At 49.5% G+C, this 248,268-nt stretch overlaps 8 protein-coding genes and 1 pseudogene across 15 annotated transcripts; 2 read left to right on the top strand and 7 right to left on the bottom strand.

The window, feature by feature from the left end:
* Positions 1–2,836: 2,836 nt before the first annotated feature.
* Positions 2,837–4,399, bottom strand: LOC118694171 (C-C motif chemokine 4 homolog). Its single transcript, XM_036395150.2, has 3 exons — positions 4,304–4,399; positions 3,693–3,807; positions 2,837–3,244 (listed from the first exon to the last, which is right to left on the bottom strand). Exons 1-3 carry the CDS (start codon positions 4,371–4,373, stop codon positions 3,157–3,159), a joined length of 273 nt encoding a protein of 90 aa, XP_036251043.1. The 5' UTR covers positions 4,374–4,399; the 3' UTR covers positions 2,837–3,156.
* Positions 4,400–15,609: 11,210 nt separating this feature from the next.
* On the top strand, positions 15,610–16,827 carry LOC118694173 (C-C motif chemokine 4 homolog). The gene is made up of 3 exons (XM_036395152.1): positions 15,610–15,682; positions 16,193–16,304; positions 16,655–16,827. The coding sequence occupies exons 1-3, from the start codon at positions 15,610–15,612 to the stop codon at positions 16,740–16,742; spliced, it is 273 nt and encodes a 90-aa protein (XP_036251045.1). The 3' UTR covers positions 16,743–16,827.
* A 3,811-nt stretch (positions 16,828–20,638) lies between these two features.
* LOC118694172 (C-C motif chemokine 5-like) lies at positions 20,639–22,226 on the bottom strand. The gene is made up of 3 exons (XM_036395151.1): positions 22,057–22,226; positions 21,496–21,607; positions 20,639–21,010 (listed from the first exon to the last, which is right to left on the bottom strand). The coding sequence occupies exons 1-3, from the start codon at positions 22,127–22,129 to the stop codon at positions 20,923–20,925; spliced, it is 273 nt and encodes a 90-aa protein (XP_036251044.1). The 5' UTR covers positions 22,130–22,226; the 3' UTR covers positions 20,639–20,922.
* An 11,753-nt stretch (positions 22,227–33,979) lies between these two features.
* On the top strand, positions 33,980–46,559 carry LOC118694355 (myeloperoxidase-like). Its single transcript, XM_036395388.2, has 13 exons — positions 33,980–34,043; positions 34,720–34,813; positions 35,640–35,815; positions 36,423–36,546; positions 38,535–38,664; positions 39,529–39,729; positions 39,823–40,138; positions 41,510–41,670; positions 42,086–42,338; positions 43,609–43,779; positions 44,551–44,788; positions 45,253–45,470; positions 46,531–46,559. Exons 1-13 carry the CDS (start codon positions 33,980–33,982, stop codon positions 46,557–46,559), a joined length of 2,175 nt encoding a protein of 724 aa, XP_036251281.2.
* Positions 46,560–48,731: 2,172 nt separating this feature from the next.
* LOC118694149 (1-acyl-sn-glycerol-3-phosphate acyltransferase alpha-like) lies at positions 48,732–54,858 on the bottom strand (annotated as a pseudogene).
* Positions 54,643–79,628, bottom strand: LOC118694148 (eosinophil peroxidase-like). Its single transcript, XM_036395117.1, has 14 exons — positions 79,556–79,628; positions 78,246–78,339; positions 76,926–77,101; positions 74,933–75,053; positions 72,423–72,552; positions 71,179–71,385; positions 69,761–70,076; positions 67,619–67,779; positions 65,946–66,192; positions 65,364–65,534; positions 63,132–63,369; positions 61,335–61,549; positions 60,109–60,181; positions 54,643–54,718 (listed from the first exon to the last, which is right to left on the bottom strand). The coding sequence occupies exons 1-13, from the start codon at positions 79,626–79,628 to the stop codon at positions 60,153–60,155; spliced, it is 2,178 nt and encodes a 725-aa protein (XP_036251010.1). The 3' UTR covers positions 54,643–54,718; positions 60,109–60,152.
* Positions 79,629–85,339: 5,711 nt separating this feature from the next.
* On the bottom strand, positions 85,340–152,462 carry TSPOAP1 (TSPO associated protein 1). 8 transcript variants are annotated; one of them, XM_036395111.2, is made up of 31 exons: positions 151,842–152,458; positions 140,066–140,173; positions 138,330–138,458; positions 136,104–136,280; positions 132,656–132,910; positions 128,088–128,195; positions 127,176–127,259; positions 126,416–126,505; positions 125,588–125,710; positions 125,094–125,198; positions 124,305–124,355; positions 118,165–118,348; positions 117,645–117,865; positions 115,396–115,505; positions 113,671–113,780; positions 111,444–112,259; positions 110,791–110,942; positions 108,770–109,330; positions 106,352–106,651; positions 105,902–106,081; positions 101,811–102,938; positions 101,071–101,197; positions 100,774–100,925; positions 100,164–100,326; positions 97,880–97,951; positions 97,484–97,519; positions 96,492–96,595; positions 94,673–94,744; positions 93,074–93,202; positions 89,920–89,979; positions 86,512–86,626 (listed from the first exon to the last, which is right to left on the bottom strand). In XM_036395111.2, exons 1-30 carry the CDS (start codon positions 152,118–152,120, stop codon positions 89,953–89,955), a joined length of 6,153 nt encoding a protein of 2,050 aa, XP_036251004.1. In that variant the 5' UTR covers positions 152,121–152,458; the 3' UTR covers positions 86,512–86,626; positions 89,920–89,952. The 8 variants fall into 8 exon arrangements, with proteins under 8 accessions (XP_036251001.1, XP_036251000.1, XP_036251006.1 ...); XM_036395108.1 differs by lacking the exon at positions 89,920–89,979 and having other exon boundaries at positions 85,340–86,626; positions 97,484–97,516; positions 151,842–152,456; XM_036395107.1 differs by lacking the exon at positions 89,920–89,979 and having other exon boundaries at positions 85,340–86,626; positions 151,842–152,456.
* Positions 152,463–169,337: 16,875 nt separating this feature from the next.
* On the bottom strand, positions 169,338–171,907 carry SUPT4H1 (SPT4 homolog, DSIF elongation factor subunit). The gene is made up of 5 exons (XM_036395398.2): positions 171,772–171,907; positions 171,155–171,261; positions 170,989–171,044; positions 170,733–170,786; positions 169,338–169,728 (listed from the first exon to the last, which is right to left on the bottom strand). The coding sequence occupies exons 1-5, from the start codon at positions 171,847–171,849 to the stop codon at positions 169,661–169,663; spliced, it is 363 nt and encodes a 120-aa protein (XP_036251291.1). The 5' UTR covers positions 171,850–171,907; the 3' UTR covers positions 169,338–169,660.
* A 2,940-nt stretch (positions 171,908–174,847) lies between these two features.
* RNF43 (ring finger protein 43) lies at positions 174,848–230,757 on the bottom strand. Its single transcript, XM_036395202.1, has 9 exons — positions 230,521–230,757; positions 191,113–191,235; positions 186,685–186,759; positions 185,209–185,340; positions 184,600–184,701; positions 183,762–183,917; positions 183,168–183,270; positions 181,176–182,684; positions 174,848–175,127 (listed from the first exon to the last, which is right to left on the bottom strand). Exons 1-9 carry the CDS (start codon positions 230,755–230,757, stop codon positions 175,084–175,086), a joined length of 2,481 nt encoding a protein of 826 aa, XP_036251095.1. The 3' UTR covers positions 174,848–175,083.
* Between the last annotated feature and the right edge of the window lie 17,511 nt (positions 230,758–248,268).

Raw genomic sequence — 248,268 nt, forward strand, 5'->3', positions numbered from 1 at the left:
AATCCAGAGAAAATTCTGCAGAAAACCACCCTCCTCTTAGTCCCAACTCCACTTTTCTCTCCATCTGTTAAGCTTAATGATCTCTTCTAGTTCAGCATGTTCTGTGATTCTGGTGTCCACCTGCTTGAGCACCCCATGGGACTGTTTATGGGAGGAATGAGCACCACAATTAGCCCTGAGCCCCAGGCGTGAACTTCCTGGGCAGAAAAAACTAAAAAACTCTTTACCATGAGGATGGGGAGGCCCTGGCACAGGTTCCCCAGAGCAGCTGTTGCTGCCCCAGCCCTGGCAGTGTCCAAGGCCAGGTTGGATGGGGCTTGAAGCAACCTGGATAGTGGAAGGTAGTGGCAGCAGCTCTCTGGCTACAGAGAGCAGCACAACTTTCCCAGGCATTGTGCTGGGAAAGGCTGTGAGAAGATCAGAGAAAAGAATGAGATATAATTCTTATCTTCACTTGCTGTCCCTGTTGTTGTGAACATGTGGAATGTGTTACGGAGATTTGTTTACCAAAGGGTGGTTTCTTGATTGACCAGTGGTGATGGTGTTTGAAGGAGCAGTTGGGTCCACCTGTATTGTAACTGTCTATAAAAGCAATGGGTTTCTTAATAAGTATAGTTTAATAAAGTGATTGATCAGCCTTCTGTGAATCATGGAGTCAATGTAATTATTACCAGGCTGGGGGCCTGCAAGGACAGAAAGTGTCCCTGCCCATGGCAGGGGGTGGAACAGGATGAGCTTTGAGGTCCCTTCAAACTGAAGCTATTCCATGATTTTATGATTCCATGATTCTGTGACCTAAGGATTGCATGGTGTGAGGGTCTCCTTGCATGCTTCAGCTCTAGCAGCAAAATCAGCCTCAAACAGCTGCACAACCACAAATATATCCAGGACACATGGCAGGGTGACCCCTGGGTGAGGATCTAAGCTGATGGTGCCATGGGTAGTGCAGCCCCTGCCTGCTCTGAGCCATTCCTCATCCTCTGCAGAAGGTGCTCAGTTCTCACCTCTTTGCTGGGGGTGTGAAGTTGCAGCTCCTCGCGCTCTTCTGAGCTGTCACACACAGGCGGGTGCAAGATCAAGAAAGACATGAGTAATTCTGGGCTCCTGCAGGCTCCCAGAATAGCAGTGAGGAGCCAGCTGAGGTACCCTGGAGCGGAGGGGGAGGGCGGGGCTGTGGGAGGCTGGAATGCGCCCTGGGTGCCTTAGCACACTGCACAAGACAGACAGCCTGTCTGCCGCAGGCTCCAGCATTGCCCGGGCTGGATGGCATTCACTGGATGACCCTGTGCCCTTCCACAAGAAATCTGAGGCTGTGGGACTGCTCCCAGTGCCACAGAGGCAGGCAGGGTTTGTATCCAAGAGGGACTGTGAAGGCTCAAGTGATTTTGGGATAATCCCAACACACCTCTTCCCCCTCCTGTCTCCTGTTCCTGCTGTTCCCTGGAGTGAGGGCAGCTCTGGGCACTAGGCTTTGTGCCAATCTCAGTCCTCAGGGTGAATCTATCCAGAAGCACTCAGGGTGGCTGGTACTCAGTGGCCAAGATGAGTCTGCCTTCTGGAGCTGGCCCTGGGCTGTGCAGGGTCTGGTGAGTCCAGGCTTTCACCAAAGCCAACCCCTTCACATGCCGGTGGCATTGTCCATCTAAATCTCCCAGCCATGGGCTCCCTCCTCTCCCAGCAGTGTCTCAGGGAAGGGGGCTCTGGTCCCGCTCTCTACCTCACTTCCCTCCTCTCAGGGTGCTATTTTAAGCTGGATGCTGTGAGCACTGGGGTGGGATGACAGATGGGATGCACAGGGCCCCATGGGCTGAGGAGCCAGGGGCTGCAGCTCCCCGAGTGAGGAGTGATGTGTTCCTTCCTCCCTCAGACACACCCACATCCCCCTGATTCCTCCCAGCCCCACCTGATCCTCCTCTCTCTGCTCACCATCCACCCTTTCCTCAAGGTCACCCCTTCCCAGGGCTGCCTCCTGCCCTGCTGGCCTGTGTCCTGCTGGTGTTTATGTTTGAAATCCCAAATCCAGTATGGAAACTCAGTGTGGTAAGCTGAGCATTGTTCCGTGGAGTGCACCAGAGATCCAGGCAGGAGGAACCCAAATACTCTTTGCTGATCCAACAGATCCTGTCCAGAGCTGATCAGAGCAATCAGTGGTGTGGGAAATGCCATCAAGGACATGGGAAATACCTTCACTAAGGTGAGGTCCATTTCCTTCAGCTGCAGGGGGGGACCAGGGGAAATGTTTCCTTGCAGGGGCAGGTCCTGCCCTGGGCTGGGGTCTGGCATGGTCATCTCTGGACAGGCATCTCCAGAGATGAGCAAGTTTTGGAGTCAAATTATTACTAAGGGAATATCTGCCAAGCTTCATGTCTCAGCTAAATGAGAGCTTAATGAAATAATTCTAAAATTCTTGCAGTGAAACATATTTTTTCCACCCTCGGCTCTGGAAATAGCTGATCCATTTTATCTGTAGCTCTCAGAAAGCTTTCCCTAAAACAGCCAATGTGTTAAATTTCAGCCCCTAAAGGTAATATTTTGATTGACTATAATGGGGCCAGAAATGGAATTTAATGAGCTTCCAATTGTCATAATGAATGGAAATTAAATAACTTAGAAAAAGCTTAAGACAAGTTACCTGAATGTAATCCCTGTCTTTCTCACAACTCCTCCTTCACGGCTTTTCTTGTTATTATTTTGCAAAACAGGATGTTCAGACACAGAAAGCTTGTAGGAGTTTTGACAGTGTGGAAAAGGAAATAAAGAACCTGCTGTCACTATTATAATTTCAGCTATTGCCATCCCAAAGGATTGTAACAGAGGCAAACACAGAAGATTCTTACAAAAATATTTATTTATTGTCATCTGAATTTAATTTTATGTCAAAAATATAGTTACTTAAATACAGAAAATATAATCTGAGTCTACAGGTAAAAAAACCCAAAAACATATTAAATAAAAATATTTTTTATCTCAGAGTTATTGCACCTGATCCCTCCCCTAGAAAAAATGAAATAGCTCAACATTAAGTTGGGTTTTGGAATGTTTTCAGTTTCTCAGCTAGCTCTAAATGACATTGAAGCACTTCCAGTCGACCCCAGCTGATCACGCTTGTCCATCGCGGCAGCTGGGGACATGGAGTAGCTGGGTCTGTGCAGGAGCTCAGTCCAGCTCCAGCTCATTCACGTACTGCTGGACCCAGTCCTCCTTGGGGTTGGCACAGACTTCCCGGCCCTTCCTGGTGATGAACCTGTGGGGTGCAAGGAGGTCAGTTTTTGGTGGGAGAGCACTGAATGGAGAATCACAGAATCATAGAATTATGGAATGGTTTGCTTTGGAGGGCACCTTAAAGCTTATTCAGTTCCACTCCCTGCCATGGGCATGGACATCTTCCACTAGACCAGGTTATTTCAAGCCCCATCCAACCTGGCCTTGGGTACTTCCAGGGCCAGGACAAGAGCCCTGCCCAAGTCCTGCCTCTCCCAAAGATGAGCAGCTCCATGCCTTGCCCATCCTATCCAGCAGCCACCAGTTTTATCTGCAAAGGGGTAGAGCAGGAGCAGCATATGGCTTTTGTGCTCCAAGCATCACCTTGTTCTTCTTGTCTATCCCAGCCTTCCTTCCTTGTCTTTGGAAAAGGGCCTTTCCCTCCCTGGCTCCTCAGCCCAAAACCACCCTGCCCCGGAGGAGGGACTCACACGACAGCAGGCTGGGAGCACTGGCTGTTGGTTTCGTAGTAATCCTTCACAAAGCTGCGGGGCAGCTGCCGTGAGACATAGGAGAAGCAGCAGGAGATTGGTGGGTCGGAGCCAACTGTGAAGGGCAAAGACAGTCATGAGCAGTGCAAAGGGATGGGGGACAAGGCAGGGAGCTGGGATTACCCATCCCTGGGTCTAGGAGCAGGGATTATGTGGAGGAGGAAGAGAAAAGATGGGGTCTTTTTTCTTCTTCCTTCAGTTATTTCCCTGCTGGGTTTACCCTGAGCTAGCATTGACACAGCCCATGCCACCAGGCAACATCTCCCAGCCCAAATCTGGTCAGCCCTAGCCCTACTCAGGGTGCCCACATTTGATCCCTGTAGCAGGGATGGGAGGCATGGTTGTGCTTTTACCCTAAAAAAGGTAGCAAACCTTTAGCTTTTATGCTAATGGTCTTTGAGCTCTTCTTGTCCCACAGCCCTGGAGCACCTGCCAGAAGATGGTGGGACAGAGGGAGAGACCCAGAGTGGAATTGCTGTCAGAAGGGGCTGTCCCAGCAGCGACATCTCTCCTGTCCCCACTTCGGGAAGGTGAGGAGACCCTGGACTTACGTGGAGCAGCAGAGGTCTGGTAGCAGAAGGCAGCGATGAGGATGGTGAGGGCAACCACAAACACCTTCATGTTGCTGGAGAAGTGGTGGCTGGAGCTGGAGCAGGCAAGGGTAGCTTGGAAGCGTCTTTGCTGTCTGATGCTGAGACCATCAGCAGCCTCTCAATTTATTGAGCGAGAGGTCTGTGCAGAGCTTGCGTAGGCATGGTGGAATTTCCACCAGAGTCCACTTGTGCTGCAGTCTCGTGATGGAACAGGGCAGCCCCAGCTCCGGAAGAGTGAAGCTCCCTGCTCGATTCAGTGCCTCCCCAGTGACACAGGATATGAAACAGTCACTGTGGCTATTTCTGCTTCTCTCATGCCTGTCCCTTAGTAAGAAGTTCCTCTGTGGAGGTTCCTGCATTTGCTAAGTCCCCTGTTACCCAACCTTCCTGGCAGCTTGGAGGGGAGAGTGTATCCATGAGAGAACTATGCTGGAGGGGCCAGAAGCATTAGTGGGATGAGGCTGGTTAGGGAAAAAGAGACAAGTCTCCTTTACCAAGGATTCTCCCATATTTGCAAAGCCCTTGGTGCCCCAGGAGCAGGAGATGGGAGCTGTCACCAGTGTCCTGCATGTGTTCCCCATGGCTGGAGGTGCCTCAGGGCATGTCCTGCAGCTGTGACAGCACTGCAGGCACTGGCATAGGTAGTGGTGGGCATGAAAGAGGAATCTGAGAAGCTGAAACACTCAAGTTTACTCCTTAATTTAAAGGAAAGGAGTGCTGAGATGGGCTACTTGTTATCGCCTGGAACTGCCTGATGCACCCCAGGTCCTATTAGGAGACATTAAATTGCAATTTAATCAAACTGTTGCTTTTTTAAAATAAAGAATATACAGTTACATTTCAAGAGCTACTGGTAGACTGGGCATGAGGATGCAGAGAGTTGAAAGAAATGTGGATATTTGTGGATAACCCTGAAGATGAGGCAGAAGGAGTTCCAGGAGCAGGGTGAGGAAGGAAACAGTGATTCTGAAAATGAAGAGCAGATTAACTGTGTGGTGAGGGCATGGACAGAAACTAGGATGTTGGGAAGAAAAGGGTATCCTGTCTTAGCTGATGAGAGAAAATGACCACAGACCACAGTCCAAGTGCCGAGTCCTGCACTTTGGCCACAATAACCCCCTGCAACGTTCTAGGCTGGGACAGTGTGGCTGGACAGTGCCCAGGAGGAAAGGGACCTGGGCGTGCTGGTTGACAGTCGGCTGAACATGAGCCAGCAGTGTGCCCAGGTGGCCAAGAAGGCCAGTGGCATCCTGGCTAGTATCAGGAATAGTGTGGCCAGCAGGAGCAGGGAGGTCATTCTTCGCCTGTACTCAGCACTGGTGAGGCCACACCTTGAGTATTGCGTCCAGATCTGGGCCCCTCAGTTTAGGAGGGACGTTGAGATGCTTGAGCGTGTCCAAAGGAGAGCAACGAGGCTGCTGAGGGGCTTGGAACACAAGCCGTATGAAGAGCGACTGAGGGAGCTGGGGTTGTTCAGCCTGGAGAAAAGGAGACTCAGAGGTGACCTTATCACGCTCTTCAGCTTCCTGAAGGGTGACTGTGGTGAGCTGGGGGTCGGTCTCTTTCTCCGGGCAACAACAGACAGAACAAGAGGACACAGTCTCAAGCTGCGCCACGGGAGATACAGGCTAGAATTAAGAAGGAAGTTTTTCACAGAAAGAGTGGTCAAATACTGGAATCATCTACCCAGGGAGGTGGTGGAGTCACCATCCCTTGATGTGTTTAAGAAAAGACTGGATGTGGCACTTGGTGCCATGATCTAGTTGAGATGTTAGAACATGGGCTGGACTCAATGATCTTGAAGGTCTCTTCAAACCTAGAAATTCTGTGATTCTGTGATTCTGTGACTGGAGAAGAAGTACAATGTGTAGGAGAGAGTAACAGCTCTGTGAAGGCTGGGCAAGGGCTGAGACAGGGATGGGTCACTGGAAAGAAGACACCACCCTCCACACAGAGAGCCATGGAGGTCTGACAGACTTCCTGAGGAGGAGAGGGAAGGCTGGGCAGGGAGGTGATGAGTGCTTAGAAGGATTTCCTGTTCTCTACAGGAACGCAGACATTCCTGGGGAATGTCTCCATTTTGTTATTTGGAGTGGTGATGTCTTGATAGATACTTCCTAAATAACAGTGGAAGGTTTATAATGTAAATGGAGCAACCCAACCTCACCCTGGCATCTCTGCACTCCCCCCAGCAGCACTGGGTACTGACTCATCCTATTTCTATTAAAGGTTTCCAGTTACTGCCCCAGGAACCTTCTGTAAATAACCTGGTGTTTTCCCAATATCCTTCAGCTCTCCACTAGTCGTGCGGAGTTAGCTCCATGCTCCAGGTGGGCAGGGAGGGTTCCAGAGGACAAGGGACAGGAGATGCCCCAGACTTGTCCCCACCCTCAGGAAGGCTCCTGCTGGGAGCTGTGGTGGTGTCTCTCAGTAAGGCTGGGGAGGGCAGATCTAACCCATGAAGCAAATATGGCTCTTGCCAAGCTGAGCATCCCCTTCCATAGCTGATCTGGCCCATTTCCATCTTTCCCTTTGCAAAGAGGCACCTTGCAGGCTCACTCATCAGTCTCTATCCCATTGCCTCACTCTGTCTGTCATCTTGCTTGTCTCCAAACATCCTGGGAAGATGAGGAGAGAGCCTGCCTCCACAAGCAGGGCGCCCGGCCAGGCAGGAGGTGGGAACCTGGCATTCCGAGGGACTCCAGCTGGGCCAGGAGGGAGTGAGCATCAGCTCTCTCGGATCCTGTCTGGCTGCTCAGGGAACATAACTCGTACATGGATGGAGGAGCATGGTTTGCCTCTGAGCTGTCCCCTCTGACTGTGCCTTCAAGCATCTGTGGGTTGCACCTGGAGATCTGGAACCTCCAGCCAAGTGCTCCCGTCCTGCTCCTGAGATGCGCAGTGCCAAAATGTGGAGAATGTTCTGCTAAAAGACGAGTTTTGTGAAAACAGAAGAATTAGTTTGGGATCTGATTTGATTATTCAAATGTTTTCAATGAGAGATTTTTCCTTTCAGGCAGCTGGACACCTCTGTGCCTTAATCCCTTTGTCAGCAAGCACATCCCAAATTATTTTAGACACTCAGGGGCTATTTTGAAATTAATCAAAGCAAAAATTTCCTAAGTCAGTTTAGGATCAGTTTAGTTTAGGTAGTGTGTCTTATAGGGGACTGGTAAGGGCTGAAACTTTTCTACTGCTGAGAGCCAAAAATAACCCCAAAGCCAAGTTACTTGGTTTCTAGGAATCTAATTCTTCCTTAGAAATCTGATAAAAGATCCTGCTCTGCCAGCTCATGGCCAGCTGGATAGAGGTGGGAGGTTACAGTTATGCCAGTGATGCCCTGGGATGCAACATCCTCTTAAAAAATGTTTTCTTACCCATTTCCACATTCCAATGATGATGAAAAGAGAAAGTCATCTCTTCCAGCTCTTCCTTCTTTTAGGAAGGGAGGTTGAGTGTGTCTCAGATGAGGAACTATCTTCCCTGGGAGTTGCCTTGAGACATGAAGATGGCCATGGAAGAGTGGGAAAAATGGGCTGGAGCATCTCTGGGGGGATTAATTTAATTACACAGCAAAGTGGTGGTGTAAGAAGGAAGTTTTCCCATGAAGTGGTTTCAGAATTCCTGACCTAGCAGGCAGTGCTTGGAGTCAGTGAGATCTGCCATCTGAAGGAGTCTGGTTGATGTTGCCCTGTTTTACATAGAGGGATATGATTGAGGTTTTCTACAAGTCCCCCGAAAAATCCCAGGAGAAAGTGCTAAGTAAAGCAAATGCCCAAAATAAGTTCTGTCAGAAAAAGGGAAATTCTCTGTCTTGAATGAAAGGAGAACCTGGAAAAAAACTGGTGAGACTGGGTGATGTAAGTTGCTATTTATAGCCGGATTTAATGCTGAGGAATTGGGAATCACTCAGAAAAGGATGTCATTAAAGATATCCTGAGTTCAGAAATTGCCCCTAAGCCAAACCCCTGCAGCAGCTCCATCCTGCCCTGCTCCAGCTCCAGCACTGATGACATTCCACCAGTGTCCAGAAATGTCACCCCCACCATTCTTGACATTGCTGGAGAAATGTTGGAATTTTTTAAATGATGTCACATCCTGGAACTGACTCCAGTAAGAAGCTGTGCCTGTGGGAGTGACTGGGGACCATCTGTCTCCAGTGTGGTGGGTCCAGGGGAGAGCACGGCCACCTTGGCTGGTCACCTCTGGCTGGTTCACAGAAAACACTTTGTTTCCCCACAGTCATGTCAGGACAGGAAGTTGGTCATAGCTGATAAGAAATGTGTATCTTGCTGAAGGTCCCATTCTTACTCCAGCAAAGGCATTTTACAAAATAAAATATTCTAGGGAATACTCTTCTTTCTAATGGCTGATGCCTCTGATTTTTCCTGGCCTTTCTTTTGAAGCAGAGCAAACCAAAGAGGATGAGCTGTACAGTATTTCAAAGAAAATTAAGGTGAAATAAAAAAGCATCTTTGCTCCACACCCCTCTCCATTCTTGGCATGAAAAGAAAAGAAAGAAACAGGGAAAACATGAGGTTTTGCAATTTTTGAGCCTTAGGGAGGTGACTGTGGGGCTGTGTCCCTGGTTCACCCTGACTGCTGGCTCCAGGGGCTGGGACATACCCAACCCACCCCCTTCAGCATCCCTCAACCCCCAAATGTCTGGAAGAACCAGAAAAAGTGTCTCTGCTGGGGCTGCATCCTCTGTCCACCTCACTCAGATCATTGTTGAGTCCCCCAGAAAACAGCAGGGAGGACCAGGCTGAAAATTCAGAGCTCTGCTGGGATGGAAACTAGAAGACAGTAGAGTTAGAATAGATATGAGGGAGGAATTCTTTGTGAGGGTGGGCAGGCCCTGGCACAGGATGCCCAGAGCAGCTGTGGCTGCCCCTGGATCCCTGCCAGTGCCCAAGGCCAGGCTGGACATTTGGAGCAGCCTGGGACAGTGGAAGGTCCATGGCGGGGGGGGGGGGGGTGGAACAAGGTGCTCTTTAAGGTCTGTCATGGTTTGACACTGGGACAATGCCAGTGCCCCCATGAGTATACTCTCTCCCTGGTTTCTGCTGTGAGATGTGACCAGGAATAAGCAAAGCAGGCTCCCACTTAGGGAAAAAAAAATATTAACTAAACTACAAGGGAAGGGAAAAAAAAAAAAAAGAAACACACAAGGAAAATGAAAACTTCACAAATACATCTCCTCCTCCTCCCCACCAAATTCCCAATACAATACATCCCCCCAATCATCGACTCTCGGTCCAGCACCACCCTTCAGAATACTCAATCCTCAGTTCATCAAGAGGAGAAGGAGTCCTTCTTGTGCCAATGGTGACCTCTTCCTTTCATGTCCAGTGCTCTCACCACTGAACACGGACCAGAGCTGCTTCTAGGGTCGACTTTTAAGGATGCTTCGTCCCACTCCAAAAAGGCACAGTCTCAATTTTGGGACATCTGTCCCCCCCATATTTTTCACCCCCTGGGGCCGAGGGGTACCCACACCGAACCCTCTTGGTCCTGAGGCATTGCCTCCCCCTAGAATGCAGTCTCTGTGTCACAAGGAAACATGGCTCTGTCCATGGCTACACACAAAGAGTCCAGCATAAGCCACTCCATCATCTCTTCCCACTAAGATTCTTCTCTATTCTTCCAACATCTCTCACTTGCCCAGACCTCTCTCACACTTGCCCATTTCCTTCTTCATCTTCCACTCTATCTCTCTTCTAGGAAAGGTTAATGTTCTGTAAAGTTTTCATTGTCCAAAAAGGGGTTAAAAGCTCCTACAAGCGGCTGGCTGCACCACCCCCTCCTTCTCCTTCCCAGCCGTGCTGCCGGCACAGGCCCATGTTTATCCAGTTTCAGGGTTACAGTCCCAGGCACTGGCGCTCTCTCTCTCTCTCTCTCTCTCTCTCTGTCTCCCGGGGGCCACCCAATGGCTCCCGGTGTCTCTCTCTCTCTCTTCCACCCTTCCACCCCTGGGGTCAGGCCTACCTCTCCCGGCCACATGGCTTTTCCCCTCCCGAACTCTTTCTCGCTGGAAACCCAACGAAGGCTCCCGGGGAGAGCCCTGCTTTTAACCCCGCGTTCTCAGAGGCGGATCCAATGTCCCAATGGTCAAAATCTGAGCACCAATTGGCCTGACCACAGTATCCCAGAAAACATATTTCCTGTCAAACCACCACAAGGTCCCTTCCAACTAAAACCACTCTTTTATTCTATGATTCTATGAATACCAAACCCACTTTTAATGAACCCAGTGGGCCTTGCCTGCTCATTATATTCAAGGAAAAATAAAAATAAACAAGACACAAATAGTTTTCATTTTCATTGGTGCTCCTGCTGTGCAGCATTCTAGGCATTTTTGGGTGAGATGGGTGAAGGTGGCCCCAGGGATGTCTGGCTGATCCCCACAGGTTAGAACCACAACCTCCCCTTAGAGCAGGGATAACCTTCAAACTTGTGTCAGGGCTATTGCCACAGCTGGAGGACATCCCTAATCATAGAATCATGGGATCATTTAGGCTGCAAAAGCCCTCTGAGATCATTGAGTCCAACCATCCTCCAAGCATTACCAGAGCCACCATTAATGCAGGTCCCCAAGTGCCACATCCACACATCTGTTAAACCCCTCCAGGGATGGGGACTGATGGCCCTCTGGACTCCCTTGCCCAGTGCTGGCCCCTCTCTGCAGGGTCCTGGCAGGTCTGTATCACTGTGGGGAGGTCAGAGCCCCCCAGGAGGTGTGAGCCCCAGTCCCACAGCGAGGTGTGAGGTCTGCAGCTGCCAGTGAACAGCCATGCTCATGCACTGCTGTTTACTGGCCTCATGATTTATTCAAAGCTATCAAACCACTTCCCATGTGTGGGGCTGTTTGATGGTAGGGGTGCTCAGCAGTGTTTCTCTGAAGTGCAGGTCCTATCCTCTGTAATATGGAGGGTTTTTCCACCCCAGCTGGATTTGTGCCCTTCAAAGGGGATATTGTCTGGCTGGCCCAGCTAGCATGGGATGTGCCTGGCACCCGCATCCCCTGGGAGAGAGGGGAGGGCTCAGGGAGCTTTGGCACTGCTCACTGATTGTGCTGCAGCTCCACAGCCTGTCCTGCATCCCTTCATAGCCCTGCAGCCTCCCCCTGTGGGCCCCTGCATCCTTCTACAACACCCACGGCCTCTCCTGCATCCCTCCACCACCTCCATGGCCACAGCATCCCCATCCCTCCATTGCCCCAGGGTTCCTGCATCCCATGGGGACCACGCAGGGATGCGCAGCCACACCTTGGGGCTTGGTGGGGTCAGTTTGTGAGTGGGAGTAGAGGGACCTGGGCTCAGTCAGGGATCGCCTGAGGGACAGTCCTTTGACACCCAGAGCACCTCACCTCTGCCCCAGGTGAAGCCACCAGCATCTCCCAAATGGATCATCCCACTCCCCAGAGCTTGCATCCACTTGTGGACCTACGGAAAGAGGAGAAAAGGCTACAGGAAGTAACAGGGATGGAATAATAATTCTTCCTGTGCTCCAAGGTCCTTCAGTGCCAGGGCTGGGATAGTGCAGCCCCCACAGGTGAGCTGTGCCCCAGGGGGAGGCTGACAAAGTCCCCCACCAGCCTGGAGAGAGCCCTCACCATCACCCATGGGCAAAGTACCACCATTCCCCTGCCCTGGGTTCTTGACTTTGTGACCTGTGTCTCTAGACAAGGACAGGATTTCAGAGCAGCTTGAAGGAGTTTGAAAGCTTCTGGGCTAATCTTTGTCACTGTTTATACCCCAGGGTGAAGACTCAGGAGCCCCATAACAGCCTTTTCTACATGTTTTACCTTTGAATAATTTTAAGTTTCTATTTCTACCCTGCGTGCACCAAAACAAACCTCATACCCCAGGTCGAGTGAGGCAAAAGTGGTAAAGAATGGCTTTTTTCCAGGAATAATAAAGGAAGCTTGGGAGGGGTCAGCTAATAAACACTTAAACTGCATGAACTGCAATAGCAGAGAGCTCTGTGATTTGCCAGAGAAGCGAAAACCAGTGGACAGAAGCAGAAAACCGAAACCAGAAAACAGAAGCTGGGCCCAGAGGTCTGCAAGGGCGACTGGCTTGGGATGGCCGCGCAGAGCTCCAGGGGAGGCAGCCGGTGACTCAAAGCAGGAGCCCTGTGGGCGGGGTGACGGTGACGGGCAGGAGCTGCCCCCCTGGTCCGGGACCCTTCCCGGCATTCCGGGGGAAGCGGCATCCCAGCTGACAAAGCAGCTCTGTGGGCACCCACTGGTGACATAACCACCTCCTCCTCCTCACATTCAGTTGTGCTTTTTTTCCTCACCGACCGTCTCAGAGCTTCCAGGTGAAAGACAGAGCTGCAGGTCCCATCGCAGCCACCACACTTCCCCACATCCCCCTGTGCCCCATGCACATAATCAGCCTCATGGTTTGTGCCTTGCAGGCAGCAGCTGGTGAGCAGAAGGTGCGAAGTTCCCATGAGCAAAGCTGTCACCTGCTGGTGACAGGGTGATGTCAGCCACAGGGTGCCTTTCTGCAGCCACAGCCTTTGTCACTGCTCCATTCGGTGCTGGCGTTTGTCACACTCGAATGTGACTTGCAAGAACAGAGGAACATAAAACTCCCACTGTTGGTTTCTGAATGAATTATTTCCATGGCAAAAAGCCATAATTTGGGTTTTTTCCATCAGCAATTCAGCCACAAGCTGGAGCCACTTCTTGTTCTGTGCTAAGCTGATCAGACTTACCAAGGGAACAAAGAGCTGATCCTGCCAGACTTGCTTCTGGCAAAATCCACCACCTTCCCTGATATCCTTGTCAGGACTTTTGGAGACTTTGCTCCCTCTAAAAGCACATCCTTGGCCTCTCTGGTGAGGTCTCTGCCAAGAAGAGGATGTGCCACAACCGGCAGCACTAGGGATGTAATGCAGGACCAGACCATGAGGGAAAGGAGGGATGCAAAACAAACCCTCCCCATGGAATAAGCATGGGAAGGAGCAGACCAGTCTAAGGAACCTCCAAGCTTCTCCTTTCAGTCCCTGCCAGGGACAAGCCAGCTGGTGAAGGACAGTGCCTCTATTGCTCTCATGTGCAGCTCCAGGGTAGCCAAGCAGAGGGTTTAGAGTTCTGGGAGAGAAAATCCAGGCTCAGGAACACAACCAGAGGCCTGAGTAGCCTCTCTGCAGTGCAGGGGTCTTTAACTGCATGCCCAGAATGTGACAGGGGATCAGAAAGCCCAGGTCAGCCCTCTTCCTGCTCCCCAAGGAGCTGCCCTGAGTTGTTGGCCTGCTGAGACTTGGTCTCTCCCACGTCAGGCTGGTTGTCCCCCACTTTCATCTCACCTCTTTAGCCAGGAAATCCATCTTCTACCCAATGCATCTCTTGGACGCAGTGGCTGAGGCTGGCAAAATGTCTCAGGAGTGACAAACCCCTTCTGCTAGTGAACTCCCTGCTCCCAGGTGAAATCTTGCCCTTTGGGATGCCTGTGACTGCTAAGGGCAAAGTGATAAAGGGTGGATTAGTGAAACAGCAGTGAGAGAGGCTGAGAATGGGGTCAACACTGTACTTGGAGGGTTGTGATCTATTGCACAAAGTCCAGCTAGAGGCCAGTCAGCAGCAGGGAAAGCCAGGGATCAATACTGGGTAGTCCTTAATATGTTTATGTCCTGGCTGATGGGACAAAGGTAACCCTCAGCAAGATGGCAGGTGACACAAGGTTGCGAGGGTAGCTTGTCACTTGAGAGGGACATGCTGCCATCATAGAATCATGGAATGTATTGGGATCAAAGAGACCTTAAAACCCATGCAGGTCTGTCCCTTCTGCCATGGGCAGGGACACTTTCCACTATCCCAGGCTGCTCCAAGGCCTGTCCAACCTGGCCTTGGACACTTCCAGGGAGGGGGCAGCCACCGCTTCTCCCTGGAAGCAAGCTGCTCCAGGGTCTCACTACCCTCACAGAGAAGAATTTCTTGCTAATATTTAATCTCCCTTTTTTTTTTAGTTTAAAGCTGTTCCCTCTTGTCTTATCACTTTTGGCCTGTGTGAAATCCATGGAGACCTCATCAAGATGGAGAACCTCATGAAGCTCAAAGAAGTGCAAAGTCCTGACCCTGTGAAGGAACATCCCCAGGCATGAGTATATGGCAGTGCTGACCAGCTGGAAAGCAGTTTGGCACAGAAGGACCTGGGGCTCCTGGTGGGCACCAGGCTGGACATGAGCAGCAAATATTCCCTTGCCACCAAAATTCCATCAGGCTCCTGGGCTGCATGAGGAGGAACATTGACAGCAGGTTGAAGGAGGGGACACTTCCCCTCTACTAAGCATTGGTGAGTCTGTTCCTCAAGTGCTGGGTCCAGTTCTGGACTCCCCAGGATTAGAGATGTATGGACATACTGAGACAGTCCAGCAAAGGGCCATAGAGATGATGAAGAGATAGTAGCATTTCTCCAGGGAGGAGATGCTGTTACAGTTCAGGATGGAGAGGGCTCAGAGGATTCTTACCAATGTAGGTGGAGCAAAGTAGATGCAGCCTAATTCTCAGTGGTGGCCACTAACAGGACAAGAGGCAGCAAGAAATTCTAATTAAACACCAGATAAAACTTTATTGCACTCTGAAGCAGGCTGTCCAGAGAGGCTGTGGAGTCTCACAGCCCACCGGACATGGTTCTGGGCAGCATCTCCAGGGACTGGGCTGGATGAATTCCAGCCTCAGCTCAGCGCCAGCCCTACGGGTGTGGGGAGGCCAGGCTGAGTGCTTTGGGTGGCACAGAGCCCTCAGTGCAGCTACCCCTGAGCTCTGGGACAGCAGCTCAGCAGTCTCTGGCAAACATCCAGCACACAACGGCACGAGAGCACTTCTGTGCTGCCTGCTGGGGTTTTTTCCAGAGCTGCGTAATCCTAGGCAAACACTGTCTTTCCCTACACAGCCTCATAGGGAAACCACCCTCTGGAGTCCAGTGGGACCATTCTTCTTTTTGTGGCCAGGTCACTTGGCACATTTTAGTTTCCTTTTCATTTGAATAAAGCAAAAATGAATGCTGAGTCACTTGGCATTGTGAGGGACCATATTCCATTCTACCTCGCTTTTTTCTGTTCCCTCTGATTCCCTTCAGCTGTTTCACTTTCATGTTATCCTTTGTCATCATCTTGGAATTTCCATTTAGGCTGCTCCCAGCTGTCTCCAGGACTCCCTTTTAAAAGAGGGATGAATCCAGCTTTTGCACACTGAGCTGCATCTTTCAGAGCTTCTGCTCCTGCCCTGACAGCCCTCACCCGACGGAAAGATGAAGGTCCCTGCAGCTGGATTGGCTCTTCTCCTCATTTCAGCCTCCTTCTCCCAAACTTTCTCTGGACCAGGTGAGTCCTGCTTTTTCATTTATGAAGGGAGAACAGATATGAACCTTCCATATTATTTCTCCATTGAGCTCCCATGACAGATAAGTGGGAATTTTTCAGCATTTTTGCCATTCTTCACTCTGCCCAGAGATCAACTGCATGTAGGAACCCTGGAATCAGAAAATCATCCATCCATCCATCCATCCATCCATCCATCCATCCATCCATCCATCCATCCATCCATCCTCCATGCATCCATCCACCCACCCATCCATCCAACCTGGGCTCAAAGTACTTATTCCTGGTTAGAATTGAGAGATTTCCGCCTCTGCCCTGGGGCTGGAGGAGTTGTGGAAGTGAAGCTCTGAGCAATGGCAGAGTGACAATCTCACAGCACCTTGATACTGCTCAGGGCATTGGACCAGATGATCCCCAATGTCCATTTCAACCTTAATTATTCTCTAATTTCTCACTAGCTTCCCTGCCGGCACAGGTCCCAGAGCTTACATGGTCTTTCTTTGCCTCTTCTAGCTGGACTCGAGATCCCAATCTGCTGTTTCACATACAGCCAGCACAGGCTCCCATGGAAGCTCATCCAGCACCATTACAGCACCAGCAGCAGCTGCCCCCAGCCAGGCATCGTGTGAGTGCCAGCATGGGACAGGGCAGGGACAGCACTGGGGGGGTGGGTGAGTGACCAGCTCTGCACTGCAAGGGGGCTGTAGGAACAGAGCAGGGAGAGGGGAATACCAAGGAGAAAGGGCTCTCACAGGGATTGCTGGGGATGCTCGTGGGGGGATTCCTAGGGATGCTCCTGCAGGAGTGGAGGAAGCAGTGTGGGGGAAGGGATGGGAGTGGAGAGCATCACAGCCAGCTGCTGCCTTCAGCATCAGCACAGGGGAAAACTTCTTGCAGTGCTCAGAGCTGGGATCCAGGCTCTCCTGGGAAGCAGGTGTGAGCGGAGATCTAACAGGTCCCATCCCTGTTCCACAGGTTTGTTACAAAGGAAGGCCGCCAGGTCTGTGCCAATCCTGAAAACACCTGGGTCCAAAGCTACCTGAGAATTTTGGAGCATAACTGAGCGAAGCAGTGTGGCAAGAGTGGCTACTGTCATGGACAAGTCACGTTATCCTGAGCTCCAGCCATGGAGCAGAACCCTGGGACAAGAGGAGCCACAGGAGCACCTGCAGATGTTCCCAAGGGACTGCTGGAAGGGCACCTTGTGTTCGGGGCTGCTGCTCATCCTTGGCTCGCACAGACTGGGCTTCAGCCTCACCCTCTGCCCCAAACCCAGGCCCATGGGACTGCACCTTGGCTGTTGTATGATTTGAAGTTACTTAAGAAATCATCATATGGGGCAGTCAGTCCTTTTTTTTTCTGTGGATAATTATATTATTTATAGGGGGGTGACAGGGAGGGTATTTCTAGGAGGATGACCCAATGTTGGATGATGGGAAACCCTGGTTTATACATGTCAACTCTTGATTCTGGAGAATAAAGAATTTGGAGAAAACCTTTGCTTTTTCCCTTTTATGTGCCTCTGTGTGGTGTTCACCAGCACACACAGAACAAACCTATGAGGCATCTGAGCCTCCATAGGACACATGAAGATGGAAAATGGTTTGAGGCAAACCCATAAAGTTTCCATACTGCAGACTCAGGAACAGCCTCCAAAACCTCATTCCCCCACAGCACACACCCCCAGTCCCCACATCCTCTACAGAATTAGAAGTGTTTATACCCACATGGGGGACTTTTACATTCGTGAATCTGCTCTCTACATTCCCAGGCACGTCACACACATTTGCTGCTCCCAGCCCCACACACCCACATCAAACTGATACTTGGGTGTGCAGCATTGAGACCAGCAGTGCTGGAGAGGGACAGGGACCCCATCTTTCATTCTGACCACCCCAGTGGGGGTTGTTCCTCACTTTCCCACCTGTAGAACAAGGGGAAAGGTCCAGCTCTTGCTGTAGGGGTAAAACAACCAGTAGAAAAGCTGCTGCAGTTGTTCTCAGGATGCAGCTTTCCATGGGAACATGGATGGGAAGGAGCAGGTGTCCAAAGGCACAGTGCTGGGCACCCCTTGTCCATGGATATCATGCTTAGAGTTCCTTGACATCTGCACTCCGTGAAGAAATCACAAAAGGATTTGGGTTATAAAGGAACTTAAAGCTCATCTCATTCCACCCCTGCTGTGGGCAGGGACACCTTCTACTGGACTCTCGTGGTCCAAGCCCTGTCCTGGACACTTCCAGGGCTGGGGCAGCCACAGCTGCTCTGGGCACCCTGTGCCTGGGCCTCATCACCCTCACAGGAAAGAATTTCTTCCCAATGCCCATTCTAAACTGACCTCCTTCAGTGTAATACCACTCCTCTTTGACCTACAGCAACAGGCCCTGCTAAAACTTTTGTTCCCATCCTTCTTACAGACCCCCTTCAACTGCCCCCACAGCATAGTCCGGAGCTGGCCTAGCCTTGCCCACATCTTGTTCTTCCTAAAGCAAAAAAAAGCTTTCTCTTAGTGTTTATTTTTTTCCCCTGCAGTTATAGGTCAGATTTGGCAACTCTGAGGCTGGGAAAGCACCTCTCTATTGTCTTGTGATTTCTCTCTAGTCTTGTGTTTTCTGGCCAGGAAATCTGGCTGTAGTCAAGAGGGTCATGAACACGCAAGGGGCAACATCCCAGCCAAGGGCAGCCCAGCCCAGGACCATTCTGTTTCCCAGGAGATGGTGCTGGGGCCATACATGGAAAGGTGAAAATCTGCAGGGGGTGTATCCTGAGTGTGGCTACCTCACTGTGCTGTGAAACTGTGGAGCAGAGTGGTTGGTGGATGGACAGGAGCAGGTGAAGATCCTGGGAATGGGGTGCTGGATGTGTCCTCTACCCCTAAGGACATCCCAACCCCAAGTTTGGCACTGCAGAGCAACTACAGGAGCCCCAAATTGTCCCTGCTCTGGGACTCTGAGCTGAGAGGTGATGGAGGATGGATGTTTTGGAGAAAGGGAAGTTGAGGGGAGTACTGGAGTTTATCCCATGCCCAGGATGCAGGGACAGGCTGGAGAGGCTGGATAATCCAGTGCTGCAGCTGCCTCTCCTCAGGACAGTCCCTGGCTGTGTGCCCAGGCACTTGTGGGAATTTCCCTCTCAAGCCTTTCTGGTTTCAGTTTCCAGTTGCTAGACTAAGGGAACATTTCCTTCCCTGCCTGCAGTGGCAGAAGTCATCAGGAGATCAGAAGACCTTCATGGTCCCATGGGCAAAACACTGGATAGCCTGGTTTTCTCTGGCCTTTTTGAGAGCATGAACCCTGTGGCTGTTCCCTCTCTCCCAGCTTCACTTGAAGAAGCCCTGGGAGGAGAAAGGTGCCAGGGACACCCTCGGTCCCAGTGTCCACATTTTCTCCCGGCTGGTCACTGCTCCCAAACCCATAATGAACATCCTTGCATGGCCTCTCACTGCCACTCCTGGAGAACTGATAGTTTGATTTTGGCCTCACATCTCAGCCTCTTCAATTTCTGTCTTTTCAACTTGCACTGGCCACTTCATCCAAGAATCCTTTCTCCTAAACCCACCCATTTATACATCCCATCCTTGGTGCTACCCTGTGGAAAGTGGGGGCTGGATGGATCAGGCTAAGTACAAACATGGTCTGTGTATCTGCCCAAGTCCTGGTGGGAACTTGAAGGTCTCTCTGCTTGAGCCTTGTTTCTCTCCTTGTTTCTGCTTTTCTTTCCCAATCCTGCTCTGCTCCAGGTGAGTCCACCCACCCAGAACCATAGAATCACTAAGGCTGGAAAAGACCTCCAGGATGGTGGCTCCAGCCATTCCCCCAGCACTGCCAAGACCACCCCTAACCCATGTCCCTAAGTGCCACATGCACACATCGGTTAAATTCCTCCAGGGATGGAGACTCCGCCCCTGCCCAGGGCAGAGGTGATGATGAGCAAGGAGAGGTCAGGAGACAACCTGAGCATCTGCAGACCACTGTGGCACCAGTGGGGCTTGGGGCTGCTTTACAGACAGTTTATCTCACACTGGTTTTCTGTCCCTCATAACCAATTCTGAGGGACACAGCCCAAATTGTTCCCATCCCCTGCAAAGCTCCAGCAGGGAGCTGGGAGCAGCAGTCTCATTTTCTACCCACAAAGTTACCAGCCAGTTTTAAGTGTCAACCGCAGGCTGATAAAGTGCTTTTGTTGGTTTTACTTTGTGCTTTTTAGAACAAAATCTTGTTTCCTGCCCCAGGAAGCTGCAGAACAACAGTGAGTTAATGCTTGTCTTGCAATAAACATTAACAGAGCATCCCAAGAGTTAAACCTGGCTCAGGCTACATTCCAAAGGAGCCTGTGCCAGGGATGTAGTCCTGGCCATCCCCCTTTCCTCTCACCACAGGGACACCCCTGAATTCCCACCCTGAGATTTCCGGGCATTCCTTTGCCAAATCTGCAGTGGCACAGCCCCACTAGCTCCCAGCCTTGGCTATGATATGATGGGGGAAAGGGCTGGGAAGAAGTTCTGGCTCCACATAAGTACATGGACTGGGAAGTGCTGGGAGGTGCTGGGGCTGATGCTTCTGTGGTGCTGGGATCAGGGAGGCCAAGCAGAGGGAAGGCTTTTAGACCTAAGAAGGCTGGGGCACTTCCAGCTGAGAAGTTGGGTTTTTCCCTACATCTGCCCTAAAAATAGTTGTAGTGGGATCCCCATTTTCCAAACAGGAGGGGAACAACCAGAGATGACACAGAGAGAAAACAGCTTTATTCATTGGCACCAGCACAAAACAGCAGTTTGAGAATAAGGCTGAACACTGTGGTTCCACAGCAAGCATCCTGTAAGTAACCAGGGTACCACTTCCTTCTCTAGGGACAGATCTTACAGCATCTACTGCACCGTTACAAAATTCAGTAGGAAAATTCATCCTGGGCTCATAAAACAGCACTCAGAGCTAATTCCAACCCACAGATAGCTCTGGGATGAAATCCCCCTCCCATTCTAGCAGTGGAGACACAAGGTGGGGCTCAGTTTAGCCACATCACACAGCAGGGCACCCCAAGATGGGTCTGCAAGGCCAAGAGGTCTTCAGCATCACGTCTGCCCTAAGTGTAGCTGAATTATTGTGGATAAATGACACCTTTGCAAGGCAAAACAAACTTCCAGGGTCCCAAGGTGGCTCAGCAGGTCCTGGTGCTTGGCAGTAGCATTTCTAGGTCTGTGCCAAACTCTCATGGGTGGTCTGGCAGGACTTCTCAGCTTCCAGTGCTCACTGCAGCTCCAGGCTGTTCACATATTCCTTCACCCACCTGGAATCAGGGTTAGCACAGATCTCCCGCTTCTTCCTGGTCACAAACCTGGCAAGTCATGAGTTCAGGGGAAAAAGGGGCATCAGGGACTGTGGTCATGTCAGTCATCTCTCACAAACTCTCAAGCATCCTTGAGCTGCAGAATGTGCTAAAACCCAGGGGGACATCAGGGTCCCTTGGGAGACCCTGCCATGCTCAGATATTTGTCCTCTTGTCCTATGCAGAGGTGAGCCCAGGTGCAGTGTGGAATGTTGAGTGGATTGGGTTCATCAAGCTCTGGAAGGTCCTGCTGCCTCCTGACCTCCTTCCCATGCCTTATTCCCAGCATCAGGACAGTCCAAGGAGACTAAGGGACCACTTATTTCTCAGCTGAGGAGGGTGAGGGCTTACACACTGCACATGGAACCTGGGTGGCTGCTCCCTTCCCCCAGGTATGATGCCTCCCAGCATCCTGCTCCTGGACCTGTTAGATGCAAAGCCAGGAGCCCAGAGGCTGGCACAGCCTCCCCTCAGGGCCCTGTGCTGGTACTTACACAACTGCTGGCTGGGAGCACTTGCTGCTAGTGTAGAAATACTCCTGCACATGACTCTGAGGCAGCTTTCGTGAGATGTAGCTGAAGCAGCATAAAGCCATGTCAGACCCCACTGGAAGAAAACGGGAAATCCAGCCTGAGACCATACTCAATAAATTGTACATTCCTGGCTGAGAGTACAGGCAACCACCTCCTTAATCAGCTGAACTGTCCCTTCTCCTCCTGCTCTGAACAGAGAAACTTGATAAAAAAATATTGCTAGGATTGTTTGTTAAATGTTTTACAATAACATCCAGGGTAAAAATCCCTATTGTTACCCTGTGTCCACTCCTAAAGGCCAGCAAAAAAATGAGGGGAGAGGAAACCTGAAAACTTTTATACCAGTAAAATTCATCCCTAAAATGAAAGGATATTAGAAAGGAAGACCAGTTGAAATAAATCAGGAGAAGTTATTCAAACAGGTTTCCAACATTTGCAGCTGACTTTTGTGAGTTCTGCTCCAAATTACAGGCAGTCAGAGGAAAAGTCCACCCCAGGAGAGCAGAGGGATGCTGTACTCACATGGAGCAGGAAGGGCCTGAGAAAAGAGGTCAGCAACCAGGATGATGGAGAGGCAGAGTGTGGAGATGTTCATCCTGGACAGGGATAAGCAGAGGCAGGATCAGAGCAGGTTCCTCCTGTGCCTTTTGTGAGGTGCTGGCTTAGTCCTTGCTTTTTATAGGGACAGTGACCTGTCAGTCAGATTTGAAGGCAAACGTGGAATTTCCAAAACATAATAGAGCTGATGTCATGGCACCTTTGCCTCAGAAATACTGAAGAAAAAAAAAAAAAGAAACAGCTGGCTGAGGAAGTAGCAGAATAGCCTTTGTGTGAAGGGAGGTAAGTGTGAGCAAATCAGCCTCCAGTGACCAAGACAGGATATGAAACCACCCTTGAGCAGCAGGTTCACATTTGCATCATCCAAAACAACTCTGCTTATCAAAGTCACCTCAGTATCCCCACAAAAGCACCAGGAGGACCCAGTTCAGTCTCGTCTTCAAGGAACCAGGTCTGGGGGTTAGAGGTGCTCAGAATCTCAAATGGAAGATGCAGGCTCCACCAAGGGTTCCCTTCTCCAGTGGTGGGTCTGGGAAATGTCCAGGGTGGATACAGGGGGTCAGTGAGGGCAGCATGGGCAGCAGGAACACTCAGTCTAGAGACTGGCTGTAGATCTAGGCTAGCAGCCTTGGCACACCATCAAGCACAGAATTCTCGGTGCTGTGCTTCCGGTGTGGGTCTGTGCCCTCCAAACCCCTCCCAACAATCCCAGTAGGGGCTGGGCTTGACTGGGGATCCTGCCTTGATGGGCTAACTCTACAAAGAGCATCTTCTCCAAGTGCCAGTGGGTTTGGTTCAAGGTGGGATGCAGAGGGCAGAGCAGGAGCTTCCCCAGCCCAGGGAGCTGAGAGGGACCAAGAGACTCCAGTCCTTGGTGCCCACCTAGAGTCATGGAGATCATGGCGTGGACTGCACAGAGGCCCCTGGCACTGCCCTTGCCGTGGCATGATAGGTTCCCCAGGATGTTCCAGGGAGCATTTCCCCTTTTTCCATCTCTCTACTTTGTGACTGGCCCCCATTTTTCTAGCTCACAGCCTGTGGTTCCTCTGGGTGTTTCCCAGCCCAGCTGCTGCTCACAAGGTGCCACGAGCTCGTGTTTCCCAGATTTCATCACTGACCCTCATCCCCAGGACTGCAGAGAAGGGCTGCTGTGCTACCATTCTCCTTCTCCCCCACTGGCCTCATGGGTCTGTGGGGGCACTCAGAGCGTTCCTAGTGTACCATCCACCACAATGTCCCCATGGGTGGGGACCAGGGCTGTAGGAGGGTCTCCAGGGCTGTGCCAGGGACCCTGCTGGGGTGGGAAGGAGCCCATGGTTTTTCCCAGTCATCCTCCCAGGAGGCATCCAGGTGCTGTCCTGAGGACCCTGAGGACTCTTCATGAGCAGGAGCTGGAGCTGAACCAAGTGCCTGACATCATGGGGTTGTCATGGACACATAGTGGTGGCATTTTGGGGCAGCACAGCAATGTGCTGCAGGTATTCAGGCTTTGCAAAGGACACAACCTCAGCTGGAATTTGCCAAGGGACTCTTCCTGTCAGAGATGGGGAGATGGATTATTTATTGCTGCTGCCATATTGTATTCCAGAACTGGTCTGGCTAATTGATGTGAGCATTTCTTATGCCCCAGATCCATGTAAGGTGTAAAGTAAGGCAGTGGGACTCACCCTCATCTTCTCAGCACAAAAACAACAACGGCATTTTGTGCTGAGCCTCATCCCCACTGCCCCAAGGCTGATCCTGGGGCTGGGATTTCTCTTTCCAAGGAGCAGTGCCCATAGAAAAAGTCTATTTTTATGTCCCCCACCTGCCTTGCCACATGTCCCTACAAAGGGCTTTAAAAAGCAGCTGCTGTGCTGTGTCACCTCCCAGTCGCCTGTGGTAGGTGGCAGAAATGGAGACTGTCCTGCCTTGGGACATGCAAATGAACCTGTTTGGTGTTCCCAGATCTGCTGGCAGATGAAGGAACTGTTACTGCCTGTGACATGATATGTGACGGGGCCAGATCAAGATCTCAGAAACCACAGAAAGATTCTGATCTCCCAACCACAAGGCAGCCAGAGCTCACGCTCTGTAATGGCTGGTAAAGGCAACCGAAACCATGACATCTGATTATTGCTCTCACAGCGAGGTGTGACTTCTCAGCCCTGCACAGCCTCCCTCTTCCCTGTCCCAGACATGCCCAAGGACTGGCACAATCCTGTAGGATCATCACACAGCCCAGCCTTGCCCCTCGCTCGAGGGCTTTGCCCTGTGCAGGGTTTTTGAAGGTGCATTCTGCAGCCCTGGCCCTCAGAGTAGAGATGTCAGAGGTTTGGAAAGATGCCAAGTCATTTGTTGTAGCTCCACCCTTTCTCCAGGCCACATTCCCCAAAGCTGCCTTCCTTTGCCTTCTCCTTCTCCTTGAAGGGCAGCTCTCCAAGGAAAGGTGTTGGCAAAGGTGGCAGCTGGGATCCACCTGGCTCTGCAGAGGAACCTGGGAGGAGATCATGGCACCACAGGGACCGGGGGGTGGGGGATGCCCAGAGTCCCACTGGGACCTCTGACCAGGTTATGGAAGGGCTGCGGAGGGGCACCACGGTGGGGTCTGGCCTCAGATGGAGACGGGAGCTGCACTGACCATTTTTTAGAGCTGTATGGCACAAGGCAAAGCAGAGGGAGGTTTCTGCAATCTGTGTGCCTCGATCGCTGAAAACCAGGGAGGTTCTCTCTCAGTCCGTTTACTTCCCCTCCCAACCACATGCGAGCATCCAAGGAGCACTGGGCCCTCTGCTGTCCTCCACGGGAAGCGTTCCTGGAGCCCTTCCACTCACCTCCACCTCAGCCACGGGTCATCCCTCAGCTGAGGAGCCCTGGAGACGCCCCCATGCTCCCCTCTTGGGGTCTCCTCCCTGCACACAGCCCAGAAGCTCCATCCTCTGTGTCAGTGCTCCTTCCCCTTGAATCAGAGCCCTGCTGTGCTGGGAGCTGCAGGCACAGGTGACACTTGTACTGTTCCCTTGAGCCCTGGGCTCTTCTTTGTGCTTTTTGTCCTGGGCAGGGGTCTGCAGCTCTGCAATGCCCTTTCTTTGCTGGTAGCAAATCCCTAGGGAGTGGGGGGACCATTTCCAGCCCCTCTCCATCTCCCTGTTCATCAGGAAGCCACTTTTTGTTCCCCTTCTGTGGAACAAAGGAAGACAGAAATCTCTACTCCCCCCAAGGACCCTCTGTAAAAGAGAATCAGCTACTGGTTACCTGCTCTTCACAGCTCCAGATTAGGTTCCAAAAGCTGGCCCCAACTGGCTGTTTTCTCAAGACAAACAAGATGACCAGGTTACTGTAAAACTAGCAGGAATGGGGCTCCAGACACACTCCCTGCCCAGCACCAGGGCTCAGATCATTTTCCCTTGCCCAGGAAAGGCTCTGCTGACACTCAGCCTGTACCTGCACTGCTGTTCTCCCAGGTGACTCTGGGGAAGCTCGGGCTGTGCACTGGGGATCAGTATTGTTGTGTCCATGACACTGTGCTCAGGGTGCTGTGTGTCACATGAGCCTGGCAGTGCACAGCATCCCCAAGGGGGCAATGATCCAGTAGCAGCAGGAAAACCTCCCTGGTGAACCTCCAGAGGATGCTACACTTTTTCCTGAACCATTTGCTGTCACTGCCTTCCCCAAACCTGCCTTCAGTGGTGACAGAGTCATGGCACTACCATCTCCTCCTTCCCTGGCCTACAGAGGTGGGGTCCCCTTGCACAGAGGGGCTTCCCAATGCCACAGGCATCCCTGCCAATTCCCCCAGAAAGGCTGTGGGCATCCATCCTCTCTGGTCCTCTCCTTTAACTGCGGGGAGCAAGTGTCCCTGTTCCTTCAGGGCTTGGTTGATGCCAGCAGCAGGTCATTCTAGTGTTGGCCACTCATCTCTGGTGGTCACCACTCCTCCCTGGTGGTCACCACTCATCTCTGGTGGTCACCACTCCTCCCTGGTGGTCTAGTGGTCAGCTTTTGGCACTCTTACTGCTGCGGCCTGGGTTCAATTCCCAGCCATGGAAGGGGTTCCTGCAGCCACCACAGGTCCCAGTCTTTTCCTGGGTGGCTGTGCTGTCCTGGAACAGCTCCTGGAGTTCAATTCAGGGTTCAGAAGCTCCCAGTGTGTGGGGCTGGGTCAGGGTGGCACGAATTTTGGGGGGTGGCAGCAGCCTGCTGTCCTCCCAGTGCCATCAGGCAGCAGCTGCCAGTGGGGTAATACCCCTGTGGTGGGGTGTAGGGAGCAGGATGTGACAGGGATGTAGGGGGCTCACGAGCCAATGCCCCCATACCGACCCCAGGGAGGGGTTTTACACTGTCTGATGCAATACTGGGCACTGTGGTGTTTTGTGTCCCCTTCAAATGCCATGGCCATGGTTTGGCCCAATTTCTCCCAAATCTCCCAAATGCTTTGTTGTGCCAGTCAGGAGTCGTTGGAAGGGAGGGAATTGGCACGATAAAAAACATTACCCTGCCACTCCAGGATCTGCTTCTTATCAGCCTTTGCCCTTATCTCTTTAAAATATTGGAGGCATTAGTCTCTGGCTATCAGTGACACAATAAATCACAGGGCTCTAACAAAGTTCAGTCTGTCACTGCAGAGTGATGGCTGTAGGGAGCAGGGTGACACAGCTGCAGAGAGCTGGGCAAAGGGTTGCAGAAGGCAGGGGGACACATTTCTAGAAAGCAAGGTGACACCTCTGTAGGGAGCAGGATTACAGCAGGTAGAAAGCAGGGTGACACATCCACAGGAAACAGTATCACACAGCTGCTGGGAACAGGGTGACAAGGCTGTATGGGCAGGGCACATGCTATTGCAGGATTTCTTCCTGTGATAAGAAGAGCTGCAGGGCTGCTTCTCTGAATCCTCCTGACCACCTCCTAAAGGTAAAGAGTCCCTGGAGATCAGGGCCAGAGGCAGGATGGGAACACAGGGTCCCCTCGAGGGAGTGTGACTGCCCTGTGTGTGTGTCTGTCCCTCCCGGGGCCAGGGGGACAGGGACTGACACTAAAACTCTTTCTGTGAGCAGGACTTGAACCTGCATGGGGAAACCCCAGAGGATTTCAAGTCCATTTCAAGCCTTCACCACTCAGCCATCACAGCAGCTTGCCCAGGCTATGTCTGCAGAGCCCCTGGCTGTAACCCTGCCCAGGGGCACAGCAGGACCCGGTCCCATCCTGGACATGCATGCTGCTATCCCTGCTTCACATCCAGCTCAGGGACTGCTGATCATGCTGCCACCTGCCCTGCAGAGAGCACCCCAGCAGTGCTGGGAATGGGAGCTGGGCACTGGCCACAGCATCAGGGGAGATGACATGGGGGATGGACATGGTGGGAGGTCTGTGTCCTGTCTTATCTCCTTGTATCCAACAGGAAACTTGTCCCAGGACAACTGCTCCCAATCTCCTTTTCTAGCCTGGAAATATCCCAGCCTTCTCCATCCCCTCTTCCCACAATATCCCTTTTTTGCCTCTATGACAACATGTCCAGACATGGCTCTTGGAAGCAACCTGAGCCATGGACCTGGCAGGTTCTGTCCTGCAGCTGGGAGGAGATGTTCCAGGCTTGTGTGATTCTCACCAGGTTTCTGCCTGCATTTGGGCTTTTGGAACAGGGCATTTGGAGAAAGGAGGAAAAGGTGGCTATCAAGAGGAAATGCTTGCTGAGCAAGGTTTGGTAGTGACTTGGCCACTCCTTTGGAGCATAAATCCAATTTGGAGGGCAGTCCTAGAAGCACTATTCTTGGTTTGGGTGGGAACTGGCTTTGGGGACTCATCCTGAGACATCCAGAGCCCTCCCTGGGTTCCTGGAGTTATGTCCAAGAGCTGTACAAGAGCTTCCCTGTGTCACTGGCACTCCATGCCCCTCACATGGGGATTTATCAGCAGGGACTTGCACATTACCATATCCCAAAATGGGGTCTGGAGTGGTCCACCATGATATCAAAAGGATGGAAGGGTCCAGACCACAGTGGAAGGACCTGGAGATAACCAAAGTGTGAGCAGAGGGTCCTGGAGAGCAGTGGCACCCTATCAGAGGAGGTTGAAGAAGACTAGACCTGAAAAAAAGAGGTCTGAGGGGGTTAAGGAAGTTGACAGGTGTGGTCTGGAGAGCTCCAACAGAAGCATCTGGAGGAGACTGGAGGACACCATGTTGCCCAACTGTTTTTGCAACCTGGCTGGACTCACACTTTGCACTGGTCAGAATTGCCTCAATATTCCTCTGAATCTTTCATCTTATTGACTTTTTTCCTTATCTAATCTTGTGTCGTTGGCAGTGAACAGCTATTTTCATCTACAATTCTTGTCATATTTATGGACAAAACAATCTTGCCTTGTTAAAAGAACAGGATGTGTTTACAGAAAAGTCTGTGTTCAACAGAGAGCTGACAGCTCTTCTCTTGTAACAAATGGCACTTTGCAGTATTATGCAATAGAGAAAACCACAGGGTGTGTCATGAGGCAGAGCTTCTAAATCAAGCAAACGTTCAGACTCTTGTTTTCACCCTTTAATCTTCCAAGTTTCAGAAAGCAGTGACAGCCCTGCCAGAATATCAATTTTGCTGGACACTGCACACAGCTCTCACAATTCCTGAGGACGGGGAATGGCCTCAAGTTGTGCCAGGGCAGGTTTAGGTTTGATATTAAGAAAACTTCCTTCACTGAAAGGGTGGTCAGGCACTATAACTATAACAAGTTGCCCAGCGCAGTGGTGGAATCACCATCCCTGGAATTACTCAAAAAGCACGTGTATCTTGGGGACATGAGTTAGTGGTGGCCTTGCCAGTGCTGGAGGAATGGTTGGATTCAATTGTCTTAAAGGGCTTTTCCAATCTAAATGATTTTGTGATTCCTTGATTCACTGTTCCCTCCCATCACTTGATGCAATGTTAAAGACACTGCTGTCACCATAAACTAGTGTGTCACTGGTTGCAATATGTGGGCATAGGATGATCCAGAGGAGCCTTGGAATACCAGGGAACCCCTGCAAGCTCTGTCCATACAGACATTCCTTCACAGGGTTAAGCATTGAATCAAGCCACAAAATCTGTGATCCTTTTTTGCTTCTATTCACATATTCAGCCTCTTAAGAATTTAAGTATTTAAGCTGCAGTCCAGGAAAAATCATCCATGGCTGTGGATGACTCCCATATTTTCCAGCTGTGGGGCACAATGAAAACTGCAGTGGGACCTAAAGCTTCTTCCACTCTCTTGCTAAACCTCTGGAGTGTCTGAAGCCATGTGTTCTCCTAGTGGCTTTCCCGGGGCCTGACAACTGCTTCTCTGTGTCCCATATTTCCAGATAAGATAGGAACTGATTCCAGAGCAGGAAGATACATGGAAAATGGAGAAACCGTCCTCCTGCATTCTGTCTTTACTCCTGCCAGCCCCATCTCCAGAGGAGCCATCTCCCACCTTCCTGCCTGAGCATAGCATCCCAGTCTGGAAGAGAAGTGGAAGGAATGGAAGAAAGGTTTACTGAAGGATGGGGCAGGAAGAAGTTTGGCTCCTGAGGGGGAGCCGAAGGTTTTATTCGGGGAGTTTGGCCCACAGGAAGGGAAACAAAGCTTCAGCCCCTGGGGAAGGACTGTTGTTCTTATAGCCTTGGGTGCTGAGTCTTTAAAGGAGAACTTCCAGAAGAGGTGATAATGTCACCCCTGGGCATCACACAGCTGAAGACACCCCTGAACACCTCTGTGGTGCCACCTCTTGAACATCCCTGGCTGTTGCTGTCACTTGTCCATAAAAGGTTAAAGTTCTCTTTTGGAGTTGCAGCCTTTCTATTTTTAAAGCTGGACAATCTGGCTTTATTAAAAATCACTATGCTGCTGAGAAGTTGCCCTGCAATTTCTGTGCTGTAACCTATTACTTCTCACTTTTATCTGTTTTATCCTGCTCACTACATCCCTTTATAAGCTCTGCCCTTCATCTATCGGAGCAGAAGATGCACTGGATACAGTTATGTAAACTTGTGCCCTGGACAAGGACAGATTGGCTTGTACAGGCTATTGGCTCTCAGTTTGTAAATAAATCCACGGTTTGAAATATAGGAAAAATACACCATTGGTGGGTGAAGAGGAAATTTTGTACGTTTGAAGTTGTACCCAAATTAAGTCCTTAATCATTATTAAACTTGAGGCCTCATGGTTCACACCTAGGATTTAAATGTGTCTCTGTCACCTAAGGCCAGGTCAAATGGGGCTTGGAGCAATCTGGTCTAGTAGAAAGTGTACCTGCACATGGGATGGGGTGGAATGAGATGACCTTTAAGGTTCCTTCCATCTCAGACCAGTCTGGGATTCTGTGATTCTATGATTTCTATGAAAACAAAGCTGAAGGAGCTTGCAGGAATATCAGAGGTGTCAAATGAGGAAGGGGAGGATGTTTCCTTTTGCTGTTAGGAAGGGAGTTAGGAATGCAGCAATAAGCTTTCTTTTGTTTGTGTTGCTGGAGTTTAATGAACATTTGTTGCTACAGCTACTTTTTAGCAAACACCACCAATGGTTTACATAGCTCTGGGTTTATACTGGGGTATAAAGCCCTTTAGGGGTGAAGATCTGCAACCTGAACAGGACCAAGAAGTAATGCTAGCAATACCAAGAGCCTGAGAGAAAAGAAATCTGCATCTTCTCAAGATAGAGATCTGCTGCTTGGTCAAATAAGTAATGAGTAATTATTACCCTGGTTGCCTGATGTCTTGTAAACTGCTGAATGTACATTGGTCTTGGTGAGCAGGATGCTCTGGGTTTTCTGGAGGCTCCAAAGATTGCACTGGAACACCACAAATCCCAGCTGGAGCTGACACAGGAGTGCTCAGTGCTCACCTTGGGAACTGCACTTCGGCCCAGTAATGAACATGATGTGAGTGCAGCCTTTGCCTCCCAGGGCACTGGAGCCAGGGGAGCAGCATGGGGCTGCCTGCCTTCAAGGACGTGTGTCCTCCAGGGTAGACAGTGTTCCTGTCCAAGGGCAGTGGGGGTCACCAGCTTGCCAGTGAGATGTAAAGGAAGATTCCTTGTCTGACCTGACAATTCCTTGCGTTCAGCCTGGCAGTCTCACTGGCACCACCTGAGCTGGGACTGAGGTCCCTTCCCAGCAGTGGCACCAGTGACCCTACTAGACTCCCCCACCCCTCACCAGCTCAACCCCAGGTTCCCCACAGCAGAGTCACAAATGCCTGGATGCTCAAGATAATTTAATCTTGGTGTAACAACAGAATAACAGCTTAAGGTGGTGCCTCTGAGCAGGGATCCAAACAAAGGAAGCCCTGGGCTTTATACTCCCCCAGTCCAAGCACAGGAAAGTCTGGAGTCATAAGCTCCAGCCATGTCTCTGTGTCTCTCACCTGGCTGTGCACAGGTCCCTGTTCCCCTGCTGGGAAGGGGCCTCGGTCCCAGCTCTGGTGGTGCCACTGGGACTGCCAGGGTGGCTCCTTGGTAGTCAGAGAGGGAAGTTTCCTTAGGAGTCACTATGGAAAAGATACTTGTCACAAACACAAAAAAAGAAGCAAAGCCACCCAGCAGGTACCTGGACTTCTGCCTATGCACATTTTGCAAGGAAAGCTGGATAGATAAGGTGGAGCACCTAGTAGGGTGATCAGAGTCCCTCTGGTGCTGGGGGCCACCTGCTTTGGATTCAAACTTCTCTTTAGGGGAGAAGTATTGACTTTGCATTTTCAGTTTCTGAAAATCTGGCCGTCATATTACTTTTTTTTTCTTTTTTTCACCTGACAGATTTAAAACAATATATATATATTTTTTTTGGTAGCAGTTTCCTTTATCATATATGCTTTCCTTTTATTTATTTTGATTAATGAGAGCTGTGAAAATATTTGAACAGTAGGAAGGATTGGCTCCCTAATCCCGGGAGGTTTAAAAGGCTGATTGATGGCAAGAAAATTCAGCATTGTCTTTTGTTATCAGCGTCACCAATGTTTAAAGGATTAAATTATTTCTACAACCTTGGTCCACTGAAGTACAGTCCTTTTCTCTCCGCATATCATGGAATCATGGAATGGTTTCTGTTGGAAGGGACCCTAATGTTCTTCCCATTCTGCCCCCTGCCATGGAAGGAACAACTTCCACTATTCCAGGGTGCTCCAAGCACCATCCAGCCTGGCCTTGGGCTGGGATCCAGGGGCAGCCACAGCTGCTCTGGGCACCCTGTGCCAGGGCCTGCCCACCCTCCCAGGGAAGAATTTCCTCCTAACCCTCTGTCATAATTCACATTGAAATGAATTACATCACTTGGCCCAAGACTTTGTTCCTTTCTAAGTATTGGCCCAGCTATAACTTTGGGATTGTCCATATTTCTGTCCATGTGATTTTGCTGGAGACAGCTTGACCCTGCTCTGTGCTACTGCCTCATTCCTTGTCCACTTTGTGTCATCCCCAATAATCAGCAATTATTTTATAGGAATTTCCAAATCCCTGATGGGACACAACTTTGTTTTGCCTGGACACAAATAGTGGCAGGCCCACCATGCACACATGCTGTATGTGGACATCGGGATGCCCCACGAATGCATTGGCAAAATGATCCATTTCTGTCTTCCCAAGCCTTCACAAATTCAACCAACAAGGAAAAAGAAGCCAAATTCCACCATGGTCTTTAACCGTCATAAAGTTAAGCTGACCTCTTTTACGTGCAGGAAAGAAATATGTGTCTTCATTCCTTTTTAAACTGATTTTTCAAGAAGGAAGTCAGAAGGAATGGAGAAGTGTACACTTTCTAGATCATTCCAGGAAAGCAAACCAGCAGATATTTCCTCTTGGCTCAATCTGGTCCCATTTTTTTTGGCCACACCCATCTTAAACCCGGTGAATTTCTGCCCTGGTGCAGGTGTATAAAAAACTGACTTCTCTCCCAGCCCTGCCAGTGCTGCAGAGATGGCAGGTAAGATTGGTGCATTTTCATTCTATATCTGCATTTGATATCTCTGTTGTGGATATTGATGCGTTACACAGGTGAACCCAAGGAGATGGGAGGCAGAGCAGAGGTGTTGGGACCTGGTGGCGCTTCATTCCTCCTTCTCCCCTGATGTGTATTTAATTTATTGTGAGAAGTGAACAAAGACAGTCTGATTTATTTCTCGTGCAGAAAATTCCTGCAATACATGTTTGCAAGGAATAAGCAGCTTTCAATCCCCAGGAACATGGTCCAAGAATTTTCATGGGTTGTAAATGTAAGATAACTTCTCACACTGTGAGAAATCTATTAGTTCTTCCAAATTTTGTCTTTGTCCTGTTCGAAACAATTTGAAAGTTGACTAAATTACTTAAATCTTTTTACAACCTTTGGGCTAAAAATCTCCATTTGGGGAAGGTGCTGTGCCACAGCAGGAGATGTTGGTGGAACAGATCATACACATTTCTGCTTTAATGTGAAACAGGAATAGAGACAAATTTCAGAGAGCAGCAGGAGGACTGGCAGGGGTGGTTGAAAGTGATGATTGGTGTGGCAGCTTGTTTTGTTCAGCATGGAGGGGGCAGAGAGGGAAGGGTGGGGTCAGGCTCCTTTCCACCAGCTGCTTGTGGATGTTGCCAAAGATGGGACCCCAGGACACCACTGTCTTCCAACTTACCTTCCCAATATCCTCCACCACTGAGGCTGGACTGTACCTGACTGCCTATTCCTTGGCAGCTACTCAGCCCACTTTGCTGAGGGTGCCACCTCTCAGAGGTGTCCCTGTGTCCTGCCAACCTCTAGAGCCACAGCCCCAGCCCGAGTCCCACTGACAGGTCTGGACAGAGGGCAGCTCGATTTTATTCCTGGGTCCTGAAAGAGATATTGAAACCAAACATCTCAATCTGTTCTGACCGTTTAGTAAAGCCCTGCCCGTTGAGGATTTATGTTGCATTTCTCCCTAGGCACAAATCCAAGGATGACTCTCCTGGGATCCCTCATCGCTCTCTGTGCAGTTGGAGCAATGGGCTCCTCGGGCAATAGTAGGTTCCTGTTTGTCCTTTGGCTGCTGCTGTACTGGAAAGGGTGTGAATCAAAACTCAGCTGGAGTTCCCAATTAGACACAGCTCCAATAAAAAACTGAAATATCCTGTAGATTGACCCACTAAAAATGAAGTTGATACCTGAGAGATTTGCCTAAGGAAACTCCCTATTTAACCAACAGCCCATCTGAGCAAATCATCATTTTATGACAGGAAACTTGGGGCAGAGACTGTATCTTTGACTTCTTCTTGTGCACTTTCCCTGGGGAAAGTTCTGGAGCCCCAGGAGCAGCTGAGGGAGCTGAGAAAGCTCCTTTTCTCAGCCTGGAGAAAGGAGGCTCAGGGGGGACTTTGTGGCTCTGCACAGCTCCTGACAGGAGGGGACAGCCAGGAGGGTCGGGCTCTGCTCCCAGGGAACAGGGACAGGAGGAGAGGAAATGGCATCAAATTGTGCCAGAGATTTAGATTGGATATTGGGGAAAATTTCTTCATAGAAAGGATTGGGAAGCATTGAAACAGGCTTTCCACAGCAGTGATGGTGTCACCATCCCTGAAAATGTTCAAAAAACCTTGGTATGTGGCAGCTTGGGGACATGGTTTGGTTAAGAACAAAGCTTTTGGTGTATAATTGAGTATCCTACATTTCTGCTTTTTCTTCTTTTATTTTGTGGAGCAGAGGTCTCAGAGGTGCTGTCAGATTCGTCTCTCCTGAGCATCATTACTGAGGCCAGGCAGTTGGTAGACGCAGCGTATTTACAGGCCCGAAAAAGGTGAGTTCTTCCTGCATGACAGCCCCAATATTTTAAGGTAGTAAGATTAAATATATGTGTGTTTTTTCTGTTTTCCAATGCATATTTATTATGGAGAAACCTTAGCACCAGAGCTCTCTTTGTCATGGCTGGAGGGATCCTTTTGCCCAGTTTGCCTGGATTCTGGTCCCAGAACCACCAACCATGACCTCCAAGTATTGTTTCCTCACCTACACTTCCATGAGCACCTCTCACTGGTCCATAATGGTTCAGACATGCTGGACACATGTGAGTCCTCTCCTGGCAGCAGGAGTTCTGCCCCTCTTCAGAAGGACTGGAGTTGTGCAGATGGACACCCTGCCCCAGACAGATGTCAGTGGAAGTCAAACCCCAGGTATTGTCTGTGATTGTCCCAAAAGGCTGATCTGGCAGTGGGATGATTTTGGAAGGCGTCTCTCTCTACTCATCCTACAAAAGTAGCAGGACAGAACCTTGAGACCAGAAAGAGATGGAACAGGAGCGAGGTTGTCCCTCTGTTCACAGAATACACCTTGCAACATAATACATGTAAAATTTTATCCAGACACAGTTCATTGATCTGGATTTCCACATGATAGAACAAAGTTTATTGTGACAAGGAAGTATGACTGCAAACTTGAAGTAGGGGATTACAGTGCTTTGTTTGCCAAAACCATTTGAGCTGACATGCATGTGCAGACAGCTGGTCCTACTGGGCAGGGCCTGTGTGTGACCCTGCAGTGGTGTCACAGCTAATTACACACAGTCCAGCATGACAGAGGAGCTCTGATTTCAGAGAAGGTGCTTCATGGAACTCTTCTATGTTCAGCTTAAAGAGAAAACTGGAGGAAAAGATTGTTAACCCGATGGATTTCCTGAAGCACCTAAAGGACCCCATAGGAAGAACCAGATCTGCAGTCCGTGCTGCTGATTATTTGGAAACTACTTTGAAACTCCTCAAAGGGAAGCTGCATCTCTCTGAGGAACAGAGTTTCAATGTCACAGGTAATGTGATTTAGACTAAAATGTCTTACAAAGAGCAAAGAGCAGGAAATGTGCCACAGCAAGTAGCAGGGAGCAGCTCTGCCATGACCCAGATAACCAGTGATAAAACCCTTCCCCAACAGGAGAATAGATTTGAAGGTTTCTCAGAGACAGACCAGACTCCCGGGTCTTTTATTCATCATCTTGGAGAGTGCATCTCTCCTATCCTTGTAAAATCAGCCTAACAATACCTGGAACAAACCTGGGACAAAGCCCACTGGAGACTGTAATCACTGAAAACCCTCCATCTTCCACTTCTGCTTTGCACACCTAGGTTGTACCACTCTGCAAACTCATCATTTTGTTCCCAGTTGGGGTAAAACCTTCCTGGTGATGAGGCTGTCCACATTCCCCTGAAAAATTGCTTTATGACCACCCAGTTTCCCTAGTCCAGAGGGGAAGGCTGATCCACAAAAGGATTTAGGCACCAAATTAACAATTCCAATCCAGATGTTTTATATCCACAGCTCCAATTCAGTGGGCTCAAATGTTGCACTAGAACACTGAGAAGCTAAAACAACAAAAGAAGAGTAGGATCAGATGTTACTCTACAGAGTTTCTCTTGCAGACCTGCTAAGCAGGAGACAGAAGGAGATGATTTCCAAGGGCACTGGCTGTGACTATCAGACTCGTTCCATTAAATGCCCCGAGAGGGATTTTTACCGGACCATTACTGGGGAGTGCAACAACAGGTAGGATTTGTGTGTGGACCAGGTGAGTCTCTTTATTCTGACCCAGGGTAGATGATTGTGAAAGTGCCTTTCAAAGGGACAAAAAGAGTGAAATGCTCAGTTTAATGAGTCTATAACAGAGGATTCATTTCTACCTGCGCCTGTCAGGAAAAAGATGTAACTTCTTTAAGATCTCAGATTTGCGCCCACTGCCCTTTAGATGCTGCTTTGGATGAAGGAAAGGATCTTGGGGACAGGTAATAAGTTGAGAAAATTTTGAGGCTATGACTCAGCCTCTCATTTTGCTGGAGGCTACGGGAAATCATCCCTCCACTCTTCCATAGGGATAATACTAATTTCCCCAGCTGATTTAGATTATAATATTCAGCTGTTGATGTATCTCTGTGATGAGTAAGGGTAGGAATCAAATAAGACTTTAATTCTTGGTCCTTCCAACTTTGTGTATTGTACATCCTTTATTTGAGAAAATTAGTTCTTCAGGGTTTTTTTGCACATAGTTTCCCTTCAGGTTCAAAGCTGGGATCAAACATTTATTTCCTTTTGCGCTTTTTAATTTAATTTTTTTTAACCAGAAAACGACCAAATTTCTACTCTGACAATAACAGTCAAGGCTCCTGGTCCTGCTGTGTCAGTGCCAGACCCCAAATCTGAGTTGGACTTGCTTCCAATGTGCACCTGGCATGAAACAGATGCACCAGATGTGATGACATAGCAGAGCTCTGCAGCAGTGTGCAGGGAGCTGACACTCACTGGGGTTTTCCAGTCTGCTCCCCTGAACTCCAGGGCCTCCACCCCTACAAGGACAGCATTGTCTGTCTGCCCAGGAAGGGTATGGAGTCTCTTTCACTGGGGATATTCCAGAACTATCTGGACACAGTCCTATGCCATGTGGTCTGAGATGACCCTGCCTGAGCAGGGACATGGGACCAGGTGGCTCCAGTGTGGTCTGTTCCAGCCTGACCCATTGTGGGTTTTTGTGTCCATGCTGATTTGAGGCTCAGGGTAGGGTTGTCCTTGACCTTGTTGGGCTGTCAGAGAAATGGAGGGAGGCTTGAGGGATCCCTGTGGTAATATTTTCCCAAGGATCTTGCTCAGCTTGAGGTGCACACCATGAAAATAGTTTGCCTGCAAGGACAGTAATAACAGTCAGAACAAGACCCTGGTGGTTTTGAGTCCTTAATATTTGATGGAATTGCTTCAGCTCTGGCACAGTCATTGTCCTAGGACATGCTTTTATTTCACAGCACATTGCTGTGAGCACTGGCTACTCCTCTCCTTTTCCAGTGCAGAAACATAGAATCATTTAAGTTGGAAAAGGCATCCAGGACCATCAAGTCCAACCTTTGACTCATTCCCACCTTATCAACCAGACCAGAACCCTGGGTGCCACATCATATAGATATAGCCTGAGTTTTGTGCCCACAGGGCCACAGATCATTGGCTCAATCAGAATTCTTTTTCTTCTGAACACAAAATGCTGACTTTAGCAATTCAAACTTTTCAGAGCAGTGTAAGGCAACAACACAATGGCCACAGCTGCAGGCTGAGAGGGTCTGTGTAAAAACTTCCCCAAGGGGCAGCCTTGGCACAGATCCCCACAGAAGTGGAGAATCTTCATCCTTGGAAGCTTCCAGCCCTCAGCTGGACAAGACGTGGCCACCCTCACCATGCTGATAGCCCTGCTGTGAGTCTGATTTTGAGAGGGCAGTGAAGACAGAGGTGGTAGAGAGATTTAAATGCCAGATAAAATTAATGCAGGTTTAACTGACAGATGCAATAAATAGAGTGACATAAGGCACCTTTTTTAAAAAAGTTGATTTTCCTCCACAGTAATAACCTTGGTATAATTTGCATCTTGGTGTTTTGCCAGTCTCATCCCTGTTACCAGCGTGTTCAGACATGGAATAAAGGGCTGTGAAATGTTGGTCTGTACAAGGCGGCTGATGTTTGAAAAAATAACAGAAGTTGTTTTTCTGGTGATGCTGCAGAAATCACTCCCACCTGGGGTCCTCTAACCGTGCCTTCGCGCGCTGGCTCCCAGCTGTGTACGAAGATGGAGTGTCTGTTCCCAGAGGAGCAAGTGAAGGAAAACGCTACAATGGATTCCCACTCCCACTGGTGAGAGTTGTTATTCTAATCCAGCCATGAGTAAGGACACTGCCCTCAATGCACCCATCAGGAAGGAAGTAGTGGCAATATCTAAAGTGTAAATTGCTTGATCTTAGGCAGCTTTTCCACAACTGAGTTATTGCTCAGGTTAATATTTTTTGTTGGAGACAGACATGAGAAAAAGGTTATGGATGCTTTCCTAAGCAGTCTCCAAAGTGTACATCCCAAGGATTGCTGCAGCCAGTACTCAAGGACACCAGGAAGTTTGTACAAACCACAAGGCTTGGGAGTTCCTCGGCTATGTTCTTGACTTTCTGGTGTTCACAAACAAGTTTCAGCTGGAACAGGCTTTCCATGAAGCCAGGTTTGGCTGAAGGACTGTGTAGTCTACTTTTACACCTGATTGGATCGAGCTGAGGAATGACATAGAGCTGTGTAAGGCCATAACTCTTAGTAATTTATCTAAAATAATCTTGTGCATAATCTACAACTACCTGAAAGGACCAGTTGTGGGTTGGCCTCTTCTCCAAGGGAGCAAGTGACAGGACAAGAGGAAATAGCTTCAAATTTTACTAGAGGAGGTTTAGGATATTACGAAAAATGTGTCCAATGCCATAGTGGTTAAACATTGGAGCAGGATTTCCAGGGCAGTGGAGGAGTCAATCCCTGAAGGTGTTCAAAAACGGGTAGACGTGGCAATTCTCAATATGGTTTAGAGGGAATGAGGATAATCGGTCAAAGGTTGATAATCTCAGAGGTCTTTTCTGACCTTCATGATTCTGTGATTCCAAGATGTCTCAGTGGGAGTTCAAGTGAGAGGCAACCCCTCGACCATGGTAGAAACAGTCACATTTTCATTTTGGTTTCCTGCAGGTTCGAAAAGTATCCAATGAAATTGCTCATACGGCCAACGAGAATGTCACTGCAGACCGGCAGCTCTCGCTGGTCTTCATGCAATGGGGCCAGTGGGTCAACCATGACATAGACTTGGCCCCTGCCAGTGGGGAAGGAGCCAGCCTGGAGCTCCAGTGCCACACCAGCTGTGCCTTCAAGCCCCCCTGCTTCCCCATAAAGGTACCCTGACTCTCACCCGTGCCACACTCTCTTACAGCAGCAAAAATAAAACCACAGGGCTTTCTGAGGCATCACTTGGCTTGTTTGCTTTAGTTCCCCCCCGACGACCCGCGGGCGCTGAGCTCCGACACTTGCATGCCGTTTGTGCAGTCGGCCTCCGTGTGCAGCCCCGGCACCTTCCGGCGGGAGCAGCTCAACGCCGCCACGTCCTTCATCGACGCCAGCACCGTGTACGGCAGCGACGACGCCCTGGCCAGGAGCCTGAGAAACCTCAGCAGCCAGCTGGGCCTCATGGCTGTGAACCAGCTCTTCTGGGATGCGGGGCTGGAGCTGCTGCCCTTCGAGAACACGACGCACAGTGTTTGTGTGCTCACCAACAGGAGTGCCAACATCCCCTGCTTTAAAGCAGGTAAGGTGCAGCTGAGGGGGGTTCAGTGGGTCATAAAGTCAAAAAGGGACAAATATCTCTGTATGGGATTCTTGTAGGTCTCTTCCAACAGAGGATATTCTGTGATTCTGTGATATTTGAATGAGGCGCTTCAAGACGTGACTACATAAGGGAATCCTCCCCGCAGTTAGAAAAGAAAAATAATCAAGCAACAACTGATTAATAAACATAAACATTATTTTAACTTCCAAAAAAAGTTATAGCAATTTGTTCTTACTTTATAAAGCCTTTTCAAAAGCATGAGAAATTTTCAATAGAATAGCCACCAGTGTTTAAAACTTCTCTGAAGCTTTTTTTCATCTACCTAGAATTCACCATTCACTTGAATGCCAATTGTCAGGTTGTCAGCACTGACTGAGAAAGCTGAGGCTGTTCAGCCTGGAGAAGAGTGGGTTGTGTGGAGACCTCACAGCACCTTCCAGGATCTGGAGGGACTACAGGGAGCCTGGAGTGGGACTGCATTAGTAACTGTAGTGGGAGGACAAGGGGGTATGGCTTCACATTGAAAGAGAATAGATTAAATTAGATATACAGAAGAAATTCTTCCCTGTGAGGGTGGTGAAGCCTTGGCAAAGGTTGCCCAGAGCAGCTGTGGCTGCCCCATCCCTGGAAGCATCCAGGGTGAGGCTGAATGGGGCTTGGAGCAACCTGGGGTAGTGGAAGGTTGAAATGGGATGGGCTTTAAAGTCCCTTCCATTCTGTGATTCTATTATTCAGTTTTCAACCCAATCAAGATTAACAGTTAAACACTCTTAAGAAATCTAGTTAATTAATTAATTAACTAACCCACCCTACATCAGAAGAAAAGTCTAGACTAGTATGAAATTTAAAAAAAACTAAAGACAAACACAGAACTTATTCAAATTTGAAGTGATCCATCACCGGAATAACATTTAAAAAAAAAATTATAAATGTGAAGTTTGCAAAATCAATCATAAGGGTACAGAGTGTTCTTATTTCCTCATTCTCTGCCTGTGAGAAGGGCTCCTTGCTGAGTGAGGAGATGCTCAGTGCTTCTTCCATTATCTCACAGAGGGTCTTCAGTGAGTGCCCTCCAGTTTTCATAGAATCACAGAAGGGTTTGGCATGGAAGAGAACTTAAAGACCATCCTGTTCCACCTCCTGTCACCTCCTGTCATGGGCAGAGACACCTTCCACTAGACCAGGTTGCTCCAAGCCCCATCCAGCCTGACCTTGTGCACTTCCAGGGATGGGGCAGACACAGCATTATTGCCAGAAACATCACCACTTGTTACTTAACTGTCCTAACACAAAAACTTGCTTCTGAAATTGAAAGCAATGTACAAAATTCATAAACTATTTTCATTTTAGGTGACAAAAGGGTGACAGAAAACCTGGGACTGTCTGCAATGCACACTCTCTTTGTCCGAGAGCACAATCGCCTGGCTAGGGAGCTGAGGAAATTAAATCCCCACTGGGATGGGGAAAAGCTTTACCAGGAGAGTCGAAAGATTGTGATTGCCATAAACCAGGTACTGATTACTCTCAACTGTTCATCATCGACAAACTTAGAAATGGTTTTCCGTCAGGCAAAAGGAGGAAAATGTTTTGCCAAATCAGTGGAGTTATTTGTGGAAGTTGGAAATTGTGAATGAGGATAGTCCATCTGAGACAGCACGGATATCCAGAGCTTTTTTATGAGCCGTGCTACTAATTTCTCAATTATTTATTATATTAGTGTATAAATTAATTATTAGATAAAATAATTTCACATTTTAAAATAATTTCTATCCATTATGCCAAACTTATTCCCTTGCTACAGCTCTTTTTTCTGAAGATTTTAATGAATTCTGCAGCAGAGAGTCCACGTTCATTCTCTGCACTTGACTTCTGATGCCATTTCTGCTGCAGCTGCTGGTAACTTGCTGTGCTCTTGTGGTTTTTCAGATCATAACATACAGAGATTACCTCCCACTCCTGCTGGCTGAGGAGACCAGCAAGTGGATCCCTTTGTACAGTGGTTACAATGAAAAGGTGGATCCAAGGGCCTCAAATGTTTTCTCCCTGGCTTTCCGATTCGGCCACACGTCGGTGCAGCCTTTTGTGTCCCGTTTGAATGAGAGCTTTCAGCCTTTGTGTTCCTCCTCCCATGTCCCTCTGCATTTGACCTTCTGTGCTCCATGGAGGATTGTAATGGAAGGTAAGAACATGGAGCAGTGGTCCTGGTCTGGTCCTGGGGTGGAGATCAGCTGGTCGGGCACATAGAATTACAGAATCCCAGGATCATTTAGGTTGGAAAAGATTTACAAGACCATCAAGTCCAACCTGTGACCCCCACCTTGTCACCCAGCCCAGAGCACTGAGCAGCCTGTTCAGTCATTCCTTGGACACCTCCCTCCCAACTCAGCAAGACATGACAGTGGAGTGCTCGACATCCACTCAGACGGTGCAGCTGCTCCTGTGCTCCAGGAGGCAGGAGACTCCCTGTGCCAAATGTCAATCCACCAAAGTCTATGCCAATCAAAGCTCTTATATCCCCCTATAACCAGGAGACATGGACAGAGGGTGATGCATCCAGTTTAACTGGACTAAAGCAGCATCATTCCTTCCTAGAGGTGCCCATCCCTCTTCCTTGCTCTAACTGGAGTTATGGGGTCCTGCTATTACATAGCTGAGATCTCCAGATAAATCTTTCTGAGGAAGACAAGTATCTCTTCCAAAATGGGTTAACTAGTCATGAGAAATATAATTACAGTAGTGCAGCCAATTTTCCTGGTTTTGCTCATACTGTCTCCTTAATTGCTATGAAAAAGATGTGGACAGTCAGACATTAATTAATGCTATCACTACATTTAATGTTCTAATAAATGTCTGTCAATTAATAGTGAATTACAAGCAAAATTCATTGCAAAACCTAAAACCTTGGACAGACCCCCAAACACCAGGACATAATGGAGCCTGGCAGGCTGAGGAGCAGACTCAGAAAGGGACTGGTGGATGGCAAGTGGATTTAGAAGTGTGAAAGGAAAAGCTAAGGGATGGGGAGGGATAAGGAATTTAGTTACTATGCGAGGCTTTATTTACTGGCACCTGCAGACATGTACAGGTTCATGCAGGTACCACTGTGAGGGTGGGCAGGCCCTGGCACAGGTTGCCCAGAGCAGCTGTGGCTGCCCCAGCCTTGGAAGTGTCCAGGGCCAGACTGGACAGGGCTTGGAGTAACCAAGCTGGGACAGTGGAAGGTGTCCCTGCCCATGGCACGGGTGGAATGAGAGGGGCTTTAAGGTCCTTTCCAACCCAAACTACTCTGTGATTCTATGATTCTGTGATTCCATATACACATGGTGAAATGAAAATATGAAGATGAAAACCCCACCCAGCCCATAGTAGACTGTTTCAGCTGCATGAAAGGGATCATCAAAGCTGCACCTTGGCACAAAAAATCTTTCCTTGCTTTGAAATGGCTGCAGGAGGCATCGACCCCCTGATCCGAGGCATGGTTGTGGACCATGCAAAACTCATGAAACAGAACCAGCTGCTCATTGAGGAGCTCCAGAACCACCTCTTTGAACAGACAGAGGTGATGGGTCTGGATCTAGGAGCCATGAACATGCAACGGGGAAGAGACCACGGCCTTCCAGGTAAGGAGACACAAGTCCACACCTCCTGTGAATAAGACCTTTTTTCCTTCTTCTGCTTATTCCATGAATGAATTAAGCTTTTTCTATACTAATGGGAAGAACCAGTACCTTGATTTGAGGGTGAAGGATGGACAGACAGTCAAGCTCAGGAAATAAGAAGTTTCTGTATGATAAAAATCTTTTTGTGAGACATACGACAAGGACAAAAGGCTTAGAGATCAAAGATGATATTGGGGATAATATAAGAAAGTGGGTGAGAGACTGAAGGTAGAGACACAAGTGACCAAATTAGGCTTCCACATGGGCTTGGACACCTGCCCTGGGCTTTGTTCTTTGTCCATCAATCTTGGCTTGTCCCAGACAAGCCAGAGTTCTGAGTAGAAGTGACTTGCACCCACAGGTGGGACTGCCCCAGGTGCTAGAGAAGAACAGGTGCTCTTGGGTTAAACACAACCAAATTTCCTCTTTTCTAAGAATTTGATCCTAGAAATTTTGCCTCTCAAAGCTGCAGGGACTGATGCATTCACCCACAGCAGTAGAAAGATTTAACCGAAAGGATGAGGTGTAGTCACAAAGATGACCCAAACTGTTTGTTTAGTGTACATATGAGAAAATATTTGACAATATGACATTTGTTGGGACTGCCCAGACAATAGTGCCTTACAGATCCTTTAATACAATGAGAAGAAACAGGCAGTTCTCATGGGCCATGAAAGGTGCTGTGGAGATGTGGTGGTGGGTCCTGGTCATCTGCTGCTCCTGCTTTTGCAGGTTACAATGCCTGGAGGGGCTTCTGTGGGCTCTCCCAACCCCAAACTGTAGAAGAATTATCTGAGGTACTCGGCAATCCCAAACTGGCCAAGAAGTTCATGAATGTGTATGGGACACCGTACAATATTGACCTCTGGATTGGGGCAGTTGCAGAGCCCGTGGTTCCCCAGGGCAGAGTTGGGCCCCTCCTGTCCTGCATTATCGGCACCCAGTTCAGGAACCTGCGTGATGGGGACAGGTGAGAGATACATTCCCTGTGGCATTTTTTAGGGGGGAAATGCTGACATTTCCTGTGACACACTAATCCAACCCATTTACAGCACTCCAGTGAGTGCTCCCAGCCAGGCTCATCCCTTAATTTTAGCCCAGTTGCCAAAGGACTGCCTTTTGTCAGCCTGTTTCTCTAGATAACATGTGGCTATGGAGTACCAGTTCCAGATCATGGGGGATCTGCTGTGGCCTCTGCCTGAGGTGTCTTTTACTCTCAGGGCATAAATCCCTGCATTCCAGCAGTCTGCTGATGCTGTGTGGAAGAGGCAGGCTCTGTGTACTGGCAGAACCCAGATCTGGCCACACTGGAAACACCTCTTTCTAAAGGGGTGTTCCTAGGGAAGGTGGATTAAGGACCATTCAGACTCACCTTGGCCAGGTCCTCAGCAAGGAACCAGAGATTATAAACTGCTTCTGAAAATTTCATTGCAGATTCTGGTGGGAAAACCCGGGAGTTTTCACTCCACAACAGTTGCAAGCATTGAGAAAAATCTCAGTGTCAAGGGTGGTCTGTGACAATACTCATATCAAAAAGATACCCAGGGATGTGTTCAAGATCAACACTTATCCTGAGGATTTCACTGATTGCCAAGAGATTGACATGCTTGACCTCTCATCCTGGAAAGATGAGCCTGAGAGTGCCACAAAAGGTACCAGTAGTCTAAGATCTGTCAAAAATAATAAATGCACTATTAGGTCTTTTCCACACCTAAAATATTGAAAGAATTAAGGTTTCCACAGTGATTCTACCCCCAAAAGACAATGACTGTCCATTTAGCTACACTCAGACAGCACTGGAGGCAGAGGTGCTGTTAACTGGGTTTCCAGGCAATCCATCACTTTCATCATACCTTATTCCCTGCCTCTTCCTTTCAAGCAGATGGGAAATCCCTCAAAATACAGCCTGTTCTGAACCTTGGGAATGTGTCCTCTAAAGACCTTATTTCATAGTCTTTTCTGATGAAAAAGCAACTAGAATTAGCCAACCTGCTCCAAAGTCTTACTGTGCTGCTCCAAGCTCCTGCTCTCTCCTCATCTTCCCCAAAACTTTGAATCAGTTTAAGGAATATCTGGAGTAGTTTTGACACTGTATGGCCTCACACACACTTGACCACACATTCCTGGTCACATCTCACAGCAGAAACCAGGTTGAGGGTATTCTCATGAGGGCACTGGCATTGTGCCAGTGTCAAACCATGACACACACCAATACACCAATAGCTGAACAAACCTGATCAAAGGTTATGATGTGTGACAGTAAAACAATGTCTTTGTCAGAGATGTGGACACTCAGGGGTCCTACTAAAACACTTTTGACTACGGGTCTCCCAACTGAAATGATGTGGGAGAACAGAGGCTTGAAGAATGGAGTGGACTGGATTGGATTATTTTTCCTTCTGACAACCCATTTATAGATGATCACAATACCTGGGGATCACCTACACTGTCCTTCTCCAAGGCACAGACAACAAAGCATCTCCATGCAGTTCCTGTATTGAGTTTGAGTAACTATTTGAAGGAAACACTGTTGTTTAAGACAGATATTTGCACTTAAAGGCTAAATTTTGGTGGCTTCACCTCATTCTTTAGGACCTGAGTCCAGCTTACCTTCTCTCTATACAACAGAGTTTTTTTCATTTCTTTTCTTATCATATTTTTATGGTCACTAAAATGTGCTGAGCTGGCTCCCTGTGGCTCTTTTCTCATCAGGCTTGGGAGAAGTCAAAGTGTTTGTGTAACCCAGAGAGAGTTAAATTCCAGGGCTAAAAGCAGTTGTTAGAAGTTTAACCTTTTCAAATGTCAAGAAATTTTCCCCAAACCACTCATTCTAAGGCTGGAAGGACCACAATGTCTCAGAGGTGCAAGGATACAGGGATGAGAAAAAGGTGGACAAAAACAGTGTGTCCAGGAAAGACTTTGTGCCTCTCAGCAGCTTTTTCTTGCTTTATTTTTCTTGCTTTATTTTTCTCGCTTTTTATTTTCTTGCTTTATTTTTCTTGTAGTTTCTAATCCTATTCATCAGACCAGCATTGGAAACCCCTAATGGTGGCACTGAGCTGCTCCTGGGAAACTCCTCCCTGGACATCAGGCTCCGCTGGCTGCTGCTGACTGAACATCAGCACATGGTTTCCCAGAGGGAAGCTCAAGACTATGTATTCTGTTTTATTTCCTGTAATGCAATTTTAAAAAAAATATAATTTCTTTGAAAAAAACTTCCAGTAATGTAAGTCTTCAGATGAAAGGGTAATGATATTTTATTTTCTGTTGCCCTAAAGAATTGATCAGAGGATTTCTGACTCTCTAAAAGTGTAATTATGACAAGATTTTTTACTTCCCATCCTGAATGGGCGTCAAACCTGCAGGCTGGCATGCTTGCACTGCAAAATCAAACTCCTTATCCTTTTACCTGCTCAGAAATTAGCACATTCATGTAATCTTCACAAAAACTTTCCCAATCTCCTGGTTTTGCACAAGACAAGGAGCTGTTAGGGCTGCTTCTAATCAGCAGTGAGATTTCAGCCTTTGAAGTCACTGAAGCATGGAAGGTGCATCTTGAAGCTTTGAAACAAGTTTTATTAAAATCCTACAGTGAATCTGTGTGGTTTGGGTATTCTGGGCAGTAATAAAACACATCCTTGTGCACTCACCTACAGTTGGCATCAATGACAGGCTGGGGACAGAGGGGTTAGAAATCTTTCTATCAGAAAAGGGCCTGGGGGAGCTGGTTGACAGTGGCTGAACAAGATCCCAAGTGTATCCAGGTGGGCAAGAGTCCAATGGCACCTGGGCTGTGCCAGACACACTGTGACCAGCATGACCAGGGCAGTGCCTGTCCCCATCTGCTGGCTGAGACCTCACCTCAAATTCTGCGTTCAGTTTTGGGCCTCTCACTGCAAGAAAGACATTGAAAGGCTGGAGCCTGTCCAGAGAAGGTGATGGAGCTGGGAAGGGTCTGGAGCCCCAGGAGCAGCTGAGGGAGCTGGGCAGGGGCTCAGCCTGGAGCAAAGGAGGCTCAGGGGGCCCTTCTGGCTCTGCACAGCTCCTGCCAGGAGGGGACAGCCAGGGGGGGTCGGGCTGTGCTCCAGGGAACAGGGACAGGAGCAGAGGGAACGGCCTCAGGCTGGGCCAGGGGAGCCTCAGGGGGGACATCAGGAAGAATTTCTTCTTGGAAAGAGTGATCAGGTCCTTGAAGGGGCCCAGGGAGGTTTGGAGTGCCCATCCCTGGACGTGCCCATCCCTGGAGGTGCCCAAGGAAGGACTGGATGTGGCACTCACTGCTCTGGGCTGGTTGAGAAAGTGAGGATCAGTCACAGGTTTGACTCCATGATCCTAGAGGGCTTTTCCAACCTTAATGATTCTGTGAATATGTGTGTGATTCTGTGTAAGTCAGACCTGTGACCAAAACAGTCTTTGGCTATGGTTCATAGCAGCACAAAAAAGCAAATCACATCATGGCTGGTGGGCATCCTCTGACAGAGAAGACAGAAGGCTGGACTCAGAAATCAGGAGCTGCAGCTCCCAGTGTGTGTTTGAAAGATATAAAGGTTGTGCAAAAAATCATGAGGTTATCATAGAATCATCACAGAATTGCAGAATCAGTAAGGCTGGAAAAGCACTCCAAGATCATCGAGTCCATTAACCCAGCACAGCCAGGTCAACAGCTAAACCATGTCCCTAAGCACCAGATACAACATCTTTTGAACAGTTCCAGGGAACAGTTTTTTGAACAGTTCCATCTGGGTATAGCAAGGATATTAGGCAGCATACTCCTGCAATTTGCCTCTGGTTTCTGAGCCCCCAGACACTGTCCCTCTTGCACTTTGAAGATGTGCTCAGCCCTGAAAGTAAAATCTTCCACAGCTTAAAAGGAAGGCTAAATATGCCAAAGAAACCACCAAGCCCTGTAGACACATGTAAGGTCTTTAATTCCTCTCTCCCAAAGCTGCCTTGGTTTCTGTCTCTCATGGCAGAGGTACCTCTCAAATCCTCCCCATAGAAGAGGAAGAAAACAGCACCTTCTCCTGAGTGTATTCCAGGGATATGTGGGCAACACTCAAACCCCAGAACAGCCACTTCCCAGGCAGCATGGTCACAGGCTTGGGATCAACGCCTCCACCTTGTTGCATCTGAACAGGGAAAGGTGGTTATAAGCAGGCAGCAATGATCACAGGAAGGGCCCAGCTCTGCCTAGAGTCCAGCTGGTGGGACATTATCAGCAAAATGATTACACAGAAATGTCCAGCTGTCCATTGTGTGTCTGTCTCGCTGGGTGGCAGCGAGAGTGGTGTTCTCTCGGAGGAACAAAGAACATTCCTGTTGGAAGCTTATCTTCTTGGTGGATGTTTTACCTGTCTCTGGTTTGTCAGTGTTGCAATCCACAATTGTATCTGCTGCCAGACCTTCCTGTGGTTGTCATGGCCTCCCCTCCACTGTGGCACACACAGCTGGAGCTGGAAGATGGAATTGCTAATGGGAAGCTCCATTCGTCATTCCCGATATCCCCTGGTAGGCAGAGAGCATGGAGTCACGGACCTGCTCCGTCAGCTTGGGAACATCGTCTGGGCCCAGGCCCAGCGTCTCCACTTCTGGCAGGATCTGGATGATCATCTTTCCTGGAAGAACATGAGATGGGGAGAAAAAGCCCCATGAGTGGTATAGAAGAGCCAGAGGCAGTACAGCAGGAGGGTTGGTGCCAACCAAGGAAATGCTCTCATTCCCACACCAGTGGTGTGGGAGCCCAATCACATCCCAAATGTACACAGCAAAAACCCAACCCGAGCTTTTCTCATCCACTGAGAGCATACGAATCATAAATATGGAAAGAGATGAATCTCTCCTCCAACACAATGCAATATAGGATGGGTTTCATATAGGATAGGTTTTCACAGTGGCAAGGTCACAGGGTCTGTCTAGATCACAGGCAAAGAGAAGATGTTTAATACAACACTTCCAAACTGGCTGTGCTCTGTCTATGTATACCAAATTTAGCATGGTCCCTCCTTCCAGAAACACACTTTGGGATGAGAGAAATTGTGGCCAGGATTCCATGGTATGTTAGATTTCTCTGGGGAAGCACCTAAGCAATGGACTGGTGTAAACTGGAAGAACGTACTGGGGAGCTGCCATCATGCTCTTCTGTTCTGGCACCAAGAGTTCCCATTTTGGGCCAGTGGAGACAAGACAGTGCCTGCACAGACAGGAATCTGGAGATCTGAGGAGAGTCTGTGATGTGTTATAATGTTCTTGCATGGCTTAACACGTGTGCCTGGAAAGAGATCCAGCAGTCCTGTCAGCAGAACTGTGGGAAGGAGGCAAAACAAGCGTAGAGAAGAACTTCACAAAAGAAAATGTTTTGTCATTTTGGATGGGGCTTGGAGCAATCTGGTCTAGTGGAAGATGGTAAGGTGTGGAATGAAATGAGCTTCAAGTCCCTTCCAACCTAAACCCTTCTGTGATTCCATGATTCTTTATTACCTGCCTGCACATCTTACACCCAAAGCCAGGCTGGTATTTCACTTCACTTGCTCCTACTAAAAGATCAGAGTGATGACAAGGCTGTGCTGAAAATTCAGGTCTCTTGGGAACAGACTTCCAGCAAGCACCAGACATGTTCCATGAATGACAGTGTCCAGGCACAGACCCGGGCTTCCGAGAGTCCGAGAGACTCCTCAGCGCAGCCAGAGCACTGCGGACACAGGGAGCTGCTCGGTGTGCAGGAATCTTGACCACCATCTTCAGAATCAGCTCTGGCAAAATTTCCAGATGGGGAAAATGGAAAAGTACAAGGAAAGATAACTAGGGTTCTTTCTTCAGCAGTTCAGGTCCTGACTGTTTAACAGCCATTTGGAAAATGGCTCAGAGATCTGCTGAGCATGGAATTAGCTAACCATGAATTCCCAGGGCGACTGAAATTGTATAGAGGCAAATATACATGTGACTGCAGAAAGTCTTTCCTAAATAGCTCAGAGAATTCTTGGAATTTCCATCCTTGGAGTTAATACAACATTTTCTGGACTGGTCATAAAGCTAACTCATCTGTCTTTAGATCTGGCCTTGCTTAAAGCAAAATGTTCGGCTTCTTCCAAGATCTCTCCCCACGAGGTTATCCTCTGATTTTCCAGAGCACGGATGTGAAGGGAAAGGAACAGTCTGGCAGAATCCCTGGTCATGGTCCTATTGACCCTCAAGTGGGGGAACACTTCCAGATCCAAAAGACTTTTGTCTGTGAACAGGGAGAGGATAAACCCAGCAGGTGAAAGATGACCGGAAACGCAATTCCATATTTATCATTTGCACCACTCTCTCTTTCCAGGTGTCTGCCTGCAATGGAATGACTACACCCAGGCACAACAATGGGAGGAATGAGAATTTTAGATGCAGATCCTCTCTTCAAGGAACACCAGGGATGGCCTGGGAAAGAGTGGCAAGTGGCAGAAGTCCATTTTAAGGTGGGTGGTAGCTAAGGGAGAGAAGGAACATGATGGGTTACTTTTCTCTGTTGGTATTTGTACCATTTTTTTCCTGCATTTTCCTTCTGAAGTCCAAGACCTGTGTTATTTTTTCCCCTAAAATTTTATCAGTGGCCAGTTGAAATTTTTGTTACCATAAATGTTTCCTAGCTCTCCATGCACCTGCAGGTCCAAGGGCAGTCGGGGTGGGGGTCAGGGTCAGGACTCTGCTGCTTCTCCAAGTTCTCTTGGACAAGCAGTGAGAAATCCAAGGGGAGAGGAAAAAGTGATGTCTGAAATGTCCCATTTCTTCCCAAGAAGACAGAAACTGCTGTTTTCTGGGTGCCATCTCCATATTAAATGTGGTCCTCTGCCCACCTCGGTCATGTCTCCAAGGTCTGAGCTTACACCACCACTCCATTCTTTGCCCCAGGTCATCCTCACCTGGTGTAAATTTCTTCTCCTTCTGGTTGTAGAAGTTGTTGTAGGACGACAACACTACAGGAATGATGGGGACCTGGAGGGGAGGCAGTCTACAGTGAATATGCACATCTCCTTATCCTTTCTCCAAAATTCAACTAATGTTTTCAGGGCAATTCTGCACCTTGTTGATAATTATCAACATCAGTGTCACACTCAGACACTCAGAGGATTATTTGAATATTTAGATCATTTAACTGTATCACCCCATGTCCTTGCAACTGGATTTTGTATTTTCATCTCTGTATTTAGGCCAACAACAGTGGATTGTCAAATTTCTATCTACAGAGGCCAGCTCAGCAGAAACTTCCCTGTGGAGGTCCAGGGCTCTTGTCAAGGTCCCCCCACTTTTATCCCAAACTTTAACAAAGGTTTTTCACTTGTCTCTCTATTTCTGAAACAGTGCCACCTGCAAACCCCGAGGGCTCCTGGATATGTAGACAATCCATAGGGAAGCCTGGGACCAGTACCCTGGTTTGCTGGTGGACCACAGGAGGCAAATCACACTGCATGGGCAGAAGGAAGGGTGGGTCTCACCTGGGCTTTCACAGCCAGCTGAAAGGCCCCACGTTTGAAGGGCAACATGGAGCCACCATGGTTGCGAGTTCCTTCAGGGAAGATCAAGACACGCAACTGCAGGAAGGAGAAGACATTAGGGCAGAAGGACCTCCAGGTACAATTCTAAGCCACTGCAGAGGGATGGTGCCCTGGGGCTCATCTCTGTACCCCTGACCTTCAAGGGCACAGACACACTGATGCTCTCACTCTGTTCTGCTCAGTGCCCAGCCCAGAGACAAAGATCTCTTTCCACCCACATTGAGATTCCTGTTTTCCAGTGGCTCCTCATTGGACTCCTCCCCACTCACATTGTCCTTGTGCAGGGAGTGTGCCACGTCTGTCAGGGTACCAATGGACTCTTCCCTCCTCTTGCGGTCAATGAAGATGACCCCTGCAAGCCAGCAGGCCAGGCCGAATGTGCCCATGTACAGGATCTCCTTCTTTGCAATGGGCACACAGCGCCTTGGCAATATCTCCATCATCACTGCAAGGGGACAGCAAGGGCAGAACAAATCATCATCTGCACTCAGAGTCCCTCTAGATTCTGGGCAACAGCACTCTGCTCTAGGGGGTGCCATGCCTGAAGCTTCATAGAATCCCTGGGGAATTCTGGGGGGCTCCCAACCATCCACTCAGGACTGGCACTGAAGGAGAGCAGCTATGAGAAGGCTGTGGTCAGCTGAAAGCCTTGTCCCCATTCCCTTGGAGAGGGTGAAGCTGATGTAGCTTGAAAATGCCTCTGATACCCTGGAGACCAGCCCTGGCTTGGGGCTGGCTGGTGAAGGGCTCTGTAGCAGCCACTCTGTAACAGCCACTCCTGCCCTTCTGTCTGCCTGGAGCAGGAGGCTGGATCACCACGTACCCAGGATGTCAAGGGAGGTCTGGTGATTCAGCACCAGGACAAAAGGTTTCTTTGTCCTGAGGTTCTCCTTGCCCTTCACCACTATCTGAATGCCAAAGATGTATTTGAGTGGCATGGTCAATGTGCGCAAAAACCTGGAAAAGAGGAGTGGAAATTAGCCAAAGAGATGTTGAAATTTGGACCAAACTTCGCATCCAAACCAGCACACCTCACACTCTGCTTCTGCTGGTTTCCCACTGACATAGCTTTGACCATGACTTGGAGAACAATTAGTGCTCCTCTGCAGCTAATTATTTAATTATGGAAGACAAATACACCTTGCAGGTTTCCCTCAAGCCATACATGACCAATGACCCAGCAACTACAGCTCCAGAAGTTCCACAGATTAACCAAATATTAGATAATACCCAGATTCACAGCACTCTTTTGTTCTCTGCTTTCCTCCCCACCTTGCTGGTTTGGGAATACGGGCTGCAGTAAACCTGTGCCTAACCCTGCTGGCTGTGGAAAGAGAGGGATTTGCCTTTAGGTGACATTAGGCTGCAACACTGGGAGTCTTATTTGAAGAGATATTGCTAAAATAATATAAAAAAAAATCAGGCACCAAAGTTAAGAGGTGAACAAAATTTCTCAAAGCAAAAGGCTGATGCTCAGTTTGGAGATATGAATTCCCACTGAAGCATAAAATGGAATAGTAAGTCCTGCTTCTGCAGCACTTCAGGAGGGTTCAAGCACTGTGGTACTGTGTAGCAGAGTCATCTTTTTAGCCTCACTAAGCCCAGGTTCCTGATTGCCACCACTGATCACTCCTGAACAGATCATGCAGCCTCCAGGTGAGACCACATCTTGGAGAGTCTGAATAGAATCTGGAGAGATAGGATGGGTAGCTATGGGATGGGCTGGGGGACCGCCAGACCTGGGACACCAGGCTGTCACTGAGCTGATGGGAACCCCAGTGCCCATGCAGGGGCCAGCACTGCACTGTGGTGATGTCTCAGGTGTGCACTGGCCCAGAGTAGAGAATGGGAAGAGCCCCTGGAGTGGCTTTCTCAACACAAGTTAGTAATAGAGTGCTTAGCCATGGGGAAGAGGGAAATACAGTTCTAAAGACCAGATAAAAGAGCTCTAGTAAAAACAGCAATATGTATTCCATCCAGGTTGTCGGCATTACCTGCTTTGGCAAATCTATGTCCCCTTTTACATCCTTTCTTTCCCTAATTTGTTATTATTTTTATCAACCCCAAACCAGTATTAAAACCCACACCCCTTCTCTGAATTACAGAGTCTGTCATCTCCCCAGATGAATATAAAACTGATCCCTCCCCTCCACAGCACACCCCCAGGACCCTCCAAATCAAAGCACTGGATAGAGTGGACTCTATCAATGCTCAGGGCAGAAAGGAGTCACAGACAACTTACATCATGTTGTCCACGTTACGTCCACGAGGAATACTGAGGATGGCAACACCAATGCTTATGGTGAAGAGCCACAACTTATAGAAGGTCATCTTGCAGAAGAATCTGAATGCAGGTTTCACCTGGTAGAGGACTAGAAAGGCAATGAGCAGACAGGTAAAGGGGTAGTGAAGGAAGAAAAGCTCCATCCTTCCAGCTCAGAGCGTGTTGAGCAGAGCAGTGAATGAGTCACAAGCAGCTGGTGATGTAGAGCAGAGGTGAGACTCCCTCCATCAGCTGTGTGTGGGTGGTGCAAAGCTGGAATGAGGTTTGGGAGTGAGGCTTCAGCCAGGCTGTGCTCTTTGCTGGGAGCTGCACTCACCTTGGGAAGCTGGTTTAGCAACTGCACTGCAAGAGCTCCAGGAGGGCTGGATGGCAACAGGGCAAACACACCAGCAAAGCTGTCTGTGTGCAGGGGCTGCGGGGCTGGCAGTGCTTGGAGAGCCCCTTCAGGGGGCTCTGGGAAGAGAAACCCTGAGGAATTTTAAGAAAATCTTTAGCGGGGAAGAGCAGGATGTATTGGACAGCACAAACCCTGCCCAGAGAAGCTGTGGCCACCTCATCTCTGGAAATGTCAAAGACCAGGTTGGGGCATGAAGCAACCTGGGATAGTGGAAGGTGTCCCTGCCCATGGCAGGGGTGGAACTAGATGATATTTAAGTCCATTCCAGCCCAAACCGTTCCATGATTCCATGATTCCATGATTCTATGACCCCAGGCTGTCTCACTTTGCGCAAACATTGATCTTCACCAAGCAAGATGGCTGCAAGATGTCCAGGAAATCAGAAATCAGTATTTTCAGGGGAGAAAAACAGTAATCTGAGCAGTCAGACCCTGCTCTACACATCCAGGCACTGGAGGGACCAAGCTGAGCAGCTGGACATTCCACATGCACAGTGGGAAAAGTGGGGAAAGTGCCACAAGTCTAGAGAAAAAAAAAAAAAAAAAGCAAGAGCAGTGACTCCCAGTGTTTTCCTGACAAGAGGCAGATGCATGTTCAGACAGCATGGGACAGCTGGGACAGCTCCAACTGCATTTCATCTCCTAAAACAACTGCATGAAAAGGAACTTCGCAATAGCCAGAATGACTGGGCTGAAAAACAAATGTTTCATGATTTATCATTTGCACACCAGGCCTTGCTCTAGGAGCTGGCACTTCAAAGGAGCAATGATTCTCAATTCCAGCCAGGTCTGAGAGCTGCAGATTCTCAAAAGGGAATAGCCCAAGGACCCATAAAACCACAATGACCATCACCTAAAACCTAAAGAACAAAGTCAAATCCTTAACATCAGTAAAATGGGCAAAACTCAGTGATATTTCCTGAAGAAATTGAGGAAAGACCTAATAATATAGAAATACATTGCCTGTGCTCCCTGCTCCTCCAGCTTAGCCACGGACCCTTCTTCTCCTGATTTTCATTGGAAAACTGAAGAGAGGTGACTGCAGCCTCTCCTCTCAGCTCTCCCAAGGCTTCCCTGCAACCACAGCAGAGGCAGCCAAAGCAAAGAGCTTCTCCACAGCTTCTGAACTGTCCCTGCACCAGCACATGGACACTACAAGAGCCCCATGTGTGCACACTGGGACCCTCTGAACTGGTGCTTGCAGGGACCAGGTCCCTGGGGAAGACAGTGCTTAGAAAAAAAACATGGCTTCTTTCAGCTTCTCCAAGGTTTGATCCAGCAAACAGTTCCCTTTCTATGTCTGTCAACCTTTCCTGTATCTCATCTGCACAAAATTGTGGTCTTTTGCAACTGGGACGAGGTTGATTTGATGCGCAACTGGTTCATCCTGACCTACCAGAAAGAGGTTCCTAAAATGTAATGCCAGTGAAAGGAGTGGAATGGCTGTCTTGCACTAATGGCAGTAGTTTCCAAAACAGGGTGCTGTTGAGGCTCCTGCTGTAGAAGAAATCTTTGACACAACTCTGCACATAGAAACCCACCCAGAATGTCAGGAAGGAAGTCTGCAAGTTCACAACAGCTCACAGACCACTGGAAAGGTTTATTTTAACTCACTGTCAGCAATTTTCAATGACTTCACAGAAACACTGAGGTTGGAAAATACCTCCAAGATCACTGAACCCACCGTGTGCCTGATCCCCACCTTGTCCCCAGCCCACAGCACCGAGTGCCACATCCAGGCCTTCCCTGGGCACTTCCAGGAATGGGCACTCCAAACCTCCCTGGGCAGCCCCTGGCAGTGCCTGAGCACCCTTTCCATGGGGAAATTCCTCCTGATGTCCACCCTGAGGCTCCCCTGACCCAGCCTGAGGCCTCTCCTCCTGTCCCTGTTCCCTGGGAGCAGAGCCCAAATTCCCCCTGGCTTCCCCCTCCTGTCAGGAGCTGTGCAGAGTAAGGAGGTTTTTGATTCCAACAGCTGGTGTCTCTGATGAGTATGGAGAAAGCCAAGGACGTTCCCAATTCACCATGGACAGACAGGCAGCTCAGATCTAACACAACATTCAGGCTCCAAACCCACAGATAAGCAAAGTCTGCAGCTGTAATTTTCTCCTGTTGCAAGGATACCCAGCACCTGGATCCATCCTGCTCCCATTTCAGAAGAGTCAGCTCTTGCCTAACCTGCAAGGTGTTTTCAGAAACCGCAGCTCCAATGAAGATCCCAGTCTCCAGACCAAGTGTGTCCATGCCCAGGTGACTCCCTTCTGCCCCTGGGTCTTTGCACCTTTTCCAGGACCTGGCTTAATTTAAGTGAATCTGAGATAGGGAGATGAGGGACTTGCTCACAGCGTGAGCTTTTGTCACCAAGTTTTAATGACTCTCCCGCTCCCCAGATCTGCTCAGCCACACATTGGCTAGAAGAGAGAGAGGAGGCAGGGAAACTGATTCTTTATGGGAAAATGTGGTGGGAAAAGGCCAAGAAAATTGTCTTGTTCACCATATGAAGGCTCAGAAGAGGATGGACTGTAGTCAGCACAGGGATGTGTGAGAGAGAGGATTTGGTGAAGCTGAAGATCACAATGATTTCCAAATGCAAAGCAATGGTTCCAACACAAAATATGAGGACTGGATTTTGAAATGGGAGTGATTCCCACTGAAAATTGCTGGCATAAATATCTACTCTGAAACAGACTGGAACAAGCAGAGGGGCAGACACCAACCTCTTGTCTCTGGTAACCAAGGACAGGACCCAAGGGAACAGCTGGAGCTGTGCTGGGGGCTTTGGTTGGATATCAGGAAAGATTCTTCCCCCAGAGGGTGCTGGGGCACCGAACAGGCTCCTCAGGGAATGGACATGGCCCCAGGGCTGCCAGAGCTTCAGGGGTGTTTGGGCAATGCTCTCAGGCACAGGGTGGGATTGTTGGAGAGTCTGTGCAGGGCCAGAAGTTGGACTTTCCAACTCAGGATATTCCATGTTTCTAAGGTAAGTTATCAAAGGGCAGTGTTGGGTCTGGCCAACGACAGCAAAAGACACCAGCCTCCAAAGTGTGAACAGGTCAAAAGGGAATTCATCCCTTACTCCTCAGGGAATTCATCCCTTACTTCTCACTTAGAGGCATTAAGGTTGATATTAAAACCTTCAGAGGGATTCCAGGATAAAAATATTAGAGAAAGGTCATCAAGACTGAGGAAACTGCTTAGGATGCTCTGGCTGCAGCTCCACAATGAATCCATATAAACCCTCAGTTTTACAAGGCACAGATTCCTTTCAGAGACCAATTTATGAGCAAAGGCATGGCTGGAAGTGCTTGTAATGACAAGAGAAGAGGTTTTACAAGAAAAGGTGTTCTGGCTCATCAAGATTTCTCTGGTATCGAGACAGGTCTGACAGAAAATAATGTCTCTTAGGGAGACATAAACCACTCCCACTCTCATTCTTCAGACTGAGCAGATCCAGCTTTCTCAGCCTGTCTCTGCACCCCACTGACCACCTTGGTGGGCATCCACTGAGGAAAAATGTAGTTGGCATTGGGAGAAGGACCTGACAGGAGGAACTTGGGATGGACATCCAGCTGGGGGCGGCTGCTGGTGGGAAAGAAAGTGAATGAGGCCTCAACAGAACTGGGAGGGAGAGATGCCCTTCTGAAACCAGCAGCAGAGGTTGATCAAGGCAAACCATTCCACCCCAGCTCCTGCAGGAGGCAGCCCCCACCTCAGGAGCTCCACTGGCCAAGGCAGGCACATGCCAGGCACCCTGTGGATAGTCCCCATGTTGCTATACCAGCATTGCATATGTTTGATCAAGTTGATAACTAAGTCAAATTGTCCAGATTTCAACTTGGCTAGAAAGAAAAAATCCACTGTCTGTGCTCAGTGCACACAGAGGGGTTGCGGGTGCTTTTGAGCCAGTCACATCCTCCCCCAGAGGGGAACTGCTGAATTTGACAGGTAATGAATGATACTCTGTCCCAGATGGGCTGAGCAGACACACGGCTATGCCACAATTAGACAACCAGGAGTGGCAAACCAGAGCTGGAGAGACTGGGACACCCCAGTCAATACCTCCCACCTATCAGTGCTGACTTTCACACAGGAGTTGGGGTCAGAGGCTTCAGCAAGAAATACCTTCTTTCATTAACAACACACAGTTTCTGGAACTGCCCTTTCCCAATATTCCCACAGAAAACCTACCACCATTCTCCACACACGTATGGTTGCTGCACCTTTTATGAAATGCAAAGAACATTTTGGCCTCAGCCCAAAATTGCAATTTATTAAGCAATAACAGGAATATAGCAGACTACAGAGGAAGGAGAAAGTGGGTTTGATCCCTTTCAGGAAGAGGGGAAAAGCTGGATTGAAACCAGAATAGTTACTACTTTCTTGTATGTTCAGATTGTTTTTATCTTTGCCGGGCCACATCCCACCAGCTCTAGAGGTTAGTGCTGAGTCACTCTGGCTCATGCCAGGCCTCAGGAATAATTTGTCACAGGTTTCTGTCACATCAGAGGACTTTTTGGGCATTCTGGACTATGGAAAATAATAGTGAGAAAACTCTCACCCATGTGGCAAATTTCTTCCTTCTATATTGGAGCAAAACCTGACACAGGGGATTTTAGGACAGTGTGTTTGGGGTGCAGGACAGCTATTTCTTCTTCTGTCAGAGGCATTCTACCATTAGTACATTTTCTCTGAAAATTGATGAATTTATTTCTTTCAAACAAAAAAATTGAAGAACAAAAATCTACTGTTATTCCAATGCCTTGATCATTCTTTGGGGGTTGAAAATTTTAAAAGAAAGGTCCAAAATGTGTTTGATGGTAAATCTCGGTGAAGGATTGTGTGGTTCCATGGCCTAAGCCAGCAGCTGGCGTGACTTGGGATCAGCCTCTGGACAACTCATTTCACTTGGCTTTGTGATACTGAGTGATTTCACAGATCTGGGATATCTCTTCATTAAGTTCTTTTATTCCTGGGTTGCATCCCACTTCAGGCTTCATGCAAATCAAGCTGAGCAAATGACAGAACCATGCCCAAACACTGCACACAGTGAAAGCATAAACACAGTAAAAATTAATAATCCACCTTGGCAGCTTCCCAAGTCTGGACATCTGGGAAATCCTCAACATTCAGCATTTAAAGTCACCAGAATCTTTTTCTAGAGGAGATAAAAAGCATTGTGTTAATAGATAAGAACCTGACATACCTCCCTGATACCTTGTGGGATTTGTTTCCACAGGTTAGGCTGGAAAGGAGGGATCAAAACTTGGTATTATGAGAGTGTGGCAGGACTGGACTGTCAGGGGAAAGCAAGGATGTTTTGTTTGGAAAATACACTGGAACAGCTTGCACTTCTCCAGGGAGAGCCACTCTTTCCTACATCTACTTCCCAGGGATTTCAGGGAGCATTTTGGAAGGAGTTAGATCTTAAGAATTTTACAAATCTTAAAGGCAGGTGAGAGAAATAGTGTAAAAATAGGTGACAACTGTACAAGCAGAGATCAAAACCAGAAACCCTTCCATAGACTGGGAATTAATTTTCAAATGCTGAGTTGCTTTTGGCCTTACAAGGATGTGCTGACAAACAGCATCTTGACAGACAGACAGAGAGAGCACCCTTCCCAGTCTGGGCATTGTTTCCCATGGAATAAACCCTGGCATCAATAGTGAAGAACTAAATGGGAAGTCTATTAATCAGAAAAAAAAATCCCAGAATTCCAGAACGGTTCAGGCTGGGAGGGGGCCCAGAGGGTCCCTGGTGGCACCTCCCTGCTCAGGCAGGGCCATCCCAGAGCACAGGGCACAGCATTGTGTGCACAGGGCTCTGCAGGATCCCCGCTGAGGGAGACTCCAGCCCCTCCCTGGGCAGCCTGCTCAGGGCTGGGCACTGCCCAGGGCAGAAGTTGTGCCTCCTGGGCAGGGGCAGCTCTGGGCTCAGGCCCTGCCCGTGGCTCTGGTGCCACTGCTGGGCCTGGAGCCGAGCCCGGGCCCTGCTCTGCCCCTCCCTGCACACAGGGACACCCAGGGCTGAGGGCCCCTCTCAGCTGGGGCTCCTCTCCAGGCTGAGCAGCCCCAGCTCCCTCAGCCTTTCCTTGTTAGAAAAAAATCTCAGAATAGGGCACTTGGCTTGCTCTGCCAAAAAAATCTGCATTTTGTACGAGCCACTCTAAGTACACCTGGTGAACTGGAGCATCTAAAGCTGTACCTGGCACAGAGGTCCAGCCCTATGTTAGGGAGCTCAGTTTTAAACCCCGGGGTCTGGCTTTCACAGGTGTCTGCAGGCATGACCTGCTGCAGTTCACAGATCCTACCTTGCTCCTCGGTGCTCTTTGACTTCCAGGGTCTGAGGTCCAGCTTTGGGATCTGACTGCAGCTCACAAAGCCATGGGGGTATCTGTTAGCCTGGAAGATATTCCTTGATACTTTAGTGATGTGGGTATTGTCACATATTATTCGTGACAAGGAGATTTTGGCCAGTGAACAGCGCTGGCGAGGAGTGAAAACCCCAGGGTTCTGCCACCAAAACCTGAAGGAGAAAGAAGACACAACAGATTTTTGCCTTCTGCCTTCTTCACATTGATGACTCCCACAATATTAATTCCCATTAACACTAATTTCTTCTGCCAAGAACAAATTTGAATTTCTATTATTTAAATCAAGAGCCCTGACTTGACAATTGGATAATTGTCAATCTCACAATTGGAAGGTCGTGAGTTCGATGCTCACACAGGCACCATTTATCACCGGCTGGGGTCTGTGTACAAATCACAAAAGGGGCGGGGCTGCTGGGGATGGAGTCTCAAGTTGTTGTATTTTCCAGCATCAGTCTCATTACACGGTTATGACAATGGGAAGATGCCATCAGCTCACATCTCCAGCAGCAGACAAAGAACTTAAGGTTACAACTTACTTGCAAAGTTTTTTGACCAATCCCACAAAGCAAAAGCATATTGACAGTAGTTCTATCCAATCACTAGAAGCACACATACCTTTGGTTAAAACAATGCTCGCTTCTTTCAAATAAAAGACCTGCTTGTAAGCCTTAAGATACATTGCACAGAGCTCCATTATTAAGCTTAGAACTTCCTAGCATCTGGCTAGATATACTTTGCTGTAGTTTAATGAATTATTCTATCCAAGCGTTAATACACAGACCATTGTTCTGTTTGTCCTTACTTTTCTCCTTCTTATATAATTTTTCTGCTGACAAATCCTATGACTACTGCTTAGCTCCAATGACAGTTCTGCTGTCTCTGAGGCCCGACTTTTGCAGTTTTCCCAAAACCCTCTGATTTTAAAGATTCCCACAATTACCTTGCTTTTCTTTTGGCCATGGATAGGTAACAAAGCTGCAATTGAATTAATTGTCCTCAGATAAGGCACAGGAACCCTCTTTCAAATAGGAAAGTTTGCACAGGCTGTGGTCACAGCCAAATGAGTGCCATGTTGGAACAAGCCCTGTAATTATTCAATTTTTTAGAAAAGGGCTTGTTTCCTGCCATAAGAACAGGACTTCTAGATGTGCAACAGACTGTTTGACCCTAAGCTCCTCATCCTGGAGTTTGAGCTCGTACTAAGTCTTTCTCAGCAGAAGTGTTTCCCAGAAACATGGGCTGTGATCCCATTTTCAGGCAATATTGCTGGCAGGTACAGGGATCTTGCTTCAGAATTCCAGCTTAAAATGGGGAATGTAACTCACTGCTGTACTTGAAGCCCCTGAGCAACCTCAAGGAGGAGGAGGAGATCAAGTGTGTTGAAACCTCAGCACTGCTGAAGTGATTTTGGCTGACAAGAAAACCCCAACCCACCACATCCATCGCTGCAAAGATCAAACACTGCCACATGTCAGAGCTGAGGGTTCCAGTTCAGAACTGGGGGAGGGAAGAAGAAATAGTGAGATATCACTTTGCTGGGAAGAGATCTCAGCCTAGGATCTCAACCATCAGACAGGGAATAAGAACATGACTACAAAGAGAATGAAACTTTTGAAGGAGTATTAAAAAAAAAGCAACAAACAACTGGAGTAGTTTTCATATCTGCGTGAAGAAATCTGCATAAACTCCAGACTCCCTGTGCTCTGGGGTTGGGATACCCAGCTCTCCTCTTACCTGTCCCCATCACGAATGTTCCTGAACTGGGTGCCAATGAGACAGGCCATGAGAGGCCCCACTCGGCCTCCTTTCACAAAGGGCTCTGCAAGGGCCCCAATCCAGATGTCAATATTCTTTGGTGTCCCATAGAGCTTCAGGAATTTCCTTGCCAGGTTCCGATTCCTCAACACGTGCCCAAGTGACTTCACTCCAGAGGGCTGTGAGAGCCCACAGAATTTTCTCCAGGAGTTGTAACCTGCAAGTAGTTGAATGTCAGAGCAGATAGCACAGTGATGCACTACTCCCCCCCCCCCCACCCCCCAGAAAGATTTTTCCCTCTCCTTCCCAAAGCTGGGACACCAGTAAGGCACGAAAATGTTTAAAACATTTTTCTATATTTCTGTTAATGCTACTGCCTTCCCACTCCTCCAGAGCCAGCTCCCCCTGCCTGTTTTTGGAGAGCCACGTATTTGCAGGTGGGAGCTGTACCACCACCATCCACCTCCACTCAGCAGGGATGCAACTGACGCTGACTTCACTGAAAGAGAACCTGGACAAGATGTTGATGGCCCCTCTCTCTGTACAACAGGAGAATGACCAAGTCCTTCTCCACAGCTGGTCCCTGTCCAGCCATGGGGACAAGCCACCCACTCCACACAGCCCAAGTTACTTCAGCCACCAGACTTTGCCAGCTGGACTAATTTTTCTGGTCTGTAAACAGCCAAAAATCCACTGAGCCACAACTGGTGCATAATTCTGCATCTGGGTGGAGGATATGAGATGATGCTGCAACAAACACCTCTGCTGTAAGCAGGATGTCATCGAATCATGGAACAATTTGGATTGGAAGGGATAATAAAGTTCATCTCATTCCACCCACTGCCATGAGCAGGGACACCTTCCACTATCCCAGGGTGCTCCAAGCCCTGTTCAGCCTGGCCTTGAGCACTTGCAGGAATGGAGCAGCCACAGCTTCTCTGGGCAATCTGTGCCAGGGCCTCACCAACCTGACAGGAAATTTTTTTCCTGATATCCATTCCAAACCTACTGTCTTATGTCTAAAAACAGGGAGCATTGGGAGCAAAAGACACAGCATATGGTGCCTAGATGACACTACTATCAAACAACTCCATAACACTGAGAATTTGCTTAATCAGAAAATTAATTAGGGAGGGGTTTTGACCTTGTTATGCCATCACCACCTTCGTGGATGTCTAATATAAAGGAGTACAGCACTCATAGGTGGGTTGAGACCTAAAGCTAAGCCCAAATTCACTAGAAATACATGTCACTCCCACCATGTCAGGTCTGGAAACCCAGGATTTGTGATTCTGATCAGGTCTGCATGATGGTGTTCCTCAATAAAGCATGGAAAAATCACAACCTTATGTTGTGGCCAAGGCAGAGCAATCCTGTGAGCTGATGATACCTCTGGATGTACTGCAAAGCCTCTGACTGGGCTTAAAACCCACGGATCCAGCTCAGTTTTCATCCCAGTTTCAAACAGGAGCCCTATCATATCTCTCAGGATGTTGCTTACACAGCAGCTCTGGGCTCTTACCTCAGCATAATGACACTGTTGTGCAAGGACCCACTCAGGAGCCAGCTCTGAAGTGCTATCAACAATCTATTTCTCAAGACCATCTTGCAATGCCATTACACTGGTTTTGCACCTTGAAGAGCTCTGAGAGTGGTTCTGACATGCTTGGTTGTTTTTTTCTCTGGGACACAGATTTAGTAAAGAAATCATGATGAGATTTTCTTTACATATTGGAAACTGCTCTTCCAGTCATGCGTGGCTGGGCTGAACCCTACAGGTGGTTGCAGAGAAGTCATAGGGGACTTACAGCCCTAATTCCACTCCTGCAAATTTGTTGCTGAACTATTTTACCATTTTTTTTCACTTGGACAATAGAAACAAGTCAATCACTGAACACCAAGCTCTGGTCTGTGCAATGCCCTGTGTTCTGCCTCCATGTCTCTCATGCAGCTTCAGCCAGGCTTTGCTTTCAGTGCTCAACCTCCACCCAGTTACCTGTGGTGATTCAGAAACAAGGAAAAAGTTTTGGAAAGAACATCAGAGAATCACTGAATATCCTGCATTGGGAGAGATACATAAGGATCACTGAATCCAACTCCTGAGTAATTTCAGCCAAGCATGGGCTGGAGAAGCTTCTCAATGTTTAATCACAAAAACGCCTGATTTCCACTTGTTTTTCTTTGTAAGCTCTGCTCCCACAGCTGACTTACCTGGAAGGCCATGATCTCGGCTGCGCTGCATGTTGAGTGCAGCTAAATCAAACCCAATCCTCTCAACCTGCTCAAAGAGCCGGTCCCGGAGCTCGCCCACCACCATCTGCTGCTGCGTCATCAGCTTGGCCTGGTTGGCCATGAGGCTCCGGAGATAGGGATCAATCCCACCTGTAGAGGTGGCACAGGGAAAATGGGATCAATTCCACCCGAAGCAGAGACATGGGAGCAATGCAGGGAGGACAACATGTGGCTAAGAGGCCCCAGACAGGTGAGCACAGCTCATATTTAATTATAAGCTACTACATGAGAATCAATTTCCCTGCACTTAAAGGATTAAGAAGAAAATACTTTGAATAATGTTCTTCGAGGCCACAGCAATGAAGCAATCAGACCACTTTGGAACATGATGGGCTGCCCTCATCTACAGGGGACAGCTCTGTTGGGACAACTCCAGCTGGTAGTAAAGGCCATTTAATACATTGAACACAAAACACTTTTAAATTTGGGCGAAGCAGGAGTTCATCCAGAGAAGACAAAAAGGACAAATGAAATAAACCCACACTGCAGAAAAGGATTTACCTTCTTGAATGATTCTCCAGACAGCAAAGAAGGAGGTTCTGAGCTGAATTTCAGGAGTTATGGGTCTGTAATATTCATCTAAGCGGCCAACAGTTGGTGGGACTGAGGCATGAGCAAAGCGAAAAGCCAAGGTGAAGACATTGGATATCCGAGGATCCACAGACTCATTGTAGCCCCGGTAGCGAGGAATGAGCCTGTGGAACCTGCATCCCAACAGGAGAGGCAGGTAGTCCCTGTAAGTTATGATCTAGGGGGAAACAAGGAAAGGGTGAACTGTTAATGTTTTGGCCATCAGCTTCTGTGGAAGAAAAGATAATTTTCATGTTCTCTCTGCCACAACACTCTGGCAGGTCAGAGCAACATAATAATAGGTTGGACTCAACGATCTCAGAAGTCTTTTCTAATCTAATTGGTTCTGTGATTTTGTGAAGATAAAAGCCTGCCAAATCCTCCCCAATATTGGCTCCTTGTAACCACACCACTCCCATCAGGCAGGCAGAACTGCACCCTTCATGCTTCAGATAGCAAAGATAACATCGGCAGATAACGGGGGGTAGCACCACCCACGGGCAGCTCCCTGAGTCCTCCCACAGCAGAGATTTCCAGTCCTGCCCTCTTGTCTCTCTGGGATATTGAGGAGGCAGCACAATATAATTTAAAAAAGAAAAATCAAATTCTGTGTCAGTAGGAGAAAATTGATTAATTGTCTGAATACCGCATGAAGACGAAACCATTGATGTAAACACAATGATGGAGATGATGCTTTTTGGACAATCCTTTGAATGTTTGCCTTGCCCAACATGTTTTTTCAACAATACAATAATATTTAAATGGACAGCATAAAAACATAAACATTTTGATGTTCCTGCTTTTTATTTTTGTTAAACCAGCTCAGAAGACAGGCTTCAAAGGAGGTGCAGAGCCTTTGGAAACCTCATGTCCCTTTCTCTCATAGGATCCAGGCTTTCCTGCCAGCTGTAAAACCTCATCTAGCTTTGAGGCCATTCCTGCTCAAAACTGGAGGCTGGACAAGAGACTTTGGGAGGGCTCTCCCAAGCACAGAGGTGCTTGTGTGACCCCAGGATCCCATTCAGGGTCAAGGCTGGGGTAGTGTGTCAAGCTAGTTATGATTGTGTGGGGTGGTCAAAGGGTGCAGCCCTGTCCCAAGGAGACACCATGATTGGCTCCGCCAGCACATGGGGCCTCTTCATAGAATCCCAGAATGGTCTGGGTTGGAAAGGACCTTTAAGATCATTCCCTGCCATAGGCAGGGAATCATTGAGAGGAAGGGATTCACAACCTGAGGAATTTTATTCCAAATTTCCAGGACCATTTTTATCAGGTACAAAACACCAGTTAGAAAAGCTTTTCCTCTGACTTTTCTGTCTGTTCCTCATACAAAAATGTGCCATTAAAAACCTCATCAAGCACTTTGTAAATTTAACAGTAGAGGTATACAAAACATTCAGGAGGGCCCCTCTGTGATTGTCATTTAAGGTATCTCTGAGTGATTTTGCTTTGGTCAAAAGGGGCTGGAGGAAAGAATTTGGTCCTCTCACCAAATTCTTTCCCCAAATCCTGCACCCTTTGGCCACCCTGCACTAGCAAAATCTAACATATGAACCCTGTGAGACTGCAGACAGAGCCAGGACAGGTGGGATGATGGCTAGTACCTGGATCATGGCTCCCAGGATCTTTCGTGCCTCCTGGTAGAGCCTCTCATCATTCCAGTGGGGATTGAGGCTCTTCAGCTTTCCAGCCAGGCGGTTGTGCTCTCGCATGAAGAGCGTGTGCATGCAGGCCAGCTCCAGCATCTCACTGGCACGGGTGTCACCTGGGAGAGGCACACATGACACTGGAATGGGAAAGTCACATTGGGAAGCACACACAGAGGAATTTTTAGATGTCTCAATATTTGTGTTGTGAAGAAAGTGGGTAAGAAACACAGAGGAGTAGAGGGAAACCGAAGATTGGACAGCACCAGGCAAAAGCTGAATTTCTGCTGAGGCAACAAAAGCCAGGTCCTGTCCTGGCTGTGCTGAGAATAACAGAGAGGTCGGGAAAGTTTCAGTGAAGGGCTGGGAGCATTAACTTAAAAAGTTAAATACAAGTAGGTGTTCTCCAGGCTCCCATATCAGAGATGTTTGGTCTCACAGCTCGAGAGAGAAATGCAAATGGGCAAAGGGAAGTCAAGATGGCCAAGGAAGCTCTGAAACTCAGCAGGTCTCCTTCAAACCAGCTGAAACTGCGGCCAAAGCAAGGTGACAGTCACAAACAGGCTCTCTGGGGAATAAAAGGAAAAGCAAAATGAGTCAACTTGGAGGAATAAAAAACAAACAGCATCACAATAAAATATCAAATCCTTCTTCAAACATCTGGGGCAGGAAACGCAAGAGCAAGCAGGTGATGAGAGCATAGGCAAGCACTCAGAGAAAAGTAAATATGTCGTATTTAGTCCCCTTGTCCCACAGCAAATGGAGGCATTTGCTCCTGCACTTGGCACAGAGCCCTTTTCATCCACTCTCAAAGGCTGCCTGTGAGGGACTGCGGAAGGAGGAACAAATGCAGCACTGTGAGGTTTCCCTGAGCAGAATGCATCCAGCCAGAGCTTCCAACAGAGCTCTGGGAGGAAACATTGAGCCCTGGGAGGCAACTGCACATGGGCTCTCCCAGTTCTCAGGGACCGGAAAAGTCACAAATAAGACACTGAATTTTCAAAGGCGCTTCCGATGCAGCCTGAACTGATAAACTTTCCCATAAAAGAACTGATGGATCTGTTCCAGCCATGGAACAGGAACTGTTCCTTGCTGAGAGTCTGCAGGGGCCAGAAGCCCCTCCTGGGAAGTATCTGATGCTCCTGCCCACTCTGCTTCTCACTGAGCACCTGCCTTTGGCCGCAGGTCCTGCATGGTCCTCACCAAGGAGAGACCTGTACAGAACTGGGGGAGCAGGTGAACACATGGAACAACATGTGGGACAGGTGGAATGCTGTGGGAGCCTGGAGGGAGAGAGAAACACCATGAGCTTTAAAGGAGAGAGCTGATGGATTCCAAGGACCACGGGGATGTTCAGAGGAACTTTGGCCAGATATGAAAGGGGCCAAGGGAATGGAAAGCAGCTCCCCAGCTGATGAGATCTGTTGTGCCCTGAAACTTTCTCCAGCACTGCCACAAGCATCCTGGTGTGGCCAGAGCCAGCAAGAGTCAGTTGAGAAGTCCTGCTCTCCAAAAAAAATAGGCCATGGAGACACTAATTCATGAGGTATATCAGAAGCATCCCTCTCTGGGGTCCCACAGACTTGTGGAAAGTACTCCCAGTACTCCCTCAGCCTTCACAGTGGTGGGAACACACCTTAAAAGGCCATCTTGGTCTGGTATTGGCCTCATCCTCATTCCAGCTGGGATCCGAGCTCCTCTCAAAGTGCAGCAGGGACATGCAAATGTTTCCTGCTGTGGCCCAGCACAGTAGTTGCACATCTGTTCCCATCCTGCTGGGATGGAGACAGCCATGGAAGGACAAGTACAGACCAGCCATTGCCTCCAGGCCAGGCTGCCATTGCTGTGCCTGCTTGGGCACTCTGGGCCCTACACCAGAGCTGCTGAGCATGGATGAGACACCTTCACTCCAGGTTTATCCTCACAAACAAGACTTGGAGAGGGTGAAGACCCTCCTACCTAGCACAGCCTGTCTCAGTCTTTCATGATTTGCTCCATTCCATTTTCTATTTAAATGAGAAAAAATAACTAAAGAAGTGAGCTGGAGATGGTGGAATTGCCTCGCAGATTCCAGGTTTGGGGTGCAAGCACCCAACTCACCTGCAAGAAAACAAGGGATTCGAGCTGCCCCGCTGGCCTTGAGGCAGGGCTCCTTCCTCATGGGACCGAAAGGCATGTACGCCCTGCCCCTGTCGGTGAAGTTGTGGTTCACAGCCAGGAGGCCCCTCTGGCTGCCGCGGTCCCGCAGCCGCTCGGCCACGGCGGCCTCGCTGCCGTACACGACGCTGCCGTCCAGGAAGGAGGTGAGCGCGTTGATCTGCTCCCTCACCGCCCGGCCCCGCGGGCAGGCCGCAGCCGAGCGGAAGAAAGGGAGGCAATCCCTCCTGTTGGTGATTCGGGGATCGTTGGGTGGGATCTGCAGATGGAGAAAAGGAAAATTCATGAGTCCTATGGATTCCTAAAGTCTTTCCCCTGAAGATAAATATATTTGACTGCATCTTTAACGCTCAGTTTTCTTATCTCCATATCTACACCACAGAGAATTGTCATCCAGTATTTGTGACCCTTCCTTCCAGCACTCTCAAATGTATGTCAGGGAAACACTCAGTGATGTTTCATCCCATCACAGTTTTCCTTGAGAGGAATTAGGAGGACATGTAGAAGCCAGAGCTGTAGCAGAACTTCAGAGGTGGGAGAGCAGGGCTGCAGGAGGGACATCGACATGATTTGGTGAAAAAGAAGCTCAGGGGGGCCCTTGTGGGTCTGCACAGCTCCTGACAAGAGGGGACAGCCAGGGTGGTCGGGCTCTGCCCCCAGGGAACAGGGACAGGAGGAGAGGGAACAGTCTCAGGCTGGGCCAGAGTGGACATCAGGAGGAATTTCCCCATGGAAAGGGTGGTCAGGCACTGTCAGGGCCTGCCCAGGGAGGTTTGGAGTGCCCATCCCTGGAGGAGTCCAAGGAAGTCCTGGACGTGGCACTCGGTGCTGTGGGCTGGGGACAAGGTGGGGGTGAGGCACAGCTTGGACTGGATGATCCTGGAGGGCTTTTCCAACCCCAATGCTTCTGTGATTCTGTGATCTGCTGGAGCAGGACCAGGATGTGACTTCTGATAATGCCACAGGAACTGCTGGGAGATCTCAGCACTCCCTTGTCCCATGCAAAGAACACTGAAGTCCCGTGGATTTTCTGGGGTATTGACACTCCCCAGTGTCTGTCTGTGACATTTCCTGTTTTCCTGGCATCACCTGAGCTACCTTTGCACAACAGCTCCAAAGAAAAACCACATTGCTGAGGGAGATGGCCAAATGCCTGGAAACCTGGCAAAGTCTGTGCCTGTGCCTGAGCCCAGGGACTGCCCCTGGAACACAGCACTGCTACCACACAGAGTGCTCTGACCTCCTTGGCCTGTTCTGGGAGGATATTCCTCCACGGCCAAGGAGCGTGAGAGCCACCAACATCTGATTGGAAAGCAGATGCCCTCTCCCTTCCTCCCCTGGAAGAAGGAGGCTGCCTGTACCTGGATGGGAAAGCAGGGAGGCTCCTTGGCACAGCTGGTGTCACAGTCTGTCCCACCACTGAAGGGGACTCTGGCTGGGGTTTCTGGGCTGAAATCCAGGTCGTGGTCAATAAACTGGCCCCACTGCATGAACATAAGGGATCTCTGCTGGTCCATCCGCAGCAGCTCCGGGGGGAACCGGACAATCTCGTTGGACACTTGTCGGACCTGCAAGGGTGGAGGCAGAACACATTGGTGGGAAATGACATGTGTGAATGGGTGCACCCAGCTGCAGGGTCATCAGCAGAAATTCCCAGGACACTTCTTGTGCTTTGCAGACAAAAAACCCCAAATCTGTCTGTGCAGGAATGTGTCACCATCACCAAGTGCCCTTCGCTGAGCACAATGCTGCTCTGACTCTAGGCAGGATTCTGAACCTCCAGGCCAAGACTGTCCCTTGATGGACTTGGGGAAATGGCTAAGCAAGCCAGGGAAAGGGAGACAAAACAAATTTTAAAATATCTTTTTTTTTTTTTTAATAGAAGTGTAGAAAAAATAGCCCCAGGGAATTTCTGAAAATTATCTTGAAGTCCTCCTCCCTTCTCATCCCTTACTCAGCAATCACAGTTCTCCCACCTCCATGTATTACTACAGAAAAAGTGGACACAGTGCTGTGGAGGAAGGTTAGGAAGTACAAGAAATCCATGAACACAACCCCAGCTCCTCCTCATCAGAGCTGTTGCACCAAGCTCAAGTGACCAAAAGCCACCTTACAGTGTCCCTGATCACATCCAGGTGCCATGAGACCCACAACCCCTGCACTTCACCCATCCAGGGACCCCCACATAGCATTTCTGGTCATACATTTTTTGTTCTGGGGATTCCCTGGCTCACTTTATCTTCTGGCATAATTGCTTTTCAGAAACATCAGCCACAGACCAAATAAAAAAAGGTAAGTAAAATAATTTGGCTTAAATGCACTCAATTTAAAAGAACATATTGTGTAATTCTGTATTCTTCCTGTGATTCTGCAGCAATCTGATTAATTTTCCTTTGCTTTTCCTGAAGACATGGGACTTAGAAAGCATTCCTAATAGATTCCCCTGGATATTCTCAGACCATCACCCTGCAGCTGGTGAATCTAAGCCCCTTTAACCTGATCCACAATTCCAGGTAGTGGATGAGCACTTTGGTGCCTGCACTCTGTCCTAGAACTGACAATCCCTAGGCCTGACACTGTGTTCTGAGACTGTTACAAACTTTACCAGTGGAAGGGGGAATCCAGAGAAACGCTTTCCTTCCGTCCACCCGCGGGGCACGGACACGCCATCCTCATATTCTGCTGGCAGCCACCTGGCCAGGGCTCTGTTGGAAGCTCCTAGGGATGGGTTCCTCCTGTCAGAGGCAATGGAAAAACAGCAAACAGTTGGAGCCAAGAGCTTGTGGATATGGAGAAACATGGACCTTGGAATGAGAGCATGCCATGGTTGGGGAACTGCTGCAGCTCTGTAGGTTTGGTGCTATCAGTAAACCTCAGGATTAACAACAACAACAACAACAACAATCATAGAATTGTTTAGGTTGGAAAAGACCTTTAATAATCTGCCCCAACTCTCAGTTTCTCCCAGGCAAGAACTCAGGTGCCCCTGATATCATCCAGCCTGAAAAAAGGCCCTTGGACTGTGGCTGGAAAACAAAGCTGGAAGCTGAACACCATGGAAAAGGGGAGGAGCCTTTGAATGGAATTACCTATGGTCTTGAACATAAATTGGGAGATTTGGACTGTGAGGTTATTGTGCTGGGTGATTTTTTGAAGGTCATTAATGAAGAGTCCCTGCCCACTGCAGGGGGTTGGACTAGATGACTTTTAAACATTTTCAAAATCACTTCTAACACAAACAATTCTGTGACTCTATGATTGTAGTTTGATTAGATGTCCTAGAGTGGCTTTATGATGCTCGTATCCCCATAAATCTGTTTAGCCCAGAAATAAGTTTTGCACTTTAAGATTGGTTCTGAGAGCAAAGTGGTGGGGAGAGAAGAAGCAGCAGTTTGTTTTCAGACACTGCACTCACTCCTCCACATTTCTGCTCCTGGACTGTGTGGTCTGCAGCACAGAGAGACAGCAGGACAGAGCACTCCTTTGCTTTTTAGTCAGTTTTTAGCTAGGTGAGGCAGAGAAGTTCTCTGGTCTGTAATTTTTCTTTTTCTTTAGAACTATTTAAACCTGCTCTGGACTGAACACCCAGAAGAGCGCTGGCAGCTCGCACCTGTGGCCCACTAGGCCAGGCCTGGCCCGCAACATTTCCAGCACTGGAGGGACTGATAAGAGCCTGAGTGAGCTGAACTGCACCCCAGGAAGGGGACTTTCTCAGTTTGTCATCTCTTTTGGAGCAGCAAGGGGTTTTATTGTTTAATATTTGGTTTAGGTTTTCTTTGGGGTTTTGGGTTTTTTTTTGTTTTTGCTTTTTTTTTGGGGGGGGTGTTTTTTGTTTTGTTTTTGTTTTGTTTTGGTTTTGTTTTGGGGGGTTTTTTGGGTTTTTTGTTTTTTGTGGTTTTTTTTTTTTTTTTATTTTATTTTTTGTGCTGGTGAATGCTTTGCCTGTTAAATTAAGGTTTTTTCCACTTTTCTCCAAGGAACTATTTTCCCGAACTGGCTGGGAGAGGGGCAGCTTGAATCTGCTTTCTAGAGGAACCCCTTTGGAGGTTCTCTCCCAAATTTGCTCTGAACCAGGACAAATACACCATTAAATCCTTAATCAGAGTACTAATGTACTTTCTTTGGAGTGCATGGCCAAAGTGTGTTCTGTGGTGGCCTCTCACCCACAGGGGGTGTAGCACTGCCCCAGGCAGTGGAGAAACAAAGCACAGCTGAGCCCACCTTCCCCTCAGGTCTGGATCAGGTGCAATGGACCCGTCCTTATCCCAGAGCCCACATCCCCCCCCTGAAGTGGAAGGAGGCAGGAAGGTCTCTCCTTTGTTCTTATACAATCCCCTGAAGGCTAAAGCACCCTGGAGCAGGAAGAGCCGGCTGAGATCCTTCCTCTGCCTCAGCTGCTCCCAGGAGCTTCCCAGCTCTGTTGGGAATGTTTCTGAACTGTCCCTATAAAACACCCCATGCTCAGCAATTTTCCATGTCTCCCACATTCCCCATTCCAGCCATGGGAGGTGCAGGAGGTTCTCTCCCAGCCTAATTGCCCAGATTTCCTCCCACACAGTGTGGGGCAAAGAGATGGCTAGATCATGCCCAGTACGGATTTAGGTCAGGAAACCCTTGGAGACCCTGCCAAGGGGCAGGGTCAGACAAAGAGTCTGTCCCCAACATGGAGCTCCTCCTGTTTTGGCAAAGAGCTGGTTCAGGTACAACACCAGGAACCTTCTGAACAGGACTGGAATTAACAGCTCCACACATTACTAGGAAATACTAGAGTGTGAAATTCTAAAACAAGGTGCCTGTGCGAATCTTCCCTGGAGAAGTGGGTCTAGTTCTACTTATGGAGGATGCTCGACATCCATCTATAGAAAAATTTAAGTTAACCACCAGCCCAGATCACTGAGTGCCACATGCAGTCCTTCCTTGGACACCTCCAGGAATGGGGACTCCACCAGCCCCCTGGGCAATTCCAATACCTGACCACCTTTTCCAGGAAGAAATTCCTCTTGATGTCCAACCCGAGCCTCCCCTGGTGCAACTTGAGTCCATTTCTTCTCCTCCTGTCCCATCCATCCCTCCATCCCTCCATCCATCCACCCTCCTGCTGACACAGCCCCTCACCTGTTGTTGCACTCTCCACTAATGGTTCTGTAGCCAGAAGATGGACAATTTATTTTCTTATCCTGCTGGTCACATCCAGTGGCCTTGAAAATCACCTCCACCTGAGCTGGAGTCAGCAAGTCTGGCAAGGAATAAGGGAGAAAAAAACCATGCAGGAGCACACTGGCACTGCAAACGTTTTCCTGTACCTAGTACCTGTACCTAGCACCATCTGCACTACCGCAGTGTGCTGTCATTTAACTCTTCCTGCTCGAAGACATGCCAAGGATGTTCTTTGAGCAGCAGATAATTTTACTGGTTTGGAAAGCATCAAACCCAGCAAAGCTATGGTCAGATCTTATTTATAATCACATGTTAGGCTCATACAGCAGCAGAATGGTTTTCTAGTATTGGCACTCCTCTCCTCTCCTCCCTTTTTATCCACCATAAAATGCAGTCACAGCTATCTAGGGGCTGTTACAAGCTTTTCCCCTTGGAAGCAGCTCTCAATGTGTGTCGCCCCTGCTTGGAGCTGCCTGGAAAAGAACCATCCTGTGGCTGGGCTCACCGAGGGCATTGTGTTTTGCTGTGCACATTTCCCTTTGCAGGGAAGTTAAGTGGCAGAGTTTAACAAGAAAAGTCTTACAGAATCACAGAATCATGGAATGGTTTGGGTTGGAGAGACCTTAAAGACCATCTTGCTCCAACTCTCTTCCCTTGGGAAGGATAGGGACACCTTCCCAAGTTGCTCCAGCCTGGCCTTGGACACTTCCACAGCTTCTCTGGACAACCTCAGCACACTCTCAGCCAGCAATTTCTTCCTAGCATAATCCAAATCTCTCCTCTTTTAGTTTAAAACCATTCCCTCTTTTCCTGTCACTATCTACCCATGTAAAAAGTCCCTCCCTCTTTTTTATAAGCCCTTTTTTAGGAAGGGGCTCTAATGTCTCCCCAGAGCTTTCTCTTCTCCAGGCTGACCCCCAGCTCTCCCAGGGAAGATGCTCCTTCTTGGCTTTTGCTGCTCACGCCACGCCCCAGCCCTCTGAGGTTTCCTGGTCACTGCTGCCACCAACAGTCTGGGTCACAGCATGGTTTAAAAAGCCACTGGGCAGGTGGGCGAGAGGTGGCAGCCAGGTGGCCGTCGCAGGGCTCTGTAGTGGTACTGGAGCATCAGTCCTGGATGGAGAGGCTGGAGTTTTGCACAGCCAGTTCTGCCATCACCTTCCAACTCATCCTGTCCCAGAGCAAAGCCAAAGCACTCCATGATGTGCCTTATCCTGCCAGTGCTTTACTGTAATGTTGGTAAAGTGTTTGAGGCCAGGCTAGATGAGGCTTGGAACAGCTGGAACAGTGGAAGGTGTCCCTGCCCATGGCAGGGGTGGCACTGGAGGGGCTTTAAGGTCCCTTCCCACCCAAACCATTCCATGATCCCCATATGTATATGGCAGGAGTCCTCCCTGTGTGTCCCTGAGCTGCTCCTTTCAGTGGCCCTGATTTGCCTCCTCTCAGCAGCCTGGCCTTGCCTGACTCCATCTCACAGAGGATGTTGCTCCTCCAGACACATGCTGAAACGTCCTCTCACATCTCCCCATTCTCTATTTGGACAGTGTTGTGTCTGTGATGTGACTTCAGTGCTGTCTGAGGTCTGGCTGAAGAACTGCCCTCCTTGGGGTCAAGCTGCTGGGAGTCATCTCTGGGTTTGCTCATTCCCTGCTGAAGCAGCAGAATATCTACCAAAGCCTTCCAAGCTTTGACCAATTGGAACTTGAACCTCCACACAGCAGAAGGAACCAGGTAGGTGCACAAAACACTTTCACTAACTGAAAAACCTACAAATAATATTTAAGATGAAAAAAGAGCACAGAAAAATAACTCAGCTTTGCTTCACCGCAGCCACATGGGAAAGATTTGTCACAGCCCACCACAACCCCCTTTCCTTCACTCCTCCCAAGCCCCAGTGACCAAGCCCTGTGTCCTCCTCCTCTGCCTTGCTCCCAGCAAAGGGGGATCCTACCTGTGACGTTGAAGTCCCCCCTCACAGCCCATTGCAGCCTCTCTTTGAGCAGGCTCAGGGTGGTCTGCAGATAATCCGCTGCCCGGACAGCCTCTCGTGTCCCCCCCACTGGCTGCTTGAAATATCTCAGGAGCTCTGCTGGGGTCAAGGCATTGTTCTGCAGGTTCTTCTTTATGCTGCAAGGGACAGGAAACCAAAATCTGAAATAGATCAGGGGCAGGGATGCTGCAGTTGCACACCTGAGCATCAGGCACAGCATGTCCTAAGTCTGAACTGCTGGAGAGAGTCACTGCGAGAGGCCAGGGCTGCTCCTAGCACTCTCCACAGAGCAGCAGAGAGACTTGCAGGAAGGGAGCTCCTGAAACTGCCCAGCTATACCTGCCAGAAGGCAAATAACATCCATGAGGCACCAAACTTCGCTCAGCTGTTATCCAGATCATCAATATCTCTCACTGTCTGGAGGCCTCAGATGTCTCCAGGCCACCTGTCCTAAAGCTGCTGGAGCCTCCTCTCAGCTGGAGGAGTCCCTAAGCCCGGGAGGGGATTCAGAGCGTGGCTGCTGGCAGAGAACAGGTATGGGCTGGTAGGAAGCTGGACACTCCCAAAGCATGGCTGGGAGCCCCACAAAATGTCCTCACTGCAGCATCCAGCTGTTTGCTGCATCCCTTGGAAGGAATCACTGGAAATACGCAGGAGCCTGATATGGTCTCAACTCAGGGCTCCTGCTCAGAGCCCTGAGGGGTGCAACAGAGCCCAGAAATACCATCAGGTGCAGCTGTGAAGGTAGGAGGCCCTGGCACAGGGTGCCAAGAGGAGCTGGAAGTGTCCAAGGCCAGGCTGGATGGGGCTTGGAACACCCTGAGATAGTGGAAGGTGTCCCTGCCCATGGCAGGGGCTGGAAAGAGATGAGCTTTAAGATCTCTTCCAACCCAAAACATCCAGGATTCTGTAATTCTTTGAAAACTGAGACAGAAGAGGTCACAGCTCCCAGTGACCCGACAGACTGGTGTAAAATCAGGGTGAGCAGCCAAAAGCTGGATGAGAGCCTGCTGTGCTCCCGGAGCTCCCCACCCCACTGTCCCTGTGCTGTGGGGAAGAGGAGAGGCGGGGTAAGCTGCAGGAGAGGACAGGGACAGGGGACAGGGCACAGGGGACAGGATAGGGACAGGGGACAGGAGACAGGAGACAGGGATAGGGACAGGGGACAGGAGACAGGGAGGGACAGGAGACAGGGACAGGGGACAGGAGACAGGGATAGGCACAGGGGGCAGGGACAGGGGACAGGGACAGGGGACGCGCCACCCCCAGCCCGGCTCTCACCGCTCCCGTGTGCGCTTGTAGGCAGCATCCACCAGTTGCCGGGCCTCGGCCACGCTGCTCAGCAGGGCCGTGTCCGACAGCTCCAGCGGCACATCTGAGCAGGGAAAGGGAGGAGCAGAGGTGAGGGTGCCGGCAGGGAGCATCCCTGTGCCTCCTCCACCTGGGAATGAGACACAGCAGTGCTGGAGGCAAGTGCTGCTCACTCTCCAGAGATCTGCGTGTAAATATATTCCTCAGGGAAGTTTGAGAGTCTCTTCTGGGTATGAAGAGAATCCCTCCACCAGTGGAGGCTTCAAACAGCCGCAAATAGTGAGGTGCAGGGCACCATCTGTGCTGCCCTTTCACAGCAGAGTATTTGAACAGGCTGCCCAGAGCAGCTGTGGCTCTCCCATCCCTGGCAGTGTCCAAGGCCAGGCTGGATGGGGCTTGGAGCAACCTGGAATAGTGAAAAGTGTCCCTGCCCATGGGGGGGAGGGGAGGGATGGGATGAACTCTGAGCTCCCTTCCAACCCAAACCATTCTGGGATTCTCTGATTCTATAAGCAGCCTGATTTCCCCACGTCTTTCCCAGTCCTTCCTGCAACCTCCTGCCATTTTCACTACTCCCCTTCCTGCCCTGGGGGAGCTCCCAAAATGAATTTCATCTCCCACATCTGCTGGCTATGGGTCAGAACCCCTGAGGGCTTCTCTGAGTGACAGCACTTTCCTACAGTTTCTGGGAAAGAGGAAAAAACTTCAGAAAATAGCAACAACAACAAAGGGATAAATATCTCCCAAATCTCTCCAGTTTCTTTTAAATACCTTCCCAGATCAGCCCAGAGCTCAACTCTTGGACAATCCTGATGAGAAAAATTATTGCCTGGACCACCATTTGAGGCAAATGAAAAGCCAGGCATGTGCTTTTCATAAGGATTTGACCTTGTAAATTAACAGATGGATGGAGGTCTCCATATATTTTGGAGCAGTGATTCAGGGCTGGAAGAGGGAGAGTAACTGCCCCATCCCTACACTCCACAGGCCCTGGCAGCTCTCTCAGGTGCTGGCACAGGGAGGGAGACCCTGGTTCCATGACCCTGGCATGGACAAGTGCTGGGAACTGATCTCCTTTACCTGATTTTAAGGAATCAGGCAGAATGTGAAATGGTAAAAACCTGAAAGAGCCAAGATTGGTGCCACAGGAGGTACAAACTGTGCCCCTTCTGGCACCTTTTCAGGGCTATGCTGCTGAGTGACAGTCTATTCCAGACATAACTTGATCTTTCCCCCTCAGAAAATCCCCTGATCTGCAAACCCTGAGGGAAGGACAATACCGTAGGAAGAGGATACAGATGCCTGGAACAGGCTGAGGATCAGCAGCAGCCCCAGGAAGGTATCTGCCTTCATCCCTGCAAAGAAAGGTAAGTGAAGACGACCAAGAACATATGGATGCATCAGGAAGGTCCGTGCCAACGTGTAGGATGGTAAGGGAGCTCATGGAGCATCCCCTGCCCAATGCAATGCTTCCAGGAGGGAGTGCACTGCCTCAGAGCTCCTGTCAGTGCCATGTGGAAAAGGAGCAGCCTCCTGTCGCAGGGACTGCCAGCACTGGTGGGAACTGGGAATGTGCTGGTTGGGACTTCGGGGGCACCACAAAGGGACCAGAACCTGCTGCCAGCACAGCACCCAGAGAGTGCAAGGGAGAGCTGCTGGGTAAGAGGAAAGAGCCAGGATAGCACGGCAGGTCCTCTACACCTCTGTTTCTCTGCCTTTAGATTCCAAGAGTCCTCCTTGCAAGTAGTCATGCCACATACAATATCACATAAAAACATATAAGGACTGTATTCTCTTTATTCCTGATTAGCCTGGGATTGATGATATTCATATTAAAAGTTACACCAAAAATTTGAAGGAAATAATACTTCAATATTTAGAATGTTGCTACAAAAATCACTATGAGTGAACTGTTTGTGTTCCTCAATAGAGCCAGAGTGAAGCCAACCATGAGCTGGGTATCACTCTATCCCCATAATTATAAAATACGGCATTTATATTTGTGTTTTAATGGGAATTTATTCAGTTATTACCTAGCTGTTCCTTTAACATGGGCTGCAAAAGGAGTGGGAAGTATTTAATAGCCATTTAATAGATGTTTGGGATGTTTTTCCCAAAGCTGACCCACTCACCTCCCAAAGCTGCTCCAAGCAATCAGCTCCCAGAATGAGCCCAGAGCTGTGGGCTGAGCACCCACCGTGAAGCTGCGTCAAAGGTACCCAGACGGCCCGGCTCAAAGGCAGCCCGGAATGCCCGGCTCAAAGGCAGCCCAGACGGCCCGGCTCAATGCCGGCCCGGAATGCCCGGCTCAAAGGCAGCCCAGACGGCCCGGCTCAATGCCGGCCCGGAATGCCCGGCTCAAAGGCAGCCCAGACGGCCCGGCTCAATGCCGGCCCGGAATGCCCGGCTCAATGCCGGCCCGGAATGCCCGGCTCAATGCCGGCCCGGAATGCCCGGCTCAAAGGCAGCCCGGAATGCCCGGCTCAATGCCGGCCCGGAATGCCCGGCTCAGCCCCGTCGCTGTGGAGCAGCCCCGGGCAGCAGCAGCCCCGCGCTCCGGGCGCTTCCTTGCTGCGCTCCCGCCGCGCCCGGAGCCAGCCGAGGGTGGAAGCAGCGGGAACCGCAGCGCTCAGCCCCAAACTCAGCCCCAGCTCTCCAGTCCCACCCCCGGCAGAGAAACAAACTCTCCACAAGAGCAAAGCGCCGGTGCCCGGGCCAGGCTCTCACCTGCGATCCGCCGCCTCTGCCCGGCCCGCGGCCCCTCCGCGCCCGCTTTTATCGGCCCGGCCTTATCAGCAGCAGCTGCCCCGGGCACTCCCCTGGAGTGGGGGCCAGGCCAGTCCAGCGCTCACCTCACCTCCCACCCTCTGCCCGCCGGGAGGCTCCTTTGCTCGCAGCTGGATACACAGCCTGATGCTTCACCGGAGCTTTCCCGGGACTTTTGAAGGTGATGTGACCACTTCAAGGTGGTTTGGGAGTCTTGAGCCCTTCTGGGGGTGCCTTCCAGGGACAAGGTTCCTTCCCCCGTGGTGCTCTTCATTCTCTGCCGCTTTTAAAGGTCAAAGCAAGGCTTTCACATCTACCCCCAGAGACACCTGCAGTGCCCAGTACTCCCCATCCCACCTCCTGACATGCTCTGCCCCACATCCCCCGGGGGTCCACAAGAGCTGCTCCTTCTTCCTGCACAGGAGAAGGCACTGGGATGATGGTTTGAACAGGCATCACCCTCCAGCTGCTGGTCTGGAGCATCTGGTCTGCCCAAAGTGCTGCTGCACCAGGAGCTCACCTGGCAAAGCATCTCCCCTGCCACGGGCCAAAGCCCCTCTCCCTGTCCCAGAGCAAAAGCATCTGATGGACAAATGCTGACAGGGCATACTGCTGAATCAGTGAGGGATGTGTTTGAACATGGAAGTGCACAGGGAGGCAGAGGAACTGCTCCTCGGCTCCCCCTCACTGCACATTGCAGTTGTGTTTGCCCTCATGGATCAGAACTCTTTGGATCAGCAGCACAGACTGGGAGCAACCAAGTTCCTGCCAGGGTTCCCCACGGGCTGGTTGGATAAAGGTCTTCACCTCAACTGTCCTGCATGGACACCCCAGGACCCACAGTGGCTGCAGTATGGTACAGGTCGTGCAGTGCCTCTGGCAGTGACTCTGCAGGTGTGTCCATCCCCAAAGCTGGGATCCACCATCCCCAAAGCTGCCTCCTTGTAAGTGGAGCCATGAACTGATGATGGTCCTGGTCCTTTAATACTTAAAAGAAAATCAGCAAAACAAATTACAAATCTTGCAGTGGTCCTGTTTGCAGACTGGTTTTGACAACCTGGAGGGAATCCACCTGAGCCCAGGAGAAAGCTGGGTTTAGTCAGGAAGGAAGAAGGCTCTGGAAGCCTTACACTTGACTTTGGCTGTCTCATGGAAGGGCTGCAGAGCAGACAGAGCTGTTCAGAGTGCCCAGGGATGGGACAAGAGGCAATGGCAAGTGATACTGCCAAGAAAATTCCCAACAGATGTACAAAGACACCCAGGATAGTGGTGAAGTGCTAGGACAGGACCCAGAGCAGAGGTGGGGCCTGCATCCCTGGGGATAATGCTTCCTTAAATGAGACCCCGAGCCTTCAGGGTGACCCTAACCCAAGAGACTCAAGAGGTCTCCAGCCCACCCCTTTCAGAGTGTGACACAGAAGCAGAACATCTGCCTGAGGTCCCAACTTCAGCACCAGCTCCAGCACCAGAACCAGCTCCAGTACCAGAAACAGATCCAGCAGCAGCTCCAGAACCAGCAGTTTGCCCAACAGACCACAGCACAGCTCTTGTGCAAAGGGGCAGAGCTGGTGGATTTGCAAAGCTCTGAGTCCCTCCCCTGCTGCATCAGCACCAGATAGAGGAGGAGGATGAGAATGTTTCAAAGGCTATGGACAGTTAGTGCATGAAAGTACTGGGAAATGTGTTTCACAATGAGGAACTTAATTCAGAGAATCACAGGAGAGTTGGGCTTGGGATGGACCTTCCAGACCATCTTGTTCTACTCCCTGCCTTTGGTAGGGAAAGGCTGGACCATCTCAGGCTGGTCCAAGCCCTGCCCAACCTGGCCTTAGACACTGCTGGGGCTCGGGCAGCCACAGCTTCTCTGGGTATCCTGTGCCAGGGAAGCCATTTCTTCCTCAAAGGGAACAATTCCTCCCCAATATCCCATCCATCCCTGCCCTCTGGCAGTGGGAAGCCATTCCCCCTTGTCCTGTCACTCCACACCCCTATCTAAAGTCCCTCTCCAACTCTCCTGGAGCCCCTTCAGGCCCTGCAAGGGGCTCTGAGCTCTCCCTGGAGCCTTCTCCTCTCCAGGTGAGCACCCCCAGCTCTCCCAGCCTGACTCCAGAGCAGGGGGGCTCCAGGCCAGGAGCAGCTCCATGGTCTTCTATGTACTCGTTCCAGCAGCTCCAGGTCCTTTTGCAGTTTGCCACAGGGCTGGGGCAGCTCTGCAGGCGGGGTCTCACCTGAGCAAGGCAGAGGGGCAGAATTTCCCCTTCCCCTTCTGCCCAGAGTGGGACATCAGCCCAGGGCATGGGGGGTTTCTGACACACGTGGCTGGGGCACATCCATGGCAGGCGTTTGGAACCAGATAACCTTAATGTCCTTCCCAGCCCTGGCCATTCTATGATTCTGTATTGAGCTTCTCATCCACCAGTACATCCAAGTCCTTCTCAAGGCAGCTTTCCTTCCATCCATCCATCCATCCATCCATCCATCCATCCATCCATCCATCCATCCATCCATCCATCCATCCATCCATCCATCCATCCATCCATCCATCCATCCATCCATCCCTCCTTCCTTCCTTCCTTCCTTCCTCTTCTCAGCCTGTACCTGGACTTGAGATTGCCCCAACTCCATGTAGGACCTTTTACTTGGCCTAGTTAAGTGTCATGAGATTTGCACAGCTCCACCTCTCCAGGCAGTCCAGATTGTTTTCATGGATGCCCAGTCCCTGCCCTCCAGTGTGTGAGGAGGGCACCTCCCACCAACACAGCTTGGTGTCACCAGGACACTGCCCAGGGTGCCTATGAGTGTCTTTGTCACTGGGAAAGATGTTAAACACACAAACTCCTACATCAACCTCTGAGAGACACCACACCAAACTGCTCTCAAAAAAAAAAAAAAAATTGTTCTCCAACTGCTTCAGAAACCATGGAAGTGGGGGGTTGCAGGATGCTTTGTCTCTTGAATGTTTACTTTCCTTGGAGACTGTGACCCTGCTCCCAGATCAGGGTGAATGGGAAAGGCCACGGCCCTGGCTGAGCCTTCCAGTGAGCACCAACACAAGCACTAAACCCCTGCACTCAGAGACTACATGCTGCTTATCTGGAGAATGGAAACAGAAATATATTGATGCCACCAGCAGTTCCCCCAAGCAGAGAGGTGCCATCCACACCTGGGCTATGGCACAGCGATGAGAAGCAGAGGATGCAAAGAAGAACATCTGGATTATATCTTTATTTTGCCCCTTTTTTTGTTTCTTGTAGTTTTTCATGTTTATCTATAACAGCTTAAAGCTCTTAATCTTAAAATCTTTTTCATGGAGACTTCTCTGAGCTTTGCTGTACAACCTGTCTGGTGTTGGGGAACCAGCTGAACTAGGGAGACTGCTGAATGATGGGTCTGGGTCTATCCCAGCAAAATTTACAGGAGGTAGAGACACAACACACACCTTGTGGTCCCAGAGACTCAGCTGGGTGGGGAGGATGGAAGCACCAGGAGCAAGGGAGCCAAGCAGGCATTGGCTTCACAGGGCCTCTGGCTCTGGGCACACCCCAGAATGTTCCAGCAGCTGCTTTTCAGCCTGCAAGTTTTGCTCTTCAATTCATCCCCTGAGGAACTGATAAAAGCAATGACAGTTTCTTTCAAAAGACCTTCAACAACTCACTTAAGAAACTCTAGTTGGTAAATTCAGTTAGAACAGCAACGACTTCCTCCATGGGAGGACAGGCTGCAGATAAAGCTCTGGGTTGCTGACGAGTTTCATCACTGAGGCTGCTCCAGAAGCCATGGAAACTCCAGCAGAGCTGCAGCACTTCATCCTTTCAAAGCCTCTGCTCTGTCCTTGCCCTGACTCCCCCTCACCACAGGACACTGTGCCTTACTGTGGTATCAAGATCCTCATGGAATATTTCTCTCTAGGGAGCAGCAGCTTCCCAAACAAGTCCTTCCTGTCAGGGGAATCCTGCAGAATTCCCCCAAAATCTCAGAGTGACTTCTGGCACCTTGGCTGGATTCCCAGAGGCTCCAGGTGCAGGACCACACCCCTGACCAAACGCTCACACGCCAGCGGAGCTGGGAGTGCAGGGATCCAGCCCAGGCACTCTGGGCAGCCTCACACCCACAGCCCTCTCTGGTGTCCTGCATCCCCAGGGCTGCCACCTCAGCCCCTGCCCTCACCTCACACCTGGAGCATCCACAGCCACATCTGTCCTTCTGAGAAGGGGATATAGAAGGTGCAGAACACCCTCAAAGTGCATATGGTTGGTATAATTTCCTCACCCACCCCCCCAAAGAAGCATCACTGAATCTTTGGCTTTTTTAAGGAAAATGTATTTTGTGAAAATAGAATTTATTATCATAAAATTTGATATTAAATAAAAACATACCATACCACCACCACTCATGGCCACTGTGCTGGCACCACTCACGGAGCTCATGGAACTGCCCTGCCCAGAACAAGGACCCACTGGAACATGCAGAGAAAGAAACATGGGGAGGGACAGAAACCATGGCATACAAAACCCTCCGTGCTTGGACAGGGCAGCATCTCAACTGCAGGAACACATCATCTCCTACAAAAACAGTGCAAGCTGCCCAGCCCCAGTGCTGCTCTCCCAACACTGGCTCAGGAGCAGCTCACAGACACAGCTGAACGGAACCGTGGAGAGGCAGACGGACAAATAAATAAATAAATAAATAGGTAGATAAATAAATCAATTGATAAATAAATTGATAAATAAATCATAAGGCGGAGTCCCCAGCCAGTGCATGGTCAAGGTGAACCAGGCAAGAGCAGCTGATAGCAGCCCACCCCCACGCTGAAGAACTGACCCCCGCCAGGGCATCGCTCCTTCCTCCCCGGGGATCCTCGTGCTGGAAGCTGACTGAGGCAGTGTGGGATGCTCCGAGGCACAGCTGCTTATTTACAGGGTTACAGTACAAATAAGAACTCACTCATCAGCCCAGAGACAGCGAAGGGAAGTCACAGGAACAGAAAAGTGCAAATTTTCTTTGCAGGAAGTGAAGGAGACGACACGACCTCCTTTGGAGCAGAGAAATACCAAGGTATGGAGTACAAGGGATCTCTCCTAAGGGGCTGGGGCTTTGCTGGGAAAAGCCAGTTAGCTAACTTACAGCCAGAATATAATCATTAAATTAAAATATTTACAGGGAACAGAACATGCTGGATCCCAGAGCTGAGCCCTCACACCTCACACTTTTTCCCCAGGGGCTCTCAGCTCCCATGCCTTCCAACACATTCTCTATTCAACACATACTTCTTCCCTATGAAAATAATCAGCTTATTGCAGAGGGCTTCTCCTGAACTCTCAGTCTCTGGGGCTGTGTTGGCAGCCTGGATGGAATAAACAAACCCCCTGTTAGTTTTTTTTATTGGACCCAAGTCTTTTGAAGAGGTTTTTCCCTTTGAAGAAGAAGCCTCTCTTCTTTTTCCTCTGCCCAGGTGCATCACTGCAGGCGAGGAGGGCCAGCGATGCCTGCTCTGGACTCTGCTCGCCTGGGACAAGGCAGGAAGGTGCTGGCAGAGGAGGAGACGGAGAGGAGTCGCTCTGATCAACAGACCCACCTGGATTTAGCTAGGTGGGAAAGAGACAAAAGACAAAAGCACAAGTTAGAGCTGCTGAAGAAGATCACACCAACATAAACCTCAGCCAGAGAACCTGGCCTTCTCCCCTCTATGCAGTTCCACTTAGGAAATTTCCAGTGGATTTAAATTTTGTACTTACAACCCAGATCCTTCCTTAGCTAAGAATTCCTGAAATTCCTGAACTTTGGGCTAAGAACAGGACAGCACAAAAGACCCACTAAGTACATGGTGAAAGATGCTGCTCTACAGCTAAGTAAGTGAAGCAGCTCCTGAGAGCATGGATGGGGACAGGTACTGATGAGTCCATGAGTCCTCAGCCATGGAGCCTGCTGGGGTCCCAGCATGCTCTGGGACAGAAGCCAGGACATTAACAAAATCAAATTTCATAAGAACAAGTGCTGTACAAGATCTCCACAGGGTCAAGGAGACTGGCTAAGCCCTCAGGCTTCTCAATAGTAGCCATGGTAGTAAGAGGAATTGGGGGTCCTGCAAGGCTGCTCAGCATCCAGCAGATCCAGAGGCAGGAGGGGCAGAAAGCCAAGTCTGGTGCTCTGCAGTGGCACCAATGGAGAAGGACATGGAGATGTCTTGGATCAAGTGGCACACAGTAATGTTCCCGAGTGTTTGAGATGGTTAATTGGGACCCACCAGTCTCAAATAGTGCTGTTTCCTTTCGAAATCAGAATGTGCCCTAGTCCTGGGCTCAGTTTCCTCTTCACAAAGCACCGAGAGATCAGTTCCTATCAGCAGCCTTCCTTCCACAATCTCCTCTCGCTAGGCTTAGCTGTCCAGACAGTGACAATTACCAATCTGGCAGGTCAACCTTTCCCAACAGGCTGTGAAGCTCCCCAGGGAAGAGGCTCTGAGTTTCTGAGGCCTAGGAGAGCCTTAGCCTCACTGCCTTCTCTTCCACACAGCTTTCACAAACCAGCAGCTTCCGAGCTCCAGCTGTACATCCTGTCTTGGCATCCCCCAAAACACAAGATGAGAGTGGCTGGACCTGTGCCAGGAAAGAGTCCTTTGACATTGGAACATTACACCCTCAGCATCCCTCTACCTGGGCCTCACTGAGTCCCTCACAGGTCTGCAGGAGCCAAAGCCCCAGAGGGAATGTGAGATGGTGACAGTGCCAGCAGGACTCTCTGCCTGAGTGGAAGCACTCCTCAAGATCAGACTCCAGCTGGTAACTGTGTGCAGATCTCAGCAGCAGCCCCTGGGCAGGACTGGATGTGCCTGGTCCTGGTCCTGCTCTGTGTCCAGGGCAAGCAGCTGAGTAAGGCAGAAGCAGAGCCCAGAGCATTGCTGCCCCACTCCAGCACAGCCATGCTCATGCCCTGTGGGGACTTTAAATAAAAGTTTCCCAGGGTGGAAAGTCAAAGCAACTCTGCTCTGCCACCCTAGTGCTGGTTCAGCACCCACCTCCTTTGGGACCAGGAGCAGCCAGTGGCTGCAACCTCTCCTCCCCTCACAGGTGGAAGCTGTGCTGGTCAGGCTGCTGCAGGCATGAAGCACCTCTGGCCCAGGACGAGCACAAATCTCTGCTCTGGATGAGACTCAGCACCTACAACACCCATGGAGTCAGTCCTGAGTGGGCAGGAGCACAGGGAGCTCCATCTTGGAGTGAATTTGTGACCCCTCCCAACTCCACAAAACTGAGAGTCAACTTCTGCCTCACAGCAATCACTGAGTTGTGCCAGTGCCATCACTCTCCCTTACCTGAATTACAGGACAGAGCTGGAACTCCTCTCTGCCTCTCCCCATGATAGTAACCAATCCCACAGTTGACTTTTCCCAAGCTCACATTCTGTTCACCTGAAAATGTTGCTTTCCAAGGCACTCCTGCAACACTCCAGGTGTGCAGCACTGTGCCCTAAGGCCAGCTGCTGTCCAGGACATGCTGCAGAATGTCACACATGCTGATGGATGGCCCAGGCTGGCCTTTGGGAAAGCTGCATTCTGCCTGAAAGGTCCACTCCAACCAATGCTGCAGCAACAGCTGCAACCTCTGTCTGTCCTGGCAGCTCCACTGTGCAAAGAACAGCACTTGGTGCTGATAAGCCCAGTGTTAGTCAGGTCTGAGGAGTCCTGGAGTAAACCCAAATAAATCCAGATGAACCATATGCAGCCAGAAATGCAAGATTTGCGGAGGCAAAGAAAAAAGAAAGCCAGGGGAGGGCTAAATTGGAGCTCACTCTCTTAGCTGGGAGCAAAAGAAAGAATCCCCAAGTTCTACTCCAGAAACTATGATTTGTGCAACAAAGAATCCTTGGATAAAATGTCCAAAAGTACTGGGCTAGCATCAGAAGGGGCTCATCAACACTCAGGGAGTGATGTAGGAGGGATGTAAAGGCCCCTGTGCAGCCAGGGCAGTGGAGGTTCTGTCCATGCACCACTGGAAAACACTTTTTTGGTAAAGACGGAACAGTTTCAGGACAGAGCTGAAGTGGCCCCACAAACAATTTCTCCTCTTCTCAGAGGTCTCTATGTGGCATGAAAGCAACAGAACCAGCTCACAGATTCATGTGGTAAGAGAAAAATCATATGAAAATTGGGGGTTCTTCTCTAAGAGAGACAAAGGAAAAACTGCTCTGTCGAAATCTCATACAAGTTATTAGAGTGATAAACACAAGAGTGATGTCAGTTTTCAGGGATGGTTTTAGTACTCTCTCAGGTGTTACTGATTAACACAATTTCTGAAAAACAAACATTTGAAACTAAGGAAAACAAAGACTGCTCCTGCTGGTCCCCAAAACCAGGGGTCTCACCCACCCAGCCCCAGAACAATTATCCACACAAGGTTGGTTTTAGGGCCTCAATGTTACTATTTTCTTAAATGGATGGTGGGCAGGGATTTTTCAGGACTATTCTCAGGAAGGAGTAAAATCCAGAGGGAAAAAACCCCAGGCTGAACATGAAGTGAGCTCAGACTGAGGATGACCTTGCAAAGGCCAAATGACGCTTTGGCTGTTGATGAGAACAGAAGGGCCAAGCTGAATTACAAAGCAGGTCCTTCCCAAACCTGAATATCCAGCACAGTCCCATCCTGGTCCCAAAACCACCAGATAATTGTTCCAGCCAACTGCACTTCATGTGCTGAATGGTTTGTCTTTACCACAGAACCCAGGTGGCAGTGAAAGGTCTGACATCAGACCTGAAGGTGGATTTGCCACCACAGCCCCAAACCAGCCAGTCAGACTACAAACAAGAATAGAAGCCAACTCCAGGTGCAGGAGCCTTTGAGGTGCTGAGCTGGGTGGAAGGTTGAAGGTCTCACACACTTACATGGTTGCTCTCTCTATGTATCATTCATATCTATCACTGGACTCTTCTCTTCCTCATTCTCTGAAGAAAAGAACCATCCCGGGTGCGTAACACAGGCAGAAATAAATACATGAAATCAGTTAGAATCAAACACTTTCTGAAGGTGCTTTACAATCAGTCTTTGACAGAAACCACATGTTAGTAATGGAAAAATATTCCATCAACAGGAACAGTGTTAAAGCAGCTGCTCTGAGCTGGTAAGCATGAGTGTTTTGGGCCCTGGCTGTGACCAGAACTTCTTGGATCCTCCCCTTTATGCTGTTTTTGTTTGTTTATTCTAATCCCCAAATGTTGTCAGTTTGTAAGCTCAATTGCTTCACCTTTTCAGTTGCCAGCATTTTAAGATTTACTCAGAAATAATTAAAAATGATCCACCTTCCCCAGTTCAATTTGGAAATAAATTGTCCTTATTCACAGGCCTTTGGTAGGGCAGCAAGGAGAAGGGAAGTGTGAAGAACAGGTAAGGTAAGAACATCACATCCAAGAAATTACAAGTGATTTAAAAATCACTCATGGAGAAGCTTCTGTTGCAACTGGAACGAGCTGTAACCAAGTCCAAAGCTCTGCCATGGTACACACACATCCCCCCTGAGGTGCCAGGGCTCAAGCTGGGACTGGGAATTTGCAGGGAGCCTGCTCTGCTAACAGCAAGTTGAACAAGCCAGTTTTCCTTAACTCCATGGGGTGAAAGTGCTACAGGAATTTGGAAAGCCTCAGGCATGACTGTATCACTGGGAGAGTTTATTCCAGCTCAGGGATGGATGTGGAGTATGTCTGTTTTGCAGGAGGTATTTCTTTCTTCTGCCTTTCCCCTGAGGTTTTCTGCCCACAGGTTGGGACGCTGTGACTGCTGTAACAGCCAAAACCACTGTGGAGTCAGGTTCTGTTTCTTCAGGAATCATTAAACACACTTAAATGCAGTTAATTAATTCCACTTTGTCTCTGAGCAGGGTAAATATACCACTTTTAACAGGGGGCAAACGTGCCCTTCCTGTTTGGAAGCTTTTTAGACAGGTCTGGATTGCAAAGCACAAATGGAAGGAGTGCTGGGGGTGCTGAGCCAGAATCCCCTGGGACAGGTGTCCAGGAGAAGCAGGGAGGCAGCAGGACAGGAGCCAGGCTGGCACAATGCAGAATTAGCTACAGTCATGCCTAGAGAGCTCAAGCTGATTCCCACTAAAATAAAATTTGTTTAATCATCATTATCTGAATTTTCCAGTCCTCCAAATACAGAGAACAGCAGTTCATGGATCAGGATAGTAGCAAAACTACCAAACCAAACAGGTTCCTGCTCTGTGCACCCAAAAGTCAGAGCCAGTGTAAGAGGAGGCTCCCTTGGATCTCAGGCACAGAGGAATAGAGACAAATGGAAAGGTTTGAAGGGTGGGCAAACCTGAAATGTGTCTATTTTATATGGGTTGTCTTTAACACAGCTGAAAGGTGCTTGTGTTTAAAAATGTCATGAAACATAGCAAAAGAGCTTCCAATCTTCAGCATGCAAGGGTATGTGGGCCAAAGTGCCTGTGCAGGGCATCAGTCACCCACTGAACTCAGCAGCAGAGAACAGAGAGGAAAGTGGGTTTGGCTTTGCAAACACTTCACACATGCCAGTGGCAGACAAAGTTACCTGAACTCTCCCTGGTCCCTGGAGGATGTGGGCTGGGGCTAGAATAACAACCCCTGGAATCTGAAACAGGCCCTGTGGCTGCTAGTTGATGCCAGAGGGAAGATCTGCACTAAATTACACTTAGAATTCCATCTTTATTTTACTGCTTGAGGTCTCCTTTGGCACCCTCTATTTCAACAGATGAGTCATTTGGTAAGAGTAAATAATTTTGAGAGGGAAACTGAAGAAAGAGCCCCACTCTGCATCCTTGTTAACGCCCAGGGAGGTTAGACCTGGGTGACATCTGGGCTCTTAAACCCTGGCAGTAACAGCTGATTAACCTGTGATTCCCCAGCAGGGGAGCACAAGGACCCCAGAGAGCTGCTGAGGTCAGCAGATGATCCAGCAAACTGCCCACAAACCTCATTATCTGAGCCAGGCTGCTCTGCCTGAGAAGACATCAAGGCTGGAGTGCAAATCCTGTACCCACAAAGCCTGGAATGCCAGGAAGCAAGGGATAGGGCTGAGGTGAAGGAAGACCAGGCAGCATTTGAAGATAGAGATATAGATACAGAGAACAGGAAGAGCTGAGCATGAAAAAAAGGCCAAGAAATGCTGCAGAGAGCAGAAAGCTGGGATGGCACCAGTGGGGAGTTCAACAAAGCAGGATTCAGGGATTCAGGGCCACCTACTTCCCTAAGGATGGCTCAAAGCCAACCTGCTCTGACTCATGTGGGTCTGACACCACATGACAGGGCCAACAACTTCCCAAGAAGGACTGACGGTTGAGCCCATGTGAGGTGGGACCAAGCTGGGTCCCTCCTGCCTCCCTCTCCACAGTGAGACAGCACTGGGGATCCAGGAATGACAAAAGAGCTGCTGCACTTTTAGCCTCAGCCCCTGGCATGACCCCAGTCTCCCACTAAAGCCTTTATTCCAAGAGTCTCAGCAATACAATGCAAGGGGTTAATTTAACCTTTGAATTCCTTGACTCTGGGGAATGCTTTTGAAACCATAGGATCCATCCCCTAGATCTGCTTGGGAAACTCCTCAGTGTGTTCTGAATTTATCCAGAAGCATCTCAGCCTGGATTAAGATATATCTAACTAGGGGTGGATGGAAAAACATTGGTGTTTGGGTGTTGCTAATTCCAGAACTCCTTGGCATGGATATAGTAATATTTAAGGAATTTAATGTGCCTGGGGAGCTGTTTGAACCTTTCCTTCCAGTCGGATTTTCCCACTGACCTTTCAGTGGATCTAAACAATTTGCTGGTAGGATTTGAATACTCCTTGCCTATCTGACCACACTAAGGCCCCAGCAGGTGCTGTTTTGTGCCACTTTCTGCACTACAAGTAAGTCTTTGGGAAGAGCTCCTGGCACTCCCTTGGGATGAACAGGCTCCATGCAGTAAGTTCAGTGATCCCATGGGTGCTGCATGCCATGCAATGCACAGGCTCCAGCCACAGCCCAGCCTGGACAGCAGTGCCATGCAGTCACACATCTCACCTGGCTCTCAGCACTCAGTGGAGAAGCTTCTTTCTCTTTGGAATGGAATTCCTTGTCTGTGCCGCCATCCAAAGGAACAGCTTCCAGGAAGTTGGATGGGACAAGGCCTCTCTGTTGGTTCAGCTCTCCCTGCAAGATCAACAATAAATTCTCACATCAGCTTTCCTGGAGACATAAATAACAACTTGAGGTGCAGTGCCCTGCAGAGAAGGTTGGGCTGTAGGCTGAGACAAGTCCAGAACACACCCACATAGGGAGGATCCTCAGAAAATTCCAGAACTCACATCCTTGCTTAGTTGTGGAACAATTCAGAGCACAGGAACACAGAAGAGAGAAAAGGAAGGAGAGATGACAGCAAATTGTGACAAAGGTGATTTCTACAAACTCAAAATCTCCGCTACCATACTGCAATGTGACTGTGCCACGGGTGTCCTAGAGGCCTTTGATTTGCCCTGGTATTTACTGATGTCTTTAAAGAATGAGGCAATACTACAATGTACTGTAGGCATTGCATCCATGACCACAGAGGCCCAGTATTGTATTGTACTCCTACAAATATTTATCCAGTTCAACAGGAGGTGGTTGGGTAAGACAAAACCCACCGCAGCATTGCTGCTTGTCCAACACTATAAAAGGATCAAACAAAACATTCTCAGTGATGCCCTCAGACTTAACCTGGAGCTCAACCTTAAGTCAGATGCGTGAAGGCACAGTGTTTCCCATGCAGGAAAAGGTGGATGATCCAAGGGCTAAGGCTCAAGTTTGGCACACAGCTGGAGGGCACAGCCCCAGGAATGTGTCTGCTTACTTGGATCACCATTCCAGCCTCTGGCCCAAGTGTCCAAGTGCCTGGTGAAATGTTAGCTCAGAGCAGGTGCTGGTTCAGCTGGTGTGTGCATAGAAAAATGCAGGCAAGGCTTTGGGAAACCTGCAGGCAATTGATACCAAAAAATAAACTCAGAACCACTGGGATGTTTAAAGACCATAGCAATGCTCTCAGGGCTGGAGCCCCTCTGCTCTGGAGCCAGCCTGGGATACCCCGGGACTCCCCTGGAGGAGAAAAGGTTCCAAGGGAGACCTCAGAGCCCCTTCCAGGGCCTAAAGGAGCTCCAGGAGAGCTGGAGACAGACTGGGGACAAGGGACAGAGAGACAGGACAAGGGACAATGGCTTCCCACTGCCAGAGGGCAGGAATAGATGGGATATTGGGAAGGAATTCCTGGCTATGAGTGTGCTGAGGCCTTGGAACAGGATGCCCAGAGAAGCTGTGGCTACCTCTGGATCCATGGAAGCATCGAAGGCCAGGCTGGACGGGGCTTGGAGCAACCTGGGACAGTGGAAGGTGTCCCTGCCCACGGCAGGGGGTGGAACAGGATGAGCTTTAAGGTCCCTTCCCCAAACCATTCCAAGACTCTGTAATACCGCATTTATAGCAGGAGAAATGAGCTCCAGAAACAGGCTGCCCAGCACTAAGTAGAGAGGGGTTTATGTTTTTCTCAAAAGCAGGATATGTTGTGCCCTGATTTCTGCTTCCCTGCCACTCCGCGAACTCCAACAATTTCCAGTGTAACCACAGGACCTTCCCAAGCCCTGCACTTACATAGTAGAATCCATCATCATCCATGGACCCAAAGACAGTGATAATGTCCCCAGCACTGAAGGTCAGTTCAGCCTGCAAAGAGCCAGAGAACAGAGGTGACAGGAAAAGCAGTGCCTGGAATTACTCACCAGGAACACGGGCTCCCCTTGGCTTCTTGCCCAATCTTACTCCAGGGGAGGGAGCCCACTGTGTTTGGTCTTGCAGGACCAGGATGCAGGAGGGAAACTGAAGTGGATAACTCTGGAATTCATTGCTAGGGAAGCATTTCATAAATTAAGACAAGAGCAAAGCCCATTTTAAAACCAATTTTAATAAGGTTTCAAAATAGTACCTACCACCTGCTCTGGAAAGGTGCACTGAGGACAAGCTCAGCAAGCACCAGAAATACTGTCCATTTCTTTAAGTATAATTACAAATCCTCCTCCCTTGGATGAGCCTGTTTTGTATGCAGCACTTAGGGACTAGTCACTAGCAGGAATGCATACAAACAGGGTGGTTTAGCCTGGACACGGAACAGGAGCACAGCACACAGTGACCCTTCACTGTCACACCCTCTGCTCTGTCAGACACCCCAGCATATGCTCCATGGGGCATAAGGCTAAAGAAAAAGATGTCACCAGTCTCTTTTAATGGAAAAAGCTGCCCAGTGGAGGCTCCAAACAGGCTGAGTCCCACTTAAGACGCTCTGACACTTCACAGGTGTCAGCTGGAAGGGATCTACTTCCAAGATATTTACAATAATATATCCCTAGTCCTCAATTTAATCTCTTGAGGCTGCAGGTCGCTCCTGTGGAGCATCTCCCACAGAACTCTACCAGCTTGTTTCAGTAATTTAAGCTCTTGTCCAAAAGAGTTCTAAAAGAGCAAATCACTGCAAAAAGCACAGTCACCTCCTCAGTGACAAGGGTTCAAAAGTGTTCGGTGGCTGGATACATGCTCACATTGTGTCTCTCCCAAGATATTCCACCATCCTAAAACACTCTGTCCTCAGCTGTGTCTCTCTGGGCAGGAGACACAGCTTGGGAGGCAAGCATTCCCTAAGCTGTGCTCTCTGTTGGCCAGACACTCCTTGTGGATGAAGGGAAAGGATAGGAATCCAAACCCTGTGTTTATGTTTGCTCTGAGAGCAAACACAGCTTGGAGGAACAGAGAACAGATCATGTGCTCATCTCTTTTTGCAGAAAGGATTCTGCATTGCCACCTTTCTACCTGGAACTGATTTATCCACAAAACTACTGTTTGGATTGTATCCTTCCCTGTTTAGATTATACCCCTTCCCATCCCTGGAAGTGTCCAAGACCAGGCCAGAAGGAGCAACCTGGTCTAGTGGAAGGTGTCCCTGCTCATGGTAGGGGGTGGGATGAGATGGGCTTTAAGATCTCCTCCAACCCATCCCTTTCCATGATTCTGTCATTCTATATGTAGGAATTGCTTGAAAAGAAGAACTTTGCAAACTAGTATATTAAACTGGAGGTAAATCTTTTTGCTTGAACAAAGACCTACACAGATAGTTAACACTAAAGTCACGTTCAAATTAAGTGTCAAAAGTGCTTTCAAACACTTAAGCAGGTTTTTCCTTTTCCCAGAGTGTTTCCTGGATCAGTTGCTACCAGTAGAAGCTGCTTCCTCCTGCCCCAGATCTGCTCAGTCCTGTCTGATCACTAAAGGATGCAATGAATACTCACACAGTTTCACTGAGACTCTGGTTGGACCAAAGTGCTGAATGTCTTGAGAGAGAAGGAAAAAAGAGAAAGGAAAGGAAGGAAAAAAAGAGAAAGGAAAGAAACCTCTGAAAAGGGGGGGAGCAGCTGGTGTTTACCTCCACATCTGTGTTAGGAGAGCTCTCCTTTGGGTTGTAGTCAAAGGCAGCCACCATCCTGTGAGGAGTCAGCAGCTCTGCTTCAATGTCTTTATGTTTCTGCCCTGCAGGAGAAAAATAAAATATTCTTAGATGGAAATACTAGGACAAAATCCCAAATCACAGCAACTCCTTCACCATTCTTATAGTGGTCTGTGCAAAAAGAATACAGGGGGGGAACTGAGTGGAGAGAGACTTTAGAGCCATTTGGTAAAACAGTTTTCTGATCTTCTTCATTGCCTCATAAGCACAAAAGTGGGGACATCCATCCATCCTCTCATCCTGGTGCTCTGTTTATATGTACAGGAATGTATTATTTTATGTTTTCTATTTACTCACACACACACACAGAGAACAGCTGTCCCTTTACAGTGTCTTGAAAGGACATTTCTCCTCCCACTACACAATGTTCTGCTATTAAGCTACAAAATTTATCCTCCAAGAGCCAGGAACCAGCACACAGGGAAGTCCAGGCCTTGCCATCCCAAATCTCCTGCCTGCTCAAACCCATTACCTACAGACCTGCCCTGCGCCTACAAAAGCCAAGTCTGGTGCTACAGAAAACACACGTTCATGGATTTAAACTCTCTTTTGGGTCAGCACCAGATGGGCTGGCAAAGGGTTTGCACACTGGGCCTCTCTGGATATAAAGAGATGATGCCCCTCAGAAGAGGGAGCACCCTCTCAGTGTCTCTTGGATCATAGGGACCACAGCATGTGATGAGTGAGAGACTGCCCTGCTCCCCCCAGAGTAAAACAACTGGTGCACTCCCCCTGGAAGCACCCCTTGCTCACCCAAACCGTTCTGCACCCACCACTAAACAAAAAGAACTAAACCTTTTTGTTACAGTGCTTAGAAGCAGCACCACAGGGTGTCACACTGGCCCTTGACCACAAAACACATCTGTAATTCTATCATGCATTACCTACTCCCCCGTAAAAGCGCTTCTCACCTGGCTGAGACTTGCATTCCTGTTTGTCCAGCCCTGCTGAGGGAAGAAAATGCCTCATCAGTAAGAGCTCATCTCCAACAGTGACCACATGACACAACTGATAAACAGTAAAAAAGAGCACCAAGACAGCAAACAACAGAAGCAAACTGTTCATGCAACTCAAAGTCTACACCAGTAACCAGGACTCAGGAACGTAACAAGAAGCACAGGTCAAGCTCCAAACTATGAAAGACATCACTGTTGTTAAAAACTTAACACCAGCACAGGGATGGGCTCTCTTTCCACTTCCTAGCAGTCATATAAACATCTGAGGGTCCTGAAAGCAAGTAGTAAAAATTCAATGCAGTCTGTAATCCTATAGCAAAAACCAAAGAGGAAGCAGTGGGTGACACAGACCTTTCTTGGAGCGTCTGGGCTTTGGAGGAGGGACAGTTTGGCGGCGTGGAGGTGGAGAAAATGTGCCATTTCCTTAATAAAAACACCAAAAAAGCAAATAAATAGACAAGAGAAACAGACAGTGAATGGAAAGTGAGAAGCATCTTGAATAGTGAACAGGGGACAGAGATGACATGCCTCCCCTGGGAGGCTGACAACAGGATTTCTGTGGGCAAAGCCCTCTGGGCCTCATATGTGGACTCAGAGGAGCTGTGATCCACATCCCAAATACACAGAGAAATCCACACTGTACTTACACCTTTTAGGCAGTCCACAGCTCAGAGCAGACACACTTTGCTGCTCCTCAGCTTTCAGAAGCAGCACCATAAGGACAAAATAAAGCCTTGTACCATTAATACCCAGCTAAAGCTTCTGCACTGAGCAGGGTCAGGACTGGATGAAATCCCAAATGAACCTAAGGAGTGCCCAGACCAACCCCTCCAAGGCACTTCCTTAGTTACAAGGCTGTGACAGCCTTGTTATGGCAGCAGGAAAACAGCAGAGGTACAGCCAGCCCAACTGCCAAGGAATCAAAGAACCACTACAGTTAGAAAAAGACCATCAGGTCCAACCTGCACCCGCTACCCCCTCCTGTCAGGGAGTTGTGCAGAGCCAGAAGACCCCCTCTGAGCCTCCTTTTCTCCCGCCTGATCCTCCTTCCCAGCTCCCTCAGCTGCTCCTGGGGCTCTCTGTTCCCTTTCCTGGACATGCTCCAGCCCCTCAGCGTCCTTACCAAGAGGGGCCCAGAACTGCCCCTAGGATTTGAGGTGTGTCCCCACCAGTGCCAAACCTACAGTCCCTCCCTCCACACACAACTTATTGACTACCACCACCACCTTCCTCAAAACTTTCAAACCTGTCATGTTTAATGAAGTCTCAGAGCTATTAAAATCCTTTACTCTTCCAAGACTATGCAGTGAGACAGGGCAGAGTATCCCTCGTGTATCCACTGAGAGACACAGGCCACCACAGGCATCCAGCCATCTCTGGCATGCACGCAAGAGAAAGAGTATGGATGTGAAAAACACCTTACTCAAATCTCCGCTCCTCAGACACGGGAGAGACCGAATATGTTTGTCCTTTAAAAACATATTCAAGAAATCACACAGTGAAAACATCAGGCTCCTTCAGTCCCTGTGCTGCTCAGGATCAACTTTCCAGGGACTAACATTTAGGAGCTGAGCACTGTCAGTCCCTCAGAATCATAGAATGGTTTGGGTGAGAAAGGACCTTAAGGGTCTGTTAGTCTCCCTCCACAGAAATAGGAACAAGTTGGATTTCTCCTTTTTGTTTTTTCCTCGAGTTTTCTTATTTTTAAGTTGATTTGGGCTTTTTTCCCAGCTCAGGCAATGTCAGGGCTTACCTTTGCCATGACCAACACTTGTGCTATTTTTCATTGCTGAACTTGCAGGGAAACAGGGACCAGCCAAACCAGGAATATCCTGGTGTTTTAACAAGTGGAGCAGATCCCACAATTGGCACTGGCAATAGAGGGTGCACAGAGGAGTGCACGATGAGGGGTGGCAGGCATGAGGGAGAGGCACAGGAACACTGGGATTCACAGCAGGGGCAGCTCACAGCCACCAAGCCTGACTCAGTCTGAGCTGCGCTGGCTGCACATCCCAGGGCTGCTCCCTCTCCTCTCTGAGTACATGAGAGGGAAGGAACAGGAAAGCCTCTGCAGTGCACAAGGCACTGACCACATACTTCAGGGAGTAAGTAAGGAGGAACCCAACCACCAGATCTGCTCTGTGTACACTCCTGCCTGCCTACCTTGCTGTCTCACGCCTTTCCTCCCCCTTTCACATCTCCATTCCCAAGTCACAGATTCTCTCACCCAAGAGCAGGGTCATCCCAAGAGTTCCATTCACAGGCTTTCAAAACAAAGGAGGGAACAGAGTGAAAACTCTTGTTCACATACTTCAGCTGCTCTTCAAATGCTTCCGTTTCCCTGTCCCTAGCAAGGTTCAGCCTCACTTTGTGCTGAATTCACACACCTCAAGCCCAGGAGCAGCTGCAAATGCTGGCAGTGGAGCCAGGGATGAACTGAGAGCTCGGAACACCCACATCCAGCCAGATGCTCTTGCTAAAGAGCAGCCACTAAATTAGGCTGCAGATCCAGGGACAGCCCTCCAAATGGGTTTGGTGGCTGCACTGGCCACACACAATAGCAGGACTGAGCTTCCAACATTCCAGCAAAGAGCCACAGGAGCATGGCACACACAGACACACACATACACAGTACCTGGGCTCTCCGTGTCCGCAGGCAGGAACCCCTGCTTTAGGAGCTGCTGCTTGAGCTCACTACTCTCCACAGGGACTTCTGACACCATGTTGCATGGAATGTATCCCTCCCTTCCAGCACATTCCCCCCTGTAAAAACCATCAGCATCCTTGTCTCCACAAACCTGCAAAGGGAAATAGACTGTTTATGCTGCAGGGACTGAGCTGCGCAGAGAAAGAATCATGGAATATCCTGAGTTGGAAGGGACCCACAAGGATCATCCATCCAGTCCAGCCCCTGTCCCTGCACAGACACCCCAACAATCCCACCCTGTGCATCCCTGGGAGCAGTGTCCAAATGCTCCTGGAGCTCCAGCAGCCTTGGGGCCCTGCCCATTCCCTAGGGGGCCTGGGCAGTGCCCAGCACCCTCTGGGGGAAGAACCTTTCCCTGATATCCAACCTAACCCTCCCTGACATTGGCTCCAGCCATTCCATAAGGTCACCAGAGAGAAAATATGAGCATCTCCCCCTCTTACTTCCCTCATGAGGAAACTGCAGACCTCCCAAGGTTTATGCTTCCCTGGAACACCAGACAGATCCATAGAGTAGGAGATGTTCACTAAATTCTTACTTTCAGGATCTGCCCCTCCTTAAATGGGAGCTCCTCTTCTGCTGCATCAGGGTTAGGGGACATGGAGACAGGATCGTAGTCAAAGAGAGCCACAAAGATCCGAATGCCATCATCTTTGCCAGATGTCTCAGGAGCAGTGCTCCTTGGAAGGCCTGTGCACAGGGGGAACACAGCAGAGAGAACGTCAGCCCTGCCCCAGGAGTGCATGGGCCAGGCATTGCCTGCCAGCCTCTCCCCAGCCATTTCCAGGAGCTTCCATCTCTCCTGCTGCCCACCTCTCTCCCCGTTCCTGCTCACCTGGACTAGAGAGCAAAGGTTTCTGCATTTGGCTTCTTCTCTCACTCCTGCTCCGTCTCCTGCTAGGAGCCTGCCAGGCGGCTGTGCCGGGCGGCTCCGGGCCCCTGGAATCTTTATGACTGGATGCCTGCAATTGGAACCAGCAGAGAATTAGTAGCAGCCTCTGCCTTCCAACTCCCTGAACAGCGCTCAGCCCAAACGCACTCCACAAAGAGCAGTGCATCCAAATGCAACATTCCTCTTCAGGGACACTCTAGAGCTGGAAAGACCAAGGGAGTTGGAAAACAGAACTGAGGACAGGCAGGCATTCTGCGAGGCACCAGTGACGATCCCCTTGGTGAGGGTGAAGATGCAGGAAAGGGCATTTCAAAGGGAGGCAATGACATTACAGTCAGCATCTACACAAAGCTTTCACCAATCAGCTTATTGCACCAGGGATTTTCACTTGGGTCCCCCAGCCTCCTGCCGTGGGGAGGAAGAGAAGACCCAGTGTGAAAAGGAATACTGCATCGGTGACACTTGGTCAGGGAGCAGGAAAAGCAGAAGCAGCTACTACAAGAAAAGCCATGGAGAAGCACAGAACTACAGAATCTCTCAGATATTCTTCCAGGCAATCCTAGAGGAGGGTCCTTTCTCTGGACAACACTGAACAAAGCAAGATACAGGCAGGCCAGGGAAGCAGAGGGAAGCCAGCACCACTGCAAGCTGCTTCAAAGCCAGAATAGGAAAAGTCTCCCAACCCTTTTGTGCAAGGAGGTGCTACGTATCCCCTTCGAAGAATGTTCGAGCCTCCTTCTCCAGCCAGGTGACTTACAGTCCAGCTCCCAGCCCTGCTCCTCAGAACTGCTCTCACACCTTGGGGCTTCCTTCTCCCGGCAGAAGAATCGTAGGTGCCGGCTCGGAGACCCGGCCCACTCCATACCCTGCTCTTCCATCATCTCCAGCCTGGTCAGGTCCCTTCTGCCACCCAGGTGGGCAACCTCAGACTGACTGGAGCAATCACTCCAGTCCCCCTGGCAGCTCTGGGACCTCTCTGGCCACAGCCTGCTCTCCAGAGAGGATGCACAGGTTGAATCCTGATCATCTTCAGAGTCATACTCGATGTCTATTTCCAGGCTCCTGGGGCTGGGGCAGTGCGTTGCTATCACGGCTGGTTCTGCCCCCCCTGATCCCACTGCTCTTGGGGCTTTTTTCCGTAAGGTGCCTTGTCTGGCCCGGCTGTACAAATCCAACCCCTCCTTTCCACCAGCACTGCTGACAACATTCAGCTCCTCCCTGAGACTGGGAGCTCTGTATAACCCGCTCCCCATCTGGCTGCAGTTGCCCAGCAGACGACTGCAGTGCTCTGTTAGATCACTCTGTCTCTTCCTACTTATCTCAGGCCGACTTCGGATCTTCTCCCGATAATTATTTCCCTTCTTCTTGTTCCAAGAGGGACTTGTCCCACTCCCAGACTTTGGATCATTCTCTTGATAGCCCCAGTTCCAGTGTGCCTTCTTTTGACTGCAAGACAGCTGGCCAAAGGCAGGATTTGCATGGTCAGCCTCCGCTCTGCTCTCCTGAGCACTGTGCTCCCCCTGAGGAGTCTGAGCAGAGACCTTCATGGAGGTGTTACTCCCATCTTCCTTTAGAAATGGCTCCTTGCTGTTGGGTGGTTTCTCTGTTCTTCCTGAATGGTAGGTTTGTGTTTCCAAGGAGTCTTGAGGGTCTGTCTTTTCTTCTGTAACACCCTTCTCATCCTCATCTTCATCCTCATCCTCAGTCACTTCAGGGATGCTAAACAACTTCTTGCTGTGGTTCTTCTGAAGCGGAAGCTCCAGGATCCTCTCCAGAATCTCCTCATCGCTGTCAGTATCACAAAGATCCATCTGTACCCAGACCCCGAGAAAAGCCACAGCCAGGACAAGCAAAGGAAAAAAGAGAGGAAATAAACATTAAAACAAGAGGCAAAGTGACCCTGATTCCCTCCCAGCAGAGCAGGATGGAGCTGTGGCTGCAGCAAAGCAAGGGGAGGGGGCAGAGGGAGTGATGGATCTTCTGGCAAAAGCAATCAGATGAACCAGCAATGCGACAGGAAGCGAGGAAGGCAAATGCATGGAAGAGCTCCCTCCCAGCCTCTCCTGTACACACACAGCTCTACCTGCAGCACCTCTCATCCTACGACAGCAATAATTCCTCTCGGCTTGGCATCTTTGGGAGGGATGGGGGCAGGAGAGGCACCATCCCTCCACAGCAGAGCTGAGTGGGCTCTTCTGTCCACAGGGCTCACCCACAGAGCCATGGGTCCCCCTTATCTATGTTGTCTTCCTGGAGCACAGGGAATGGCCCTGTGCTGTAGGACACGCCTTGGAGATGTTGCTGCCTGGGCCCTTCTCATCTCCTAGCAAAGTGCAGCTCTACTGCAGGTCCCTGTCTGCAAATCCAGAGCAGAGTTCCCACAAAAACAAAGGAGAACCCTTTACCTCAAAGGGCCACACAGATATGAGTTCCACTTGCAGATGAGTGAGAGCCTACCAGGTTACAGAAAATTTTGGGGACAACACTGCGAATTTTAAAATTTTTTGTGGACCAACTGTAGAATTTATGGGTTTATTTCTTATCACATTAACAGTAACATAAAAGGTAAAATCCCCAGGTGCATTATGCCATTTTGGTATGAAGATACCTCTGGAGGTCTCTTGTTCACCTTCCCTGGCAAGTTATATTATTAATGTGTTCCGAAGGCATTTACAAATAGATTACAAAGCATGTGTAGCTACTTTAAACTACAGCCATATGGAGGTCTGTTCAGAGATAATTAAAAACTCAACCAGAGTGAGCGAGAAACAAAGACAGTTGCAATTTGTCTACTGATAGTTCCAATCTCTATAGCTTTTTCCAAGCAAAACTTGGTCTTGAATTATATTTAGAATTGGCTGAAGGGGCCTTGAGGTCTCCAGTTCAGTGTCCTAATTACAGCAGGACTGTTGCCAACAATAAATCCATGTCTTTGCTTAGATGAGGTTTGAAAACACCAAAGAATGGAGATCCTGAACCCTCTGGGGACCGATCCCAAGGCTGCGCTGTCTTCCTGGGTAAGAGGTTTGAACGCATCTCCAACATGAACATCCCAAACAGCAGCTCATGATTTCTGCCTCTTTTAATGTATCATCTCCCAGAAACAAGACTACTTTGGCTCTCATCCTTTTAACCATTACGCAAATAGGCGGGTACAAAATCTCCCACTCAACTCCTCTAGACCAAAAACCCCTCAAATTTTCTCAAACTCTCCTTACAGAACAGTGCTTAAGGCTCCTGCCTTGTTAGCACCAATTAGGAATGTGGAGAATTCATAAATACACAAAAAAAAAAGTTCAGTAAGAGTTCTTTTAGCTGTTTGCAAAGTTGTGGCTTCTGCTTTTGAGTTGTAATATAATAAATGGTTTCAGTGATTAAACAACTTGTTTGAGGATAAACATTTTTAAAGCACCAACCCTCTGTATTTTCATCCTCTGGATCCTGGAAGAGTTGGCTGAGCAGTCTTGAGGTAACAGAAAATGTAGTTAAATATGCAGAAACCTCGAAAACAGCCCTATTACAGTCCAATCCCCTTCAATCCATAAGGCAGTAATGGGAGGTCTGTGCCCCAAAGCTTCCTGCCCCTCACATCCTCTCCCAATTCAGCATCTTGTTACCCTCACTCTGTTACTGCCAGCACAGAAAACAATCACTTTATCCAGTCAATAAAACACCCAGGGCAAAAAAAAAGAAAAAAGAAAGACAATAGCTTTCTTGCTTGCTCTTCTTTCTCTTTCCAGGAAACTTGTTTTTCTTCCATTTTTTCCCAGCCCAATCCCAACAACTGGAAGCCCTTCCAAAACCTTCAGAGGCAGCCCCAGCCCCTCCAGCCACCCGGCTCTCCTGGGGCTCCTGATGTGCTTCACTGCAGGTTCAATCCCTCACCTGGGAAGCAGAAGACCCTTCAGAAGGAGAAAAGGAAATTGAATCCAGAGTCACTACATTGTCTGCTACCATTTAGTGCTCACCAGCCTCATCCCTACAGACCAGCAGCCACAGCAATTACAGATACTCTCTGGTCACATGAAAAATCAAAGAGAAGGTGCTTTCTTGCCATCCGGGCATATTATATTTCCTGCAATGCTTTTTAATTTTCCAGGCTCTCACCCTCAGTGCTTTCCCTCGTGGATATTCATGCCAACTGCTGTAATCTGTATGGTTATACACGAGTTCCAGGCCATGCAGTTGGAATCACATTCCCACAGGTGCATTCAGACCAGATTTAACTCTTTGAGCATGAATTAAGCTGGACACTTACAGCTCAGCTCAGGCAGGATTTCATCCCTTGCAGCATTTGAACTAAAAAGCCACAATTCTCCTCCTACATACCATCCCTGGCAACAGAAAGCATCAAGACCTAAGCCAAATAATCACAGAATCAGGGAATATCCTGAGCTGGAAGGGATGCACAAGGATTGAGGCCAACTCCTGGCCCTGCATATGACACCCCAAAAATCACACCCTGTGCCTGAGAGCATTGAGTGCTCCCTGTTTACTGTCTGTGTTTAAGAATTCAAATCACACCCCATTGATTTTAAACACCACATCGCACTGTGGGTTTTTCCAACTAATTAAACCCTGGCTCCATTTATTACAAACAAACACCCTTCCCTCTCCCAAAGAACCTGTGTTTTACTACCTTGAGCCAACACTGGGAGTAAAAGCAGAGCAGCAGGACCTTGGGAAAGGCTCAGCCCAGCCCCTCCTCCTGTGAGTTGATGGCATGGGATGGCTGCACCGGCGCTCCCCACAAGCAGCACTCAGAACAGGTTACCTTTTCCCCATTCTCCTGGGAACATGGCTCTCTCTGGTCCCATTTCTTCTCTTCCAGAGCTTCTGAAGACAGCTCATCTTCTTCCTCCTCTTCCAAAATATCTGAAAGGTCAGAACTCCGGTTGTGCTCAGTGAAAAGGGTCAACTGTCGGCGGCTCATTTCTGACAGTTTTTCTTCTTGCTGTTGAAAAGCAAAACACATTTTCTCAGTTCTCCCAGACTCTATTTCAGCAACAAAGGAGCATTTTTCCTTTCTCTGAGCACACACACAGCTCAGGTGTGGTAGGAAAGAAAGGAGGCAGCACCCAAGGGAGTGACTGGCACATATGGACACACACAACCATCAGCCTCACTTCAAAGCCTGCAGAACAGCACTGTCTAAGGCTGGAAAACTCAGGAGGCCAAGTACAGTTCACATCCCTCCATGGACACAAGCCAAGGTTAAACAAACCTCTCTTTTCACTCTGGACATTTCTTTCATCACCTCCTTGCCAGGAGACAACCTCAGAAAGTCCTGGCAGCTGCTCCCACTCGTGTTCCCATCTTGGAAGGTGCCCTGCATTTCCCCTGCCTGGCTGGGGGAAGACGCAGGCTCTGGGCTCAGATGCTTCTCTGCCTCTCTCTCCATGTCAGCACTGGGACCTTTGGGTGCCTCCTGCACAGAGCACACGTGGCAGGTTTCTGTTTGGAGCTTCACCCCACTCTCCATCAGGCTTCCCTGCTCCGGTGCTTTGGTTCTTGGTTGCTCCATCTGGGAAACAAACCAACAGTGAAATCAAGGGGAGGTGTCTCAGACTACTTATGCACCAAAATTGAGTCTTATCACTCCAAACTCTTTGACCCTCTGACATGTTCTTTGCTCTAGGCATACGAGTATTTTGGCAGGCAACTTGCAGCTGGGAATCTTGGCCAGCCCTGGAACAAAGCTCTCCTTGTCCTCAGGTCCCAGGTGACACACAGTGCCCCCAGTGCTGCAGCTTGGCAAGGCCCACAAGGGCATGGAGAGTAACAAGTTTCAGGGCTGTAAGAAGAGCCCAAGCTATACAACAAGGTTATTTCCCACTGTCATCTGCCAGAGGAATGGCCTAGACATCAGCACATTGGGTTGAACTGGAGATGAGGACACTACTCCAGGATTTCCTGGGGTGTGAAGAAAAGGAGAATTAATGAAGAACAATAAACACAGAGAGTGCAACAAGCTCCTGATTAGAACACCTAGTGAGAATCAAAGAAAATCTTCATCTGTATTCCAACCAGTCCAAGAAAACCTCTGGGAGATAGAGGAATGGAACTCCAGAAACAAGAGGGGTAAGGCAGGTGGGCCTTATCAACCACCTCTTTCTCTTACTCTAACCAAGGGAACCTCCCTGCATTTTGCAATGGAGCAGAACCTTGTCCTTATGTACCAGGCACTTTGAAAACACTGAAGGATCAGACCCCAGGGACATTGAAACACTGCAGTGTCAAGCTTCTCAATGTCCCCTGGACAAAAGCCAGGCAGGTCCTGATCTCATGTCCAATCTCACAGCTCAGATTTCCAGCCCTGATTCCCTTTGCTGACAGCCAAGTGAAGAGACACCTCAAGTGAGAAAGATGATTTGCATCCTGGGAGCACTCATTTCACTCCTCTCCACAAAGGAAGCAAAGCAACCACCACAAGTGCAGCCATCTACACCAGACACCTGAATGTCCAGAGGCAACAATGCTGGGAACAGGTGAAGTGCAGTAAGAGTCTCACAAAAAAACAAGGAAATCTGGGCTGGTACTGAATCCACTGGCTGAGACATCATTCTCACAGAAATCTCCTGGCACAGCACAAACATCTGAATCTGGGACAAATCCACCATGACACTCCTCATCCCTGGAAGTGTTCAAGGCCAGGCTGGATGAGGCTTGGAACAGCCTGGCCTAGTGGAAGGTCTCCCTGTCAGGCACCAGATGATCTTTAATGCGCCTTGAAACCCCAACCACTCCATGATTCTATGAAATGTGGGTAAATGAATCCAGCAGTTGACCCAAGGTACTGTGAGCTGCAAATGACCAGGCACTGACCTCTGAAATTTTGGACTCAACATCTCAGTTCTTCTGGGTATTGAGCTGGCCTTTGGGCTTGGGCCCACCATGCTGGTCTTGCTTCAGCAATTTTCAGAAGTCTCAGCCTAACTCTGACCCTTCACAAGGTCACACAGCCATGATTAATAAAGTTGTGCTAAATCTAAGTTTGAAGCACTCCTATGAGTTCTGGTGTCAAAAGTCAGAATGGGAAATAGATCCTTTTCCCTGATGTAATACATCCCACAACAGGAGGGCCCACTTCCCCATCGTCACAGAACAATCATTCACCATCATTATACAGCTCTCAGACATCCTCACCACTGTCCTAAAAGAACTCTGAAAGCACTCACCCACCCTACTGGGAGTACCACTGGGAATTTCACTCACCCACTGGGAACCCTAAATAGCCAGTGTCAGAACAGTTTGCCAGTTCTGCTGCCTTGCTCTGCCATCCACTAAGGTGCTCTACCACTGTCTTGTACAAACCCACCAGATTGGAGAAGGTCCCTTCAAGTCAGAGAGCACAGCAATGCCAGACTAACATGAGAACATTCTTTTAACCTTTTAACTCTGCAAATTCTTCCTTTTCTCAGTCTGTTCCTCATATGCTAGCAAACAGAATCAAGAGGTGAGCTGCATCTTCCAGGTACACAACAGCAGCCAAAATCCTGACAGTTTGCCACCACTGGACGATGGTGTAGAGGCGATGCTGTGTCACAGAAAGGTGCTCAGTGGCATTTTGTCCAACTCCCCAAAAAGGATCCATTGCCCTTCCCTGCACACCTGCCACTGGGCAGGAGATGTAAGCACTTACCTGCACCTCTGTCCCTGCACCCAGCTGTTGCATTCCCTGTTTCTGGGAAGGCCCAGGCTCCATGCCAGGCCCTGGGAGCACTGTGCCAGCATGTTGGGGAGGCACTCTCAGGCATTTCTTGTCTCCTTCAGTGTCCAACTCCTGTGGGAAAGTGCCTGGAGCCTGCACCAAGGAAGCACTAGGGGAGGGGAGGTGTGGTGGGGAAGAGGCTTTTTCTGTCAGAGGCTGCGCTGAGCCAACAGGGCTGGAGGAGGGATCAGTCAATTTGGCATCTGAGCTCTCAGCAGGAATTTTCTGTTGGAGCATGTGCTGTGGGCTGCGGGTAGGCAGCAAGGCCCTGGGGGCCCACCGGGGCAGTCTGGAGGGGACAGTGGTGCACACAGGGGAAGTGCAGTGGGAGGATTGCAGCAGGACTGAAGAAATCTGGGCTGGAACTGAATCCACGGACTCCCCGAACTGAGACATCGTCCTCACAGAAACCTCACGGCACACCTGGAACACCTGAAGCTGGGACAAGTCCACCAGGACACTCCCAGCGGTTGGAGAAGTAACTTCTATCACCTGTAAGCAAAAGAACAGGAAGGAATTATTTATTGTGCACAGCTCAGCCCTTCAATTCCCAACCCAAAGTTGATAGAACCCAAAGTTCTGGAGAGCAGCTGTGCACAATTCCCACCCTTCTGCACACTATCTGGGAAGAATGAATGTTAAAGAGAAATTCGAGAAACTGAACAGTCTACAAAATATGAATATATCCTCCCCTACTCCAGATTTTAACCCTCCTTGTTTCCTAAGCCTTAAGGAGCTTTTCCCTTTTTTAGGCCACTCTTTCAACTACCTTCCCAGACTCTTCCTTTTTTTCACCTTTGAAGAGGAAAAAGCATTTCCACGACAAAAGAGCAATTATCCAACACAGCATCATTCTGTTTTGCACTGTGCTCCTCAAACAACATCATGTGTGCATAAGACCACACGACATTTTCAATACAGAATGTCCTTGGATGTTCTGTATCAGTAACAGTACTGAACAAACAGAACCCTGGGGTGTTTGTATGTTAAAATGATGGAATGGTTTGGGTTGGAAGGAACCTTAAAAACCATCTCATTCCAGCCCCCGCCAAGGGCAGGGACACCTTCCACTTGGAGCACCCCAGGTTGCTCCAAGCCCCGTCTAACCTGGCCTTGGACACCACCAGGGCTGGGGCAGCCAAAGCTTCTCTGGACAATATGTGCCTGGGTGTCATTACCGTCACAGGGAACAATTTCTTCCCAGTATGCCACCTAACCCTGACTTCTGGCTGTGGGAAGCCATTCCCTGTGTCCTGTCCCTCCATCCCTTGTCCCCAGTCCCTCTCCAGCTCTTCTGAAGCCCTTTTAGGCCCTGGAACAAGCTCTGAGATCCCCCTGGAGCCTTCTCTTCTCTAGGTGAACACCTTCAGCTCTCTCAGCCTGGCTCCAGAGCAGAGGGGCTCCAACCCTTGAAGCATCTCCATGGCCTTGTCTGACTCACTCCAGCAGCTCCACATCCCTCTGATGTTGGGGGCCCCAGAGCTGGAGGCAGCTCTGCAGGTGGGGTCTCACCTAAGCATGGCAGAGGGGCAGATTCCCCCCCAACTCTTCTGCCCACGCTGTGGGGATGCCAACTTTATGCTGGAGCACTACACCTCAGTCCTCACATTCGCAAGAAAGCCCCAGTGGTGGCTGTGTACTTGTCCTTGTGCTCTGTCCACAGCCTGGGGACTGTTTGCCAAAGGATTAGGCCAGTAGCTGGGCTGAGCAGAGGAGGCTGTTTTGCTGGTGGAGGGTCCTGCTCCAGGAGCACCTCCAAAACCCGGACAGATGTCTTTTGCAGTGTGCATCACACAGCCCAAGCAATGTCCCTTCTCTGATGTCACTCCTTTCTGGGCCAAGGACTGTCACTGCCTCTTCAAGACACCTTCCTGGATCAAGCTTTCCATGTCTTATGGTCTGATACTTCATGCTCCCCCTGCAACAGCCCCAGCCCCCTGCACAGCCAGTACCTTCTGTCCATCTGCGTACACGGCATATCCAGTGACCCGCACCCCATTGGAAGATCCTTCAGCATCAATGGTGACAGGTAACCAGCTGATAACCAGGATACCTGGAGAGGGACCAGCTTCCACCTGGACATCCAAAGGAGCATCAGGAGTGCCTGTGAGAGACCAAAAACAATTTCCTCTCTTATCTGGCTACAACATAAAGCTCAACCCTGGGTAGAACCAAAGAGCAAAACTCCCAACCAGACTTGCCCCTGCAGAACTGAACTACAACAGCCAGGCCAGTATTGGGAAATGTCAGACAGAACCAGAGAAAATAAGGTGCTCTTGTTCCGTGAAAGCTTTAATGCACAGAAAACAGAACTTTGCAAAAGTAGCTGAGGCCAAGATGCAGCAATCCTTGGAGCAAAGTCATGGTAAACCATCTCTTCCCTGCCCAACCAGCTGCTCCAACCAGGACAGAGGATGTCTTCCCAGAGCAAATGAAAGCAAAAGGGCTAATCAGATTTTAAAATAAAGTAAGAGAAACATTAAGACAAAACAGTGCAGCATCTCAGGCTTTGGGGACCTAATCAACCTTGCTTCCCTCTGTCCTATGGCTTCCCAGCAAAGGGCCAGCTAAGCACAGCCTCTCCATGTGCAGAGGCCTGCAGTACCTGCTAAAGGGGTAGTGAAGTGTATCACAGCTGAGTCCTGCTCCTGCCCCTTGGGCACCTCTTCCCAAGGACTTTTCATGGGCCGGGCCTCCAGCTTGGCCACATACTGGGTGCTGGGCTGCAGGTTGCGGAAGGTGTACCAGTACACACCCGGCTTGGTCACATCACACTCCTGCCCATTGAGATACACCCCATGGCTGTAGTTGCTGTTGCAGGGAAGCCACGTGACCTCTGCTGACGTGGCTGTGACGCTTCTGACTTTCAGCATCGTCGGTGCCATGCCAAAATCCTGCCCCACAAAGAAAGTGCAGCGCAGTTTATCCGAACTGCCGTGCTCCGTCACCGTCTGTACAGACACGCGGTAAGCCCTGCTGTGTAAATCCAGCTTTTCTATCACTGCTTTGGTCTGAAGGCCACTCTTCACGTTCTGACGTAGCTCTTCATCCACATAGATGTTGTAGCTTTGTATGTCTGGGCAGCCAGCTGGCAAAAGAGGTGGTTCCCAGCCTACAACTACGCTTCTAGCAAGCTGCTTGATAAGAGTCAGTTTTCTTGGGTAAGGCACTGCTGTGTGACTAATGGGCTCCTCCTGGTCTCCTTCTGCTCTGCTGGCCAATGGACTGATGCTACTCTCTTCAATGGAAAACTCACTCTTATCTCCACTGCTGGTGCTTGTACTGACCAAACTTTTCTCCTGGTAGGAGCTATGGGTGAGATCATTCAGCTCCGGAGGCAGAAACATCATGAGGTCATCATCTGAAACTCGCTCAACAAAATTGGAGGGGACCAGCCCTCGCCGGCCATCCATCAGCTCCCCTAAACAAAAAACAGGACACCTGTTACCACTGCTCCTGCCATTGAGCCTTCCAACTCAGCTGCCAGGACTATGGGACAACATCTTTGCCACGGTACAACAGCTCTGCAGTCAAGAGTGGAAAAAATCTCAGGGAGGTTATTCCTGGCAATGCTTCCTGATTTCCTAGGGCTTCCCTTGTTAGGTCCCAAAGGACACAGTGAGGAAACTCACTGCTTCACACATTCCAAAGCCAACTAAGTAAAAAGTTGGGTTGTGTAACTAGCTAAAGGCTTTCTCCTTCTTCATTATCCCATTCTTCCTCATCACAGCTCTTTCACTAACTTTTTTAGCCTTCCCAAACTACGCAGCTGGATGATTTTACGTCTTCTCCCAGCCATACAGCTTTGGGGTTTGCAGTATTTCCTCCAGAAAGTCCATCTTCCCAGCTCTGTATTTAGCTCTGGCCTTCCTTTTAGCTCCCTTCTTTCTTAAGTTAACTCCTCTACTAAAGGTGTCCCAAAAAGACTTGTGGGGACAACAGATAAACAGCACTTGGTCTGTGCAGACCCATCGAACCATAGATGAGCAGCACACAGGGACTGCACTGCCTTCTCCCTTCCAAACTCTACCTACAGCAAATCAAGTGAAAGCAGGGAAAGCAGAAAAGGTTAGTAAAGAATAATCTTTTTAAACAATAAACAAACAAACAAATGATAAGCTTGGGAATACAAAGAAAGAAAAATGAGGCAGAGCAGTCACAGAGCAAGCAGTGCAACACACATGCGTTTGTCTCAGCTCTTGCAAAGCATCTCAGGAAATCAGGAATTTATCACCCCTTAAGCAAGTGGCTCCACAAAACAACCTCAGCACAAATTTACAGCCCACAAATCTTGGTTTCAATTCCATCCACCTTTTAGTCAACCAGGATCATGTTTGCAAAGGGACCAGAACAGCAACACTGTGTAACACCAGCAAAGGTCACAATTGTAGTTTGGGTTGATTAATTTATCCCCTCTTTGTCAAAAGAGCACGAGGCAATGGAGTCCATTACCTGCTGCAGTCCCTGGCTCACTACAGGCACCGGAAAGAGGGAAACAGCCCATCTGCAAAAGAGGCTGAACATGTTCCTCTCCATGGTGAGGGAGGAACCATATGGGAGCTGAAACCATTGGGGATGAAACCTGGAACTTGCTGAAAGTAGTGGCAAAATTTCCACTGAAATCAATAGACAAAGATTTCATAGATTAGATTTAATTTATTCATAACATAAATAAAGCAGTTTCCAACAGGATCTGCTCATCCAACAAACTAACTTTGGGCAGAAACCCTTTACCTTGAGGTCTCAAGATTTGCTAAATTTCTCTCTCATTTTCTGGAGAGAAACCAACGCTCCATAGCAGTTCAGTCACATTTCATTTTACTAAAACACACCTTCAAAGAAGCCATCTTCATCCATGTCTCCATAGATGTAAATATATTCTCCAGCAGTCAGTGGAAGTTCTGCCTCTGGATTTTCATTAGGTCCATCAAAAGGATTGTAGCTGAAATATTTACAATTGGAAGACTTAATTTGCATAGGAACCTTCCCAGCAACACATTACAGCTGTGATGCTGATAAGGTTTCAATTCATTGGGAATGACTCCACTTTGGCAAGCAGCAAAATCCACAGACAAAGGTTTATATGTAAACTGTAGTTTACATATAAAAATATTTAATAACAGATAATTTCTGAGGAGCAGAACAGATGACTTGTTACATCCAAAGGAACAGGGATATAAGGATGCTGAAGGGACTGGAGCATCTCTCTGAGGACAGGCTGAGGGAGCTGGGCCTATTCAGCCTGGAGACAAGTCAACAGAAAGGGGATTTTTCCAATGCACAGGTATATTTAGGGTGGGTGTCAAGAGGAGGGGGCCAGATGCTTTCCACTGGTGCCCAGCAACAGGACAAGGGGTAGTGGGTACAAACAAACAGGAAATTTCACCAGAACCTGAGGAAAAACTTGAGGTTGAGCAAACACTGGAAGAGGCTGCACAGAGAGGCTGTGGTGTCTCCTCCTGCTCTAACCCCACATTTTAAACAGCACTCCAAAAACTTCACCAGCAAGAAAATTAGACATACATTGGTGATATGGCTTGGACTCTAGGCAGTTCTAACCTCCCTACCCAGGGATCCTCAGACTAATCAGAGGGTCTCATTTCACAGGAAAATGCCTCATGAAAAACCTTTATCTTTTTCTTATCTCTTTATCTACAAACATCTACTGCCAATTCCTGTTCTTTACCCCTTAAAAGGGATTTCATCATGCCAAAGCAATGTTTATCTCTCTGTGAGCTAACTGAGACCTTACGGGCCCAAAACTCACATGAAGACACAGACCACATCTGATGTGCTCCTCACAAGCACAGAATCATCCCCGTTCTCTTCCTCCCAATGGAAAAGCTGAAGGATAGGTAACACACTGAACTGTAGCAACTTGGGCTTGACCATGATGGCTCAGTGAATGGCAACAGTTATCAAAACATCTGGCTTTTTTTTTTTTCTCTTTAAAAATTACAGCCAGAAGCATTTCTGCCAAAAATTTCAGGAATTCTAAGCTGAAATTTTCTTAATTGTTGGAATAAGATTTCTTGGAGAAGAATTCTTGCACTATTCTGAAAAAAACAGACAATTCAATGAATATGTCAGTTGAACTAATTTTAAACAGAGACCAATATTTAAAGTTTCACACAGTGCTGTTCACTGAACAGCTACTGAGCTTAATGTGCTTTTGTTGAGCTAAGCCTGGATTGTGCAGGAAGTTACAGGTCTCAAATCATTCAACCATGGAATGGTTTGAGCTGGAAGGCACCCAAAAGCTCATCTCATTCCACTCCCTGCCATGGGCAGGGACAGCTTCCACTGTCCCAGGCTGCTCCAAGCCCTGTCCAACCTGGCCTGGAAAGAGCTCTAAGGTCTCCCCAGAGCCTTCTCTTCTTCAGACTAGACACTCTCAGCTCTTCCAGTGTGAAAATCCCATGGAGAATTAAGATAAAAGGTCTAACCTATGATGATTATCCACTCCTAACAGTGGTGAGTCCTAGAGAAGATTGTGAAGTAGGGAACTGCAGATAACTGTGTAACTTCACAGAGCACAAGCAATGAGCACTCAGTACCTGTATCGAGCTAAGAACACCTGGAGCTTTGCAGGGCCTTGGCTGCCTGGCTCTGGCATGAGGGAGATGCTGTCAACATCCAGTTCTTCCATTTCACTCGCAGTGTCCACCTAAAAATGTTAAAGATAAGGAGTAAAAGAATACTCAGAGTGCTTGTACATAGTGAACACATCCTCTAAACTCATGGCTGGTGTCAGTCTGGCTCCTGGGCTAAGGACCATCTCTAAGAATGACTTTTTAGGTGAGGAAGTAGTAGTAAGAGGCAACAGCCCCAAGTTGGAGCTTCAGAACTTCCAGTCAGACATCAGCAAAAACTCCTTGCCCAGGTGGGTGATACAGCCTTGGGAACAGTTCCCAGAGCTGGGGGATCTCCATTCTTGAAGAACCTGTAGCCTGAGCTCAGCAGAGCCATGGCCACACTGATCTAAAGCTGGTGACAGTCCCATGGGAGCATGAGATTTGACTAGAGGCTCTGGAAACCTCTTCCACCCCACACATCCATAATTCAGTATATTGGTTTCTTGCTACCTCTAAATGGTAGCTGTGCCTGTATGCAACAGAAATGTCAACCTGAACAAAGGAGCTCTGTTGGATGTTGGGGTCTTTAACTGCTTCTGTCCTCTCCAACACCTGTAAATTTTCTGTAGGATGCCTATGTACTTTAGACAGAGCTTTGATTGAAAATTTTGGTTTTAACTGACTCTGCTAACAGCACATGCTGAATGAAAGTCAGAGGAGGAAGCCCCCATTCCTGTTACAACCTCTCCCTTTCTAGCCAGCAGCTCCTTCTGCACTTCCTAAGCTGAAGGCTGCACCTTCAGGGCATTTGGTGCTACTGGCAAAGCACCTTTGAGAAATTTCTCTCAGTTGTTTTGTTTCTGGCGAAATGTTGGGATTTTACATCCAGTGGCAATGGGTTAAGTAATGCAACCCTTCTTCTTGAGGCAGTGCACTCCCTGGGGTTTGTCTGAACTTGTGCCAATGAACCAATTCAAGCTGCCTTTTTAAAGCAGACCTCAAGGCAAACATACTTTTGATGAAGACCCATTGCAGGCACTAGAACACAAAGTATTTTTTTTAACACATGAAGAGCCAATCTCAGGAGGAGTTCAGAGCATCTTTTCAAGGTACTGTACTCCTTGTAATGCAATCTTACCCCATGTCTTTGGAGAACAAACATCTATAACACCCAAACGAAGGGGCTTAGCCTGGAATGATCCCACAGTTATGTGCTGTGGAAGCCAAACACTCCAGGCCACTGGCTCTTTTCCAAGGGTCCCACACTGATCTCTGCAGGCATCTATCTCTCCAGGGAGGCAGGGTGGCTTCTAAGCTTTTTCTTGAATTAAAAAGTAGGCTTTTTTCCTGCTATAGAATTGCTAACAGTTCCATACCTGTTCCTCCCCAGGTGTGACCTTCACTTTGTCTCTGAACATGGCACTTCCTTGACCTCTTACACAGTGGGAGGCTCTGCCTGGCACTGAAGCAGCCCTTTGTTGTGGCTGTCCTGACCTGGGCACCTCAGCACTTCAGTAGCTTTAGTACTCAGGAAAAAAAGAGCAATAGGTGCCCCTCAGGCCACCACACCTGGCCCTGCTCACCGCACTTCTCTGCCCTAAAGTCTGTCCCCTCCAGTGATGCACAGGAGAGAGCATCAACCGCTGCTCAAGGGAACCCCACACCACCACAAAAGGGTTCCTGGGGAGAAGAAGCAACAACCATTGAGGAGATCTTGGTGACACAAACATGCAAAGCCTGTTAGCTCCATCCCTCTTAGTACAAACTTGGCACCTTCTCATGGTTTCTTTCACCAATATCTTAGTAACTAAAAACACCACACAAGAAGTTTGAGCTCCTCATTCACAGCTCAAGGCGAAAAATAGTCTGGACACAGTTTCTCCCCATGCTAAAAATTCTAGTTTGTAGCCTTTATATGTCTTAGTGGCAGCTGAGATGCCACAAGGAAGCTTAGCAAGAGCTACCTCACACATCCCATCCCATTCCTCCAAGCTCCCAGGCACTGTCTATACAGCTGTTTCCTTCATGGAACGCAGCAATATATTCAAATGAGCATTACAGACATGACATCTGAAGTAATTTCAGTATTTTCCTATGGTTTTCCTCTTGTTTATTCCATTTTCTTCAGGCAGCCAGAAGGGAATGAATGCAACTTTATTGGTGCTCTCAGCAATGCATGTATTCCCTTCTGGCTGGAAAGCACTGGCAGCAGAGGGGACTCCCATACTGACCTCTGGAGTTGGGCAGGATTTTGGGCTGTTCTGCATGGATTCAGATTTAGAAGAGCTGGACTGAGACTCCCCTTTCTTGGATTGTTTCTGAGCACTGGTGGGAGCAGCTGGGGAGCCCACAGTGGTGTTTGGCCCTCGCTGCGACAGCTCCAGCTCGTCACTCCCTTCATTGTGAACCTTCTTTGTGCTCTGATAGGGGAGCAACCCAGGAACAGCTGACTCTGCAACAAAATCACTTCTCCATTAGTTACAGCCACAGGCAGGATACAGGATCAGCAATGAGCATCCCAGGGAGCAGCCCAAGTCTCTACAAACGTGCCTCGTTCAACAGACTGGACACCTCAGCTCTCCCTGGCCACAGGCATGCCAACTTCTCTTTACAAAATGAACCAAAAGTATTTACAATAGGGACAGAGATGCCAAAATTACGCTAAATATTTGCATTAACTCCTTTAGCCGTTTCATTTACATAAATATCAAGCCATTTGTCAAAGGCCTCTCAGGCACATCCAGCAATTACCCTTCTCCCAGCGGGGCTGCGGGGTGGAGCTGCACAGAGCAAGGGGCAGCTCTGAAGTCACCAGAGTGGAGGTGAGAAGGTCGATTTTTCCTGTTTGAAGTCGGAATTGTTGGAGTTCCTGTGACAGGAGGCTGAATTGCTCTGTTTGACTGCGACACTGGTCTTCCAGATCCTTCACCCGGGCCTGCCAGGAGAGAACAAGGTTAGGAACAAACCCCTGAAAAAACACTGAGGTTCCAAACAGGATTTGCCTTTGCTGGATATTTTCCCAGATTCCAAGGATGCTTTTAAATGCCCTGCCTAGGAACAGTCATTGGAAACTGGCAGCCTCACACCTCTACTTATTTTAGAAAAGCTGAGGCTCATCATCTCTGAGGATGCTGACTACAAACTCCATTAGGACTTATCTCTAAAATTCTGCATTTGAACTTCAGTATCCTCTCTCAGCCCTGCACAAGACCAGATGAGATAGGTCAGAGATAAATAATCCTTAAAAAGATTCAAAAGGCTTTGCATGGTTTTTGGAGCATTAAAATCATGTCTCCAAAAGGAATTGCTCTCCCAATTTTGTCCATCACTCCAGAGGCCCCAGCAAGCTCCCAAAACCTTAATCTGACCTCCCCACCATTCCAGGCAGGACTGCCAACTGTCCCTCTGGACCTTGGCACTAGGAAGGGCAGAGAGCACATGGGCCCATGTTGCAGAACTCTCCCTTGACGTGGAGAGCACTTTTCCCCCTGGTCCTACAGAGCTGATTTACTCCAGGGAATGCATGCTGAGGGCAAGAAAGCTACAACTCAGCAAGATGAGGTGCCAAGGAGCCTTGGAAACACTCTGGAGAGGGAGGGACACATTCCTGCTACAGAACCATTTGTATTTTCCCATATTCTCTTTTTACCATCCCTAGAACTTCCCCTTACAAAACATTGCTGATTCCTGGCTGTCTACATATCCCCACATTCCCCCAGGTTGTAGGCAGATTAACTCCCAGGTGATTCCAACTGCTCCTTTCCCTTCTCTCGCTGTTTCTTGTAGGTAAGATGCACCAAAAGAGATGACTGCACTGCACTCTTCAAAATTTTCCATTCTACCAAATGTATTTGAAGTGTTTTTTCTCCTTTCAACTCAAAAAATAAAAGATGCCTTGAAATATTATGTGAGTCAGAAAGCCCAAGATTTTAAGCAGCTCTAAAAATAACATTTCTGACCTGGATAAAGCTCTCTCTGTGGTCTCAGAGTAACATAAAACCTTTATAGCCGCTCCCTAAGGATTTAGGAGGGTCATGCATTTTTATTTGACTGTGACATATCTGTTTTAGGCATTTCAGTTTATTACTTGTTCCCTCCACAAGTTTAAAGGTGCTCTCATGCTCTAAGGAAAGCCTGGTGAAGTCTCTCAAGTTTGGCAAGAGCCATCTCTGAACTGAATTCAGATGCCAGGACCAACTTCCAGAAGTGTCTGTGTTATCCACTCGCTCACAGTCAACTCCTTGTTTACTAAGTCATGGTGCACAGGATTCCTCTGCCAATATGAGTGTTTGAATTTACTTACAGTTTGGATTTTTCTCATAAAGACTTCTCCCCTACAACATTACATCTCAACAGAGAAAAGAAACCCTCAACAGTAAGAACAGTTGCACTGGATCAAAGGAGGGCTTCTTCAAGTCCAACATCCATCCCTTATCCCACCTTGGGACAGAGCCTACAACAACAGACGGGTTCAGAATGACAGCAGGACCAGAGGGGGATTTCCTGTCTTCTCTGCCAGCAGATGCATCTGGATATTGTGTTTAATAGCATCATAATAGTACCTTGTCCTGTAAATTCATAAACCACAGTTTAAATCCATTTATACTGGTGGCCATGTCAATAACCTGGATAAATCACAGTTTAATTCTAAGACACCGAATTAGTCAAGTGTCTTTTCAATCTGTTATTCCAAACAACATACAAACATGCCTTAAGTACTACTGCCACATAATACACAAGGTGTACTTCTAGCAACTACTTTGTAGGGGACTGCAGACAGCTGGGAAGCAGCAGGTTTCCAGGGCAGCGCTGGGAGACAGGAAGATAAGGAAGATGAGGCCCAAGGACATGGCCAGGAGGTTCAGGGAACCAGCAGGAATCAAGCTCCAGACACAGAGAAGACTTCTGTGTCTGTGCCCAACCCAAAATGGGGAGAAAGAGGAGTCTCCCACAACAGGGACTGGACTTCCAGAAGACGCTGCAAGAGAAGGAGCAGAGCTTGGTGGGGTCAGTTTAACCACCAACTCAGGAACTGATTCCCCACACCCAACCACCACCACTTCAGCCCCATCCTCTAAGACCCTTTACTTAATGGCTGGAATGTTCCACTTCTCCAGCTCATGCTCTCCTTTCAGATGTGCCTTGCTCCCCTTCTCCATATCTTCTTCTATGTACTTTTCAGATCAGAGAATTCCCATTTTGCTAGAAGGGAATTCTGCAGTTGTGCATTCCAAGGTCTTGCTAAAAGCAGGGCTGATGCCAAAGGAATTAAAGGAACATCCACAACTCCACATCAGTGTGGGTGCAACTTCTACAGGATGTGAGCATAACCCAATAAAGTCCTTTCCTGAGAATTCCTACCACTTTGCTGCTTTTTTGACCAACTTGTGGCTGGCATTTTTTTTTTTAAATCCCCCTACCTCTAACCCTGCACCTCCTGTGCCAGCAGAGAATTATGAGCCCACCACCAGGCATGTTTCATCTCTGCTCTCTCTCCTCCATGTGCCTTTGCACAGCCAATGTCACCTGCATTTTATCTCCCCATTCCTCCTGAGATTTCTGCCAGATTGGAAGGTTTTAAAGAAGTTTTCTATCAGCTACAAACCCTAGCACTTCTATACCAGCCTTCTTTCGAAACCACCTGTGAACAGGCCAGCTAGCACAGCTCCCAAGCTGGAACTTCATTAGTACCACCTCTTCTTCTGGGAAAACTATTATCCACAATCTCTGCTTCCCATCTTCCACTCAGTTACAAAGCCAGCAGGACCCATCTTCTCCATGACACTTATTTGCAATGCTGTTCGCCACTGCTTTTGGAGTTTGAAGGAAACACTTCACTCTTGGACTGCAAAGACACTTAAATGTGGAGAAGGAGCACAGTTGGGCAATTCTAAAATCTGGAAGTGCCAAAAAAGTAAGCTCCTAATTCTAATTGGTCAAGAAAGCAGGGCACTTAAAGGGAAACACAGCTGCCCCATCAAACTCATAGCGGGAGCTCCTTTAAGTACACTTATTTCTTGGCAATAATACTCTTGCAATCTTTTTCAGAGTATAGTTAAAACAAGAATACCAAGCAACTGTCAAAGTCAGAACAGATGGAAAAACGTCCTGTTTGACAGCATTAGAGCAGTACCTGCATGCAATCCAAAGTACTCTGGGAGCAAGAAGAAAAGCAAAAAGAGATATCAAACCACATCAGCAGTTACACTACAACACTCTGCCAAAGATAATCCAACACTCAGTCTGAATGAAATTGTTTTCTCACCAAATTACAGTGTCTGCCTTGTTCCATACTGAGATTCCCACCTCATTCCCAGAAGCATCTACTTGCCAAACAAAAGCTAAATCCTACACACTAAATGCATGAATAAGATAACCAGGTACTTTTTGAGGGCCTCCAAATCCCAGTGTGCTTTGAGATAAATGACAATATACTTAGAGTGGCTGCTAAATTTCAAGCCCCCTTTCCCCAGCACATTGCACCCACTCAAAAATGAATGGAATGGACATTTTGTGCTCAGATCTTCCCCCAGGTCTGAGATCATGGAGTTCTGGGAATCAAAGCACAGCTCCGAGCCTGGCTGTGACAGGCTCTTAAGCAGTTGATTGCCTGCTCAGTCCTCCATCCTGCTCCTAGGTCAGGGAAAGCAAGCAAAGTTGAGCTCTGGTCCCCTCATTTCGCAACAAAACTGGATTCCTGGAAGGAGGCTGTCTCCTTTTGTATCTATGCAGTGCCAGAGGCAGTTGAAATCTTGTCTCATGTACTTTGGAACCACTGAACTCCCTCATTCCCATGACCTTAACCCTCAAGCTTTTCTTCCTAAGCTGAGAGGGTGCTTCTCTCCATGGCATTTCTGCACACACCCCATTGCATACTCTCCTCACCCCTGTCACTGCTTTATCTCAGAACTACAGAACACCTAAGGCCGAAGGAGATCACCTGGAGCACTGGGATCACCTGATACAAGCCCTCAGCTCAGAGCAGGGTTGGCTGCCGAGAGCTCTGTCCAGTTCTGAACATCTCCAGGGAGAGAGACTCCACTTATGACAATCATGGGACAGAACTCTTCAAACAGGAAAATGGACTACACTCATTCTTCATTTATATCACATCAAAAAGCAATTCAAGCACATGTGAAAATGACAATACATAGCAAAGACATCTCAAACCCCCTAATTATGCCATACACTGATGTTCTGGAATGACTATGATTATGGTTAAGTAATTTAAAAGACTGTTGTTCTGCATTAAACTGGCTTTTAATGACAGTTCCTCTTTCTTTGTTCTACTTTATAAAATTCAGGGTCAGGTTGAATCAGGCTCTGAGAAAGCTGGTCTAGTTGAAAGTGTCCCTGCCTATAGCAGGAGGTAGACCTGGATGAACTTCAAGGTCCCTTCCAACCCAAACCATTTGATGATTCTGTGATCTCTGTACTAGTAACATGAAAGCAAGAATATTTAACTGGTAAGGCCCTTGCAGAAGAACATTACCTTCAAACACAGAACAAGAGGACTGTCTCTTTCTTCCTTTGCACAGGAAGATGTCTGGTTTAAACCTAAGTAGCTTCTCCAACCCTTCATTGAGTTAGTTTAGAAAACGTTTGGCAAACATCATAGAATCATCAAATCCCAGAATGGCTTGGACTGGAAGGGACCTTAAAGCTCATCTTGTTCCATGGGCAGGGACACTTTTCACTATACCAGGTTGCTCCAATGGCCTTGAAAAAAAACCACAGCAACCCTCCCTCTCCCTAAAAGCTGCTCAGAACCCAGCTAAACACCAGGTCATGCAGAGCAGCACCTGTATCAGCTGATCCTATCTTTGCAGCCAAATGCAGAGGTCCCCAAAGGGGGGTGGCAAGGGCACAAGATATAATGTCATATCCCCCAATACTCACCCAACCTGTAACATTTCAATCCTGTTCAGCAGGAGCCCAGCACTCTTGGGCTATACTGGCCAGGCCCCATCCAAAGCTGGTGCTATTTGCAGTCATGGAGCAATCTCCATCAAGGACAATTCCCACCTGCATCAACAGTCCTGCGCTCCCAAAAGCCACAGAGCTGCACAGCAATGGGCACAGGGAGTTCATTCTGACAGCCCTGACTGTTTGTCATCACTGGAGACAGGAGCATGAACCCAAGGGATCCTACTGTCTGGGGGTACAGCAAGACAACCTGCTCATCTCAGATGTTTCAGTGCTCAGAAAACCTCTGAGAGAGCAGAAGATGCTCCCCTTGCCACTACACTCAACCCAACTCTCTAACAGTCACTAAATTGTCACATCAAGTTCCAGGGTTTGGCACTGTGCCTTTGCAGCTCCAGAAATACAATGTTTTCTCCAAAGTCACCCTGACAGACACTGAGCTCATGCCCATCAAGCCCAAAGTAGTGCTCAGCACATCTGCCAGGCTGCACCAGTACACCGTCAGCCACCAGCCAAAGCACATTCCCAGTGTGCAAGTCAGAGAAAATAGAACAAGGCTTCACCACTCTTTATGCTCAGGTTTTCCTGCTTTTACCTAATAAACGTTTCTTATTTTTTCTTAATAAAACAAATAGAGCACACATACACAAGAGAAATTTTAAATCTCACAAACACAAGTATTCTCTTTTCACATGATGCTGGAAAATGGAACAGGCAGATCTGAGTTTGATTACTAAATGTATCCCTAAAAGAGTTTTTGAGCACAATCTGAATGAAGTAACCAATCTAATGACTGAGCAGGCTAGGATATAATTCCCTGAACTTTAACCCAAGTATTACTTTCACTGCAGCAACATGTTGCATCCAATCAAAGAACCACAGCATTTTGCAGAACAAAACCCAGGGCATCCAAACTGATATTATAAATAATCAGCCACTAATCCCTCCTGTTTCTTTTGTCTTACCTCTAGAAGCTGTACTGCTCCCTCATGTTCCCTTCTTGCCTCTGCCTGTGCCTAAGGAAAAATAAGGAAGGGAGTAAATCAGAGAGCAGCCAACTTGAGTTAACTTCTACTGTCATCCTATCTTGGTAGTCCATTGTAGACTGGAGCACAGGTCTGGTGCCCCAGGAGCAGCTGAGGGAGCTGGGAAAGGGACTCAGCCTGGAGAAAAGGAGGCTCAGGGCAGACCTTCTGGCTCTGCAAAACTCCCTGACAGGAGGGGACAGCTGGGGGGGGGCAGCTGGGCTCTGCTCCCAGACAGCAAGGGACAGGACAAGGGGAAATGGCATCAAGTTATGCCAGGGCAGGGTCAGGTCGAATACTGAGAAAATTTCTTCACAGTCCCTGGCACAGACCACCCAGCACACTGGTGAAGTCACCATCCCTGGAGCAGTTTTAACAGCTGTGTAGATGTGGCTCTGGGGAACATGAGTCAGGAGTTGCCTTTCAGTGCGGGGGAACAGATGGACTCAATCTTGGAGGGCTTTTCCAAACTTAATGATTCTATGATTTTATGATTTAAATCACTGTACAGTCTGGAAACATCTCTGGGCTCTGGACATACAGCAGTGAGAAGTCAGAACTGACATTCACAAGCAAAGCCCTTCACTTTGCTCAGGTACCAGAGTTCACCTGGACTCAGACACTCTTACCCTGTAAACTCACATCTACCTCCCCTATGCACACCTGCAAAGGAAATAAGGTGCAGGAGTCCATTCAGAGAGGAAAATGTCCCCATCACACACCACACACCTGCTGCAACCGCCGGACCTCCTCCTGCTTCTCCTGCAGGACTAGCAGTGCTTCCTTGTGCTCCACTTCCAGCTGCTGCCTCCGCTCTGCCACATTTCTCATGTGCTGCAGGAGAAGACACACACACCTGAGGGGTGACACTACTGAAACCCTGCCCTGTGTTCTATCAATGGCCACAAAGCCAAACCAGGGCCTGTATTTCATGTCATCATTGCACAAAGAAAGAAATTCCCATCACAAGGCAGAGCGTTGTCAGAGAAAACCCTCAAATCAGTGATGTCCACCTTATCTCCCACCCAAATCCCTGAAGCTGCCTTTCCAAAGCACCTCTGTCCACTTTGGAAAGCCACGTTCCAGGATCCTGCAGAAGCAGAATTCCCAGTGAAAGCAGAGAGACAAAAGAAAGGTTAGAAAAGGCAAACAGACAACCTGTGCCATTCAAAGGAAGCAGTAGGTATTTGGACAGTCCTTCCAGCCATGTGAATGCTACTGACCTTCAGCACCTGCTCTAGATTCTCCAGCTTGGTTTGGAGTCCTTGATTCGTCTGAATTACTGAATCCCGTTCCTTAGTCACTAAAACAACCTGCAGCTTCAGGTCAGCATTCTCAGATTCAACCTGAAGAGAACGGATTTTCAGTGAGCACAAGCAGCCATAGGTGTTCCTTGTAAAAACAATAGAGACCAGTTTATTTCTGTGCTTTCTGCTGACAATGATACCAAACTCAGGAACCTCCTCTGCCTCAGGTTTTCACTTAAATATATGAGCATTTGTATCAGGCCTCAATGTGTAACAATTTATTTGCACACTGCTTCTCTCCCTAGATTCATTTCCTCTCCCCTTTTGCAAGGAGGAAGAGACTGGGATAGGAACAGGCTACATAATGAAGAGATAAAAAAACAAGCACAAGGTCTATAAGCATTTTTAATCCCACATTGTAAGATTAGACACAGAGAACAGGACAGAAAACTCAGTAGTCTGCTGAAATCATCTTTGCCTCTTTCACTTACCACAAGGAATTTTTGGTTCCAGGGTGTACTAAGGCTTGACAACTACCAGCAATGCAAGCAAAGACAAACAATTCCACTTCCAGCTGTTATTAAATATGTAGGAATCCTTATTCATGGTGGCGAATTGACACATGGGACTGACAAATGACTTTCTAACTCTTGTTCATTACATTAGTCCAGAGAAGAAACTGAGAACAGAAGCCCAGATCAGCACACAACCATTACTGAGCTGGAAACTTAAGAACAGCATGTTCTTCTCAGCAGAGTTTTGCAGAAGCCAATGCTGCCAACCTGACAAAGATATTGCTTTTACCTGTCCTGCCCACCCAGCCTTCTCATTCAGCTGCAAGTTCTCTTCAGCCAGTCGTGCATTTTCACTCTGCACCTCCTGCAGCTGGATCTCCTGTCCAGAAAGAGCAGGAATTACAACAAGGCCCTCTGACTAATTCCCCCAGATTATCCTGCAGAGCAGCTCCATTGCTCCTGTTTCCTGATGGTGCAGGATGCTGGTGGGATGCTGCTCGAGGTCTGGGAAGCAACAGTGAGCAGCACTGCACAAACAGAACCCAGGGCTGGATGATGGGGTTGGATCTGCATGACCTTTAAGGTCTCTTCCAACTCAAACCAGTCTTTGATCTCTTGAGCAAAGCAAAGCAGAAACAGAAGGGAGAAATCCAGATGCTCTACTATGAGCTGCAAAACCTCCCTGGAATTAAACAGGATTTCAGCCAACAAAAAGCACAAGAAAAAGACAGTGGGATGGTGTTGTTACCATTTCAATACCCATCTGGAGTGCCTGTGAAAATGGTTTAGTATTTCCCCAAATTAGCAAAGGCCATGGAATTTCATCCAGTGGTTTGTGTAGCCGTATTCAGCTCACAGTTAGCTGAAAGACTAAATAAACAATCCCAGTCTTAAGGGCTGGAGCCCCCGAATTTGTGACACTGTTCAAATGAACAGAAACACTGGTGATTCCTTATTAAGACGAACTGAGGAGAATCCAAGAGAGGCACACAACAACTTCGCTCCTCTTCTCTCATTATGCTCATAAAGTAGGCAACAAGAACACTTACTAGTTCTTTGCATCTTTTATGCTTTTTCCTCACTTCATGCTCAAGGTTTTCACATTTTTTGCGCTTTTTCTTGAGTTCAACTTCCTGCACAAAACAAGCAGAAGTAGATCAGGAAGCCCACACTCTTAAAATGCATATGAAATTCAAGCCCAGCCTCTCAGACCCAGTGCTGCATTAGTTGTTTTTATTTTCTTATGAGAATCTCTTTGTGACAAAGTTAAACAATGTAGAAACCAAGGGAGATTTTTCTGAAAGTAAGGAAAAAAAAAAAATTCACTATTCGTCTCTTCCCTGAGCCTTCCATCTGGAAATAATTCTGCTCTGCTCCCACATGCATGGACTGTTCCTATTTATACAGAACAGTAGAGAGGACAAGGTGTGGGGGACATAACAAATTTTATACAGATTTTCTGTATAAAATTTTCATCTTTAAACACCAGCTGTGCTATTCTAGCTCCTATTCTAATTCTAGAGACACCCAACAGAGCACAGATATCCTCTTGATCTGCAGCTACTCACTACCCTTCAGATGGACAGGAGCTGCTAAACCTCCCTGTGCACTGTCTTAATTGCTGGAATAATTCACAAGGGGCACATTCCTCATGCACATCTGTCCCCAGTTCAAATAGGTCTAAACCAAACACAGCACAGAACCTACTGGCATGTTTCCCTCTCATCGGAGTGTGACATATTCCCCTGCCAGCCCAGCACCTGGACCTGGCACCCAGCAACACTCTGCATGCAGATGACCTGTGTTTTTCTACCAGTTCCCCAAGCTCCCAACTTTTGCAGGGCAGCTGCACCTAAAAGGACTTCAGTCCCCAAAATCTCTACTTGGACTGCACATATGAAACCCCTAACAAAAATAAAAAAGTTCACAACTCCTTCCCCCAAACCAGGTTCACAACTCACCAGCTGCTGTATCTGTTTGCTGCTCTCCTGGTTTGTTACTGCATTTTTGGGAGGAAAATTTTCATGTCCTTCAGATGCAGGTCCCAGTGGTTGCACACCTGGTTCTACCTGAAAGCAGAAGAGATGCCAGAGAGCTCAGGGACATCCTGAGACTATAGAGCACGCTAAGGGAACAGGGACTTTCCTGGCAGTACCACCCAGGAGAACAGCACTCCACAGGGAACTCCTGATCTCTGAGCTGCACCACTTGAGATGGAGAAAGCTGGACAGCCCACCAGGGATCTCTGTACTGGCAATCTCCTGGAGCCCAGTGCCAACCAGCCCAGCTTGACTGAAGCATCTCCGAGGAACAGTGGGCTCCTGGAAGCTCTCGGATCCAAGCTCCCATTTGTGCCTCACCTAATGACCCAATGAGAGGCAGCAGCAACACCTTTCATGGCCCTCCCCAAAGCGACACAGAGGGGAGAAGGGAGAACACAGCCCACAAAGGGCAGAAATAAGTGAAGATGTCAGAATCTAAGGGCAGGGAAGAGCAGACAAACACTACTAACAAAGCAGCATCCCACCTCTGCTGGTAGCTGGGAAGGGCTAAAATGGCAGCAGTGCCATGGCTTTTGTGCACCACCACACCAGATGAAAGGAGACACTTTCTATACATATTTGTACACAAGCTTCTAACAAAATGCCTTTTCATTTGGGTCACAGACAAACACATATTAATCCTCTGAATTTTTCCTCTTGGCTGATATTTGACTTGACATTGTCTGCCCAGAACAAGCCCTGACTGCAGGGCAAGGACTGAGACACACAGATGATAAAGGGTCTTGATAAGGTTTTAAACATTAACTGTGAAGTTATTTTTGATAAACAGATTTTAGGGACAGATCTTTAAGATCATCAAAGCAAACCTGTACTGAGAGGAAGCAGCAGGACTTTATGAATCCATCTCAGCCTTAGCTTTAGCTGACCTCTCCTCAGACATGGGATTCCTCATTTCACTCTGAACACCTTCAGTGCTGAGGGATCCATGGGATGAGGTCTGAGCTCCCTGTACAGCCAGCCATTAGGGCAGTGTCTAAGCACTGTATCTAGGATGTGATTTTTAGCCTGGTTTTGGCTTGAGAAACATAGGTTTTATCTACATCTATATTCATGGCTCTTATGCTGAAAACCTGAGAGCTCCAAGAGCTCATCACACTCAAGCCCATGCTACCAAGGATTCCTCATTTTCTGCTAAAAAAAAAAAATCTGAAATCACCTTCCATGTGAACTTTGTTCCCTATCATCCATGAAATAAGGTTCACTGCAGAGTCCAACAGTCTGTGCATCAACCAGCACATGGAAATCTTAGGATCCTCCACCCAACCCACGGCACCTCAAGGGCCCCAGTGCTTGGAAGCTTTCAGGTCTGCTGTGAAACCCATATTTAACTGTGGAATAGCCCTGTGGAAATATTTCTGAGACTTTTTTTGCTTTTCTATCACCTTTCTCATACTAAGTACCAAACTGGTATTTCAGAGAATCCCAGAATCACTGAGTTTGGAAAAGACCTCCAAGCCTACCCAGTCCAAGCTGTGCCCAATCCCCACCTTGTCCCTAGTCCAGAGCTCTGAGTGCCACATCCAGCCCTTCCTTGGACTTCTCTGAGGACGGGGCACTCCAAACCTCCCCAGGCAGGCCTGCCAAGGCCTGAGCACCCCTTCCAGGAAGAAATTCCTGCTGATGTCCACCCTGAGGCTCCCCAGACCCAGCCTGAGGCCGTTCCCTCTCCTCCTGTCCCTGTTCCCTGGGAGCAGAGCCCGACCCCCCCGGCTGTCCCCTCCTGGCAGGAGCTGTGCAGAGCCACAAGGGCCCCCCTGAGCCTCCTTTGCTCCAGGCTGAGCCCCTGCCCAGCTCCCTCAGCCGCTCCTGGGGCTCCAGCCTGCGGTGCTCCATATTACAGGGTTCAGCCACGGGACTAGCAATAGCATCCTCCCTTCACCAGTGCTGTCAGATTTAGCCTTGCTGACTTATTTGTCAGCCAGAAAATCTTCTGGCAGTGAGGACAGACTCCCCCAAGTCAGAGAAACAAAACACATGCATGAGAAAAGCCATCTTGTCTGACAAAACCTGCAGGATCAGGTGGAAATCAAGGTATGGAAGGGTCATTCAAGGAAGGTAAGTGCAGGGCAGGAGGGGAAAAAAATATCTGTGCATCCCTCTTCATCACAGCCAAATCTGGGGGGGAAATGTGGGCTGAAATCTCGAACTATGAAGAACAAGGCTGAGAACCTCTCTGAAACTGAACTGTCTATAAGAACTATGGAAGCTAAGAAAATAAAGAGTAACAAACCACCAAGATTATGTAGCATTCACCCCAGGGTTTAAAACCCCCTTTGGCATGAACTGAATCCCTCAGTTCAGCAGGAACTGAATCAGTCCATGCAGCAAGTCACTTCTCCAACATTGCCTCAACACAAAATACCTGGAAGATGGCAAATGCCATGCTTCAAGAGTATTCCAGAGTCTTAAGCATATTCCAGTAGACATCTGTACAAAGACAGACCAGTACATTTGACACCATTTCTGGGCAAACTGATAGAAACTGCAAAAAACAGAAATACTTTAAAAAATCCAAACAAACTTATATTGCAGCAGGGGGAAACATATTCACGGATGTATAAAGAGGTTTTTTTTTAAGATGTCAGCAAGTAAGTGGGTGAGGGAGACCCAGTAGGAACCTGCTTGGGCGCTCAGAAGACATTCAGCTGCAGTCCTTTAGCAGGCGTCTGCAGACACTGAGCCAGCACACGGCAAGGGGAGGGTTTTCTCTTGGCTAAATATTCAGTAAAAATAAGAGGGCGGAATAAGAGAGAGAAAGAACTGTGCTCTGCAAGCACTGATGCAGCAGAGACAGTGATGAGGGCCTCATGACACTGAGTGATTACAGAGACTAATGATGGTTTAATAAAGAGTGCTTAGACAAAAAGGTAAAGAGATCTTCTGGGAAAGGGAAAGAAAACTTCATTATGCTGTCATATAAATCAATGCCACAGTCCGGGATGCTGCTGCACACTGCTTCCCCAACACAAAACTGACAGAGAAAACACACAAAGGAGGGAGACAAAGATGATGAACACTGAATAATGGAAGAGGCTGGAAAGAAACAAACAAACAAAAAACAAACAAACAAACCAAAAAACATCCAAACAAAAAACCAACCAAAATAACCCAACACAACAACGGCTGAAGGAGAGGGATTTATAAACCCAGAAGTGACTTGGAGAAGACTGACAACGAATTAATATTCAATGCATCTGCTGTAAGAGCCGGGGGGCAATAAACGAGAGCAGCTGGCGGGAAGGTGGGAGGAAGATGCGCAGCCCAATCTCCCACGGGGGGATGTGGGATTGTATCACACTGAAAACACGGGAGGAAACCGACAAAGCCCCTGGGAGCCACATCCTCCGGAGCCCGGGCTCGGACACCCCTGACCCGCCGCTCCGGGGACTGCGGGGCACAGCGGCACCCGCGGCCCGGCCCCGCGGAGGGCCCGGCCCGACCGGCAGCGCTCGGCGAAGCCGCTCCCCGGCGGGGCCTCGGAGCCGCCCGGCGCAGCCCGGCCTTACCTGGCGGCGGCGCAGCCCCGTCCGAGGCCCCGCGGCACCCCCGGCCCAGCGCAGCCCCGCTGGGGCCCGGCCCGGCCTTACCTGGCGGCTGCGCGGCCGCGGCGGGGGCGGCGCCCTGAGGCGGCCCCGGATCTGCCGGGCTGAACCACTGCGGGCGGAGGGGCCGGCGGGGCCCGGCGGCTCCGAGCGCGGCGAGGCCCTGTGCTATGTGACACCCTCTGGAGCTGCCTCCCGCTGGGGGCCCCGATGCTGGACCGAGTCCAGAGGAGGCCCCGGAGCTGCTCCAAGGGCTGGAGGCCCTCTGCTCTGGAGCCAGGCTGGGAAAGCTGGGGGTGCTCACCTGGAGAAGGCTCCAGGGAGACAAGGGATGGAGGGACAGGACACGACACAGGGAATGGCTCCCACTGCCAGAGGGCAGGGATGGATGGGATATTGGGAAGGAATTCCTGCCTGGGAGGGTTGGGAGGCCCTGGCACAGGTTGCCCAGTGAAGCTGTGGCTGCCCCATCCCAGAAGGCGCCCAAGGCCAGGTTGTACAGGGCTTTGAGCAACCTGGGATAGTGGAAGGTGTCCCTGCCCATGGCAGGGGGTGGAATGAGATGCACTTTTAAGATCGTTCCAATCCAAACCATTCTATGATTCTTTAAAGAAGAAATGTTACCTGCTTTCCTAGACTGAAAAACACAGCATGGGAGCCCTGTGCTAGGGAAAACGAGGAGGACTGAGCTCCTGGCACGGCTCAGCGTCCCTGTGCTGGTGTGGGCTGCCAGCAGCACCACATCCCTCCTCACCCTGAGACCTGGTGCTGGAATGTGTCCCTTTGGAAACCAGCACTGCACCTATTTGCAGTGGATGTGAACCACAGCCCTCACCTTCTCCAAGTGAAGTTCCCTAAGAACAGCAATTAACTGAGTAATATAATAATAGCTAAACTTCCCGATCGCTGACCCACTTGTCTCACCTCCCTGTGAGCTCTCCCTCCCAGCACTGAGTCTCCCAAGGCCTCCTTTGGTTGAGGTGCATCTTTGAGGCAGGAATTGGTTGGTCCTGGACATGTGGCAGCACTGGGCATGGCACTGCCTGAGCTCATTTTGGAGGAACGCAGACACTCCTTGAAATTCTTGAGCGCGATCTGCCTCTGGAGCCGCAGCACCTCTCGCTGGGATTCCCGCAGCAGGCGGTCGAACTCAATGATGTTCAGGCAGCGAGGGTCATCCTGTGGGAAACCAACCATGGCACCATGGCACTGACAAGCTCCAAAAGGTGGGACATCTCACATTTAACACGCAAACTCCAAAAGAGGAGAGACTGGGGAAACCCAGCCTCAACCCACCCAGGTAGTGTGGCACACGCACATGGCTGATTCCTGGGTCTCCAAAGCCTCAAAACTTGCTTTACATCCTTTATGCAAAAACATTCTTCCTTGTGAAGCTGAAACCCGACCTGTAATGCTCCTGCAGCTCTCCCAGCATGATGTGCAGGGCTTTTCCAATCATGGGCCATTTCATCACATGCCAGCAGGGAGCGTGGCAGGATAATGTCATTTCACAGCCCCGCCTAACCAGAGCTCTTGCTGCTTTCTTTACTCCTTGGTGTGGGTGCTGGCAAGCACTTGGCTTTGAGAGGTTGCAGGAATGAAGAACATCTGGGATTTGGTCAGTTCTTTCTCAGGATAATATTTGGTTTCCTAACATTCTTGATTTCTCTCCTCTCAAGATAGTATGTGTGATGGATACCTATCTATAGCACAAGGGGTCACTCGCATCCACACGCGACCCAAACACAGCAGCTTTTGAAAGGAACCAGCACAATCTGACTCATATAACTGGGAGAATATGTCACCAGCTTGTTTGATTCTTCAAAGGTTTCCTGATTTCAGGAAGCTGAAGAAACATGTACCTGCATGTCCATACATACAAAATCAGGTTATGAAAAACCTGTCTTTAAAAATCTGCTGCTGAGGAGACATTGTTCATTCCCCTGGAAAGATCCTAAGCTAGAGAGTTCAAGACATAGCTGGTATCCAGAACAAATTTAGTCTGCTTCCCTGTTTGATTCTTCTTTGCCCTAAAAATAGTGTGTGCTTTATAAATTCAATTTGTGGAGAGAACCATGGTTACTCTCACACTGCAATGGGGAAACTGAGGCAGCATTAATGGGAACTGATTATAGATTCAAGAAGTGAGCAGCTGGGCCCCCTCTCTGCCAGCTCCATGTTCAGGCTATCAGGGTAGTAGTTCTTTAAACAAAATTGGCTGGGGCTATGTATAAAATCTCCCCTCCCCCACCACAAAAAGGCAGCTATTCCCAACAGACGGCCTCTGAAGCCTGGGGGAATAAGGGAGTAGAAAAAAGCTGAGTCTTCCCCTCAGTTTCTATTATACCGATCCCCTGCAGCTGTTCCCCCCAGTCCTCCACTTCCAAGAGCCCATGCTGCAAGAAATTGCAGCCTGGATTCAGCAGGAGCTGGGGTTTGGTTGGAAGCAGATCACTAGAGTACGATCTCAGGAAATTATTTTATTCCATCCTAAGAGCCCTGGCTTTGCAAAACAAGGCAAATGCATTTGCAGCCCAGGGTGCAGGTTGTGAGTTCTGCTACTGCCAGGGAACTGAGTGTATCCGTTTCATAGCTACTGAAAAATTTCTACTGATTTAAATACCCAAGATTAAAATTGATTTAGTTACAAACTCTTGAGTGTGCACATCATATCTCTGCATAAAACACCCTTCATTGGCATAATGCATTTTGCATGCTGCAGACAGATTAGGGGAATTTGGAATTTTAAGTGGCTGGAAATTAAAATTTAATGAGCGGTTTGCTTGGAAGAGAAATGGGAAAAACAAGATCAGACAGAATGATCTATATTGCTCTCTTTTCTCTGGATTCCCTGCTCAGGCATCAATGTCCTGGTTGCTGGTGCCACAGACAGGGTCAGCAGGGACAGGGTGTTCACCCAGGTCAGCCTAGGAAGGCAGTGACTGAATTTGTCAGCCCTGGGAATTGCACCCATGTGCTTTGCCTTGGCCAGAAATGAATCTTGCTCACCCACTTCTGTCACATTCCTTTGCAATCTGTCACACCTGTCCCTAGCAGGTTCAGGTTGCCCAGCACACTCTGCTAGGAAAATCAGAGTGCTTTGGAAAGGGTCTGTTCCCTTTTCTGTGGGGGCCTGAGGTGAGAAATCAAAGGAATAGGAAGGAAACTTCTTGCTGACACTGTAGAGCACAGAAAGACCTGGATAGGTTTGTCCTTTGGCTTAATGCCAGGAAAGATCAATAGGGCAGCTCTGTACAAACACCAAATACACCCCATTGTTCTAATCCTGACTAGATCAACATTAGGGAAAGACTGAGAATCCACCTTCAAATCTGTAGCTAAACTGAACATATGGGGAGGTCAGGGACAAAAATAAAGCTATTTTCAGTGAGGAAGTATTTGTCACCTAAATACCACTTAAGTAGGACAGGTAGAAGTGCAAGTGTTCAGCTCAGCTGGGGGCAGGGAGATAGGATGTCACTTGACCACATTTGCATTAGCAAAACAGGGGGAAACCAGCATAGGCCCAAATGTTACTGAGATCCTTTGGAGATTTGAACTGACCTAAACTGCAAGCATCCATTTTGGCATTCAAAGATGCAACTTAGATGCCCAGAACAGGTTGCTTTAGTCACCTTGAGTGGGAACCACCTCACCCAGCTACAGCTGTCTGCAGAGGTTCCTTTCAGAACTGTCACAGAGAAGAGCTCTGACCAGTCCTAGATCTAGGGATGAGCTGAATTACCACTTTAACCCACCATTTATGTTGGTATGGCCTGTGCTGGTACTGAGGGGAATGCAGATCACCAGCACAGGAGCAGACACCAGCACTGCAGATGGTTTCATGAACACCCAGCCCTGCCTGGTGATTTGCAGCTGTCATAATAAAGATGTCAGGAGGCACTGAGTTATCCCCAGTCCCATGGTGGCTGTGACACCTCAGAAGCTGCAGCTCGAAGCTTGGGATCTAGACTGGTTTTTGGGAATGTGCTTCTCAAAGAAACACTTTGAAAGGAGGCCCTGCTTCTACAGCTTGCTTGCAGCTCAGCCCTTTGAAAAGTCACCCTGTGTCTGTGGCTTCTCGGGGGTTTCCAGGGAAGGAGTTTTAGTCACTGCTGGAAATGGCAGCTCAGATCCATGAACTGATGGAGAGACAAGCAGGGTGTCGCCCCACGCACTCTTCTGGAGAGATATGGACAGTCTCTGCCACACACTCCCCCAAGTGTCCCCACTCAGCTTACCCATCAAATCTCCTCCCCTGTTTTCAGCTTCCACTTGAGACTAATTCCCCACCACCATTTCCCAGAGCTTGGTTTCCAACACCGCTGTTGCACTTGTCCCCAGTGGAGTGATGTCCCACAAAGTGTCTCACCTTCCCTGCCAGGAGTTTAGCCTGCAGTTCCCGGCATTCCTGCTGCAGAGCTTCAATCTGCTTGTCTTTTGCCAGGAGAGCACTGGCTTGCTCTGTCAGGTCCTTGGCACGCTGGCGGGCAAATGCTTTTTTGCACAGTTCCAGGCTGGAGCCCTTCAGAGGCATCGGAGCAGTTACCTACACCAGAGAGCAGTGAGGTGTGTTCGTGTGTGATAACCACCACCTCATCACCCCTTGGTGTTCAACAACCACCACCCCATCACCCTTTGGTGCTCCTTAACCACCACCCCATCACCCAGCACAGGGAGCACTATCAAAAAATGCAGCCTGGCCCCATAGGACAGACAGACAGAGGAGCAGGACAGACCTATGGAAAAGTAGAAAAGGAAAGGCTGGATGGAAAAGTGGCTCAAAGAATAGGTGGGAAGGACAAGGTACTCAATAGGTACAGCCAGCATGGGGACTGCAGGTAGGGCAGAAGTGGGTAGGGGAAGGAGAGAAAACCAGGATGAGGTAAAAAAGACAAGAGAAGACAGCAGAGAGGAGGGGAGAATGGTAGGAAAGATGAGCATAGGATCAAATATAGCATGGGATCAAGGGTAGAGGTGGCCAAACCAAGAAGAGAAACAGCGATTCCATGGGTTTCTAGTAGGAAAGAGCTTCTGCATGGGTGGGCAGAAGATCGAGGGAGAGGCAGAGGCTAAGGAGAGCCCAGCCAGGGCCAGTGCAGCCAGGGAGGACTGGGAGAAAAGCAGGACTGGAGGAAAAGTAGTACAGGTTCACATGTTCCCTGGGAGGGAGGAAAGCATAAGATGGGGATGGCAGTGTGTTTAGGGAGAGTGGGGCAGGCAGGGACAGGCAGATGGCTGAGTATAGGCTCTGCCCAGGCAGGAGCTGAGGCTGCCCAGCACAGAGTCCCTGGGATGTCCCCATCCCTGGAGTTGGCTTTCCCACTGGGTACTAGCACCACAGACTTGGATGAAGGGGCAGCTCAAGCCCTATGTTCATCCCAGCCCTATGGGCAGTGAGGATACATCCAGTTCCTGGGTTTATCCAACCCTGCCTCTCTCTGCCCAGCTATCTTCATCTGCACAAAGCCTGACAGTCTGGGAAGGGGGTCCTCTGCTGCCAGATCAAGCACACAGAATTCTCTGTGCAAAGTTTTCTTCCCCAGGTCTTCCTAAGCATCTCATGCAGAAGCTGTGTGACCATGGATCCACAGGACCTGGGTACCAAGCACAGGAGGGACCTGGTGCCAAATTACCCCAGGTCCGCAGGGCCCCTTCTCTGGTCGTACCTCCAGCCCACTCTCCAAAAGGTGCAGCCACCCCAGCACTTGCTGCTGTCAGGACATGTGGGCCAGCACAGGAGCCCAGCAGTCAGTTCTCCAGGACTTGCACAGGCCCTAAACTGTCCCCACCCCAAAGTTTCACTGGGGAAACAAATAAAACAGTATTTGTATAGGTGCAGGAGGATCTGCATAGTATGTCAAATGGTTTCTCTCAACATAGTATCTGACAACTCCATCTGTTGCCCTGCAAGTATCAAAACCCTGTGACAGACGAGCGACACAGTGCCTGCGGACAGAGAGGGCAGCAGTGCCAGGAAATCCCCCTACCTTTTCTCCAGCACAGCTTTCACTTCCTCCTTTCTACCCTAAATGGCTTGAATTCCCCATCACAATTCCTGCTTTCCTTCAGGAAGGTGTGGCCAAGATCCCATACCCTACAGCCACCTCCCACTGCTGCTGCACCATGTCACACACTCCAGAGTTCACAACAAGCTGCTGTTGGGTTGGAAAAGGCAGAAGCCCTGTGGCTTGTGCAGCATTTCCAGCGAGGTGTGGATGGGACAGAGCTGCCTCTCACCCCTTCCTGTTTTGCTTCACCGCACTCCTTTTCTTATTCAAATCCTTCCTGTTTCTTTTTGATGAAGTCAGATGAAATATTTTCATGACTTGCCCAAAGAAAGCTGAGTTAATTACTTTAAACTATGACCTTACAGTAAGAAACCAAGCAGGAAGAAATTCCTCAAACCAGCCCCCAAGAGGGGTAGAGAAGCTGGCGATAGCTGGGGTTGGTGATTCTTGCTCTGCTATGACGTGCAAAGCATGTTTGCTGTAGGTTTAAGAAAAAGGGAATGGAAAGGCCTTTCTAGCTCAATGGAAGCAGAAAACCAAAGGTCCTGGTGGTGAGGTGCTCTCCCAGCCCAGGTCCCGGCACCCACCACTTTGAGGTTTGCCTCCTGGAGCTTCCGGGCCCTCTCCTCCAGGCGCTTGGCGATCACTGCCAGCTCCGCGTTCTTCCTCTTCAGGTGCTTCACCTTATCCTCTGTCTGGGGGAAGCAGCTCCTGCGCTGGAGAGCAGAAGGAGAAGTTGGAGGCGTAGCCTTTGCTCAGGAGCCAACATCTCGGCCTCTACCTGACCTATGGAGAGCACAGAGGCCTTTTCCTGGCCAGAGCTTGGCCTGTTCTCCTGGAACTATCCCAACCATTGAACACCAATCTCTGTTGCCTCTCCAGTCCCTGAAAACTGTGTTTTCCTGGTATTTTTGTTAATGTAACCTCTCAGTCTCCATAAGATGCCCTTCACCCCACCCCAGACCATCCCACATGGTCCCTCTCCATCCACATCTCTGTTGCAGGCTCTGCTAGGACTCAACACGTCTCCAGCATCAGGGTATCCTGGCCACCCACCTTTTGAGCTTTCTCTTCCAGAGTCTTCCCAGCTTATTTCCCCAGGATTATAGGACTCAACACATTCCTGAGGATTTGTACTGCACCGCCACAGCAAGCTTATCTGGGTCCTTTCTGTCTTGACACCAAAGCATGAGCAGGAGAAGGTAACAAAGGGCTTTATGATATTTGCAAAGCAAATTTCCCTTTTCTTCCTATTGATTCTGTTCACTCTTAATCCCCTTTTATTTGTTATCTGTCTGTTCCAATAAGCTACCTCTTGCCAATGGCTCCTTCTCCCAAGGTCAAACACACATGTGTTATGCTGTCTTTTCACATCAGCAGAAACATCAGGTTGACTGATCCCCACGATTATTTCCCTCCCTGCCCTTGTGAGAGTGCACCATGGGTGCCTGGGCTGGAAGGCTGAGGCTGATTTTTGAGAGTCAAAATTTGACACACAGGCTTGTGCTTCACTAAAATCCAGATGATTGATAAGCGGTAACTCCTCAGGGTGCAGGTCATGCTGAATTTATGCTTTTAGTGTAAGAAAATTATCTAAAATAAGCATTTTGAATGGGGTGATATGAATCTGAAATGCTGAGCAATCAAATTTACCCAGCATGGCTGGGCTGCACCCCCACACTGCAGGACTGGGTAAGTGGTGATGCTCTCCAGGAAGGATGCAGGAGAGGAATATCCCCTCTTTCCTGAGAGTCTTGGCTAGCCCACCTGGGGAGTCAGGGATGAGGGAGGGGGCAGAAGACAGATGGCCCAGGCTGTGGCAGCCTGGTTTGGCTTTGGGGTGCAGCTGGGGAGGACCTTGGTGCTCGGCTCTCATGGGAGCAGGGGGCAGTGCTGCACTGTCACCCACAGACAAGGCTGAGCGAATCAGTGTTTCTGCTTTTCCAGTTAAAGAGGAAACAAGAGTGACTTCCCCTCCTCTGCCCAGCCCTGCTCAGCACTGCAGGGAAAGGTCCAGCTCCAGCTAACAGCTGCAGCATGAAGGCACCCAGGGGACTCATAGCACCAGACCTTCTTTGTCCTCTGGCCCTGTCCAGATTATCCTGTGAGCTCAAGAAGCATTTGGACAATAGTCCTGCACATGGTGTGACTCTTGGGGATGGCTCTGTGCAGGGCCAGGAGCTGGACTCAGTGATTCTTGTGGGTGCCTTCCCATTCAGCATGTTGTGTGATTCTGTGATCTCTTAGAGTTGGCAGCAGACCTCTCTGTGTCCAGCAGGACTTCCTCCCCACAGAGCATCCCATGACAGCATCTCCTGCTCACCAGCAAGCTGTTCTCCTCGGCCAGGCTGGAGCAGCGGTGCCGCAGATCCTCCAGTGCACTCAGGAGCTTTGTGTTCTGGCTCACAAGGAAGCTGTAGTCAGCCCCACTCTGCAAAACAGTATGGAGAGGCAAGGCAGGGCTTCACCTGCCTGGGGCACATCCTGCAGGGCCACAGGGCTTCACCTGCCTGAGGCAGGTCCTGCAGGACCACAGGGATTCACCAGGGGCAGTGGCAGAGGGTCCACAGCTTCACAGCCCCAGCCCTGTGGTGAGCCTGGCCTGGCTGTGCCAGTGGCTGGCAGGGTCAGGGTGCTGGTGGCAAAGGGTGGGATGTGGGGGCTGATTTTAAGAGGAGGCAAGGAGCTGCATGTCCACTGGGGGACAACTGGCCTTTGAGGCCACCCTGAGGGTGACAGCTGCCATCTCCATAGCTTTAAGAATTCTTTCAACTTCCACCCAGGAAAAAAGCCCAGACCCTTCTGTTGTCCTGAGCTATGGCACCATCCAAACTGGCTCAGGTGAAACACAAGCAGAGCCAGCAAGACCCAGGCAGGCAGAATACAACCCTCGGCACCTCAGGAATGTGTGCTTCTCCCCACGGCTAAAGGATGCAGTGGCCTCCAGTACCACATGGCTTTGGAGGCAACCAGACTTCCTCGGCCTCTTCTCCACACCAGCACTCATGTTTGGCCCAGGAGCCAGACCCCAGATCATCCTCTCTGTGTCAGCCTTGGCTCCGAAAGAAGGTGACATGCAAGATTCTTTGCAAACACTTTCATTTTGCCACCTCAAAAGCAGCAGCAGCAGCAGCTCTGCCAGGACCTGTATATAGAATTTTGTGGCTGCTGCTTCCTGCCCAGAGCAGCTCGCCACAGGCTCTCTACCGGAGCCAGCTCGCAGCAAAGATTTCTGGGCCTTAGCAAAGCTCAGAGCCAAGCTGCTGCTTCACAGCTGCCACATGGCAGTGCCTTAGGAAGGTCCAGCAGGTTTTCCCAGCAGCCAGGCAAGTCTTCTGAGACCCACTCCAAGAGCCCAACAAGTCTCCGCTGAATGGCCACAACCTTCTCAGTGTGCATGGCTCTGCCCTGCAGTTTTCCAGCCAAAGCTACTGGGGAAACATCTCTCACTCCCAAAGGAATGCTGCCCAAGCTTTCTGAGTAGCAAGAGCTCAGACAGGAGTTCAGCTCTAGGAGGTCTGAGACTGGCTAAAACTCATTACACTTTGGAACAACTCTACAACTCTGGTTTCTCCATTGTGTCCATTGTAGAGATAGGGCAGGAGACCAGTGCCACAAAGTCCTTCCCACCTAATTCCCTAGTGTGGTGCCGTGTTCATGGCTCTCCCAACTGCTCACACCTGTATGGAAATGCCTTGACAAAGCAGGCAGGGAAAACACAGCTGAAAGAGGTTGAAAACAACAACTACAATTACAACTACAAAAAAAAAAAAAAAAAAAAAAAAAAAAAAAAAAAAGAAAGAAAAAATCAGAAGACAACACCCAGCCCTTCCCATCAGCCTCACGTGGTGTCCCCAGTCCCATCAACCACTTGAGACACCAGGATATGACATGCCACAAGCTGACAGACTTTTGACAGAGTGGTTTGTAGATGCCCACCCTCCCCACAGATATCCCAGGTTTGTGAAAACTGGAGTGAAATGCCCCATAGAAGGAGACTGTACTGCTACCCACAGGTTGCAAAGAAGAATACATCTTCCTCTATCTGTTCCTGGAGACACCACACTGCAGCACTTGGGTGCCCTCTCCTGCTCTTCAACAACTTTGGGCCACTTCCAGGGATGGTTAGGCCCAGGAACAAAGGAAATCCCTGAACCCAGCATCACAGGGATGCCAGGAAGTTCCCCTGGGAGCCATGTGCAACAGCACTGTGCCCAGTACCAGCTCCTGCAACATCAGTCCTATCCCTGTAGCTTTACAGGTACAGTGAGGTGTCCCAGAGACCATTTCCTCCATCACCAGCTCCATGAACAACAAAGCACTTCCTCGGCCTGGGAATCCACATGGGGGGCACTGCAGGTAGCAAAGAGGAGACAAAATAGGGCAGGTTCATGGAGAGAGGGGTCCTACCAGGATCTCCTGTCCTGTGCATGGCAGTGCCTTAGGCTGGTCCCCTGCTGCCACCCCCAGAGCCAAGCAGGGAGCCCTGCAATGAAGTCAAAGTGCATTAATTCCATCTCTTTGCCACAGCCGAGAGGCCTCAAAATTCTTGTCTGTGGTTGCCCTGAGACAGGGCAAGCACCATGAGCCAGCAGCCTCTGTGCTGGGATGGGAGCAGGAGAGCTTTTGAGGAGGAGCTGATGTGCTCCTGCCTCCCCCACCAGCCAGCCAGGACTTCTGACATGGGGTTTCAGTAGGGGACAATCAGCACCTCCAGCACAGCATGAGGATATTTTGGGGAAATTTGACTACATTCAAATTTCTGCATTCGAAACACCATTTCTGCAGCCATAAACCATTTTATTAGGGCAAGATGCAAAGGCTCATAACCCTTCACCCCCACCATGCCAGGCTGTCCCCAGCTCAGTCCAGGTTTCGTGTCACAACTCCAGAGCCCATGACAAGGCTGGCATGTGCCTTCCCATTCTGTGGATGTGGCAGCCTCCCCAGGCAAAGTGCCATGGAGCAGGGGAGTGTGGCTGTGTGCTCCAGGCTGGGGCCAGGCACGGGGCCAAGTGTCCCCTGTGCCAGCACGTCCCTCTGCGGCTGCAGCTCCTTGGGGCTTTGCCCAGAGAGGCACAAGGGACAGCGGCAGCAAGAAGACGTCGAGGGAGGAGATCCTTGCTGTGCCAGGACGTCTGTCCTGCGCGGGGACCTCACTGCCACAAAAGCTTTGCCAAACCTTCCTGTTGGCTCTGAGCCAGTGCTGGCTGTGTCAGCTGAGCCCTCCTCCAAGACCACGGAGAGCCTGGAACCGAAGGGCTGTCTAGACGTCATCCCACGCTCATTAAACATTCATTTCCTATAATGAAATGGCTTTTAATTTATCAACCGCTCTGCAGTTCCTTAAGGATCCCGCGCTGCACGGTGCAGCCTCGCTGCTGCCTGCACTCAGGGCTCCCATGGTACTTTTCATGGGGAGCTGGAAGAAATCATTAGGTAGGAGAGACACAGAGGCTCCCCCCAAAGTGACTCATCCAGATGAAGACATACAGAAGTATCAGCAGGAGCTGGAATCCAAATGCATTCCTTGGTCAAGGAGGTTTTCTGTGAGCCAAGGCAGAGCTGACACCATGGGGCAGCAGACAGGGTCTCTGGGCAGCCACATTCCCCAGATCAGAAGCATCCTTGGCCACTAAAAAATTAACCTAAAAATTAACACAAGTGACATGGTCTTTTGCCACAGGGAAAGTTTCTAAAATGAGAGGAAGGCAGGAGCAGAGCAGCAGGGATGCTGAGGGAGGAGAGCAGCAGGCATGTGGCTTTGAAACCTGCGTTTCATCTGTCATCTCTTTTGGCAGGTAGAACACAAAGTTTCTCCAAGATGCATTGAAAACAGCAAAGAAAGAAAAGCCTCAGCATGGCAGCTGCCAGAAAACTGCTGCTTTTTCACCTGAAAGCTTCTAATGGACCGGAGAGCTGCAGCGGCTTTTGCAGGGAGAGGTGCCCAGCCAGGCTGTTAAATGGGTCATGCAGGCAAAATCCCTCTGGAGCACCTAGCATTCAGCACAGCCCTTAAAGTCCTGCAGAAAACTTGCAGGAGGCCATTGGGGGACAGTAAATCAGCCAGGCACTGCCTGCAGCCATGCTCTGCAATGCGGCTGGGGCTGTGCCGGCACCGCAGCACGGCCTGGCACCCACCGGCCCAGAGCTCCCCCAGCCAGCCCCGGGGAACAGCCAAAGTCTAAACCCAGCCTTGCTTTGAAATCCCTGCTGAAAGCCAGACAGGGAGGAAGAATTTACCAGGTAGTCCCATGAACAGGAGGTCTCAGGTAGCCTTAGGAAACAGGCAGGCACACAGCTGATTTGAAAACATACCTAATTTGAGGGTGTAGAAACCACACACAATTTAAAGGTGTATAAACCACTGACAATTTCAAGATGTCCTGATTTCTCCATCTGCAGCTGATCCAGGGTCCAGTTCCTAGGTTTGCTTTGCAGGAGCCATCTCTGAATACAACCCCCCTCTGCAGACACCCTGCAGAGTGACCCAGGTGAAACTATTCCAGCTCTCCTGCTATCTTGGATATATTAAATCAACCACCTCTCCTTCATTTGAAATCATTGTCCCTGAGCCTCCACCATGCCAAAGCCCTTTAGCTGTTCATTCCACCTGACTTTAGTAATTAGTTCCCTTAACTTTCAATCCTCTTCACTTGGAAATGAAGCCTGTCATTGCCAATCCATTTTCTTCTCTTCCAGACAGTTTCAAGGGAATCAGCCACCTCACAGGACAAAATTATTTTCCATAGGCTGCTCTTTTGTAGTGCCCTCACTGCATGTCAAAAGCAAGACAAAAATAGCCTCACCTCCTGTTGGGTCAGCGAGCAGAGTCAGCCCCAGTGCTGCAGCACAGCGAGCAGCCAGCACATCCCCACCCAGGGAACAGGGACAGTGCTGGCAAAGGTATGGGAGATGTAAGAGACGTGCCTGGGATGAAGCTTGATTATCCTGCCACTCCTCTGACAGGCAGTGTGTCCCACTGTGCTTGTCTTGCTTCCTTCCTGCATTTTGCACCATTCCTGGTTTCAGACACAAACATCTCTGTTGTGCCTTTGCCTATAGGGCACTTCCCCACAGCCCTGTGTGCTGCCAACTCCCCTTTCCATCAGTCAGCATTTTCGCCTGCTGCCCATCCCTCTTCCAGACTACTACTTGCCCTTATTTATGTGATTTCCTCATTTATCTGATTTTTATCACCCCATGTAACAAATTCATGGAAGAAAAAATCCATCCAAGGCTATTAACTTCAAAAATCCTGCCTCCAGCATGAGGAGTGCTGGAGCCACGAATTGGAAGATATTGAGGGAATATTCAGGGGAGCAGTCACTATACATTTGCTGTTTCTCTGCATTTCCCCAGGCATCCTCTCCTGCACACCCTCTGACCACTGCCAGCTCTTCATATGCTCCTGACTGGGTGTTTAAAATGAGATGCAGCTGAAATTGGAGTCTTGCAAAACCAGGTTTTCTCTATCTTAAAACCCTCTGTGGAAGCACCATTATGAATCCCAGGAACACAAACTGAGCTATTCCAGGAGAATAATCAGCTCAATAGGCCTGATGGACCTGGCTCACTGTCCTTTGATGACCTCAGCTTCTCCAGCCTCCCAACCAGGGAGAAATTAATGTTCCTGCAAAACTGAGACAGGGAAGAATGTGAATGGAAAGTAAACTCAAGGCAGAGGATCAGCTCTCCAAAATCCAAGGCTGCAGCTGGGTCCAGAGTGCAATGCGACACAATTCCTCACATTTGACAGCAAATCCAAAAGGCATGAGGATTTGCAAGGAGACAAGAGAAAATGACACTGAAATACCTCATGGCTGCTGGGAAGGTGGTTCTGAAATGCTCCTGAGGTGCTGCACATGTGATTCTTCATCCTTCACCATCAGACAGAAAATAGGGCAGGGAATTGTGAGGAATGAGGGTTTGGAGAAGCCATGGGCAACACTGGCAAGGGACAGGTGCTGCTCAGGGTGCAGGTTCTCATCTGGCTGGAGACTGCTGGTGTCATCAGTTCTTTTGTTTGGCCAGTTTGCTCCTGGCCCTGCTCTCCAGTGGTCTATGGAGACGTGTCCCTGCTTCCAGATGGCCATGACCCACCTGAAGCAGAGGCATGACAAGGTGTGTGTGGCCCTGGACGGGCTTTCCTCAGCTGTGACCCAGCTCTCTCTGTGTTAAGCACAGAGTGTTTTGCAATCCCAGGTTGTGTGCAGCCACAAACTGCAGCTGATCTATCAGATAACCTGCAGCAGCAACAGGTTGTGCAACACTCCTCAAGTACAGCAACATCACCCTCCTACTCTTGGGCCACTGTGTGACCCCTGGCCATCCCTGTGTCCCCTGCAGGGTCTTTGCCCCCTACACACCTTGTAAGAAAGATATCTGCATTTTGTATGGTGAAAAAGAGGTACAAAGCCTGTTCTCCCAACTACCCTTTAAACACTGGTGTACAAGTGTCTCCCTTGTCTCTTACCAGCTTCCAGAAAGATTTGGCCAAGCTCCACTCTTGGTAAAGCAGGACTGTGCTTATCCCCACTGCACTCAGGGGACGTTGCTGTTTCACTGCCCGCCTGGGGAACACGTGGAGGACAGGCTGTGCACCATAAAACCTGGTCAGGCTATAACATTCTGAAGCCAAGACAGCCAAGCTTTCTTTTTCCCCCACTGCAGAATTTTCTGGGTGCTGCTAAACAAATCATTGAATCTGCAGAGAAGTAGCTCATGCAACACTATTTCCACTATATTAAAAAAAACACAAAATGTAGAAGATGTGGGGAGGAATGTGTGAAAAACTTCAGTGCAAACACAGAAAGACTTCGCAACCTCCGTGGCTGTGTACTCATGCACATTGCAAATTATCTGAGCTAAAACACGGGTACTGGCTTACTATAAGACATTTCTGGAGCTTTTTGTTGCTTAGCTCTAAGCAGAGGTCAGTCTGCAGCTCCCAGCACTGCAGGCTCAGGCCCAGACCACCCTGAGGTCTTTGCAGAGCATCTGGACTCTTTCCGGATGCCATAGGTCAGATAATTCTATTTTGTGAACATGCAAAATACCCCAAAACCCCTGGTGAAGAATGATAAAGTTTTGTTCTTTCCAGGTTTGGTATTTGATGGCTGGAGTAGGGATGATTGTTCTCTGATATCTCATCTTCCCTGTAACAGAAACTCTAATCCAGGGAAACACTCCCAAGAAAGGCATGAGACTTCTGCCTTCACCCTGGGAAGCCACTGAGCTGCAGCTCAGTAAATCCCCTGCCCATACAGAAGAGCCACAGCCCTCTAAGAGGATCATGGCTTGCAAAGTCATCATCACAGAGCCTCAGCAGCAACATCCTCATCACAGGTGTGCTTTGATTAAGTGGAAATACTTGATTCCTCAACATATGCAGCTCTGAAGAGGCATATTTGCTCTTCCACCTCACAGAGTACATCAGGGAGCTGAGGGGCAGATTTTGTATGTACAAGTCAGTTTTTGCCCAGAATCTGCACTGCAGTTTCTCACCCACTTCTTCCTGTTTTCCAAATCACTGGCAGCTTCCCAGGGGCCAAGAACACATTTTATTTTGGGTCACATTGGCTAAAAACCTGCTCTAGTTGCCCAGGCTATGGCATGATTAGATAGGAAGGAATTGCTCCCTGTGAGGGTGGGCAGGCCCTGGCACAGAGTGCCCAGAGCAGCCGTGGCTGCCCCTGGATCCCTGGCAGTGCCCAAGGCCTGGATGAAGGGGGCTAGGAGCACCCTGGGACAGTGGGGGGGACTGGATAAGCTTTAAGGGTCAACCCAACCACTTTGGGATTTTGTGATTCGAGGTTGGGATCAGTGTTCTTGCTCACCTTGGTCCTGGTCTGGCAATGGCCAACAGCAAGACAGTGGGACAGCCCTGTCCCAAATCCAGTTTATCTCCACCAGCCCAGAGGAGCCAAGGACACAGCAAGGAGCCACTGCTTGGTGTCACTCACCCTCCATGTCCCACACAAGTGACCTGGCCAAACCATTTGGACATGTCTTTGCACAGAAGGCATGAGCTTAATTTAAAAAAGAGCTAAAATGAGCATTGCCTTCCTCTCCCTAGTCTCGCTTTGCCTTGTTTTCCATTCATTCCTACAAATAGAGAGGCACTGGCTCTTCCTGGCAGGCAGCTGCCTGAGATGGCCATGCATCCATAGTGCTGCAGCAAACAGCACTAAGGCATTTGCATGAGGCTGTGCACTGCTAAGCCAAGGAAAATAATTTACTCAGATTTTGAGCATGATGGAATACAACCTTTTAATTGGGATTGCAAGAGATGGCAAGAACTGACTCCATTGCCCAAGTTCTCCCTGTCCTACTGCCATCTTTCATCCTGCTAACCTACCCTTCCCAATCAAGGGTGCAGCTCTACACACCCTCAGACACTAAATGAACAGCTTTCCAGCTTTTCCAATGGAAAATCTGAAGCTCTTGAAAGACCACAAATTCCTGCAAAAGGCACTGAGCTTATCATTAAATGCAGCTTGGCCTGAGCACTTGATGTGGAAGATATTTACCAGCATTTTACAATTCTTCCTGTGTCTCTGCTTTGTTTTATTAAGCCCCACTGGGACCAACATGTTCTGGGGTTTTTTTGGGTTTTTTTTTTTGGTTTTTTTTGCAGCTGTTTAAATTCCTACTCATTGGAGGGCTCCTTGAGTTAAGCATTTTCAGTTGGGCTTACAGATTTATTGAATATTCTCAGCTCCACATGACCTCAAGGGAAGCTGAGGCTAGGATTTTAAGAAATTCAAATCCAAAGCAACCTCTTGTGATTGAGAAGAAGTCACAAGAACCAGCTCAGAGCACCCTAACTGTGCCCCTTGCCTGTGTGGTTCTGGGATGGGAACAGGGAATGGTCAGCTGCTGAGCTCATCCCTTCCATGAGTGATCTGGGGAGCTTGGGGAGATGAGTAATCCTGGAAGGGAAGGATGTAGGGAATATGCAGAAAGTTAACAACTTTGATCCTCTTCCCTTGTCCAGTGTAGGGCACCAGGAGGGAGCCTTCCCTTCAGCAACCCACTCCCAAACCACTCTGATTTTGCCAGGGCCAAAGCAGATCCTGCTGGAGCAGCATCCCCTGGGAGATGCAGGCAACTGGGCTCTTGTGGGAAGTGCTCTAAAATCCATCTGACAGCATTCTGGGAACTTTCCAATTTCCAGACAGACTGTATCTGTGCCACTTTAACCCCATTCTTCCTACACAGACAACATTTTTCTCCTCTGATATTCATTATTTGGATTGGGATCCCACCCCTGCAGTGCCTGAAGATTCTCAGCAGCAAAGTAATTTCTTATGTTTCATGTCCACACAGAAATTTTGGGAAGCAGGACCAGAGCAATTCCAAAGGCCCAGGAGGAAGGATACACTTGTGACAACCCCCCAGACAGCATTATCCAGTGGGGCCGTGGTGGGATACACTGCTCTGCCGAGGAGCCTGCAGTGCCTTGCAGGATGTAGGGACATGTGACAAATGGATGGAGAGATGTGAGCACAAACCTCAAGAAGGAAAATTCCCACCAGGCTGTGAAGAATATTTCTCTGGTGGGATCCCAGCCCCTGGAGATATTTAACACTTGCCTGGTCAGGGCATGATCAGCCTCTTCTATCTCTGGAGCCTTCTAGGGGCAGAGGCTAGATGGGAGGCTCCAGGTGTGTCCCCTCATCCCACCTCCCAAACTCCAGAGTTCCTCTGCCATCTCCCAGATGGGAGAAAGGCAACAGCTCTCCATGCTCTGCACTCAGCAGAGACGCAGGCAAGGACGCCAAGATTAACTTGACCTACAGACAGTCTTAATGCCTCTCCACAGCCTGTCCCCCAGGGAATGGCTGAGCAGTGGTGCCAGAAGCTGGGACACACGGCAAGAGCTTCATCATAAAATCAACATCTTTAATCAACTCTGGCAGCGATGAGCCCTCAGGAGGCTCTTCCCCACACCAGGAGAGGACTCCCTGGAGGCAGCTGTCCTGTTCACATAATGCAGCTCTGACATCCCAAGGACAAACGTCCTAAAGGAAGCTCGGCTCTGGCAGTGAAACACACAGGGTGTGTCCCAGCCTGGCCAGGAGCAACCAAGCTTTGTAAGGGAACTGTGCAAGCCTGAGTTGGCCCCAGCTTGAACAGAGCACCTTGTCCTGCGGTTGGAGGGTTGTTGCTCCACAGCCCAGCAGCACCAGCACTGGGGACAGCAGTACTGAGCTCCCTCCTGGGGCTGAACTGGAAGCCTTTCACATCCCTAAAGCCACTTGACTCCAGGAGAAACTGCTGGATTTTTTTTCCTAGGAAAACACAAGGTAACCTTTCTGGATATCAACATCAATATTAAAGATGGTACTGCCATGGTACCACCAGCACCACCCCAATGACATCACAGTGCCACTGTGGCACTGCCTTGATGCAGCAGAGTAACACCGGTCCCACAGCACCATCAGTCTGGCACCAGAGCACATCACAGCACCACCAGCACCACCACTCCCACCACAGTACATGGTTATCTGATGGTACTACTATGGTGCTGCCAGAATGCTATGGGAAGGCTCCCACCCAGCCGGGAGCCTGCAGGATGGCAAGAAGACACTCAATGCAGCCCAAGGACCAAGGCAAACTGGATGGCAGGTGCTCAGCAGTCACCTCCATAGAGACCAATAGGGGGGACCCACTGCAGGGATCAGCAAGAACCGGTGCACTGCTCCCACCCCACAGGTGCAGTTCAGCTGCAGGAGCACCCACAAACACCCCTCTGAACCAGCCACCTACCCTCCTTACAATCCCAGCCTTCCCACCCAGGCTCCCACCAGGACAGAGCACCCACTCCCTCCCTTGCCAGCCAGCTCTCCCAAAGGAGAGTGTTCCAGGACACACTGGGCAGGGCTTGTGCCAAGCTGGTCTAGTGGAAGGTGGGCTGGAACGAGATAGCCTGTAGGGTCCCTTCCAACCCAAACCATTCCAGGATACTCCGAAGACAGTAAGTCTGGCACAACTGACTGGACGACTGGGATACAAAAGAGGGGTGGGAGCAGAAATCCATCCCATTCTGCTGCCCCATATTTTGACTGTGGTGCTTTTGGCACAGCCAGGGCTGGGGTCAGAGTCCGACCAAGGTTCAATGTGGTTTTTCCCTATTATCACAATAAACAGCCTTTCAGAACAGACCCTTAACAAACTGGGCTGCAGTGAAATCGTTTTCTCTCTCGGAGGGTTTCCAGGGGCGCCGTTTCTCCCGCAGGCTGCTCCAGGCTGCTCTCCAGCTGGGCTCAGCAGCACGGCACAGCCTTGCTCAAAACACCCCTGCTAAACCCTGACCAGCACTGGTCAGCTCTTCTCCCCTGCGCTCAATAAGAAAAAGTCAAGAGCCATTTTCTCCCCTATTTTAAAAGCACCACAGAGCTTCCCCAGATTCCAGGAGACCTCAAGAAGATGGCTGATGTTCCCCATGGGAAAGGGTGGTATGCTGTCCTAAACAGGGTGAGCTGATGAACTTCTGTGACCTAGATCAAGGCGGTGAGATCCTGAGGAAGCCTTTTGGGCTGTTTTTAGGGAGATGCTGCAGGGGCCGTGCATTGCACTGCCCCGAGGTGCCTGGGTGCTGCCTGCAGGGGCTGGTTCCTCCTGCAGGGGAGATGCCCCAAGCCCTCCAGGGCTCCCCACAGAGGAGAGGGGATGCTCTGGAAGAGGGCAGCACTGAATCACGTCCCTGACACTACCTGCAGAGCCATTGATGCTGCCGGAACGGGGACATGCTGCAAGGATGGCTCAGCCTTGGCTGGTGCAGGGCTGTGCCTGTTCCAGGTGGGCTCTGCCCAGCACTGGCTCTGTCAAGGCTCCGGCAAGACCCCGCACCAGCTCCAGCGGCTTCCAGGGCAGACGCAGCTGAAAATCCCTGCTGAAGGGCATCAAAGGCTCCTTTCTCTCGCGAGGGTGTGTGGCAGCGGCTGTGGCAGGTGCCGGCCCCACGGGGATGGTTTTGTGGATGGCTCAGCCGCAGCCCCGCGCTCCCAATTCCCCGTTCCCGTCTCGTACCGAGGTGACATCCTCCCGCGTCTCCCCCAGAATGAGCAAACACAGCCCGACCCCCGCCTTACCTTGGGGGGTCTGTCTGTCCGGTCCATCGCTCGCAGCGGCCTGACGAGCTCCGGTGCGGAGTGAACCCGCTGGGCGTCCGGCGGAGGGACGCGGGGGATTCCCGAGGACTCTTCCTGGGGCTGGGGTGCTCCGTCCTGCTCCGACCCCGGGGACAGCTGGCAGCCGTCCGTGTCACCCCCCGCGCCTTCACGCGTGTCCAGGTCCGGGCGGGCGGAGGCGGCGGGGACAGCGCTGTGCCCCGGGGCCGCGCTGGGCACGCCGCGCTCCGGCTGTTGCATGGCTGGGGCAGGGCTGGGCTCACTCCGCACCGGCCGGGGCTGCCCGGGACGTCGGGAGACGGCAAGGGAAAGCCGAAGGCATCAGAGCGGCGGCGGGAGCAGACCGGGCCGCGCTCCTCCGCGGCGGGACCGGGGTCGGGGGCGGCCGCAGCAGCAACATCCCCGCACCGGGGCTGGCTCCGTCCCGCACCGGGAATGGCTCCGTCCCCGCCCGGATCCGCGGCTCTCCGTGCGGAGGCTGCTCCCGCCGCCCTCAGGCCCCCGCCGCCCCCGGCCCCATGACGTAGCGGAGGGGCCGGGGGAGCTGCCAGCCCCTCGCCGCGGCCCCGGGCAGCCCCCGGCGCAGCCGCTGCCGAGTCATCAATACGGAGCCGGGCCGGGCACCCCGGGGGGGCCGCGCCGCGCCCCGGGCCACCAATGGCGGCGGCTCCGCCCGTTTCCACGGCAACGCTGCGGGAGCGGGGTCTGGTGCCTATTGATGAGGCGGCGGCGGCGGAGGCAGCCGAGCTGAGCCGCATCCCCTGCACCGCATCCCCCCCGCACCGGGGCCGGGGAGCCGCCGGGATGGGGGTTTGGGGACAGCAACGGCCCGAGCCCCTGCTCGGCTCTGCCTCAGGACTGCTCAGCTCTGGCCCTGGAAACCCGACTCTGGCGCCAGAGACGCTCAGCTCTGACCCGGGAATGCTCAGCTCTGCCCCAGGATGCCCTGTTCTGCCCCAGGGATGCCCATCTCTACCTCGAGAATGCTCAGCTCTGCCCCAGGATGCCTGATTTCTTGCAACGATGCCCACCCGGCTGATGCCCGACTTTGCCCTGGGGATGCCCTCAGCTCTGCCCAGGATGCCTGGTTGTTTCCCAGGCTTGGCTTGCACACCTTTCTACAGTGTGAGCTAAACCTCGGTACCTCCTGGACACACTGTGCTGGAAACAACCCTCTTCTGAAAAGGGCTGGGCCCTGCCTGCAGCACGCCCAGGACAAGTGGCAGAGCAGTGCTGCGGGCAGGCAGGGGGAGGATGGTTGATGTGATCCTTGGTGACAAGAGTTCGCAGCATAACGCCACAGCCAAGCGGGCACCGCCATCCCTGAGCACACGGAGCAGGCAGGCGTGTGCTCTGTCTCTCCCTGCCTCCTCCCTGCCGTGCTGTGTCTTTGATGAAGATCACATCATACATCAGGCTGCACAGTGCTAGTGATGCTCAGGGGAAAACCACTGGGCCACCCTGGGGGACATTTGTTTGGCCCTGCTCCCCAGCTCCACTCAATGCTTGACCTACTGCAGAGCAAGGTTTGCTGATCCCAAAACCCAAGAGGGATTGATGATCCCTAAACCCCTGAGCATCTGGGAGAGGTCCTGTCTCCCCATGTCCTTGTGTGTGGTAATATCTCTCAGTCCACTGCTGGTGCCTCCCTGCTGCAGCGTGGGGGTGGCGTTTGGCATCTCACACGTGCTGCTCCCTTTGTGGCGGTGGAGCCACCAGGAGAACCTGCCTGGGGCCACCTTCTCCAGAAGAGGTACTGTGAGGGGTCTTCAGTGCCCCTGTCAGACACCACTTTGTAGGCGCCTCCTTTGAGCAGCTTCTCCAGCCCATCCAGATGAGCACGTGTCACCTCTTGAACTCAATGCCATCAGCTGTGTGTCACATCTGCCTGATCCCAGGCAGCACAGGCAAGGCACCATCGAGACAGTAAATTCACTGCAGACTGCCACAGGTGTAAGACCCACTTGGATGGGTCCTGTGTGTAGGGAGTTATCACTGGGTCTGGCAGGGTCTCTCTCATGTCAGGGTGTGGCTACAAGGCACCTCTCACAGCGTGCAGGACTCTGCCATCCTACCTGAATCCTGTATCTCCGAGCCCATTAGTAAGGGGTGTCTGTATATGGTAGAGGGAAGCCCCAAGCTTGTAACAAGGAGAAAATGCAGGCAACAGACCAAAGGAAAGATTCCAGAAAACTGATTCCACCTTCCAGTGTCTTCTGGTAATCATGTACCCTGAAACCACCAGCTTATGTGGCTCCTTCTGCTGCAGGAACAGGTCAGGGTAGATCTCACCAGCTCCCACCGCTCAGATCCCCTCAGTTCCTGCCCATAGCTGTTCCCCTGGCAAGGTACCAGGCAGGCTCTGCAGGTGCTGAACCAGTGTGTAAGAACACCCAGGCACTGCTCAGCTCCCCAGTGAGACAGAACGAGCAGGTTTCATTAGGCGAAGGCAGCAGCAGTGGGAGGAGAAATGCACCCTGATAAGATCTCATGTGGCTGTCAGCCTTCTCAGAACCCCCACTTGCTTTGTGCTTCCACTGCCCTGTGCTGCTCAGGCTCTGCTTGGCTCATCTGGAACATGCTGCTGCCACTGATCCACTGACCCTAAGCACCTTTCCCCTTGTCCCACACATCTATGCCAGACCCACCTGGCCCCACGGCACTGCTGGGGCCGGCTGCCCTGGAGAAAGAGGGACCAGGGATCCCCCAGGCACAAGTCTGGATCCACCCACAGCCTTCAGTGAAAGGCCCAGTTAGGTGAGGTGAAGGACGAGGAGTCCTAACCCAAACTAACCCTAACCCCACACCATTCCTGGGGAAAGGATATCTCCTGTGGCCCTGAGCTTGGGAAGCTGGAGATGATCTTTCACATCTTGGCCAGCCTACAGCTGGATAAGTCCCTAAAGTCTTATTAAGCCTACTTTAAAAAGTTAGAGGAAAAATTTATCTGGGCTATTGAAAACTCAGTGGGTTATGAGGTCCCTGAGCTCTGAGTCATGAAGTTCTCATGAGGCCTACAGGGATGGGGTGCTCCAGGTCCCCTTGGTCCTCCAAGTTACCCAGGGATCTGCTGTGGGGCTGTGCTCCCTGCAGAGGAGACCCAGAAAGATCCTTGAAACTCTCCAGGACAGGGGAAACCACAGGCTCAGGGAAAGGAGGTGATAATATAGAGAAAATTATGAGCAACAGTGACACTGGAGAGCTCAAGATCAACAGCTCAAATGTGGGGGGATGACAAAGGATCCCAGGAGAGCCCTCCAGCAGTTCCCACGGCTCTCCAAAGGTCTCCAGGGAGCCGGGTCTGTGCCTGGTCGTGCAGGGACAGGGATCCAGTGCATGGTGCTCCCTGTGCTCTCCATCAGAGAGCAGCAAGGATAGGGCTGCTCCACAGTGAGCAGCAAATGGGAACCCAGGTGTGATCCAGAACACACAGCATCCTCAAACCCCAGGGGGCCATCCCAGAGCTTCTGAGCAGGACAGTGGTAATGGGGTCCCTGGGCAGCCCCAGACAAGATCAGATGAACCAGGACTGGGACCCCAGCCAGGATCAGGAGGAGACAAAGCTGGAGCTAGAGATGAAGCTCCAGCAAAGGTGCAGAGTCAGAGACAAACTGGTTGGTCTGGGCTCCAGCCAGCACATGTGGCTGGAGACAAGATTCTTACAGTGATGATCCAGGGCCTGCTGAGGAGATCAGACCCAACAGAGCTTTATTACAAAAGCCCAGCCAAGGCCTGAAGAACCACGGCTGAGCCTCACTGATGCTCCTGGCCTAGCACCTGCCAGTCCTACAGGCAGTTAAGTCCAGTTAGTGCCTGATGAGTCCTCCCCTAGTTTTGGGCATTCCAGCAGGGACTGGAGTGGGCAGTGTGAGCTCTGCTGTGGTTTTGGCTGGGAAAGGAGCACAAGAATGAGCATGAGGGGCCAAGGCAGCCCTGAGGGAGGTCCCCAGGGTGTGGGGACAGTGACGTGTGTCAGCACTCAGGGGCACCTCCAGGCTGAGGTGATTGGCAGGTGCCAACCCATTCCCACCCTCCTTCTAGCAGTTCCCTGGGAATGGCTCCAGCACATGATCCCTCCTGTCTCTGTTCATGAGCCATGCTGGTGGCTGCAGGGACATGCAGTGACACAAGTGGGCACCTGCTCTGCCAGCAGAGCCCTCCAGCTCCCAATCCCACTTCCTGAGCCTGAGGTCTGATGCGTCCCGGAGCAGCTCCAAGCAGGAGATGCACATGGCCACATTGCCCCTGATCCTGCCATCCCCAGCAGCACATGGACACTGGCAGGGAATGGCTCCACACTCTGGAGCAGCAAGCGGCACTGGAATGGAACCCCTGTTAAAAATAACTGAGAATAGGAATGTGCTGGGCTGGCCATGCCAGGGGTCACAGTGAGCCCCAGCCCCGGTAGCTGCAGCGTGGTGTGGTGTGGTGTGGCAATACCAGTTCAGGCACTGGGGCTGTGCAGGAGTGCCTGGCAAGAGCCTGGCTGGGCTCTGTCAGTCCCTACAGCCCTTCCAGAGCCATCCTGAGAGTTCTGGGATGGACACTTGCACCCCTCACTGCCCCCAGAGGGGTCTCAGCCCCAAACCCTGCCCTGCTCGGGGCATTTCTGGGTCAGCGAGGTCCTGTGGGGACTGGGAGTTCACCCCAACAGGGACAGGACCCATTTCCTTGCAGTAACCTGCTAAAATGCCTTCAGGATGGAGGGAGGGCTTGAAAAAATGGAGGGTTTTATTTTAAAAAAACAGGGAAAAAGTAGCAGTTTCTGTTTTGCTGCTTTTGCTGCTCTCAGCAAGAACCACCTTTCCAATTGTCTCTCCTAGCAGTGACCACTGAGTAGTACCTATAACCACAACAGACATTGGGCATGAAGATTGGATATTTATCCTTCCTAATAGTTGAATGCACATTATTAGGAGGTAAATTTTCAAAGCTTTTGCATGTTAAAAATGTGAATTTGCTTTTCCCTCCCAGTGCTCACAAACCGAAAGCTGTTCAGGGCAGTCTGCAGTGGCTGCTTGGGGGTTTTTTTAGCCCTTTTTCGTTTTTACTGTTTAAAAACTTGTCTCCTTGTGACCATGACGACAGTTTTGATTTGATTTTTTTTCCTTCCACATCCCCTTTGAACAGCCACAAAGCCAGGGAACATGGGAAAGCTGGGACAGCAAGAAGTAAAACACCCCAGTCATTTCTGGACAGCTCAGTGAAAGAAAAATACCACAAACTCAGTAAACCCCCCCACATGATCCCGAGACCAGCATAAGAAGTTTTACAAAATGTAAAAACTTTCCACTGGCATTTGGGTTAAAAAAAAAAAAGTATTTTTAATATTTTTTCCTACTATTTTTAGATGCTCTCTTCCACAGGCAGGACATGGGGAGTCAAAGACAAAGGGACAATGCTTGAAGGGATATTGGGAGCTGACATTTGGGAACAAGGACCAAACCTCCTCTGTGGAAGGTGGGTTGGTTTTAGACCCCCAGGAAACAGGGCAGGGACATGTGGATGGAGGGAGACTGGGATTGTAGGAGGATTTTTTGGCTTCACATGGCCTTGTGACCATGGCCGGGGCTGCCATGGGACACAGCAGCTTTGCTGGTGACCCTCAAGGGACTGAAGGAGACAGTCCTGTGCCGATGGGCTGAGATTTGCCAGTCACCACCCCCAGCCATGGTGTCTCCCAGGCTCCCCAAAGCTCCAAATCCGGAATGACCCCACCACATGTGGCCCTGGGCACAGCAAAGAGCTTCTCCCCAGTTCTCAGGAAGTGCATAAAAAAAATCCACAAGTCAATACCAAAAGAGTTTTATTTAGCAGTCCCTCACCCTGCTGAACCCAGCAATCACCAGGAACCCCACTTTGCCTCCCACGCTCCATGTGGCTGCCACTGCCCAGCTCTTCCCAGGGCTTCAGCACGTGGAAAATGAAGATGGGGGGGGAAAAAATGTGCATAGGAGGCTTTGCTGCCTACCTGGCCTCTCAGTGCGAGGCTCATGCCAATCGGATGGGTCCTTTCAGTGGCAATCACGGGACACTGCGTTGGCCTCTCCCGCCCACATGGCCATCCCAGGTGCCAGGGAGACAAGTGGGGACAAGCAGAGCAGCCCCAGGAGGGTGGTGGAGCTCTGGGTGGGTGCTGTGAGCCAGGCAGGGCCCGTCGGTGCTCTTGGCCCGCGGCGGCCCCCGATGGGCTCGTGGGTCTGGCGCTGCTCCGTGCTCTCTTCTCCGTAGCCCACAGTACACTCATCCATAAAGTAGGAAACACTACACCCTGCAGTGCTGTTTAGTAGTGCTTTCTACTTTATGGGTGACTGCACTGTCTCTCAGTCGCTGTCGGCGGCCGCTCTCCTCCGGCGTGGAGCTCCTTCCCCCACACGGGGCCACTGCCACACCCCACGTGGCCCCGCCATGGGGCACCTCCGGCCTTGGTGTGGCCACAGACATGAAGGGCAGGTCTGCTCCGGCCCCGGGACAGAGAGCCTACGGCAGTGTCACCTTCTGGGAGCCATGCCAAGCATGGGGGACATCCTTATCCTGGGGGGAGATCCGCCTTGGCCTCCCTTGTCCCCCTAAAACTCCCAGCCTGAACATAGGGAACATCCTCACCTTTTACACATAGGTGAGACCCTAGTCATACCCCATAGTCCCACCTCGAGCCCTGTCCTGGGCACAGGGGACACCCTAACTTTTTCCCCAAGGCAGGGAGCCCACTTAATATCTCATCCTCGTCATAGGGGACAGTTTTGACTCATTCTCAAAGGGAGGACCCCACATCAGACCCCATCTTGGTCACAGAGAACCCAATGCCCTGTCCCTGCTTTTAATGCCTGGTCCACATTGCAAACCCCATCATCCCCTATCAAACCTCATCTTAGGCACAGAGGGTGCATTTGCTTTGACCCCATGGGGACACCTCCAGCTCCCATCGCATTCCCAGAGCACCCCCTTGCCTTGTCCCATAGGGGAGATTCCACCTTGAGCTCTATTGCTGCCCTTCAGACCCCACCCCAGCCTCAGAGGACCCCCCCATGTGGGGACCCCAAGGGTGAGATCCCACCTCAAACTCCATCTTGTCCCTCAAATCCCATCTGCATCACAGAGGGCCCACCATGCCATGTCCCCATGAGGGGACCCCACCTAAATGGCATCCTGGCCACAGAGGGCTCCTTTACCTTGTCCCCGTGGTGGTGAGCCCATGGCAAATGCCATCTGCGTGACAGGGCCCCCCTGCAGTGCCTTGTCCCTATGGCAGAGATCCATGGCAATGGGTCCCTCTTGAAATGTCCTCATGGGGACCCTCCTTTCTCTCCCATCCTTTACTGAAGTCCCCTTTGCCCCATCTCTGCCTGGAGGTCACAGGAGCTCACTGTCCTGGTGCTCTGCTTGGGCCTCCCCTCGCCCCATCTGCCAGACACATGGAGATCCTTCAGACGCCCCCACTGCCCTCTGAGGTCACCCGCAGGTCCCCCCGATTGAGACCACCCAGCCCCAAAGAGCCTCACCTGCCACACCAGCCTCCACGTCCACCCGGTCCCGTCCCGGCTGCCACCAAAAACCCCCTGGGTGCCACTTCTGCTTTGGGCACTTCCCGCCTCTGCCCGCCTCTGCCCACTCTTCCCTCTGCCCAGCACGCCACCTCCTCTCCTGCCACCCACTGTGCCCCCTTACCTGTCATCGGCCCCCGGCACCCCCTGCCCCGCTGGCGGTGGCACCAGGGCCGCGGCTGCCGGCGCCCCCGGGCACTCCGTGCCGCCCCCCGGGCGCCGGCTCCGTTACCGGCTCGGTGCGGGCGGCTCTCGCCGGGTGCCGATGGCCCGCGCCGGGCGTGGGTGACCCACGCGGGTGCCAGTGGCCCACACCGGGCATGGAGGTGAGCGCCAGGTGCTGGTGGCCCAAGGCAGGTGCTGGTGGCCCGTGCTTGGTGCCGCTGCCAGTGTCGCGGGGTGCTGCATGGGGCGCTGGCTGGGGAGCAATGGGCCCCTGTGGGGCGCGGGGCTGCTTTTAACCCCATCCTGCCCACGTGGCCCCACACAGGAAGAGCCGCGGCTGCGGAGCAGATAACGGTGCCGGTCCCACCCAGCGCCGCCCCGCAGCCCAACCGCAGCCGGCCCAGCACCGGGCCAGGAAGCACCAGCCGGTTACGCTCTCGTGGGCTTTGCTGCTGACAGCGACAAACATGTTTGTACAAAAAAAAAAAAAAAAAAAAGAAAAAAAAAAAGAAGAAAGAAAGAGGAAAAAAAAAGAGGTGTTTGTTGCACAGGGTGACAGTAACTGAATCCACCTCCCACGGCTGCTCGGCTGCACTGTGGCCCCTCACCCCATCCTAGTGGTGGGACCTGCATGGGGGCAGTTCCTGCCCATGGAGGGTCCAGCAGGCCGTGGCAGGGGCTGCAAGACTCAGGGGCTGCCCGGTCATTGGGGTGAAGCGGTGGGGACATAGATGCCAGCAAGTCACAGTCCCTAAACCTTGCTTTAGGAAACGCATGGCGCAAGCGGCTTCCTGGAGCCTCTCACCCCCTCAGGGCTCGGCAGCATCAAACTTCCCCTGGCCCCGGGCAGCTGCAGCGACCAACAGGGATGTGAGGCCCCGGGAAGAAAACCGAAAGCTGGGTTTGGAGGTTGGCACATCCAGGTCCCAATGGCTCTGGTGACGGCACTGGGATGGTGCTGGGACACAGAGCAGGTGGGTTTTGCACAACTAGCACCACCCTATCCCAGCGCCAGGGTAAGCCCAACACTAAACTAGATCAAAACCTACAAATTAAATCCCCAAAAGTGACCATAAATGGGGCCATGTCTGTCCCTGCACTAGTTTTCATGTGCCTCTGCCAGAGGCTTCTTTTTAGGCCAATGCAATTCACTCTCAGCATTGATAATCTGGACAGAAATGTATTTAAAAACTGTGCTGGTGAGGTTTGCAAGAGGCAGGGAAAGAGCAAAGCCAAGAAGAACCAAGCAGCAGCACAGGCAGAAGTGATTTGACTTGAGCTGCATGTCTGCTGATGGCAGCAGGTAAAGGAGGCTTTAGGAGAGAGGGAATTGGTTGGGAAGCCCTTTCCAAACCAAGGCTGGTGGGAGTTTCAGTGGAAAAAAAACAATCAGAACCTTGTGCCTTGGGCCACCAACAGCTGCCCTGTCTCCCACCCTTCCCTGGCCCTGTGCCCATCTCCATCCCTTATGGTCATGGGGCTGGGGATACTGTGTTCCCTGTGCTGGAGAGAAATGCAGCAAGGAATGTAAGTGCTGTTGGTGATGTCTCCCAGGGCCCTTTTGGCAGCTCTGAGCCCAGGAGCATCGTGCTGCCTCGCCAGGGGCCTGTGGTAGGCAGACATTCATCCATGGCAGAGGCCATCACGTGCAGGCTGGGTCCATGGGGCAGCCTCCTGATGCCAGATGACTTCAGATGCCTCCCAGTCCGGCCCTCATGGGGACCTGAAGCATGTAAATATAATTTTTGGTGTGAACCACAGAATATCCTCATTTGGAAGGGATCCAAAAAGATCATCCAGCCCTGCACAGGACACCAAAACAATCCCACCCTGTGCTTGAGAGCAGATTGTTGCCAACACAGAGACCATCCTGGAGACATCCCTCAGTGCCATGGGACACTCCCCAGCAGTGGTGGGTGCCATCACAAGGGGTGAAAACTGCACAGGGTACAGGCAACCACACTCTTAGAGCAGAGAAAGGAACCTTTTGGGGGGCAACCAGAGAGAGATTTGGCCTCTGATGCTGCTGAGAGACTTTCCCCCTGTGACCCAGGGTCAAGGCTGTGCTTCTGGCTGATGACAAACTGGTCCCTGGTAAATACTGCAGGCTGGGAGGAGGGGACAGGGTGAGAAGTTGGGCCCAGTGAAGAAACCCGAGTTTGAGGCTGACCATGGGGCAAAGTAAGATGAAGATATTTCTGAACAGAGGCAGCTGAAGGAGACTGCACTCAAGGACAAAATGTCAGGGGAGAGTGAAGCACGTGGCCAGAGCTGGGGATGTGCAGGATGACAGCAGGAAGGAAGCTGTGCCTTCCCAAAATGGGGTCCCTAGCAAGCAGAGCCCTGCTCAGCACCTGCCTGTGCTGCTGAGGGGCCATAGAGAGGGGCCACAGGCACTTTCCCAGCAGAGAAGTGGGGGGAGGCAACACTTCCTCTTTCCCCAGCCCAGCACAGATGGGGGATATGACATTTTGGGTCCTGAGCTGGTTTCCTTCTGCCTGCTTGGGTCTCAGAAAGGAAGAAATCAGCAGATCTGGTTCCTTGGGCTCTGACGAGGTCTCTGAAAGTCTCCAGCTGATGATGAACTTACCACATTCCCCAGCCATTGGTTAATTTTACTGGCTGGCAGACAAGGCTGTGGGAATTCCTACTCCAGCCCTTGGCTCTGCATCATTTGGTCCTGGTTGACTCATGTCTGTCTGAAGGAGCTCCAGGAGCTTTTTGGGGTTGGGGGAGGCTGAAACAGCTGCATTTCCTTCCCTGGGAACCTCATGACAAGATCTGGTCCCCAGCTTTCCCAAGGCCCCTCTCCACACTGCCCACCTGCTCACTGTCTCCCAGGAGCTTGCTGATGGACCCCGGGGTGCAGCTCCCTGAGACAAACCATGACCCCCTGAGGTACCACTCCCCCACTCTGCCTTCCCCTGCCCTCGTCTATGGCACCCAGATGCAGGTCAGACATTGCCATGTACCCCAAAATTTTCTGTGCATGGAGCACCACGGGTACATAGTTGCCACCCCGCAGCACCGAGCTCCCGCAGGGCTGTTCCTTTTCCAGTAACTCTCCCAGTATCGGGGAGCGCAGAGGAGCAGGAGCCCGAGGCTGGGGCAGCGGCGCCGCCGGGCCCAGCGCTGGGCAGGGGGAAGGGCCCTTGTCGGGCTGTGCAGCCCTGGGCGCTGCGAAAGCGCTGATATTTCTTATCAGCCTTGCAGCAACTTCCCCTCCTCGCCTGCGGTTGCGGCGCTTGCTGCCGGCAGGGGAAGTGCTGCCTTCAGCCCAGGGCTGGGAGACGAGCTGAGCTCCTGCAGGCGCCTCAGCCCGGCCTGTGAACCCTGCTCTGTGGCGGGGACAGGCAGCTGCCCCACCATGCTCATGTGATTCCCATCCATCCAGCACCCCATGGCTCCATCCATCCAGCACCCCATGACTGCATCCATTCATCCAGCACCCCATGGCTGCATCCATCCAGCACCCCATGGCTCCATCCATCCATCCATCCATCCATCCATCCATCCATCCATCCATCCATCCATCCATCCATCCATCCATCCATCCATCACCCCATGGCTCCATCCATCCATCCATCCATCCATCCATCCATCCATCCATCCATCCATCCATCCATCCATCCATCCATCCATCCATCCAGCACCCCATGGCTCCATCCATCCAGCACCCCGTGGCTTCCATCCAACTGGCATCTTGAGAAGGAAGAGGAGAAGGAGAAACAGGATGGTCTCACCCAAACCCTCCCTGAGCCACCTCCACTGCCCTGGGGCCAGCAGAGAGTGGCCAGGTGAGCCACTGGACGCACAGCCAAGCTGTAGCATCTCCTGGCCAGGCCCCAAAGGAGCCGCAGTGTCTCATCAGGCCACTGTTCACACTGAAGCCTAATGACACCACATCCCTCTGAGAACACAGGACAGAGGCACGGGGGGAGGGGAACGACTCTCTCTGCTTGACAGCGCAAAGAGTGACCTCCTAAAACCCCTGGGACAGAGGCTCTGAGCCCTCTCTCTCCAGGAGAACAGATGCTAGGGACATCTGCAGCACCAAAAAAACAGGAGTTCCAAGAACTGCCCCCGAGAGCTTTTTGGATGGGAAGAGCATTGTCTGCCACCATCATGGCAAACCTTCAAGGAAGAACTGCAGCACCTGTGGCACGGCTGAGAGGCCACCCCGGCACCCAAGAGAGGGGCTGTGGTACCGGCGTGGGCTGAGCCCCATTTCCCCACCGGGCCCGGGATGAGGCCCTGAGCGGGATGTCCGGGGAGCTCCCGAAGTGCTCCCAGCCTCGCCGGTGTCCCGAGGCCGCGCAGGAGCGGGGCCGTTAAACGTGACTCAACCAGAAACTGCCGGGCCGGGGAGGCGGCGGGCGGGAGGCAAATGAGAGCGCGAAGGGAAACCTCAAAAAGGCGAAGTGACGCGGCGGGAGGGGGACACGGCGCTGGGTTTGCCCAAATATGGAGAAAATCGCGGCCCGGCTGCGCCAATGGCGGCGCGGGGCGGTTGGGCCGGGGCCGGGCCGGGGCCGCTCCGTCACTTTCCGGGGCACCTGCTGCCCCCGGGCACGCGGGGGGGGGCAGGGACCCCGTGGTCCGGGGGCGCTGCAGGGGCCCCGGCAGCATCCGCTGCTGCAGATGGGCAACTCCTGTTTCCCCTCTTCCTGGCATAGGGGATGCTGTGGGACAGAGCTCAGCAGGGATACCGGGAAGGAGGGATGAGAACCACGAGGCTGGGCTGTGGATTTCCCAGGGCAGGATGGGCTCAGGAGGTGCAGGGCTGAGCTCTGTGCTGACAAACTCTGCTGTCCCTTGACCTTGACCCTCCAAGACAAGGGGCAGGAATAGCTGAGATCTCTGAGGGTGAGACATGGAGGAGGGGGGACCTGCAGTCAGGGCTGCCAGGAAGCATCTCCCCGAAGATGGCATTGATGGCACCTTTCCAGCACCTTCAGGCCAGCTATGCAGTTCCAAAGCCCCCACCTGGCCAAGGGGATGGATCCTGCAGCCACCGCAATGTGTTGCCCTGTACCACACACCTGGACTGTTTGGGCACCAGAGATGCAATGTCCTTTCCCAAACCAAGTCCCACGGCTCTGTTTGAGCACTCAGTGGTTCTTCTGCAACTGCCTGTGCAGAAAGACCATTCCCTTGGAGGGAAAAAGCCCCTTCCAGCCCAGCAGCAGCACCAGCCTGGGTGACATGCAGCTCGCCAGGAGGAGGGAAGGATAAGTGCCACCTGGGATGCAGCAGGAGGTCTGGGAGAGCTGGGGATGGAGAGATGCCATCCTTGGACTTCAGCTGTGGTCTCACTTTGCCATGTGGCCTGAGGAAATGGGTCCTCAACACCCCCAGCCACCTCCACTAGCAAGCTGAGACTCCACTCTGCCCCTCCCAGCCCTCTGCATCTCCATTCCCATGATGGAGTAGGCCAGGGAGGTGAAAGATTTCAGGCTAGAGGAGGGTTGGGACCCCCCACCAGACTCCAGAACCCCAACTCTGTGGGCAGACCTGTGGGTTTGGAGGTGTATCCACCATGAAGCAGTTTAGGTCTCTTTGCTGACAGCCCTGAGCTCACAAGGGGTGGATGTTCCACTTCCAGGTGCCCTTTGCAGGCCTCTGTCAGGAACCCACCAGTCTCTCCTCTTCACAAGGCAGAGCCTCCTCCTTCCTCCACAGTTCCTGAGGGGAAAGCACCCAGAGGACCCATCATGCATCGGAGCTCCCTGTTTCCTCACAGATCCCCTCAGCAGGGAGCACATCTCAGTTCCTTGCCCACCTGCCTCCATCTCAGTGCACCAGGGTCCCTTGGGACAGGCACGTGGCAGCTGGGCCCTGTTCCTGCCATGCTTTGAGAGCTCTTGTACCTTGCCCCCTCCCCACCTCTCCCCCTAAAAAAACTGCCCCCCTCCTGCTGCTGCTCGGATCTGGCCCTGGGCACCTCCTCTCCCCACATCAGACACAGGGGCCTTGGTGGCTTCTGCCCATGTGCCCTGACATGGAGGTGATAGGCAGGATGGGCCACCCATTCCTGGCATGCCCAGGCTTTGCCATCCTCACTACAGCAGCATTTCACTCCAGGTACCAGGACAACTCAGGTCATCTTCCCTATCACCTCCACCTGCCAAGGTCTCCTCAGCCAGTTTCCAAGGAAAACAGTCTTCAACTGGGTCTGTCTGGGGCTTTTCCCTTACCCCTACCACCTGTCCCCAGGGGTTTCCATATCCCTGAGGTATCCAGTTCCCCTAGGCACACAGGGTGGCCAGAAGGGAAAGTCCAAGTCCACACTGGGAGCCAGTGAAGAAGGTGAAAGTGCATTTAGAGCGAAGCAGGACCGATTCTCAGAGAGCAGGAGCGCCTGTCCTATCAGGAAAGGCGAGAGCATTGGAATTGCTCAGCATGGAAAAAGAAGCTTCAGGGTCACCTAATTATGGCTTTCCAGTACCTGAAGAGAAATTACAGGAAAGATGAAGAGAGACAATTTACAAAGGCCTGGGTTAGATGGGATATTGGGAAGGAATTGTTCCCTGTGAGGGTGGGCAGGCCCTGGCACAGGGTGCCCAGAGCAGCTGTAGCTGCCCCTGGATCCCTGGCAGTGCCCAAGGCCAGGCTGGACAGGGCTTGGAGAAGCCTGGGACAGTGGGAGGTGTCCATGCCGATGGCAAGGTAGGGAACGAGACGGTCTTTAAAGTTCCTTCCAGCCCAAACCATTCCATGATGCTGTTGCCAGCCCCGGCAACACCTCAGTGTACCAGGCACAGCGCAGCCCCGGGGGCAGAAGGGGGGGATCGCCCTGCCTCGGCCCCCTGGGCAGGGTCCAACGTACTCTCGTACACGTCCCCCCTCACCCGAAGCCCGGGTGGCCCCAGAGAGAGGCCGAGGCCGCCTTGCCCCGGTGTGGGCAGGTCGCTGTCCCCGGGCAGCGCCAGAGGGGCCCCCGCAGGTGGGGACGGCATTTCCCGGCAGCTGCCTCTGCACAGGCACCGAGGGCTCTGCGGTTTGGAAAGTCGCTTTTCTCGTCCGCAGGGAGAGCCGGGGTATCGGTTCTCAAAACCCGCACGAAAATCCACTGGCTCGTGTTTCCTGCCCTGGCCCTGCCGCCCAGCGCTGCCAGGCTGCTCGGGGTGCCAAACCTGCAGCATTTTCGGGCCTGGCTGAAACATTCGAGCGTCATTTGGTGCAGGGGGAGGAGCCTTCCTGACTCAGCTCCCAGCCCGCTGACGCTTCTCTCTCCCGATTCCCACTCCGGCTGCTGCCGCACATTTTTCCTCCAGTTTCTTCAACGTGAGAGCTCCCTGCCCTACTTTTTGCAGCCAATAAAGTTCCGCATCGTTTGCTTTTTTGCTCGTACATACCCCAGACAGCTCCGGGGCTGGACTCTCACTGAAGGGCTCTCTTGGGAGCCTTGCGGGAGCAGAGGATCTCCGGGGCTGCGCGGTGTGAGCTGCGGGCCCGGCGTGGGAGCTCGCAGGGAATGGGCTCGGGGGCCAGCCTGGTGAGAGGCACCGCGTTCTAGGAAGCGCTACAGGCACAGGAGGTGCAGCTTTCAAGGACCACCACCTTCATTTTCCTCACTGAGGTGGCTCCTTTGGATCTGCACTGCAGCTCTGGCCAGTCTTACCTCTATATATCCTGGAGCACTTGGACTTCTAGCAAAGGGTGAGGTCTCTGCAAGGTTTCCAAACCCCCTCAGTTTCCCCGAGAGGCACAGTGACAGTGCACACTGCTACCTTGGGACAATTTCCTTAAGCAAAGTTCCCAGCCCTGAGCAGTGACTGCAACTTCCCAGGAAGGGAGATGAGAACCACAGAGCCTCAGCCCCACAGCAACCCCAGCCAAACAAGCCCATCCTGCTCAGGGTCCTGTGCAGAGCCCTCTCGTCACCTCCTTTGCCTCATGGGCCAGGGGACAAGGGTCTTGGGTCCTGATGTGGCTCCAGCATGGCCATTCCCTGCAGCCAGGGGAAGGCAGTTGGACTGAAAAGTGCTGTGAAACAGCAGAAAATGGAGCTTGTGCCTCAGTCGGTCTCCAGCAGTTCCCCAGCCCCAGCAGAAGGCCGTACTGCCACCCCGTGGCACTCCCAGCGTGAGGCTCCCCGGGCTGGGCATGGCAGGGGGGTTGATCTGTCATCCAGCATCCTCCCAGCCTGGCTGGAGTCAAACTCTTGCTCCCCAAACCCGTTTCCAGCCAGCTGGAGAAAGAGCCACCCACCTCATCTTCCTTGCCCCTTCCATCCTGAACGTGTCAGGCTGTCCAGACAGCCCAGACAGCCCATGGCTGCAGCTTTCCCAGACCATTCCACTGGGGATGAATGCATCTGGGGGAATCCCAGGTTACCCTGTGCCACTCATGGCACAGCTGGGTCAAAACTGCCCTCCAGAGCCCAGAGGTGCATGCCCAGAATGCCTAAAGCCGAGCATCCTGCAGAGGCAGGCCCTGGGCTGCTGGGACAGTCACACCTCTTGTCCCACTGGCCTGCTGGGAAATCCCAAGGTCCATCTTCTGCCCAGAGTGCAACCCAGCAAGCCTGAAGGATGATTCACCAGTCAACTCAAGGGCTTTGATTTCACCAGATGTGCAAAAGTCATGGTCAACTCCCCTTTTGACTGCAGAACCAAACCTGCTGCTCCCTGTACCCAAGAGGAAAGTCCAACCCCCAGACCAGGGGCTGATGTGCTCTCACCTCTTTCCACAAAAGGTGATCTGCACCTGGAGACGTTTGCTGGAGCTCAGAGCCCAGCAAGGACTTGACTTGACCCTGGTCTGCACTGAGCAAATACTCATTACTTCAGCACCACATCTGCAAGGGCCCATGCAAAGGGTGGCTTAAGGTACCTTCCACTCCAGCTTCCCTGTGCTCCAGGCTTCTCTCACCACATTTCTGCTCCAGATCTCTACAGGAGGCCATGCTCTGTCTGATCTGGGGCACCTAGGACTCATTTCTCATGGCCAACTCTACAAACTAGAGCAGTGCAAGGGGGGCATCACCTCTGCACGCCTGGCAGTGTGACTCTCAGCCAGTCCTGCATTCCCTGTGCTGCAGCTGCTCTCATCCGAGACCAAGTGCAATTTTCAGGCTCTACTGGTTTTCCATTACTTGTCTCCAGAAAACAAAACTTGAGCTTTCCAGCTCCAGGATTATCTCATGGGGAAAAAAAAAAAAATCTTATTTCACAGGGCTACTGATTGAGGACTCGGCCCTTCTCGATCAACGGGTGCTGCAGAAGTGAAACAAAGTAATTCAAGAAGGCCAAATCCCTCAGGAGTTCAAGTGTTACAGACACTAAGCTGACACTTGTAACAGTCAGATCTGCAGAATAGGCTGGGTGGGTGTTTCCACCCTTGCTTGTCCACCCCGCCTGTGTGCATGGCCTGGTGCTGCCTCACAACCACACCAGCAATGGGCTCATCCTGCTCTGCCTGCCCTGGAGCCCAGCAACAGCCAGTGGATGGTCCTGGAAGCTCCATCCTGCTACCTGTCCCTTGTACAGGACCTGCAGGCCCAGGGCTCCATGACCTCCATGTAACCAACTCCACAGGAAGCCCTGGCCATCACCATCTCTGCTCCATCCAGCTGGCAGCTGCAGGTTTCCCACATGGAAGGACACCCCATGGAGCCAGGGCAGGATCTCGCTCTTAAGGCAGGAATGTGGCCCATGGCACAAGCAGTGACAATCACAGGCTCTGCAGTGTGGCACAGGCAGGGGGGTGAAACCAGTGACAGAGTGACAGCTGGAACCAGCCCTGACCAGGCAGTGGGTTTTATTAACTATTTACACAGCTATTTCCCAAATCCCCTCTTTCCCACGCCAACTGTAAAAAAAGCTTGGGCATCATGATGAAACACCTCTTCCCAGCTCTACTCACACCCTCCCCCCTGTCAAGGCTCAGATAAATGTCTGTGGTCTGTGGTGTGGAGGAGTCCGGAGGTACTAAGCGAGGGGAGCTGAGCCAGCACACCCCAAGTCCAGCCCCACTTCCCTACAGGATAAAAGCTCAGAGGTTTTGGAGCAGTCCCCACTGCTTCTTCCATGCAGCACTGGGATCTCCAGGCAGCACAAGGGCCCTTCAGGTTTTTATGGCTGTGTCCCGAGACTTGTAGGCCACACCACGGCTCTTCAGCTCTCGGACGATCCCTGCAGCAAGGAGACAAACACATTTTAGTCTTCTCCTGGAATGAGGAGCCCTGGGAACATCTGGTGGTTCTGTCATGTAGAACTGGACAATAACCCTCATTTCACAGAATGATGGAATATCCTGAGTTGGAAGAGGGATAAGGATCATGGGAGTCCAGTCCCTGGCCCTGCACAGACACCCCAACAATCCCACTCTGTTCATTCCTGGTAGCAGTGTGCAAATGCTTCTGGAGCTCTGCCAGCCTTAGGGCTGGGACCATCCCCTGGGGAGCCTATGCAGTGCCCCACCATCCTCTGGGGAAAGAACCTTTCCCTGATATCCCATTTAAACCCTAACCCTGGGTATTTCAGATGCGCCTGGGCTGTGGCAGAAGGCCTCAGCTTCCGGCCTCATGATGTTTCCAGCTCCTTCCCAATGCAGCCCTCAGTTAGAAATAAGAAACCTGGGGCTCCAGACACAGGCATAGCTTTCACCCCAGGGGTTTGGGATTCACCCCTGGGTTAGGAGTCTACTCTGGGACTACATATTGGGCAGGAACTCAGCTGGATGGATGATGCCCTTTCTGCATTCCAGAGATGAAGCAAATCCTCTGCACCCTCTACTCCATTTGTAAAAACACAAATCCACCATGGCATAAGCACTTAGTGCAGGAGGAGGGGTCTGCTCATTGGGATTGCCACAACAGCACCCCATTCTGAAAAACACTTTTTTATAAACAAAATTCCATGTTATCCTGGAGCTGAATGGTTTGAGACATGCCCACTTTCCAGAATCACTAATTAATCCCAATTGATGCCTCTGATAGCCAGGCTTTAGTCAGCAGCTCACAATATAAACTTCTGGCAGGTACAGTGCTGAACCCTAAAACTCCCTCTCTAGTCCAGCACCTCCTCGCAGTCACCTTTGCTGATCCTATCACACCTTTGCTGATCCGATCACCCACATGGCATGCTCCCTAATGCAGTGTTCAGAGCCCCAAACCCTGACTCCACCACACAGGTACCTTGGGGCAGGCGGCCAGTCACAGACACTGCATAGACACCTGGCTTGAAGGTACCTGCAGGAAATAAAACCCCAAGTTACCCCACATGGAGCAGCCATGGGAATCCTCAACCTGTGCAGATGTCTGCTTACAGGGAGGGCAGAACTCCTTCTAGCAGTTCCAAGTTCCCAAACCCAAGTTCCACTCCAAGCAGCAGTTCCCGCTGCCCCTGAGAAGGGTTTGTAGAGAAGGGATCTCCAGCTCCCAAATTACTCACTGATCCGCTGCCACTTGGAGACCCAGCTGTCCTCAGGGCTCATCATGGTGATGATCCTGCAGGAGGCATAGCAGTAAGGGGATGTCTCCTGGCTGGGTGACCCCACAGTGCCACTTGGGTGTCCCCAGGCCCCCGGGGGACCGCGGCCGGGCCCAGCCCCACTCACCCATCAAAGGAGGAGCTGGTGCAGTCATAGACCATCTCGCGGTTGCCCTTCATCTGCAGATACGTCTCACAGTTGTCACAGCCATCATACTCGAACTGGTCGATGGTCTAAGGGAACACGGGTGTCGGAGAGCGGGACCAGCCAGGAGCCGGGTAGCCACGGGGCCGGGGAAAGGGAGGGAAGCCCGGGAAGGAGGGTTCAGGGCCACGGCCGGGGCGGACGGGAATCGCCCAGGGGCTGCAGAGAGGTCCGGGGGGGTAAGGGCCGGGGCAGGAGAGGGGAGGCCGGGCCGGGGTCGGAGGGACAGACCCGGCGGGGGAAGCACCAGGAAGGTCCAGGCCGAGGAGGGGGGCCTGGGCCGGGACAAGGAGGGCCAAAACAGGCAGGGAAAGGGCCGGGAAGGGCAGAAAGGCTCGGGCCGGGGCCGAGAGGAAACAGCCGGCGCAGGGAAAGGCCGGGGCCGGAGCCGACGTGGTGGAGCTGGGACAGGGAGTGCCGGAGCCGGGGAAAAGGGCCCGGTAGGGGCTGCAAGGCTTAAGCCGGGCAGAGGAAGGTCCGGAGCCGGCGAGGAGCAATCCCTGTGCCGGTCCCTGTCCCTGTCCCCTTCCCGGTCCCACCTTGACGAGGGAGCAGAGCAGGCAGGCCCGCAGGTGCCGCAGGTCCTTGGGGACGGTCTCCAGCGAGATCGCAGCCATGGCTGCCCGGTCCCATTCTGCGGCTGCGCAGCGGCCCCGGCCCCGGCCCGGAACGGGAACAGGACGGAACGGGAACGGCTCCGAGCTCGCCCCAGCCCTGGCTCCGCCCCGGGCTCGAGTGCGGGCGGCGGGCGGGGTTTCTGTCACGGCCGGGCCGGGCCCGAGCACAGCCCCACGCACAAAGAACAAACGCAGGCAGCAGACCAGTACATGGATAAATATATTAGTAAATAAATATATTTCTGAGCACATCATCATATTCACACATCTTTGTGTTTATCGGACATAAATACACAGTTCTGCATATATATAAAATGTATTCTTTTTTATTTTCCCCGTGTGTGGTCTTTTTTTTTTTTTCTGGGTCATAATTTATTCCCAAACCCCGAGAGCCAAGATAGACTCAGCAAAAAAAAAAAAAAAAAAAACCCAACAAAAAAACAAAACAAAAAACAAAAACAAAAACAAAAAACACCCAAACAAACGAAACAAAAAGCAACAACAAAATGAAGCGATATTCACATTTCCGAAGGATCTGAGGGATTTGTGCAGGAGGGGAGATATCCAGCCAGCCCGACCATATGCCCAGTTCAGGGGGTGGGACCTCTTGGGAAGGGGGTCCCAGCAGAAGGACTGGGCCTTCAGTTTTCATAGAGGGAGTTTGGGATGCTCTGGCTTCCATCAGTTTTTGGCTGTGACTTGGGATGCAAAGAAGGAAAATAAACTCTGCATCACTGTAGGAATGCTGGAGAAACTCCACGGTGGAGCCCACAGCCCTCAAAAGCATCACCCAGAAGCAAGAGGTAAAGAACTGTGAGGAACCATTCCCTATTTTCTCAGATACTGCTTCTTCCCTTCCAGGCAGCCAAGGACAGTCATATATCTACTGAAGAGGATCTTTCAAACCCAAGTTCCCAGACAGTTCCTCCCTCTCCTCCCCCTGAGCCCCCACGGAGGCAGACCTGCACTCCGGCATTTCCTACGTGAACAGGAGCAGCAGCATAAGGTCGGGCAAGGGAGACACCTGGAAGCAGGCGCTGCCCTGGCAGCCTGGTAATACTGCAGTAGGGAGTGGAGAGGGTGCAGCTTTCCCAAAGAAGCTTGTGGCTCACAAATTCAGGAATCTCCTCTTCTGTTAGGGACAAGGAGGGAAAGAGAGGACTTTAGAGCTACACTTGTTCTTTTGAGCAGAGAAATTAATCCCTGGAGGTTCTCTGCCTTCCTGACTCCTAAAAAAAGCAGTGGGACCACCCTGACTTCATGACCTTCCCCCTCTGTTAAGCCTCTCAGCCCTCCAGAATGGTCAAGGATACAGGGACCTGGTTCAGACAAGCCACAGACCAGGAGCACAAGAAGCCAAATGGGGTGAATCCAAACCCACTCCTGGATTTTTCCTCTAGTTAAAGAGTGACTTCCCTGCACAGGAGAATTCTGAGCTTGTGTCTTCTGCTTGCCCTATAGGACAAACAAGAGCCTGGAAAGGTCTGAATGTAATTCTGCTGGGTTCTTTGATGAAGGAAATTCAGCTCTTCTCTAAATGAAAGATCCCACAGGGGCCTGGTCACATGGAGACAAGGAATGAGCACTACAAGGGAATAATGTTGAGTTTAAAACAGTGCTATTGGCTGATCACTTGACTGTCAGGGACTGATTAGCAGCTGGGACCAAGATGCCTTTTTTGAGGATTAAGGGCAGCAAACCCTGTAAAAACCTTTCCCACCAACAAAGGGAGGCAGAGGATTATCCTGAACTGGGACTGCATCACCAGAACACTCTCTTGCGAAGCTGCTGCTTCAAAGGAAGACACGGGAAGCTTTACTGAGCAGATGGGAAAGTCTGTCCCTACATCAAGTTTCAAATTGTTAAGAGTTATCTTTAGCTCCAGTATTGTACCCTCACCAATGCTTCCTTGTGCTTGGAAGCACCTGGTGCCACAGACACGTGCACTTCACATGGGAATCTGGCTGATTCTTTGGCCTGACGGATCATTTAGTGCAATGAACCTGACAGGAATTCTCTGCTGTTTGAAAGCTACATGGGTTCTGTATGTTTTGAATTTGGCAGGTTTAATTTTGCTTGAATGTCTGCAAATTATGAGATGTAGGAAATAAGAACTAGTGATATTCAGAAAAACCCAAAATATTCATAAATGTGGGGGAGGGGGAACGTAATAAACTAGAGACTGATGACTTCTCAAGCTTTATCCCTGCATCATCAAAATGTTGGAAAAGACAGAAAAATCCTTTTGAAGGATTTCAGGAGTCTCAGAATATGAAGTTAAGGCTGGGTGATGGATAGGGCTCTGCTCTGCATTCATTATGGAGGCTTTTGCTGGGAATTTTTGCTGTGTCTTGGGGCAATGAGAGGAAGGAGAGAAGCAGGAACCACATGAACTCCAGGATTTTGTATGACTCCTGTGATGGGGACATCTAAGATATGTTTGAAATATGCTCTTAACAGGCCATGAGAGCTATTTGAGGGTAGGTGGAGGAGTTAGGGGGTGAGTGAGAGACTTTGTTCACATTGCCAGATGAGAGGGTGGATTCTTTGCAATGGAAAGAGTCTGACCCAGCTCCTTCCCAGAACTGTTGACATCCCTGTGTCTTCCCCTCTCCTGCTGCTGGCAAACAGTCAGTGGCCGAGATGATGTCAGCTGAGGGACATTGAGGTGACCAAAAGTGATGAGAGCTCTTGGTTTCCACTGAAGTCAGAAGCAGCACCTTGCAGGGCAGCCCTGTGAGCGGTGAGATGGAGAATAGCTTGTTCCTGTGTCTGAAATAAGCATGGAAAAGTTAATTGAAGAAATCTGGCTTTTGACCTAAGTGAGGAAATGAAGTCAGGAGCTACCAGGCCACAGAAAGTAATTTCTGCAGCTTTTGGTCTTGAAGGCTTGTTTATTTTTGCAGTGTGTAGCAAAACCTTCTGTGGCATGAACACGCCAAAATAGCAGCTTGCACTCACTCGGTGAGCTCTCCCTGGGAGCCCTGCCCAGCTCGGAGCGGTGCCACGGGATGACGAGGGGCTGCCTGTGCCTCCAGAGGAGACAGCCCAGAGAGCAGCGCTCTGTCTGTGTCACCATCGGGCCGTGGGGACGTGTCAGGAGACCATGAGTGGCCCGTTGCTCTTGCCAGTCTGTGTCTCAGCAGGGCAGGGCTGGGCAGAGCCACATGTGAGCAGCTCCATCAACATCTGTGTCCACTCCAACTCCCAGCGAGCAAACAGGCCAGTGTTTTATTAAACTGAGTGTTCATGGACATCCTGGACCTCCTCTTCAGATTCTGCATTCAAAGAAAAGGAGAAAGAAGAGTGTCAGCTACACCTGGCTGAACATTCCCAGGCTCTGCAGTGGCTGGGGCCTTGACCCTGCAATCCAGAGAGCAGATGCTGCAGGAAAAACCACTAAGTGGAAGCTACTAAAAAAGCCACTAAGCCACTGAAACAGGCTCCCCAGGGAATGGTCCCAGCCCTGAGGCTGCCAGAGCAGGAGTGTTTGAACAATGCTCCCAGGGATGCACGGGCTGGGATTGTTGTAGTGTCCTGGGCAGGGCCAGGGACTGGACTGGATAATCCTTGTGGATCCCTTCCAATTCAGAATATTGCATGATTCTAGGAAGTTTCTCTCAGTTTTTCAGAGGGAATTTTCTGGCCACCTCCCAGCCAGTTTATTCCTCTAAGGTGAAGTATAATAAAATCTTAAGACATCAAGCTGCTCCTTATATATTTCAGAGGAGGCAGGCTAAGGGCATCCTAGGATTCACATCACAACAAGGTGTTTGCTTTTGAGGCTTTTTTATGTTTGCCCTTTGTGAAAATCTGTACTGCTGATTCAAAAATTATTAGGAACAGAAAATAACACCAATTCATATCTCACAGAGCCAGGGGGCAACAGAAACTCCAGGCAGTAAGAGCAGAGAGCACTGATGCAAGACAGGAATGACACACGTTCCACAGTGTGCGAGAGGTTGCACAAATTGCTTCTGAGCCCAGCTCAGGCCCAGGCTCTTGCCAGCCCCTTCTGCCTGGAGAATTGATAGGCAGGTGCTGAGCAGTTTACTTGGAAACATCCAACAAAAGGGCTGCCTAAAAAGGTGCACCCAAGTCACTGCTCCAGACAGCCCCTTTCTCTCTAAGTCACTGCCTGTTGTCACACACACCAAAGTCCCTTCCCAGATGTCTCTCAAGCCTGCCCAGAACTCTTAGACAAGGTCAGCATAGCCCAGCAAAGGCATACAGGCATTATTTTTCCTATCTCCCTTTTCCTGAATGTTTCTGAGATCAAAGGAAAGAAATGCCCTCTTAGAGATTCATCGAGGGCAATTCAAAACAGCTTTTCAGAACAGTCACAACAAATTCTTGTTGGTTATATATCACCTATATATCTGCTCCAGCTGTAGGAGCAGAGCCTTGAAATTAAATATGTGGGAAGAAAACAAACAAATGAGATTCTGCTTGGAAAAGTGTAGCTAATCAATGTGGGAAAATGAATGCACATGATGTTATACATGTACACACACATGCAAGCATGGCCACAGTACCTGAAGACAGAGTTTAAGCATCTCTTACATTTGTGCCTTGAGTCACAAGTATGTGGAGTAAGCCATTTCCAACTGCTTTCCTTGTCACCAGCTTATGTGCAACCCAAGAAGAGACTGTCCAGCTTCAAGCCCTCTGCCTTCACATGCCTTCAGTCTCAAATAGCATTACTAAAAGATTTTCTGAAAGCTGTGTCTGCATAAGTGTCCCTTGCTTCGGCTAAGAAAAGATCATGAACTGGGACAGGTCAGAGAACCTTGGCTGGTGGACTGGCCATGGCAGGGCAACGACCTGGAGCACACCATCATGACACCACAGAAATCATGTTCTTTGGGTGTTAGGTTTTAAGGGTGGTCTTTTTTTGCTCTCTAATCCCTTTCCCCCTCCCTAGTAAGGTTAAAAGATGTGGCAGGAAAAGGGACTCAGGATGAGCAGGAAGGAGGAGACGGGGAGGATATTGAGAGCACTGCAGGAGGTGAGCTTTCACAGGGAGAGAAATCAGGAGATTTCATCAGCCTGTGCTGGAGTAATGTGGCTGTTCTGGGACGCTTCCTGGGTGTGCCAGGGCAGTTCAGGAAGCCATCCAGCTGGAATTCACTGCCAGCTGTCTGTCTTCCCTTAAGAGGATCCATCAGCATTGCTCCAGGATTGATTCTCCAGGGACAAGACTCGCAGGTGTGGTCTCTCCAGGCAACAGAAGAGTAAGGGATCCACCTTTATGCAAAGCCCACCAAGAAGGGCTGATGGAGGTGATCAAGGAAGAGGCATAAACTCCAAGATCATGCAAGGCTCTTTAGGGTCATCCACAGCGTTATTCCCTGGGATGCCAGTGCATGGCAATCTCCAGGGGCTGTGGACCAAGATTCAGCCTCATCTAGCAGCTGGGTGAGGTTAGCATACACCTGGAGGGTGCTGCATCCCACAGGAGCACCAGCAGCTTCTGGAAGCCCTGGTTTAGGAACTTCCTGAGCCAGAGGGTGGATTTGCATCTCTGCATTTGCTACCTCTTGATCTGGGCTCTCAAAACCATTTTACTTCGGGCATCTACATCCCGGGGGCAACCAGCACCAGGTTTCACTACACACCTTGTGTTGCCTTTTGGGTGTTTTAAAGCTTCTGGTTTCCATTTGATGCCATCAATTTCTTTGTTCTACGTACTCTCTTGTCTGCCTTCTCCTCTGCTCTCCTTATTTCATATCCTCTCTTCCCTATCCTCTGCTGATCACCTTTTTTCCCACATGAAAGTCTCACTATTCTTTCTATTTTCCCAGAAAAAAAAACATCGCTGGGATTGTACCAGATACGTTTCTGCCTGCTTCCAAGGGGGCAGAAATTATTTCCCTTTCTTTTTCCACCTTTTTGGTGATCAGGAGCTGTGAGATCACCACAGGCTTACACAGCTGCATAAAGGCACTTTCTGCTTGTTCCACATAGTTCCCAGCCAGCTAATGATAATGATAATAATAACAACAATAATGATAACAATAATGTTGTGATTTTTACTTAAAAGTGGCTCTGCTCATGTGCGGCATTTTGTGCTACTTACAGAGGATTTCATCCACCACCCTCTCACTCAACAGCTCAGCAGCAGGAGATCCTCCTGTAACACTCTGTATCCAGTTTTAATGCTTGACATCCTGATGGATTTTATATGTGATACACTTGGCTATCTCCTCTCCTTGTCCAGGATATTTATGAGCTTGCTGGAAGGATCATACAGTTGCAGAACTCCACTTCTCTCCTCTCGGAGTAATTCCCCTCCATTAAGTCTGATCTGCACTCTTGTCTCTTTTTTCAGTGAGTTATTTACCTGTGGGAGCACCTTCCCTTTTATCCTTTCAGAGCTTCCTTCCCCTAAAAGATATGTCAGGCATTATCTCTCCCTACAAAAACTGGATTGCCTCCTCCCCTGGTTTTCACATTCAGCCATGTGCCTACAAGTCAGACCCTGTATTTGAATTTTTAACAAATTTCTTGGCTGGAAAGTCAGGCTCATCATTCTGTGGCTTCAGCTATTTCCAGCTGATATTGCCCTCAGCTCTTCCTCCTCGGTCTGGGCATGGATAAGAGATTGCAGTCCACATTCAGGATTTATCAGCTGTGTGCTTGATCCCTGCAGGATGCCCAGTGGGTAATCTGTACCCCTGGCAATTTGTTACTCTCCACTGTATTTCAGAAGTGCTCAGACTGGTGATTTGATTCATGAGGGATTCTGCCCCCCCTGCCCTGAATGGAGCTGTGCCAGGTGAGAACCTCCCTGAGCACTCCCCTGGTGATCACTAATGCAATAAAGGCAGTTTGCTCTAGTGCTCTGCACTTACAGCCCCTGAACATCCCTCAGACTTCTGTCACGCCCTAGATCTGAAGAACCCTAGGCAGCCTTCTCCCTTCCAATGCAGCAGAAAACGTTTGCATTAATAGTCTGCTTCACACAAGCTGTTCACAGCAATATTCCCTGGCCTGTCTCTCCATGGCTCTGTACTTCACTTGGCATCCAGCTCTGTTCTGATTTCCTTCTCCAGACACACCTTTACTTTGAAACAGTTTCCAAGTGCCCTCTCTGCCCTGCTGCTTGACCAGCCCTTTTCTGGGGCTGTGCATGATCCCTGTGCCCAAAAGCATCTTTTGACTGCTTATTTTAGCAATATTCTCATCAGACTCTCCTGTCTATGTAGGCTCCTCTTTGCAGCCTATGCTGACACAGTGTTATAAACCCTAATGCCACCCTCCTCCTACTCAGGGGCAGCTGGGGATTTTTGTGTCACTCGTCACTGGACTTGACACTCTTAGTGCAGTGTCTCTCCCATGCCACCAGAAGAGACACACGCTTCCCTCTCTGTAATTTCATCTAGGAATTACAGGGTCCCACTGTTTGTTTTTCTTTTAAACTGGGTTTCTGAGAAGTTTATGTCAAAACTTTAATTTAAAGCTGAGTTTCTAATTCATCCACTTATATTTTTAGCCTTATGCCATTTATCTGGAGGCAGAGATGCATTTTTCCTCGGTCTCCTTGTTTGTGTCCTGCTTGCATGGGACTGTCTACTGAGATTGTTCTTTGCTGTTTTTTACTTCTCTATTGATTTACACTATTCTCAAGATAAAGAACCAATGTGATTATAATTCAGAGGTTGTGTTATGTCAACCAATGTTTTCAGCTTGGTGGCTTTTCTGCATAAGCCCTGCACAAGCTCTGTGCTCTGTCCTCTGCTCTTAATAAAGTTAAATCCTGAATCTGTGTAGTCTCTCAATCTTGCAAGGGAATTCTGACTCTCTGGGTGATCCTGAAAGCATCCATAGAAGCTACTGCAGTAAACAGACATACTTTCAGATACATTGGTCCTTCTACCTGCTGGAATGGGGAGTGAAGAGGGAATGAAGGCTTGGTGTGCTTGGCAAAGCAGCTGACACTGGCTCTGGGTGGGGGTCAGAGGGTCATCAGGAGGTGATGGCACAGACTGGGGCCACTGGGACCATTTCCAATGGCAGAGAACATCCCAGCACGGACCTTGCAATGCCCAATGTTATGTGCACAGACTCCTGCTCTTGAAGCCTCCCCGGTTCATTGGGAGCTCGAAGCAAGCCCTGAGCAACCGGCCCTGAGCCAGGAGGGCTCTCTCCATGTGGGGTACCCTGGGAGGGCATCGGCACTCAGAGCTCCCTGCAACCAGAGACATCTCTGCCCTGATGACTCCTTATCTCTCCAAACACCAGCATCCCTCCAGGCCTTGGGAGAACCTCCCTATCACCTATCTGCAGTGTCAGGCACTTCTGCACCTGGGAAAAATATCTGTTCCTGGGAGTCTGGGAGGCCAGAAAGCTGCAGGGAGCCAGGACCATGCCCATCCAGCCTCCCCTGCCTCACTGCCTCCGCAGAACCAGGAGCCTGGGCGTGGGGTGGGGCTGGATAGACAAGCACTGGGAGGAAGTTATTATCTCTGTGGCACAATGGGCACAGTGAGTCACAAGTTTAAGGCCAGTGTTAGAACAGAAATTAGACAGCCAGATCTGTGTTTGGTACCTAAATCAAAAGGATTTGCCCGAGGACCTGCAATGAGTCAGTGGCAGGGCGAGGAAGGGAGCCAGGCTCTGCTCCCAGCCAGCACCTGTCCCTGCTGACTTGCAGGTTGCTGCCTTCAGAGGACCTGAGAGAGCAAGACCTGGGAGCTAAACTCAGGTTCTTTCAAAGACACTCGTCTCAAAGGCATTTTCCCTCTCTTTGTGAGAGAGCGCAGCAGTTAGGCAGAAGGCCAAACTTTAATTACATCTGATTTCCAAAAGACACTAAAAAGCAACTCCCACGCAACAGAGGCAGGTGAGAAATGAGGGATGTGCAAATCGAGCAACTCAATTAGTCTGTTCTACTACCCCGGGCCACACACACTTCCTTTCTCACTGATTCCAGTTAGCTGGGCTTGGCTAAAACAACTGGAGCCCAAAAAGCCTTAATGATAATGACTCTGCCAGTAAGACACCCAAGACTGGTGTAAGGACACTGAAAAATGTGGTCCCACCCCTTCCTTTGGGAGATATTCCAGCTGCTAGTGATATTTAATTAAAATTAGCCACCTTATTTCTCAGTTGTAGTATTTCAGGGTTTGGTGCACTCTTTAACACACTTGCTCATCATTCAGGCCACCACCCTCACAGGTGAGCTCTGGAAGGCTCCAGCAGTCAGTGCTCCTGTAGGAAAACCCATCAGGAAGGTACCAGGTGTCCTGGCAGCTGGATTTCCTTCAGCAAACCTCCTCCTCATTCACCTGCTTGCTGCCAGTAGAGGCGAAGACCAGACTTACCCTGACCACCCTGCTGAGATGGGCAGTGAAGGCGGACACTCAGACTGTGCCTGGGGGTGCACGTCCCTGAGAAATCCGCAGGAACTGAGCGGTTTCTCTCCTGTCCTGACAACCCCTCCTCCTGCTTCCTCAGCTCGGAGCTGGACTGTGGCACTAAACATTTCCAGAGCGGCTGGGAGCTGCTGGGCAGGGGAGCGCTTGGGATCAGGGGCTGGGCTTCAGGAGAGCAGCGGTAGCCAGCGGGATGGCCAGGAGGAAGGTGAGTGTCGCAGGCTCCGGGCTCGGCTGAGTCCTTGGCCAGGAGAGCAGGGTCGAGCTCCAGGGGACACTTTCTTTTCCTTCGGTGATGCCTGCTCTGTAAGCTGTGTCTGGGGGACAGCGGGACAGCTCCCAATTGTCTGTTGGCATCTACACTGAAGTCCAGCCTGTTTGAAGAAGTGGAGGGGGTGTGAGGGGGCTCCTGGCCTTCCTGGGGACAGGCTGGCTGGCCTGCTGGAGCTGCCTCCTGCAGCACGGCACTGCTTTCCAAAGGCTGCTGAGAGTGATGGCTTTTCTCAGTTCTCTTTTGTGTCCGAGCACTGTGGAAGGCAACCTTGGCCCCGGAATACCGGGATTTGCGTGGCCCGGGCCCCTGCCCGGCTCGCCCAGGGGGACATTCCGCGTCCTGCCTGTAGTGGTGGTGCTGGTGGTGGTGGTAGTGGATGTGGCTGAGTACCCGGGGCTTGGCCAGAGCAGCCCCCTGGGGCACCATCAGGTCCAAGGACCGAGGCCGCCTCTCCCTGGGCAGCCGCAGCTGCTCCTGACCATGGTCCGTGGTGGGGCCCTCGGAGCTGCAGTACACGAAGGGATCATAGTCGCTGCTGAGGGAGCTGCGGAACGTGGAGCAGCTGCCATGGATGCCCTGCAGGCTGACGTCTGTGCAGTTCAACATGGAGTCACTGGAGGAGCCATGGCAGGGCCCCGAGCTGGAGTCGCTGCCGGGCCCGTCAGCCAGGTACCCGCTATGCTCCGTGAGATAGCTCTCCCCAGAGCCACTGCTGTTGTGCTGGAGCCCGTGGCCAAGCCCTCGGCGCAGGGTGGGCACACGGTGCTGCTTCTGTGCCATGACTGCCTTGGGTGCCACACAGGGGGGCTGAGGCTGAAGGGGACATGTCCTGTGTGGTGCCAGCACCTGCCTGCATGCAGAGGGGTTGGGGTGCTGCTGCCCCAGCAAGCCTGGGGTGAGCGGGGCCATGTGGCCACAGGCCAGTAGGGAGGTGGCTGGTCTGTAGGGCATGTAGTGGATGGTGCCAAAATCCAGCTGGGAGAGCTCTGGAGAGTGGAAGAAGGGGTTGCCATGGGCTGACTCTGGGGGAAAGCTCCTGAGGTTCCTCTGAGGATATGCTTGTGGGAGGTGGTAAAGGGCATGTCCTGGATGCTGGCGGAAAAGGTGGAGTCGCCGCCCCGGCTCCATGTCCTGAGGGACCAGCCTGGAGCTGGCAGCCATGGCCTGGTCCCCCGAGTCTCTGGCTGTGGAGAAAGAACGAAGTATGCGGCACAAATCCCACAGCCCAGAAGGGAGTATCCAGCACATGTCCCACAGCCCAGCTGCAGCAACCCCAGCACTGATGCTCCACTGCCCTCCCACCATGCATGACCCCACGTCCCACCCATACTCTGCAACTCCTCACTGACACCACCAAACCACCCTGATGGTCCTGCACACTCTCCTTGCTGCCCCTGCAACCCCCAGATCCCACCTTCCCTTCCCCACAGATCTCAGGATTGGAATCCCTCTTCTTGGTGCAGGTCCCAGCTCAAGCCCAGCATCTTGCTGTACCCTGGTGGGCTGACAGGCAAGGGACTCCTCTCCATGCACACAGTCCCCTGTCCACTCTGTGCACAGGGACATGAGGACCTGCTGATCCATCTCCCAAGAGTAACTGGAGCTCCTGGGCACAATCCTGCACCCAACCCTGTCCTCAGCCAGGAAATGCCGTGTCTGAGCCCTACCAAGAATATTGAACATGCAAAGTGGACACGTGTGGTGTTGCTGCAGCCAAGGGTCAACACACTCCCGATGGAACTCGTGGGAGCACGAGATGATCCGCAGTTCCTAGAAAGAAGTGGAGAGGAGGAGGATGAGCAAGGCGAACCATGTTCCAAGACCTGGATGGGTCCTTCTTGATGGAAGTGAGCCTTGAAGGATGGACAGACATCTAACAGTGAGGGATCTGCAGCCCAACTGTGCATGGAGGAGGCTGTGGAGCACCTCCAGTCCTGCTCTGTGAACATCCAGAGTGGTGCAAGCCCTTGGGAATAAGAAGATTTCAGGCTGGGTGCTATGGAGCAGCAAACCCAATTTTATCCTATTTCAACATAGGCATTTTACCCCACACCACAGCTGGAGACCTGCCCGGAGACATGACTTCAGCAGAGGCTTTATAGCCCAGGGGCAGGCACACCTCCATGGACGCAATCCCTTTCCAGCACTCAGGAGCTCAGAAGGAAGCATCTCACAGGCTCCTGCCATTCTCAGCTCCCACTGTTGACCCCCCCACCAGGGAAGCCAGAGCCATGAGTACAGCAGTCCTGCCCAAACCCTACCTGCCCCTCGCTGAACTCCTCGAGGCAGATGGCACAGACCGGGGCGGAGCTGCAGCTGCTGGCCGAGTCCCAGCGCGGGGCCGGCCGTGCCCGGGGCTGATAGCGGCGTGTGGCCAGCTGCCCGATGGCATGCAGGGTCTGCTGCTGCACCGAGTCCTGCAGAGACACACGGGGCTTGAGGAGAGGCTCAGCCTTACTCTGCCCTCCCATATTCAAAATGGGATTATCAGAAATTTGGGGATGATCTGCAGAGGTGACTTTCTGTGTAAGCTGACTCAGCCAAAGCAGGCTTTGTCACCAGCAGGAGACATCTGGCCCTAGATATTCAAATAACTCAGCAGTGCTGAATTTCTGACCCCCAAATTATTGTCTCTCTATGGGACAAATGGGATAGTCTCAAATATGGAAATACATCTGACTCTGAGAAGATGATTATTTCATTTGTTAATTTCTATTAAGAATACTAAATCATACAATCATAGAATCAAGGAATGGCTTTGATTAGAAGAGACCTTAAAGCTCATCTTATTCCACTCTCCTGCCATGGGCAGGGACATCTTCCACTATCCCAGGTTGCTCCAAGCCCCATCCAACCTGGCCCTGGACACTTCCAGGGATCCAGGGGCAGCCACACCTTCTCTGGGCACCCCGTGCAACAGCCCCCCCATCCTCATAGGGAAGAATTTCTTCCCACATCTAATCTAAATCTCTCCTCTTAGTTTAAAATTGTTCTCCCTGTCCTATCACTATCTGCCCATTTCCCCTCCCAAAAGGTGTCTGTTCCTGCTTTCCCTTTCTCCCTGTTTGCTCAGACACATCTGCTCCATGAGATCCCTACCTGAGTCCTGTTCAGCCGGCACTTTGTGCGGACAACAAAAATCAAAATGATGACGACCACAGTGCTGACCACTGTGAGAAGAATCCACACATCGTAGTCTGGCTGTTGGATAAAACAGGACAGAAATTACTCTTGTGTGGAAATTACTCTTGGTGGGAGTTAGAGGCTAGGGGAATCTCCATCTTTTCTGGAGCATCAGTCTTGGGAAATATCATCCTTGGCCAAGCTCATCCTCTTTGTTCTTTACAGGTAAAATTAAAAACAGTTCAGTCTTTTCTGCACATCCATACAAGAATAGAATATCTCAGTCTTGCAGCATCTCAGCTCCCTTGAGACCATAGTCTAAGGCAGCACAAAATGAGAAAATCAAGGCTTGGTTTTACTTGAAGAGACAGAGAATCCCCTTGCCTCACTTGTGACATTAAAGCAAAAGAAACTAAGTAAGCTGAAAATGCTTTTGAGCCTTTACTTGCAGCAGGTCTGAATGCTAAAGACTCCTGCAACAGGCCGTGATCTCCATCCCTGAGGAAGAAAGCTCAGTCTCTCTGGGAAAGCTTAGCAGGTTGGGAGGGAGGATACAGGACGCAGTGGGAATCATGTGTCTCTCACCCAAGCTGGTGGCTCCTTGACCTCTATCTTCACGTGGGCCTCTCTGTTCTTGTTCACAACGCCCATGAGGAGCTCAGCATCATGGCCCCTGATTAGGACCACAGGCTGGCTCAGGCCTCTGGGCTTCCTCAGCTGCAAAGAAACAAACACAGTAAGGGCTGATCCAGCACAGCCTGAAACAAGGATGATCCCGGCCTCCCAGGCAAGTCCATTCCTCATGATGTTTCTTGCAACACTTCAGAGACTGACTGCTCCCCCAAGTTTACACTATCCCTCTATGATTAATCAGATGCAAGTTTCTCTTTTATCAATTTTCCAGCATGGATTTCTTTATTTTCCCTGCTGGTGACTCCTCATGCACAGCCAGCCATTTCTTGGTGTCTCTTGAGCTCCTTTCAAGCCCCTGTGCAAAAGCTCTTGGTCCCTCTTCTTCTCTGTGAAAGGGCCAACAGCACTGCCAAGTGCTGCCTTCACCAGAGAAATGCTTCCTCTGCTCTGGACCCATCCAGTTCCCCTCCTCCCTAAGGACATTCTGCTTGTTCTGCTTGTCACACTGGCAGTTTTCCACTGTGGTCCAGGCAGCCTGGCACAGGCTGGCTCAACAAGTGTCTGAGCCTGCTCTCCTCCAGACTGACCTGGATCAGGGTGGCCATCAGACCCAGTAACCCCTTCCCTTCCCCTGGGGGAATCCAAAGGTCGGTGGACAGGGATGGAGATGTGAACAGAGGTGCAGATGGTAAGAAGACCATGAAGGCAAGGCCGAAGCTCTGAGTTGTTGATAGGATTTGATGCTCTTGGCTTTTGTGTACCAAATGGGAAAGCTGGAAAAGTGGGAGCCAAGGCTCGGGGTAGGGATCGGAGACTGGGATCTGAGCAACATTGGCATCACCTCATGGACCTGCTTTTGCTGCTATGTTTCTCTGGCACCAGAAATTAAGATGTAAGTGCATGAAAGAGCCACAAGGGACGGATCCAGCAAGGAGTCAGCCCAGAGCTTGGATGAGGTCAGGCACCAGCTCCCCTGTCTGTTCCCTACCTAAAGCTGGATATCCCTGGATTATCTGGATGCGGAATTGATTCCCTTCCAGAGATGACAACAGTGCTGGGGAAAGGGACCTTTGGAGGTGTCCTAACCAAGGTTAAACCTGCACCAACAGAAAAGCAGGTTGACTTGGAAACTTGAGAAATCACCTTTCCTGAGGTACATTGGGCTGTCTGGACTATGTGAGATGAGGAAATTTATGACTTCCCAAGAGGAAACATCCAGCTCCTCGCAGAAAAGTTTGATTGTCCAGACAATGTCTTTTAAGAGTGTGGATGTGCCATGGAAAGTGTCTGTGTAGGGTAAGAGCCAACACCCAACACCAGCAGCATCCTGGAACCTCCCACTGGTGCCTAGGGGGTCCTGCCCTGAGCACGTTTCAGGATGAGACAGGAGCACTGTGTTTTAGCTGAGGGTATCACTGGGGTCTGTACCTGATCAGCAGCACTTTCATCATCGGTGATGTCAAAAAGGATCGCACGGGCTCCACGCTCTCCTGCCAGCTTTGCCTGTCCAAAACAACAGAAGCTTCAGTGGACATTTTGTACTGTACCCTGTGTCCACACCTGCCATTGGATCCATGTCTGCCTCCTGGGCTCTTCCCAGGAGAAAGAAGCACCTGTTTGGACTGAGGAAACCGTTCCTGCCTCAGTTCCTGACTTGTGTTGGGCTGCAGTGCCTACACTTGCCAGAGCTCTGCAGCTCACAGGTGGTTTCTTCCTAAAGTTGTGGAGGTGAACTACTTGGTGGAGTTGCAGCAAAAGCAAAACACAAACCTAACAATTCCCCAGCTGTCCGCGTGCCAGCTGCTCCCTTATTTCAAAGCTGGATTTGCTGGGGAGGGATGTGCAGCCCTGTTAGCCCTGCTGACCTCCATGGACAGCAGAAACTCCCACAGGTCCCCTGTCACCTGGCAGCACCAGGGCTGTCAAGAGGGCCTGACTCCCACTCACGCTGCTCTCCCTGGTTCCCCCTGCTCATTAGGGAGAAGCTCAGGTGGAGCCGGGTCTGCTCTAGGATTAGCAGTTCGGTGGCTTTCCCAGAGGGAAGGGACAGCTCAGAGACCCACCCAGCCGAGCACACATGCCACCCTGATGAGGTAAGCAGCCAGGAGCTCGAGGGTCACCCACCTCCTCCCGGGCAGCCCCTGGAGCCCTCCCGGCAGGCAGAGGCAGCCCCGGGAGATGGAAGGTGAGCTGGGCTGGGCTGGGCCGGGCTGGGCCGGTAGCTCAGGCGGAGCCCTTTGATCCCAAGCAAACAGGAGCAGCATTGCCAAAGCCGGCGGGGGCCGTGGGGCACTGCCCGCCCCAGCCGCGCTCTCAGGCGCCGGGAGCCGGCCGGGCCAAGGGATGCGGCATTCCCGGAACGGCCGGGGGGCACCAGCTCCATCCCTGCTCCCGGGTCACCTCGGCGAGGAGCACTGGGGGCCTGGGTCTGGGTACACGTGTGGGAATGGAGCTGCACATGGTCAGCAACAGGCAGAGGTGGAGGCTCTGAGCTGCTAACAGGATTTAACACTCATAGGGCAGCTGGAAAAGTGGGATCAAGGCTCAAGACAGGGATCAGAGACTGGGTCCTGACTAGGATCGATGGAACCCCAGTATTTGCCAGCACTTTCAGGGGAAGAGGACTTTCAGGGAGTGAATTCCATCCAATAGTCAGTCTTTGATGAACAACAAACAGCTCTACATTGATTTTATCCTGCTAAAGACACTGACTATGGGGCAATGAACAACTGAGACTGGACAAGTGACTTTTCCCAACATCTTTCTGACTCCTGTTGCAAAGGATACAAATGGTGACCAGGGACAGGGCCCAGGGAACAGCTGGAGCTGTGCCACGGAGGTTTAGAGTGGAGATCAGGAAAGGTTCTTCCCCCAGAGGGTGCTGGCACTGCCCAGGCTGCCCAGGGAATGGGCAGGGCCCCGAGGCTGCCAGAGCTCCAGGAGCTCCAGGGATGCCCAGGGTGGGATTGCTGGGGTGTCTGTGCAGGACCAGGGGCTGGACTGGATGATCCTTGGGGTTCCTTTCCAACTCAAGATACTCTGTAATTCTGTTCAAGCCTTTCACAATTTGCTTGATACAGTAGTTTTCTCAGTGTTAGCTGTGTTTGCACTGTATCTCTTCAGCCATGTGGCACAGCTGAGCTCCCTCTGGTGCAAATAGGTATTTACAGGATGATTTTGGAGGTCTCAGCAGTCTGACAACCAGGCTTGCAATCACAGGTTCACTCGGAAATAAAAAAAAGCCCCCCCAAAAATTTACAAATTATGATCAGAAAGAACAATAAATCACTTTGAATTGATTCCAGAGGTCCTTCCCATGCCTTCCTCTTCTCTAATGCTTTCCCTGTTTGTTTTAGCTTTGGAAGCTGAAGCAGTGACAGAATTTAGGAAGCAGGGAAATGCCTCAGGTCACTGGTGGAGTTCTCCTCGTGTTGGGCTGGCCAGGGTTGTCCGTGTGCAGGGCTTGGCTGGGTGACAGCTGAAGCAGAGGTTGTGATAGCACTCTGCACATGGCTATTTTTATCATCATTGATACAGCCCTGCAATTCCACATGCAAAGCTCTGCCCCAAGACACACTTGCCAGGAAAACAAGGTTCCAGCTCCACTCAGCACCAGCCAAGTCCCACAGCTACACCCCTACTCCAGAGGAGGAGTGTGGTCCTGGGATTTTGAGGAAGAGACCTTCGCATCCCTTCCCATGGCAGCAGCTCAGGATGCAATGATCTTTTAAGGTCCCTTCCAGTCCCAACCAGTTTGTGATTCTCTGATCCGTACAATGTTAGAGGAAGGGAGCTTGGCAGAGGCTTCAGGAGTTTGGAGAAGCAGACAGGGAGGAACTGCAGGGGATGGAGGATCCATGATACAAGGCAGGGCCCAGGGATGTTGCCAGCTTAAGGAGCATCTGCTCTATTTCATGACTAAACTACTCCTGTTCATGGGAGAAGAACTGTGAGCCTCCCTTGGTGAGATTTTAGAGCAGGAACACCTGCAGGACTGCAACAGCTGGATATCAAAATCCAGTGCTGGATCTGGCTCTGGTAACAGAGTAGTAGTAATGACTGATGGCCAGTGAACTCAGTGTACCAGGGGAGCTGAGGGTTTGTTTGCTTTGGGGGGTTTAGGAGTCCTGGAGAAGGGATCCAGGTGGAAGAGCAGAGTGCAGCAATGCACCATGTCTTGTCCCACCCCGTGCCAACCTTCCTCAGCTGATCCTTGGACTCAATAACACACTGGTACTTTCAGTGCTGTGATCAGAGTCTCAAAGATGAAGGACAAAACTAGCAAAACAGAATCCCAGAATGGTCTGGGCTACAAGGGACCTTAAAGCTCATCTCATTCCACCCTGTTACAGCCAGGAACATCTTCCACTAGACCAGATTGCTCCAAGTTTCATCCAACATGGCCTAAGTTTTGAAACCTTTTAACGTTCTGAAATGGAAGACGGGCCTTTGCAGCTGCTTCGTCCTCTTGTTCATGATCCTCCACAGCAGCTGCACTGCCCAAACATCCTGGGGCATCCTGGTACCACCACCATGTGACCCTCACATCTGGATGGACATGGCAGAGCTGGAGGCACCTGCCCAGCCCTTTTCCTCACGTCTATCACAAGCTGCCCAGGTGGGCCCAGGCCATTCTCCAGGTGTGGGGGAACTGACAGCAGGTTGCTAACTCCATCACACTGGCTCATGCCAACATCTGGCACCAGCTCCAGAGCAGCAGCATCCCAAATTTGGGCTGGGCAACCCAGTAAAGGATAGGTACTGCTGTCTTTCTAGCCAGGGGGAACCAGCCCTGGGATGGCAAATCCACCATGGCATCACATTTCCTTACTTTTGATGCCACAGCCTCCATGAAAAAACCCTGTTGTGCCAGAGCAAACACTGGGTACAAGTTTTGCCTGCCTTCTTCAGCTGAGCTGTAGGGAACAGGGAAAAGGACCCTGTCCCCATCCCCACCACGTCACCACCAGCAGGAAGGCAACAGGGTGAAATGACCTGAAGGCAATCCAAGTAAAGCCAAGAAGAGCTGAACAAGGGGATTTTCATGCTTGTACAACACTTGCACAAGCATGAAAATAGCCAACATTTGGTAGAGAGACAATCAAAAGAAAAAAACAATGTCATCCTTATCCATGCAACTTAATCAGAATCACAAAGATTTTAAGCCTTAAAATGACCCTTGTTCCTACCTGACTTCCTTATTACCAGAGAATTGGACCACTGACCTCAGCTTTTGGCATAGGAAGTGCTGTTTCACTGAGGCGCCTGATCCAAAGACCTCTGAGATCTCCCAGGGCATGAACTGTTAACAAGTCGTGACCCACCACTAGTTCAGCTGGTCTGCATTTATCTCACTGCTCAGCACTGACTCTTCCCGTGCCTCATCCAGGGAAATATTGCAGCATTATTTTTGGAAACAGAGCCACGGAAGATGTTCTCTGTGTCCATGTTTTCCCACAGGCCAGAGAACACAGAGAAACACAAATCACACAGACCAGAAAGCAACGTGAGGCTGTAAAACAGGAGAGGCACAAGGCTATTAGGCAGCAAAGAGTGTGGGATGCTGGGTAAGGTCTGACCAACCCAGAGCTGCCAGGCTAGACGGAACTCCACACCTTTTACAAAGTCAGGCAGTCCAAAAGGTCAAGGGATGGGTGTTTGGGATGGCTGGCACAGCATCTCTCCCAAAGGACCCCTTCTACCAAGGACTGCCTCTGCCAAGGACCCTGATCTGTCCTTGTCCTTTTCTCTACTTCCCAACAGCTCTTTCCTTGCTGCCTCCTCCTCCCCTTTCCTTTGCTGCACCACAGGTTTCACTTCCCAGGCTGATGCCATTTCAGGCATTTTTGCACTTACCTTGTTGGCCAGGGACAGGCAGGGGTTGGGATCCCGATCCGGCTGTTCCAGCTTGACGATGGTGATGAATCCCGATTCCGTGTGTTCATCCTCGCTGGTGTTGCACAGGGATAGTGGGTGGGACTGCAGAACAAAAGCAAGGAGAAACTCAGATCCTGGGGCTCAGCACTGCAAAGGGGGCTGAAGCCCACCCTGCAAAACCCTCTGGACCTGCCCAGAGGTGCAGGACCCCCACCTGCCGGGTGCCACCATAACACTGCTACATCCTATGGCCCTGCCCGAGCCACTGAGGCCTTGAAAGACACAAAAGAACACTCATTGCCGAAGCTGGGTGTCACCCCAGGCACTCCAACCACTCCCCAGAGCCTGGCTGGACTCTGGAGCTGGAGACCACAGTTCTATGGCCTCCTGCTGTGCTCCACTGAACCCCCGGCACTGGGATTCCCAGGAAGGTGGCTGGCAGACAACCCCCTCAATACCAGGGTTATACCCATTAGAAAAATGCCAGGAATGCTGCTGCCAGTCATGGGGAGGCTTTCTGCTGCCTGTGCAGTGATATAACTCAGCACCAATCCCACATCCACAAGCACCCAGCACTGCAGGATTGGGAGGCACCACAAAGCCACAGAGCTGCTTTTGGCAGCACCAAGTCTTGGGCATCAAAACAAGAACAGGTCTAACAAAACTATGAAAGTAAGTTAAAATTATCAAATCCTAGGGTGATAGCATCAAGACCAACTTATGCTAATGCCTAGTACAAATGTCTGTGGCTGTGAGTTTGTATCCAACTCCTAATAATTTCTGGAGCTGCTTAAAACCAAAGTAAAAGCAAAGGATTTCACTGAAATTTGAAATATTTAAAAGTAAAAGTTTGTATCCTTTTGTCAAAACACTGGTCTAGTAGAAGATGTCCCTGCCCATAGCAGTGGGGACAACTGGATGATCTTTAAGGTCCCTTCCAACCCAAACCATTCTGGGATGCTACAACTTAGACTTCACTACAGGACATCAGATAGAGTGCAATTGTACCAAGCCAAGCACGACAAACTCTATAAATCCAGGTTTTTAGGGAAGCAATTGGATCTGTTATGGCTTGGAGCAGTCAGGGAAGCTCCCAAAAAGCCCCTGTTCCGTCGGAGCACCGACAGGTGCTGCCTTGACCAACACCGACACGGCATCCAAGTGCCCGTGATCCTGCTGGATTCACCCAGAACAGCACCACTTTGTGCTCTGCTTGCCTGGCTGGGACGTGGGCTTAAGATGTGATCATGGCTTTGGGTTAATATGTGCTTGTCACAGCCACAGAAAAACACCAAACAGGAAATACAGAGTGTGTCTCAGGATAGCTCCAACAGCTCAGAGGGACCTGACTGGAGCCTTCCCCGGGCTGCTCCTGGAGCTGGGGGAGCTGAGAAGAACCTTGGAGCTGTGTCCAACCCTGGCTGTGACACTCACAGGGCAGTGACAGTCCTGTGTGCTGAGCTCAGAGCAGCCTCTCTGTGACCAGGATTGCTGGGCCTGATGCCAGCATTAGGGTGAGGGGGCCTAGCACAGGGTGCTCAGAGAAGCTGTGCCTGCCCCTGGATCCCAGAAGTGTCCAAGGCCAGGCTGGATGGGGCTTGGAACAACGTGGGACAGTGGAAGGTGTCCCTGCCCATGGCAGGGGGTGGAACAAGATGAGCTTTAAGGTCTGTTCCAACCCAGGCCATTCCATGATTAACCATGAACACCAGGAATATGAACAATGGGCCAAGCTGCTGCACCTCCAAATGTGCATGGGGAACTTATGGAAAATGCTGGCAGCTGCTCTGGAGCAAGACCCAGATGATAAATCTGGAGAAGACCTGCTGGTACCTGCACCTGAGACCCTTCCCACAAGGGCAGCTATCCATGGAGCTGAGGCAGAGTAATGGACCCTCATTATTCTGTGCTGGGTCCCTCACAGACATGATCAGGCTGGAGGCTGGGCCCAGAAGCCTTCTCAGCACCCTGCAATGCCCAGGGGCAGCTTGGGGACACAGGCACCATCTGCCACAGCCACACACTCCACTCATCTCTGCTCCAGAGACCTCTTTCCTCTCCTCCCCTCAGCTCCTTCTCCTGTTTGTCACTGTACAGTCAAGTCCAGCAGCAGCACAGCAGCAAGACATGACTCTTACTTTCTACATCCTTCAACAGCATTTCCTGGCATTCCCACTGCCCTGTCCCTGGTATTATGAGTGAGGGATCCTGGCTGCACACTGTGCTCACAGGACAAGAGCAGACTTGAAAAATAATCTAAGGATGATGTGGAAAAACAAATATTATGAGATTTCTCAGTGCAGAGGACTCCATGCGTGCCCCATGCGTGGCTGCAGCTGCAGAGTCAGGATCCCTTGCTCCCTCCTGGGTCTGTGGCTGCAGATGGGCTCCCAGGCATGGCATCCCCCTCTCTGCCAGGCTGGGCACTTCTGTAGTACCGACTGCCACAGCCACAGGACAACAGCTCCTTACAAACCCTTATCTGATCTAGGAGATAACAAAATCCCATTGCTGGAGAGAGGGGGTATGTTCATACCCAAAATCAGAGAGGTTTCATACATGCTGCCTAAATCCCACCACACTCCTGTTCCAACACTGCCCAGGGGCTCCCAGTCAGCAGAGGGACCTCTGTGATTATGATGCTGTTCCAGCTAGGGCTCCCTGGTGTTCTACACATTGCTGTTCTGCCAGATCCTTCTCCCAGGACAATCCCTGCCTGCCCCTGTGCTCCCGGGATCCTAGTGGTGGGCTGGGATCAGCTGGCAGGGTTTGGACCCACTTTTAGATAATTCAGCCCGGCAGCTCTGTCCACACCCTGGCCCTGGTAAGACACTGCCAACCTGTGATCCCTGGCTTTGTCACTCCATCTGTCTCTGTCACCACATCCCACCTGTCACATCTTCTGAGAAGACACAGAGCTCCTCCTCATCCCTATCTTCTTGATACCACCTTTTTGGTTTCTTGTTCCCTTACCTTATGGCTTCTCTTTATTTTCTACTTTTTCTGTCCAGAGTACTACTCCTAAAATACTGAAGTTCACACCAGCATGAATCACAGGTTGCACTGAGCAGCAGAAACATGGGGAAAGGTCCTGGGGAATCAGGCATGGAGAGGTGCACAATTCCTACTTGGGAACTTCATGTACAAAACAGGAGGAAAAAAGGTGACCCTGAGAGGTCATCTAGCCCACTTTGCTGCCTGAAGGCAGGATCAGACAGACCTAAAACATTCCTCTGAGACACTTGCTGAACCTGTTTTCAAGACCTCCAAAAAGGGAGACTCCTCACTCACTGCAGGACTCCCTTCTCCTCCGCATCAGAAAGTGTATTGCAGTGCCTCACTGGAGTCAGTTTTGCTCCAGCCTGAGCCTATTAGTTCTCACTGAATCAACCATGCCCATAGAAAAGAGATTATTTGTGCTATTTTTTTTTTCCTCCCCAGGGAGACTTTAAACATTTCTGTTCTTCTTTCTGTTCACCAAGGAGTCCTGAGGGACAAGGGCTGAAAAAGGACTCGGAGAAAATCCTCATTTTCTCTGTAAGGGAACTCAGAGCACTTCCCACGCTTTCTTCATGGGAGAGGAATCAAAATTTGATCTGATCTGCAGCGGCAGGAGAAATGGTTTAACCAACCAATAGGATTGACATGGAAAAGACAGGAAGAGAACAGGACAGGAGAGTGTTCACCAAAGGGCTTGAGAAAAATCCTGGACTGAACTCTTCACTACATTGACTACAATCCCAGAAGAACTGCAGGCAGCAAATACCAAAATGCATTTAAAGGAGTCAAGAGCAATGCAGGGAATGGCAGATTGATAATGCCGACTTCCCTGCCAAAAGAAAAGCCAGGTTAAAAAAAACAGATTAATGAAGAGAAGGGAAGAACTAACAGAGCTTTGGAAAAGGAAAAGGATGGTTCACAGAGCCACAGGGCTCCTCAAAGCAGTCAGTGAGTGTGGGACTAAAGGTAGTTCCATGAATGCCAGACTCTGGTGTCTCTTCTGTTCTTCTGCAAGGTCAAGGGTATGGAAGACGATGGAATATTGCGCAGTACTGCCCAGGGAAAAGGACTTTGGACATGGGCCTGAAGCAACAGAACAAGGGGGAATAGCTTCCCACTGCCAGAGGGCAGGGATGGATGGGATATTGGGAAGGAATTGTCCCCTGGGAGGGTGGGCAGGCCCTGGCAGGGGTGCCCAGAGCAGCTGTGGCTGCCCTTGGATCCCTGGCAGTGTCCAAGGCCAGGCTGGACGGGGCTTGGAGCAGCCTGAGATGTCCCTGCCCATGGCAGGGAGTGGGACGAGATGGGCTTTAAGATCCCTTCCAATCCAAACCATTCCATGGTTCTATGATCTTCAGGACTAAAAAGAGAAGAAAGCAGGGCAGCCCTTACAATGAACTCACCAGCACAGTCCCAAGGTAAACTGTGTTGTCCAAATATTCACAAACCACATGGAAAATGAGAGGGATGGTGAAACGACCGAACTCTTCAGTAACACATAAAAATCCAAGCTGGTAAATATTAAAACTGTCTAGCAAAGGATCTCATGCTGAGTGATGGAGTGATACAGGATATTAAGATATGCAAATATGAAAAAATATATCCAGGTATTTTGCACAGGGATGAGCACTAGGTTAGCAGTTAATGAACAGGAAAGAGCTTGGAGTCACGGCGGGGAGTTTTATGGAAACCACTGTTGAATCACCCAAAGCAGTCAAAAAGCAAACAGGCATTACTGTAAAAAACAAATGAAAAATGAAAATCCACTAGATAAAGCTGCAGTGTGTCAACATTTTGACTGTTACAAGGAGTCCTGCTCACTCCATCTCAAACAGAGATTTCTGTACAAGTGATTAAGTGAACAAGAATTCTTCAGCTTACTACAGGTGGGATATGTTAAAGCTACAGAAACTCCTTAAAAATATGAAGAATTCCTGGATCAAAACATCAGGAAGAGCTGTTACATGCAAAGGTGGGGACACCAGCCTGGTTGCGGGCACAGCCTGCTGCAGTCAGGGGGCTGCAGAGGATTATCCATTGTGATTTGCCCGTGCTCTGCACATTTTGGAGCACACACGGGGTTCTGCACTCACCAGGCATCACCATGGGCTGCACACTCACCTCCCCACTAGATGACTTGTGCCATGAATATTTCATCGAGGAACCAAACTCCAGAATACCGCTGGGATTTGTGGTCAGTGGTGCCAGAGAGCCAGGTCAGCATCTGTGCCCAGAACACCAGCAGAGCCATCTGCTGCCTTATCTGTGGGACAGTACTGTGACTTCTGGCTGTGTCCCAGCACCAGTTCTCCTTCCCCTCCTCTTGCCAGTATTCCAGCAGGTAGAATCCCATGCAAGACCTTGAGGGAATGCTCACACATGCAGGGCCAGGAGAAGAGTGTAAGGACTTTGTTCAGGACAGCAGGGCCTCCCCTACCACAGCTCATGCCAGGACCACTCCATCTCATGCCAGGACCATTCTCCACATGCCATTGGCACCAAAGCCTCGAGTGGATGAAATACCTTGTGGAAAATCTCCTTCAAAGATGAGCTACAGCCAAAGTAGCAGTGAGGGGATGAAGGAGCCTAGGGCACCACAACAGCACCTTTGGTGACACAGAGCATCTCGGACATCATAGTGCCATGTCCATGCATCCACGGGAGACACCCACTGCCCACTGCTGGCTTCACCCAGCTCTCATGTCACTGTCACCCAGCATGAGCTTCTGAGGCAGGATATGGATATTGCTGGATTTGTGGATATGTCTGGCTCAAGACACCTCTTCCCTGCTGGAATTCTGTCAGTGAGCCTCTGAGGTAAGTAAGGTTTGTATTCCTTTGTAGGCTTCAAAAGACAAGTGGAAGTGGTCTCCTACCACCCTCTCCATCTTTGCTGCCAACACTAGCGTGGATGTAAGAATTACTGGGCAAGATCCTCTGCTGGATCTATGAGGAAATGGAAACAGGGCACCTGAGACAGGATTGCTGTGTGGAAGGAGCACAGCAGATGTCTCAGCTGTAAAAGCCAGATCTGCACCTGCACAGTGCATCTCCCAGAGGTGTCAGAGCATAGGCAGTGTCCCAGCTGCTGGCATGAGGGACATCTCCAGGGACTGTGCACAGCTGGGATGGAACAGACCATGTGCACTTCTCAGTCGCTGCAGAATGCTCCTGACAGCAACACTGCTCTGTTGGGACAACCCAGACACCAGATCCTCCTCTCCCAGCCTGCCCCAAAGCTCAACATGATAAGAGGCTGGACCCAGGTGGGGATCAGACTCTTCTCCCAGACAAGTGACAGGACAAGAGGAAACAGCTACAGGTTGTGTCCAGGGAGGTTCAGGTTGGACATTAGTAAGAATTTCTTCATGTCAGGTATTGGAAGGGGCTGCCCAGGGAAGCAGTGGAGTTCCTATCCCTGGACGTGTCCAAGGAATGGCACTCAGGGTTCTGGGCTGGGTGACAAGGTGGGGATTGGTCACAGGTTGGACTTGATGCTCTTCGAGGTCTTTTTCAACCTCAGTGATTCTGTGACTCCGTGAAAAATACCGTGTGAATGTCTTTATTGCTGTAAGAAAGGCTCTTCCCAGTTTACCTGAACTCTCCAGCTTTACCAGCTGAACAGAAGCCACTCTTACCCCAAGATCATTCCACTCTACTCACAGAGACAGCAGCAGGAATGACAGGACACTACCATAGGCACGGGAGATGCTGCCACGAGGCTGAAACACACCGACAGCAGAGCTGGAAAGTGCTGTGGGACACTGCTAGGACATGGGAGGATGAGGAGGGACAGGGTAGGGAGATGAAGTGGATTTTAGCCAGGAAGAAGATGGAAATGGCTGGCTGGAAAAGAACAGCAGAGTGTTTCAAGAGGCCCAAGGGAAAGCTGCCATTTCTATGACTCCTGGGCATGAAGCTCAGCCATCAGGATATGGGGCTTTTTTTAATTTACCTGCATAAAGTTTCAAGAGCTGTTATAATAAACACACCTTACCCACATGTGAGTCACAGACAAACACATTCACTGATAACAGATACATTATTCTTAGAGAGACTCAGGTCCTACCTCAGTGTGTGAACAGCTCAGACAACCATCCAAGTCCCCTGAAGGAATGGCCAGAGGTGGGAAAGGAGACAAAGGACCTACAAGGTGCCTGTGCAATACTCCTGTGCTTGTGCCCTTACTCATGCTCATGAACTTCACTACCTTTGGCCCAAGTCAAGGGTCAGCAGGGCCTGAGGGTTTGATACAACAAATCAGTCCCTAATCAAGAAATTACTGGTTTTCCCTCTCCTTTTCATTACCAAGCTGGTGAGCAATGAAGAGCAGTGCTGAACCCAAGAGGGATGTTTATTTGATTACCACACGTGCATGATTAGAGAGTTTAGGTGGTCTGGATCTTTACTGTCGCTCTCTACAACTCCCTGAAAGGACTTCAGAGCCAGGTCAGGGTCAGGCCTTGCTCCTAGGGAACAAAGGACAGGACAAGAGGAAATGACCTTAAACTGTGCCAGGGGAAGGTCAGGTTTGACATCAGGAGGACTTTCTTCCTGGAAAGGGTGGTCAGGCCTCGGAAGGGGCTGCCCAGGGAGATGATGGAGTCCTCATCCCTGGAGGTGCTCAAGGAAGGCCTGGACGTGGCACTGAGTGCTCTGGGCTGGTGACAAGGTGGGGATCAGGCACAGGCTAGACCTGATGGTGCTGGAGGGCTTTTCCAACCTAAATGATTCCCATGGGCTGGAGAAAACTCTCAAACGCCCCTCACTGACAGCTGTGCTGAATTTTGTTCTCCTGCGGACAGAGAAATACCACATGAGGGAAGCAAGTGTCACTTCCGTTGGCCCAGCCACCATGAGGATTATATGGACTGGCAAGGAAACCTCTGGCAAAGTTCCATAACAATGTCTGGTTAAACTGTCTCTGCTCCACACATCCATGTTGGAGTATCAAAGGCAAAGGGAGTCTGGTCAGCCCTGACTCACAGCACTAAATGGAAGTAAAGGCAAGCTGGCCCAAGTCACGGGAGAACAGCTCATACTTCTCTGCCTCTAGCACTCTGCAGGCAGTCTGGATCCCAAATCCCGTGGACAGCATCCAACCCACAGTGACCTGCTCACCTCAAATACCTTGGAGGGCCCAGCCTGTCCCCACTCTGGAGTCATCTCCATCCTTGAAGACCCTCTTTGACATGCCCCTCTGTACTGTGCTGGCAGTGGCTGGGAGGTTAAAGCTGTCCCACAGAACTCACACAAGTCTTGTCCCTCTGCAGCCCTCGAAGCACTGGCAAAGCCCAAGCTGTGCTGGCAGCTCTCTCGCCTCTCCAAGCACAGAGGTCCCTTGGGAACAGCTCAGAGGTGGCTCAGAGGACTCCCACAACTGAAACACCTGAGACAGCTCTAACCCTGAAAGCAGTCCTGCAGTGACTGGCCACATACAGAGATTCACCTGAGCCCAAATCGCTTTACTGCAGCCACTGGGTACTTTTCCTCAACCACCAGCTTTTTACAATGGGTTTCAAAGTTAAAACCTTGGCAACTGATACCAGAAGGAGCATTCTTGATCCTCTAGAAAGGAGAAAGTGGATCTAGAAGAGCAAAGACTGACAAGAGAATTCCTTTTGGGGCAAATTAAGCAACAACTTCTTCTGAAGCATCATACATCTACAGGAGGGCTGAACTGCTCCTGGAAAGAGAGACCAAAGAGCTTTCCACAGGTTGATGTGGACTGGGAAATTCTCTAAAACTCTTCTGAAGATGAAGCATCATTGCCTGGAAATGTCAGGACCCTGACATGGCCCTGAACCAGCACTGTGGCCATTTCTGAGAAACCAGGAATGGTCCAGGGAAGCTTTACCAGTTCACAAGTGAAACGTTTGTTAGGATTGCACATGGAGCTGTTCTCACCAGAGAAAAGCCGCAGCCAGGAGATGGGCTTGGAATGGAGGAATCACCCCAGGGAAAAGCTGCCGGCAGGAGATGGGTTTGGGGTGGAGGAGCCAGCCCTGCTGAACCTTCTCGGCCGGCGCCGGGGGGAACATTGCCTGATCCCTTCCCCCTCCATCTCGCTGGGCTCCACCGCTGAGCCAGGTGCAGAACAAAAGGAAAGTAATGATTTAGTTATTGCTGCAGCGCCGAGGGTTTGAAGGTCAGGCGTGCAGCACCCGCGGTACGGCCAGGCCGTGCTGCAGCCCTGCAGCCAGAGCTGCTCCGCAGGGGCCGGCGCTGTGCGGCTCCGGCTCCTGCGCGGGCACATGAAAGGCTTCTCTCTAATGTAATAACTGACGGCCTCTTCAGTGCCGTTTGAACTGTTTACAGACCGAGTTAACGATTACAGGCAATGTGTACCTTGGCTGCTGCCCAAAATTCTTACCCACCCGTCAGATATTATCAAAGAGCCCTTCACTGCTGGTCTGGAGTCCTTCCAAAGCACAGCGCCGAAATGCCGGCGTAGAGGAGGGGCCTTGGGTGCTCCGTCATGAAACCAAAGCTAGAAAGTCACAGATCTGCTGCGGAGGTGTCCTGGGATCTGGACAAGTCACGTAGAGACACAGGAAGGCCCGAGGGCTCCCTGAAGCCCCCGTGCCCAGGGCCGCAGGCGGGTGGGCCGTTCCCTGCCCGACACTGGCCATGGCTTTGCTGTGCTGCTTTCCAGCCCTTCATGGAGGACACTACACAATCCACGAGCTCTGGCTGTCCAGGTTTCCCTCCCTGCATGAGGTCACTGCCACCCATACCTGGTTCTTTACACATAGCCTGGGTAGTTGGGTTAATGCTGGTGGTTACACAGCTTAAAGCGCCTCCTGCCAAAAACATTTTTAATACCCTCATGCCTAAGAGTGAGCACAAGAACAAACCAGGTGGTGGGAGATTAGATAAAATCACTTCCATTGTTATTTGTAGATGGAGAAATGCAGGCATAGGTATAAGGTCTGGCAAGGTTTGGGCCTGAAAACAAACCCCAGCTCTCTGGGGCAAATTGCACCAGATCTAGAAATCCCATTGAAATGAAGGGATGAAATAAAGAACTGGCAAGCTGCTCTAATTACAGCTGAGTAACAGAGAGCCACATTCAAGCAGCACTGAGGCTGCAGAGCAAACTCTGCTTCCAAGCAGGAAATTCCGCAGCGGCAGAGGAGGGTCTGTCCTACTCATGGTCCTGCACCCACAGCCACCTGGGGAGGCTCAGTGAGTGTAGAAGTTAATCTCTGCGCCATGCTCTGCCCTGGAAGGTCCTGTCAGAGGTAACTTCCTAAATACAACTAGAAAAAAAATTAAGATTTCCATTTCAGACAGAAAAGTGCCCATCAGTCTCCCTCACTACCAAACTTTAGCGTGTGAAATGCTATTTAATGCTGATCATGTGCAGACTGTGCCACTGTGGCTTTGAGGTACCATCAAACCATTGTTAAAAAAAGTGCTGCTTTAGTCCATCCCAGAGTTCCAACTCCCAGCTACACCAGAAGCAGGAACTGATGCATCCCGTGCCTACCAAGAGCCTGCAGAGTACTGGTTTGCCATCATCCCAAAGCTCGTGGTACAAAATGCCAGGTGATAAAATTACAAAACTTCAATTAAAATTTTGCTTCTGTGTTCCTAAAACAAGCTATTTTGTCCTGCACAAAAAAAAAAAAAAATGCAAACTCATCTCTTTCACAGGCTGACAAAGATGGAGTTTTCAAGGGATGCTTTCCAGAGAAGGGCTGATGCCTTCACTCCATGCCAGTTCTGTCTTGAAATATGTTTTATATCAGCAGGTCCTGGGCACAAGAACAAAGATTGAACAGCTAAAGGAATAAGTTATTTGCTTTTCAATCTCACTCTGCACCGGCTTCCCACTGTTTTACTGCTCAGATGTAGTTTTCTGTAGCATGGATGAGCAAGCGGCTGGTGGAGGACACGAGCATCTCTTGTTGGACATTGTTGTATTCCCAGAAGACAGAAATGTAGATGCAAATACATTTGCTGTGATTTGATTCAATGAAACTTGCTGGTACAGTGCAGTACACGACAGAAATTGGTTCCTCCTACGCCTACTTGCTAAGACATGAGTTCAGGCCCTCTGGGATCTGCAATTCCCTGACTGCTATAGATGACATCACTGACATCTAAGGAGCTGCAGGAATGCCAAGAATGCAGCTCCAGGCTCCTGGGGATGCTGAGCTCATCTGCTGCTGCAGGAGACACCAAAGGTGGGGTGCCTGGGCTGCACTCCTGCCTCACTTCCAACCTACACTCACTGCTCTTCCTGAGGCCACACAACAAACTGGGCACCAGTTTAAACAGCAGAAGTGAAATTGCTTGAAAATTTCTTTCATTGATGTCTTCAGATGCTGAGCAGAAACAAGAATTTCAGCATAGGCCCAAGGGATCAGACCCAGAATTGACATAAGTCTGTGACCTGGGCAGGAGCTGATGCCCAAGAAGTTCCACCTGAATATGACACAGAACTTCTTCCCTGGGCAGTGCCCGAGCCCTGCCCAGGGACGGGGTGGAGATATTTCAGACCCATCTGGACAAAATCCTGTGCCCTGTGCTCTGGGATGGTCCTGCTGAGCAGGGGGATGGGACCAGGTGACCCATGGTGGCCCCTTCCAGCCTGACCATTCTGGGATTCTGGGAATCTGTGACCTATCACAGGCCAACAGAGACCACTCAAAGAGTGGTTTTCCACTTGGTGTTCCACTTGGGATACCTTCCCAGCATTACCAGAATTACTGATCTGGGAGTTGTACCCAGAGCCAGCTGGTGAACAGCCTGAAGGATTTCAAAAACACACCTTATTTCCTTTTAGTCCGTTTATACTTGTTCCACAACATTCCCTGCAATTGATCTCAATAAAGGATTTCAGAGAAGTCAATAAAATACTCTTTCTTGGACTAAAGATAATTTCACAGGAGACTTCCAAGAGTGAACTCTGTTACCATCCTTGCTGCATCCTGGGGGACTCCAGCCAATGAAGATCACAGAATCCCAGAATGGTTTGGGTTGGAAGGGACCTTGGAGACCATCTCATTCTACCCCCTGCCATGGGCAGGGACACCTTCCACTAGACCAGGTGGCTCCACAGTGTCACAAACATTCAAAGAGCTGAGCTGGCATACTGGAAGGAGCTTGAAGCAGGTAAGCATGAAACTCCTCCTCAGTTTCAGCCTGTTGGGAGCCTCTGGAAACTCCAGCATTCATCACCAAAGGCCAAATCTCCATGTGGAGGTTCTTAGCGACAGGGATGACAGAAGTCTTGCCCCAGGACTCAAGAGACTGAGACCAAAAATGTGGAGAAATTTCAATTTTCAGGCATCTCTGCTGCTGTGTCCAGAGCAGCACAGAGCAGTGAACACAGGATGAAGGACAAACAGGGCAAGAAGTGAAATAACTTCCCTGCTCAACAGAATGAGATCCAGTGGATGCTCTACCCACTGTCTTCATTCAAGGGCCCCAATAATTTCATCAAATATTCCTTTGAAATGACTGAGCTACACCAGCTGTTTTACTGAAAGGAATGGGAAGGGAGCCACTCACAGCCCATTTGTTTGGGGCAGTGAAAGGAGGTGAGTTGTGACACTGCTCCACTGGAGCATCCAGCCCTTGCCATCCTGGATCTCTGCGAGAGGGGACAGAGGAGGATGAGTACTGGGATAATGAGGACATCTGGAGCCACAGTACATCAGACTAAAAAATTTCAGAAAGGAGAAAGTTTTCCTGGTTACTGGAGGGAGGTCTCCTGCTTGCATCCCTGGTTCCTGCAGAGGAGACATGATGGATGGAGCCTCCATTGGCACCTGCCAATTCTGCTTTTTTCTTAGCAATGACACTGGCCCCTGCCATACAAAGACCACTGGGAGAGTCAAGCATTGCCTGAAGCTTCTGCTTTGGCTGCCCAGCAATGAAACTCTACTTTGTTGTGTAAAATGAGCCACGAACGCCTTGAGTTCACTCATGCAGACTCTGGTTCCTGGGCTCCACTGCCTTTTCTCCTGGTTTTGCAGGGTGGAGGTGGTTGTTGCAATCACAGATTCTCCCTCTCTATCTGCTGCTTTTCATCTTGTGGTGCTCCCACTCCCAAGGCAGGATGGCTGAGGCAGGTCTACTGCACAGCCATGCTGGAAGCACAGGGAAGAGCTTTTTTGGTGTGGTACCTCACCCCTCTATGCCATAAAACCTCCACACTCTTGCCCTGATGGCCTGGGAAAATGGCAGGTGCCATCTCCCAGGGAAGGAGAAAGTTTGTTGTGCTGGATCCCATGTCCAGAGCCACGCCAGGTCCACACAACATGGATTTGCAGCTCTTTGCAGAGAGCACACTCTCTGTACAGCTGTGCCGTGCTGGCACCACAGGGAACCTGCTGGTGACTGCTCACGACTCTGCAAACTCTGCAAGGGACAATCATGCGTTACAGCCCAGTTGATTTCTCCCCTGGTCCAATGCAGTTGCTTTTCCCACCAATATTCCCTTTAGTCACACTGAACAATGTGCATTTACACTGCCCAGTACACCGAGCCCTTGGTTCCCTCATGCAACTGGCATCTCTGTCACAGGGGAAGGACAAAAAGCCATTGTGCCCAAAACCCTAAGAGTCCCAATGGTTTCTGTGGTATTCGGAATCAGTGCAGCACTTGAGAACATAGGGATAAATCATTAACAAGTCATTATTGTTCACAGGTATTTTTGGCAGGAAACCACTGAGGTCAACTTGGACAAACTGCTGTGTGGTAGTGGGGGTGGTACTTTTCCTGCAGGAGCATTCAAATCCTCCTCTAATACCAAAAAATAGGCTGAAAGTGACCTTCCTTGCTGAATCTAATCCAGATAGGGAGCGGCACAGCCCCTCCTTCCCACTCTTCTCGGCCTGAGCTCTCTCCCAGCTCTGTGATCAATCCCCCACCGCTCTCCGACAGCACTGCTCGTCACAGCTCCCCTCGCAGCGTGGGCAGCCTGACAGCCCAAACACCACTGCTCATGTACAAACCCCAGCATCTCCCAGCTCCCATCAATCTCTTCTGCTACTGGGAGTGGGGAATTCCCAAACACTGCTGCTTCTCCCAGAGATCTGTCCAGGGATGGCTGTTTCTCATGCTTTGGAAACGTGCAGGGATGCTGCTTCTGTACAACTGTATCAAATTCCCTCATCCCCAGCCAACCTGATCGGCTTGGTGGGCAATGGGGCACATGAATCCACGTTCCATCTGCTCCCTGGGCTATCAGCACTGGCAGCAAACACTGAGAGCCATCTCGATGGTCAATAACCTGGAGGCGGATCCATCCTCACACCTCCCGGTGTCATCAGACACTCCAGCTTCCATGGAAAACCATTCATTCTTGTTGTCATCCAGCTTCCTTCTCAGTGGACAGCTGACCACCGACCCCACTGCTATTTAGTTGCTATAAATCAAGTGCCACAGGACACTTCCAGAGTGCCATGATGTGGCAATTCCTCTGAATACAGGGATTTGGTCGGTTTAGAATTAACTAACCAAACAATTTGGATACGAACAGCTTAAAGGCTGTGGTGTGTTGGTCAGTGTGAGCTCCTGCCTGGGAGATACAACACTAACATGGGGCTCCTTTCAAAGCCCTAAAAATCTTCCAGAAGGTGCCACGGATTCAACTCAGCTGCTTAGGCAGTTTTGTGCCCAGCCAGTTTGGGATGGTTCAGTGATGATGTTTTTTTTTTAAACTAAGAAAAAGTACTTTCAACTTCGACATTTAAAAATCACCTTTTGTAAGCACAAAAAAAATTCTTTCCAAACTCACTGGCTTCTGGACACATTCATGGAAGCCAAGAAAACCAGTTAGGTAATGGAGTCCAGTTCCTGAGGCAGCCCATGTTTCCATCTTTCTCTAAAAAATATTGACTCCACAATTGCAGACCCAGGCAAAGGGACACAACAGCTGCTTTCCAAAAGCCTGAGGTCAGATAATTCAATTCCAAAAGCCTGAGGTCAGATAATTCAAAACAGTTCTTCTGCCTAGCCTGACCTGAGAAGGTTCACAACAGGACTGACATCAAGTAGGGTTTAACAGGACTGGCTTTCACGTAGGGTTTAACAAGACTGCCTTTTCTGTGGAATGATAACAAACCATGCTCAAAGAAAATCCTTCTGAGTTTGACATGGTCATACTGGCTGAGGCACAGCCTGAGCTACAACCAACATTTCAAGGACCTTCATGCCACAGAGCATCCAACAGACTTTAAATCCAGCCAGAAAAGTTGCAGAAGTCTTTTCAGCCTACCATGGCACACACAAGGGATCCCCCAATGCTTTCTTTTCAGGGATCATTCCTTTCCTTTGCTTTGCATTTTGTCCAATTGCTCCCACTCTCAGAGATGCACCCAAGAATTTCACTGGCTCTGGAGTGTCCCCAGAGTGCCTCTACCCCATCCCAGCTGGGCTGCAGCACTGTCTGCTGTCCTCTTCCACAATCTCCAGGCTCCATTTCCCTGGTCCTTCAAAACCCCTTTCATAGCCCAGAACTGGGGATGAACATCAAGTTGATTACAAAACAATTTCTTTTGTTGATAGAAAATTCTTTGCAGGGCGTGAACAGCAGGAGAAAGAAAGGACTCCTCTGAACCGCGAGCTGGCTGGAAAGCCCCGGAGGGCAAGAATCCGATCCCTCCTTTGAGGAGCACGGGCCTGTCTGTACAGGCTGCGGGAGCAGGAGAGCTCTGTGTGTGCAGCTCCAATAACACTCACCAGCCCCTGCCTTGCCTTGCTCAGGACCAGCCTCCAGCTCATGGATGGGAAATGGCTCCGCTCCTCTAATTAGCACCCTTGGACAGACCTTGTCCTCCTCACCCCACTAATCCCCTCCTCCAGAGACAAACCTCTTCCCCATCACCCACCTGCCCCATGTGCTCTTCAGCAGCCCCATCATGCACCCAAACCCAAATCCTTCCCTCCTGCTGCTCAGAACCACCCTGTGCATCCTTCAAAAGCTGCTCAGGAGGAAGAAATCCTCCATGCAACAATGCCAGATCTTGGCAGGAACATCCACCCACCTATTATTTTATATTTATCAATACCCCAGCAAATCCTCTGCCCTGGATGCAGCCATTCTGTAGATGCTGTAGGAACAATTTAAAAAAGACATCCTGAGGATGGACACAACATGTTCCTTAGGAGCAAGGAATCTGCTTATCAACACTGAGTTTGAGAAGCCATGTGCACAGATTTTCCAGCCCGAGGAAGAAACATCCTTCCTTGGGCAGCTAGTCCTGCTCTGGATCAGCCCCATCTGCTTCCCAAGAGGACCAAAGTCCTTCAAAGTCCTTTAGATTCAGTAAAATAACAAATACATTAAAAAAAGAAAAAAAAAATCAACCCCCCAAAAACCCCACCAACAATGCAGAATGGTTTGAAATCCTCCTGACAGTCTCTGCATCCTAGTACAGGTAATACCACAGGCCCACCAGCATCTCCAGACTCAGCTGTGCCATCCTGAGCAGTCCAACCAGGGCAGATCCATTCCACCACCATTTGTGTCCCACACCCAGGAAAACTCGTGGGTGTGCTGGTTACCCCTATGTTTCCTTTTTCCCTCTGCTCCCACCACACAGCTTTCACAATCTCTCATGCAGTGCTTCCACTACTGATATTTATATAAAATGTACAAAGGGCTGCTCCCAGTGCTTAGTGCCAGTGTCTGAGCAGGGAGAAGGCAAAGTCAGTGGACCTGGGGAAGGAAGGAAGGAGGTGAGACTCCCTATTTCTGGACCTCAGCATTGCCAATGGCTGCAGTTCCCTTTATCCCACAGAACCCCAGGCTGGGCCAGGCTGGGAGGGGGCCCAGAGGGTCCCTGGTGGCACCTCCCTGCTCAGGCAGGGCCATCCCAGAGCACAGGGCACAGCATTGTGTGCACAGGGCTCTGCAGGATCCCCGCTGAGGGAGACTCCAGCCCCTCCCTGGGCAGCCTGCTCAGGGCTGGGCACTGCCCAGGGCAGAAGTTGTGCCTCCTGGGCAGGGGCAGCTCTGGGCTCAGGCCCTGCCCGTGGCTCTGGTGCCACTGCTGGGCCTGGAGCCGAGCCCGGGCCCTGCTCTGCCCCTCCCTGCTGAGATCTAAGGAGTTTCAACTGGAGCCCAGAACAGAGAACTACTACCAAAAGAGCAAAAACTTATTGGGAAGCTTCCCTGGAGTGGTGTGGGGCTGCTACCTGGGATCTCAGCCCCTGAAATCAGAGATCAAGACTTCAGGAAATGCTTGAGAATGGGCTCAGCTCAGGTGGATCCCAGAACATACATTTTCCTTCAAAAGAGAAAGAGCCCCTTGGGTACCTCCTTGCAGGAGTATGAGGCTGCTACCCGGGATCTCAGCTCCCAAGAGGAGATGTAAAGAGACTCCTGGAGATGCCTGGTGCATCCTGGAAGATGAGGTTTCCATGAAAGGAGAAAAATAATTTCAGATTACTTCCTCGGAGGAGTCTGGGACTGCTACTGAGGATATCCAGTGTCTAAATCAGAGATGAAAAGACTCTGGGAGATGGTACCTGGGATATCAGCTGCCTGGAGGAGATATGAAAAGGCTCCAGGAGATGCCTGGGAGGTGTCTCAGGTAGATCCTGGAAGATGCATATTCCAGAAAAAGAGAAAAATCATCTCGGCCAGCTTCCCTTGAGCAGTCAGGAATGCTACCACCTTGTCATCTTTGAATTACAGTTGTAACATGGTCTTCAACAAGGCTGGGCAAGAATTTCCACAGCTGCTGTCTGGCTGATTCGGGTGGTAGTCCCTGGCTTGGAGCTCTGCTCACCCAGTGCCCTCCAGCCCACCTGACCAATACAGACAGCTCTGGGGGAGATTTTTCTTTCTCAGCCTTTTCTGCCATTCCCATGCTTTCTGGAAGAAGCACCTGTGCTTATCCCAGCTCCCCTGCCACAGATGCCCTGGAACCAGTGCAGCTTCCAGCTACCCAGGATCCTGCTCCAAACTCAGGGTGGGGAGGACACCAGGATGTCCATCCCTCTCTGCCCATGGCACCACGGCTGAAGAAACTCCTGCTTGATTCTTGCACTTCTGGCTTTGCTTTAAAGGTCACCTGGCTCCTCCACTGCCACTCACACCCTCCTTGGGCTGTCAGGACGTGAGGGGTCCAGCAGGGAATGGAAGGGAAAGTCTGCTCAGGGGAGCTCAGCTAAAGTCCGATTAGGACTGTGACGGGAGCTGAGAAGAAAGTGAAGGGTGTGGAAAAATAGGGAGGAGAAGAATTGTTTTGGAGGAGAATAGGTCCAGAGCTCTGGGCAGTTTCATTAGAGGAATATTAAGTAAATGAGTCAGAGCTTGTGGTGCCTGAGGCTCGGGAAAGCTGCTGCTGGAGTGAAGGATGGCGAGGGAAGATGAGGATCGTGGCGTGCTGTCTGCGAGCGAGATCCAACCAGGACACAACAAGAGGAAACTTGTTGCTTGCTCAGACTTTGATGAACATTTGCAGAGATCAAGCACAGCAGATGTTTCATCGCTGCCTCCCTCTGTGGCTCCAGCTCCGGACGAGGCACTCCAGGAAGCCTTTCCCAATCCACTGCACTTCCCGAGGCACCGGAGCTCCTGGAGTGCCCCACTGATCCCTTGGGTGTCTAAAGTCATTTTGCAAGTCAGGTTTTATGTATTCATAGCTGGTATCTGGAGATAAAATTTGTCTCTTAATTCCTGCATGTAAAAAACTGAATATTGCACTAATACCACATGCAAGAATGCTCTGGGAATCAATAATCCCTGCAAGTGTTCCAGGCCAGGCTGGATGGGGCTTGGAGCAACCTGGGTAGTGGAAGATGTGCCTGCCCATGGCAGGGGTTGGAACTGGATGATCTTTAAGGTCCCTCCCAAACCAAACCTTTCTGGTTTGATGAATAAATATATATCATGTATGTGTAAACATATATGTACCTATGCATGTGTATACATATCTATATGTGTACATATATACAGATATACATCTCTATGCGTAAATATATATAAGTATTTACTTGTACTGCAAACACAAAACCCAAGCTTGAAGTTAAGATGGGTAAACCAAATTGATTACTTTCAAATTACAAAATTAATTTCATAAGCACCTGGGAAATTCAAAGTAAAGAAGTTAATTCAGATGTTGTTGTGATAACAGAGATACAGGAATAATGCAGTGGGCTGCACTAAAATATATTTAATTGCATGAAACAGTTTCAAAAATCTATAGGTTGAAATTCCATGCCAGTATGGAAAAAAAATACCAAAGCTACCAACTGATGATCTCTCTGTGGCGATCCCAGAAACCAGGAAGGGCAAAAGCAAGTGAGGGAGGTGACAAAAGTGGAAAAGCACGGTATTAACCACAGAACCCCAGAATCAGTGGGGTTGGAAAAGATCTTCAAGACCACTGAGTCCAAGCTGTGCCCAATCCCCACACTGTCCTCAGCCCAGAGCACTGAGTGCCACGTCCAGCCCTCCATTGGGCGCAGGGACTCCAGGCCTCCCTGGGCAGCTCATAATTAATGGGTGACTTCGGTCATCTCCATACCAGCAGGGCAAATGTTGTATTGAAATCTGATCGTAAGACAGATTTTGGTATCTTTATCAACTTCATTATGGAAAAGTTTGGAGCAATCTCCAAAGTAGGTGCAATTCAGGATAGTGCACAGGGAGGTTGGTTGAAGATAGATTATTTCTCTACTATTCGTAGGAAAGAAAAATAAATAAATAAATAAAACATTCTCAAGCACTAGAAGTCTAAGAATAAGAAAAGTAGTTGGAAAAACATTTTAGAAAGCAAATTAAAAGGCAAAATGTTTTTGGGTTATACAGAAAGTATTGAAAGATTTCCTGCTGGAGGCTTGGAGTAAATTTACACCATTGAGCCCAAAACCCCAACAGTGAATAATAAAGGAAAGGAGAAGACTAGAAAGAAAAGAAAACCTTTGAAAAGTGGAACTTGACTCCAAAGGATGAGAACAGCAAAGACTGTAATTCTGGCAAGTTAAGGAGACTGGTCAAAAGAGAAAAACATCCCAGGGGCTCCCATATAAACAATAAAGTCTTTTTCAACACATTAGAAGCAGGATGTCTATTAGTGAGTCTCTGTGGCCAACAAATAATTTGGACAATGAAAAGATGCACTCAAAAAATATTTACCAAAAAAACTACATTAATTGTTTGCATCATAAGGCACCACGGAGGAAGTCAGGAAGTTCCCATGCAGAGCATTTCAGCATGGTCATAAATTACTTGGGAAAGGGTAAATTAATGAGGTGACAAAATTTGCAGATGAAATTTTTTTTTTTTGAGTTATCCACATTTCAAAATCCAAATTATCCAATCTCAGACTGATTGGGAAGACTTGCATGAAGGATCTCGGGCTACCCACTGGATGGTTTATTGAGCAACATGATACCAACAGCTCCCACCTCCTCCCATGCTCCTGGCCACACATTCCCCACCGCTCACCCCATCCTTGACTCCTCCATGAGCTCATTCAGCTCATGAAAACGTCAGAAAATGAACCCAGCAAGTAAAATTGAGCATTTGCTGCAGTTGTAATGAATTGGACAGGTTTGGGAAAGGGTCTCACAAGGCCTGGGGTCACATCAAGTGAGGGATGAGTTATGGCACAGAAAGTAGGAGAGGGGAAAGCAGTACTGAGGGAAAAAGAAGAGCAAGTCTTCAGCAAGGACTTGGGATCAGCCCTGTGTGTAACTGCTGCTGAAATGGTTCTGTGCTGGGAGAGGGGAAATTTAGTACCAGTGAGGACAAAGGGATGTGCCTAGAACAATCATTTGAGCTGTAAAGACAAAGATATAGACTTTAAAATAGCTCATTAAACTCAGGAGAGATCCTGGAATTATTCTAGAACACTTTCTGAAAGCTCACATTGCTGATGGGCACTGTATTTATTTTATATAAATAACTAACTAACTAAATAACTACATAAATAAATAAATAAATAAATAAATATTTTCCTGCCCTAGCGAATAAAGCAGATAAAGAGATAAAGTTAGGAATTTATGGGGGAAAAAAAGACTGGGAAATGCTGTCCATGACACTACAGCTCAACAGGCCATTTGGTAATGGTGACTCTATCTCAACATGGGAAAATCTGAAAAAGAGCACAGGTAGAAAAAATAGACAAGTAGCAAAAAGGTGGGAAATTTGTGGCTAAGAGGAGCTCAGGATGCTCCACCCAGAAGAGGATGGTACCTTGTAAAGTTGTGAACATTGGAAATGATGCAAATACAGATTAATTATTCACTCTTCTTCATAATGCAAAGAGGAAGGTGTCACTTCAAACCAAGGAAAAGGTGTAAAATAAACAAGAATTCTTCTCATAGGCTCTGAGTGACACTCCCTGCTGACGGATGATGTGAAGATATAAAAGATCCAGATAAACCATGGGACAAGATCCATTCCAGGTAACAATTCAAGTATCCTGTCTGTCATTTCCAGCCTGGATGACCCCAAAGCTCCTGATGCTGGGATTTTGGGAGGATGGACCCAGCTTGACCTTTTTCTCCTACTGGGCTTTCTCTCCTGACTCCAAGTACCTGCCGTGTTCACTGTGCCCATGCGTAGCCCACACCTGCTGAGCTGCTTTGCCCCATCTCCCTTTAGAGACAACCCCAGACCCCCTGGGCCCTTGCATGGTTCACCTGCCCTGGGACAGACACCCACACTGTGTTCAAGCAGTTGACCCAAGAAGTCCCAGCCCTGTCCAATGACTTTCCACCAAAGTGCTAAAACTCCTCTGCACAGAAAACAACCTTTTGGAGGGGTTAAGTCTAACAGCAGGGACTGGATTCCCTGAAGAAAGAAGCACCATCGCAGATGTTATTTTTCACTTCCAGGTAAAACTTTTTCTTACTTCTAAAGGCACTTTTGGCTTCATGTTCTCCAGTAAAAGTAAGAAAATTGTCATTTTAAAACCAGCAAAGCAAGTCTCTTGTCTTGTACAAAAATCCTGACTGTAAAGAGATGAGGATAGAACAACTTATGGAAGCAGTGACCTCAGAGCACTGCTGGGAGAGGTTCAACACGATCTAATATCATGGAATCACAGAAACCCAGAATGGTTTGGATTGGAAAGGATCTTAAAGCTCATACAGTTTCCAGTTCCAGCCAAATGCCATGGGCAGGGACACCTTCCATTGTCCTAGGGTGCTCCAAGCCCCGTCCAACCTGGCCTTGGACACTTCCAGGGATCCAGGGACAGCCACAGCTTCTCTGGGCATCCTGTGCCAGGGCCTCACCGCCATCAGGGAACAATTCCTTCCCCATACCCCCCATCCAGCCCTGCCCTCTGGCACTGGGCAGCCATTCTCTGTGTCCTGTCACTCCAGGCCTTTGTAAATAGTCTTTCCCATCTTTCTTGTCAGCTACCTTCAGGTGCTGGAAGGCCACAATTAGGTCATACTGAAGCCTTCTTTTCTCATGGCTGAAATATCCCAATTGATTACTGTTTGTTATGGCTGGGGGAAAAAAAAGGCAGCAGAGCTGACACAGAATTAAACTCTTGGCTCAAGTTTCCATCTTCCTTTAAACCTGGCTCCAGGCTTTGATGTCAAGTAACTAAACTGATCAGGCAGTTTAGCAAGGCTGGGTTTATTGTGGGTATCTCTGGGGAGGCTCCCCAAGAGACGCAGCACGGTCGCTCTCCTGCTGCCCTTGGACTGGCTCAGCTCAGCCTCGCTCACCTCCCCCTGCAGCACACCTGTGAGGCCCCTGGACACCTCAGGGTGTGAAGATGAACACAACAATCTGTGTCTGCTTGGCTCCAGGCAGGATCACACTGTTAAAAACACTGACCCAGCACTGTCCCAGTAAGATCAAAACAGTATTGCCAGGCAAGAAGGAGAAAAAGCATTATCAACTTGACTTTTGTTCAGTTATCTGAATTTACAACCTTGATTTCTCATTTGAGCCTGAACTTCCAGTCAATCGCAGGTAAAAGTACATTGCATTCCCATGTTCCTGCAAGGCAGCCATCCCCCCGCTTCCTGAGGAGATGTCATCAGTTATCCAGGATTTTTATCAAGCAAGATCACAAATGTGAGCTCTGAGGATGCAGAATAGACCTGAACACTTGGTCAGCTCCTTTTAAGAGAACACATCACATCTGGCTTCAAGAGACAAAGTTGTTTCCTTATTTCTTTGATGTAGAACCTCAATTATTGTGTTTTTGTTACAAATCGCTTTATGGTTTGAATCTTACATATACTCAAACTTATGTCTTTTTCTTTATTGCTTTGCAGCACGTCAGAACAGTGGCAAACACTGAGTTGATAACAACTGCATGGAAGTTTGGGGGGGCTAAATGATTTCAGTGAAAGAACTTTGAAAACCTGAAAGAAGTTCAATTCCCACCTCGGTGGCTGATGATGTCAAATTTCCAGGCATCTGGTCAGCAGCTCTGTTTACAAGGGTTGTGTCTTTGGGGAGGGAGTTGAGAGAAAGAAGTGCTTTTTTTTTGTTCCATTTGCTGCTCTGAGGAGCTTTTAATGAATTACCTGAGATGATAATATGATTAAGTGAAGGCTCTATGCACTGGAGTACGTGGGCTGTGCACAGAGGTCTTGATACCTGAACAGAAGAGCACAGGAAATGGGTCACTAGAGAAGGCAATTACTGAAATGAAGGGAAAATACGGAGAGATGCTTATCTTGTTAAAACATGGTTGGAAACAAAGCAAAACAAACCAGTGAAGCTCACAGAAACCCCAAAGATATCAGCTTACAGGTACAGTCTGAGTGGAAATGGCAGATACATTTTCCCTGCAAACATATCTGAAAGACAGTTCAATTTCTGAAGTTCCTCTGAATTCCAACAAAACACAACCAAATATCCAAATTTAAAGATAAAAAAGAAATTACTTTGAAACTCAGAGCTCTCCCCCTCCACCAGTGTTCATTGGGTGATCACTGAACTGGGCTTTGCATAAGAGAAAAAATTCTACAGAAACATTTGATAAACAGGATGTTTCAGTTCATTTTTTACCCCAAGATGTTTCTTTTCTCAACTGGAGAGAGAGAAGGGAGTTTGGTAGAGGTTTGCTTAATGAATAATTCAGCTACACGTGTCAGGTTTCAAACATTTCTGTGGGCAAGACTCTACACATTGAAATTTCCACAGGTGAAGAATAAATCAGAAATGCACTTGAGATGCTCATACATTGTTCTGTCCTCTTTACCCTACTCTAATCAATTAAGTTTAATCATTTAATCATTTAACCTATTTAACTGGAAAAGTCAATCAAATGGAGGAACTCAGATTAGTTCTTTGTGGCAATCTCACCACAGATAACAAACACTAAGTCCTGGACCATCATAAATAATGTCAAAGACAAGGCTTGCCACCAGTTCTGATATCTTCCACATGAGAAATGCACATTTTAGTGTGACCAGACACAGTCTCAGACACCAATATAATCCAAAAACAAAGAGCTCAAAATACAGAGGATGAGAGACTTGCACTCGTGAAAGCACTGACTCTGAAAACAACCAAAGGTCAATGAAAGGACAATATCGTGATGAAATAACAAATTAACATAGGCTGCCAGACTGATATCATGGTCAAAAGGTCAGATGCGAACCTCTGGGTACAATTCAGATGGAGGAGATCGAAGATCACAGGAATTGCCAGACTGGATTAAAGGAAATCCGTAACAAATGCCCAAACTGTGGACTGGTTTGCATGGCCACGAGGCAGCCAAACCATCACTGACCTCTCCTGGCAATGGGACCTCTCCACCAGGACACAGACAAGCTACAATTCAATACAAAATCATCGTTCAAATCTGTGCTAACATACACACATAAAAAAAAAAATCCTCAAAGGTCTTAAAATTCAGCAGCTTTCACCTGGGTCCCACAGGATTTTTCAGGAGAGCAAGGAATACTCCCAAAACACCCAGAGTTCTCCAGCCTACCTGCTTAAGCCCACGCTCACACAGATGCTTAGCTGGAGTTTAGAAGGTTTAAAAATCTCTTGAAGTTCTCAACATGGTCAACAGAATTAAACAAACACAAGGAAATTTGTCTTCATGGAAACATCAGCCTAACTCCCTGCATTCATCTTGTCTGCTTAAAGCACTATGGCCACCCAAAACCACCACCAGTTTCATTCCACCTTTTTCCGCCCTCACTTCAGAAGTCATGGCACAAGGATCCCAGTCCTGCCATGGAAGAAGGAAAATGTTCCCAGCATTAAGCAGTGTTCTTTGGGATGCAGACTTCCATATGTATGTGTTCAGAATGGGAAGCAGGGACAGACTCCCCATTGTGGATTGACAATTCACCCCAACAACAAAACTGCAGTGGAAGCAGGGACAGTAGTTCATGTGGATTTGTACATCTCCAAACAACCCAATTCTATCCCTTTATCTCCTTTTCTCCTTTAAATGACAATCCACATACACATTCAGGAGGCAACTCCATGCACCAATTCTCTCTCCACAGATGGGGCATCTCAAGCACTATTAGAGTAGTCTGCAAGCCAGTCTGCCTGAGTGGCATTCCTGAAAGCATCAGCATTGGTGTAGAGTTTCATGGGACTCCACAGCCATGCAGACATCAGGAATGGAGCCATCCTCTGGAGAGGCCATTGAACATCTTGACCTTTGATGGAATTTACTGATGGCTGGAGGCACAACACTTGGGCAGTATCAAACATCTCCTGATACAGTATGTTATGCAATTATCAATATCACTGCACCTCTTTATCTCCCAGCTCATGATACAAATGGACAGAGGCCTCCTGCAGCGTATGGTCCTGGACAAGACAGAAGGGGATGCTCTGCTTGACATCAGTGTCTGAGGAAACAAAGTTCTCTGTCCGTGAAGGTCTGGGGGTCACTGGGGGAAAAAGAAGGGCTATTTTCTGCCTCCAAGCAAAACTTAGGTATGACCTCAGGAAAACACGTAAGAAACCTTATCTGGGAAGGGGAAACAAAGATCCTGGATGTCAAATATTTAGCAGAGGGTCCTTCTTACCCTCCGGCAGAACTTCGTGCTGCCAGGGAAGTCACATTTAGGAACATAGTTACAGTAACAAACAAGCTGCCACAGCCCTCCACAGCCCTGTGGTGTCTGGATGGTGAGATTCTGCTTGAGATCTCATGCTGGGGTAGAAGTCCCCACTCTTTTACCAAAGCTTCCTATAGAATTTTAGGACCATGGAGTTAAAATTGAAAATCCCTCAGATGGACAGAAATAGTTGCCCAGCTGTCTGCACTGGTGTGATCTGTACATCACAGCTCACCAGGCCCAGTGAACTATCCAGGACCACTGAAACACAGTAGGGATGAAAGGTTAAGGAAAGAGAAGCTGCTTCTAATAACCACCAGAATCTGGAGGGGAGAGCTCAGAAGAGGGACTGGAGCAGATGTCTTGTCTTCTGTTCCAGTCAGGCTGGGAGAAGAGGCAAGATGCTCCAGTCCCTCTGGCTTTAACTTTCCCTTAGCCTGTCCCAGCCAGACCAAAGCCTGCAGAACCACCAACTTGCCTTATCTTGAACTCAGCTTTTGGGGAAGAAGAATTAGACAGATGTCAATTAATCCTTCAGGCTGCAAAATCAAGAATGTGATACCAGGATTCCAAGGAACAGGCTGGCCTGTAGACAACGGGGCCAGGACTTGTTGGCACCTGAAGAAATGGATTTTGCAAAGCCCCTTGTTTCTGCAAGCTGCCCTTTGGGACATTATCCCACATTTCCCACTTCTGGCCTGTCAGTTAAACCATCTTTCTGCCCCTGGAACAGCCAAAATTTCCAGTGCTGGGCACCATCAAGCACGCTGAATTCCCTGGCTCCATGATTTGAGACAGAAACTACAGCACCTCAAAATACCTTCTTTGACATTAGCTGAACAAGAAGACCTAAAAACACAAATCATAGAAACATAGAAGTTTTTAGGTTGGGAAAGCCCTCTGGGATCATTGAGTGCCACCATTCTTCCAGCACTGTCAAGGCCACCACTGCCCCATGTCCCCAAGAGCCACATCTGCAGGGCTGTTAAACCCCTCCAGGGGTGGGGACACCACCACTGCCCTGAGCCCCTGAGCAGCCCCTGCCAGTGCCTGACCAATGCTTCAATGAATACATTTGCCCCAAAATCCAGTCTAAAATGGTATGGTTGGCAAGGGCTTGAAGCTTATTTTTGACATCCTAGTTGGGGTAAGAATTTATGTCCCAGAAGTAGTTATCTGATTTATTTATCTGATACCTCTAAATAAAATATATCTTTCTAAAATGCATAAAGTATTTATGGCCATTCAGGGCAAATTTAGGGGCTTCCTTCCATTAGCAGTGTAGAGTAATTCAGCTGATGGCCATAGGACCATGGCTGGGGTTTTTTTCCCCAGTAGTCTCAGTCCTATTTGTTTCAAGATAAATGTTTATGGTTACAATTGATGATTTTAAAGATCTTTTCCAACTTAAATGATTCTATGATTCCACATCAACTGGTTTTCTTGGTGATGAAGTATCTGATATTTGCAGGTTACCTTGATTCATTCCCTAGGCAAGGAAAGGGGAGTATGCCAACAGATCTTCAAAAAATATATATTCTCAAATAAGTAGAGAAACTCTTATTTCAAATGCAGGAATATCTGACTGTTATTGAGATAGAGCTCTTAGAAGATAACTGCTGAGAGCATGTGCTGTACTCAAACTCTCTGCAAGGTATCAAAGATCCAGGTTTTGTTGCTTGAGATACACACACAGAGTTATTATCCCATCAGTGGAACATAGTTAAGGAATCACGAATGATGAGGGTGACAAAGAATAAAAATGCTGTGTTCAGTAAAGCTGGACAGGACTGGGAGCAACCTGGTCTAGTGGAAGCTGTCTCTGTCCATGGCAGGGATTTGGAACAAGATGATATTTAAAGTTCTTCTGACCCAGGCTATTCCAAGATTCCATGATATGAAGGCCAAAGTGCCAAGAGATACAAACGCTGATTGACAGCACCATGAAACTGAAAGCCATGTTGTCATGTTTTCAATATTTGAACCTAAGGAACCTTCCAGTGCTTTCTATGTGAACAAAGAACTGACCTTCATCTCAGTGATGGAGAATGAGGGAGGTACTTAGGCAGTTTTTCCCAGACTTGCCCAAAAGAGCAGAAGGGGGCTGGAAGGGCTGGTGCTGAGGGCAGTGGGGCTTGAGCTGGAAGGTTTCTGCAGGAGAGAAGAATGCAGGGAAGGATTTGGACCAAAGGTCTGTGCAGCTCAACATCTTTGCCTTGATTTGGATTTCTGAAGGAGAAGTAAGAACAGGACAAGCTTGTAGGGCTTCTGTCCCAGGCATTCTCCAAGCCTCCGATATTTTATAGACTCCCAGAGGCAAAGCTGGGACCTGTTATTTCACAGCCATTGATGAAGCCTTCTCCCATTCATTAGTTCCAGTGGTTTTTGAACCTCTGTAAACTTTCAGCATCCAAAGCAGTTCCTGCAGCAAGGGATTGTACATGTTAATTGTACAGTGAGTGAAGAGCACTTCCCTTTGAACCTGACTCTTTGTAGCCTCATGTGATGCCCCATTATTTTCATATGAAGAGAAACTAACAGTCAATCCCTATTCACAACTCTATGGATCTTCTCCGTATCATCCTTCAGCTGCCTCTTTTCCAGCCAGCAGAGAGTTAGTTCAGTTTGTTTTTCTTTGGATAAAACACACCTCATGCTTTCTTTTATCCTTATGTTTTTCTCCAAACATCTTCCAATACAGCTACTGCTTTTTTAGAGCTGTAGGGAACAGAACTTCACACAGGATTCAACATCTGGATGTACCTGGGATTTCCACAGGAGATCAAAGAGATTCTCTGGTTTATTCTCTCATTTTCATTGCTAATGTTCCCTCTGTCTTCATGACAACCACCACATACCAAGCTGACACTTGCACAGACCAGTCTGTTAAAATCACAAGACACACTTGTGGCAATGGGCAAATTAGAGCCCATCACCTGAATGTAAAAAAATGACTGATTCTCCATGTTCTTCTGAAGTATTTGGTCTCATAAGGTCATGTAATGATTCACAGATGAACCTTGTCTTCATTACTTCTAATTAGATCGTGTATTGGAAAGCTCTAGAATATTACCATGTATTCCTGTTTCCATGTGCTCATCAACACTTGGGATAGCACAGCTACAGCACACACAGCTGTAGCCACCGCTCCTTCCAAAGGGAAAGTCTGCTAGTTATTCCTTCCACCTGCCTCTTACCTTCCAATAATTATTTATCCAGAAGCCTCCTTCTTCATCCACATCTTAGTTTCTCTGGAAGCCTCTGCATTTGGGAAATTCAGCCAGACTTGCCCAACTGATGCCACTGTTGACTCCTTCACATCCACTCGTAGCACTCTGTGTTATAATTTCTATCAGCTTACCATTTTACAACACACTGCTCTGAGCTTTTGTGGATTGGAGCTCAGAGAAAACTGGAACCCCATCAGCCACCTTCCAGGGATTTTAAATAAGAGTTCATAGAGAAGTTAATAGTTCAATGATTTCATCCTCCCCAGTCCTTGGGTGAATACCACCTGATCCCAGAAACTGATAGTGGTAATTATGTCTATCTCCATCACCATCTCATCTCCAGACATTTCAGCCTGAGACAGATGAAAGAACAAGGAGAATTGCATTCATTTTTTCTGCTAGGAGTTTAGCTGCCCTAAGCACAGCTTTTAGACTTTAATTTTTTATAGATCCTACCAATTGTCAGGTGAGTGTTCTGCTTGTGACTGAAGAGAATATAGCATTACCATTTTCAAGTTATTTCTTCTCTCTTCACTGTCTTCACGCATTTTTAGGCTGTTCATCTTTTTTCTAATTTTACCAAATTTCTTGCTTTTCCAGGATGCTTTTATATACTTTCTTACTCTTATGTTTAGGTATCCTGATAGGCTTTTTTCATTTTTCAAGTATTTCTTGAGAGGTACATTTTATCTTCATTCTTACTGCTGTGTCCTCAAACACTTTGATGCAAAGGATGTAACTCCTGGTTGCCCTCTCAGATTCCTCTGAATGACCTTATTTGATTTCATGTCAGCCTTTTCCAAATTAAAACACAACTGTGGATGATTTTTGGCCTCTTAACATCTCAGCAGGAATAAAGTACATGATTGTCACTGTCCCAGAGTAGCTTTTCAGAAGCAGGATTTTGAATGAGGGTGTGGAAAAGGCCAATGCCAGCACTGGCATTCCCCAGTTTGTTCTGTGGAGAAAGCAACCACAAAAGAGGCAGCCAGAGAAGGAGCACAAAGAAAAGAGCTGCCACCAACTCAGGCCACAGCCAGGTGCAAGTGCCAGAAATGATGAAATGGTGGTTTCTCAACCAAAAACCAACACAAGTTGTTTAATGATCTTTTTTAACATAAGGGCTGCGTGTTGTACAAGCACGCGGGGTTTGTCCATCACTTAAATCTGACGTGCTTTGCTCATGGAGAAGTTGGGCAAAGTTTACAAACAGCAGCTTTGGGTCCCCTGGAGTGACAAAAGAGAGGTCAGAGGTCCTCTTAAGGAGGCAATGGAATGACCAGATTATCCCTCTGAGGAGAGCAAAGTGTTGGAAGGAAATGCTGACACAAAACAGCCTAAACCCTTCTGTGAACTGCTACACACAGAAAAGCAACAAGAGTAACTATTATTCTAAGCAAGATGAAAATTACAGAAGATTAAAAAAAGACATTTTAGAGAGCAGATGAGGAAAAAAAAATACCTGAGTGGGACTATATGGCCTGAGGCATCTTATGTGAATGAGGCCAGGTGAAACAGAGGGTAATGGGGAGGACAGTGGCATTTTGGTGGCCCCAGGGAAATGTTTGGAGAGAAGTGTCCAGCACTGACATTCAGGGACAATGTGCACCCACAGCATGGCTGCAGGAGTACCATCCAACAGGATACTTAGCAGCAGAGATACAGCATCACAAGCAGAAGAAGGGGAACTCTTATCTCTTCAGGACCTTGGGGAGGTTCCACTTATTTTAGAATAGAACTGTCTTAGTAAACAAAAAGTTATTCAGATCATTTTGCAAGGAACAGGACTCAGGACTGGAGCACTAACACAAACACAAACACTATCTCTCTTACTACTCTAAAAAGTAGTCAAGGCTGGGTTTCTGGAGCTGTATGTATCTCTACACTGGATGGTTGTGTAAAGAGACTAACTTGCCAAGATTTAACGTCTGATTCAAACTGACACACAGGAAGCTACAGGAATTATCACAATTCACTCTCTTATTTGACTTTCATATCCTCAGAGATATTCCCTATATTTAAACAATCTGAAAGTAACATTTTGGTGCAGGATCCTGCACAAAATTCAACTAATGAAAGAGCCAGTGCTCTCCACTCACTCCCTAGAACTTGTCTCTTCTGCTCTGCCATGTGGCCATCACCCCATACCCTTTCTAGACACTGTGCCTGCCCTGATCTGTTTTTTGGCTTTTTGGCCTTTGTAAGGAGAACTGTTTCATATCTCTAACAGGACTAGAGTGCTGTTCATTTTTTACATCTGGATCAACTCAATCCCAGGGTGATTCTCTCTGAGTTTCTGCAATGGACATGTCCCTCCTACAGTTCGGCACCAACAGTGCTGTCCAACGCACACCCCATGGAAACACAGCTGCTGAGGAGCTCTGAAAGTAGGAAGTTGAAATCTATCCTTTCATGTAACTTTGAACTAGAATTCACATACCTTTTACCAAAGCAAAGCAAATTTAATCCCCAAACTGCTTTACTTACATTCAGAAGTAACATGTCATAACCAAACTCAGTCAAAAGCTTTTGATTTGTTTCACAGAGTTTATGGCCAGAGGAATTTATTCAACTCCCCAGTCAGAACTGCTGTGTTTGACAATCCAGTACATCTCTGCCACTACCCTGATGCTAAGCACAATAATAAGCATTAGATTAACCCATTTGATCACTGGAGACCAAATTACTGAGATGGAGAACAAAAGAGAGATCAAAGGGCCACTAATGCCCTTAACAGACCCTTCAGGGATGGGGAAGTGACGAGGTGAGAATGCATCCGTTGATTTAGGCAGATGATTCAGATCTCAACATGCACAGGAAAGAGAATACACACCCAAAATTGTAGATAATTTGAATGGGGTGGCTGCAGGGGGGAAGAGAGTCTTCCACAGAAATCTGGCAGCACAGGAGTAACCCATACAACCTAAGCACATTCAAACCAATCTTCTCTTGACTACCTTTGAACACTGACCTACATGTTTAAGTGCCTTGTTCTGAAGTAAGGCCAATCCTTGATGCTCCTAAAAACAAGATGAAAACGTCCCAAGCCAACTCTTAGCCAACTCCCGCCTGAGCCGTGCTGGCAGCAGGCCCAAAGCTCCGAAGCATGAGATGTGATTACAATTCCTTAATGCAGCCTGAAAGTGTTGTGGGCAAATGAAAGGCTGTGCAGTGCTTCCTGTTCTTTACAGCCAGGGAAATAAGGGGGAAAATAAACAGATATTAAAACTAAGTCATAAATCACAGAACTCAAAGACAGAAGAGACCACCATGACCATCCACACCACTTCCGTCTACATTACACCTGTGCTGCTTTAGCCAAGAGCGAGATCTTGAATGGAGGAAAGACCAAAAGGGCAATAAAATATGAATGTGCATTACTGAAATGTGATATATTCCCTTGTACTGAGATTTATTTTATATTTCTGCTTTGTTTATAACCAAAAAATTCACTTATTTGACCCTTGGCAATCCCTGCAACATAGACTGTTGATTATACTGAAGATGATAGACCTGAAGATCAAACTACACTGCACATTTCCCATTGTACTTATTACTTTTCTCAGTTTAGGTTAAAACTTGCTTGTTTTCATACTATGACTTTTGGGCAAAGTCCACAGAAAGCTTTTAGGCAAGGTTGTGAACATTTTAGGCATGTTTTTGGTACGTTTCACTGCATGGAAAGCCACTGAGATATATTAAATAAAAATGCATGTTAATTTTTGTCCAAAATCCAGTTTGATTCAAGAGAGCCCTCTTTGATCATACTGAGTTGGTGCTGTATTACTTTGACAATTCTGAAGGTTTTAGTTTAAAAATAATAAATTCACATGCAGTTCAGAACAGCCTTCCTCAACAGGAAATGCCCACCAAAGCTTTCACTTCATGAAGGCACAGAAGAAAATTCCTCTAATGGTTCAGGATCATTCTACCACAAATTCAGCCTGGCTGCAGCCTGCATCACAGGGGGCCTGTTTCCCTTCTCCCGTAATCTCACCCCTCTGCCAGCTTATCTTTGGGAAATGTCCACTTGTTCCCTGGATGTATTCCAGGGCCTGTGCGTGGCCAGATGTCCTCTATTGACTGTCACTCACTCCAGCCCTGTGGGTTCAGTCTCCTGACCACAGATCTCTGCTCCAGTCCTGAGTCTCCAGAACAGTCACCTTTTTAGTACTGAAAATCTTCAGTTCAAGATGGATCTGCGCCCACCGTCATAAATAATTCAACTGCAACTGCAACCAGCACCAGATGGTGCACTGGGAAGCTGGGAGATTTAGGTTTAAAGTCCTTTAAAGTCCTTAAGCAAGGAACAGTTTCCTGTCACATGTTTTCTGTGTGAGGAAAGGAGAAGACACACCATGGAAAGCTCCAGCTCAGCCTCTGTATATGCTCAAGAGAATGGTGGAGGTTCAGAAACAGCCTCTAAGATCAACCTCTTCCAGCAGCCAACTCTGAGATTCCTACTCTACATCTGGATTTTAATGGCTCACCTTCCAGTTACACTTAAATCCTGCACCAACATTGAACCAATCCACACTGTGGGTTACACTGGACACTACCAACATGGCACTCATACTCTACATCCAATTTCTAAGAGATCTGTTTGGGCCAATTGGTTTCTTCAACACTACCAATGTCCCTGTGTTGGGTGGCTACAGCCGTTTTGAGTCACTGCTTTGTGTGTTCCCCGAGACAGCTTCTACTTTCATAGAATCTCAGGATAGTTTGGGCTGGGAGGGACCTTGATGCTCAGCTCGTTCCACCCCTGGCCATCCACAGGGACACCTTCCACTGTCCCAGGGTGCTCCAAACCCCATCCAACCTGGCCTTGGAAACTTCCAGGGATTCAGGGGCAGCCACAGCTTCTCTGGGCACCCTGTGCCAGGGCCTCACCACCCCCACAGGGAAGAACTTTCTTCTAATATCTAATCTACTGTCTTTTGGATTGAATCCATTCCCCCTTGTCCCGTCTCTCCAGGACCTTGTAAATAGTCTCTCTCCATCTTCCTTGTCAGCTCCTTCAGGTACTGGAAGGCCATGATCAGGTAACCCTGGAAGTTCTTTTTTCCAGGCTATACAATTCCAAATGCCTTAGCCTTTCCTGAACAGTGTCTACGTGCAATGTAAAAAAGTGTGGTTTTTTTTCCTCTGTAGGAGCCATTCATCTCAGTATTTCAGTGCAATTTCCTGTTAATGGTTTGTGTCAGAGTAACACTTTTTGGTACTTAGGCACCCATTTTTATTGTGCAGCAGTGAGGCCAAGTGGCTCCATTATTGCTGCTTCTGAGGCAGTTCTTGCACATTACTTAATGCTAAGTCAAGTCTGCGTACACGAGTACGAGCTGTTCCAAGAGGCAGAAACTGCTCCTTTGAACTGCCTTGCATTGTGCTATCTGACCAGTTTATTCACACGTAATTTAAGTCCCCATAATCATTTGGTTCAACTTTCTCACTTCTCTGTCAACATTATGCACGCTACATGCCTTTGTTGATGCAGGAGCTTGGAGTAGAGAAGATACTAGGGTATTTACTTTGGGATGGGTTGGGAGTATAAACCTCTGCAAGCATTGAAGGAGGTGATTCCAATTCCAAATGCATGTGACTTGCAACACTGGGAACACTCTCCATTGTCCAGGGTGATCCTTTAAGGTTCATTGCAGCAATTCCATGGGATAATTATCACTGCTGTTCTGAACAGCACACTCCTCCTCCAACTGTATCTGTGATTGATTTTCTCCTTCTGAATGGTACATGCCACCTAAAAAACCAGGCGATTCAGGCTCCTCCTCCAATTCTCACTCAATACATCCTAAACAGATCAATTTGAATGTTTTTTAAATAATTTATTTTTCAGGGAGAAGACGAGGAAGGAGGATAATCCTTGGTTTGGGGGTTCAGAGCCTTTAGGGAGCTTTTTCTGTGGGTTTCTTCAATTGTGTTTTTATTTTCTTCAGGTGTTTTCCTGCAGTGATAAGTTAAAACAATGCACTCCATGGTAAGTGAAAGCTGACTTTCTCCTACAATCCTCTCATTATGAAACTGCTGAGTTTGTACAGAAATGGAATAAAGTACTGTGAGACTTGCAATGAAATAATGGATGTTGGGAAAACTAGTTCTACACACTGCTTGCTCAGTGAGATTGTGCCACTGTCCCACACATGCACAGGAATTTTCTATGTGTCAGCACGTGAAGGGATTGGGACTGCTGATCACTTTGCCCTCCCTGTAGTAATGTGAGGTTATCCATCTCTTTTTAAATATCATTCAAAGGGGCTTTTCCCAAACTTTTAACACTTTTTCTCAAATACCCTAGAACTAGAGACTGTACCAACTCCTGCCACTCTGCACAGACTAAAGGAATCTTTTCCCCTGTGTAGAAGATCGGGGTTATACACACTCAAAAAGATATTAATGCTCAGTTTTAATAATGCATCCTTGAATCTTCATCATCCTTGAACTGTCCTAAACAAGACTGTAAGTGATGAACTATATCTCAAATAAAAAGGGGTTTTTTCTTCCACAATTAGATTTGCACATGTTGTAATTCAAATTAGAAAAATCTTCTTGCAACTCCCTCCAGTGACTGTCTCCTTTTCTTTCCAAGACATTCCTTATTTTCCTATCTACCTTCAAACCAACATCAACTCGCTCCAGTAACAAGTGGAGACTGAGTCAAGGGCAAGAAGGAAACGAGACTTATTCCTCAAAAATCAGTCAATAGAGCAGCAGAAGTATCAAAAAAAAAGTTGAAAAATCTCTATAACAATCCTGTGAAAGGGAGTTAATTGGCAGCCACGGGAATTGCAATTCCAAGGGCATGTCAAATCCTGAGCTACTCATGGATTGTCCATTGTTGGTAAGTTCCAAATATGTTCCTTCCAACCTACTTGTCTAAAAGCTTTGGTTCCTCCATCTGTAATAAAGGGCCAGGTTTTGATTTCCATGGAACTTTTAACAGCAGATCAGGCTCCTACAATGGCCCAGCAGAGATCACAGAATCCTAGACTGTTTTGGATTGGAAGCGTTCTTAAAACTCATCCAGTTCACCCCCTGCCATGGCAGGGACACCTTCCACTGTCCCAGGGTGCTCCATCCGACCTGGCCTTGGACACTGCCAGGGAACCAGGGGCAACCACAGCTGCTCTGGGCAACTTGTGCCAGGGCCTCACCACCCTCACAGGGAAGGATTCCTTCCCAATTTAAACTTCCAAACCCAAATTTCCAGTTTGGAAACTGCCAGTGAGTTCCCCAGGTTCTTCTCATGTCCAGCAAGAGTTAATGCTCAGAGCTCTCTGAACAAGCTGGAGCACTGCACAAGCCTGGAGATGATTTCTGCAAGAAGTCTGAGGTGTTGGTTTTTTGACCTATAAAGGCTTAAGTGGCTCTGCCTGCTTGAGAAATTCCTCTCCCTTTGCATCACACAGCAGCAGCAGCATTGGAGTGCCAGAGGAACACTGCTGGGGTTACGCTGGCAGGGCTGGCGGCTCCCTGGCATCCTCCTGCTTGCCCACTGGGCAACAACAGACATACAGAGATTTCCCACAAAACCGCTCACAAGGGCAAAGGCTGGGAGGGGGAATTCAACGCTGGGGCTCTTTTATTGTAGGTAAAGAGGATATTGCTAAAGTTGGCTTCTAAGATGTAACACACCACAATCAAAGTCCATTTCTGTAGGTGATCCTGGAAAATAGGGCAAAGAGAAACGAAACCAGGAAAACATTCTGGTAGAAGTACCTTTGGTGATGTTCCATCACTTGCGTGCAGGATTTTCTGTATTAAATTAAGAATGCATTTCTAAAAATATATTGATCAGAGCACTATGAAGATAATTATAAATCATAATAAAGAAAACCTGACTTGCCTACAGGGCCAACTCTGTCCCACTGATCCCTGGGCAATCCTATTCTGCCTCTGAAAGAAGAGAGCATTGCTTTGGAAACAGGACTGGGCCATCCATGCCTCTCTTCCAAGCTAAGTTCTACAGTTTGTGTTCCCCTGGACAGGCCGACTGCAGCACCTTACAGAGTCTGACATAACCAAGACCTATCCAAAAATGCTGTAAAAACCCCACTTCTTGACTTAATAACTGTAAATGTACCATGTTATGTCCCTAAACTGCATTTGAAGAAGCAATTGTGCAGGTACGCATGCACAGCCGTAAGTTTATTTATTAAGTAGGAGTTCCAGTGACATCAAAGTTAAGCACATGACCTAAAGTTTTTGCAAGATTGGGATGTTGACAACCATGTGCAAAACGAGATGTCCCAATAAAGCCTGATTCTGGTCTGTTTAATATCCCACTATTTAAAAGCAAACTGAAAAGTATACATCCCACTAATTTCTTACTTCTTTTGTACCTGGAGAATTATATCCCCATTTCCCGTTTTTTCTTTCCAGAGGTAAGAACCCACTGCAGGATCAGGACCCAAACAACTCTAACATCGTCATTTTATAGGCCAAGTTTCAATATTTAGCAGCAGAATTAGAAACCACAGCATGAGATCTGCAGGAGAGGTCACACGTACACTTGGCTAAGTCCTCCCAGAGCACAGTGCCTGGCACCAGGCAAACATCCTGCTGCAGGAGGCACAGCCTGACCCCCTGTCTCAGTGCTGCCAGCTAAAAACAGGACTTCCTGCACTGGATCCAGTGGGATGTGGAGCAGGAGCTCACCTGAGCACACAGAGTAGCAGAGTCAAGGCCTGAAACACATCCAGGGCAGGTCAGTGTCTGTTGTGCCCAAACTCAACAGGCTGGATTAGTTTCCCCAGCCCTCTCCATTTGGAGGATGACTTTTAAAGGATGAAATTGGACACTATTCACAGCTTTTTATTCCAAACACCTGGTTGGTGCTGCTGTGATGGCACAAAATTCCCACTTGGTATTGCTGCATTTGGTTAGAAACCTCCACACATCCCTCAGGAGAGGTTATCATCCTCCCATTTCCAAAAGGTCCTACTCTATACTTTGTGCTCAGTTGCAACACCACTGTAGCTTTAGTAAGGAATAAATATTGACTTTCCTGGACATTGCCTCACAACAGAAGAGGACCTTGAATGCATTTGTCTCAGATTTTTTTTTAGCCTGGTAATATAATTTTATAGCAGAGATTTCATCCTGAGGAGTTCAAAAGGCATGGAAAAGCAGGCTTTATTCAGGTCACAAATTGTCAATGTTCACTTTCAGACAGGTGACCATGTTCTAAAGCTGGCTCAACTGTCCTTCTCTTCTTAAACTACACAAAATTTATTACTTTCATTTAAATTTCCAGACTTCAACTGTAATTAAGATTTCAACATACCCCATTTGGAAAGGCCTGGAAAAGTCCAGGAGAATTAAGACTTAATATTAATGCAGGCTATTCTGTAATTTTTTTTTTTTTTGTTCTCAAGAATAAAGCACACAACTGCCAAGCAGATGAGCTACAGAATGGAGAAAATGCACACCAGGTCTCAGGAAACTGAGCTCCAAATGAAGTGTGTGCAGGAGATGGGTCTGTTCAGTGAATGGCTCAGCTCTGGCTGTGCAGCACGTGCACTTCCTGCCCAGGTGTGGAGATACCTGTGGCCTTAATAGATTACCCTTAATAAAGGCCAGAGAACAGCATTAATTCATCTATAAAAGTACCTGGTGGTGACACCACTGGAGCTCCTGTGTAGGTAACATTCACCTACCCTTTAGGTACAAGCAACAACAAGCAGGGCCAGGGATTCTGGTGGGCACAGCCAGGATGGGATTCGGGGCTGAAACAGAACCCCGACCTCGGCAGAGTGTGTGGAAAACCTCATGAATTTCAGGGAAAAAAATGCTAATCCTGTCTTCTGTCAGATGTTTCACATCCCGACATGTGACTTGACACACTCAGCTTTATAACATCAATTAAGATACGAAATAATCTCTATGGAATCAGCCGACCGCATCCACAATTCAGCAGTAATCAGGCGCAGCCACAGCTCGGCCCCGAAGGAAGGCTCAGCCCTTAGCACGATGCTGTCCCCTCGGCCCCTGTGACCAAACCCGCGGGGACAGCGCACGGAGCGCCCCACAAACCCACGCCGGGACAGGGAACTCAAGGCACCGCTCGGGGAGCCGAGGCAGCCAGGAGGGAAAGGGGACAGGCTGGGGCGGGTGGCGAGGCCGCTGGAACGCGACCAGGCACCGCTCCTTTTACCTGGAGCAGTTTCCCTTCGGCCGGAGTCACCTCGGCGACGCTGGCGAACTCCCCTTCCAGGATGATGGGCTCCACTTTGAGCGGGATGACCCTGATGATGGCTTTCTGCGCCGCCGCCCGCTCCGACTCCACGGCCGCCGCCAGCGCCAGCCCGGTGTGGCCCAGTCCTGCCTGCAGGGTCGCCATGAGCAGCCAAGGCCAGAGGACAGCCAGCTGCACCTGGGGGCCAGCACTCATGCTACCAGCAGCGGGCTCCGGCCGCTCATACCGCTCGGGAACGCGTCCTCACCGCGGCGGGCCCGGCCGGCGGCACCGCTCCCGGGCTCCGAGCCGGCTGCGGACAGAGCCAGGGGCCGCAGAGCGGGGCTCGGTCACCGCCAGCGCGGCTCCCCGGCGACGCCGGCTCTCGCCATCGCCGCTCCTCTTGCCCCGTGCCACGTGCTCAGAGGCCGCCGGGAGCTCAGAGGCATATTTTAAACAAACAAACTAAAAAAAAAAATTCAAAATCCTAAATTGTGAGTCTGTCCTCCGGCAGATAAATCCAGAAGGATCAGCGAAACAGGTTGCAAGCAAGAAGTCAGTTTGGGTGCACAGGGAGCATTAGGAACTCCTCGGTCCCACCGAGATGAGGCACGGGGAGGTCTCCCCGTGGATGCGGAGGCCTCCTGTCTCCTGGCCAAGAGTTATGAAGACCCACAGGTTCAAAACATCCATCCCAAATACCCTCCAGAGACACCTCACCTTCTTGCTAGCATTTCCCACAGCATAAGCACAACCTTGAATGTTATCTGCACCGATTGGTATCCTTCCCAGAAACTAGGCAGGCGGTATTCCTTGAATTTATGGTGACAAGAAGGCTTGCTCCAGTACTGTTCCCTTCCAAACGAAGATGATCCCTTCCATCTTCCTCATGCCAGAAGCGCTTCATTCAAGTTTGGAGATCAGCTTTACTTTTCCCTCAGAAATCCATGCTCACAGTCTGACTCCGAGTAGAGTTCTCAAAGATCATTAATAAAGCACAGAGCTCCTCTTCATGGCTGGAAGTTCCCAGGAAATAAAAAGGCCCCCAAACACTGCCAAAGTTTAGACACGAAGCCCAACAGGTATCAGGCAGAAAGTTACGGCGTATCTGGTTTCTCTCGCACTATTTCTGTGCGCGCCCCAGTTCCGGTATGACCACTTCCAAGCACACGTTAAGAAGATCCTGACTCAAGGCCCCACAAAATAAAATAGAAAGCTCCACGGTCTGCCCAAAGGTCACATGAAACGCATCGACGAATCTTCATAACTGGGAGAATTAAGACAGAAAGTGTTTTTGATTAAACTGAAGTTACAGTGATCGCATGGCTCTGGAGAGAAAAGAGGATATACAAGGAAAAAAGAAAACTTTGCAAACCTGTTAGGCAGTGAGCCTGCTGGAGTCCGCAGGGGCCGGGCCGGGAGGGAATCCTGCTGTAAATCCCAGGCAAAAGTTATTTCCAGTAGTTTAACAAAACCGTGTGGCTCTCTCTGATGATGTTTGGGTTCGGTCTTAAAAAAAAAATAGAATTGGAATTTCTAACCAAAAAAAGTATTAAAAAAAAGAGGAAAACTCTCTCTAGCACACACGCAGCAGGCAGGTAGGTGCAACCGGAGCTCCACAGCCCGAAAAAGGATCCAGGGAGATCAAAGGGAGAAAATTATAGCAGACAGAGAGCTCCCGAGGCAGGCATGGCTGAAAGTGAAGTGTCCGCATGTAATCGCCCGACCTGCGCCAGCACCCCCGCGCGCTCCGGGAAGGTTTCCAAAGCGCGGCGTCCCCGCAGCGGAGGCGGGCACCGGCCGTGCCGGCAGCGAGCGTGGACGGCGAGCAGAGCTGGGACATGGGCAGCGACCCGGCGGCGGAGCCGCTGCCGGGAGCGCGGGCGGCGGGGCGGGGGCCGGAGCGCGGCTCCGGCGGCAGCGGCGGAAGGTCCCGACGGGCGGGTGGGGGAGCCCCGGGCCGGCCGGGCGCTCGTACCTGCGGACACGGGCGGGTGGAGCAGCCGAGCCGCCGCCCCCGGCCGGGCCGCGGGCTCCCCCTCCCGCCCCGCCGCCCGCCTGCAGAGCCCGGGCCCGCGGGGGCGGGGGACACCCGGCCGGGCTCGGCCCGCCGCGGCTCCGGGCCGGCCGCGCTGCCCCGCGGGGCTCTGCCCATCGCCCCCGCGCTCCGGCTCGGGCTCGGGGAGGTTCCAGGTCGGGCTGATGTCAGAGGTCTGGAATTCCGCCGCTCGGGCTCCGCGGGGAGGTGGAAGATGCTGCGGGCCGGAGCCGCGGGCTCGGGCCGGAGCGGGGATGCGGGAGGGCACTGGGGAACCCACCGGGAGCACCGCGTCCGGGACCCGCGGCGGGCCGGGGGTCGCGCCCGCTGCTCCTGGAAAAGGGGCCCCAGGAAAGCGAACTGGTCAGCAAGCGGGGTTGTGACACCCCTAGAGTCACTCACGGAAATGAATAAATTATGCCAACGAGAAGTCGGTCCCCTCTTTTGTAGACTTGTCGCTGTGCTGAGAGTTATTTGTCGTGACAGCCACAACTACTGAAACACGACGCATGTTTTCAACTACAACACTCGATTATCTGCAATTTAAAACACAGAGAAAATGCAATTCAACACCCATTTCCATTAAAAAACTTACTGCAGATTCAGTATAAAATGTCAAGTTATCTATTTAAATATCTACATACTTATCTAAATATCAATACACCTATGAAATGTCAATATACCTACAACTATATACATATAACCATATATGTAAATCTAACTATATACACAATATAACTATACACATATATCAATATAACTATATATAAAAATATAACTATCCTATAACTATAGACATATATATAACTATAGCTACATACACATATATAAATATAGCTGTGCACACATATAAATATAACTATATACATAGGGAGCCCAGCTGGCAGCTGCTGCACATTTTCACATGCTCTCTCTTGTTCCTTCCTTTCCAAAGCACCCCCACTTGAAAGGCACATCTGCCAGCAGATGGAGATCTAGGAAGAAGCAGGAATGCTGAGTAAATCTGGGGCCTTGTGTGTGTCCCCTGGCACACATATGGCGGGTGTGCTCCTATCAGGGACTAAAAAATACAGCTCCAAATTGGGAATCTGAGGCCTGCAGTTCAAAGTACAGGAATCCTTCTAGTTCTTCAAGCTTTAAATGTAAAACAACAGCAACAAAACAAATTATCAGCAAAGTCCTCCCATGCTCCAAGATCTTTGCCTTGCCTTCCTTGGGTACCAGCTGCCCACCGTTAATTAATCTAAAGGCTGGCAGGACCTGCAGGAATGTCCCACGTGGGACACACACACCTTCCCCAATCCATGAAGGGCTTGACTACCTCAGCATTGCCAAGGCTAGTGCTAAGATCCTACGGAAAACTTGAGGTGTGACAGAGAGCACAAACAAGAGGCTCCTTTTTTTGTAAATTATCCTAATTCAGGGCAATATAGGGATATTTCCAATGTCTGGTCAAGAAAGTGAACACACACCCTTAAGTCCCCACAGCAGCCCTGGGAATGGCACCCAGGAGAGCTTTAATCTTTCAGCAGAGACATTCACATCTGAGGCAAAGAACTGCAGCCCTTGTTCTTTCTCTGTACTGACAAAGACACTTCATTCTTCCTTAAATGTTTCAAACTGATGGGCGTTATGAGCTGAATTATTAACTAGCACCATTATCTGGAATCTACAAACTCCCCTTTGAAGTGAGCAACAGCTCTTCCAACTCCACCACCAGCTCCTGGATGCACAGCTGGGAGGGAAACAGCTTCCTACAAGGCCGAAGGTGGCTTTGGCTCTAAAATGTATCCAGAGGGCTCCTGGTGTCCTTTTATGTCTCACTAATCTGTGGACATTTAGGTTTCTCTTTTCATTACTAGATTAGAGGATTGTTTGCCCTCAGATATTCTGCTGCTGGTTTTTCTCATGTACTTCAGCATAGATATCAACAGGCTGGTACAACATTTATTTTGTGATTTGAGATGAAATATTTGGACTTCTACATCAACTTCATCAGTTTGGTGGGTTTTTTCCCAGTTATTTCCCGAGTCATCTCATTACTCAATGTTTCCCTTAGAGGACTGTTGCCTTCAGCAAACACATCTGTGGACATCGGCTCCATATTGTGACATCCAGGTTTCTGACAACTCCCAGAACTTCAGGTTTTAAGTACTAATTTAATTAATACCTTTTCCATGGAAGAGGAATTAGTGTTAGCATCTCTGCAGAAGCGTGTTGGTGAGAACACTAAGAGGCTGTACAAGTGTAATATCTTAACTGTAATATTTTAGGATTCACACTGCCATCAATAACTAAACTATTCCTATCTCCCCTTTCTTTAATAGTCTCAAAGTAGTTTTCTTGGCAATCTCTTAAAAAAGTAAAATCTCTTTTTTACCAAGGGAGAGGAAATTGTTTCTGCTAGGTTTTCCTGCTGAATCTGTCCCTTCTAGAGATTCAGTCAGATGCTGAGTCTCTGAATATTCCCAAATCACACTGATGTTCTCCTTTAAAAAAAACTGAAAAAAACAAAAAAGGAAGGTGGGAAGGCGGGCAGGAAGGAAGGAAGGAAGGAAGGAAGGAAGGAAGGAAGGAAGGAAGGAAGGAAGGAAGGAAGGAAGGAAGGCCAAACATCACTCAATATTTCCCTGTAATCACTTCAGCATAAAATAATAACTATTATTCTCCACCCCAAAAGGGCATCTAAGCTGAGGTGAGCACTATCTGGATATGTTACATAATACATTAATAATTAGTAGTAATACATTAGTAACTTGGGACTGAGGGTGCCAGATGGAAACTCAAGCTCTTACAAAATTAAGCACAACACAAAGTCAGAAAAGTAGAATTCACAAAGTTAGAGTACATGTCCTCACAGTCTGAACTGTGCCCTCAGCCATCAAACTGGCCAGAAGAAATAAGCCAGAATCCCAGAATGGCTCAGGCTGAATGGAACAACAGAGGGTCACTGGTGCCACCTCCCTGCTCAGGCAGAGCCATCCCAGAGCACAGGGCACAGCATTGTGTGCACAGGGCTCTGCAGGATCCCCTGTCCCTGTGTGCAGGGAGGGGCAGAGAAGGGCCCAGGCTCTGTCCCTGGGCAGGGCCTGAGCCCAGAGCTGCCCCTGCCCAGGAGGCACAACTTCTGCCCTGGGCAGTGCCCAGCCCTGAGCAGGCTGCCCAGGGAGGGGCTGGAGTCTCCCTCAGCGGGGATCCTGCAGAGCCCTGTGCACACAATGCTGTGCCCTGTGCTCTGGGATGGCCCTGCCTGAGCAGGGAGGTGCCACCAGATGTGTCCCACTCATAAGTCCCACCAGATGAAACCAGTGTCCCAAGTTCCTTCCAACTTTACTAATTCTGTCATTCTGTGAGTCTGCTCAGTGTTAAATATATATATATTGATATAATATGTGTATCATATTAATAGAATTACATTTGCATTATTTTACAGTGTTATATAACAATATTCCTAAAGACCTGTACAAATATAGTAACCGAATACTCCAGTTTGGGAAGAGAAGAAGAGTTAGAGAAAGGGTTTTCCTGAAAAAAGAGAGAATCTGTCAAACAAAAGGGCTGAGAGTCCCTGAATTGCCCTTCAACACAGAGTAAGCTCCAGTCATTGAGCCAGCTCATGTCCAGGACCACTGATCAGCCTTCTCAGAAGTTACCCAAGACATGGGCCCTCAAAACCAAACCATCTCTCCCCAAAACAGGGGGCTCACACACCTGACCCTTCAGTTCCTAGCAAGGAAATTTGGGCCCCAAACTCCAAACACCTTCCAGCAACAGAGAAAAAGCCCAGTATCTGAAGGAGCCAACAGGAGAGATGGAGCAAGAGTATTGCTGAGGGATAGAGGGACAGGATGAGGGGGAATGGCTTCCCACTGCCAGAGGGCAGGGTTAGATGGGATATTAGGAACGAATCCTAGGCTGTGAAGGTGGGCAGGCTCTGGCACAGGGTGCCCAGAGCAACTGTGGCTGCCCTTGGATTCCTGGCAATGTAGGCCAGGTTGGACAGAGCTTGGAGCAGCCTGGGACAGTGGAAGGTGTCCCTGCCCATGGCAGGGGCGGGATTAGATGAACTTTAGGGCCCACTCCAGCTCAAACCATTCCATGATTCTGTGATGTAGTTCTGTAGCTGCAGCCAGGAGCTATCTGAGCTGGCAGTGTTTGGGGCTGGCCAGCACTGCACACAGGGAAGGGAGGCTGAGGGAGCTCCACCACCAGCTCCAGCTCCAGCACAGGGACAAGCACTCTCCTGGAGCCTGCGTTTGGTGCCGTGTCAGGGACACCCAGCACCACCCCACTGCACAGGGCACTCCAAACCTTGTGTACAGGAACAGCAGGCACAGGTACACAAAATGCAACTGCAACTTGTCAGGCATCACCAAATATAAGCCTGTGACGATGCTTTGTAACAATCAAATGTTATTAAATTATCATTTCCACAGAAAACACAAACATAATATCTGTTTAGCAGAATAATCTGACCACTTATGCAAATTTTCAATTAAAATTTTTGCCTTCAGTGGCAAATCTCAAAATACTCTTCTATATAATATTAATACAACTTCTAAAAGCTTCCACTTCATCACCATGAATTCACCTGCACTCAGCTACCTGCCAAAAACATTTTCTTCCTCTTCAAGGATTTGTCCAGGTTTACAGGGGGATGACTCCCAAGGATGCTTTTGCCATTACAGAGTAGGTCTGAAAGCTGCTGAAATGTTCTCCTGTGATCACAAGCTGACACGGCACAGTCACCTCCAATGGCCTTTTTCTTTAGTAGAATTCATATAGATCAAACAACCTTCAGAGCAGAAAGAAGACAAGGAGAAGTTTCAAAACCAGCAAGTCCTACCCAAGGGAAACAATGAATCCCATTTTTACAACCAGTGTCTGTCCTGCTCCTTCTTCTGGAGATAAATCAGAGTTAAAGGACACTGGAAAGGTAATTTCTTTTGACAAAGATGAGTCATATAAATATGATAAAGAGAAACTCAGGTATACTTAAGATATATGTTTATTTTGGAAGAGATTTAGGGATGAAGGATTAGTCCTTAGTGCCTGATTATCCTCAGACTTTCTGGCTGAGGTAATGGTTAATAAAAAGCTAATTTCATAGATGAATTAATGAAAACAGGAAGCCACAGGATCACCTACGAGGGAAGTCAAGTCTTGCTGTGACCCATGCAGATGAGCCAGCCTGCAGACAGCCATCACCTGTGGAGGGGGGGGAAAGGGAGGGGAAGAGAAAAGCTGGAATTGGAGAAGTTTAGAGGTGAAGTTAAGCAAAGTCTGTCCATTAAAGGCAAGCCGCTTTTATATTTTTGAAGTCTGGGTTTAAATGTAGTTCTTTTCATTTAATTTTTTTTCAGCTGTATTTTTTAACCACAAACAAGGTGTTTCTCATTTGCTTCATTGGCTGATATTGTCTGAAGCAGCAGGATTTTAGTTAAGATCCTGGTTCCCAGTTCAACTGTCCAGGGATGGATGAGCTCATCCTGCCAAAACCAAACCCATCCGCACTGCAACTTCTTCTGCCTCTTCTCAGGGACCTCAGCTCACACCTGCAGTATGACAGGTCATCTTCTGGGATGCAATACAGGATCTCACATGCATTTCAAACCAGAAAAAGTGCTCAAAGTGCAATTTAAATTCTTTCAGTTTCTCTAGCTAGGACAGACAAGAAGGGACAGGGGCAGCAGTAAAACAATGAAAAGGGACAAAAGATGGAGAAGTCAGGACTCAGAAGTCAGGACTCAAAAGACTGATGGTTTGCTATTCACTTGAGCTCAGGAGTAAAAATTGTCAAATTTAGCCAAAGCGGTGAAAGGGAAGATGGGAGTTTCACTGACAACCAGCCCTTTTCAGGGACTGCCATGACTAAACCAAAAGCTTTGGAATAATTTTCTATCTCAAACATCCATTCTGAGATTTGTGATTTGTGATTGTGACTCCCACCATTCTGATCCTTAAGTCCTGGATGAAAAAGAAGCTCATGATGAAAGCCAGAGGACAAAGGTGGACTGGGTGAAAAATAAATATTGGAATATCAATGGCTTGACTGGCTGCTGGCTATTCCCATCCTTACACCAACACATCATCCTAGCCATACCCTGGCCAAGTTGGATATGGTTGGATAAACTTGGATAAGCTTATATTTTAAAAAGAAATCATGAATAAAAGACAAAGGTTGATATTTGCAAGGTAGGAAACTGGATGATCAAGCTTGGGTAGGTCAAACCTTTTTCAACACACATAAGCATAACTTGCTTTGCTTGTCCTTTGTGAGGGGAAAAGAAAGGATAAGCTTTATGCTGTAGTAGAAAAGGAAGCCCTTGCATTTTCACTTCAGATCTTTTGATATCTGATAAGCCAGGCCCTCCAAGTAAGGAGCACTTTCCTTACTTGGAATGATATAAAGCATTTAGAGTAAGTCCTGTTGTTCTCTTTAATAAGGCACCTTGGAGGTGGGGCTGATTCCAAAAGTCACCATAATTTTTCTCATTCATCAAGTGAAACTCAGGGCTGCAAAAAGCTGTCTGGGAAAAAAAGTGGAGCTATTTCCCAGTCTTTTCATAATAATAAAGAATCTCTTTTTGTCCAGGCAAGGACATTCTTCAAAGATAAACATAGACTCGTTAACTAAGATAAATTCTGGTGAAGTCAAGCAAAAAACTTTTGAAGAATAAACCACTGCACTGATGAGGACACCCACTATGCTGCTGCCCTGGAACCTCACTTGAATTACAGAACTGCTGTTTCATGTTCAGGGCTTCTTTGAAATAGATATTTGTAACCCACAATGCTTTCCCTTTTCTCAAGCAGATCCATTTTCAAATTTATAGCCTCCATTGCAGAACCAGAAGCCTCTAGTTCTCTCCTGCAGTCTCCCCTCTCTCCCCTCCTCCCTGGGCTCCCCTGGAAGGTGCTGCTGCCATGGCAGGGGAGCTGCAGAACCAGCATGGTCACTGAGAGGGCTGGGGGCTGAACAACCCCATGGGGGGGCTCAAGGATCTGAACACAGCCACCAGACTCCTAAAATCTGTGCTCAGTTTGCAGAGTGCTATGGCTTACTTCGATTTAACATTTCAAAAGTCACACAGTAAAATAAATTCCAGAAATGTGTTCTTACACAAGTGATTTGAAGACTGATTTCTTTGTCTTCAAAAAGATTTATTCTAATATATGTTATATATTCTATTTATTGTATGTGTATATATATATATATATATGTAGTATTTATTTTATATCTATTCTAGTAAAAATGAAATTGGAAAATTGATCTACACACATATAGAAACTCCATAACCACAGTCCACAGTCTTTAGTGTTTTACTATCAGCCTTTTGATTTAGCTGCTTGACTTTATCATCACAGCAAGCCACAGAAAGTGGATTCACATAGGAATGTGAATTCACAGTGAAACGAAACACTGATTTTATTCTAAAAATCAACTTTGTAGATGAGGCACTTTTCTGCAGGTATTACTTGGAGATACACAGAGATAATTTAAAAGCAAAGGCATTATTTGCAGGGCACCCAGTCTTTATACTCTGCAATTGTTCTGAGCAAGAGAGAAATCCTTGATGAAATCAAATTTAGTCCAATGTCGATAATCAGTAAATGTAACAGGTATAACTTGAGATGGCAAACAGCTCAGATAATTAACTTGCAATGCCTGACACTTACATGAGATTTTATACGAGATCATTGCTACGATTACCAAGGTTTTTAGTATCTCTGCCTATTGCCCTTTTTATAGGATGTTGCTGTATTTTTGTGCTGTTTGGAGCAACAAACCAGGGAGCTGAACTACACAGAAAGAGCTGGTGGCCATCATTCCAAAGCAGCAGATGTGGGAATGACTCACATTACCCAAAAGCTAATTCTGAGCAGCTTTATGATGAAATCTGGGCATCTTTGAGAACATTCTGTGACCTGTGAACAGAACACAATTCTGGATACTGCCAAAACCCCTAAACGATATCTGTGAATCTCTCACTGCAAACTCCAAAGTGTGTTTGTACCAGCAAACCTGAGAAACCAACAAAAGAAACCTTTGAAGGGCTCCAGTGAAGACAAAGTGAGTGAGCAATAGCAAGGGAGAAATTTCTTGTCGCTTGTTGGAATGATTCCAAGGGAAGACAAACAGATACTACAGAAAAACCCAATCTTCTAAGAAAAGAAAAGGAAAGATCTGAAGGGAAAAAGTGCTTGTGGAATAGGAGATAAGTGTTAGACATCAAATCCAGATCATATGCTATTAAAAGCTATAAGTAAAAAGTCAAAACCACTGAAGGAAGTGTTTGCTGAGGGCAGAGATATCAAAGGGGAAGGTGGCAATTCATTTCTGACTTCAAGATTGAAGCAAGAGTCAACAAACAGACCCAGGAGACTTCACTCACATGCTCTCATCCTGCCCTCTTAATTTGAGAGAAGTTTCTAAGCTCTTTTGTCTAAGAGCTTGTGGTTGATCCAGACCTACCCAGGAGAAATTACCAGCTACAGCCCATTCTCTCACCAGCTGTCATGAAATACCTGACAGGGAACAATGATCTCCTTTGAGTACTATGGAAACAGGGATGAATGGCATTTTATGGAATAAATCAATATTTACCAATAAATTACAAAAAAAAAAAAAAAAAAAACCACAGCCCCTTCCTTCTTCCAGACAAAACAGATCATCCTTAAAACAAATTTGGTTTGGGTCAGAAAGGAGATGTACTTGGGCCCACAGAAGCTCTGGATGGACCCTGCATCTCAGCAAGAACATACCAGGGAAGGCACATGGATGGTGGACAGACCACTGTCCCGAAGAACAGCAAAGTAGGGCAGGATCTCCATTCCAGAGAAAATGCAACTGAGGGAACTGAGACAGAAGTGTTTAAAATCATGGGCCGTGAGAGAGACATGGATGGAGACCCAGTCACACCAAAGCCAAGTGGCAATTGAATGCAGGAGGCTCAAGGGACAGGGGAAGGTGGCTCTGGGCACAACAGCCCCATGGTGAAGTCCTTGGCACAGTCATGCATGTGCCACTGTCCGCATCAATTGGGACAAACAAATTCATGGAAATTAAATACACCAAGGGCTATTACATACAACTTATGGTTTATTAATTCCCTCAGCCCACATGGAATCACAGAATCATTTGGATTGGGAAAGCCCTCCCAAACCATGGAATCAAAGCTGCACCCAATCCCCACCTTCTCCCCAGCCCAGAGTGCTGAATGTCATGTCCAGGCCTTCCTTGGGCACCTCCAGGGATGGGAACTCCAGACCTCCCTGGGCAGCCTCTTCCAGTGCCTGACCACCCTGCCAGTGAGGAAATACACTCTGTTGGAGGTATTTTGGGAATGCATCAGTTCCCACTTGCTGTGCTCCTGCCTCCTCCTTGGGCATTGCTGTCCAAAGAGACAGTGAGCTTTGGGATGGGAGTTTGGTCTGACCAAGGCCAGTGTTCTTATCTTCAAAGCAGAGATCTGTTCATTGGAGAATTATTCAGACATTCACTAAATTCTGCTTTCTCAAAACTGGAAAAAACTGGATTAATTGGATAGAAATAAGCATGTGAAATCTAGCTGGAGGGTGATAACACTAACACCACATTCTTACAGACACCTTCCTCTTGAGACAACATTATTTTGTGTCTCTCAGTGTTCCAGTAAAGAACAAATCAATCATCACTTCAGCTGAAGACACAAAGGCTGCAGCTTTACCAGTGACTGTATCCAGTTCCACTCTCTGGCACAGAGGCTGTTAATACTGGGAAAATCTCTCACTCTTCCATTTCAGAACTGCCACATCCAAACAGCCTAGTGGGAATGGCCCCATGCCAAGCACTATACTAAGCGCAGCACTTCTGGGGAGAGCTCTCGCCAGTCCAATGGTCCAGTGATGAGGCTGAGCAAGACCCCCAGGCACTTCTCCTCGTGGGGTCTGCACTCAGGAGGGGCCCACATCGTACTGAGGGCTTTTCACAGGTCCCAGGGCTACCTGCAAGCTTAGGAAACTGGAAAGCCCAGAAATCCAGCCTTGGGGTCCCAGCACAGCAAGGACATGGACCTGTTTGAGCAAGTCCAGATGAGGCACCAAGATGATCAGAGGGATGGAGCAGCTCTGCTGGGAGGAAAGGCTGGGAGAGTTGGGATTGTTCAGCCTGGAGAAGAGAAGGCTTTGGGGTGACCTCATTGTGACCTTCCAGTGCCTGAAGGAGACAAGAAAAAAGATGGAGAGAGACTATTTACAAGGGCCTGGAGTCACAGAAGAGGGGATAATGGCTTCCCACTGCCAGAGGGCAGGGATAGATGAGATTTTGGGAATAAACTTTTGGCTGTGAGGGTGGACAGGCTGCTCAGAGACATTGTGGCTGCCCTATCCCTGGAGGTGTTCAAGGCCAGGACAGGGCTTGCAGCACTCTGGGGTAGTGGAAGGTGTCCCTGCTCATGACAGGGGTGGAATGGGATGAGCTTTAAGGTCCCTCCCAAATCAACCCATTCCATGTTTTTATGGTTCTAAATAATAAATGCAAATCCAACATGACCGGCATCAGATGTGTTCCAAGCTCAAAGTAGCACGTGCTACCTCATTTCTCCAAAGATCTGGAAATTGAAGGAATGTCCAGATCATTTCCAGGCATCGTGGGTAGGAATAGGCATAAAAAGGGATTATCACAGGCTCAACTGGGCCAAAAGACACAAGACTGACCCTCTCCAGCATCCCCCATCCCACTCAAGCACACACTACATGGGAAATACTGAGGAAGCAATTTAAGACCATCCTTTCACCGGGAACTTATAAAGTCAGGCCCAAAAGTTATGCTTAAGGGGAGGTAGTTACTCATCTGGGATTAACAGAACTCAAAGCTGTGCAGGAAATTAGGGAATGCAGCTGTGCCTGTTCCTGCCTGATCAATGAACACTCGGAATGGGTCTGCATACAAAATCTGCAAGCTCTGGTTCTGTACCAACCAAAGGACTGATGAAAATGAAAATTATCTCTTCACTGAAATGAAGAAAGTCTCTTCAAGAAGAGAAAATGGGAGAGACAGTGTTGTCTGCACTTCGACAGCCAGGTGGGATTAATGCCTTCCTGCCACAGCCCCAGCGGTCTGGTAGCTGTCAACTCCCTGCACACTTGATGAATTAATAGGCTCATCAGAAAGAAATTAATTGTCTTCCAAAGGCATCCATCTAAGAAAGTTGGAGTGATTCAAGCTCTGGGAGGTGCCTGTTTCTCTCCACCGACTCTCTGTGCAATCTCTGTGCAAGCCCAGGCACATCCAACTGACTATTACACATTCAGATGAATCTTAGGCAAGATGAATCCTACAACGAGTTTTGCAAGTGCATTACTAATGCAGCTATTCTGCTTTTCTCAAGGGAAAATGTAGTGCTCTTCACGCTGTGTTAAAGCAGATGTTTTCAGCTGCTTCTTATTTTAATAATCCCCTTTTGGCCATGTGAATTTTAAGCCCTACATACAAAGACAATTATTTATCTTAGCAGGGGTGTATCACTCAGAGCACCACGACTGCTCTGAGGTTACCACTCACCATAAAGGTGATCATGGGCAAAAGAACCCTCGGCCACTGATGCATTTGAAGGCATGACTGGACTTGCAAGGTCAGGTGGAACCAATAACTCCAATTTCTCACATAGCCTCCTTGACTGATTTTTCGTTATTCTCTGATAATAAAGCTTCACTGCATTTCTCTGATCCAGCCCTACCTCTAGCAAAGGTTTTGCCAATAGTAGAAAGCAAACAGAACTAAATCCTTCAAATAATTATGTTCTAAAAGACCCAGGTGGGCATCTTTTGTTTTGCTGCTCTCACAGTGAAAAACCCAGAGAAATCTTCTTGTTGTTGAAGTCAACAAAGAAATTTGAACACACATAAAAAGAAACCTTTTCACAAAGTTCTACTCTGAATTAATTTACTGAGACTTCAACAGTGATATGAAAAGAGTCAAGAATAAGATTGAAAAGATATCCTTTAGTCCCCTCACTTAGGAAATACATATTTGAAGTATCACTTTGCAAATAAGCTAATTTTGGTGCTGTGCCCTTAAAATGAAGGGAATATGTTTTTATGTGAACACAAGAATTAATAAGCTTTCAGCATTCTGGGTGTAACACTGCAGAGAAGGAAGGAGAGCTGAGAGATTAAGGGATACATGAAATCACAGAATTAAAAATGGTTTGGGTTGGAAGGGACCTTAAAGCCCATCCAGTTCCACCCATGCCATGGGCAGGGACACCTTCCACTGTCCCAGGCTGCTCCAAGCCCTGTCCAGCCTGGCCTTGGACACTGCCAGGGATCCAGGGGCAGCCACAGCTGCTCTGGGCACCCTGTGCCAGGGCCTGCCCACCCTCACAGGGAAGAGCTTTTTTTTAGTAACTTGCTTCAGCTTCTCTTCTGAAGAATAAAAATAGTTCAGTGAGACTGAAAATTTTAGCAGAACCATTTTGGATGAAAGAAGTCATTATTTTTGTACTTTCAGCTCTTCAGTGCATAAAAAATACAAAAAGAAGTTAGACAAGAAAAAGAAATATTAGCAGAATGAACTGTTCTACATAATATTTTTGACTAATCTTTGCCTTTAAAAACATAACCTGGGAAAACATGAGACCAAGAACTCTTCAATATGTCATCAGTTCTTTATTGTCCTAATTTTGCTTAATTAAAAAAAATATTAATGTTAGCCTAACAGTGACTAGTTGTGGACAAATGTTTTTCTCCTTGCCCTTAATCCTCAGCAGGGACTGTCTGGAAATCACCAGGGAATGATAAAAATCTGGAGGTCCCGATGTTTCCAGGTGTGGGGTGCCTGGCTTCGTCTGACCCTTGCTGCTGGGCCAAAGGCGACAGCTGTGGCATTTTCACCTCAGAGATACCTTTGGCCAGCTGGATGCTGCAGCTGGGCACTCGGACCAAATCCAGGCAAAGTAGGAACTCAGTTTACCTGTGGTGGAAAAGGTTCAGGTGACAGTGAAGAGAAAGGAGAGGTTCTATCGTGGAGTCTTAATCTAGAGTTTTATTTCATGGTAGACCTCTGAAACAGCTCCCAAGTAGAACTCCGGGCCGCATGGTCTCGTGTCCTTTTAAGCCCGGGCACCGGGGTGGGGGAAGGGACAGGTAAGGGCCAACCAGGCGTGAGGAGGGGAAGGCTCAAGGGATATAGACTCTTGGACAGGCCAATGAGCCCGGACCTGAGGGGCATCTTTTGAACTTCTGCCAACCACACAACGCCCTTGCTGGAATGTTAAGATTGATGGACAGCTCTTAGCAGGAGGGCAAAAGGGGAAGGGGGAAGGTTGGCACACCTGAGAGGTTGGGATAGGTGAAACAGGAAATCACACTGCAACATGGAGGAAGGACAGGAACACCAAACAGAGAACCTTTTGGCTTCAAAGGTTTCTCTTCTGTTTAGACTTTCCACTTTCTATCCAATTCTCACTTGATATACACACGACAGAGCATTGCAGAAATATATGCAAAAATATCACTTTTAACTCTCTTTTTCACAAGCAAGTACAGAAATTGTTTTCATACCTGATGGGCCTGAGTCCTGCCCTGAGGATGTGCAGGGCTGGAGAACAGAAGTGGAGGTGGGCTGAGCCCATTGCTGAAGCACAGCTGGAGTAGAAACTCCTTTATCTGGAAAAGTTTGGGAATGTTCCTGTCTCTGGGATGAGGTTGTTATGTAAAAGCATGGAAAGAAAGGAATAAAAGCGCCCTGAGCCCACAGTGCTGCAAGGGGTACACGAGCCAGTGAAACGAGTGCTGGGGAGAGGACTTTTCCCAGGCAGTGAAAGGCAGCAAGAGGAGCTGAGGCTCCACCAAGCTTTGGGGGAGCAGGAGCACCTTTGCTGCAGCTGACCCAGGACCAGGCTGTGTCCCCACCCTGAGCACATGGTGCTGCTGCAGTGGCAGGAGGGCAGTGCCAGCCCACCTCTGTGCAGCACTCAGTCTCCTCCAACCTCAGGAACAAGTCAGCAGTACTCAGAAATGCGCTGGAAATCCCACAGTGTAGGAGCCACTAAACCAAAGCAGTCATTCACAAAGTGATGGGTGTTAAACCCGACAACGTGGTAAAAACCAATTGAAATCACAAAGCCAGGCTTCACCAGAACACCAGTGCTAGCAGCTCCTGGACAACTTCAGGAAGAGCAATGTCCAAATCCTCTGGGTGACCCTGACAGCACTTTATGACAAAGCAGTTTCTCAAGAATAAAAATTCAAAGTCCACTTTTTTTCCAGTCAGCTCAACTAGTTCAGTTTAGACAAAAATATCCAAAACTTTGCAATTTTGTAGATACTCTCTTTATTTTTCTCTTAACCTCCTCTCTTGCTGATTATTTAATTAAATTAGCTCATAATCTGTGACACTTTGATTCCTATAAGAGGCTGTAGTGAATTTGTTCAGTCACTGACAGCAACACCCAGGATCCCTGTGCTTGCTGAATTCCTACAAACACACCTGCATTCGTGCCTTTTCTGCAGAGATGTCACATGCCAAGTACGAATTTCAGGATAGTTTACACCAAAACGGTTCATCCAGCAGCTAGGCTTTCTCACCCTGGAGTTTTAAATGAATTTTTAAAAATAGCCTCACATTTACCTCTATCTGTCCTCTGATAGGCCAGGTTAGACGGGGCTTGGAGCAACCTGGTCTAGTGGAAGGTGTCCCTGCCCATGGTAGAGGGGTGGAACTGGATGGGCTTTAAGGCTCCTTCCATGCCAAACCATTCCATGATTCTACAATGGGAACTAACTCAAGATGGACAACTTACAGTCATCATTCTGCAAGTTCACATTAAATCATTAAAATTCACTAAATAAATAGAACTTGGTCCTGAAAATCTATTTAGAGTTAATATTTAGGACTGATTATTTCCTGCTCAGAAAGAGCAGAAAGTAAACATTTTTATTTCAATCAGTATTTTTACCATATATTAACAGAGAATGACCAGACATCTGAAAATTCCCTTGTTTATATTTTTCTTTTGGATAGGGAAATTATGATTGTCTAGTTTTAGCATATCAACAAGAAACCACAGGATGCCAAGCTAGGAAGAACAGTTGCTTGACAGGAGTTGCTCCTGGATGTTTAACAGAAAGTTAGTTTCATGTTGCAAGACATTTGGAACAGACTGACACTTTGCAAACAAAAATATCTTTTATCTCTCAAATTACCTCACATTTACAGCAAAGCCATGCCTAAATCATCAGGACACGGAACTGTCAGCCTGTCGGAACTTGGCTGCGCATGAAACCCAATGTTTGCCTTGTTGTGTCTTTCTAGAAACTGTGACTCTGAGAACCAAAGCTCCCTAAAGCTGCATCCCCATAGAAAGAGAGGCCAAAAAATCAAAAGACCCTGTCATAGGGTTTGCTCGACCACTGCCCTGCAGTGCATCAGGCAGAGCAGGTGGTACTGAAGTCTCTAATGACTCATCTTCATCTTAACAATGTTAATATCAAATCTTAACTTAAATTCTTCCTAACTTGGTATTGAGGGTAGTTTTTTGCTTTCTCAAATGCTTAGTTCTATTTTCTTGATATTACAGGTGAAGTCCCACATATACCAGAGAAAATACCTCAGGAATCAGATGGCAATTCCTGCTCTTAAACAATAACCAAAATTAAGGATTGGGATACTCTGACCAGTCCTAAAGGTGGATGGTGCTGCAGGA

The sequence above is a fragment of the Molothrus ater genome, chromosome 21 (assembly GCF_012460135.2).
Source record: "Molothrus ater isolate BHLD 08-10-18 breed brown headed cowbird chromosome 21, BPBGC_Mater_1.1, whole genome shotgun sequence".
Lineage (NCBI taxonomy): Eukaryota > Metazoa > Chordata > Aves > Passeriformes > Icteridae > Molothrus > Molothrus ater.

What these genes read in the sequence shown, in the direction of transcription:
- LOC118694171 (XM_036395150.2), bottom strand. Translation starts at nt 4,373, where the DNA reads ATGAAGGTGTTTGTGGTTGCCCTCACCATCCTCATCGCTGCCTTCTGC. An exon ending in CCAGACCTCTGCTGCTCCAC is followed by an intron (nt 3,808 to 4,303) that starts GTAAGTCCAGGG and finishes TGCCCTTCACAG; the next exon opens with TTGGCTCCGACCCACCAATC. An exon ending in TGCTCCCAGCCTGCTGTCGT is followed by an intron (nt 3,245 to 3,692) that starts GTGAGTCCCTCC and finishes TGCACCCCACAG; the next exon opens with GTTCATCACCAGGAAGGGCC.
- LOC118694173 (XM_036395152.1), top strand. Translation starts at nt 15,610, where the DNA reads ATGAAGGTCCCTGCAGCTGGATTGGCTCTTCTCCTCATTTCAGCCTCC. An exon ending in CCAAACTTTCTCTGGACCAG is followed by an intron (nt 15,683 to 16,192) that starts GTGAGTCCTGCT and finishes TGCCTCTTCTAG; the next exon opens with CTGGACTCGAGATCCCAATC. An exon ending in TGCCCCCAGCCAGGCATCGT is followed by an intron (nt 16,305 to 16,654) that starts GTGAGTGCCAGC and finishes CCTGTTCCACAG; the next exon opens with GTTTGTTACAAAGGAAGGCC.
- LOC118694172 (XM_036395151.1), bottom strand. Translation starts at nt 22,129, where the DNA reads ATGAACATCTCCACACTCTGCCTCTCCATCATCCTGGTTGCTGACCTC. An exon ending in TCAGGCCCTTCCTGCTCCAT is followed by an intron (nt 21,608 to 22,056) that starts GTGAGTACAGCA and finishes GTTTTCTTCCAG; the next exon opens with TGGGGTCTGACATGGCTTTA. An exon ending in TGCTCCCAGCCAGCAGTTGT is followed by an intron (nt 21,011 to 21,495) that starts GTAAGTACCAGC and finishes ATGACTTGCCAG; the next exon opens with GTTTGTGACCAGGAAGAAGC.
- LOC118694355 (XM_036395388.2), top strand. Translation starts at nt 33,980, where the DNA reads ATGACTCTCCTGGGATCCCTCATCGCTCTCTGTGCAGTTGGAGCAATG. An exon ending in TATTTACAGGCCCGAAAAAG is followed by an intron (nt 34,814 to 35,639) that starts GTGAGTTCTTCC and finishes TTCTATGTTCAG; the next exon opens with CTTAAAGAGAAAACTGGAGG. An exon ending in AAGAGACCACGGCCTTCCAG is followed by an intron (nt 43,780 to 44,550) that starts GTAAGGAGACAC and finishes CTGCTTTTGCAG; the next exon opens with GTTACAATGCCTGGAGGGGC.
- LOC118694148 (XM_036395117.1), bottom strand. Translation starts at nt 79,628, where the DNA reads ATGAAGGCAGATACCTTCCTGGGGCTGCTGCTGATCCTCAGCCTGTTC. An exon ending in GGGGGACTTCAACGTCACAG is followed by an intron (nt 75,054 to 76,925) that starts GTAGGATCCCCC and finishes ATTCCTTGCCAG; the next exon opens with ACTTGCTGACTCCAGCTCAG. An exon ending in CCGAGATCATGGCCTTCCAG is followed by an intron (nt 63,370 to 65,363) that starts GTAAGTCAGCTG and finishes AACTACTTGCAG; the next exon opens with GTTACAACTCCTGGAGAAAA.
- TSPOAP1 (XM_036395107.1), bottom strand. Translation starts at nt 152,120, where the DNA reads ATGCAACAGCCGGAGCGCGGCGTGCCCAGCGCGGCCCCGGGGCACAGC. An exon ending in CCGAGGAGAACAGCTTGCTG is followed by an intron (nt 138,459 to 140,065) that starts GTGAGCAGGAGA and finishes TCTGCTCTCCAG; the next exon opens with CGCAGGAGCTGCTTCCCCCA. An exon ending in AATCCTGCCCAACTCCAGAG is followed by an intron (nt 115,506 to 117,644) that starts GTCAGTATGGGA and finishes TAACATTTTTAG; the next exon opens with GTGGACACTGCGAGTGAAAT.
- SUPT4H1 (XM_036395398.2), bottom strand. Translation starts at nt 171,849, where the DNA reads ATGGCTGCGATCTCGCTGGAGACCGTCCCCAAGGACCTGCGGCACCTG. An exon ending in CTCCAAGTGGCAGCGGATCA is followed by an intron (nt 170,787 to 170,988) that starts GTGAGTAATTTG and finishes TATTTCCTGCAG; the next exon opens with GTACCTTCAAGCCAGGTGTC. An exon ending in GACTGGCCGCCTGCCCCAAG is followed by an intron (nt 169,729 to 170,732) that starts GTACCTGTGTGG and finishes TCCTTGCTGCAG; the next exon opens with GGATCGTCCGAGAGCTGAAG.
- RNF43 (XM_036395202.1), bottom strand. Translation starts at nt 230,757, where the DNA reads ATGAGTGCTGGCCCCCAGGTGCAGCTGGCTGTCCTCTGGCCTTGGCTG. An exon ending in CCGAAGGGAAACTGCTCCAG is followed by an intron (nt 191,236 to 230,520) that starts GTAAAAGGAGCG and finishes TTTGTTCTGCAG; the next exon opens with TCCCACCCACTATCCCTGTG. An exon ending in GCCTGTCCCTGGCCAACAAG is followed by an intron (nt 186,760 to 191,112) that starts GTAAGTGCAAAA and finishes TGTTTTGGACAG; the next exon opens with GCAAAGCTGGCAGGAGAGCG.